The following is a 259,544-nucleotide window of genomic DNA, read 5'->3' on the forward strand; positions in this document are numbered from 1 at the left end:
TACTAAAGAGTGTCTTACTGAGCAATTGTATTATTGTTAGCAATAATTATTAGCATTTCTTTATTCCTCACGTTATTTCAGTTCTTACTACATTTCCCCATGCATATCTAATAGATTTCCAATTTTTCTTTACCAACGTTCCGTTTTTGTTTAACTTGTCCCCTCTTTTAATTAAATTATTTGTATACTTGCTTTTAAAGAGAAAATTGGAACGCACACTACCAAACTGTATTTTTAGATTATTTAAATATGCATAACGGTGAGTAAATATCATTGACTTTTGTGCAGATGAATTTTAAAATAGGGGATAATTCTTAAAGTAACAGAATATTTTAAATTGGATTTATATTGTAGCTTGCACAATAATTTAAATCCTTCCAATTGTGCCACAATATATAATACATATATATATTGCAAACATGAAACTGCTGGCAGATTGGTTGGCTTCATGGGGTTCAGTTCAACTGTCTACACAATTCTGGCTGATTTCAGAATTACTGAAATGCATATCTTCTTGCCCCAAAACTAAAAAATGATGCCAGGGTTATGGACAGAATCAGGACTTTTTTTTGTCAGAAAAGCCTAGCAGGAACTCATTGGTATATTAAGCCACAACCCCTGGTGTCACCATTGTTTCACACAGCAGGACTCATCTGCAAATTAGGCCACACCCCCAATGCCACCACTGTTTCACACAAGCTTTTTGTCAAAAGCCCAGTAGGAACTCATTTGCATATTAGGCCGCACCCCCCTGATGCCAAGCCAGCTGGAACTGCGTTCCTGTGCGTTCCTGCTTACAAAAAAAAAAAAAGCCCTGGACAGAATGCTGCATTTTGTAACGGGTCACTGGCACAGCATGTGCAACAAGCATCAAAGCAGATCAAAAGATCTGAACAAAAGTTTTTAAAACAGGAGTCTCTTACATGTATTCAGGCTTACACATTGCAGATTCCTGGTTTTGGCAGCATCTCTTTGCGTGTTATGGCTTTCGGTGCAAGGGAACATCTCTATGGGAAAAAGAAAATTTTTGCCCATAGAGTGGTGCAATTTTCTTGTCTCCCTTGCACCTACTGCAGCCCAAAATGCCCAGCAAAATGCTGGTGCCAGGAATAGCATTTCAAGAAACATTTTGGGTTGCAGTGGGAGGCGTTGGAGGAAGTCCTCCATTCAATCTAAACCAATGTATACTGTACCTAAACCTTTGCAGAGCTCAGGCAGATGTATTCCAGAGGTACTATTGAATGAGAGGAGTTGCAAAGGTTCTCGGTGTGCAGTATATGCTTTCCATGCTCCCTGGATCCTTGTCTATATTTACACTTATTCAAAAATATAGACTGTTATCTACTTCATCCACAAGCAATTACTACATTTCTTTTTAAGTGTTCTCCAGCATTTTATAGTTTGAGAGTACAATGCGATTTGATAACTCAGGCATATATTGGTGGATTCTCCCTAGCAGATCCAAAGCTGCAGTGTCAACAAGCAATAACCAACTACCTAGACTACACTGTAATTTAGTTGTTGTGCTCATTAACAAACATTTATGTAACATACCATGAATTATGAGTAGATGACTGTAATTTTTGCAAGTGCTGTTCTGAGCAGTTGATGTGGAATTGGGTGCGTGTTGACATAGTATGGCAGAGTGTTTTGTCATACGCCTGACAATAAACAATCTGAATATATTGTCTGGACTTCCTAAATGATTTTGTTTTTTAATTTGTCACAAAACATGTAGTAATTCATTTGTCAGTGGCCGATTTCACTTTCCTTTAGGATACCACTTTTAGGAATAACAAGGTTTAATAGTACTAAAGCATTTATCTTTTTACCTTTGATTTTCTAAACAACCTTTTTTAAAAACAGCAACAACAAAAGGTACTAATTCAGCTGTGACTAGTTTAAACCATCAGGAATTAGTAGCAGCTGTGTCAGTCAAATATAGTAATTTTTAATTGAAGCTAAAACCATTTGCCTTTAGAATTTTATTTAAATTTAATTTTGTTAAGTTAGAAAGGGTTTGCTTGTCTTAATTTATATCAAAGAGGTTTCTGTTTGTCTTCTCACCTGTTAATTTTTTGTGAAATATTTTTGTTGGCAATCTAGAAATCAGATTCTAGTCTGTTTTGGATTAAAAACAAATGGTAAACTATTCCCAAGTACACACATTTGATAAGCCTCTCTCATTGCAACATGGTTTGTTTTCAAGTACTTGAGTTTGCAATTCCATTATGGCATTGTGACCCATCCCAGCCCTTTTAATTATCTTCTGAACCCAAGCAGACCAGATGATGCAAAGCTGCAGGGTGAAGAAGCAAAACAGACCAAATGAAATGTGTGTTCCCGGTAAGGCCGTTTTTAAATATTCAGCATGAATTAAGTCCTGGCTGAGTTAAGTGAGACTTGCTGTACTGTTCTAAACTGAGTTACACCCTTTAAATCCATTGATTTCAGTTGATTTTTTAAAGGGTGTAATTTAGGATTGCAGAATCTTGAAATACGTTCAAGATGAAGCTATTAAACTGCAGGTCTCACTGCACCAGATAGTTTACAAATGTCTTGGTGGATTTCAGATCTGTTTAAATCCAAGTGATCCAGTTTAACTGGTTTGTTGATTAGCTTTTAGGAAATTACACTCTTAATCAGTGGAAGAAATAATTGCTTATGTCTGTTCATTATGCAGAATTTTGTTCACGGTATTTCTTAATCTAAATGTACCAAGATTGTTCCAAAATATGAAGAATCTACAGAACCACAAACTCCTTAGTATGAAGGGGGAAATACTTACATAAAATTGTAGCAGCCTTGCTTCCCCAGGGGACCAGGAGGGGAAGGAGCCTCAGCCAATAGAAGAGAGGCTTGGTTCAGTAGCTCTGCTATGTGATTGAGAGAGCCTGGCAAAGCAAGCTCTCCCCCCCCCTTCCTCCCCAAGGGAAGCACCTCAGCCAATGCTCTGTAGCTCCTGTGCGACTGAGCAAGCCTGGCAAAACAAGCTGCGATGCAGAAGGAAGCAACAGAGAGGTTGAAGGTTTCAGAGGATAGCCAGTTGCTCAGGGGCCTGATTCAGTCCCTGGGCTGCATGATTGACACCCTGTTTAGGGCTGCCAGATTGTTGGACTAAGTCAGCAATGGGCCCAGTGAATTCTGCCTTAGAGGCCTTTAGTGATACCTTTCAGATCAACAGTCTGACTTTCTCTGCTGTCGCCCTCCTCCTCCCCTCAACCAATCGAAGAAAGGTTTTCTTTCTCTCCTCTGTGAATCAGTGCAACAGGCAGCTCAGCCAATGGGGTAGAGAGAACCAATAACTGCCAGATCTAAGGTTGGTTGCATTTTACTGACAATCAGCTTTGCTGGGCAATAACAGCCATTTGGGCAGGAGAGAGGAGCAGATTGAACCAACGGCACACAAATATTCTTGATTGATAGTTTGACGGGCCGAAGGTTGATGAAGTGCAGTTCCACCCAGTCTTAACAAATCAGGATTTGCCAACATGATACCAGTTTTATATCTATAGATTATTCACTTGAGGTCATACCACGTGGCTTCTTTGTAATAATGTTTTAATATTATTGTACATTGCCAAGAGCCCTACAGCAGCAGGGATTGGGCGATTCACAAATCAAATAAATAATAACAAGAAAATGTTCATTGCTAGCTAGTCCAACAATATCATCCATGCTATTTCTGTGCTAGTTCCTGTTGAAAAAGTCATGTTTTATACCAGTGCTTGTTTTCAGTTGCCTGAAGATAGTTTTTATTCTTTTGGCAGAAATCCTTTGCTACCAGTTTAGAAGGTGATTTGTCACATGCTGTGCATCAACTACAAATAACGTTGCATTTAGAGAAGTTGCATATTTTAGCCAAGATTTGCCTGTGCGCGGATCTTATAGCAATGTCAGAGTTCCTGGGTGTGTTAAAACAGATCTTTGAAAGTCCAGCCAACTGCAAACTGCCAGGTGTTTATAATAAACTCCTTGTCTTCTCAGTGCACCAGAGGAAGAGCCTTCTGATGGATACATCTGCAGTATGGCGTGAACTGAAAGGCATTTCGGTGGATCACAGTCTAGGTTACGACGTTTGAAATCATTCTAAGCCGGACAGCTTCATGCTGAATGTATTCAGTAAAAATTATAATCAGATGGAAATAATGAACTGCGCTGTCTGTTCCTCCCCCACCAAATTGGGAGCAAACAAATGTCACCTTACAGACTGTTCACAAAGTGTATGTAGCACATGACTAGCCTCGAGTGACCCTGCTTAGGACTGATTCCGTTGCCATGATGCTTGAGTAATATTTTACTAACACAGAATCGTGCAAGTGGCTGTTTTAATTAACCCAGTGCGCTCGGAGTACTCTAAATAGCATGAAATAGGGAAGCTTACCCTTCCAGAAAATAATGTCCTGTGGCCCCTTCCAGAAAGAACAACAACAGTGGCAATGCTTTGGGGGGAAACATTCCATGCCATGTTTCAGATTCCATGAAAGAGTTGATTAAGAAGCTGGATGCAATGAAGAATCACAGGGAGACAATCAACTGGGGTATTTCCCACAACCCAACTCTACACTAGTTTGATATAGTGGTTAAGTGTGAGGACACTTATCTGGGAGAACCGGGTTTGATTCCCCACTCCTCCACTTGCAGCTGCTGGAATGGTCTTGGGTCAGCCATAACTCTCGGAGTTGTCCTTGAAAGGGCAGCTGCTGTAAGAGCTCTCTCAGCTCCACCTTCCTCACAAGGTGTCTGTTGTGGGTGGTGGGGAGGTAAAGGAGATTGTGATCACTCTTTGATTCAGAGTATAGGGTGGGATATAAATCCAATATCATCTTCCTTTTTCAGGATACTGTAAGCTCTTAGGGACAAGGGTCCCCAACCCTGTTCAGCATGTGAACACTTCTGGAAATTTTAGAAAAGACACCAAGTGCCACTGCAAAATGGCTGCTGTGGGAGGGCAATCTGAAAATATCTGGAGATGCCAAGCATCCTATGATGAAGGCAACTGTTTCCAAATTAGCAGGGGTGCAATTCTACCAAGAGCTCCTTTGCATATTAGGCCACACACCCGTGATGTAGCCAATCTTCCAAGAGTTTACAGGTCTCTTATTCCAGGGGCTACTGTAAGCTCTTGGAGGATTGGCTACATCAGGGGTAAGTGGCCTAATATGCAAAGGAGCTCCTGCTAGAATTCTACCCTTGCAAATTAGTGCTTACTGAAGACTCCTTCTGGGATCTTACGAAGCACCTCCTTCTCCAAAGAGGGGAGGGAGCCAAGATTGGCTCTTCATTTTAGGCAAAAAGTGATTTGGGGAAGAAGCAGGTTGGCACCAGGAAACCTATCCAAGGGGCACCATGCTGGGGATCGCTGCCTTAGGGGCTGACGCAAGTGAATTTCCCCATTTCCTTGCCGTAACTGATACTCAGCTGTCCTCTGTACTTTGTCCTTATTAGGCTATTGAGTGAGGGGAAGAATTCTTTTCAAATTGACAAACTGATATTCTTTCTATCTGGAAACTCCCCCAGGAATGCAGAATCTTTCTCCATTACCCACCCTGTTCTGCCAGCACTCCCATCTTGCTGTCCTACTGATAGGTACTTAACCATCAAGATTGCTATTAGAAGCAGGTATGCCTGGGGGGAAAGTGCAGATGACTAGGGAAGGCAATAGCTTCCCATAACAACCCAGTTTGGTGTAGTGGTTAGGAGCACAGACTCTAATCTGGGAGAACCAGGTTTGATTCCCCACTCCTCCGCATGCACCTACTGAGTGACATTGGGTCAGTCACAGTTCTCTCAGAGCTGTTCTCTCACAAGGAGTTCTCTCTCAGCCCCATCTACCTCACAGGGTGTCTGTTGTGGGGAAAGGAAGGGAAGGAGAGTGTAAACTACTCAGAGGCTCCAAGTGAAGGGAGGGGAAAAATCTAATCTCCTCTGCTCTCATGGCACTAAACACTCTGGAAAACATGGAAGGTTTTAGACTGGAGCAGTAGCTTTTAATCTTCTAGCTTTTAAAGAAGAAGTCCCCGACCTTTTTGAGCCTGCAAACACCTTTGGAATCCTAAGACAGAGTAATGGGCACAGCTATAAAATGGCTGCCACAAAATGGCTGCTGCAGGAGGCAAGGAAAAGAAAGGTCCCCTGTGCAAGCACCAGTCATTTCTGACTCTGGGGTGATGTTGCTTTCACGTTTTCATGGCAGACTTTTTACAGGGTGGTTTGCTATTGCCTTCCCCAGTCTTTTACACTTTCCCCCCAGCAAGCTGGGTACTCATTTTACTGACCTCGGAAGAATGGAAGGCTGAGTCAACCTTGGGCCGGCTACCTGAATCCAGCTTCCGCCGGAATCGAACTCAGGTCGTGAGCAGAGTTCAGACCACAGTACTGCTGCTTTTACCACTTTGCACTACGGGGCCGCTTTGCAGGAGGCACAAAATAGGTGCAGCTGGTTACCTTCAGTCATGCGGTGAAGATCCTTGTGCTGTGGAGACAGCTCCTGCTAAAACAATATTTTTTTAAATCAGAATCTTTGCTGGAGAAAAGACCCACATTTCAGTTCTACGGTGTCTTTCCCCTTGCTGGATTAGGGAAAGTAACTGAAAAATAAAACCATCCAGAAGACGTATAGAAAAATAATTGTAATACAAGGACATGCTAGATCATCAACTTTCATCCCAACATTGTTCATTTATGTTAGGTAAGGATGATCACAAGCCAGACAAACGGTTGGCATTTATTACTTTGTTTGGGGGAGGTGATTGGGAATGAATCCATCAGAGAATACACTTAAAGGTAGCTGGTGCTCTGGCTGTTTAACCACCCAAACAATTGCTCAGGGCTGCAAAATGAGAGTGCCAGTGGCTTCCTTCTGGCCATTAGTGGTATGAAAGGTAATGGGCATCACTTCCTGGATGCATGTCATTGCCCACTAGGCTCAAGATGGGTCCCTCCTGCTTGGCTCAGATTTAGTCAGGGTCTGCACAGAATGCAGAAATGGGTGTAGCTTGCACTTACCTTGGCAATGCATTTAATACCTTCATCTCATCTGTGTTTCAAAGATTTGTCTGAGAGTTTATTTTATGAGCTTTTCCATAGTCAGATGTGAAGTGTTCTTCTGTTAACATTTGCTCATTCACTATAAGACAGGTGAAATGCAGTTTTCAGCTCTTTCAAGAAAGACAAAAAGAAGACAAGAGACATTCTGTTGTGGATTAGAATTAGACTAGGTCAGAGGTGGCCAAACTGTAGCTACATGTGGCTCTTTCACACATATTGTGTGGCTATCCAAGCTTCCACTGCCCAGTCAGCTGGCTCAGAGAAGGCATTTATCTCTTTAAATCACATCTCCAAGCCAAGCCAGTTGACGGCTTGGAGAATGCATTCAAAGTTGCTTTCTTTCCACCTCTTCTCCCATCTATTTCCTTCCTTCCTTCCTTCCTTCCTTCCTTCCTTCCTTCCTTCCTTCCTGTCTTGCAGCCCTCAAATATCTGATGCTTATTCTTTGTGGCTTTTACATTAAGCAAGTTTGGCCAACCTTGAACTAGGTCCTATGTGGTTATTTCATCTCTCTTTTTCTCACTAACTCCCTATGTACACCAAACTGTAACCCATGTTAATGCCAAGCCTTCAACCAAGGATACATATGGAATTGTGAATGTTTGGCCTCCCATTCTGAAAAATATGGTCATACTGAACATGTGGCTGTAGAAATAAAAAATGCTGCTAAGAATTCCTCCCTTACTTATTCAATTTCTTTGCGTTCCAGTAAGCCACTGAAAAGTGGTGCTAGGAAGCAAGAGAGAAACACTGCTACTAGTGGGATAAATCCACAGGACCTAACAGAACATGAATAATGTACTTAAAAGGTACTTGCAGTAAACCCCTTGAAGTGCTACTGACCCTATTGCCTTACTGATTCTGCCTGCCTATCACTGAATAGGTTTGAAAGGTAGGAACTGCACAATCCATGTGATCCCATATCTGTATTCTGAAGTGGCACAGTCCAGGAAAAAACAAAACAAAATGACAGATCACTCCTTAATGTATCCCAGTTAGTCACTTCATTAATTTTGCTTCTTTCTCACTCCTGCAAGCCCTTCTGCTGGCCCAGAATCCAGGAGGTTGTTGAGCTATTCTTGGGCTAAATTTTCCACTGTAGAATCTTACACTAGTTTGATTTTTGCTGTCATGTAATGCAGTACTAACCCAGCAGCTGTTCGCTGTAGAAAACAGTGTGTGGCATATGGAAAAGACTGTGTACATCTGGGTTAATGGAGCAAATACGGTGCTCGTTTCTTCCTTTTTTGAGCAAGTAATGACTTGAGTCACTGCAAGAAGTCTGCAATCCCATTCAGCGGCTTGACAGCTGCCATTGATTTTAACACAGTTTAATTTAATGGTGGCTGCTTTCCTTTTTTAGTGTTCATTATTTCTGGCACATCCATTGCTTATCCCTGTATTACAATAATGATAATTAATACCTTCACATTTCTGTAAAATATATATCTGTATTGTATTTATTTAATACATTTTTATCCTGCTCTTCCTCCAAAGAGCTCAGGGTGGTATATCATTCATCCACCCCACTTCTATTTGTAAAAATGAAATAAATAATTTGTCCTCACAACAGCCCTGTAAACTGGGTTAAGCTGAAAGACAGAGACAGGCCTAAGGTCACCCAGTAAGCTTCATGACAGAGTGGAGGGTTGAACCAGGTTTGCCATTTTCCTGCTCACAATGGGCAAACTTCTGCTCTTGGCACAAATTCTGCACCCCGTCATGGAGAAAAAATGGGGAAAAGGGAACAGCATAGATGGTGATGCTCAAGTGATTTCTCCAATCTCTGTGGTAAAGACCATAGCAACTATAGGAATTCCTAGAGTGTCACCTGAAATTGACATCAGCAAGGTAGAGGGTTGGAGAATGTGATGTTACTTCTGGGTGATGTTCTAGGAATCCCTGCAGTCTCTATGGTTTTTACCATAGAGACTAGCAAAATTTCTAGGGATCATGGAAGATGTCATCTCATCTGAAACTCCACCATCCCCAGGCACACACCCCAAAAAAATCTCCCAGTGTTTGCTAGTACAAGGCTAATTTGAATTGTATTGCCCAGATCTGACTCCAACTGTTCCAATACACAGGGTCTCACTATATTCTTAAGCAATCAAATAGTAATTCCTTTACTAGTTTCAGTTAAGATACAACAAAGTAATGAGAAAGCTTTTGCTTCAATTAAATTGGGGGGAAACCATCTGTTAATGCTTGGCTGGCTTGTGACTGGTCAGGCTGGTAAGCTCTTACACCTGATTGGTAGAAAATTGAAAAATGTAAGGCTGTTAAAATCAATTAGAGGCTGCTAGGCAAAGAGGAAGTTGAAGACAAGACTAAGGGAAAAATTGTTATGAAAAGAAGTTCTAGAAAGAAGATGATGATGATGTGATATTGGATTTATATCCCACCCTATACTCTGAATCTCAGAGTGGTCACAATCTCTTTTACTTTCTCCTCCTCCCCACAACAGACACCCTGTGGGGTAGGTGGGGCTGAAAGAGCTCTTACAACAGCTGCCCTGTCAAGGACAACTCCTACAAGAGCTATGGCTGACCCAAGGTGATTCCAGCAGCTGCAAGTGGAGGAGTGGGGAATCAAACCTGGTTCTCCCAGATAAGAGTCCGCACACTTAACCACTATGCCAAGACTGGGTTATCAGAGCAGCCAAGAAACCTGAAAGTGATGGATACAGCTGTAGCAGAAAGGTTACCACAGTTAAACACGTTTCATACAGGAACAGGATTTAGTGTTGCCTCTCCTCCCCCCCCCCCATTATTTTTCTTGCCTTGGACACATTCAGTCAAAATTTGTTCTATTTGAATTTCAATAAATCCATTTTTAATCAATCCCTCCACTGAACACTCAATTATATTATCATACTACAAGGTATAATTAAGTGTTCCTCTGGGGTAAAGGAACTAATAGAAATCTCAAGTGCTGTGTGCAGTAAGCCACATAAACTGCAGGCTGCAGTCTTCTCCCTGATTTTACGCTCCAAAGAACCCCAAGTGAAGCCTGGGGTACAGTCCTCCTGGGATTGCATGACCTTACAGCACAAGATGGGGATTAAATCCTAGCCCTTTATAAAATATGTTTATGGAAAACATCAGGGAGATGCGTTCAAGCTTTTTCACCTAAGTATTCAAATATGTAATTCCACCTCAATTCCCCCCCTCTCTGAAGTAGTACAATCCAGTAGCAGTCTGTACCAACTATTCTGAATTTAGAGACCACCAGCTGTCATTGCTTTCAAGAAATGGAAGGATGGAAAGCTCTCATAAAACTAACTGTGTGATCTTGGGTTATTCATAGTTCAGCCTGGCCTACTTCACAGCATTATTTTAAAGACAAGCAGGGTTTTTTTGAGTTTTTTTTTTTTTAGAAAAAGCCCAGCAGGAAATCATTTGCATATTAGGCCATGCCCCCAGACTTCACCATTGCTTGGCAGAGGGCTTTTTTGTAGAAAAAGTCCAGCAAGAAGTCATTTGCATATTAGGCCACAACCCCTGACATCAAGCCAGCTGTAACTGCATTAAAAAAAAAAGCCCTGAAGACAAGGCTTGAGAGGAAGATGCAGGTTGCCCCAAGCTCCTTGAAGCAGGATAGAATAGATATTTTTAAGCACCCTTCACTGTTGCCACTTTTATAGATTTTATCAATATTGGTTTATTGGTTTGTAATGGTTAGATTGTTATTTTGTGTATTTCATTCCTGTACACTGCTTTGAAGGCCTTATGACTATGAGGTACTGTAGAAATAATTCAAATAAATAAGGCATTTCATATATTCCAGATCACTGCTGAAATTTCTTGTGCCAGTCTCTTTGTTTGTCTGAGCACCTGTCCAGCTGGATGCAACAGCTGCTTTGAACATCCAGTTTCTAAAGTGATATTATGATTCCATGAAACTAGAGATGCGCACTTGAGGAAAAAAGGATTTTGAAAAGGGTATCCATAATGGTAATCGTAATCAGTTTCCAATCTCATTTTGGGATTTGGATTCAGATTTGTTTAAAAAAATATCTGAATTGGGGGGGGGGGAGGGTGTTCATGGAGGACCATGGGGGAAGGCTAAAGGGTGTCAACTCCCGTGAGTTCTTCCCTATTAAATGACTCAAGTGGGTTCAGGAGTTCAGTTTATTGAGAGCAACATGACATGTTGGACAGGCATTGCTAAAACTGCTTTTGACGGGTCAATGACCCCTAAATATTTCCTTACCAATAATTGTTACAATTTCAAGCACTAGGCACCAAAAGCCAATTCCCTCCCCCCAAAGTTCTTTCCCATGCACACCCCCTTTTCTGCAGGTGCAGCTGTTCACTGTAAACAAGACATGTTGGCCTTGAGTGCAAGGTAGAGAGACTGCATGATGGTTTCAAAGGAATGCCAGTGATAGTAACTAGGCTAAAAGAAACAAGATTTCTACAAAGCAAGAGAGCCCATATAACATCATAGGTCAGCACTCCCATAATGGCAAGAGTACTCTTGACAGAGGGGCTGTTGAATAGCAAATAGCACCAAAATTGTAGGTAACCTAGCCCTGCCTGCCTACCAAAGCCTCTCCAAGTTTCAAGTGAAATGAATCAAGGAGTGGGGGCTGAACAAGGTGTCCTCAGCCATACTGCTTGTCTCCATTGGTTCCTATGGGCTGGGATTTTATGCTTTCTCCAGGGCAAATAAGCCAATAGCCAAACACACAAGAGCAACTACTAGTCCAGCTAAATGTAAACAGCTAACAAGCCCAACAGAGCCAAAGTCAAACCAGAGAACCCCAGCAAAACATGGCCAGTGTGCCTACCAATACAATCAATGTCGAACCACAGAATCCAAGTCATATCAACCTGACAAGCCAGTACCACCAAAGCAACCAGACAGACTTGGCAAGACACTGACAGACGCATATGTGCTAAAGTCACTTCCCTTAAGAATGCTTCAGAAAGAGAAAGGAAGGGGTCTGGGTTATCCAAATTCTCCTCTGTCTTCAGCCTAATACTGGCTCTCAGAAGCCTGAAAAGCTGCAGCTGCCCTTAATTACTGGTGCTCCTGTTCCACTGAGCTCCTTTAAAGAGAAACAGGGCAGCAATACAGCATGCATGAGATTCATTATAGGTGTTTTTGAAGGATCCACTTGTTTTAAGTGAGATACTCATTTACTTTCCTAACATTGCATTATCAATGTCCAATTATATTGGGGGAAGCGTCTTTAGGAGAGTGGCAAGAGCAACATTTTGGGCATTGTATTTATTTTCTGCACAGAATTATTCCCAGAGGTGCTGAGTCCTGCCAATGCCCCCTGAGCTGCACAGCAACTAGGGATCAATTGAGAGTTTTTAAAAGATGTTTAGAACATAATTTGGAAGGTGAATTTTTGTATAGTGCCAGTCAAATTGGACAGCTTCCCTGCTGTTTCTTTTTGACTTCTGAGTTTTTAATTTTCCCCCTACTCTTTCCAAGCAGGCAGCAGAAATCCAAGGCAGAGATGACAAGTAGCAGCAGAAAGCAGTGGCACACGCACGCACACACACAAAAACCTAGGGCTGAAATGGATTCCAGCTCCAGGCCTGCTTTTTCTCCTGTCTGCCTGTTCTCAGAGAGCCCTGAAGGGCTGTGAGAGAATCATCATCATGACTGGGCAGAGAGTTGTAGTGCTCCCCCTCATGTCAGCTTCCTTTGCCTGCCTCTCACCCCCCTCTCTCCCATTTCCCAGGCAACCTATCAAATGGAAGGAAAACAGGCCTGGGAGTCTTAAGTGCCAGCTCTGACCATTTCTGGATTTTTTGGGGGACAAAATTACTGGTATTCCGGAAACCATGACTATCATACTGGACCCTTGAATATAGGCCTCATTTTGACCAGGAGCTAACAGTAGTGGAGCTCTGGAACCTCTAAATTTTATTGTGTCCTATCGTTCTTACAAACCCCCCAAAATACTTGCTTCTGGGCTACATTGTTAAAACCCCTTGTGAGAATTTTGCTGAACTTTAAGATTTGACAAACTTTCTAATATTTCCTCCCACAAAAAATGGGAAAATAACCAAAACATATAAAGCAGACAGATCATGGAAATCTTCATCATGCCACTGGGGCCACATAGGAAAAAGTCATTTAAAAAGTATTATGGAAGGTTTTACTATGACAATTATAATTCCAGAAGCATTTTAAGGTAGATGTTGAGCTGATATAATGTAGTTCACCTTCCAGTGATGACAAGTGTTTGTGGCATATGCAAATGAGTTACGCTAATGAATTCTGCTAATGAGCTCTAGAACCTCTTTTTATACAAAATGACCCCTGCTTGAATATATACATTCAAGCAACTTTCACATACTGGCCCTATCAGATAAGAGAGACCAAGAGTGTTTGGCCATAGTTTGCAGTCTATGAGAAAGGAACCATTGAGCCTTTGTCTTGATGTGCTCTGTGTAAAACCAGCTTTATGCCATGATTCTGCCAGCATCACAGCACTGCTGAAAATTCTGAGCTTCTGCACTCAATATAGGATTCTTCTGAATGCCTCCTTTGCATTCTGAATATGTGGCAATGAGTGTTTCAGAGTTTGCTAGTTTCAGCAGTTACCCTACAATGCTTTCCAGGATCTGCAGGACAGCTGCAACAGTCATTTGCAGCTGTGTTCTTCCATTGAGTATAAGGATGTGGGGGGGAGGTACACCCGGTTTCAATACACTATACTGAAAATGTTGTTGCACTAGGAAGTAAACACTTGACCTTGTTGGGAATAGAAACTGCTGGTCTTCACTACTGGAAACAAATCTAGGGGCAACAGGACCGATGCAGATGAGAAACATGCCTGCAATTAGCTCTCAAGGAACTGAACAACACGATAGTGTCATACCTATTTACTTGAACCAGCCACAACACCATAGAATAAAACAATGAACAAGTGCATTATACGTATAACCTCTGCCTGTGTAGACGCTATGGGACTAAATCAGGAACAGAATTTGCAATACAAACTAATTTAGAACAGAACTTATTTAATTCAAAACTCCCCACTATACAAAACGAAAGTTTATATCGCTAACACAGAGAAATAATAGCAAACAGAAACTTGCAGCACACAGTCTCTTTGAGTTCAATTAGATAATATTTCTTGCCTGCAAAAACTTTATAATTACTTAAGTTCAATGCCTCCTCAAATCCACTAAGGTGTTGGGTTCTTCTCGTGCATTCCTCTTTCAAGAGGAGTTCTAACAAACTGGACAACACAATAACCAGGGTGTAACCTACAGCAGAAGCAACCTAGCCTTGCAACAGTATAATTACAGCAATAATTCCAGTTACATTAAACTGAACCCATCCTTTTACTGATTAACTTTTCACATACATTGTTTTTAATTAGGTGATAAGAGCTCAGAAATTTTTTTCCAGGGCCCCAACAAACAGACTCTCTGTCTCTGCTGCTAACCTCCATTCACCAACTTCGTCCATACTGGGCTAAATCAATTCATCCTTGGGGGTTACAAGAGCAACTGCAAAACATTTTCTGCAAACTGGCACCACTCTTTGGTTACTGCTGAAAATGCTATGTGCATGTAATTCTCCCCTTTGCTGCACTCTGTGTGTTTATTCCCTATCCCCTTCCTCCTGTGTGTATGTGTGCTTGGCTCTGCTTCCTGTGACAGCCATTTTGTAATGGCACCTGCCACCTTGCCTCAACAGTCCAAAGGTGCCTGCAAATTCAAAATGATTGGGGACCTCGTTGAGGTCTTTTGTCATCCACCACCACTCAGTGGAGCAGCAGGTTAAAAGTGTGAGGGGGAGACGTGTAATACTTTGATGTCACTTCTGGATGGAGACCTGAAAGTGATGTCACCATGTCAGGTGATGCTCTAGGAATCCTCCAAATACCTATAGTTTTACCATAGAGATTTATGGGTACCTAGACTATCACCACAACATGATGATGTCACTGATGGCTCTTCATCTGGAAGTGGCATCAAAGCCCTCCTGACTACAACACCTGCTTTACCATGCAAGAAGCCAAAGAGAGGAAAATAGGTATTTCCTTTTAGGGGTCTGTGCCAATTCCATTTCATTCCATAGAAATGTCATGTATCACTGTAGTGAGAAATTGCAAGACCTTCAAATGGTCTGATTTGTTAAAAAGCAACTTTTGAGTGCTTTGCTTTCAGATGCTTCTCAATTGCATGGCAGATTGCTTTGCTTTGCCTTAGCTAGCCAGCATTTAATTGTGGGCCCGAGGGGAAAGTTTTGTTAGTTGCCTCTGTACTTGATTGGCTTGGACATTTTGTAGTAACTTCTTGGGAACAGAGTTGTTCTAGCATGTTATTCTGTGTTGCTTGGCCAATCAAAAGCATTATCTCCCCTTATTTGATTGGGAATGAGTGTCAGAGGGGAAGAAGTTAGGATTGGCAAATGCTAAGCTTTAGGGGGAGAGTCCCCCAACGTGGTTCCTGCTGACAACTTTCCCTCTTCCCACCAAGTGTTTTTAGGAAGTGGGTGGAGCTAGAAGGGGCTTCCCCCCAACAAGGTGTATGTTTGGCCATTTGAGTTTTGATTGGCTGTGGAGATTTTTTAAACCATTACTTTGGCGGCAGCTGCCATCACAGCACAAGGTTCTGTTACCCAAACTGGACCCAGAGAAGGGGAAATCAGCTTTAAAAGGGCTCCAGAAATGAGACCTTTGTAACCTCTGTATACCAGGGTGGATCTTGGCAGGGATACTCCAAAATAAAATTAGAAAGAAAAACACTGGGGGACACTCCATGAGCGACATAATAGGGCTTGGACTACAGAACTCGGAAAAAAGTCAGAAATCTCAAACACAGCTGCAACCAAGCATGAGCTTTTTACACACAATGCGTAGAAACTACCTCCTCTGGAGCACTCTTACAGGTTTAGGTAGCAATACAGTGGTGTAGGTCACAATCCCTGTCCCTTTCTCACTACAACTTTCTGATCATTTCATTACAGAACAGTTCTATTTACCTGTGCAGAAAGCCCTTCTGAGAGAACATGAACAAATAAAACTGTCAAGAACCTACACCAAGCACCTGATAATTGATTCCCTAAGCAATCACACACACACACACACGCACTCTCTCTCTCTCTCTCTAAAAGGGAGTAATTAAAAAAACTAAGTCCAAAACAAGAGGGGGACAGGACTTCAGGGGGGTCTGGGCTGAAGGAGGGAGCAGGATCCATGCAGATCTTCACTGGGTAACTCAAGGGAAGCTGCAGCAGGCCATTTGGTGACTCATCCCTACAGTAGCAACAACTCTGAAATCTCAATGTGTATTTTTAAAAAAATCCATTTGAAGCAAAACTCATGTTAAAAACCCATCAGAGTAAACAAAAAGGGAGCCCTCTGATCCTTGAAATAGAATGTAACTTCATGCGACTGAGGAAATGGCTCTGCTCCATAGCTGTTTATGCCTGCCTTTAAGATGCTCAGGCAGCTAACTCCTCTGGAAAAATCAAATCCTTGTTTTGCAATCCTATAGGGGCAAAAGAGAATTTTGGACAGGGAAAGAGTTAAGTGGCCTCCATTTCCCTTGCATCTCATTCTGTCTTTTAAAGGCTACATTTTGAGAGGGATTCGATTGAGTAGCTGTGCTGGTTTGAAGCAACAGAACAAAGTTTGAGTCTGGTGGGACCTTTAAGACCAACGAAGCTGAATTCTGTGTATAAGCTTTTGTTGCAGATACACTTCTTCAGATACCTTGAAATAGTTTCCCTCAGGCCTTACATATATGGTAGAGAGAGGGTGGGGGGTAGTTGCCAGGAAGGGCTAGGTAGAGTCAAAATGCATAAGTAACTGGGCAATAAGTATAGCTGAGATTTCATTAAAGCGGTTGTTAATAGCAGCAGATTAGCATACAAATGCAAGATAAACTGATGTGAGTACTAAGTTTGGGTCCAGTCACACCTCCAAAACTAGGGTTATCAGGTCTGTGTTGAAAATACTTGGATACTTTGCAAGTGGATCAGCATGGAGACTTTGGGAGTGGATCAGAGGGTGAGATTTGGGGGGTGGGGTTCAGCATGGCACAATGCCATAGAATCCACCCTTCAAAACAGCCATTTTCTCCAGAAGAACCGATCTCTGTCAGCTGGAGATCAGTTGTAAAAGCGGGAGCTCTCCAGACCCCACCTGGAGGCTAGCAACCTTAATTAAACCAACAATGTGGATGCACACTTCCTCAGATACACTGAAACAGATTCCCTCAACTGTTACATATGGGAGGGGTTTTTTTAGAACCTATGCATCTTGACTCTAACTACTTCTAGCCTTCAAACTTTGTTCTGCTTTCAGAGGGAGGAGGAATTGTTACATGCAGGGCTGGATCTAGGGGGGAGCAGAGGGGGTGCTTGCCCTGGGCGCTGCTGGAGGGGGGACACCAAATTTGGTATGGAGTCCATTCTATTCTATGGGCCGGTAAGATAGAATGGGCCCATAAGGGGTGTGTGTCATTTTTTAATTTTGCCCCCCCTCAAGAAAACATGTAGATCCGGTCCTGGTAACATGTAGTGACAGTATGGAAGAGCTTTTATTTAAAAGCATTTATTTAAAATATTAATATGTCATTTATTTATTTATTTAAAATATTAATCTTTTATTTAAAATATTAATATGTCCCTCCCCCCACCCCTTGCATTCCAGGATTGAAATCAGTTTACAGACTTAAAATAACAACCAAAATCCAAGCGGGCCAAGGTGGTAAGCACCTTCTCCCTGCCCACTCCCAGGCAGCAGATCTTTTACACTGTCCTCGGTAAGAGGCGGAGTTGCAGCAGCTGGAGTTCTGCAGATCAAGATGCTCAGCAGCCTCTTCCTATGGCTTGAAGCTGATAACTGCAGTTTGACTGCCAGATCCAGGTACCTTTGTTTGCATTGACGTATGTCATGATCATGGATGCCCGCTCCCCCCCACCCTGCCTTCTATTAAGGCCTGCCCGTTTTCTTCATCTTGGCTAAGTCCAGGAAACAGATTGCTGAGCTTAAAACACCCGCTTGAGGGTGCATCACTCCATTTCTACAACAGGGGTTAGAATACGGGAAGGTTGGTCCCCCTTGTCATTCCATTCCTAATGCTTGTTTGCATCAAAGCCTCATGCTGCTGTGGTCAAGCAGTGAATTCAGAATTGGGGCCCAGCCCTCACCTGTCATGCCACCTGAGCACAACAAGGCTTTTGTGCAGTTTCATGGTCTCTCTCAAGGTCAGAAGGATAGGACTAGAGCAATAGCAGTTGCTGCTGCAGCTGTGCCTATTATATGGTTGAGCTCCTTTTGCCAGCACAAACAAATTAGTCCTTTCAGGATGCTGCCAAGGCCATTGCATCCCCAACATATGAACAGTTGCCTTTAAGGCTCTTAGAGTTCTTCCAAGGAGTAATAGAGGGAAACTACTCTCACTCTAGAATTTTATAAGACCTTAGGGGACTAAGGACGGTCTATTTCCCTGCCTCATTCTGCCCCCTGACTTCAACTGAAATTCAGCTTTTAATATTTCAATGCCTCCTGGGAAATGTTTAATGCTCAACAAGCCATTTTGGCTTTTTGGTTTTTTAAAAAAAAAATCAATTTACTGACAGGTTGCCAACTTCAAGTTAGGAAATTCCTGGCAATTTGGGGTGGAGCCTGGGGAGGGCAGGGCCTGGGAGAGGAAGGCCCTCAGTGGGGCATAATGCCATAGAGTCCATCTTCCAAAGCAACCATTTTCTCCAGGAAAACTGATCTCCATAGCCTGGAGAGCAACAGCAATTCTGAGAAATCTCTGGGCCCCACCTGGAAGTCTTCAGCCGTATCTGTAGTACTTTTTTTTTTTTTTTTATAAACCTGAGGTAAAAGGTAAAGGTAGTTCCCTGGGCAAGCACTGAGTCATTACCAACCCATGGGGTGATGTCACATCATGACGTTTTCATGGCAGACTTTTTACGGGGTGGTTTGCCATTGCCTTCCCCAGTCATCTACACACTTCCCCCCCCCCCCCCAGCAAACTGGATACTCATTTTACCAACCTCGGAAGGATGGAAGGCTGACTCAACCTTGAGCCGGCTACCTGAACCCAGCTTCCACCGGGATTGAACTCAGGTTGTGAGCAGAGCCTGGGCTGCAGTACTGCAGTTTACCACTCTGCGCCATGGGGCTCCTTAAACCTGAGGAGTCCCCTACATACGTTGAAACCTCTGTCTTGTCTGAGGGTGGTCTGGTTTTCCTGATTTATTGACAGGCACAAACCATACAGCTCACAATTTAATATAGTGTTGCTCCTTCCTGGCATGAACGGCATAATTTTAGTGTTCTTGTACAGTGATAAGCGCAGCAGCGAGTTATGATTAGACCACAGCAGCTGTGTTAGCTGCAGATTATGTACAGATCAGAATACCTGCAGAAAGCATCCTTTTCAAAATACAGAACTGTTCAGCACCAACTATTTATTGTACCATCACATATCTCTGCTGCAGAACCCTCAGCATTGTGCATCCAGTGCACGGGTATTATATTTCCTTACCTCTCAAAGTACAATATTGTGCTTCTGCTTGGTTTGTAAACTTCTCAAAGGCTCCACCTGCCTGGCACTGTCAGGAAGAAAAGAATGCTGGCCTAGATAGATGTTGGACTGATCCAACTGTGTGCAATTCCTGCGATGGAAGCGAAAGGAGGGAGAAGATGATGAAGATACTGGATTTATATCCTGCCCTCCACTCTGAATCTCAGAACTATCACAATCCCCTTTACCTTCCTCCCCCACAACAAACACTCTGTGAGGCAGGTGGGGCTGAGAGAGCTCTCACAGAGGTTGCCCTTTCAAGGACAACTCTGTAAAAGCTATGGCTGACCCAAGGCCACTCCAGCAGCTGCAAGTGGAGGAGTGGGGAATCAAACCTGGTTCTCCCAGATAAGAGTCCATACACATAACCACTACACCAAATACCACTGAAGCTAGATCCAAGTGGGTAGCTGTGTTGATCTGAAGCAATGTGGCAAAGTTAGAGCACCTTTAAGACCAACAAAGTTTGATTCAGGCAGTGAGCTTTTGTGTGCAAACTGCATGCACACAAAAGTTCTCAGCCAGAATAAAACTTTGCTGGTCTTAAAGGTGCTATTCTAACTTAGTCTCATACCACTGGAGTGAGAGACTTCAGTGGACGGGGGTTGGGGCATGCTACATCACTCGAAGTGTGTGTAGGTGCTATCTCCTTGAATGGGATACCTCTCTTTGTTTTAATCTGGGAGCTGCCCTCTGACCCCTCCTCTCTCTCGCCCTTTGTCCTCTTACTGCATTTGGCCTTCCACAAAGACACATGCCTCTCTGCAGATCTCTGCTGTAGATACAATGTCCTCATACTCCCACACACATATGCTGGACAAGTTGGCCATTTGTGATAGGGAAAGTACTCTTGATATCAGGCTTCTCTCTTGTCTTTCAACTGCAGCCTGAATGTGAACGGGAATCTACTTGAATAAATGTAAGTTTTTACCTTTTGCAATTTAGTTTTCAGGAGATTTATTTATTGCACTCAGTATCATGCTTGTACGACTGGGCAAACTCTGTTATATTAACCAAATATCCCAATACATACTATGTAACTCCTACCGAAGTCCCAACAGTAAAATCAAATGTAAGTACACAAGAGGAAAGAGCTAAAGGCCAACACACTGTGGGAGACACAACAGCAGACTCTAGAAATGCAGACTGGCCACGTGAAACAAACAAGTGCTCATTATTTGGTGAATAATTTTACCTTAGGTGTTGACTGAATTTTACTGTCACTTTAACTGATTATAGTTCTAGCTACAGCTAATGGTCAAATGGATTATTCTTTGGAGAAAATTACTGAAAACTAAGTGCAGTAAATTGAAAACTAAATGTAATAATAAGTGTAGAGACCCATAAAGGCTTGCGTTGGTGTGCAAAATGCTGCTTTATACATATGATTTGTGGGGCCACTCTGGCTGTGTATATCTTCTAGGGTCAGCATTATGTCCCTTATGAACTGATGCTCTTCAGGGCAGTGGTGGCTGTGACAGGAAGGGAAGCAACCCTTGAGATACCAGCCATAATAATATCTCGCTATTTAGGGATATATAATAAATTCTAAATGATTGGCTTTTCTTGAGCCTTAAGAGTCTCCAAAACAAATTACCAAAAACATTATGTTATAACGTATCATCCCTAATCCTACTCGATGGAGTGAAGAAAACACAATGCTGTCTTGCCCAAATAGTTCCAGAACAGGGCTTCAAGTCAAAGTTTAGGTTTGCTGTCTGCAATATCACAATTGTTTCAAAAGTAGTTCACTATGTAGTAAGTAGCTGGCTGGTTGAGAAAAACAAGTCTATACTGCTGGGGCATTCTGAATTGGTACCACAATCCTTAGGGTCCGGGACTGTGTAATCCAGGCACGTGAACATGGTGTTGGTGCGCTATCACTTTAGCCAGATGGGCTGACGGTGAGCCCAGCTGGCCTTCAGAGCAAGGGGGAGGGGATGGTTGGTGGTGGCTGTGGAACTGGGGGGCTGGGGGGGGGGCAAATGGCAGCAACTGATATGTAGAGAGAGGGGACATGGCCCGGTAGGCAGTGCATTGGCAGTGACACCAGTGAGAAGGGAGGGGAGCCAGAGAGTTGGGGAGAGGGCCAGTGAGGGTGCTGCTGCTACCACGGTTCCCCTTCCCCTGGGAGTTTCAGCTTGGGCTCATCCCTGCCTAGTAAGGAGTACAAGCTTGGTGGTGGAGATGGATGGAAGCACGGGATTCTGAAATAGCAATATATAAACCTGTACAGAGAAACTGCTGTCTTCCAGATAGCATTTAATGGGATTGCTGTTGGTTGAACTTCAGATAAAACCTTTGATGCAGCAAGAAGGAGACTACCCATAGTATGGTTTCATGCCTCTGTGCTGCTTGAATGATTAGAGCCCTGCAATGAAGCTGCCTTCTCTCTCTTTAGGCAATATGGTGAGGATGAATTCTCACAACTGATCTCAATTATTTCTGAGTGTAGGCTCAAATATAGCAGCAGGGAAAGTCCAATGATGCATATGAGAGATGTTCTAGCATTACAGCTTCCCTTTCACCACTGAATTTAGAGAAGCTGGGACACTACCATGAACTCCTATCCACTGTGTTAAGTCACACCCAACTCAGGTCTGGAGTGTAACCCTTAAAATGTCAAGAACAACCCCTTAATAGTCCATTTCGTATTATAAATTTTAAAGGACACAGCTGTAGGTCACTGATACTGGATTGCTCAAACATTACACATGTAAGAAGCTAAAAAGTCAATTTTAGTTATCTGAGTTTTCCAGTGTGTTTGTGCCAGACCCTGGAATACAAAATATACATAAAATCAGTGACTGAAAAGCTCAAAACTGGGCATTAGTCAGGAAACCTTCCGTATTTACCATTTGTCTTTTATGTATATGTAGGTGGGAACAAAGTCTGCAAAATCTAATGATGAGGGCATAAAAGGTTCTAGAGGTCATCCTTACATTAGATCAGTGATGGTTAATCAAATACCTAGTAAACCATGGAAATGCCCAGGGTTTTTTTAAAATAGAAAAGCCCAGCAGGAACTCATTTGCATATTAGGCCACACCCCCTGATGCCAAGTCAGCTGGAACTGTGTTCCTGTGTGTTCCTGCTGTTAAAAAAATGAACCCTGGAGGTGCCAAAGAAGTCAACATGGATTTTGTATATTAGAAATCACGATACCACTTGGATCTCTTGGAATTTCTACAGCTGAAGTCTGAGCATGTAGGCTAAATAAAATAATAGAATTTACTGGTAATTTTAGATACATTTGACAAAGAACAAATGTAGGGCTCCTGGTTTAATCCAAAGAATGAAGCAGCTGTGTGCCTTTGTATGCACAGTGCTGTTTATATAATTGAAATGGATTGCAACAGCCCTTCAAGGCAAGGAAGTTGTAGTATAGTTCAGGCAGTAGCAGTGCACTATACGGTTCATTTATGAATGATTTTTTACTATGTTTTCCTGATGGATGTCAACAGGATCTTGGATGTTGTGAAAGGCACCACTTACATTCTTCATCTCGGTCCATCTTGGCTACTTAAGCCATCTAAATAACAGATTAGTTAGTCTGATGTGTCAAACGTTGGAGCTCAAAGTAAACGAACCATCATTTGTTGCAAAAGTAGTAGCGTTTATTTGATATCTCAACGTTCTGGACAGGCAGTCATTGGAACTGATAGCAAGCATTGAAACATACATGGGTTTTAAGGCCTTACATCAAAGCATTCATAAACAATCCTACATTCTCACACTCTAATGTCAGAAGTAACACTTTCCCTGCTCCTTATCGCTTGCGGCTCCCTTTCTCATGGAGGAGCCCTGCTGGTTCTCCTTGAGACTTGCTATGTTCAAAGGCCTATTGCTTTGTTAGTGTTATGCAGAGGAGTTCACAGCATGGGTTAGTAACATTTCTAAGACCGTTTGATATGCAAGGTCTTCTGCTTCACAGTTAGTATTAGGAATTCAAAATGGAGTTAGTCATGTCAAGGAACAGGTTACAGAATACATTTAGCATAAAAACGCAGTGATACTCTCCAATGTCTGACATGATGTCTACTATATTTTTTTCTTAGTTACTAAGGGAAGTGGTGCACCATTACTGAAAAGAATCATCCCTGGAGAAGCATGATATGGCCATTTCTTGTGAAAAGAGAAAAAAAAGTGTTGCACTTACCTGTAACAGTTGTTCATCTAGTTCTTTGTACAGGCACACATGGGACTGTGCATATGCATAGGCCAATTGCCAGAAGATGTCTAGCTTTGTAACAGAGCAGGAGGGACCCCTTCCAATCAGAGCCATTTGGGCCATTTTCTCGCCTAATGGTCATGTGCTCTAGGGAGGGGCCCCTCTCCCTCCTCAGATCTCCTTGATCATTGCTCAGAGCCAACAAATACAGAGTCAAGGACTCACAGAGGAATAGGAGGAAGTGATGTGTGCCTGCACAGAGATTAAATGAACAACAGTTACAAATAAGTGCAACAGTTTTCATTGTTGTTGTTCTGTGCAGTTCCACATGGAAGACTAGCAAGCTGATAAACCAGGTGGTGGGGTGAGCAGTTGACTGGAAGATTGAATGTAGAACTGTTGACTCTTGTATTAACGTCTGCAGAATAGTGCTTGATAAAAATGCAGATGACCATGTTGCTATCCTGCAAATGTCAGCAAATGGAATGCCTTGTTGAAAGGCAGCAGATGTTGCTTGAGCTCTTGTAGAGTGTGCCCATATCTGTAAAGGACACTGCACCAATGCCAGCTTGTAGGCTCTCTTGATTATAAAGACAATCCACCTAGACACCCTCTGTGCAGAGGCAGCTTTTCCCTTCAAGGAGCCAGCAAAGCAGACAAATAATTGTGGAACCTTTCTGAACTCACTTGTTCTCTTTAAATAAAATAATAGGGCACATTTTACATCAAATGTGCATAGCCATCTTTCTACTGCTGACAATGGAAGTGGGAAGAAGGTGGGAAGTGAAATGTCCTGGCTCAAGTGGAATCTAGAAACCACTTTTGGGAAAAAGTGAAAGGTGCACCTTTACACCACTTTTTGGTCATGAAACTTTATAAAAGGGTGCTCAGCCCTAAGGGCTGTAATCTCTCATCCTATAGTCACTTGGAAGGACACCTTTAAGAAGGGATATCAAGGGAGCAGGTGGCTAAAGGTTGAAAGGGTGAAGAGATTGGATTTATACCTTGCCCTTGCTACCCAAAGGAGTCTCAGAGCAGCTTACTCTTTCCCTCCCCACAACAGACACCCTGTGAGGTAGGTGGGCCTGAAAGAGCTCTTTCGAGAACTGCTCTTGAAAGGAACTACTCTGAGATAATTATGACTGACCCAAGATCACTCCAGCAGTTGCATGTGAAGAAGTGGGGAATCAAACTGGGTTCTCCCAGATAAGGGTCTGTGCACTTAACCACTACACCAAACTGGACAGGGACCACTGAGGCACAGTGGGTGTCCTGGGTGTCTTTTTTATTATTAACCAGGAAAATCCTGAATAATAACCAAACACATGATCATTGAACTGCACCCTTTTCTAATAAGACATTCAACTCTGAAAACAACTCAGAAAAAACATTATCAATGGTCTGATCAACTGTTATTAATGGTGGTAACTGGACAACCTCAAGGCGGTAGCCCCTTTCAGTAATTGTCAAGACCTAGAGACTAAGGTAATTTTAAGCCATTCTGGCAAACATTTGGGTAATCTGTCCTGAAATAAGTGGTTGACTGTGATGCTAAGCATTGATAGTCAGAAAGAAGGCCTGAAGACGTACTTGGGGTCCTTGAATGGGTGATAGACAGGACCAGTTTTGGGTCTCAAGCCAGATGTACACCAAATGTGTTGGAGACTGGGAGGAAGACCTTTGCTGAGGATACTGATATGCCTCATGTTGATATGGGCATTGAAAACTCTGGTAAGAGGGTTAAAATTCTGAGTGGTATTTGAGCATTTAGGAAGAGGCTTGGATCTAGGTTATCCCAAACAACCAGGCCATCTGACAATTTTTCTTAATCTGATGGAGGAACTAATTGGTCAGTGGAAAACAAGGATGGGTCTTCAGAAGGTAAGCTCTCCACATGAGCACATGTCTCTGGCGGGAAAGCTGTTGCTCATAACCAGGTTTGCCTCCTCAGAATTATGGAGGAGGCCATTGTGCACCCTGAAGCGTTGACCACATGTTTGCTGGCATTCAGCTGTTGTGTAGATAGCCTGAGGGCTTCTGTTTGGATACTTTTCACCAAAGACTTCTTGTTGTCAGGAAGTTGTTCTAGATAAGAGGTGACCTCCCATAAAAAGAGTTGGTAAGGTACCATAGTTTGGTAATTTGCTATTCTGAGATTTAAGAATTATAAAGAGTAAATCTTGCAGCTCAAGGCATCAGTCTTTCTGCACTCCTTATCAGCTGGTGTTGAATGTGAACTCCCTCTTTGCTTAGCCTGCATCTCCTTTGCTATTAAGAAGGATGAACAGGATGGATAAAAAGGAAGGGGCAGCCTTCTTGCTGAACCCTGTACATATTATTGACTTTACAAGACATGGCAGGCATGGAAGACAAGTTTTTCCCAAACAGATGTTGCCATTTCTAGGATTCCTTCCAGGAATAAGGAGGCTACAATGCTTGGTGTGTCAGAGTAGAGTCACCCCAGTATCTTGTCTTTGAGTCTAATGTCCACTGAAGTGACCTGGATGTCCATAGACTGTGCCATCTGAACCATCTGCTCTGAGTAAAGATGCAAGTCTTCACTTAGAGACACTGGGTCATGATCTCCCATGGCATCATCAGGAGACAGTTCTGAAGCTATGCTGGAACTTGCAATGGACCTCCAATCTTCCTCCTCCTAAGTACCGTAAACAGCCAGACCCAAACAGGGAGTCCAGTATGTGTGAGGTCTCTCCTTCAACCTTACATTATGGCTTCTTGGTTCCATCTGCGGTTCTGGAGGGTCTGGCCATTCTCTAACACTGAGCAGGGTGGCAGCATGAGTATTGGTGCCCTGAACCTGAAGGTGCCCATGGAGGTGGTGGGGCAGGAGACATAGTGACCTATTCTGACTGGGTGTCTCCTTGAGCAGCCAGGTCAGATAATAATCGAGACTGTGCTGGAAAGTGTCTGCTAGGAGAATGGGTGCATGAGGTAGTATGTCCGCTGACCTCAATAACAGTCATCTTTTGGTTCCTTCAAATCTGCCCTTTTTGATTCTAAGTGAGTTGGACCTGTCAATACTGACCATTGGCTCTTGTGTTTAGATTTTGATCTGTGGTTTTTTTTTTTTGGTGATGGTTTCAATGACATCAGGCTGAAACCCATTTCAGAATTCCAGAATGTCTACGGTTCAGATCTGACCTTGGAATCAACTGGACTGAATTTACCAATGGAAGGTGGGAAATGTGGTCAGATCAGTGACCAGTTTTGGGGCTGAAAAGGCATTTTGTTTTACTGGGGCAGATGTCTTAGCTGCTGAGTTAATAGGGGTGAATAAAGCTTTCTCCCATAAGGTAGCCTTGAGGTGAGAGGCGCAGTCCGCACAGGTCCTCAGGGAACATTGCTGACAGATGTTGCATGCTGCTATATTGTGGCTTTCCCAGATGCACAGAAGACAGTGTTCATCTGTACAAGTCATCTTTGTAGAGCAAGAGGAACATTTTTTTTTAATAAGGACTTTTAAAAAACAAAAAGACAGGAGCTAACTAGGAATGTTCTCAGGGTGGCAACATGGCAGCATAGAGAGAACTGAAGGAGGGAGAGGGGCCCCACCCTAGATCATGTGACCTTTAGTCAGGAAAGTGGCCTGACTGACTCCAGTTGGGAGGGACCCCTCCTGCGCTGTTACTAGGTTAGCTAGAAATCTTCTGGAGGCTGGCCTGAACGTGTGTGCAGTTCCATGTGGGACAGAACAGAATGACAACAGCAATGAACATTCTAGAATGATCAGATTCTCACCCACAATTCCAGGAGGCAGGAAATTGGCTTCTATTTCAGTTTTCAGTAGGGCAGGGAGTACCCACTTGTTTTCAGCTTGTCTTCCTGCCTCCTCTTCGAGTGTCTCCCAGGGATCTAGCTATGATGGATCTGTTCTCCAGGGTTCAACGGCTGTTTTCTTTCTTCATGTGCCTCTCCTTAACTTTGTCTCTTTGTAGGTCTTTTTAAAAGGGTATTTTTAAAAATTATTCAGTCCATTCTGATGCATCTGATGCTGCAGCCCCATCTTCTAAGAGGTGCAAAGCAGTCTGCTCTGGCAGTGCAGCAAGACAACCAGGCATACTATTGCAGTCAACCACTCCTCTGCAGTAGCAGCAGTGAAGATAAAAACCCAGATAGCTCTGACTGAGTCAGAGGATGAGGAAGCAGGCAAGATCCGTTCTGGCACCAAAACACAGGCATAATTCAGGCATGGGGTGGCTGCTTGGGCTGGCACAGCACAGGCAGGGACAACTGCAATGGCTGTGAGTGCAAAGGACTGTCTTCCTCTGGAGCCTTAGCTACAAGAGGCATCTACCTGGGCCAGGGCAGCACAGTCTGTGACAACTGCAATGGTGGTGGTTGCCCAGGAAGGGATTTCTTCTATTGGTGCTTTCTCAGTCCCACCCAAACGATAGGCTTGGAAGGAACTGTATATGGCTAAAAAGATTCCCTGAAGTGACAGTAGTGATCTTTCTCTGCCCCATTCTCATGCCTCCAAAAAACCAGAAAACTATACAGTAATGGCATTGGGGAGACAAGCTTCATCTCCTTTGGTCCCCTAAGATAGCAAGGCTTAATCTTTTTATTCTTCTCTTTAATCTCCTTTTTATTCTTCATTTGCCTGTCATATGACCAGGAACAATGAACCTGACTCAATAATATATATCCAGGAGCTGGATTCAGAAACAGACAAGGAAGGGGAGGTGTCCCATGATGACCTCCATGTCCACTTAACCAACAGCAACGTTGTTTTTCTCTTGGGACAATTCCATTCTCTCACTTAGTGCATTGAGGATTCTTGTGCCCTCTGCCTGAGAATAATCTAGGGATCTGGATGAGGGGAATGCTGTTCTCTTGGCCCCATGCTTATTTCAAGATTAATAGATCTCACAAAGCTATTTGTTATTGTGAGTTAGCTCACAATTTTTAAGCTTCCGGCTCACACATTTTTGTCTTTGTGCAGGAAAAATGGCCCCAGAGCAAATTAATTTATACAATAACTCACAACTTTAATGCCAGTTGCTCACCAAGTAGAATTTTTGCTCACAAGACTCCACAGCTTTGAGAGATCATTGCTCATAGGGTGTCTGTTGTGGGGAGGAAGGTAAAGGAGATTGTAAATTGCTCTGAGAATCTGAGATTCAGAGTAAAGGGCAGGGTATAAATCCAATTTCTTCTTCTTCTTTTTCTTTCCCCCCATTTTTCACTATGGATGTCAAGGAAAAGTGGGTCAATCCAACCAGCTAGCAGCTTCACATGGGTCACAACAATTCCTTTCCAACCCAAACCTCCAAGTTCTTTCAAATCCCAGCAGTGGACATTTCAGTAGCAAGCCTAGCCTCCAGGGTTGTTTGTCCAAAAATGGTGAGGGCTCTGTAGAGATGTTACTAGCAGAAAAGCAACACTGTCCTCCACAGGTTACATGAAACAATGGAACTCTCTATTAAGGCCTCAGCCTTCTTAACGATATATAAAACAGTTGAACAAAGCAGGAGTCAAGTCACACCTTTAAAACCAACCAATCTTTAAAAGTGCAACTTGACTCCTGCTTTGTTCAACTGCTTCAGACCAACACTGCTGCCTGCTTGGATATATAAAACAATAAGAGTTATATGCAGGCCTAGAAACTACACTTCTCACAATTTTTGTTCCCTAAGAGATCTACCCAGGCTCTGGAGGAGTGAATCCAGAAGATCCTCCTGATCCAGATCTCAACAGAGTTTCCATTCAGCTGTCTATCAACATCCAGTCAACCCTCCAGACTAGGAAAGTCCGCAGGCAGTGTCCACACTGTACCTGACACCAGGAAGATGCCAGTGAGCTGGTGACTTCAGGGGTCAGTCTACTTCCAGTAAGTGGGTGTAGGATGCAGTCACATTCAGGTATTTTACTAAATTCTCCAGCTTTCCAGGGTTCTTCCATCTCTAATGTTCCGTTATCCCAATAAGAGGCAATAGACAACAAACACTATGTATCATCTTTTTAAAATATTTGATCGAACTTCTTCCATTACATTAAAGATGCTCTGGTATCTACTCCATTTTCTTTATAGTTCCCAAGAGCAATGGGGATGCAAAGATCATTTTGGATCTCAAGTTTATGAGCTGGATATTGGTATATAATCAATGTATATGGAGACCATCCAATCCAAAATCAGTGTCCATTAGACAGAGATTTCCATGACCTAGATAGTCTTGATGCGAACATAGCTTCACGTTCGCATCCTGCCTACTCATCACCACTCCCTCAGATTCACTCATGAAATACATCACTTCCTGTCCTGCTTAAGGCTGAAGTCAAGGCATTGGAACTGGAGCCTACAGTAGTGTATTACAGATATTGTTCTGACAAAGGCTGAGGATGAACTGAGGCATTAAATGCTACTGCGGGGAGATGGAGATACAGGCTCCTTCCCTACAAGAGCATTATTGAGGCTTGTCTTCAGGGCTTCTGTCCAGTTGTCAAGGGGAAAAGGTCTCCAAAGTGAAATGTACAGCAAAGGAATAGCCTTGGCATGTTCCTCACAAAGGTTAAGAGCACCTGAAAGCATTTCCAACACACTCATTTCTGAATGCAAGCTGTATCAGTAGCATATGGCACTAATGCTTCCATTTCAGACATCTGCAAGCACACAATGTGGGGTATCACTATCTACATCCTTTCACTAGCACAAGGACTCTTGTTTACCTGAACCACCTTCTCATCAGGAGGCTATACTCCCTTCCTGAAAGTTACTGCTTGGTAACATTTCAAACTTTCTAGAATGTTTCACTTGTTAAGTGAAAATGGAAAACTTTAGCTGAGACAGAGGAGAACATTCTGGACACCACTCTTTCTTGTGAAGTCATATTGGGCATCTTCTTGTATATCTCTACAGAACTCCCCCATCTGAATTCTTATATTCAGGCCTCAGATTCAGTGGGAGCTCACAGGAGCACAGCTCCTGAACCTTTCTGAGAGTTCCACCTCCTTGTCCATTGAATAATATGTGCAGCTGCATAACAATCCCTGGATGAGCTCCACCACCTATTTTTCTACAAAATGACTCCTGCTTATATTCATTTTTTCTCAGGTATTGCTCAGCATTGTGTTTTCCTCCATTGACCAGTTATAACTTGGTCTCTTCCATGGTGTCATAGTTTTCTGTTTCAATCTGTTAATTCACCAGCTTTTCTGTTAAGTTATATGCCATCTCTAAGGTATCTTAATGATTAAGGAATCCTGGCCCAAAGAGGCACTAATGTGGTTGATTTGGTTCACCATGCAAGTCTTCAGACTGAAGATGGGCAGATACTCCCTGTCCAACTGGAAGCTGAAAGCTAAGTCTACTACCTGACACCAAGGATTGTGAGAATACCCAAACATTTTAGAATGTCCTCCTCCATCTCGAGTAAAATGACTCTTCATGGTAAATCCAGTGTTTCAATTAATATTGTCAGGTTTAGCCAAGTGTCAGTCAAACAAAGATTTATTTAAGCTGAAAGCAAAGCTAGTTCACACGACAGGGTCTTTGACAGAAGTGAAATGAACGGTTACAATATGCCCTTAACACTTTACAATCTGGTTTCAGGCCTGGCTATGGGACAGAGAGAACGTGGCTTTAATGGATTCTCCCAGTTTAACTATAGCTAACAGCAGTTTTTCTTTATTCTTATTCTCTCTTTTTATTGAAGTTATCAGCAACCTTTGATATGGTGCCATCATGATGAGGCATTTGGAGACAGAAGCAGGTATCTAAAGTAGCACCCCCTTGGTGCAGAGTGGTAAAGCTGCAGTACTAGCTCTGTTCATGACCTGAATTCAATCCCGGAGGAAGCTGGATTCAGGTAGCCGGCTCAGGGTTGACTCAGCCTTCCAGCTTGCTGGGGGGAAAGTGTAGATGACTAGGGAAGGCAATGGCAAACCACCCCGTAATGTCTGCTGTGAAAACATCGTGATGCAACGTCACCCGAGTCGGAAACAACTGGTGCTTGCGCAGGGGACTACCTTTACCCTTTTGTTATCTAAAGAAGTGCATTTGAATGGTTGAAATTGGGGGGCCTCAATGTGGTGCCCATGGGTACTACAACAACTTTTATGATACCTACCAAATGCTTTAAGAAAGTGGATGTGATCTTACCCAGCAGGACTTCTGTTAAGCTGCTAAAGATCTGACTGCTCTGCAGATTATAATAGCAGTTTTGTTGGCAGCTGACTCCACAGGGTTAGTTTTATTGTCTCACTCCTCGTTCCCAGTGTATTTTAAAAATTCCTTCTCTTCCCCGCCCTTGGACATTTTGTGTCTGTCTGCCCCTGCAGCAGCCATTTTGTGGTTGCCTCCACCTCCTGCGGCAGCCATTTTGTGCTTGCATCACCCCCATGTCAGAAATCCAGAGACGTTCAGAGATCCAGAAAGGTTGGAGACTCCTGGTTTAAATAATTTCTTATAGATCAGATGTAGAGGGCAGCTGCTGCAGACAAGGTATAATTTACATCCTGCTCTCCCCCCATAAAGCAAGACTTGGTAGCTCACAAAAATAAAGCATGGGATTTGTTATATGGATTTCAACAGTGGTCAGTTTTATTTCCTATGTCATTTTATAAGACTAATAAGAATGGAAACATTATGCTAGCACACTTTACATGGGATATATTTTCTATTTATAATTTATATGACTCTTATACATAAATAAACGGGACTTCCCAACAACTCAGAAAAGTTATCTGGCACTGGGACATAATGCATATAACATCTGTAGAAAACACCATGAAATGTTTGTGTACATATTCTTGACAGGCGGCAGGGTTAAGGAAGCTTGTGGGCAGGGGAGTGTGTCTGTGTGGAGTGACTGACAAAATGAGCAAAACCACCAGTGAGAATATACATACACACACAATATATGTTAGAGGGAGGTTAGGAAAGAAGGGCAAATTCTTTCAAATCTTTTTTGGCAGGGCTAAGGTAGGGTTCTGTAAAGCAAGACAGTAAGAAAAGGAAGATATTAGTAATAGGATTAGGAAGGCTTGTATATTTTGAAATTTTTTCACTGATTTGCATTTTTCTCCAGTATTGTGCTGGACATTGAGAGAAATGAATGGCTTCTGAACGTTATCTGTTTCTTCAAATAACATTTCTTCTTATTCCTTTTATTTTATAAATATTGTATCCTCCAGAGTTCTTCAGAGCCCTATGATTAATGGCTTGTCTTCGTGGGCTCTGTGCATCACGCAGGATCTCAAGCTTGTGCATGCAGAGCCTCAGAACCTATAAAAGTTTTAGAAGGTATTTTCACATGTCAATCTGTCCACAGCACAGATCTTCATTTTGCCACAGGGAACAAGCACTACCAGTACAAAGTTCAATCTTTCAGTCTATCAACTGCCCTTTGGGATTTTACCAAATATATGGCAGCAGTGATGGCATATCTCCACAATAAAAGTCCCAGTTACAGGTTAGAAACCTGTCTTTTTTATGGTAATGCTCATGCTAGTTAGCCTTAGTTACAAAATGGGGATGTAACTGAATGTGGATCCAGTAAGATCCTGATGGCAATGTAATTTGAGAGAATTGAGAAAGACAGGGAAACAGAGGCCAGTGTCAAAGGTGCAAAAGCATTGCAGCCTGAATATCATCAGGAGCTTGATGAACATATTACATCAATTTAACAATTGCATCTCTGTTACCAAATAGTTTCCAGGATCAATTCAAAGTGCTGGTTTTTGTCTAAAAAGTCCTTTCATGGTTTGGGAACCTACAGTATCACTTCTTCCAATATACTCTGCTGTAACCACTCCACTGAGCAGAGCCTTCTGAAGATTGCTATTCTGTGAGCAGGTAAATTCAGTTGCCAATGTTAAAGCATTCTCAGTAATGGCCCTCCACCTGGTGGAGTGACTTCCCTGATGAGGTCAGAACACCCCCACATTTTTATTTCACAGGCCATATAAAACCAAATTATTCAGGGCATTTCATGAACGGAATACTGTTGTGGCTAGTTTTATTGTCTGCTGAAAACTTATTCCTGGTCTTTACTGTTGGATTTTAATTTTTTGAAATCTGCCTTGAGTCTTGATGAGAAAGGGGGCCTGGATAAAGGTGCACATTGGGAGGCACAGTGAAAGTAGGAGGAAAAAAGAACACCTCAGTCATTTTTCACAACAAAGCACAAAAAACAGTGGCTGTTCCAAGGATCTGAAGTGGAATACTGAAGGCACAAATCGCTAGATATGGAATTGGAAAAGATTAATTATGAACAAGGCAGACCAAAGCAAGGTAAAAGAGCTCTCACAAATCTGAGCTGGTAAGTTGCGAAGTCATTTGATAAGAGCTGAAGTTCAATGTCCTAGTAAATATAATGCTAGCTATAAACTATTGTTTTTGGATAATAATTCAGGCACTATGTGGTTCAGTTTTTAAGTAATGTATGGTCTTAGATAGATGACAGAATTAAATTCTTTGACAATTGATGAATGGACATCACACACATAAAGAATGTAAAAAATGTTTTTATTCAATCTATTCTTCTAGTATGTGATCATAAATTTCACTACTAAAACATTTTAACAGCACAGTAACCAAGGTAATGTTTTTGCTACTGAAATTAAAATTCCATACTCTTCACAGTACATTTGTAACCATAAGATATACAATATTTTCAGCAATTTTCAACATTTTACATCAGAACAAATTCCAAATCTATTAATTTTCACTGTTAGATTCTATAAGATAGAATTTAAAAACCACCAGATACAAAGGGCTGGTGTATATACAGTGAAGACTGCTGAGAAAGGTCCTCCTTGCCATGAGAATTTCTGCAAAACATGTTTCATAGCATTGAAAACGTATCTTATAGAAAGCCAGCATCTTGTAAGACCCTGCTGTATATAAATATATATCAAAAGTCCAATTGCAACTTAAACTTAATAGCAATTTTGTTCCTTAATTAAAACAAGAAACTACATTGTTTTCTTGTGCTTTATATTTTTCACATAAACCAGTGCTGGAATACTAGTTGGTCATTATATACACTTTTTTATACACTCTAATTACATTTCAGTATTTAAAGTAATGCAAAAATCACCATAATAGTTCTTTAGCATACATTATTGCAATCAAACATGAAGCCTCTTTCCTCATTTGCTTCATTTCTGGTGAAAAATTCTTATTTACTAGTACTTACAAGGAAGGAAAGCTTATTACTTTTCTTCATGCATTAGATACACTGTTGGAACATAATTTTGAGAGCTTGAAAGACACTTAATGGTTCTTTAATCCTGCAATAACAAATGCTACCTGTAAACCCAGGATGATTGCTGCATACTGCGTGGCTATATTATGAACCACCCATACGAACTCTGACATTTGACATTAATATACTACATTTCTGTGGTCAAAAAAAAAAGTGCAACTTCAGTGTATCATGTATGCACCTCAACTCTGACATGTACTTGAGTCTTTTACTGGTTGCAAGAGATGAGGGAAGCCTCCTGCCCCCCCCCCCCAGAAGTCCTTCCCCTAGGCTGCCTTATCTAGAGCTCAGCTAAAATCAATGGGGCACGGTTTCAAAAGAGATGTATTGAGTGCCAATTGAATCACAAACATTTTACAGCTCAGAAACTATGCTTTGGACCCAATGATTCATTTCCGCCAACAGAAAGGGGGGGCATTTCCACCCTCTCCCACTAGAAACCCCCCATTTGTTGCTTATGCTGTCCCCCAGAATCAGCACTGCAGGAACCAATTAAGGATACAGCAGGAGGGGAGAGTGTCCCAAGAATGTTCCATTCCACTGATGGAAATCCCTTTTTCTACAGAAATTACTGCTTGGTCCAGCCTTTTAAATCTGTACCTGGGAAATCAGTGTCCTCAGTATTCTCAGTGTCCATATCCAACCATTTATAGATTCTTTTAGATATGGCCATGTACAGCCAGTACTGGGTTTGGAACCTTTGCTTCTAGATTTAGTTTGAGAGAAGGATTCCACTATTCGGCTGAGATTTCACAGCACAACACTAATATTGCAGCTCTTAACAAACAGGGTATAATTCAGTTTTTCAATTTCACAGGTGGCAGAGTCAGTTATATATAGAACCATAAAACCAAGGAGCTAAAAAAAGGTTATTTTAACAAAAAAAAACTTTAAATAAAAAAGCAATTTGTGGGAATCCAAAGTGCTTATCAAAACTAGGCTTGCATATTTAACTCTTTTAGCAGTCTGGGCTGTTGTGATGGGCTAAAAAACGGAAAGAGCGGTCATAATTAATTTGAATAAACTGCTGACTTCCAGTTCACTGTTAAGCTACATCTATGAATAAGAGACTCCTATTAACTGACATTCCACTGTTCCACTTGGCGAGAAACCATCAAATGTATACTTTTAAAAGTCCTACGATATTGGCCCACATAGCAAAGTACCGTGCATCTACTGCAATAAGCATACAAAAGATAATGCAATACAGTCTGCACATAATTTATGAACTTTACAATTGTTTTGCCTCCTGTCTGGAAAGAAAGCAACATTTGCTTGCAAAAAAAATGTTTTGGATGTCTTCTGCCACAAAGAAAATGCACCAAGGAAAACACAGATCACATTCATAAGGTTCAACTACTAAGGAGATATTTTTACCTGGCCATGTCCTTTATTATTCTATGTGGAAAAAACAGACACAAAAACAAAACGCACATCAGCAGCATAGTGTCCAACCTCCACTTCTGTAGGCAAGCAACGGAGTTGATACAGTGCTGCCAAATTCAGCAGATGAGACTGTACAAATCATACATCAACAGACTTTTATGCGCCTTCTTGCTCAGGATAGTTCAAAATTTTCCGATGCGCTTGTCGTAAATATTGCTGCTGTTTGAAATAAACCTTGAAAGCTCCTTTTATAGCAACAAAAGCAATTCCACCCTGAAATAAAAGTGAAACAGTTATTCAAAACCTACAACATCAACATTTTAAAATGCAACTACATTGCATGCATGCACACACTCACAATTGTCAAGCAGCATTTCCTTTAAAGTTAAATTAGAGGAATTCTGTGTAAACAATGAGGTACATGTTTCCTTGTCAGAATGCAATAGCAGAATGTTACCCTTACATAACAATATTCCATGCTTGGTTTACACATTCTTTTGGAAGTTATGACCTCACGTTTAGAAAAACCTGCAAAGTGTGTTTATTTCAGAATATTTTTGAGCTGGATGGTACATTCCTTTAAAAAATACGAGCAAAGCAATCCTGAGCCATGCCTCCACTATGGTGCCATTAGTTGCCTCCCTAAGGGGATAGTTACATGGTCGCTGAATGGGAAAATAAATGCCCCAACAATGTTGCTGGCTGTTGCCGCAGCGGTATCCATGGCAATCTCACCACAGCATTCTGTTCCAGTGTTGCTGTGAAGTGGGGGCAGCATGATGGACAGGACAGGCAGGACCAATAGGAGTCATGAGTCAAGGAGACTAAGCCAAGTATCTGTCACTGGCAGAGGGCAGAGAGAGGCAGGCCACAGGCGTGACGCTCCTCTGCTGCATTCCCCCTGTAGAAAGAGCAGCTCCCATGTATTTATTTATTTCAATTTACACATTTCACCCTTCCCAAAAGGCAGGTTCAGGGGCATCACAAGCCCCCAGCCACCTGTCAGTGTAAAGGGGGACATCACCCACTAGCACTTCATGGTGGCACTCTGCACAAGGAGTGCACAGGGCACCAGAGGCCAGTAACAGACAAGAATTTGGATGGCAGGGTGCCCCCAGCTCACCACCAGCCACAGTGGACAGATGTCCACCCATGCCATCAAGGGCATCCCCACTCCAAGTTACATGCCACTCATGTTGGAGACACAGCAGCAGGAGGAGCAGGGGTGCCAGGGGACGTGGAGAAATTCTGAGAGGTCCCCCAGGAACCTCTCAATGCATTCTTGTCTCTTGCCAGCATCTCTCATAATGGCAAGAAGCCCCTTCAAGTGACTAGCAGCCTCTGTTACAGATCCTGCCAGCCCCTCCCATCCATTTCTGCACAGGGAATGATAGAACTTCTAGTGGCCCGCCCATGATGCCTGAACCCCGCTTTGGGGTGCTTCAGGCCCCATATGACCCCCCCCAATATGGTGCCATTTGGAAGTTGTTGGAGTCTACAGGGTGGCCTGCTTGCCACACTGCAGCAAACACAGCAGTGCTCCTGGGCTCAGCTGGCTCTGTCAGGTTTATATCTGCATGCCTGCGGCCCAACTGCCAGTGCCTTGGTGGGATTGGCAAGGTCACTGCCATGGGGGGTATGCACACCTGGGGCCCTGGAGGTTGCCCAGCCCCTCAGCCATTCAGGAGAGCCAGTTCAATGTAGTGGTTAGGACTGCAATCTGGGAGAACCGGGTTTGATTCCTCACTCCACCACATGCAGCTCCTGGGTGACCTTGGGTCAGCCACAGTTCTCTTACAGCTATTCTCTAAAAAAACCTCTGAAAAACTTATTAAAAATCATACATAAAATAATCCTCACGAGCAAGGGTCGTTTTGTAGAAAAATAGGTAGTGGAGCTCATCCGGGGATTGTTTTGCAGCTGCATCTACTATTCAATGGACAAGGTGGAAGGGGAGGTAGGAGGGGGAACCCTCAGAAAGGTTCAGGAGCTGAGCTCCTGCTGAATTCAAGAGCTGCTCACAAGAACAAAACAATTACTGTAAAATAAGATTTGTCTTTGCTTTTACTTTGTTTTTTTGGCTGCAGTCATGTTTCCCCCAAAATGCAGTAACAAAAACAAAACCCCCACAAATTGAATTCACAGAAGCAAAGAAATATTGATTTTAACTAACCATTTAAAAAAAATCCTGACAAATTCATGCTCAAGATGGAAAAACTGACTTTTACTGACCATTTTCCACCCATTACTGAGCCACAGACAGCCCAAAACCAACCTCCTTCACTGATACCCTTGCCCCCAAATCTTTAAAATGAGAATACTTTACAAAGATGTTGTAAGGATACCAGTATGATAATGCTTTCTAAGTACCTCATAAATGCTATATAAACACTATTACTTGTTAAAATGTCTCCTGAAATAAGATCTTTGAAATTTCACTACTGAAGAGAAACATTACATGGTCTTACCAAAATTGTTCTTTGAAGATTAGAGTTAACACTGCTAAACATCAGCTTGCCAACTATTGTAGCAATAGTGGGAAAGACAAGAGCTCCACACAGAATGCGAGTAGCAGAGACATGATCTGCCAGAGGGTTGGCCTCAGCTGGAATACGAGGAACAGGACATCCAATCCCTGAAGAAAAATGTCATCACAGTTAGTTTCTGAGTTAAATTAGATCACACTAACTTGCACTTTTGTATTATAAATTTAACCTTTTGGTTCCAATTAGTTTTTCAGTTTAATAGTTTGATCATATTCATACAACCTCTCTTTTGCAACAAATGTTGTGAAAACCATTTATGGCAATTTGCATCTACTCTCACATATTGGACAACACTGTTGAGGTTAATGCCATTTTATTATTTGGTTTTTCACTGCAATATTTCTGACAAGCCTCATTCAAGAGATGGAGCACTTTCTGACATACATGGCTCACACTTAAGCAGAAGGACACAAAAGGGAAATGCCCACATTTTGGATACCAAAATGGTTTTACACCCCAAATAGTCTATCTGTAGTTCTATGACATTACCTGGGAATATGCTGTTCAGTATCTGTAGTTTGTTAGAATATTTGCGCCACAGTCTAAGCACATAGTCTTCCCAGCGAATCATCTTTCCCAATATAAGCATAACTGGGATGGTCGGAAGACCAATTAAAAGAAATAAGGGATCAGCTCTTTCCATTACATCAAGACCTTCTTTATGACCCACAACCTGACAAACAGGAAAGACATATTATTGCACTAAACAAAACGTCTAGACATATAACCATTTCATAGACCATTTCATAGACCAGGTTTTTTTTTTAACACTACTGGGATATTTTAATTGCAGATATTATTGATGCAGCACATGTCATAAACAAGGCCAAAATGACTATACATGCAGACCAAGCTTACATTTAAAAGCATCTGCAATTAGAACAGTACCAGTCAAAACACTAAAACAAGTGCTGCTAACTATACTGGCACAAAATTAATTAATTCTGGGTTACTAAATTGTCAGGAAGGCAAAGTTTTGCTTTCAAGTATTTTGATTTGGCTTAGTAATTGTTTGTCAACAAACAATGAGTCTTACACAAAAAGGAAACTTCACAGGTAGCACCAGGCATATGGATTGGCTTTAGGTGTCATAGCTGAGGTACAGTCCAATTCTAGCAACCATCTATTAGTGATCCTCAACATTATGCTTGTGGACATCATGGCGCCTCTCTATATGTTTCATGGTGCACAATTGCCTTTTCCCCAGAGTAAAGAATCAATTCTGGCTTTTCTCCAACTCACTGGAGCAGAAGATGCTTCAGAAGACCTCAGAAGGTATCACATTTAGGTCTGCAAGGAGTGTCCTTTGAAATAGTTGCCCCTGCCATTGGAACATGCTTGGCTTGAGACCTTCCATCCTTTTATAACTGCCTTAATGGTTGCCATTTTGTAATTGGTCTTGCCTCCCATAGCCATTCTGTGATCCTATGACCATTTTGTGCCAGTACCCATGACTTCTCTTAACATTCTAAATCTATTTAAAGGCTCAACAAGGTTGGGGACTCCTGCTTCACTATGTAACAAAAGCTTCAACAGACGCAACATCTCAGAATACTGCAGAGCAGGACTAAACAGGATCCTGTCTTCCTTTAGAGACCCCAGTGCTACTGTACTGAACAACTGTAGTGGCACAACCAGTCTCTTTTGCATCAACCCGATTCAAGATTTTCTGAGCTGTTAGCCTTTTGGACTCCGTGCAGTAATTTACAGGATTAAGCCATTATTTATGCATCTCTAGCTATGGTGCTGTAAGTTCCTTGGAGGACGGGTAGGATAAAAATGTAGTAAATAAATAACGAAAGTATGTACAGTGTGTAGGCAGGTCACCAAATAATCCACTGTTCCTTACTGAAAGTAAATCCTGCATTTAATTAGTTCACTCAGAGCACAGAAAAAAATCTTGTAACTGGACCCAGACAAATCACCTTTACAGTTACAAAACACAAACCAATGTGATGTTGATGGATCCGTAAACAGTAAGAAATAAAGACCAAAAAGGTTGTTTTCAATATTAATTTAATTCTGCTCTACTAAACATCTTACACTATGTTAAGTGTAGAGTTTTACAATACATACAATTAAAACAATAGAAACCCTATTTCTAACACTGATGTCCATCATTCATGTTTCTACTAATGAATAACATATGCCTTAAATAACCCAAACCTCCAAGTAGCACTTGACAGAAACACGTCCATCTTGCCTCCACCCTCATAGTGGTTCCCTAGGCTGGCAGAGAAGAAAGAGGAAGGCAAGCTAGACTGAGGTTTATCAGAAATCCATCGTGAGGGTGAGGGCTTGCTTTCAGCTCTCCTCTCAGGTCTTACTAGGTAGTTCCTTTGTTATGTTTGTATCTTGTCATCCCTCTATGAAGTTCACAACACCCAGGACAGTGTCCCTGTTTTATTAGCATGGCCACTCCATGAGGAAGTTCACAGAGACAGTGAGTCTCTGATTAGATTCCCAAGCCCCACTACATCAAACTTATGGCATGTGACAGCTGTTTTAACTAAGAAGCATCAGAACTGTGGACAGAAGACTAATATTTCACTACCTGTGGAGCCCTCCTTGGAAGGAAGAGTCTCCGTCTGCTTGATAAAAGCTCTGCACTTATCAAAATGAAATGAAAGGATGCACCCCTGGATGTTGCTCTTTGGGGCCATTGTGTTTAGTCTCTGGTTTTATTTAATTCAGGAACATTGCTTTATTTTGGTGTTTTGAGGTTTTTGAAAACCAACATAAGTAGGATATACACTTTTGCCATAAAACAAATTTGTTTATAGCCCTATCTCAGCTCTGCTACTATGGGATTATCTTGGGCAAGTGACTATTCTCATACCCTAATCCAGCTCACGATGCTGTGAAGATACAATGGCATAACATCACCATCTACCTCAGTATGCAGAAAGAGTGGCACAAGAAATGCAATACACTTGCAGTATTACAACCTTCATTTGAGCAATAAATGTCCTATAAGGGAACTAAATGGGGAACTCATACACTGAAGGAGCTGGTGCAGCATAGCAGTTAAGAGTTAGAAACGTAGAAATCCCTGGCCAAAAACTTTGTAGCAAACTCAGTTGGTGACCTTAGGCAAGCCACTGCTTCTCCTCAGCAGCTATTATGCAAATAATAACACTGATTGCCTTTGAAGGTGTTTGTACCTTGTTATAAGGATTACACACAACGCAATCTCAACATTCAAAAGTGCTGTATAATACAGTAATTATATATAGTGCTTATAGCTGTTCTTTAAAAGAAAGTGCTGCTTTGCATTAAGTCCAAGGAATTAACCTATGACTACAGTAACAGAGCCAGGCTGTATTCTGCATGAGCAAAAGCTACCGTCCTTAACACACAGGGACTTTTGTATGCAAGATGTTTGCATAATTTCAAATCACTTTCTAGACAGCCTTTGGAAGAACATAAAACAGTCCCTGTTCAGAAACACGTCTGCCATCAAAGACACCAAGGTAAGGATTTCAAGAAGATGGATATAAGGGGCAAAAGTGGATATACTATGGCATCACACTTGTCTGTGAATCTGCAACAGCATATGGCTTACCCCAGTCAGAAATTAAGTGTTGGACTACACTGACTCTTGGCCTGACCATGCAATGCAACTTCAGCATCCTTTAAAAATGTGATTCAAGGCACAATGTGTTTTGAAGCATGTGCTTACAAAACACACCCTTCAAATGCCACTTGAATAGTAAACAGTGAACTGACCCAATGTAGCTATAAGCAAGCAACTGATCAGCAGGTGTATTTTGCCAAGCTATGTTAGACTTATAACAATAAAAAGATCCTTTGAAACTTTCATGGTAAGTTAGCCAACCACGGGTAGACAACGTTACCTCAACCAGTATCAGTCAATTACCTAGGCCAGGCCTAGGAAAGTTTGCCAAAGCTAAGAACAGCTGGATCTCTACAGACCAACACTGAAAATTATTGTTCTCCACCAGTGTCACCAAAATCTTGCTTGAACCAGGAACACATGTGCAGGTATAAAAATCTGTGGTATTGCAGTGTGACTACACATGCCTAGTACCATAATCTTGCTAATTTAGACTGCTATGCAGGTTTATCACATGGGGGAAGGGTAAACTAGACCCACAAGCTCAGTTCTGCAGATGCAGGCGGCTTCTTCTTGCAAAAGGTGACCAACAGCAAGAGTTATGTAGAGACCACTGTATTGCCATCACTTAAACCCTCTGCTAGGAATGCATTTAGCAGCTGCTCCAGAAGAGATGGAACCAAAGTGGGAGACATTGACTACAGCTATGAGAGATGCATGATCAGAGGGAGGGGGGAAAAAACACAGAATAGAAACCACAGATCATAATCAAAAGCAACATGAAAAGAGTTAAAAGAAAGGAAGAATTTGCTCATCTTCCATAAAGCAAGTTTCTTCCATGTAGTGAATAACTTTCTGTACAGTTCTCCCCAGATACTGTGGAATAGAAATGGATAGAAATGTCTGCAGATGCAAGCCATTTCATTTCCCATTGTGTGGGAAAAAAGAAGTTCAATACAAGTGTCTCTTTTGGATAGGATTTGTTGTAATCTGTGTAAGCACGTGTGTACATAAAAAGCAGGGACTGATGGAAGATAAAAAATATTGCTAAAGGGAGGAAAAAATTTGGAGCCAGGCCTAGTAAATCGTTTTCCAATCCTCTCTTTGGATCTTCTTCCTTACCAAAAAAAAGGTTTCTTCAGCAAAGCTCTAGCAGTGTCCAGCTTGATTATAATAATTTAACATTTAGAAATTTTATCTGAACCTGCATCACTGTTACAGCTCCATAAGTGACAGCAGTCCAGTAGATAGAGCCCACCATTATTCCGGCTGCAGCAAACGGACAGGCTTTTGAGATCAGACGATCTGCTAGGTCCAAGACGTAAACGACTGGACCTATAATATAAAGAAAAAACAAGATTTTGAAATGGATGTGAACTGGAAAATTATATAGCAGGAATGCTTAGGTAGTTCCAGGTTAAGAAGGCTATGAAGAAACTGAAGAAGGTAAGTATCAAAGAGTGTTTGGCAGGCTGGAATTCTGCCATCAGTCTTTCATTGTCACATTATTCAATAATCATGTTAAAGGGATAATGTTAAAATCTCTGCAAAGTTACTGTAATGAGTATCTTCCTGTAAGGCAACTCTTGTATATATATAAACTGACTAAACACTTGTCTAAAGAATAGATACTCCTTGGCATACAACTAAGATTTCCAATTTGAAATGGCTTCTAAAGATGAAGAAACCGAATAAAAACAGCAAGTCACAACATAACTGTCTTGGGCCCTCATTTGGAAAATTAAAACCAGTGTGAGACTTCCTAGTGGTTGTTTTTCTGCTTCAGTTTGCTCTTGCTCTTGCCTCACCACCTGCACAGCTGTATTTTACATATTCAAATCACTTCTGAAGCCCAGATGGGAAGTGTTAGCAGTTAGAAGAAAGCTAATGTGAATTTCTCACAGCTACCATCAACAATTAACTATCATCTATGCTGTAGCCGTGTTCTATATATTCCGGGTTGGTTCCACTTATATCAGTGGACAACACTTGAATTAGTGGTGGAGAATGTTGCCAATTCCTCCCTCTCATTACAAACTAGGGTTGCCAGCCTCCAGGTGGGGCTTGGAGATCTCCTGCTTTTATGACTGATCTCCAGCTGGCAGAGATCAGCTCCCCTGGAGAAAATAGCTGCTTTGACAGGTGGACTGAATGGCACTGTACCATGCTGAGGCCCCTCCACTCCTCAAGCCCCACACCCTCCTGGATCCAGCCACAAAGTCTCTAGGTATTTTCCAACAGAGACCTGGCAACCCTATTATAAAACCAACTTCACCTTGATTTTTTGTGGTCACCTGGCCCCCTGGAGCAATTTTCCACGGGGCTCAGTGGGTTGCAGCTGGAATGAGGAGGTAAATTCCATCATGCGAGCTTTGTTCTAACCCTCTGTTGTCCCAACACTTTGGTTCTACAGCAGTTTTTCACTTTTTGTGTGGAATACAATGAGTTAGTTTGCCTTCAGTAAGACATGGCTCCAATTTATATGTCTGAGAAGCTGAAGCGCCTCTTATACAAAGTAAAATGCAATGTGGAAGTTCTGTACATTATATATACAGCCATATGTTTGAAGGGCTGATTTGTTTAATCCTTCCTCCTCAAAAAAGTGGAAAGAGATGCTGAGCATGTTCATGCAATACTAAGATAAACCTTATGATTTCCTTTGCCCAGTTGTGCTGTGTTCTGTTAATGGTTAACAGAGAATATTATTCTAATTGTTCTTGCATTTTTTACTAAGAGTAAAAACATCATTATGAAAATTTTCACAAAAGGTGACTCAGCGAGTATGAAATATTTTTTTTTAAGTTATGCTCTTGAAATGAACTACTTTCCTTACCTAGCTTTGGAAAAACTATTAAATATTCTGCATTGCACTGAGGGCAAGCCACGCGAGCTGTACTGTTCCCTCTCTGTTTCTCATCCACCCATCGCTGTAGACAAGTCTGGTGAACCCATTTTGTAGAGCCTCTGCACCTGCATGGTCTCACCCACTCTGCTGTTCTGTCATCTTCATCTGTTGCAAAACACACCCAGCAGCTCCTGCAAATTAATTGGAAGTCTCATATCAGAAAGCCGTATCTGCTAATACAGTAAAAGCAAAATATTCCCACCCATGTTTATTACCATTCCGTCGATTTAGAAAGGGCAATTCTGCTTACAACTGTATTGCTAAGTTACCATACTACAATTTACATTGTTTGTAACCCCAAAGTTTACATATTGTGCATGCAGGGTGTTATTTCAATAAGAATTTGTTGGCTTTTTTTTTATATAAAGTAACCTCATGAAGGTATTGTGAGGTTTGCTGATCTTCTTTGGGCCTGCAAAGCTATATAACCTTTGTTGTTTATTATTGGACTGAAGCTTTCTGAATTAGCTTTATTGATTATGATAACAACATTGATGCTTTTATGGTAATTTTTTCACTGACTGTTTTAAATTGTTTTGAACATAGAAACCAGATAAAATTTTCTTTTTTTTCTCAAAAATGAAAAGAAGTTTAGTAAGAAAATAAAAGGCATACACAGCATACGTAAACATAACTGAGTGAGTAAAGATAAAAATAAATACAACTAAATCAGTCCTCTAGTCCCAACTCTGTACATATCTCAACAGATGGTAGAGAGAAGGGATATAATTATTTTTAATACATTATGAAACAAAATATCCATCTCCTATAGCGTACTAATGTAATAGAAAACAATGATAAGCAGATAATAAATGACAGTATATATGGCTATAGTTCAGCAAGAGAAACAGACTAGAAATACAGTATTATATATAAAAATAATTTCTCATACTATAAAGTTCTAACGTCACCAGATAAAATCTTTCTTAAGTAAATCCATTCCTCACAAGGATAATCATGCTGAAATACAGCAAACACTTATGAGACGATTAAAGAATTCTCATTTGTTCTATATCTTGCAAAGGAAGAATTCACTCTCCATACCACAGTAAAATTCTGATCATTACTTTTCATTTCACCTTAAGCCACAATGGTTATAAACTCAAATATTAGGCATATATGCAAATTGGTTATGAAAAATTCTCCAAGATTTATCCTTACATTAAGTTAGTTTTAACTACTGCATTTTATTAGATGACTACATTATAATCCAGACATTTTGGACTGATATGTTGCCTGCTTTCACAATTTATATCGTTAGAAGAGAAAAATAAACCTGGTATTTCTAATCATGGTCACTCACTGCAGTTATGGTACTGCAATTAAGCAGATTCTACCATTATTCACTTTTCAGCTGAGAATTCTGCAGCTTTACAACTTCTTATTCCAAAACCGAACAATTTCATTCTTTAGAATCAAGAACAGAGTCTGAGTGACTCAAAGTTCAGAATAGCAAGTAAATTGCCTAAGAATCCACAGCTGAAACAATTCAATTTTTTTTAAATCAAATTTGCTCATTTCAATAAAATGTTCACAGCAAGAAGTTCTGGGAGGACTGTACCCAAAATGACTGTAAGAATGTATACATTCTTTTCTACATTTCTACATAATAGTTTTAACCCATTTTATATTTATAGTGCATTTATCACCTGCATTAAATGTCCAATGAAGTAATAAGAGGTATGAATACCTAGACAAGGGACTAAACCATAGACAATTACTACAAAGATAATCAAAACTGAATTTCGGGGGGGCGGGGCATCGCTCTAAGATGGCAGACGTGCTTTGAGTTAGCTCTGCTCTCTTTGCCTCCTTTCCTTCAATAAAAATCGCTATGGACATCACCAAAAGGCACAAACAATGAAGAAAAGTGCCCGGAAGACGCCTAAACCATCAAAACAACCAGTTAAGTCAGTTGAAAACTTTTTTCCTTCCTTATCTTCTAAAACCATTGTGGGAGAGACAGGGCCCTTAACACCAGCTAAAATGGCCCCCGTTACTAACTCTTCCCAAACAGAAAATGACTCTGACAAGAATGGAGGCCCAATAACAAAGAAAGATCTGTTTGTTTTCAAAGAGGAGATATGTAATTTCTTTACAAGCTCAATGACAAGCTTGCTCCAGCCAGTTAATTTAAAACTAGACTCACTAGCAGCTGAATTAAAGGAAACTTCTAAAGTGGCAGAAAATGCCACTGAAATGCTCTATGCTGCACAAGATGAAATAAAATCACTGCAACAGTTTGAAATGAGGGCGTCAGAAAAAATCATGATGCTGAAAAATCGCTGGAGAGAAAGGAACCTCAAAATTAGGGGGGTGGAGGAGGGCGCGGAAGATAATACTTCCCTAACTAAACTGGTGGTGGAATGGCTTAACAAATGCATGAAAAATGATGGCATTTCGCCTAATAACATATCTAAAACATATAGACTGGGCTCAAAAGCATTGGGGAGAAACAGACCGAGGGACATCCTCGTGCAATTTAGTTCCCTGGAGGCTCGAGACGTTATACTCCAAGAGGCACGTAAAGCTGACTTCAAATTTAAGGGGAAAAAAATCCTTTTCCTCATGGACCTTTCTCCAGAAGCTATTAAAAAAAGAAGACAACTGAGAATGGTGTCTACGAAGCTGTTTGAAAAAAAGATTAAGTTCCGCTGGAGTCCAGCCTCTGACATCATGATCTTCAAAAATGGCGCGCTTTTCCAAGCGTCTGATGGCATTACGGGGAAGGCTTTACTAGCAGCTATGAAGATCGCACTCAACCAAGAAGAGGAGGAACAACTACTTGCAGTAGATAAAGACATAACCTGACTGTATGCTGTTTTCAAGAACTGGTGCGGTCCCCATCAATTCGCTTTGGTGCCGGCAATTGCCAGTTTTTTTGTTTTTTTTTTTTAGGATGTCGAGGTATGAGGAGCCGAAAGACAATACCTGCTACTGACCAAAGCTGCCAAGACCTATAAGTTCTGTCATTATATTTCTTTAACTTTATATATGTTATTTCTATGTCTTAAGTATGCTGATTCACTTTAAACCGCTCTGTGCAGAAGCGGCTCTTCGGGCATCGCCATTACTGTGTAAAGGGTAATTGCAGGACGTTACCTACCACTGACTACAGTCGTTAAGCCTTCGAAGTACTGCTATTACATTGCTTTAATTTTACTTATCTCTTTTTTAAGTCTCAGGTTTGCTGGTTCACTTAAATCAGATCTGTGCAGTAGCTCTTCTTGGGCACTGAGTTCTCTGTTTCAGCAAGTTAAGTTCTGTAGGCTTGATTTTTGAAGATAGCACAGGTTGTTAATTATAATATTCTCATTGTTTAAAACACATAGTTCGGTTTAAAACCTCCAGGAAATAGTGATATCCTACTCTACTAGTAATGCATGTATTCTAGAAGTGAATTATTATTATTTAATGACAGGGTTATTCCTGTTTCTACTGTGTTTATAATTGGAGCAAATATTTTTTTTTATAGATGGAGGGGATAACAAATAGGTTGCTGTAATAATTTTATTAATTAATTATATTAAGTAAATCTTACTGAACCTACTGAACTCTGACAAGCCAAAAAAAAAAAAAACTGAATTTCATTAAACTGATTTCCATAAGGCTTCCCATTTTGAAATAAATGTTTTTGGAACAAGTATGTCACTGAGAAGTACCTGCTCTCTTCTGCTTTACCTGTTAAGAACAGAGATTTTCTCCAAGCAAGTTCTCTAACCAAATCCTGCCAAATATATACCCAAAGATTTAAAATTTAGAGATGTTGTTAAATACTCTTGATGGGTATCTCTGGGAAGAACTTGAACCTACAATTGGCAACACATCAAAACGGCAAAAGTTACAACCTCTGAGACTGAATGCTTCAGCCATGTACAGAATGTTTCATTATTAACAAAATTAACTCTGATTTTCTTTGTATTCCCCTTCCCCAATTTTCTGTTTTTTGTCAGGAACATCTTTGGCTAAATTTCCCCCACATATGAATGTTCAACTAAGGTTATCTAAGTATAGGAAGAAGGGAGGGTTTGTTGCTTTGTAAAGAAAAAGAGTTACTTCTTCCCTCCTTGGGATGTAAGCAGGTCTCCTCTCCCTCTTCCTCTGAATGTCAGATCCAAGAGAAAGACCAGTTCAGGAAAACAGAAGTATGATTTCCCTCTAATGGCGGTAGTTAGTCTTAACTAAGGAACACAGGATGCTCAGGATGGGGTCTGTCTCAAAGCATACACACTAACTGGTTGCCATAACAATTAAAGCACATTTTGCAACTCGACTGGGTGTTTAAAACAATTTAGGAGCATTATCTAAAACTTAGGTCACGCTGTCCATGTGATCCTAGCTGTGTAGAAGTATGTCAGTTTCTATTTTGTTTGCTCTGTAGATATGCTAAGTTCTTACTTAATAGCTGAGGCTATATTTCTGTGCACATTTACTGTGATGCAAGCCCACCTCAGAAAAGTTAACTTTACAGCCAATCATACGTACTCCATGCTTTCCACAAACAAGACTTGTAGTTATTAAGAAAATTTTAAATAATGCTTCTCTGTGACAGGAAAAGTAAATACTGCTTGGTTGCACAAGAAAAATGATAACACCCTTTACATAAATACAGGAGACACATGCATGCTCTAAAACCATCAGTCCTTCCAATTCAAAGAAAAACAGATCTGCAGAACCATTTCACACATTACATTCTTTTCCTGATCTCACAGAGTTTAATTTTTTTGCTCATACATCTAAGAGCAATTCTGGTGGACATTCATTGCTCTCCACCATATGGATGCAAGGCAGCATATGTGTGAAGAAGTCATAACTATTGCATCTCACCTCAGCCCAAGTCCTCCAAACTGCATTTTCTTCACAACAAAAACTAAACAAATTACCCTTCATGACCAGTGAAACAGAGAAGAGTCAAATTTTTAAATGCTCAAGTTCTATCTTATATGTAATAGTGAAGTGTGGTCTAATCTGTGGATACCGGAATCCATGGATTGGGTCCACACAGACACAAAACTGCTACTTCTGCAAACTTGAAGAACCCTCCCAGGTTTGCAGAAAAATCTGAAACAACATTTCAGTGTTGTCAGTGATGAAGCTACATCAGATCCGGAGGTAGCTGCAGCAGTGACTAGGATCTGCATTACATTCAGTAAGGTGACAGGCAGTGGAGGCAGCAGGGAGAAGCACCCGGGCGTGGCAGGCAAGTTAAGGGAGGAATGGATTTCCCCTCACGGAGTCTTGCAGCCCCTCACTTATACTATAGTTGCTTTACTAAAAGGTCGGTAAAATGAGTACCCAGCTTGCTGGGGGGAAAGCATAGAATGACTGGGGAAGGCAATGGCAAACCACCTTGTAAAAAGTCTGCTGTGAAAACATGAAAGCAACGTCACCCCAGAGTCGGAAACGACTGGTGCTTGCACAGGGGACCTTTCCTTTCCTTTACTAAAAATCCACTTTCTCTTGAATGCTTAAAGCTCTTTAATGATGGCACCAGTGAAAACAAGAGGCAGTTATACTTCAGAAGACACTTATGTTCTAATAAAATAGGAACCAAAATAGGGAGAAAGTTAAATGCATCTAATAATTCAGGTCAGAAGGCGAGAAAGGTGATAAAAAAGGAGCCAGTTGGAATCAGGATGCAGAGGTTCAATGGAAAGCATCAACAACTTGACTAGAGCAAGGAGATATATACAGATGTAGAAAATGCTGGACACTGTCACCTGTAATTAGATCACAATCTTTGCCGTTTTCAGCCCCCCCTCTCCCTGGAGGGGGTCTATTGCCTCAAACATGTTGAAGTATTTTAGTTCTGCACTTTAAAGTTTCTCTGTAGAACTGCCCCTCTTCTATCAGCAATGGAATTTCCTAGAAGATTGAAGCGCTCTCCCACCAGTTTCTGAAAATTGTGGTTTTTAATGTCAGATTCGTGTCAGTTTATTCTTTTGTATATGGACTAGCCTGTTTGCCCAGTAAAGAGGAAACTGTGGTATATATACATATAACTGTGGTATATATATATAACACTGGAAGATGAGCAAGTGATTGAACCCTGGATAGTACAGCAGGTGGTGCTCTTAGTTAGCATGATCATTGCTCTCTGAAGAAAATTACTGTCTAGATAATGGGCAGAGCAATCCTGAGCCACCCCTGTACCGTGGCAGCTGACTATGGTGCCACTAGTTGTCTCCCAAAGGGGGAAGTTACATGGCAGATGAATGGGGGGGAAAAGATGCCCCAACAGTGTTCCCAAACGCTGCAGCAACAGCATCCATGGTGATTCCGCTGCAGCGTTCTATTTCGGTGGTGTTGTGAGGAGGAGCAGCATGATAAACAGGGCAGGCAGGATTAATGAGAGTCATGAATCCAGTAAGCCAAGCGTCCATCACTGGCAGGGACTGGAGAGAAGCAGGCTCACAGGAGCAATGCTTCTCCTCTGCTGCACACTCCCCTGTAGCAATACAGGCTACAGCCCCTGCCACTGGCCAGTGGAAAGCGGAGCACCACCCATCAGCCCTGCTGGCACACCATGGTAGCGCTCCACACACAGCACACCGGGAACCAGAGACTGACAACGGACAAGAACATGGCTATCAGGGTGACCTCTGTTCAATGCTAGCTGTGGCATTCAGATGCCTGTTGACATAATTGAGGGCATCCCTGTACAAACTCGTGTCACCCCCATGGAAGGCAAAGCAGGAAGAGGGCGAAGGGTGCTGGGAGAGACTCTGAGAGGTTTCCCAGGAGCCTCTTGGTGCAAACCCATCCCTCACCAGAGTCCTTTGCAACAGCAAGAAGCCCCTTCAGGTGTCCAGCAGATATTGTCAGCCAATACAGATGCTGTCAGTCCCTCCAGCCATTGCTGCACAGGGAATAACAGTGCCACTACTGACCCATCCATGATGCCTGAACCCCACCATGAAAACCCCATGGGATGCCTCTGGCCTCGTATGGCCTTCCCTGACCATGAGGACCCACTCTCAGCACATGGCACCGTTTGGAAGTTGCTGGATTGACAGGAAGGTCCACTTGCTGCACTGGAGTAAACACAGTGGTCCCCCTGGGCTCAATCATCCAGAATTAGACTCAGTCAGGTTTGCATCCACCCTTCTCTTCTAGGACGAGGTGGGCCATCATTGGGTGCCAGAGAGAGATGGGAATGGCGGAGTGTGTGTTGACTGGGTTTGCACTTGGTCAGTATCTTGAGCTGCTTGGATTCCTGAGGGAATGGCTGCAGCTGAGTGGGGATGAGTGAATTGGAAGTTATCATGGACACCAATAGGCTGTGCTGAATTTTTGCTGGTGCAATTTTGTGCCATGCTAAAAATGCTCTGGGAGCTGACCTGCTGGAGCACTCCCTGGCACACCCATTTCCAATGGCGCAAGGGTTCACACTATCACTCCACTAGCATGCAGCTGCAGTCTACTCATGCCCTCCACTGGCATAAGCACCCCTTACAATGGCATATGTCCATATTACTCCAGCTTCAGGGTCAGCTGGCTCCCTATTCTGATTCACATCCCCCCTAGAATTGCTCTGTAAATCTGATCAGACTTACACTAAAGAACTGCTATTTTTCAACCTCTTTTAAAAAGGAAAGGCAAGAGGATCTTTCTAGGATGTGTCAACAGCGAACTTCAATGAAAAGGAAACAACTTTCTAGGATTTGTCAACAACTACATTAGATGAAGTTGCAAACCACACAAAGTTGTGATAAGATTTCAGAACCATTTGGTTAACCAGTACTATTATAGCCAAGAACTGTGAGCAATATTTACATCTCTCGAGATGCTTGCAATCTACAGTAGCTACCAGCTTCATTTAGAATCTCTATCTTAAAATCTACAGAAACATTTCACTTCAAGTGGGAGTTTTGTTTATATACCTACACATAAAATTTTAAATTGTAACGGGCAGAAAAAATGCCAATAAATGACTATCCTATAAACAGGGCCAAAAAATATGACTTGCTTTATCACAAAAACAAACAAACAAAAAACTGAGGTGTCACAAAGGAAGCATCTTCTAAAGCCATTTGTTCATGGATTCAAAATATCAAATGCCAGCTAAAATTCTAGCTTCTGTTTTATGACTTTCTCCATATGCATTCTTTTGGAAAATGTAAGGACAGCACAAGGAGACAAAATTGTGCCCCTTTTATTTCTGGATTCCTTTTTAGGATGCCAAAAAAGATTTCTGATTTTCTGTCTCTAAGCTCAATATGATACAAAGGAGGAAGCTAATGATTTAAACAAATGATTTGGAAAGAGGAAAAACATACATTCACCCAAAAGGAAGCTGACCTTCAATCTAAGATGGAAAAGGAAAGGTCCCCTGTGCAAGCACCAGTCGTTTTCGGCTCTAGGGTGATGTCGCATCATGATGTTTTCATGGCAGACTTTTTTATAGGGTGGTTTGCCATTGCCTTCCCCAGTCATCTGCACTTTCCCCCCAGCAAGCTGTGTACTCATTTTACCGACCTCAGAAGGATGGAAGGCTGAGTCAACCTTGAGCTGGCTACCTGAATCCAGTTTCCGCCGGAATCGAACTCAGGTCGTGAGCAGAGAGTTCAGACTGCAGTACTACAGCTTTACCACTCTGCGCCACAGGGCAAATGAGTCCCCTTCAAAAACATTATACACAAAGTATTCTTTTTAAAAAAATACCGTATGTAACTAGAACTTGTATGCAAATCTAAGACTGTTTTTTTCTTGGTAATACAAGTGGGGGAGGGGAGAGACTAATTTTTCTTTCAGGTAGAAAGGGTCATGAGCAAGATACCTTTCTATTATGCCCTAAGAGCAAGTACAAATGTTATCCATCCCCTCACCATGAACAATAATAAGTGGAAGGTATTCTTTGGAGTAGCTGGCACTAAGAATAGCTGAATAGCTGGCACTAAGAAACCAGAGAGCTGAATAGCTGACACTACGAAACCAGAGAGAGGGAAAAAAAAGGAAAGTGTGCAAGCACTGGGGTGATGCTGCTTTCACAACGTTTTCACGGCAGACTTTTTACGGGGTGGTTTGCTATTGCCTTCCCCAGTCTTTTACACTTTCCCCCCAGCAAGCTGGGTACTCATTTTACCGACCTCGGAAGAATGGAAAGCTGAGTCAACCTCGGGCCGGCTACCTGAATCCAGCTTCCGCTGGAATCAAACTCAGGTCATGAGCAGAGAGTTCAGACCTCAGTACTGCTGCTTTACCACTGAGAGAGACCTACTGTAAATAAAATAGGTTCAGCTTCTCAAGCATACTAATTTAAATGTAACCTACCTGCAAGTAAGTGCAGGTCAGGTCATAGCCTTCTTATTTAGGTTACAGTGTTCAACAGCTTCACAGGCTTTCTGAAATCCACGGACATAGCAGCTTCATTTATATGTAACCAACAGACCGTAATTTGACCATCTGTGCCTGAGCCTTGGGCCTACATACTCTCTCAATCTAAGTCAAAAGAAATTAAAAGCAATGTAGAGATGCTGAATTCTTTTACAAGAAAGCAAATAATGCACTCTTTGCACCTTCAATAACTTGTTTGAATTACAAGAAGTTTGATGGTCACCTCACAACTGCTAAGGAGGAAAAACTAGAGAACTGGGCCACTGATATGAAGCTGTGAAATGCCTTGGGGGAACCTGACACCCAGAAAAGGTCTAAAGTGCATTCAGATGATAGAAGAATAAAGTGACAATATATTCTTGCAAAATAACACTCTTGAGTTAGTCATTAAAGATTAACTTTGAAGTCTAATATGTGGGTTCCTTGAAAAATAATGAATGCTACTAATTTTTGCATTTACTTTATATGGCAATGGATCACCATATTTTTAAATGACATTTTATTTAATTGCTCACAAACAATGAATGACCTATGAAAAGAATCACATGATATCCTTTATATTCTTAAGCCTTTAGCAAGTTATGAATAATGAATAACACATCCCTTGTTTTCTGTCATCATCCTTATCTTGCTAATTGACAGTAGCTATGGTAGAAAAAGCTAAATAAAACCATTGACACAGGGATCTTGGTTCTTGCCAGATTTTCCATTTTCTTGTATTGAATAAAACATTACCTTGATCCTAGTACAGAATCAGGTCACTACTCAGACAGCAACTTAAAATAGAAATGGCTGGCTAAGTTAAACGGAGCACTGTTGCCGAAAAGTCAAGCCTCTCTTACTTGCTTCCTCTAGAAAACCAAATCAAGGAGCACTAATATTTTCTCAACTCATTCCTGTTTTAAAAATATTGTTTTAGGCTTGGAAATAGGATGCCATTTTTAATGCAAGATGAATCTCAAGGGTGTGCCACAGAATGTCTTTAAATAAAATAAGTATATGTTACTAGCAAATGAAAGGCACATTCTGAGGTTGAAGATCTGCTCATAGCTACCTATTATTAGAAATCCTCCTTTTCTAAATCCAAGGACGATTATGTTGCTAAGTGCAGCAATTTTCAGATGTAGCATTCTAACAAACTTCAAAAGTCATCTTTCTCTAATCCAAAGCCTGTTCAAATACACAAGGAACAAATTTCCACACCTTTATACTTCACTGGAGGTGTAAACTTGATCTGCTCTTTGCTAGAATGTTCCCTATTCTTTTGCAATACAAGTTTTGAGCAAGGCTCAAAATCTGGATGCAAGATCGTTCTAAATTCTCAATTTGGGTACTTTCTGTGTTGGACATTACTGACCAACTGCCGATTATACTCCAATTTAAAGAGTTTTAGGTAGAGATAGAGGGTTGGATCCTATCAATTCTAAACAGTTCACAGATTTTTTTCTTCTGCATCCCCAAGCAACTCCTGAGGACTGGAGAATCCACTGGAACACAGTAGGGTGCAGCACAGATGGCTGCAGCAAAAAGAGGGTAATCAGCAGAAATCACACACTTACCACTCTTGTCTGAACTCTTGAAAGACAAAGAAGTTATTTGATTTCTGCTTCTCTCCTCTCTATATCCATTCCACTCTGTTCTGAGAATTTGCAAGGACCTAAAGGGGGAACCTGACTTTCCCCTGAATCCCAAACCCCAAACCATTTCCTCTCTCCTGGCAATTGTCATATCATCACTTTTCCCTGCTTCCTTTTCTCCTTCCCACTCACCCATATTTAATCTGCCTCCCCAATCTTCAGCTATGTATATTATTTATTTACTTCATTCATACTCCACCTTTCTCCACAATTGGGATCGAAAGCAGCTTACATCATTCTCCTCATTATTTTATCCTCACAACAACCCTGTGAGGTAGCACAGGCTGAGAATGTATAACTGGTCCACAGTTGCCCAGTAAGCTTAGAGTGGTGATTCAAATGTAGGTCTCCCAGACCTTAGTCTGAAACTTTAACCACTATATCACCTGGTATTTGTAGGGTGACTGCTGTTGAACTACAGCCAGCAGCTGGATCTGAGTGAATCATACAAGATACCCAGTGGCTGCTGCTGAATGAGGCCCCATGCGTCCTCCCTCAATGGTGAAAACCATGGCAAAGCCCTGCCCCTCCCTGCCTTTTACTGACAGAAACGAAGGCCAGAAGACTGGCAATTGTGACTGGACAAATTAGGTTCCACCTCTCCCTAACAGCAGCCAATGAGAGCTGAAAGGATGTTAAAAAGGGGAGATGAAAAACAGCTGTTAAGAACAGCAGCTCAAGTTGGCAGATTGGGAGCCTGAGGTGGGGGAAGGAAGTGGAGGTCTGATTGAGGAACTGTGCAGAAACCAGAAATGCTGCTTAGAGCAGGCTGAAAACAGTCAACTTGTAACAAAAGAATCCCAAGGACAGGAATAAGACCTCAGTTCAAAAGTTCAATGGAAGCAAAACCTTGCTTATACCTAACTTTCCTCAATGTTAACTTCTTGTTAAAAGTTAACTTCTTGTTTTGGTATCTAGGGGACAGAAACACACACACACAATTTAATATTTCTATCTATACAGATATTATAGGGTATGAATGAATGGCAGTGTGTGTAAATGGAACGGTGTTTGAGCCCCAACCCCAATAACTATGCATGGGATAGAGAAGGTAGAGAAAGAAGTACTTTTCTCCCTTTCTCACAATACAAGAATTCATGGGCATTCAATGAAATTGCTGAGCAGTCGTGTTAGAACGGATAAAAGGAAGTACTTCTTCACCCAAAGGGTGATTAACATGTGGAATTCACTGCCACAGGAGGTGGTGGTAGCTACAAGCACAGACAGCTTCAACAGGGGAATGGATAAGCATATAGCAGAGGTCCATCAGTGGCTATTAACCACAGCTTATTGTTGGAACTCTCTGTCTGGGACAGTGATGCTCTGTATTCTTGTGCTTGGTGGGGGCACAGTGGAAAGGCTTCTAGCCCCACTGGTGAACATCTTGATGGCACTTGGGGTTTTTGGCCACTGTGTGACACAGAGTGTTGGACTGGATGGACCATTGGCCTGATCCAACATGGCTTCTCTTATGTTCTTAATTCTGTGTGAGTGAGAGCTTCTTATTAAAGGGACTGGGCTACCTGTCTGCGGATGTCTCTGGGAGTGAGAGAGAGGACCTGAAGTGTGTAATGGCCATGGTTGTCCGTATATTTTAAAAGAGACAAGAAGGGTGGTGAATGTGATGTCTTGCCCCTGAACCTGAGAGAGGCTGCTGAGAGTGATAGGCACTCTGTGTGAGTGGGTGCCTAGTGACGTTCACTAAGGGCACTTGTTTTCAAAGCTACAGGGGCTGCTTCTCTTGGGGGGGGGGGGGCGGGGGCGGTGGTAACTTAATTGTATTTTTCCCCTGAATATTTCCGTTTTTTCTTGCAAACTTGGGGCTTTTCTCACATTTGTAGAAAGATCCCTCTCGTCTGTTCATGACAAAGATGCATTTTATAGAAGTGGTTCTAGGTTCTATTCAAATACTCTATATAATATAATAATATAATAATAATATAATTTTATAATAATATAATAATATAATAATGTCTACAAAACTTCCTTATCACATTGCACCAGGCTAGAACTTTGTGCCTTGTCATTCCCTGATGCTAATCAGCCACTGTTCTTCAACTGCATTATCATACTGCCTGCTGATTGCACCAAAACCTTTCAGGGAAAACAGGAGGTAGAGGAAAAAGTTATTTAAAAAAATATTAAAATAATTCTGCCTTTGGGTAACAGATATCCCTCAGAATGTATGTAGACAAAGACTCCAAATAGTACTATTTGGAAGACTTGTTTTCTGATTTCTACTTTTTATATATAAAGTTTTTAAAAATTCTTGTAATCGCAAAACTGATAGTCTAACAATTATGCTCTGTGTGGTCACAATAGTGACTGGAGGTATTAGCTTACACTTCCCTTCTTTTGCTGGGCATAAAATCTTTTGTTAGTCTACTGGGGGCTTAAGAAATCCCTTTAGATAGTTTTTAAACAGAGCTTATAGTAGGTATTGGGTAAATGTGTTCCAGTTTAAATTTCAAAATGTCCAGCTTGGCCCTCATAATGACCCAACCAAAGATCCAAACTCTTTAAAAATATATAACTGACAACTGGAATATCTGAGGCTTTCAGATAATCTATTCTACCATTTTATATAGACAGCCAAAGAGCCCCTCTCTAACAGAGATTATTAAAGCATTGACGTTATGACATCAAACAAAAATACAGGTTAACCAAAATAACGTAATACAGCAAATAAAGTTTTGACTTCTCCAGAGCTCATCAGCTGAATATTAAATACAAAAATGGCAGAAGTATTTGCCAGTATGCTTTGCTGGCTCCACGGGCCACAGGGTGCACCTGGCTGTTATCAAGTTACACCCTTTGTGGTCTCAATACAGGTAGGCTACCATTTACCAAAGAAGCTACCATAGAAGCTACAATTTACCAAAACAAACACACAAACAATAACAACAACAACAAAACCCCATGGCATTTAAGAAAGTAGAAAGCAGAAATGTAAACATTATAAAAAATACAAAGTTAACCCAACCACACAAAAATGTTCCTATACTGGCTAGTGCTAGAATTAAACCAAGGAAAGTGCCAAAACTTATATTAGTCTCTTTGTTCAATATATGGTTTAAAAATAGTCTGGCCATGCAAGTGTCAAATGGAGAAAAGTAAGAAGTTCAGCTATGTTGGCTGGACCTTGACCCTCTGAAATCCACCCTGAGCCTTTTGTGGAAGGGCGGACTATAAAGCGACTAAATAAATAAATAAATAAAAGCTCCACAGACTTAACTATACATTTCCCTCACATCCTCCAGGTCCACCATGAGGATTTTCAATCTGATATGCACTAAATGTTCCATACTCGGACGTCAGTTCCCAGGCACACAAGATGTGATCCAGATCAGGATTATAGCACTCAGCAGTGCTAAGCCTTCCTCCACACACCATTTTCCTGATCTGAAACAAATGCCATTGACTCACTGGGAAAAAATACATGTAGCCATCAGTATATGTAAGTTTCCCCTGTAAGGAAAACAGTGGCTACCTCAGGCTGGAAAAATGGCACAGGAGGGAAAAGGTTTAAGTCCCTTCTCACTGTGGGCCACAGTCTCAATCCAAATAGGGCCCCACAACTTAGGAACTGAGCATGGAACTCACAGCTCATGTCTGTTCAAAAGTCCGCATGGTGGACTTCAGGGAGGGCATGAGGAAAACATAAAATTTGATTTGGCTCAAAGAAAACATCTAAATCCTACATTCTTGTAACAAACTAGCTCTTTCTGGTCCTTTTATCAGTGAAGGAAACACAGGAGACAGTCAACCCAAGGAGTAATACAATGAAAGTCCATTTAAATGAAGCACCAGTGAATGACCAGAGCTACCACTTTGATGGACACAGGCTATTGGTCACAGACACTGAAGTACTGACTCACAAAGAAATGAAGCAAAGAATGCTAGCACATTAAACCAATTTTTTTTATATTAACACATGACTCTCACAAATAAACAATTCCAGATCTCTATTTATTTATTTAAATATTTGTATGCTATCTTTCCCAATCACAGCCACAGAAGGTGGCCAACAAAAACGCTGCTGAACTGGAAGCAGACAACAAAATAAACACGTTTGTACAACTTCCATCACAACAATATCCTCCTTATGAAATGCCAACCCAAAAAGAATAAACATACATCTCTTACAGAAGGCAGACAGTAGAATGTTTGAGTCCAGTGGAACCTTTAAGACCAACAAAGCTTTATTCAAGGTGTGAGCTTTCGTGTCCACACCTCAGACAAACTGAAATGAATTTTACCAGTTCATATATAACAGGCAAACATAATATTGGTCCCCTGTACCTTCTTGGGGTAGAAGGTTTCATAATTCTGGAGCTGCCACTTAGGGAGTAGGCCCATGTTGTGGCCAAAGAGCTCAACCAGGAAAGGTCAGAAGTGGTCAACAGGCTCTTAACAAGACATTTTTTAAAAAATGTAAAGAGCTCTCCAGACAGGGCAGGTTTATACAAGTATATTTAATTACACCTTTGTGTTAAATTTGCTATGTGTCATTTTCTAAAGGGCCTATAGGAGTAACCTAGGACCTGGGATCTTATCCTCCATGAGAGATAAGAGGCACAATACAACACTCCTTTGCTTGCTGTCAGAAGCCACTGCAAGTTGGGAGAAGGAGCTACCTAAAATCATAAATGCCCCCAAGATCACCACCAATAAGAATTAGTGAGGAAAGTGAAAGGAATCCTAGGTTACAACTGGAAATGTCAAACTGAAAGGAAATTCCACATTTACACAAGTTAAAAGGTTTTGTGATCGGGGAGGCAAGAAAAACCTGCCTCCCTGATCACATTTGGCATTTAGAAAAAAATGAAGCAGCATCAGCTTGTTCAACTTAAAATAGCAAACAATGAAGACAGATGTTTTATTTATTCATCTTTTATAGTCCATCTTTCTCGCTGACTCAAGGCAGATTACACATTGCTATACAATGCAGTCAAATAGTATGAGACATTCAACAAACAACGTAATAGCATGAGGTTCACAAAAGAATCAGATATCTTATGTCATAAACATTGCAAAAATGGAATTACCAAAGTAATTACCAAATTAGAGAATAGAGCAATAAGAAAAAATACTGTACACAACAACCCTGGTTCCTTTATAAAAGTGCTCACTATACTATAATCTTATAGCTTTTATACAAATGCATTCCTGAACAACTCTGTTTTAACAATTTGCATTATGACAGAAATGTGGGGGGCTTTCCTGACCTTTTCCGGCAAATCACTGACAAAGCGGGACTCACAACAGAGAAAGCACGTGTACAGGCAGCTGTCGGTCTTACCTTTTTGCAGGGTGGTGCCTTCAGAAGGCCTCACTCAAATGAGCAAAGCTGTCATGACAGATAATAAAAAAGAAAGTCCTGCAGATATGAGGGTCCAAGGCCATGAAGGGCTTTGTAGGTGATGACCAGTATCTTGAATTGACATATCAGACACTACAGGACACAACCTAGTATGTCAGAAGTATTCACACTCTACTCAGTGTTGATCCACCTCCCAGCCATGTACATCTTCTCTATATCCATTCACTCTTTCAAATCTATTCATCCCTGTCCCAATTTCTTATTCTTCCTTCAAACCTAAATCACCCCATTTCATATGCAACTTCTCACCTTTCCTAAACTCCTTCATTCTTCATCCTTAGATCCCTGCCTCCTTCACCCATTATTCTATTTTCATCCTCACATCAATAGTATCATAACAGAAGAGAGGATATATGAGTGCTCAGTGAAAACACCCAAGATATTGACATTTGTGACTTAATTCTTGAACAATTAGTTTTAAAATTCCAGTCTTCTTATAACAGCTTGCTTTTCGACCTTATTGGAAGTATAATAGGTTTCCAAGAATGAAAACCAACATGCTACTGAAATACTTTGTAACTGTTCTCAACGATTATCACACTTTCCTGGTTATAGAATGTATTGCCTTGTCTGGGCCAAGAAAACCCCCCTATCACAATGCATCACATACTCAAGGCCACAGAACCTCAGTGAGACTACTCAAATGTGTTTTCACACTCAACATGAAGCTCAAAGGATGTGAGTATTCCATTGGCAAAGTTATCCACTTCACTGCAGTTGTCCTTAAATGCCAATTCTTTTCTAAGTGATCATATCTAAATTGGTTTGCTTTTGGCCTTTTTTGTGTTATACTGTAATGTATGTGATATTTCGAACTGTAGATTGCCTTGTGTGTAACCAACAGGTGGCATATAAATGTATCCAATAAATAAATGCAGAGAGGTGACTGTTGCCTTGGAAATGTCTTGAAAATGCAAAGATGCTCACTTCAGATTTTTAGCTTTTATCTAAAGTATTTTGATAAAAGATATCTCACTTCTAGAGCAGACTGCTGACAAGTTGCCACTATCTTATCCCTTGCTTTACTCAGTTTTTTGCATACATGTGTAGTGAACTTCATTGGAGGAGATTCCCTCAGGATAGCAGGCAACACAATAAAATCAGTAGAATCCGAACCCTTTATTCTTTTTTTCTGTTTTCACAAGTAGTATGCCAAAGTTCTTTGGAAGAGGAAAGAAGATAAAACCCAAGAAAAGATCATTTTCCACTGCTGCAAAGAGCAAAGCTGGTATTTCTCTACTGCATGCCCTCCAGCATGCTTCTCATTGGCACACAGGTGCAGTGGGGTGACATTGCCCAATTACCCCTCCTGATTGTAGTCACCTGTGCCCAATGGCTTACTGTCCACAAGAATCCCTTGACCTCTGGCACTACGTTTTCAAAGGTCCCAGATGGCTGCTGTGGAAAAGGTAAGCCTTGGAAAGAGCCATGCCCATAAGTACTTCTGCTCATGAAATATGGACTGCAATCAGTTGAAATTACTGAGCATTTGAGTGGTCTACAAAATCAGTCTTTCAAGAAGTGTATATTAGTTTCCCCCTAACCCAAGGAAATATCACCTTTATAATGAAAAATAAAGTTCCAAAACCTCAGCATTACAATTTGTAATTGTCTTACTTCTTCAATTCCCTACAAAATGCTATTTATTAATAACTAGTAAATCTACAGTCTTTGCAAATAAGCTGTGTTAGTGCATGCAGGTGTTCAGTATCAGACTACATTCTATAACTAATCAGTTGGACAATGTCTTCTATTTTCAGCAAGCTTGAATCACCTAATTATTGTTGACTTTTTAAGTCTGCTTCAAGATTTTTGTAGATCACACCCTGTAACATTCAGCAGCATATAGATAACCACATCTTCACCCACAGAAACTACGGACCTAAGAAGGTGCGAATCAAGGTATTTTAGATTGTAGGAAGCTTCATCTTTTGGGCATTGAGCAAGGGTAACTGGGTGTGAGGTATTTGTCAATTTCCTGCATTATGCAGAGGTTGGATTAGATAACCATGGAGGTCCCTTCCAATTCTATGATTCTATGCCAAATTGTTCAATGTTCCTCTAGAAGCCTCTAGAAGTGTAACAGAAAGTAGGAACTGTCAGCTGGCATTTGTACTGCTACATATTACCCATACCCGTAACACATTATAGAATTCATCATGAAATAGTTATATGTCATTTTCCAAGTATTATTTCAAAGAAATACATTTAGAATCATTTGCCCTTTAGAAGAGGAAGCATCTCCCTTTAAATGCTGTATCCCTAACACAATCGTGGCTGTTCATTAAATAGGAACAGCTTACTGATCCATTACAGACCCAGCAATATAAAGCCTTTGTACCGAATACTCCTCCTGAAGATTAGAGGAAGGAAATTCATCTAGAACCTGAAGTACAACATTTTATTTCCCCAGTGGAAACATTTCATTTAATTTGTTAAAACTCATTATAGGTATTACTTTGCATATTACTAGAGATGTGAATGCCTGAGGAAGAGGAGGGGTGCTGGGGGGAAAGTGTTTTTCCCTCCATGAGCATTTTCTCTATTTTTTTCAAATGGAAATTTTTAAAATCTGGGGAGAACTCAAAAAGTTCCTATGAAACATTACTTCATTTGGAATGAGCAAGAAAAGTTTTCCCTCAAAATGCATAGTATGAAGATTTCTAAGATATGCTGCAGCATAACAATAATTCCTATACATGTATGCTCTATTCTCAAAGGTATATTCATTGCAGAAACGTGACTCATTTTGTCCATAACTCATATGCTATAATGTGAAATTTATTTATTTACTGTTTTTATTGTATGTCTTTCTTATTAAGACTCAAGACAGATTACAGAGTTATAAGAAAAATGCAAAAAACCAATATGCACAATGAACAATGCAATAAAACTGGGTTACGCAATTAAAGAGCAATGGAATAATAACAGTGATAGATACAACAGCCTGGATTTCACAAGTTACAAGACCCAAGCTGGATTTCAAAATGAGGGAGAAGTTAGAAAAAAAAATAGTGTAATATGTCCAATAAACCACACAATATAGAGATGGAAGAAGAAGAACTTCCTAACATTTTTATGACTACAATTTCATCACTATTACTTTTTAGCATGTGCCAACCTGCACAATTTCATTTTATCAGGTCTTATTATCTTTATAAAAATGCCTTCCTGTACATTTCTGTTTTTACAAATTATGTGAAATGACAACAGTGTGGGAGTATTCCTGACATTGTCAGACCAGTCATTCCACCAGTTGGGGCCACAACACAGAATGCTTAGGTTGGGGTAACTTGGGTGACAACCTCAGCAGGCTTTGCTCAGATGAATGAAGTTGTCACAGAAGTGGTCCTGTAAATAAGTCAGTCTTAGGGTCATGATACAACTTTGTAGGTAGTAACAACCAGCTTGAATTGAACCCAGAAACTAATCAGTAACCAGTGGAGTGAGTGCAAACAAGGTGTAAAATGTATACTCTGCCTTGCTCTTGGTAGGAAATAAGCTGTGGCACTCTGCACCAGCTGGAGTTTCTGAATTGTTTTCAAGGGCAGACCCATGAAGTGTATGTGTTAGAACAGTCTAGCTTCAAGTTACCATGACATGGATCCACATAGTCAGATCAGCTGGGTCAAGGCTAGACGCTATCCTTTGGGGTGAGTGAAGATAGAAGAAATTATTTTTACAGCTGAGTTAATGCTTCACCAACAATAATTCTGAATTCAGTGTAACCCACAGGCTACCTCCAATCAGCAAGGATTAGCATTTAAAAAGAAAACTTGGAAATCCACAGGTTTATTGGGACAGCTCCTGTTGCATAAGTTCTGGGGTTACACAGGAAGTACAAATTAGTATACAGGCTGTGTATATTAGTTTCTGACAGTTAGAGGAGCTTCTTAAATCTATGATGACAAATAGAGAAAAATTATTAAAGAAGAAACACATCTAAGAAATTAGTGTTTCGCTAGAAATACTGACCTCACAGAGTTATTGTATGAACAATGAAGTACTTTAACATGTGCAGAATACTATGCAATAGCTAGAAGTAGTAAAATCATGAGTTCAAATGGCTAAAACAGAAAACATACCTTGAATGTTAGCATTAAGCATAATTCTATATAAAGCTACTTCAGTCCAAACCAATTGATTTCTATGGGCTTAAACTGGAAAAAAAGCATAGGATTGCACTGTTAGTCTCTTCTTTCTAAATGTAATCAGTAAATACTACTTACTTTACTTCCAAAATCTCATTTATCCAGTTGTTCCACAGTTAAAACTTATACTAGATTAGAGCATTAATGTTCTCTATTGTGGGCTGCAACTGACACAGCTACCCAACCGTTGACCAATGTTGTTTGGGCTGATCATATTTCACTGATGTTAAATGATCTTCTCTAACCTCCAGTTCATTTCTGCATGCAATTCAAAGCACTAGTTTTTTCTGAGTTTCTGAGTTATGTTTTATTCATACATTATTAACTTGTTGTATTTTAACTGCTTTACCATGACTGTGATCCACCCTGAGCCCGTATGGGAAAGGGTGGAATATAAATTAACCAAATAAAATAAAAATAATAGTTTTGAGCTAGAAAGGTCTGAAGTGCCCGAGATCAAAATACGTGAAGTACCATCTCCTCTGTATGAATCTACCTATTTGCCAAGACCATCTTCAGGAGCCCTGCTCCAGCTACTTTCACCTACTGAGATGTGGTAGGTGTTTTGCAGAGAAAAGGCTTTGCCTGTCCTATCTTCCTGTTTGTGGACAGCATTACTAAGGAGGCCTTCACTAACATCTTTCAGTTACTAAGTGAAACTATTTTATTTACCTAGTCATTGCCTGTTTACTTTCAATGAACTGCTGCTATCTCATTTTAAGCTTTGCTTTTGTGTTTGGATGTTTTGAGGTTCTGTGATTTTCGAATGTTGTAAGCTGCTGCAGATACTTACTTTAGCTGTTAAGGCAGGATACATCTTTAATTTTCTTTTTTGAAAGGTATTTCCAATAGTTTTAGACTTAGTATGACTTGAAAACAATCAACATGTTGCTAGGTCTTTTAACACTTAGCCATAACGTCTTTTGTACTCTAACCTAAAATAGTGAGGATGCAAAAGCTTCCTTTAAAAAAAAAATCCATTAAAAATTTCCATCAAGTCAGTGGGTGCGATTAGGGTTGCCAATCCATAGCCTGACACCCATGGGAACGTCACAGGCAGAGCAAGGACTTGAAGTATCTAACTGCAATGTTGCCATTGGAAAATATAGAAGTTTAGAACTGAATGCATTTCTGGGAAGAATAATGGCACTGCTACTGTACTGTCCAGAAAGGACACTCACTAGTAATAAAGACTTGTCTCAGATACTGGATTGCCAGATAAGAGACACTTTTGGACTGATATGTATGTGGTTGTTTGCATGCTATTTTATGGGGTCTCTGAAGAGTGGCTATGCTTATGCTAGTAGTTTCTTTGGGTTTTTTGAGTTTAAGTTTCTGTTAAGCATAACGTGCCATTCTGCTAAATTGTGCGTTTCTGTTTCCAAATGGGGACAAGATGTGAGGAAACACCCTCCACACTAGAATTCACTCCAATGTTTCAATTATTGTGATTGCTCTCTGTCAATGGACAGAAGGATAGCTAGCTGAAGGGGAATATGGAGATAGGAGCTGTCAGGATGCTAATAGCTCACTACCCCATCTGCTGCTGGTAAGTCACACATATAGCCATAAAGGTGAGAAGAATAAAATGACAGAAGAAAAACAATGCATCAACATCGCTGCAGTATAAAAATTATATTTAGTTACTGGATTTTGAGTTTTTACCTTTGCTGTTCTTTTTTTTAAAATGAATTAACGATTGCTTTCACTGATATAAAAACCCTGATATGACATCAGGATGTTAGGTGATGCTCTGGATTTCAATGCCAGAATGTCACCTGATGCATTGATACAACATCTGGGTTTTTATCAGGACGTAATGTCAATGCATTGCCATTTCCAGCTCCCACTTATTTCCCAGTGGTCTAAAATCAAGAGTGGGTGAGAGGGTCCATCCACAAAGAGGTTTCCTGCCCCAAACAGGCAAATATCTAGGTACAGTAGATATGCTTTTCATTTTTTCAGGTTTCTTTTTTCCTCCACCATCACATTGCATTGTTTACTGATATAGAATACCATCTTTATCTCATTTTATCTTAATTGGTTACTGGACTGTGTAATTTGTGAAATCCAAACAACTGGATATATCATATTGTTTATATTACATTGTTCTTTAATTACCGTATGTGGTTCAGTTTGATTATGTTGTGCAATGTATTATACTGGTTTTTACAGTATGTTCTATAATTTTGTAATCCGCCTTGAGTCTCAAGAAGAAAGGTGTACCTCAAATGAACAATAGCCAGAATAACTAAAATTAAGCATGGTGATATAGAGCTTCTGTTTTACTGAAGGGTGTTGTGCATGCTTTCCTTTGGGTTTGTTAGCTATAACTCTTCAAGCAATCTATATGAACAACCCACCCCCCACCCCCAGTAACACAAGATACTATTCATTCTGAAGACATAACTGATAACTGGAGAGGAATTTCTGGAATAGAGGAGCAGTTTCTTTAATTACTTGCATAATGATGGTCATATGTTCAAACACATGGCTTGCGGAACAATTTCCATTTAAAAAAACAATTTACAGTTATCCTCTCCCCATGTTATTCTTAAAACAATCTTCTGTAGTAGGTTAGAGTGGTAAACTCAAGGTTGGAGGGAGGTTACCTATTTATACAGGATTCAGTGCATGACAGAGTGGGATTTGAACTCATGTCTCCCTGTCTTTTTCTAAGCAGACTGTCACCCAGGCTCCCATCCTAAAACAACAATAATCCTTTCTCAGGTTGTCTAACAACCAGATAACCAAAAGCAGCTTCTGCTCTTTGTTCTCCGTGGATCTTATTCCTACTTCAGTTTATACATTACTAACCTAAACTTTATTTTTCTTCTGTACATTCTGTTCCCTAAGCAGCAACCCAGAACTTCAAAACTTTTTGTGCTGCTGAACCGAGGGAACACTTTTTGAAAAAGAGGGCCCGAAGCCTGCTTAGTAGTCATCACTGCTGAAGATCAGTCGTAAAAAGCAAAAGGAAAAATACAAACACTATACGACTCCTCAGGCATTTTAGTAGCATTCCAGTTCCGCTTACTCTCCCCCCCCCCTTAACGACGCACTTAAGAACTGCGAACAACTGTATACTATTTACTTTTTATCACACGAAACACAACCTCCGAACGCCTCGTAATCTTATGAGAACAGGGAAGCGATTTCAAATGGGTGGGACGTTGTTGTTGACCCACCTACTTACAGCGGGCCCAATTCGGGAGCCCAACACTTCCAGTATAACCGTGCAAGCGACCCAGAGCCAACTCCTTAACCCTCAAGCCTTTTGTTTCCTTCCGATTCCCGTTTCTTCTCATTCCCTCCTTTCCCCCTTTGGAGACGTCCCAATCCCGACAGTTACTTTTGATACCACCTGTGGTATTCCGAGGGACGGACACCTCACTCAAAGGCCATCCCGTAAGCAATGCGGGAAAACGCGCCCCCTCCGCTTTTACTCACCCAAACGACGAGTCGCCCTGACACACCACCACCTTCCCCCAGCCCGCGTTTCACTTTCTCCTGCTCTTTTCCCTTACCTGTCCAAGGTCTGTGGCATCACCAAGCCCGTCTGATCAGACATCCTCTCCGGGTGCGGGGAGCCCGGGGGCTTGGCTACAACGGGCGCCAGGAGCCGGCCTGGTAAGCAAGGCCCAGAGCCTGCCAGAAGGAGAACGTGACAAGAGAAATTGCTTCGTTCAGGGAGACAAAACAACGACACGGAGCGAACAAGGGCCACCGACCAGGGCCAGCTAGGCCTACCTGCGGAGCAAAAGAAAGGGGAGGGGGGGAGGGGAGAGAACCAGGCCGCGGCCTGTGACAGGGGAGGAGCAAGCCTCTGCGCACGCGCGGCACTCTTACCTCACAGAGGAACCCGCCGCTACGCCAGGATTCCCTTCTCACCCGCTCCAAACCGAGAGACTGCGGAGAGCACCCAAGGCACCATGGGAGATGTAGTTCCTTTCCCTTTCTATCCCTGAGGGGATTTAAAGCCCCCCCCCCATCCCTTCCTTCTTCTAACGGTGCCCGCCTTACAGTTGCTGCCTTACCCGCTGCTGTATGTAAGCGCGGGCCGGGTGGGGTTTTGTCTTCGGCTGGGGACGCGGCGAGATGGCTACGTTCGCTGCGGGAAAGGTCAGCACCTTGGCCCTGGCAACGTCTGTGGGGATCTGTTGTCACCCCATTTTCTTCGTTACCCCCCCCTCCCCGCCCTTTCATTACTGGGGAAGGAGAATGTCCTAGAATGGTGTGTGATGGTACTACCGCCCCACTTCCATATTCTATTGTTTCTCTATATTCCAGTTAGCAAAGGAGGGGGTGGGGTTTCATCTGGTCCCCTTTTCCCCTCTGTTCCCAACTCTTACAGGAACCTTACCCTTCTTCCAATGAGTCAACCTTTCTCTCCCCCCCCCCCCCCTTAAGAGAGTCCGCTTTCCATCTTTCACGTCCATGGGAAAATATCCTTTTGGGGGGAAAGGCATGGTGGGATTTTTCTGAAGGCTGTGAATTCTTAACACTGCTAACTTAAAGAGTGTTTCAGCCGCATACAATATAATGGTGACATACCTGACCTTTAAAAAATGCCAAATCCAAAGGCAACAAGCTGGGGTGCTTTAAGGAGCGACTGTGGGTGAATGCGCTCGCACTCAGATGGCCTTGAGACTCTATCCCTCTTTTCCCCCCACTCCTCTTTACTCTTGGGAATTAATTATCATATGGCAGGGGGTAGTTGCTTTTGTGATGAGCTAGGTTTATTGGGAAGGAGGCTGAAAGAACTGTGACTGACCCAAGGTCACCCAGCTGGCTTCAAGTGGAGTGGGGAATCGAACCCAGTTCTGCAGATCAGAATCTGCTGCTCTTAACCACTACACCAAACTGGCTCTCCTTGGGAGATGTGGCTTTGTTGAAGCTGGGATTTGATTGTAGAGGTGTGTCATACCTCCAGTTTCCCAAGCAATGTTCCAGGGGACTGTGGACAGCCTCTTCAAGGATTAGTTTTCTCCTGTGAAGGGTGCATACCAGCAGTTGAGATTTTAGCCTACCTCACAGGGTTGTTATGAGGATAAACTGGAGGAGGGGAGAACATTACTGTAAGCCTCTTTTCAGTCCCCTTTGGGGAGAAAGGCAGGGTATAGACTATTCAAGAAATATTTTGTTAGTTGACTATTTCACTCTAAGCCCCACTCAAGCAGGAGAGGTTTGCCCATTACTTAGTCGTGACTATCAGTGCTAAGTTAAGTAAGCATCTTCTAGCTTTTAGTGCCCATTAAAGCAGCATATGTAGCTAGTGAACTCAACAAAAAGTACAGCACTCATCTTCTATTTATAAAAAAGTGTTTAAAATTACATCATAGCAATCTAAACTTCAGCCATTTGTCATTGATGAGCAAAAGTTATCCCACCCATTTTTTTGTAAAATAATTTATATTGGTTTTTCCATTGCTGTTAAAAGTATTGGGAAATTGCCAAAACCGTAACAGCAAAAGCACTACTAGCAGTTAGAAGTTGTATAGCACTTTTAGTGAACTGGCAAGTATTAGAACTCTTGTGGAATTAACTTCCTTGTTGTAAATATAATAGCTCTTAGAATCCCAGGAGTGGTAAAAACATGCTGTAATAGAATGCTATTAATTCTAATACATGTGGTGATTTGCAATATTCAAAGCTTTCTTTTTTGTTTTTTCATTAACTATGTTCTTTGCATATTATATTCAGGGATGCCACACAGAGATTTCATGTAGATCTTTAATACTAAGGACAACTAAGTAAGAAAGAGGGTAGCCATGGCTGATCCTCTTTGTTCCTCCTGTCTTTTAGTTGTCCTTTTCCTGCAGAGCCAGCTCCAGGCTTTAGGGGTGTGTTTGGGCAAGGCATAATCACTCAGGCACTTCAACCTGAAAGAGGTGGGGCATGCAAACCGAGAATTTTCTCACATTTCCTCCTACCTCCTTGGATGCTCTATGTAAAGTGAGAATGTTGAGGCAATGCAATGTTTGCTGGTCTTGCTGCCTGGAGCAGCCTTGTCCATTTGTAACAGGTGAAATGATGTCTTGTTTGCTGGGTCAAGTAGGGGAGGAGGATGGACGAAAGGATCAGGGGAGGTATAAGTAAGAAAAGCTGTTTGCTACTTCATTTTCTTTTCAACAAATACTGATGTTTTCAGAAATTACAAGATCCATGTAGGTTCTAAATACACAACTATATTCTGTACTACAAAACCCTTCACACAATATTGCTTTAATCAGCTAATTAAGTTTTTAATAATGTGTATGGTAGATACTTCACACACTCCCATTTTATTGCTTTGATCAACCAATTAAATTTTTAATAATATGTATACTAAACACTTCACACATCTCCATTTTATACCATACCATCCCCATAATTAGAAATGTATGCAGACTATTCATTTGGTATTTGGGACCTGTCTAACTTACCTGTGATCACTTCCTCATGCCTAGTATATACTGACCCAGATACCTGTGTCCTTTTTATGAAATCTTTTTTTATCATAATTATATGGTTGAATGTATTTCCTTTTAGTTGACTTTATGTTGGTATTTAATCACTGCTAATGTATACATCATTTACATTTTCTTTTCTCATAGTCCAGTCTCTGGCCTTACATCCTCTGGGAAAACAGGCCACAGTCCTGTATATGTTTACTTGAAAGAAAGCCCTACTGAACTCAAAGGAACTTGTATCTGAATAAACACATCTAGGTTAGGCTGTTGGAGTGTTATCAGAACTCATGATGGAGATCTGCGATAGTGAAGCCCTAACTTTGTTGTTTACATAATAACTCCATGCATATTTTTAACAAAGAACTGTGCACTTTGTGTTACTTAAGGAAAAATACACAGAGCTCCACAGTATGTTAGGTACCAAATAAAGGAGAAAATGGTGGAAAACAATTGTTCTCTAAAGAACAAGAAACCTATTAAAAATCTCTGCAGAAGTGAAGTTGAATATTTGGCTTGCTGTTCCATTTTGAAATTGATACATCTATCTATTGTAGTAAAGACTGGTTAGTCATACTGAGTTAATAACGTTTGGTCTGTGGGTGGTAGTAGAGGAGTCCTTAGGGGGCAGAAAAGGAACTTTGACCCTCATGTGGCATTTTTAAAAGCAAAGCTTATTTTATTTTTTTTTAAGTTTTTACTATGTTGTGTTACCTGATTTCATCTTTGCCAAGATGCTTTCTGAAGCATTTTGATAGATGCTATTAAATATTTTAATAAATGGGTGGTTTTAGCATCTTAACGCTAACATTCTGTGACCAAATATATGTGGAACATGTTTCCTACAACTAAGAACAAGACTACCATACCATATCAAACCTTTAATGACATAACCCGCACCTAAAACAAGCTTGGTCCCTGAGAGACTAAAACAAGCTTGGTCCCTAAGAGGAATCATAGGAAGGGAGAACAATTTGAAAATCTCACCCCACCTTCCAGATTTTTCCCTTCCTGGATTCTCCAAACCAGTGATGGCCAAACTTGCTTAATGTAAGAGCTACATAGAGTAAACGTCAGATGTTTGAGAGCCACAAGATATGGACGCCAGATATTTGAGAGCCGCAAGATATGGACGCCAGATATTTGAGAGATGGGGAGGGGGAAGAGAGAGGTGGAAAGAAAGCAACTTTGACTTTAAATGCAGTCTCCAAGCTGCCAGCCAGCAGAAGTGATTTTAAGAGACAAATGCCTTCTCCAAGCTGGCTGATGGGGCAGTGGGGCCTTCAAGAACCACATGTGGCTCCCAAATCACAGTTTGGCTACCCCTTCTCTGAGCTCTTAGGCAAGCTAGAGCAGGCAATTTCTCCTTCTGCTCCCTCTGCCTTTTAACTGACTCAGTTGCCCTCAAGATGCAGGAGCATATTGAGGCCCTAATAAAGCTATATTTTGAGGTTTGCCTCTTTTTCTTTTGGTTAATTTATGAAGTCATGTGGATCTGCATACCACCATGTATGCAGAAACCCCCTGTGTTGTCTATAGATTTTCCAGCTCTCATTGCTTATCTGAACTGTCTCCATTTTTGTGACTCCACAAATCTAAACTTGCCTTGATGGAAAACGGGTCTAAATAATTGTAAACCAAGACAGATTTTTAAAAATCAAGCTTACATGCAGATACAAATATCTTTGTTCATATTAGAAGGTGGACGCTAGGAAGCAGATATGCTTTGCTTATAAGATTCCCCAGGGGCATACTGCTGGCTAGTGCTGTTTACACAGTTTGGTGTTAGATTGTTCTTTGAGCCTTATTCCCCAAAGCAATCAAATGGGTATGCCCACCCTTTTAAATGAAAGGAATCCCATTCGCTATTTCAGGACTGGCATCATCATTAGTTGTTTTCCATGACTATTCTGTTTGATTTATGTGAGTAAAATAGTAAAAAAGCAAAAACTAAAAACCTGTAGTGATTTAATTCACCGGTAAACTAAGATCAAACAGACCCATAACAGCGCTTACTTCCAAAGCTGTTAGACTAGTTTCTCTTCCTGAAGAGTTTGCGATTTGCTTTTAGCTCCATGTATCTTTAGCTGCAGTCGCTGCCTCTTGTTTAGGCTGTATTTGTGCGTTAAACACTGGTTTCCCAGCCTGCCTCTGCTTAAGAAAAGACTTCAATGCCCACAATTCCGTGGGTGTACATGCGCCTTGAGCTTACAGTTGTCAAAGTGCTCTTGCCAGAGCAATCTCTATTTGTCATATTACCAAACCTGAAAGAAGGAAATAGACACACTGTCCCTTCCCTTTATTGATCTTTAAATACAGAGTACTCAAAAGGTAACTGTTCTTAGCAATTCTGCCTTGGTTACGTGGGTTACTGCATGCAAACGAAGTATTATTGTTACGGGGATGTTACTTTAGACTGGAACAAATACATACACCGGAGGGGGGAGGATCAAGAGGCGCCGCATATTAGACCGGTAGTAGATACATGGCTGTCTAGATTTTCAAACAAATAGTCAGTTTTTCTCCTTAGAGTTTGACCTTGACAAGAGGGGTGGGATTTGTAGTGAAATCTTACGTACAAGTAGTAATGTAAAAATCAAAACAAAAAACCCTTTCCAGGTAATGGCTCACAATGAAGTTCACAAACGTATCTAAACCAACAGCGATTGCCCGATGAGTTAGTGGTTACAGATACCTAATAAATTTGGAAGAATGGATTTAATGTTCGTATTGGTGTGCCTAAACCCAAATGGGTTGTTAAAGAGGAGGACAGCAATTTACTTGGTTGTTCCTTATTGTATATCTCTTTTGTATTTGTTTTGTCTTCCCTCGCTGTGGCGATGACTTTGCTGGGAGTGCATCTAATGGAAAACTACACAAAGCCGGTACTATTATGGTTTACTGCAGTGCTGCTTTAAACAGCTTTCAAAGGTTTCTCCCCCCCCCCCCCCGCAGCAGCAGCAGAGCTGCGTGCCTCAGATGCGCTAGTTTGCTCGTTTTGAGATTAGGAATTTAGCGTTGTACTGGCTCTGTGTACAGTCTCCCAAATCCATCATTTTAATGATCGTGTGCACAGAGAAGCTATCTAGAAAATAACCTAGCAAACTTCCTTGCTGGGATATATTGTCGCTATCAAGCAGCACTGTGGGGGGGGGGGCATACACCCACCCCGATATAATTTTTATGAAGAACGTTTCTGAATTTAGTACATGGGAGAAGGGAAATTGCCATCTTCATAATCTTCAAAGCAGCTGCTGTTCTAACATCTTTGTTGATGGAATCACATAGCAAAGCAAGAAAAAGTGATTTAAGGAATACGATTGTGTGTGAAAGGGAGGTTTGATACTGAATTCTGAATATTTAGAAAAAGCCTTTTGTTGGAATAAATCTGGTTAATTTGTGCCTCTTAGTTTAGCGTCTTATCGGGACGATTGCCTTTTGTTTGGCCTATTTAACAGTATATATGCTTAGTCTTCCTATGATAGCTTTCTTGCTGGTTGGGAGCAAGTGAATTCTCGTATTTTTATCTCTCTCTATTTTTGTCTGCTAACCTCGTGATTATCTTGCCGGTTTCATTTTAATTAGTCTCGTATGGCTACGTGTGGAAAAAGCTTCTGTAGGTTGCCTACAGGGAAATGTTAGTGTCTGAATACTTATGCCAGTGTTATGCGGGTCAGGACGCCGGTATATTTTAGCCTAGAATATATTTTTTTTTCTTGAATGATTGAATGTCATGCATGTTACTCTGGAAAGATCACGGAATAAAACAACTAGAAAATATTTGCGTGAAACTGCTGCTTTTCGTGAAAGAATGGCAAAAGGGAGAAAGCTTAGGGCTGTTTAATCAGGGAACACCGCACATTGTGATTTGTACAGGATAGGCTTTTTCTCTGAGTAGCTTAAGAAGACGAGCGTGTGACTGAGGCTTTGAGAGCGTCATTTTGAGCTGTTTTCAACTGTTTGACCGAACCGGTTTGTTGATTAAGCAAAATAGGCAGCCGGCGCCTTTAAAAGTCTATTCATAGGAAAGGGGGTGGGGAAGAGTTAAAGGCTGCTGTCTTTTTAACCTTGCTGAAGGACGCAGCAGTATTTATTGACGTATGCAAATAACAGTGGAGGAGGAGGGTGCCCGGAAAAACAGGAACCAGAATCAGTTTCTCATTGAAGGGCGAGAGCTCTTAGTTCCGGTGTAAAAGAAAGAGACGTGGCGAAATTGGTATATATCTCTGCCCTACAAGCACATCTTTCTTTTACACTGAAGGAGACCAAGGCATCAAAAAGGGTGAAGCATCTTCAAATGTATTTTTAGAGGCGGCGTGGAGCGATCACACCGATTCAAACAGCTTACTCGGGAGGGGGGGGATTACGTATTTGCCTTGCAACTTGCGGCAGTATTATACTAGCAGTAGAATTCTAGCGAGCAGCAGAAAGCTAAAGCAGCTGTATGAATGTTAACAGTCTGTCTTTGTGGGGTTTTTTTCCCTTCCCTCTCTTTTCAGCTGCACAAACCATGCAGGATGATTTACTGATGGACAAAAGCAAAGCCCAGCCCCAGCAGCAGCGGCAGCAAGATCCAACCGCAGCAGAAGCCCCTTCTACACCCATCACTTCAGAGACACCCAAACGGGAGGACAGCAACTCAGTGACTAGCATCGGCTCATCAGCTCCTGCCCAAAATAGCAAGGAAAAGATGCAGATGGAGTCCCCCATCTTGCCAGGCTTAAGTTTCCACCAGCCTCAGCAGGAACCTACAGCCGGGACCTCCTTGTCTCCCTCCTTTGGAAGCACCTGGTCCACTGGAACCACAAATGCGGTGGATGATAGCTTTTTCCAAGGGATTACCCCAGTTAATGGGACAATGCTTTTCCAGAATTTCCCTCACCATGTCAATCCTGTTTTTGGAGGCACTTTCTCCCCCCAGATCGGCCTAGCTCAGACTCAGCACCAACAACAGCAGCAAGCCCAGCAGCAGCAGAGGAGATCCCCGGTTAGCCCTAACCAGGCACCTTTTGCCCAGAGAAATGCTGCTTATAGCCATCAGCCCATCATGACCAGCAAACCTTCCTCCTCTTCAGCCTCCACCTCTTCCCCTTCCAGTTGGAATAACCACCAAAATGCAGCCTGGAGTACACCTTCTAATCCTTGGGGTGGGCTGCAAGCTGGCAGGGACCCTCGAAGGGCAGTAGGCGTCGGAGTTGGGGTCGGGGTTGGAGTTGGGGTACCATCCCCACTCAATCCTATTTCACCTCTGAAAAAGCCCTTCTCCAGCAATGTGATTGCTCCACCGAAGTTTCCAAGGGCTGCTCCCCTAACCCCCAAATCCTGGGTAGAAGACAATGCCTTCAGGACAGATAATGGCAACAATCTGTTGCCTTTTCAGGTAAAGTCTTTTTTATTGAATGCAAAAGGTTGAGGGGAGGGATGGGCACATATATTTGTATTTGCATTATAATTCAGTTCTAGCTAAAACCAAATGTCACCCTGTCATTCCAGTTCATGCCTATATTAGTTATCCATCTTTTTTGAAATTGTTCATGTTGGTCTTAGCAAACATGTAGTCACATATGTTGTGTCCAGTGGTGTTTACAGACTTAATTTTTGTTCCTCAGATCTGGTGTTGAAGGAATAATTGCTGCTGGATGACGCCCTTCTCTCTTAATATCCCTCTCCGTTGCTTGTATGCTTTATGTATTGTATATTTTGATTGGTACAGAATCCCTAAAATATTTGATAGTATAGCAACTATAGATCCATTAAAAGAAATGGCTTAAAATCTTGAACTAAATGGCTGACTAAAGCCATGGACACTTGAGGAATCCAGTTAATTACCTTTTTCACATTAAAGGGCTAAACCCTTTTTCTTTAAAGGGCTGTACTTACTAATGCAAAGAAATGAAGTCCAACAGGATTGTGTTTGCAAAATCAGGCACATGAATGCAAATAAAATGCTGAAGTGTAATCATGATACAGTCTGTGTTTAGGGTGTGGGTTTGAATACATTCAGGAGGAGTGTTGGGTGTGTGTTGAAAGCCTTTAGTATCAGTCTCTTTCAATAAGGAAATTTATAATGACAGCAACAAGATTAAGAAATGCAGAGAAGGTATTCTGTGGAAAAAAAAATCTATTTTGTACACTATTAGAGGAAGGATACAATAGGACACGACCTTCACAGCCATGTTGCAATGGAGCCTATTTACTAGCTACATAAGGCCTGAAATATTTAAAGCTGCAGTGTCCTTCACTGGTTTTGTTATCTAAGATGCCAGGGCAGATCAGTTGCAATGACTGAAACTGGGAAAATAGAAGCTCTGAAATTTTAATGTAGAGTGGAACTTGTTGTGGTGTTAAATGCCTTCTTGATTGAATAAACTGTCAGGTGCACTTTACCTTGTATCCTGTATAGTTATGATCTGTGAAGATAAACACAATTTTTTTTATTTGGGTGCTATAATTATTGCTTCTAAATATATAAATTAGAATACTCTTCAAAGAGCAGTGAAATTCTCTGTGTTTTCTGGTTTAAAGGGAACACTCACAGCCCAAAGCAGAAACTATCATAGCTTATTAAATATGTGCAGTCAACAATATAAATTACATCTGTAATATAAATCACTATTTTGTGATGTAGTATAAACCTCTCTCAGGTATTTGGAATGCTATTTCCTTCTGTTCAATCAAGATGGTTTAGACTATGCCTTCAAACGTAATTTTGCTGCTTCATTCTGTTTAAAGGGAGAGTTGCTAATTTCCTATTGGTTTGTCAGTGCAGAAGGAGGAGCAGAGTTTACTCATCTGTCAGTCAGTCTCTGCTGCCTAAAAGCTAAGGGGAATGGGTGCATATCAGGCAGACTTCTCTTGAGCCATTACAGCTTTGCTGATTCTGCTCTATTATTGCATTCTATTAAGTGTGAAGGATAATCATTTGCCTCTAGCAATATATGAGTTTCCATATTGGTAGCTGGTAGCATAGATTTTAGGTTAAGATCTGTAAAGGTCCAAAGAACTGTAGTTCTGAAGGTTTCAGGATAATTTACAGAATTCTTGGCATACTTATCAAACTCTAGTTCCAGAGTTCACTGGAGGACAGCAGTGATGACCAACCATGAATAAAATTAATAAAAGTTTGTAGCACAGACGAGAAAAACTATAGAAGTTTTAATGGTGGGATCACTGACTTGATGAACTAGCACTAATATTAGGAACACCAAATGGCACTAAGCTGGTTTTTACATTTTTGCTTAATGTTTTCATGATATAAACAAATTAGGCAATTAGGCAATGTTCTCTGCTTCTTGTATTAACTTTGGGGGGAAGTAACTGGTTTTCAATATTTAGGCCTGAATAGTGATATCCAAGAAATAATTACTCAAATCACTAACATCCTTACATAAGAAGGATGTGTGGGGTGAATGGTAGAATACTGAGGTTGCTCAGTATTTTGATCAGTACCTCATAGAAGAAATGTGGCTCAGTCTATGGTTTAGATTCGGTATCTAATAGTAAACCAGGTAGTACTAACTGGAAAAAGGTGTTCAATCCTTTTTGTATAGTTTACAGGGGTCATTTTGTAGAAAAATAGGTGGCGGAGCTCATCCAGGAATTGCTATGCAGCTGCACATACTATTCAATCGACAAGGAAGTGGAACTCTCAGAAGGAGGAGGAGGAACTCTCAGAAAGGTTCAGGAGCTGCGCTCCTGTGAGCTCCCACTGAATCCGAGGCCTGGTTATTTGTATGTCATCCAGTGTGGATTTAGTGGTTAGAGTGTTGGACTAGGGTATGGGGAGCCAGGTTTGAATCCTTTCTCTGCCATGAATGCTCAATGAGTGACCTTGCACCAGTCATAGTCACTCAGACTAACCTACCTCACAGGGTTGTTGTGAGGATAAAATGGAGGAGAGAAGAAGTATGTATGCTGTCTTGGGCTCCCACTGGAATTAAAGTCAGGGTTTAAATGAAAGAAAGATAAAATTACAGTCTTAGTGTGTACAAAACATTTGATAGTGACAGCTGCCAGAATTGAGAAGAGCTGCTTACTTATCTGAATGGATGGTAAGCTGTCATTTATAATTATTACCTTTTTAGGCTGTGTTTATATTTCCAATTTAAATATTACAGCATTTAAATAATCAGACATCTCATTTGAATTTAAGGTTGTCTTGTAGGACAACATTCATTCTATTGTTGTAGTTACTTCTGAAAAATCCTGTTTTCAGTTGTTACCTGGAAGTCCTGGGGTTTGGGAACTCATAGGGTGTGATCACATAAGTACCTTGACTTTGAAAAAGTCAGTGCTCTTTGATGCATGGCGCTGCATTCACAAAATCCCCTGCCCTGCTGCCGGGAGAAGCATGGGCGGCACATATGCAAGAGGAGCATTCAAATTGCGCATGCGGGGTGCATACATCGCACACCCCAGCTGTTCAGACACCCAGGAAATGCACCCTGCATGCACTTTATGCTGAGATTTGCTACCAGGAAGTTCCTGGTAGCTATTTAATCCGGTCCCAGCCCGTCCTAAAATGAGGTACGTACGGGTGGGACTCAGAGGGCGGATGTGTGTGTGATTATGCACATTAAATCTGGGTGGGAGGTGTGGCTAGGTCTGGCGAAATCTCTTGGGTGATCACACCCTTAGATTAGTATTGCTGTTGGAGGAAAAGTGCTTATCTATCTTATTTACTGTATACATTTCTGAAGAATGTTGCATATACTAGCTTTTCATTTAACAACAGTGAGCTATTAATTCTTTTCTGGTTTATGTACTCACTCTGTCTCTTGAATAAATGCACAAGGGAGGAATTCAAAAAAGTTGAGTGCAAATTAGGGACATACAATAATTGTGAGTGAAAGCTTAATTTCAATAATGTTAGTGACTGACCTTTAGTATATAGTACATATTTTAAAATATAATAAATTCCGTGAGGTATGATGCTGTTTAATCCTGTACTGGTAAATGCAAGTATTTTGCCATATGCTGTTCTAAAAGAATAATTATGCTTCCCAAGCAGAAATAAGAGCAAGCCATCAAACCTTGGCTCTAATAACTTTTCTTTCTATGCATTGCTGACTAGTGTTTAAAGCTGCTAAGATGGCCCTGTATAGTAAAATGTGTATACTATAAGTGTTGTAAACACTTGCCTTTCAAAATTAATAGTTTTATTGATATTTTATCCATTTATTGTATAGATTCAAAGTACTGTTCTAGCTGCCTTCAAGCTATGGCTGATTATTGCTAATTAAAATACTGTAGTTGGGAAACAAGAGCACAAGTGAAATGTTAAGAATGATGGCTTTAACTCCTCTGACATGGTACAATAGCTATGTTTCAGTCTGGTAATAAACTACCAGATGCTGCTAAAACAGGTCAGCATATGGAAAACTGATGAATGGGTTACACTAAGAGTGCTGAATAATTTTTCATGTTGCTTAAACTCAAACATAAAATTAATTCCCTACAATTTGTTACAGTTCATTTGTTGTTGCTAAGACTAGAATATTAATCAATGGATGTAGTAACTATTTAAAATGGTTAAAACTGATGATTTAATCATTCAACTTTAATGTAAAAATAAGATAATTCAGTCACTACCTTTGGGGGGGGGAAGTATTTTGGACGGTGTTAATATGAATCCTTTGGCACAGGTGTGGATGATATAACTTTTTTCACTAAAACCATTGTCAGCTATGGTAGGCACTATAGCCTTGGTGTGCTTTTCCATGACAGTCCCACATTTGTAACTGTTGTGTCCTACACACACCCTCTTCTGCTCAGCTACTGACATACAAGTTGTAAACACTGCTAAATGAAGAGAATAATTATACCAGCTCATTTAATATATTTAAGATAAATGTCTGTAATTAAATGGTATATATTACTCTGCTGTTTCATAGGCACATTAGAAATAATAGAGTTCTATAACTGGATGTTGAAAACCTTTGAATTTAAACTTGATCTTAAACTCTTACAAATGAATATAAGGAGGCTTCCTTGGTGCTTTGCCTTACACTCAACTTGTAGTTTTAAACATAAGCAATGAATACCATTTTTCTGACTATATAGTTTTGTTGACCATTTATAAGTATAGATCTGGAAAACTGTTTAGCTCTTTATAATGATTCTTCCACTGGAAAATAAGCTTTAGCTGAATAAATGTAGGATGTCTGAAAATGTACTGTAATTGTAGTATGTGAATCAACTTTTCAGCACTAAACTGTCATGTTTGATTTAAGTTAAAAATATTGGGTTTATACACATAGCATAATGCTACTGTTTGCATTTAATAGTGTTCTATGAAAAGAGAGGCATTCTGCTAGAAAGCTGAAGGATAGTAATGCCATTTGTACATTAGTATTGGAGCCAAGAACAAATCGTTGGCAATCATGCAACACTGCTTGCTATGTGATTGTTTTGAAGTTATACCTGTTCACTTGCTGTAATAACCATCTTATATTTTAAAAACAGAATTCAGTGTGCTTTGCTTATGATTAAGTCAGAAACTGCAAGTGCTACATCTGTTCATATAGGTCAGGGGTGGCCAATGGTAGCTCTCCAGATGCTTTTTGCCTATAACTTCCATCAGCCCCAGCCAGCATGGCTAATGGCTGGGGATGCTGGGAATTGTAGGCAAAAAACATCTGGAGAGCTACTGTTGGCCACCCCTGTCCTATATGAACAGATGTAGCACTTGCAGTGACTGGCAGTGCAATCCTGTGAATATCTTCCCGGGAGTAAGTTGCATTAAATAAAATGGGCTTCACTTCTAAGTAGACCCACAAGATTGCTCCCTGCCTAGCAGCTCATTTGTATGTGACTGGGTAATAGAGTTAAGTGTTTATATGCAGTAGATCTTCTTGGAATTAATATAAAATTCTACTGCAGCGGAGTAAACTTTGGCAAGCAGCCAAAAGTAAGGTTCAGCCCAAAACATAGGAAACAAGGGAAGTGCTGTTGTCATCATTGCAGAGCTGTTGAAGAAGAGCATTTCTGGTTCCTCATGTACTGCCATATTTTACAGATCACTACTGAATTAACACTTCATGTTATTCATGTACAATAATATATTATTAGATCTTATAAAACTGATTAACCTCTGACTTCCCCAAAACTTAAAATTATAAGGTTATTCCACTCTGCTGTAAAGTGATTTGTGAATAAGACTTCCATAAAGAAAACCTGCTCTGTTTAAGTCACTGCTGTCATCTTGCATAATTATAATTCTTCATATATCATTCGTCTTTGTTCTTTCCATCTCATTCTCTCCTGCAGTGATGTCCTTCTCAGCCATATGCCATTCTAATTTTTTTTTAAAAAAAAATCAACCTTAAATTAGCTGTTGTTGGTTATGAAGCTTGATTGACGGCCAAATTAATAGAATGCTATAATATCCATATTCTGGAGGGAGCCTACACTACTAGAATTGTCTTACTCCAGATAAACGGAGTTTCTGCATCTAGCCACAAAGAATATAAGAATTGCCTTGCTGGATCAGACCAAAATCCATCTACATGTAACATTCTGTTTCCAGAAGCAGCTGCCCAGATGCCTCTGGGTACTCATTCGGAAGCAGGAATGAAGATGAAGAATTTCATATTCAGAAGTATGCTGTCTCATACAAGGAAACTCTGTTTGGGTGTTATAACTAATATTAGTTGATTTACTATCTTTATTTTGTTTGTGTTTCTTTCCAAAAAATCATCTAAGGCAATGGTCATCTTTTGGTAATTAATTCCATAATTTGATCAATCTTGAGATAAACCTTGAGAAGGTGAAGGGAATCAGCCAAAGCATTGTATAATAGGTGAGCTGTCACCTATGCTCATGTTAACAAGGTGAATATATGTTCACCTCATTACAGCAAGACAAATGCTTAATACAGTTTTTTTAAACTAAGCTTCATTTAGTTTCATTCTTGTAGAATATTTTTCTGTAGCTCATTTTTGTACATAGGGGTTGAATGTTTTAGCTAGAATTTTATCTAGAATTTAAGCAGATTAAACTGATAGTAAGACATCAGAGTATATGCATAGATGCCAGAACAGTTCGTTTTTATGTCTGAGGTAAGGGAAAAAATCCTTTACTAGCATAGCCTGTTGAAATATAAGCTCTCAAGAAACAGAGGCATTTTCTTATGAGAGCTTCTCCCTCAGAGGTTGCCGGACATCTCTGTTGGTTATTCCTATTGTTCCTTCAGGGAGGCAGGAAACACTTTTTTCACCTTCCTGTTGGCGCCTTTGGAATAACCCTGCCCTCAGTTTTGTTCCTGCCTCTACAGGGAGCAGCAGCACAGAGTTTAGGCTAAGCCTTTTTTCTTCTTTATTTTCCCTTCCATAACTTCCCTTGCTTTAGCTCTTTCTATTTTTCTTCCTCCTCTCCTTTCCCCCTCACTAGCCAAAAGCAGCAGAGAGAAACAACTCAGGTCGTTTCTAAATGGCTTGCAGGCACAGAGACGGCTTTCTCTCTGACAAGGAGGGAGAGTCGCACACGGTGCCTCTCGCAGTGGCGAACTTCGTTGAAGGTTCCGACTTGCCTTCGGCTTGTTCGCGCCCTTCCCATCGCGGCCGCAGATGAAACGACTGCCGGCGCCAAGAAACTGTGCGTAATGGAAGCCCGTGCTACGTGCCTCAGGGCGGCAGAGAACAGTGGCAGCCATTTTGGAAGTGCAGGGCTTAGCTCTCAGACCTTCCAACCCTTAAGGGCAGGCACTCCGGAGGCTCGGACTAACCTGCAGCCACAATTGGAAGGCTTCCAAGACAATTTGAGCAGGGGTAACATACCAACGGGCAACCCTCTGAATCCAATAATAAACCCTCTTTATTAGGCAGGCGATGCAGGAGGAGATGGGATCCTTTTGTGCCCAAATGGGGCTTCTCCCACAGGGACTGTCCTTTCCCTTAGATCCTCCCCGCTCTTTCCCACTTTCATCTGGCCTACCAAGGCAGCGCGAAAGGCTCCCTTACATCCTTCTCAGCCTCTACCTGCTGAATCTGAATCTATGGCGTCTGCCTCTGATCAGGAAGATAGGGAAGAGGGAGAATGTTTCTCAGAGGAGGAACAGGAGGAAGTTAAAATACCTGAGCAGGCTTTTTTTTGCTAGCCAAAACACTTTCAGCATTAGAAATTGAGGAGGGGCCCATTGATGAGGAAGCCAAGGTAGCTAACTCAAAGAAGATCAAGTCCAGAACCAGTGGAAGTACTGAGTTCTTGCCCCGGGGGGAAACTTCTGAACAAGTATTCCCATTCCCAGAATATTTTGAAAAACTGGTTAGTGTTGAATGGGAAAAGCCAGCTTCTCTGAAGCAGTTCCCTCACTTAGTCAAAAAGTTGTACACACTTCCTGCTTACACTAATGAGTTATTACAGGCTCCAACAGTGGACGGTCCAGTAGCGGCCCTACAATCCTTGGGCCTGGTATCTGAGGATGGCCAGGGTTCTCTTAGAGATCCCCTGGACAAAAAAGCTGAGGCAACCTTAAAAAGACTATATGAATCTGTTGCCATGATGGTGAAGGCATCCTCTACGGTCTCCCTGGTTTCCAGGATGTCCATTGTTTGGGTACGTAAGTTAATCCAGATGTTACCAGAGGACAATAGGTGTCTGTTAAGAGGGTGGATCATTTACTGCCAGCGCGACCTTAGACATTCTGACATTTGCTTCTAAGGCTATGGCGTCCACTACAGTGGCTAGACGCCTATTATGGCTTCGGGCTTGGCAAGCTGATTTTCTCTCTAAGTCTACAATGGCAGCATATCCTTTCCAAGGGGATTGTCTCTTCAGGGATGCTTTGGATAAGATCCTCATAGAGACTCGCGACAAAAAGAAGGCCATGCCCAAATCCATTCGGAGAAATGATAGAAGGGGTCCTCAGTCCTTTTGGACTCAGCATTCCCTGGCCAGATATTGCACCGATTCAAAAAAGTCCAATTGGGAGATATCAAAGAACTCCTTCAAGAGAAGTTCATTCGGCTCCAAATTCAATTGAAACAACATCTCCAAAATGGACAAGTCCGACCAAGAGTCCAAGTCCAAGCAGGCATGACTACGATCAGATACCGGTGGGAGCTCGACTACTCCATTTTGCAGCAGCCTGGGATGCCTCTCAGGCACATCAATGAACTTTAGAAATTGTACAAAAGGGATATCTTCATATACCTATCCAGCCTTCCCAACGTCATTTCCTGAGGTTTGTAGTACTGAATCAACATTACCAGTACAGGGCATTGCCCTTTGGTCTGTCAACAGCTCCCAGAGTCTTCTCCAAGATCTTAATAAATCCAGTAGTCCAGCTGAGAAAACAAGGGGGTGGGGTTTCCACGTCCTTCCCTACCTGGACGAGCTTTTAGTCAGATCCAACAGCAAAGAGAAGTCTTTTCGGGACACAGATCTTACCATTCGATGCCTTCAGTCGCACGTGTTCATTATGAACATATCAAAGAGTTTGCTGCAGCCGAGTTAGAGGTTGGAGCATCTAGGAGCAGTGATCGACTCCACGGGCAACTCGCTATTTCTGCCTCCGTCCAAGGCCAGGACCATCTGGGATCTGGCTACCAGGGTCATTCAGAGCCAATCATCACAACTGATGTTGCTTGCCAAACTAATGGGACTATTGATTTCGACCATAGACATGATCCAATGGGCCAGATTCTACTCCAGACCTCTTCAGATGTTCCTACTACCATTTCAGCTCCAAATCATGGAGAGTAAGGACATGAACTTGACAATTCCGTTACCAGTCAAGAAGAGCTTACAGTGGTGGACAGACTTGACTCATCTCTGCCAGGGCAAGATGTTTCATCCTCCTTCACCCCTAGAGCTGTTCACAGATGCCAGCCTAGGGGGGTGGGGGGCCATACTTCAGGACAAACCAGTCCAGGGCAGGTGGTCGCAATCCGAGGGTCAGCTTCCCATCAGTCTCCTAGAGGTCAGAGCCATACATCTAGCTCTGGTTGCCTTCAGGACACAATTGTTTCAGAAATACGTTCTTGTCAGAGCAGACAACATAACGGCCAAGGCGTACCTGAACAATCAAGGGGGCTGCAGATCCTCACAGCTGCACAAGGAAGCATCAAAGATTCTAGCGTGGGCAGAAAAGAACCTGACCTCTCTACGGGCGGAACACATCAGAGGCCAGGACAACACACAAGCAGACTGGCTGAGCAGACAGGTAATCTGCAAAGGCAAGTGGGCTCTCAGCCCAAGTCTATTCGACCTCATCTGCCAATGCTGGGGTCAAACAGATATGGATCTATTTGCTTCCAACGCAAACAAGAAGTTACCAAGGTACTTCACCACTTTTTTTCATCCAGATGCCGAACAGGCAGATGCTCTGACACCTCCATGGCCTCCAGGTCTCCTGTATGTGTTTCCTCCGGTCCCTCTGGTTCCTCGAGTTCTTTGGTGGGTGAGAGATCTACAGGCAGAAACCATCATGGTAGCGCCCTATTGGCCACGGCGACCGTGGTTCTCGATGTTGACAGAACTATCAATGGACCTTCCGCTGTCTCTGCCAATGCTTCCCGACATGCTCCATCAGGGTCCAGTGTGGCACCCCGACCCAGAGTGGTTTCACTTGACCGCGTGGAGATTGAGCGGGAAATCTTCAGAGGCCTAGGCTACTCACCTGAGGTGACAGACGCTATGCTAGCATCAAGAAGACCTTCTTATACAACTTGGAAGGCCTTTGTCTGCTGGTGTTGTAGGAGAAAGGTTCCCTCGCTTGCCCCTTCTGTTGCGGAGGTACTAGCATTTCTACAGGGGGGCCTAGAGTCAAGGTTAAAACCAGCTACCTTACAAAGGCAGATAGCTGCCCTGTCCATGGTCTTACCCATCATAGGAGGGTACAGACTATCTCAACATCCATACATCCAGTTGTTTTTGCACGGAGCTAACAGTCCATTGCTTTTTATCTTGGTGACTCCATACCGTTTTGTCGGCCCTTACAAAGAAGCCCTTTGAACCTCTTTGAGATATTGACTTAAAATGGGTTCGAATGAAGACTCTCTTTTTGGTAGCCATAACATCAGCATGTCGAGTTTCAGAATTGGGCACTGTGTCAGTCAAAGCTGGGCTTTGCGTGTTTCATAAAGAAAAGGTGGTTCTGTGCACAGATCCTTCCTTCCTGGCCAGGGCCGTTTCTAAGTTCCATTGCACACAAGAAATCTACCTACCTACCTTTTGTCTGCAACCCAAACATCCAAAAGGAAGTTGTTTGGCGTACCTCAGATGTATGTAGAGCTTTAAAAATTTTCATCCTGAGATCCGAATCTATTAGAAAAACGGACTATATGTTCATTAACATCTCTCCTCACAGAGTTGGAGATAAGATGTCCACCTTGTCAATCAGAGCAGTTCTAAAGGCCTGCATCAGTGAAGCAGTGGAAGAGATGTGTAGAGCCGCTACCTGGTCTTCTCCATCCACATTCGTAAAGCTCTATAAGATTCATTCCATGGCCTCAGCAGATGCAGTCTTTGGGAGAAAGGTATTACAGCACATTCTGGGGGAGACCAGCAATGAAGACCCACCCAACTAGGGGACTGCTCTGGGAGGTCCCACAGAGATGTCCGACAACCTCTGAAGGAGAACGGCCCGCTGGACTTACCGTGAGGGGTCCTTCTCCTCAGAGGTTCGGAGGACATCTCACCAATCCCAGGTTTATCTTCATCGCCTATTTTCTATTCTGTCCTATCTACTATAGCCTTTTCTCCCTTGTACTGTTCTAGTTTCAGTACTATTGGAGTTCACTGTTACAGTTGATGTTGTAGTTGCATATTGTTAGTTTGTGTTTGTAGTCCTTCTAGTTAGAGGGAAGACAATACTGCTTTCAGAGTCCCACAACTGAGGGCAGGGTTATTCCGAAGGCACCAACAGGAAGGTGAAAAAAGTGTTTCCTGCCTCCCTGAAGGAACAGTAGGAATAACCCACAGAGATGTCCTCCGAACATCTGAGGAGAAGGACCCCTCATGGTAAGTCCAGTGGGCTGTTCCCCTATAGGAGACTGTTCAGATTGCTCCTGTGATCTAAAGCTGCCTTACCTTTTTAAGACATACAGCTGAAACCAAAGCAATAAGCTACTACCCCCCTATGTAATGTTAAGTGTAAAATACTAATTCTAGCGTTAGTTGTCCAACCACATTGAAGTTGATAATTTCCATTGTGTCCTTCACCCAGTGATCACCAAGGGTTTCATATAGCTGAGCTGCAGAGAGGAAAAGTGGTTTCTTGGCTCACAAAATGGAATCAACATGACAAGCTTTTCTTTGGTAACTTTGCTCTTAAACAGTGATTATGTGATTGTTTTGCTTCAGTGCAAAGGGTCAGGAGTGCTAGTATTGATAGGTGTTGCCTCTCTATAATAGACAGAAAAAGCAGCTACAAAACTTGTAAGCTTTTCGGTTTCACTTGCTCAGCTGTTCATACCTCTGTCTGAAACAATGTAGAAAGATCTTGGGGCACTAAAAGGATATGCCACAGTCTGATGCAAACAAATTTGCTGAATCCAAATTAGGAAGCACAAATGTTCAGGATAAGCTACCACATCAGGGATAAACTAGATATGCTGCTGGCTGATTTGTATGATTGGATTCTGGTACTATGACCTGGAATGTGTGTATATGTTCACTTGTAATGTGTGAGAATGCTACAGGTGGCTTAATTTGTCCTCCAATATCTGTTTTCTCTTGAGTGAACCCAGATACTGAAAGGTCTAATTGAGAGCAAAGTGCTTGAGGGAAAGGGACTACACAAAGTAAGCAACTCAGAGAAGCACAGTTCTGCCTGCTTTATCCTCACACCTCTTTCGCTTTTGAAATTGGAGCCCCTCTCTTATTTTTTATATAATACTCCAAAGCCTTTGCTCATGGAGCCCACTTCATTGTTATACTCTTCTCCCCTTTGCTTAGAGTCAGGAGGACACTTGCAATGCATGTGTTTTGGCTTCTCTTTTGTAGAAAGGGCTGCCAACACCAGATTGGGAAATTCCTAGAGATCTGGGAGCAGTGCCTGGGGAGGGCAGAGTTTGGGAAGGGAGTTCGATGGGGATGTGGCACCATTCAGCCTGCCTTTTGATCAGTGGGACTGATCTCTGTAGTCTGGAGATCATCTGTAATTCCAGGAGAACTCAAGGCCCTGTCTTGAGGATGGCAGCCCTGTCTGCACAAGTGCCAAAAACAAGACTGGTTTAGGATTTTTCTTGAAGAAAGAGGTGGTTGTTACTTATTTTTCGGTGGGGTACCAAATATTTGTTGGTAGGCAACTTGTAAATATTTACTAGCACACACTGTTTAGCTAAGATAGTTGAAGTCTATAAAGGACAAGTATGAGGTGACTCACGTTCTGGAAATGATCAACTGAAGTGCCTTCACAACCATTTGTTACCATATCTTAGGCACGTAGAGCAGCACTGGCTTTGCAGTGGCTGAAGGTCCTTTGGGAGGGGAGTTCTCTTCTACTTTGTTCCCATTGTGCCTTCTCCTGCATCCTTTACATCTGGGAAGAAGAGCCACTGGTAGCTTATTGACGTGTTGCTACATGAACACAGCTTCCTAGGTCAGTTGGGTTACCGGCTTGCACCCTGTGACATGCCTAGTTATATGAATTGTGATGCTGTGTACAGCTACAGCTGTTATTTGATTTCTACCAGTAAAATGGGTGATACATTGATCGGTATAAAAATCCATTTTGTTTGAGCCATGCCATTTCATATTCCACTAATATAATGCTTCAGAAGAAATTTCATTCTCCTCTAGTTTTCTGACTTCCTTAAATGATGGCCATCTTGGGTGTGATTTGTTTTTAATTATTCCCTTTACTCTAAGTATATGATTGGTTTTACTAGGTGTGTAAACAGAACAGAAAGTGCTTCTGCTAGCTTTTAAATATCCATTCACAAATCAGAATGCTTGAGCAGATTTTATCGAAAGCATTTTGTTTAGTACCAGGCAACCATAAACCTAAATGCCACTGCTAAGTGCTCAGTCAGTTATAAAAATGTCCACAGATAATTCGCAAAAGTGAAGTCATAAAGAAAGAATAATGGCTTTCAATTTTTGGTCAAACACAAAAGAAAAGCAATTTGCAACATCTGTATTCTAATGTCTGTGGCAGAAATAAGTGCTGGTGAATTTTATATATATATATATATATATATATATATATATATATATATATATATATATATATATATATATATATATATATATATATGTGTGTATATATATATGTATATATATATGTATATATATATATGTATGTATATGTGTGTGTGTGTGTGTGTGTGTGTGTGTGTATATATATATATATTTTTTTTTTCAGCTGTATGTTTCTATGGTGGTGTATGCTGTAACATTGAAATAGCAAAAGCATGGGTTTTCAAAGTAGGCCAGCAATCATATTTCAAAACTATGTAAAATGCAAGTTAGGAGAGAAATTGAACATTTGAACATTTTTGCAACAAAAATAAAGTCTCCTGGACATCAGTTACAACAAATTGCAGTGCCAGGGCCCCTAATGAAGCCTATAGCACTATAGGCCTAGCTTCCTTTTCCTTAGCTGTAACCGGTGATTATGGATCTGCCTCTTTCCATATTCAGCTCTGCAGTAGAGGAAGCCCATAGCTGAGGGATCTTTAAATTTTATCTGTCAGTTTCTGTCATGATTGAAACTTTAGCCCTTTCCCTTCTTCTCTCTCTTTTAAATTGCTGGATGAGTTAAACATTAACATTGTCTGATAGACTTGTGCATATGTGTAGCTTGTGTATGTAGATTTGCCAGAATACTACATACGCTGTTGGTTAATAACTTCAGGTTTAAATGTTTTATATTGACTTGCTGGGGGGAAAGTGTAGCTGACTCGGGAAGGCAATGGCAAACCACCCTGTAAAGAGTTTGCTGTGAAAACGTTGTGATATGACGTCACCCCAGAGTTGGAAACGACTGGTGCTTGCACAGGGGACTATCTTTATATATATATATATATATATATATATATACACACACACATATATATATATATGCTGAGTTGTAGCTTGCTGAATTATAAAGTAGTGTTTTATAGTACATTGATAATTTAGTTTGAGTGTCACTGTATGAAGGTGACTGGCAATGGGTTTAGCACTGACAAAAGGAAGAGACATCTGATGAAGAGAGCTGTGTTTCTTGAAAGCTTATGCTACAATAAAATTTGTTGGCCTTAAAGGTGCTACTGTACTCTTTACTATTTGACAAAAGGAAAGACTTGTTCACATAACGCATGGTTATAAAGATTAATACAAGGTTTGGCTGTGGTCAGTAGCTTGGTTGAAAAAGAGCTCGCTAGACAAATGGGTAGATTGGATAGACGTATCACTGTTAGCCACAACAGCCAAATAGAACTCTCATGTGAGATACATACCTTTTTGAGTATCAGACAAGAAGGGTCAAGAAGCAACTGATTGGCTACTATTGGATGAAGAATGCTGATCTACAGTAAGGCAACTTGTATGCTCTTCTTGGTATGGAACTTGACTATTCAGCGTATTTGATCATACAGTTTCATCTTCAAAACAGTTACCTTTTAGTTATCCAGTTGTGTTTATGAAATTCACTGTTGGTTTTCTCCCATTCAGGGCTTTTTTTTAGCAGGAACATAGAAACACAGTTCCAGCTGGCTTGGTTTCAGGGGGTGTGGCCTAATGTGCAAATGAGTTCCTGTTGGGCTTTCTCTACAAAAAGCTCTGTGCTTAAATGATGGCAACACCAGGGAGTCTGGCCTAATATGCAAATGAGTTCCTGCTAGGTTTTTTCCTACAAAAAAAGCCTTGCTCCCATTCCATTTTTAATAAGACTTTAAAATGAACTTTACAGTGTGGAATTATCTGGTTGCTCTGGGCAGAAATTTTAGGGGACTGTAATTGGCCATGACAGAGTCCTTTTTTTTACCTGCTTCATACTATATCAGAGCTTAATAATATTTAAATTTTTATTTTATACCCATATTCCTCCCTTATGGGAACTCAAAACAGTTTACATTGTTCTCCCCTCCTACGTTGTATCCTGGTTAGACTTAGAACAGACTGATAAGGTCCGTAGATATGAAGCTGGCAGTGGTGCCGGCCAGATTTGGAGCCAGGATGGACTCACTTCAAAAAATTTTTGGCAACTTGCAGCTGCAGTTTGTGCCAGGGTTAGAGTTGGTTATTTGAAAATAAATAAATGTATATTTTTATGCTGTTTCATGTTGCTGATGGGCAAGAAAATACAATATGAATAAACTATTATTGTTTTAACTGACCGACTTCAGAAGATGCATGTTGTATATTAATATGTTGGAGGATAGTGGTTCAAGTACATTTTTTGCCCTCACCCTTTTAATACCCTACTTGCACATTCTTTAGATGTGTTAGGAAATAATTTCAAGCAATGCTCTCTGCTTCTTCCGGCCCTGAACCATGTCTTTGTAACTCTGACAATGATGGTATGAGAAAGACAGCAAGGTCTGGTCCCTACAAAGGACAGCTAGTGCAATGTAGTCTAAAGGTTACTGAGTGAATATATGTGAAGCATTTTGGAGTATGGGGACTTCTGCTGGGGAGACCTTGGATCAAATCCCCCTTGAGCCAGTGAGCATATTGGCCTTGAGCAAGTCATGTACTCAGTCTACGTCACAGAAAGGTTAAGGATTCAAGTGAGTGCTCCCCTGAGCTCCTTAGTGAAAGATCATAATTCTGATGAATGTCAATGTGCTTTGGAAGGGAAAAACTCAGCAAGCACTTGGGCTGAAAAACCCTTAGGGTGCCACTTCTGTAACCCTCTCCTTCCTGCTTATCTAATGATTCATTGTATAGTGCTGGTGTACTGTCTCTGGATAATGCAGAAACAGAAGCTTCTAGCACAGCAGCTTCTAGGCTCGGTATCCTGGAATTTGAAAGGGACTTCTCTCTTCACTTATGTAATTCAAATGTGCCATGCAAGAGAGATTGCATCTAACTCTAAATATTTGAAACTGGAGCACCAGTTAATCGAACTATTAAGCTACTATTCTGTACATTGAAGTGGGAGTACATTCCTGTTGATGAGTAAGATTTGCACAGAGATGAATTTATGAGCATGATGCCAGTCAAGCTGATCATCAGGCTTTTCCTCCAGCTCTGCCTAGGTAAATAAGGGCTGTCTCTCTTTAACTTGTGGCAAAGCATAACTCCAAAGTATCGATTTGTAAACAATTTAGAATATTAATGCAGAAATTATTTGGAATTTTAAATTTAGGAGATCTAAACAGTTTTATAGGCTCTTGGGGTTTAATAATTGATTTCATATGCGGTATACACTAGCACTGAAATATAAACTGGATGAATCCGGTGAGGATTTTCAAGTGGCTGCTGCATGCTGTCGATTCTTTTGTTGTATATCATGCCTTTTATCCCCTTCAGAGTTGTTTGTGTAATCTTGCTGTGTGTGAGTTATTGCCTTATTTTGCAAGCATGCAGTGCAGATATATTCCTAGGGTACATAGTGTTTCAGGGAATATTGTTCTGGGGACAAGCTTATCCCCCCCCAAATTACTTCATACCTCGATATATTTTACGGTGACATTTAGCAATATAAATTAAACTCCACTGAATATATGTTTCTGTAGAATGTTTTCAGTAATTTTAACATGTGATCAGTAATGGGATTAAAGGAAAACAAAGGGTTCTTGTTCTAGATTTATTTGTGTGTCTTAATAGTCTGCTTTGCACATTCTAGTTCTATGGAATGGAACTCAGGTGCATCACAGTAATTGTATATATGTTATATGTATGTCGTATAATATATATATATATATATGTTATATGTCGCTATATGTAATTGTAGTCTATTTTTGCTTTTGCTCTCTGAGAATGTGTGTTAATTTTTTTCTGTTAATATCTGAGGGGATAGAAGTTCCTTAGGTATGACAGTAAAGAAAAATTTCTTAGGTTTTTATTCCAATCTGATACCAGCTTTCTGAGAATATATAATAAGCTATCTGCTCAGAGAAGCTGTCATGCTAAAATTATTTATTGTAATCTAATTGTAACAAAATAAATTGCTTAGCGAAAAACAGGAATTAATCTGGATGCTGCTATTTCCTTCTTCTGATGCTATTAAATTTTCTCTGAAAATGTGACTAAATTAAGATTTGCACATTTTGCTCATTTACCAGTAATTTGTGATGAAGAAGTGTGCTTGCATTATTTACTGATGACTTTGTAATAGTCCTTTCTTCTTGTTTTTTTCCTAGGACCGGAATCGGCCCTATGATACTTTTAACTTGCACTCTTTGGAAAACTCATTAATGGATATGATAAGGACTGATCATGAGCCTCTTAAAGGTAAACACTACCCTCCCAGTGGCCCACCAATGAGTTTCGCTGATATAATGTGGAGGAATCATTTTACAGGTTAGGAATATTCATATGTTCATACTCGCTTTAAAAGAAAAACAGCTTTTTTTGCTAGTAAACAAGTTGCTAAATGTTTAATGCTACTTTTTTGACTTCATAATCTCAGTTATCTCAGTTAAGAGTAAGTATGCAATGTGGTTAAGGATACAGTAAAATGTGGCTAAAATTATTTCAGTATAGTTGGCTTTTCTCTTACAAAATATCACATGATCAGTTTTAAATTTTCACTTTACAAACATGCAAAATTGAAAATCTAGCTATTCTTATGTGAAATGCGTGATTATGTTTAGTATATTTTCATGTGCTTGTTTTAAATATCTACCTGTAATTATAATGCATGCTATATGAGTGTAAGATGCAGATCTCAAATGGTTGGAAACTGAGACAGAGAAAGATTGCATTTTAAAAAAATGATTTGCTTGATAGGTATAATGAAATATTGATGATTTCTTCAACTGAGCAGACCAAGCTGTTCTTTCAGCTTCAGTGATAAATTAAAGTACTTCTAGTACTCATCATAAACCTTATGAATGAGTGATTTGGGCAGCTGTTAGCTTAATAATTCATACTAATGTCTACTACCACATCAGTCTTTTAAATCTTTAGTTAAACTTAAGTGTTGCTGTATAGTCTCTAGGAATTATTTAACTTTAAGACAGAGAACAATTACATAGTTCAACAAATATTACCATGAATATTCTGTAAACACTGAGGTAATCATTATAATTGCTTATCAGACTTGAGACTCAATCCGGATATCCACTGGTTAGGCTTTGGCAGAGGGTAAGATGTCTGTGATCTAGGAATACCTGGGATCTGGCTACCTAGAGGCCAGCAGAGAGAGGTAGTCCATCACTATCTCTGACTCAGGATTAATTGAGATCCATGTGTCATAAAGAATATAGATGTAGTCATATCAAATACATGGTTTGTAGGAGAGTGGAACCAGCAGCTAAGAGTATTGGAGTACTGATTTCCCCCTGTGGCTGTGAAGAATTAGGACCTTGAGCTTCGCATGAATAAAACAGTGTTTGAAATAGTTCATTACTTTGGATTGGCTGGTTTAGTGGAAGTGAATTGCTCCTTGATCTAGACTACAATTTTTGCTAAGCACTTTATGTATGTTTATCACAACTAAAACATTACATTCTGAAATGCTGTGGCTGTGATTTTTTCCCCTTAAAATATAGTAATATCTTTGGGAAATACCACAGTTACAATCTGTTTTCCAAAAAGTTTGTTTGTTTTTGGAGATTTATATTCCACCCTACCCCCTGAGCAGATTACAAGAGCATTAAAACCAGTAAAGCAATCATTAAAATCTAACTTCATAGTTAGAAACAAGAGACACAAAATTTCCAGCTGGCCATCTAATAAACACTTCAGCATACTTCACTGTACTTCGGTATATGTCAGAGTGCTGTGGCAAGGGAAGCCATATTGATTTAGTTTGAACATCCGCTGCCTCTGTTGAAGGCCTGGTGGAACAGCTCCATTTTACAAGCCCTGAAAAATGGTAGCAGATCTGGCAGGCCTCTAACCTCTAGTGTGAGCATGTTCCCCCTGGCCCTAGTCGAGGCTAAATGGACATCCTTGGGGCCAGGGATAACCAGTTGGTTCTCTGAGTGTAGAGCCCTTCAGGGCACATCAGAACAAGACGGTCCCTCAGAGGCTGCGCAGGACTTTAAAAATCAATACCAAAACTTTGAAGTGAATCTGGTACTCAATAGCCAGCCAGTGCAAATGGGGTAGTGCTGGTTGGATACATGACCATTCAGGCAATGCCATCAACAGGCACACCACTGTATTTTGTAGCAGCTGGAGTTTCTGGATTAGCCCCAAGGCTTAGAGTTGTACCAACAGCATTAAATGTGCTTCTGCAAATGCAGGTGGAGGGCTGATTAAGTCTGTTTAGACTGGCACTTTAAATAATGTAAATAAGATGTGGTGTCATTTGCTGCCCTCTATTTTAATTCTAGAAGTTCATTATGAATGTATTAAAGCTTTGTACATACCTAAATAGTCTAAAATGGCTGCTCTCCACTCATGCAACATCCTGTGTGCATGTTCATGTACATCATGTAGGCATCTCTTCTCACATTTTTAGAATATCAGATGGAGGATTCCTGTTACTTTAAGCTGTAGGAGCAAGGTTGTAATTTTCTTTGGATTGTGAGGGCACAAGAAGAGTTCTTGAGAATAAGAATGCTGACTGTAGAGATATTTTGACTGCCCCTCTTCCCTCTGAGGTGGAGGACATCTTGAATGTCCAATCAGGGAGGCAGGAACAGGGTTTTTTTTTAATTTCCTGTCTCTTGCCTGTGGGAGTCACCCTTTTCAGTTTCTTTCCTTCCTCAACAGGGAGAGCTGCTAATGAATAGACTTTGCTTTTTTCTATGCTAAAATATATTTTTTCTCTTTTTCAGTCACTCTTTTCTAAAATGTTTTTCTGTTCTATCCTATTTCCCTTGTCTGTCCTCTTTGGACCAAACTCTTTCCCTCCCTCAGTCTCCAGGAGAGCAGCGAAGGGCAGCTGTCAAGCTCACTTTAGCAACAGTGGCCACTTTGTGGTAGCAACAGAGAGCAAGACCAATTGGCCATTCTAATTATGGTACAGTAGGGTGGCAGTGACAGATTTATATCCGAGGGAGAAACTGACCAATCCTTAATGTCAGGCACAAGGGAGGCTACTGGGGAAACTGGCAAGGCCCACAGCTGGCTCACCTCAGCAGACACGGCTTATGCCTTGTTGTGAGGAGAGGGAAAGTGTGTTTTAAAAAGTCACTTAGTAAAGAATGCACCAGGGTCCAAAGCCAGTTTGAGCCTTTCGGCTAACAGTGGCAGCCATTTTACACTGCCAGAAACACCTCATGGAGGCAGCTCTTATGTGGCCATGGCCAGTTCAGAGGATATGAAGCCTGACAGTTCTGTCACATCACAGCATTTTGGAGCAGAGATCCAGGGAACTCATTGCACAGTCTGGAAGAACAAGGCTTCCACTTAGATGGTTGCAATGCCAATGGGCAGACAACTGGTAACGTTTTAAAAAGTATTTTTTTCCCATGATGGAGGAGATTCAGAGCTAGTGCCTTAGTGGCACAATGCCCAAGGGAAGCCAAAGCCAGAGAGGTTGCAGGCTGACACCTTCTCCTCCCTCTCCCCACCAACAGGCAAAAGAACAGTGAGAGAAATCTGAGGGGAGAGGTGCATACTGGCCCACTAAAGCACCTCAGGAGGAATCCTGTAATAGAAAAGGGGGGGAAATACAGAAGAGATTCCTCTTCTGGCACTGAGGTTGATAGCAGAGAGAAGGAAGAGTTTCTGTCAGACAATCAAGATGAGGACATTAAAATATCCTGTGCACACAAAAAATAGATTCCTTAAGGTTGAGGACTACCAGTACCTCCTGTCAAAACTCTCACTGTGCTAGAGCACCAAGAATCTCTTACACATTCTAATTAGAAAACTAGACCTAAGGGAAATAAAGAATTCCGCCCCCCTCCATAAGAGAGACTGCTGAAAGAGCATTTCCATTCCCACAGTTATTTGAAAAACAATTAAAATGCAAGTGGGCCAAACCTTTAGCAAACAAGCAGTACCCAAAGTTTATAAAGAAGATGCATGATCTGCCATTGTTTGCCAATCAGTTCTTGCAGGATCCACTGGTGGTTGCTCCTATTACAGTGTAAGACAAAATGCCCTCAAAACGAGGTTAGGGAATTGTCAGGTGGGCACCTGGCTTAATCAGGATCTTTTACCTGTGTATACAGGATTCCACATCCAGAAATTAATGCTTAAAAATATTAGGGACTCTAATTAAGTAAAACAATTAAAATTCATTAAGAAAAATATAGGCTTCCATACAAGATAAAATACTCATACAATCACACATACAGTCCTAAGAAAAAATAGATAGAGAGATAGGGGAACACATGGGTAGATGAACAGGATGATATTTACCGATCATAGTCTTCAAGGAAGGCTCCAATGGCAACGAGTGAGGAAGTGGGAGAGGGGACCCAAAACTTGGCCTTAGAATCGGGGATGGATCTAGGCAGTGGAAATTGGGATACTGCTAGAAGCACGCCTGTGGGTAGCTAGTCCACAGGTTATAAGGACTACCTTGAGCCCTTAGGGGATGGGAGGTACGAGGGAGGAGAAATGTGGTCAGCTGATGCATGACCTCACAAAAAGGGGAGGCTTCGCAGTGACCATAAGGGCTGGACTGCTACGATAGTCAATAGGAAGTTCATTGGTGTCACCTAATTGGGTGCCCATTCCTGACCAATGGACTTGCTTGGATCCTGGATACCTGAGTGAACTTTCAGGATGAAATGGACCCAGGGTGAGGCTCCAAAATGACAGTTGGGGAGAAGAATAGGAGAGATTACTGGGTGGGAGATGCTTAAGACTATTAAACTTATCTAAAAGGGTGACAATAGAGAGTCAAATCATTGCCTAGGTAACACCCAGTTTACACAAAGGAACTTGGCTCTGACTGAAGATGGTCTTCCTCTTCTTCTGTCTTCTCCTTGGCACTAGTCTTTGTCTTGAGTTCAGTTAAATAAAGACAGTGGCGGTTGGACGATTAGCCACTCCTCTGGTGGGTAAATTGCTTGCAGGCACAGGTGACATCTGGCAAGTACGTGAGCCATCCGCTTCGCTGGAATGGAGTCAGGCCTGGTAGGAAGATGGCTGCATGTGGTGTTAGCCCTCCACAGTGGATTCTATGGTCAGCGCTTCAAAACCGTTCGCCTGGATAGCTCCTGGCGGCGCAGTCTCTTCCGCTCCATGGCTGGGATGGACGTCCTACAGAACGATGGGAAGCCATCCGTTCTCCTGTTGGGCACTCTTGTACCGGTCTTGAAAGCCTTTGTAGCGTTATGGCTGCTAGTACTGCATAAGTCCCTTTCGCCCCTGGATAGGTTTACCCACACTCTCTGGCCAGATGTGTGTGAGTCACTTCTCCAGGTGCTCTGGCAACCAAGTTGGTGATTATGATGTTCTGTAAGGGTTTTTTTCCTCACAACAGCACTTCAATCCTTTGGTCTGACATCAGAAGATGATAAAGGCACTATTCGCAACAGCTTAGATAAAATAGATTTCACACTGTGGAAAGCTCATGAAGCTATGGCAATCAAGTGTCGGCAATTGCATCCATTTTTATGCAGGGCAGCTATTATCTGGACAATAAAGATACTCTAACTGCTACCAAAGTCCAATAGGTGACTCAGGGAAGGGGCCAACAGAATTCTTAAGGCAATCTTCACAACAGACATGATGTAGGTCTCACTAATTTTTTCATTCGGAACCATGTCTTCAGCTGCCACAGCAAGAACGACCTCTGGCGTTGGGTATGGCAAGCTGACTTCTATTCAGAGGCTATTGTGATGGCATATCCTTTGCAGAGAAACAGATAGGGCGGGGTATAAATTGAAAAATTAAATTAAATTATTTGGGGACTGCCTGAATAAAATCCTGGTGCAAAACAGGGACAAATAGAAGGCGCTATCAAAGACACTGAAATATTTGGATAGCCTTCCTTTCATTCCCAACATGCCTTGCCAAGATCCAAACAGGATCCAAGAAGATTGAATTAGAATCAATTGAGACCCTTCAACAGAAAGAGGAGGTTTTAATTCCAGATTTGCCAAATAGCCCAGGAACAGATCAGAGAAGATGGAAAGCTCCCCAAAGCATGTTCTCAATTCCTGTGAGAGGAAGACTACTTCACTTCAAAGAAGTCTGGATCCAGTCTCACATACCTCTGGACTGTGGGGTTAGTCACCAAGGGTTATGCAAAATAATTTTCCAACCCTACACCAGAATGCTTCTTTCCAAGAGACCAGAAAAATGCCTCAGGATCTCCCAACATCTTCTTGCCATCCAAACCATCTCGCCTGTGCCACCACTGGAGAAGGGATGCAAAGTTTTAGCTTCATCTTTACTGTGCCAAGAAGAGCAGGGACTGGAGGGCCATCCTGGATTTTAAAATTCCTCAACAAATCCATCAAGTTGAGACATTTAAGTATGAAAATGCTCCAGTCTACAGGGAAGACTTCTGTCAGCTCAAGACTCCTTCAGCAGAAGAGTGCTGCAACACATATTAAGCAAAGATGACCCACCCAAAAAACCAATGACACTGCTCTAGACATCCTCCACCTCAGTGAGAGGACAGACCATTAGATACTTACCATAAGAGTTCTGCTCTTGTAAGGAAAAGAGGACATCTTGTCTCTCCTGAAGTCATTGTCAAACTACTTACTCCACAGATATACTTCTTGTCTCAATTGTATTATTTCCCTGTTTTTTCTTATATATGTTATTGCTCTGTTCCTGTCCATGTGTTCTCTTTCCTAGAGTTGACATTATAGTCTAACTGCTCTCAGAGTTACCAAAACTGAAGAGGGTGACTTCCGCAGGCAAGAGACAGGAAGTTAAAAAAATGGTTCCTGCCTCCCTGATTGGACAGTGGGAATCACCCTTCAAGATGTCCTCCTTTCCTCAGAGGAGAAGGACCTTCATGATAAATATCCAGTGGTCCAATTGCTGATTGGTATGCCAGCCTCCATGTAGGACCAGAATTACAGCTCATCTCATCTCTAGACTACAGAGATCAGTTTCCCTAGAGAAAATGAATACTTTGGGGGGGGGGATGGACTCTATGGAATTGGACTCCACTGAGTGGGCTTGATCCCCAAATCTCAAATAGTTGCCCAACCTGGATCTAGCAACCCTACCCCCCCCCAAAAAAAAACCTGGCAGCCTTAACTGCCTACAAGTTATATACATTTAAATATAAAAGGAATTAAAATTAACGTGTGGGGAAATGGGTCAGTAATCTGTTGTGAGATTTAGAAGAACTTAATTCAAGTTCTTGTCTTTGCCTGGTGAAGAGATCAGAAGCTAATAAATGTGACACATGCAACTGGCAGATCAGGTTTGAGAGCTCAGGTTGCACTGTTGTTATGCTAGATAGACCTGTCTGCAGCTTTTGCTCTGCTTTCTTAGAGCTCAGCAACCTCATCTCCACCTTCTGGTATAGCTTAACATTTCAGCAAAGGTATGAATTTGTGTTTCTTCTTCATATTTTAGACAATTGGTTAGCTGTCCTCTTCTGAAGACTTCGGAAATTAATCGTATCTGCAGAAGGAAATATCAATGAACTGGATGGCAGTTTAGGCTAGTTTTCACTTAAATGAATCGGTATTTTGACTGCACCATCAGTCTTCAGGTGCAGGCTCATATGGTATTAGGCTCTTCTAGGCAGAAACCAAAACCACCCAAACAGAAAACTAGAATGCACAGGAGAAGGCTAGGCTAGAAACTTGACATTTCGCCTAATATTTGTTTTCTTTACACAAAGCATTTTTTGGAGTGAGGAGTACTCGGCCATATGAGGCCCCACCTGCAGTCTGAAGTGGGTATATGACTCAGTGAGAACTAGGCTTTAGAAACAGCTGCTTGAAAAGTCATCTAGCCTCGTATGGTTTTAATACAGTCTAGAAATTGCTGTGCCAAAAAATCTCCTCCTGTCTAGATAAGTCTTAACGACAGAAATAGGGAGGAGTAATACCAGAATTATCCCTGATTAACCTGGCTTGAGTTGCAATACAGTTTTGTCCTTAAATATTAAAATTTGATGAGTCCCTTTAAAATTTCCAAGGGTACTATGAGCCAGCAGTCTAAAAAAAACCAGAAGGACATACATGTACATGTAATCTTAGATGTGTTAACAGCAGCTTTTAATGCACAGTTAAAGTGTCAAAGGTGATAGAATTGCATGTTTGATACTACATTAAGAGATCTCAACATCTCTTAACAATCCCCGTGCTGAAGGAAGGCTGACTGACCACCACCAGGGCCAGGGCTTTCTCCATGGCAGATCCTACATGGTGGAATGCACTCCCAGATAACATCAGAGTCCTGCAAGACCTCTCACAGTTCTGCAGGGCTTGAAAGACAGAATTATTCCTCCTTGCATTTAGTGAGTAATGGGAGACAGCTGTCAAGTCACCATAGAACTGATAATCTTGACTGACACTATTGTATTAACATCATGAGTGCCATACCTGACAAGGTCCTGGATAGTATTGGCGGTGCAATTGCTTACCGATAATTATGTAATTTTAATTGATTATTTTATCATATAGTAACTGTTGATTGTTTTTAAGTCTTATGATCTGATGTGTTTTTATTGGTTGTTAGCTGCCCTGAGCCCACTACGGGGAGGGCGGGATATAAATCTAATAAAACAAACAAACAAAGGATTATACTGCTGTTGATATTGCAAGTATACATGAATCTCTTTGACCTGTTTGCAGGGTATTTCCTGTTCCCTAGCTTTTTCAGATATTCTGTTTTTAGACTTCAGGACTTCCTGTGATATTTTGGAGAGCCAAGGAATGGCAAGGCAAGTGTGGTTCAGGCTGGTTATAAGCCTACTAAGTGAAGCTTAAGCCCTATGAGGTAGTTTGGCCATTCTATAATGAGAATACCGAGACATATTGAAATGAGATGGTATTTGGAAAAGTCTTGTACTGCTTTCCTAACAACTGATTATTTTTCTTGCTCATCAACAGTACTCTGTGGGTAATTTCGGTTATCTAATTTTTGCTAGGAGCCCTATGGCTCAGAGTGGTAAGCTGCAGTACTGCAGTTCAAGCTCTGCTGACGACCTGAGTTTGATCCTGGCAGTAACTGGGTTCAGGTAGCCAGCTCAAGGTTGACTCAGCCTTCCATCCTTCTGAGGTCGGTAAAATTAGTACCCAGCTTGCTGGGGGTAAAGTGTAAATGACTGGGGAAGGCAGTGGCAAACCACCCCATAAAAAGTCTGCTATGAAAATGTTGTGAAAGCAATGTCACCCCAGAGTCGGAAACGACTGGTGCTTGCACAGGGGATTTACCTTTACCTTTAATTTTTGCTAGAATGCAGATATTCTAGTCTTATTAATCTTTCTGTAGAAGAATAAAACTGAAAAGTAGGGGACTTGAATAGCAAACATGAGAATCAGCCAAATAAGGCTTCGCTCTGCCAAATATACAAGCTTGGGAAGTTTCTTAAAGAGCCAATGGGACTACTTAGATAAAATGACATTTTGTCAGTAGACGGTATTGCACGTTCACAGCACCTGTTCTTGTTCGAAGTGGCCCCTGGCTGATTTCTACTAGTTCCTCTCTCTCTCTGCAGTTGTGCAGAGAATGTACTTAGATTGTTATGTTCAGGAGAACCCAGTTCAGTCTAATATGGGCATAGACAGAATCTCCCCTGAAGCTTGTGTTAAATGAATAGTTATAGTCTCTTAACCTGCTCCAAATAAAGATTTAAGAAGGTCACAGAAGCAGAGCTGAATATCAAAATATTTTACTGCCTAAGCTTTTAATCAGTCTGGTCTTTGAGAAATTGATTCATCTCCAGCAGTTTAGCATAAGCCACTTCAAGAGCCTTGCATGTTTTCCTAGTCCCAAAAGCCAAAACATGAGCAATTTATTTTTTCCCATTTCTCCCAAGTTATGACAAAAGTGGTAGTTTATAGCCAATAATAATTCACTAATAAAACTAATCACAATATGTCTTAAGAAATGACATATACAATTTGTGTATTAGAATATGTAGACTCCAGTTTGGGTCTTTAAAGAAAACTCTGTTTACTGGATCAGATGCTATACCTTTCTTCTGACCAAAGATGAAGAAAACCCTGTTGGTCCTACTTTCTCATCAAGAAAAGTTTATCTGGAAGGGTTGCTCCTATCCATGACTTTCATTCGTTTGTTCAATGTGCTGGATTAGCATATTAATATTAGGTCCTTCTTTACCAGTACCACATTTATGTTAGAGCCATTTTGTCTGTTGTCCATCTCATAGTGGCATGACTTCTATTAACATATATGTATTTTTACAAACGTCATTTTATTGTTAAGATCTGTATTGGGATAACAGGTCTTCAAATAGGGCTTGCACACTAGTCAATAATAAAATATTGTTGACTGCAGCAAATAATCCTTTTTAAAAGTCAAATATTCCTTGAGCTGACAATGCCACCATGCAGCAGGCATTGCAGCATTCTCAGTTAAGTAAAGCAAGAGTGAGAGCTGTTTGCCTCCTGAGCCCTGCAGAAGTCAGAGGTTTGTGTACTAGCCTAGCAAAGTTTCTCCCACAGACCACCTGGTGTTATTGAAGGTATCTTAAAACAGGTATAATTGGGTTCTTGCATACTTAACACAACTGACAGGAGCCCTCAGGAACAGAACAAGAGATGGTGGGGCTCTGCAGGAGGAGGGAAAATTGGAAAATTGCCTCTTATCATTAGTGGAAGTTTAATAAGCATATAGGCCCTTGTAATTATCTAGTTCAAAATACAATTTGTGTATCTAGTAATTGTCAACTGTGTTATGAATTGAATATTATTTTACCTCAAAATTCCTTTTTTTATCTTGAATTTTAAATAACATGTATTCCATCATAGGCAACATTCAGCAGACCATTTGGCCAAGATCTATCTTGGCTTTCTCATTTCTCATTGGGCTTTGCAGGGTGATTTCACAGGTTTATTTAACTGGATACTCCTGGGCACAGGGCTTTTTCTGTAGAAGAAGCTGAGCAGGAACTCATTTGCATATTAGGCCACATCTCCTGACATCAGCATTGTTTCACACAAGGTTTTTTTTGTAGAAAAAAACCAGCAGAAACTTATTTGCACATTAGGCCACATCCCCTGATGCCAAGTCAGCCAGAATTGCGTTCCTGCTTTAAAAAAATCCTATTCTTCGGGGGCTGGAGAGGAAGAAGAGATAGCGGGCTGCTTTGTTTGCAAGCCATATGTTATCCTACTGTCAGTCTCTTAATGCCAAATACATTAAAATGTACAGGCAATAAAACAGGAGATCTAGGTGAGGTTTCCAAGTAGGTCAGATGAGATGTAAAATGGCTGATTTTAACCACTTTTTTATTCTTACCTGAAGCTATATGGGCACAACTATTTTCTAATCAGAGGTCTGCAGATAGTAGAATTGAGGATTGGCTTCTCCTTTGCTCTTTCTTGAAAGGGCTGCTAAGCTAGATGTATAAGTGCCTTCTCCTTTGCTCCTTCATGAAAAGATGCATATGTGCAGAATGTGGTGTCTGTGCTGTGCTTACCTGTCTTCTGAACAGTACTATTGTTAAATTAAAACAAGTATGCTAGCTGACCCTGTTTATTTATATTTTCAAAGCAAAATATCCCAGTTATATCATTCTATATTATAGTACAAAGATGTGCCCAAACTTTGGCTGTCCTTGGTAGCCAGCCATTGTTTGTAGTCACTGTCAGTCCTGTTATTCTCTTGAGGTCTCTGACACATTCAAGAGATTCAGGGAAGTAGCCAAAATGGTCTTCCACATTACATGGGTTTGTATTTGGGTGAATGGTGAGTTTTCAAATAGATCCCTGCTGTATGCACTGTAGAAATCACTAATAGTCCTTTCCAACATGTACATAGTAATCAGACTTGATAGGCCTCTAGTGGGGGATCCCCTGCCCCCAGTGGAGTGGCAGTGGGAGAAAAAATGGCTGCTTGGCCACCAGCATAATATCATTTCCAAGAAAACCTGGAAATGGCATCAGGCCTCTCCAGGAATCTTGAGAAACTCTTTGGTAAAACCATGAGAGTTTCTAGTGACTCCTGAAGATGACTGAAATCTCTTCTTTCCTAGAAGTTATACCAATAGCCTCCCCCCCTAGTCTCTTAACTGTAATATATTTTACATAGACAAGATCCCTATGTTGCCAGTTGTAACAAAGTTGTAGGTAATAATCCTTAGAATGTGAATCATGGAAAATTGCAGCAAACCTTTATTATTCATCAACTGAAATATACCCTGATAGACAGAGTTAATACTTCAGTCCCTGTTGGAATGTGCAAAGTCTCTTAACCCAAATCCAGTTAGCGGAGATCACGTGTCTGGAATCACACAGTTGGTTGCTAACCCTTTTTGACTCAGTGCCACTGGAGCTGTGGTTAGAAAGGCAAAACTTGATCATTGAGCACTTAAGCATAACGTTTACAGTGTTTGAAGCCTCTTTATTTATACCTTTTCATTTATATACAGTCTCTTATGAAAATTGTTCAAATATTTTTGAATATGTAACAGGATATGCTCAGGGGCTTGCAAATTTTGCTTCAGAACTCCCTTCCCTACTTATTGGAATTTTGAGATTTGTCTAACTTTGTAATAATTTTGTAACTTTGGAAATAATTTGTAATTATTTAAACAATTTCCAACAAATTTCTAAGTATGAGTAAGTTTCAAGAAATGCTGGCCAGCACCTCAGCTTCTATTCCAAAGGTTTGTAACTAGGGTTGCCAGTTGGTTACTTACATATACATGCATTCACACACACACTCACAGAAATACATATATCATGTGGGACATTTACTTGCACATTATGTCTTATTTTTTTTAATTATTAATCAATTACAGATCACTACCAGATGACTGAACATTTCAGTTTTGTCAGGGCTCATGACTGCATTGGAAGGAGGGATCAGCAGAAATCATTACTCCCTCTTCTGAAATAAGTATTGTAAGTCTTCAGAACACTGTGGATGGATATAGGATATCCCCCTATCTTACAAAAGATTTATTGCTACTTCCATATTACTGCAGTTGCAGAACCTCCTAGGTAGCAAGTGCTACATGTGTGTGCAAGCTGTCCCAGTAAAGCACATTTGCAGAAGGTCACTCCACAAAGTGAGACGTTCTCAGATTCCAGGATCCAGAGCCTGAACAATGTTCATTCTATCCATCTGCAAACCATATCCATCAACCCAGCTTGCAGGATGAAGAAGGCATGTGGGAATAGAGAGAAGGAAAGGTAGAGTGAGACAGCCCAATAGTTACTGAATATTGGGGAAGAAAATCCGAAACTTGTGCAACAGCCGAGGAGGAGGAGGTGGACAAGGGTAGTGAACCCCAATGGCTGCCACTAAGCACAGGAGTGTTGAGAAAGAGGAGCATGTGATACATATACTGCCTTCCTGGATTGCAGCCTGCCTTGCATGCAAGCGATGGATGGCTTCTGGCTGGCTGTGCTGGTGTGGGATGAGGGAAGGTATGGCAGCTGTCTAAGCCACCCTTCTCTCACAATCCATCTCTATCTCTTGCTTTTGCCAGTATCAGAGGCATAGCCTGCAGCAGTTGCCAGGATGGGGGAAGGTAGGGGTAGCTGAGCCATCCTCAGCCAGAGCAGCAATCTTTGTTTCTTACTATTGTTTGTGAAAATATCAGTCCTCCTGTAGACTTTCTCTTAATTAAGAGTTTTACCACATCGGTGGACCTATCTTTACACTCCACTGAGCAAAGTTTGAAACCTTTCTTCATTGGAGAAAAAGCCACTCAAGGTTTCTTATGCTTCAGAAGAGCTCCTTGGGGGATGGTTGGATCATCCCCATTGTGTACCATTTATAAATAAATAAGTGGAAACTACTTTTTCCTGTTATGCTTTGAGGAACTTGAAGCTTTCAAATAAATCTGAATAGGAAGGAGATTTTTTTCCTGCATCTGAGCAGACTTTTCTCTTGGTTAATACTTAAATAGTGAGAATCTTGACATACATAATCATTTTCCTTGTGAATGTACAATATTACATTCTGTGGAATATAATAGTACCACTGTTGTAATGTAAATTTCCCGTTATTATGCTGGGTAGCTTTTTCACCATAAGAATTTTTGCTAGTTTGAATAGTCCTTTCCTCAGTCCAAGTGAAATTAGATATCTGCTGTGTTTGTACGTTAGTCAGTCTTCAAGATAGGCCTGATGATCCTAACTGAGGCATAATGGATAGGTTTGGTTTAAATTAGTTTTTTAAACTTTGCTTTCCTTTAATGTTTGGGTTGAATTCTTGCTTTGTTGATTTTTAAAAGTTCAATGTTAAGTACTCCAGATACTTAGAATGTACTTAGTATAATTTTATCATAAGTATTGCCTGCTATGTAGAATGCTTTTTAATTGGACAGATATGCATCCGAAATATATCAACCAAAGGCTTGCTGACGCCTTTCTGCCAACTCTTCTTCACAGCCTTGTTTTCATTTTCCTTTATAGGGAGAATTGTAGTTTGGAGTGACACCCATATCTATCATGGTTATGTATTTCCCTCTAAATCAAAATCTTAAACCGTGGTTTCAAGTTGGTTTCTTACTCTGGTTTGAAGAGAAAGCAGTAACAATTTATTAATTATGAGGGTTTCCTGGTGTATCTCCTATGACAGTCTGTTCCAATAATGGTAACCATCATACATTGTCTACTCATTGCTGTACAAATTTAAAAGAGGACTTCGTTACCACTACCTGCTGAACAGACATTTTTTGGCATGTGGGCACGTATGGGGGGAAGGCAGTCCTTCAGGTAATGAAGGTAATGAAAATCTTAATTAGTAAAAACTAACACCTTAATATAAGTCTGTAAACAAACTGGATCTAATGAAACTGTCTAAAAATAGGTTGACCATGTGTGTGTCACTCAATACCGGCCAAGAGTTTAGAAGGTAATTTTCTGCTGCTTAAAACTTATGAAGCTTCTTCAAGGGCATTCCTACATAGGATGCATTACATTAATCCAACACGATAGTAATAGAACTGTGGATAAATTGCTTGTGCATAGAGGGAAGGGGGGACTCTTGGCAATAGCACCTATATTTTTTAAGCAAAAAAAAAATAATGACATCGATTCTTGTATTTCAATAACTTTTTTAAAAGTTATTGAAATAGAAGGATTGATATCATCAGTTTATTTCAAAGCTTGACAATAGTGTGATCAGCACTGGAAATGGCATAAGCCCTTGAGGGAAGCTTGCATACTGCAACCATGGGAGATGGTGGTGATCCTTTCCATCCTATTGGAAAAAAGCTGTAGTAATAATTAAAGTAGATTGTCCTGGGGTGCTAGCCATTTGCTCCAAATGGTCTAAGAAGATATAATCATATCAAAGACAGTTGGGAGTTTTCAATATAATTAATAGGGAAGAATAATTATGTTCATCTGTGAGTCACAATATCCACTAGTATGACCAAAGCCATCCTATCACCAGATCTGAAGGTAGATTGAAATAAATCAAATATAAATTATTCATATATACCAGAAATTGTTCTGCTACCACATAGCCAAGTTGCAAAAAAAAAAAAAGTCAATAACTAATTACGGTAAGTCTTTATCCAAGTAAAGTCCCCACCCCACCCCGACAAATGTGGGTAAACCATTGCTGCCTTAATTGTTGAGTATCCTGGCCAAAGGTTCTCTGTACTTCTGAGAGTACTTCTGTATTTATAACCATGATGCTCAAAGATCTGATTTGCAAGTGATGGCTTTGACAACATCAAGTAATATGCCATACATTAGGGACAGCAGGCCAATTTGATCCAAGCAACTGTGACAAATGTTTGTTTTTAGACACAAACTTCTATAAGCTGGAGCAAAAACAAGCACTGCATCAGTAAAAAAACCCAAAACCCTGGGCAAACATGTTGTAGTGAGCCACAGGCATTTTCTTTTCCTGGCAACCCCATATTCTTAAAGTTTAGTCAAAGAGATTAAGAAGAAAACAGCCATAAATATATATTTTAAAGTTTATGTGAGTTAACCAGCTTGAATGTCTTGAAAGTCAGCACCCCTGATCCACCCTGGCCACCAGCAGGGGACTGAAAGGGGTAAGGCTGTCAGATCCAGACTGGGAAATTCCTGGAGATTTGTGGGTGGAGCCTGAGGAGGACAGGGGCCTGAGTGGGACACAGTGCCATAAAGGCCATCTTCCAAAGCATCCATTTTATCCTGAGGAGGACAGGGGCCTGAGTGGGACACAGTGCCATAAAGGCCATCTTCCAACGCATCCATTTTATCCGGGGGGTGGGGGCAGGCTGATCTCTGTAGTCTGGAGATGAGCTGTAATTCCAGGGGATCCCTAGGTCTCACCTGGACATCCCTATATAATACTGAAAACACCATAGTACTGGCTTCTGTCAGTCACTGTCTAGTTCTTACTACTTCTTACAATGTATTAAATATGTGCTAAGATTTTTGGGCACCTCTTAAATTACATGCAGAACTCACTCTGATTTTATTCATTTTAATATATTTTTGAAACTGTGTCAGTGACTAGTAAACCTGTTGCTAAACTCAGCTCCCATAATCAAAAGTGACTATTGATTATGACCATTTCAATTTTAGTTACTTTACTGTTATTTAGAACCTTGTTTTATTAAAAATGTATGTTTCTACTTAGTATAATTTGACATTTTTGCTTTTTCGGGAAGATAGCTGTCAAGAACAACTTAAAAATAGAAGGCCAAGGGCAGGTGACAAAATGTCACGCAGGCAGCACCTGGCACAGTTTCTGAACGAACACACACGCACACACACAAAACCTCACCAGATGTCACATACTTGATTCTATTTTTGTGTCTAGTTAAATAGCACAATTCCAACTTTGACAAAAGAAAGTAGGAAAAAGATTAAATATGTATCAGAGCCGTAACTTGTAGCAACCCTGTTTTTTAAGTCACATAGAACTGTAAAACAATTTAACTGGCTAGGTAACCTCTTATTGCGGTTATTGTGCTGATATCTATGGTAGGCCATTGTGTGCCATATGAGATTCTTATGTGGCTATGTCTAAAATTTAGCCAGGATTGAAGTAAATGTATCTTATTCAGCCAATGGGCACTGGGAATGCAAGACTTGTCCCTGTGGCCTATGTGGTGATGTGGAAGCTGCTGAGGCAGTCTAACATTTGGAAAATCTGTTCGATGAAGGAGAAAATGCAACTTTCTTATGCTCCCTTTGGCTTGGCCACCTTTGTTACATTTGTTAGACTTGGGGACTGAACTCCCCACTCCTAGCCTGCTAAATCTGAATGGTGATATCATTGCTAGAGGAGTTTCTATCACTGAGCAACTTGGGGATTTGGCTTCCCAGCTGAAGAAGTTAGCCATCCTGATTTCAAACTTACATTTGTGTGATATGATGTACCTTAAAAGATTATAAAAGAAAAGCTATTTCAGAATAATGTGAAATAACTAGCTGGCTGAGTGCCAGTTCTGTACCAGTATAGCTTACCTATATATGTCTTACCTGCCTAAGTTTTTACTCAGTGCCATACACAAATTTTGGCTTGATGTTATGCAACAAGTATTGGCTATTACTTCTCAAAGTCTTCTTGTAACACCTGAGTTAGTGCTTCTGAACTTTTGGGATAAGTCACAATTAGATACTGTACACAAATAACTAACATCGTTGTTTATAGCTGCAGCATGTCTTACAATAGCATCTGCTTGGGAATCTCCTTTACCACCTTCCAAAAAAAGTATGGCATGACAAAATATGGGAGCAATTTATTATGCACAATATTTCCATCATTGTAAATCATACTTTTACCAATGAGGCATATGGCAAATTAATTTCAACATGGTCATCACTGTTGAAATACACGACAGAACATAATCTCCCTTCCAATAACTCTTTTAATGTTTGGCTACAGCTCTAATTTTTTTTTTCCACTCTGAAAACTCACCTCTGAGTTTTTGTGTTACTCATTTATTTACCTATTTATTTTTTATTGCAGAAGGCTTTAGTAATTTTGAATATAGATGGATTTGCTTTCTCTTTAAATTGTAATAATCTTTTATAAGATGCTCTTGGTATTGTGTTGGGTACATAATTTATTTACCTGTGTTGTTTTCATATATTTATCTCAATAAAAATATTTTTTGTTTTAAAAAAAGTTTTGAACTAGAGCGCTTAAAATAGGTGGTAATCTGAACTGTTGGAGATGTGTAATTGATTAATCCAAAAATCACCACTTGCTTTTTGGTCTCTTTGGAATACTGTCTTTTTGCTGCTATGTTAAGTGAACTGTAGTTATGTGAAGTGCGCATAACAGTTTGCAAAAGACAGGGAGAAGAGGAGCTTTCCCAGCACTAGCCTCTTAACAGGTTCCATGAAACAAACCTTAAACATATTTCTTTCTCAGTAGTACCTGGGATGGATGTGTGTGGGGGGGGGGGGTAAGGAGGGCTCCAGAAGCTTAAAATTAGAAACAGGTTTGCTAGTATTGTAATAACAGGAAATTTCAGATGAGTTTAGACAGCAAAGTGAAAACTCAGTTTGAGAATTTACTTGGAAGGTAGCCCCTCCAGCTCATTCTCACTGTAGAGCTAGCAAAGAAGGATACATTGTGTTTTCCTTTTGGGATCTCAGTTTTACTTTAGGGATCTATTGTCTATAACAACTGAAGAATTATCTGTCATCCATATTAATCTGAAGTACCAATTTGAAGAGTAATAAACTGTCTTTAAAGTGTAATGAGATTGGCAAAGCACTTACAACATTGTTCCATCCTTTTCTGTTTTGTGGTGACTTTTGTGTCTTGAACAGTCTTCAAGTGTTATGCTAAGTATTCTTATCTAGAAAAAGTAAAATGTTAAGGTGGTGTAAATTTTCCCCATTAGTTTCCTTGTTGCTAGTAGTAATTTTCAGTTAATTATAAAATCTGATGTTGAAGAGCAACCTCATTTACCTAAAACACAACAATAATGTTCTCTCTCTTTTTTACTGTTATTTTTTAGGTCGTATGGGTATAAATTTTCACCATCCAGGAACAGATAACATTATGGCTCTTAATAGTAAGTTCATATTTATCTTTCAGTAATGCATTTTTATATAACTGCCGTATATCCAATATTTGGGCAATAAGAGAAATACGTGCTAATACAGAAAACATGTATTTCTGCATTTAATCAGTCTCTCTACAGTTGTTATCCTGTCACTATAAATTAAAAACTTCTCTTCCATGTGTATTTATAGCAATGAAATGGCTTAGTTACTGTAGTTATATTGGAGAAAACTTAATATTTACTTGGGGTGTTTTCCCCCCTAAATGATGTAAATTAATTGTCTGTTGGTTTTCCCTGAGTCTTCGGTTGTTTCAGTTATTGTATGACATTTGACAATGAATGTATATAGTTAAAAAGATGGAATTTAATTTCTAAGGGAAATGTGGTTTTAGTTTTTATTGTACCTTGCAGAACTTATAAGAACTGTACTGTTTAACTTTAGAAATCTGTTATAATGGGTTCTGACGAGTTGCAGGCTTGGGATTGGAAAATACCTGGAGATTTTGGGAGTGGAGCCTGAGAAGGATAGTTTGGAGTGGGGAGGGACTTCCATGGGGTATAATGCCATTGAGCCCACCTTCCTAAATAGCCATTTTCTCCATGGAAACCGAACTCTGTCACCTGAAGATCAGTTATTGGAGTGGAAGATCTCCAGCCACCCTCTGGGGATTGGCCACTCTAGTTCTCATACTCTCTTCCTTGAATAGCAGAAGCTTATAGCAGCCTTTGGGTCAGTTTGTTTGGAAGTAGGAAGACCCCAAGGACTTATGGGATCTTGGAATAAACGTTGTTTCATATGCATGCACAGCAGGAACATCAGGATGGTTAAACTATATAGAAGCAATAGCTTTCCCAAGACATCAGTTTCCTTCCTCTCCTAATTTATTTTGATTCTTACACCCGCACTTATGCATCGCTTAGGCATTTCCCATCCTATCTTGCTGTGGGATTCTGATTTTCTAAATTAAATGAGTAGTATTAAACAGTGTTAGGTGAAATATAAGTAGAAGTGTACCATGGACTTCAGAGGGAAGTAGGTTTTGTCTGTATGTGCTTGCTAATTAACAGTCATGTGTGTTCTTTCCTTTGACTTTTAATGGATGGGGCAGCTCTACCATGAATGTGTTTCTGTGTGAATGTGGAGTCTATATGCACAATTAAACTTGTGCACCACCAGAGAGGTTCAGATGAATATCAGGTTCGGATGAATATCAGAACTTTATTTGGATCACAGAATTACAAGTTCATAACATTTTCATACAGTTGGTTGGAAATGAAATTAATTAAAATAAATAATACATATTGTTTGTGTAGCACATGCTTTAGGCTCAATATAATTTCTTAGCCTAGTTTCCGAAGGACTTATAAAGGTGTTCTGATTTTGAATTCTCAGCTAGTAATCAGTGAATAATCAAGAAATGCCACTCCTCCCCCCCATAATTGGTTTGGGTTATGTGAGTGAAACAGGCATATAGAATGATAGAGTTAGAAGGGGCCTTCAGGGTAATCTAATTTAGCCCCCTCCACAATGCAGGAAATTCACAAATATCTCCCAACCCAACTCCAGTGACTCCTGTTCCATGCCTAGAAGATGGCAAAAAACTTCCAAGATCTCTGGCCAATCTGACCTGGAGAAAACTGCTTCCTGACTCCAAAGTGGTGATCAGCATGTTGCCTATGCCTTTGCCATTCTGATTTTTGTTTTTTAGGAGCTGAACTATAACCTCTCCCATATAGTTGGAATATACTACATCCTTCCCCATAGCATTTGCTACACTTTTTTTGTGATTTATTTAATTCTTAAGCAGACCATTTCTAGCCTGTACATCCAAAGTACATATTGACCTGGATCCAGACTAGCATTTCATCTCACAAAGCATAGCTTTACCTCCCCACATCCAGAGCAGCCTGAAATGTCTCCCAAATTTTGGGCTGCTGTGGTAGAGCACAGGTGGAAAAATCATCCTGCTTGGGTGGAAATCCTTGAACCCATGGAAACACTAATCTGGACCTGAGCCATGTATTGTTGTATTTTTAAAATTCTTGAAAGTGACCCCACCCACAGTTACATAGTGCTGCTGTGTCTTGTATAGCAGGTTACCACACCCAATCAAGATTGTGGATCACAATACCGTTTTGAAAACCTTGCACTAGCTAACACAACTTTAATATTATCTTCTTCTCTAAGAGTCAATGGAGTAAAGATATAACTTTACAAAAGCCCTTAGAACTTTCTTTAGATCAGGACTTTTCTTTCTTGTGGCCTGGTTATTTTTACATTTTTCCTTCATGGCCCACTAAAATTTGGCGGTGGAGCCAAGAGACTTTGGGGGTGGGGCCGGAAGACAGGAATTATGTAATTTCCTGTGGTGTCAAGGGCCAAGTGATGTCACTTCCGGGGCACACTGAACCAAAACTCCACCTTTTCCTTTGATTTCACTTCCAGAGCACTCCCCCAAACCTGCCTCTTCTTCTGAAGCAACTTCATTTTCAGAAAAATCTCTCTGAAACTCATGCTGAGCCAAAATGGGGGTGGAAAGTGGGTGGTCGTCTCTTTCCACTCCCACACCTGCATGCACCTATCTGTTCGTGTGTTCTTCTCCAGCTTGCAAGCACTCCTAAGGCCCGTGTTCAGTTGCCTGCACCACCTACACACCTCTTCCTCAACAGCACTGGCCAGTGTATGCAGTTGGGAGTGCTGTTGCCATTGCCATCAGAAATGACAGCACTGTGTATCACCCACACTGGGCCCTGGCAGCTGCTCTACCTCAAAATATGCTGAAACATTTAGTAGGCCCTTCCTTCAGCTGCTACTACTGGAACCCTGACTCAAGCTATAACCAAGCTTGCTTGGTTTCAAGAAAATCTTTCTACAGCTAATTTTCATACTTTTCTTTGGCTGAAACACTGGGAAATTGCTGTGAAAGGTAGCAGAGAATTGTACTGCAATTAATGAATTAATTTCCAGTTATATGAAGTTCATACAAGCTTTTCTGTAGTTATCCCCAAAAGGATATTTATGAGGGGCCTGCAGCTTTTTACTGGCTGTGTTTCTCATGCCTTTAAAAGCAACCTGTTTTGTAGATATTTAGCCAGTGAACTTCTTCCATTCTTTTTAATATCTATAGGAGGAGTTTAATTTTGGTGTCAGATAGCTGTTAAAAGCAGGACCAGTAAAATGGTGCCAAGTTCATAGATAGAAGAAGAAGATATTGGATTTATATCCCGCCCTCCACTCCGAAGAGTCTCAGAGCGGCTCACAATCTCCTTTACCTTCCTCCCCCACAACAGACACCCTGTGAGGTAGGTGGGGCTGGAGAGGGCTCTCACAGCAGCTGCCCTTTCAAGGACAACCTCTGCCAGAGCTATGGCTGATCCAAGGCCATGCTAGCAGGTGCAAGTGGAGGAGTGGGGAATCAAACCTGGTTCTCCCAGATAAGAGTCCGCACACTTAACCACTACACCAAACTGGCTCTCCTTCCATCACTTCCAGTGCTGTTGAGATATACTGCAGTAATCTCCAACAATCTCTTTCTGCCCCACACCTCTCACTCTCACTCACTCACACAGAAATCTCATAAAAAGGCCAGCTGGCTGCAACTGGGGGTGCCAGCTTTTCATTGGCGGAGCTCTTATGTCTGCAGCAACAGTATGATAAACAGAAAAGTTTCAGAGATGGGGGTAGGAAGGAAGCCAAATGGAGCACAGACTTTGCAGCCTGTGTCAGTCTTCAAGGCTAGCATTTCTCTGCACAACAGAGAGACGGGGGAAGGAAGCAGAGCAGAGGTCATGCTTTGCTGGGGGCGGAGCTAGCTGTGGCTTTTCTTGTGACCTGGTAGTGAGGCTTCCGTGACCCGGTACCAGGTCATGACCCTGCAAATGGGAAATACTGCTTTAGATGATAATGCTGAAACTTCACTAACAGGAATGGGAAGAAAGCACTTTGAATTTAAAGATGACTGTCACCACTACTGAGTATAGGGTTGCCAGGTCATGAAATTAAAAAAAAAACTAGGTGTGAGCTTGGTGCTGCAATCACTTGTTTTGAACAGGTCTGGTGGCAAACGTCAGCTGTTTGGGGTGGGTCCAGTGGGCAGAACCCAGTAAAGAAGCTCTCTGTTCACTTAAGGTGTATCTTTAAAAAACAAACACACTCCCATGTGTGAATTGGGGAAGAACCTGCCTTAAGCCCTTGCTTTTCAGGTAATTGGCTCAAAACAAAATAAAACGATAACCAGTTGCCATTGAGTTGTTTTTCTGCTCAGAAAAATTTGAGGAACTTAACTCAGCTATCATCCAATTGCCCCATCTCAATATATTTATTGCATTTATGAGCCTCAAAGCTGACCTTGGGAAGAGGATCTGGTTTGAACAGTTTGAGAACAAAAGGCTGCTAATTCATTTTGCTCATAAGTGTAAACTTCTGTCTGTAATAAGCACATATATGTGAAGTGAAATACAAGTCTGCAACCAATAAATTATGAGACAAATAAAATTCCCATAGCTAACAGAACTAGTTCAACAAAGTAGGAGTCAAGTAGCACCTTTAAGACCAACAAACTTTTATTCAGAATGTAAGTTCAGCATTCTTGCTAATTAAATTGCTAATTTCTTTTGTACAAATTATACAAAATGTAAATAATTCCACAGGAGCCAGAGCAGGAAGCCAACTAGTTTTATGTTAAACACTGTGATAGGCTTAAATCTATATAATTCAGTGCCTTAGTTGGATCCAGGGGTGGAATTCCAGCGGAAGCTCCCTTGCATATTAGGCCACACACCCCTGATATAGCCAATCCTACAAGAGTTTACAAGGCTCTTTTTTGTAAGCTCTTGGAGGATTGGCTACATCAGGGGTGAGTGGCCTAATATGCAGAGGAGCTCCTGATAGAATTCCACCCCTAGTTGGATCTGTCAGAGCAGCTACTTTTAAAATTTTCGTGTAGGAGATCCAAGAAATAGCTCTGTGCCAGTTCTGCTTTGGAGCCATGGAAAAACCTTGTTGGTGGCTTCCTTGGATTGTCTGTGTTGCTTTAGGCATGGAAGGCTTACTTGTATGGCTTAAAGTAGACTGACTATGACATCTTTCAGAACTGTAGCAGGAACAAACTCCTAAACAGAACATGAATATAATTTAAGAAAGCACCAGTGGAAGATAGCAGAACTAATAAGGTGTGTTATATTTTCAACAAACTAGTCTCTTCTATAGTGGTTTAGTTATTCAGATATTGTTCAGTACAGCTGATAATTTCTCTTTCTAAACTACAGTTGAAGGGAGGCTGAACCAATAACAAAGTGTAAATTGCTAAAATGTTGTATATTCCTCCTTTGGCATCAGTATTTCAGATTCTTGTAATGTTCATGTATATCGAGGAATATTATACAATAATTTTCATGAACATTCAAAAATGAGCTTGACAAGGAAACAAAAAAGTAGAGTTACCAGCTCCGGGTTAGGAAATACATGGAGATTTTGGAACTGGACCCTGGGGAAGGTGGAGCTTGGGGAGGGACCTCAGCTAGGGTTCCCAAGTACCTCCGCTGTTGCAGCAGGGGATTGTTCTCTCATGTGCACTTTGCATGTGTGGCACAATGACATCACCTCAGCAGGATAGAATGTCATAGGGCTTGTCCTCCAAAGTAGCCATTGTCTCCAGAGGAACTGATTTTGGTAATCTGGAGATCAGTTGTAATAGTGGGAATTCTCCAAGTGCCATCTGAAGGTTGACAACTCTTTAAAAATTTAAACTAACACGAGGGGATCCACAACAAAATGTTGTGTGATTTCTTGCAGTTTGTTTTAAGTTTACCTTTATGAGTTTGGTTCTGTGGTCACTGCAGAGGGACACATTTCACTTTGATCCATTGTCACAATCACATTGTACAATCTCCATTGGTTTGTTTTAGTTTAATTAGTAGGCACTTAGCTAGCAGACTGACGGTGTAATCCTAAACAGAGTTACACCATTTTAAATACATTGAAAAGGATGTAACTTTGTTTAGGATTACACTGTTGAGAACGATGAAATGTTGCCTTTGTTGAAAGTTGAACAACCTTGGTCCTTCATTTAAATTGAATGAGACAGAATATACAACTGCTAAGAAACCAAATAACGTGCTTCCTTGATTTGACTTTCCTCTGGTTAAAAGGCCAGAACTGATCCCTACAAAGCAAAAGTATCAGGAAAACTTATTTGAAGTCCTGTGAATTTACATCACCAAAGATGTTAACGAAGAAGCCGCATTGTATAAGGGTATTTCTAAGTGGCACCAAATTAAAATTGATATTTATTTGTAAAAGTGTGTTACCATATCTCAGAAACTTTAACATTTATGTAAAACCAACTCATTCATTTATCTCCAGTATTTTGAAGACAGTGGAGGATCTGCAAGGACTTATGGGGAGCATACATTTTCCCTTCACCCACTATCTCTTTCCCATTTTCCACTTTCCTCTCTTCTTCCCAACCTATTGTTATATGCTCTGCTGCCTTCTACTTTCCCTCTTCCCCTCCCAGGCAGGGGTCAGTTTTATAGAGAGGAAACTGCAAGGAGTTGGGAGTAAGCAGTGAAGTGGCACTATCCCCAGTATCCCCTTCCCTATTTCTTCTTTCCCAATACCTTTCCCTGCTTCCCTCCTTTCTACCTACCAACCAAACCTACTTTTTAACTGTCAGCCCCCCTAAGTGCACCAAGGATGTTGGCAGCAGCCATGGTCCTCTCTCACCTGAACCCCTCCACCTGCTGCCCTCTCACTGACCCGGTTAACAGTCACCTCCAGAGTGATGGCTCTGGCTTCTGCCTTGGTGCCACCGGCACTGCCTGCTTCTCCATGCTTACAGTTCCATGGCCCACAGAGAGGAAGAGGCCTCAGCTCCAACTGGTGGCTCATGCTGAGAAGAATGTGTGCGTCAGGTAGCAAAGACAGGCACCCCTGGAGGTGACTGTTAACTGGACCATGAAGGAGAGAAGGGAAAGGAAAGGAAGGCCCCAGCCCATCAGGCACTGAGTCTGCTGGAGTGCTGATGGAAAAGGGCAAAGGTGGCCAAGGCCTCTCCAGCCGCTTGTTCCCTCTGCTTTGGTAAGTCTGTTCTCTGTGCACGTGCAGAGAAAGCTGTTTTACTTTTGAGAGGATTTAAGCATTCCCTTTATACTTTTTTTTTAAAGTTAGATTTTTCTGCACACCCAGGGAGTGCCCCAAGTATGCAGAAAAATCTCTTCACTCTCCATGTGGCCCCTATCTTTAGAAATAAATATCTGCACATAGGGGGGCACAGTTAGAAATTAGATATATAGATACCCTTGCTGTTGTAGAAGCGTGTGTTAATAGCTTAGGACAAACCATAACTGGGATGATTGCAATAACATAAATGCAGCAATTTTGCTTAGACAATTTGGCCTTTGATTTACCAAGTCAGCCATAATATAATGCCATGAATAAATACAAAATAAATTATTTTTAACACTCATCCTGTATTGCCCTTCTTCTTGTCCAAGTTTGTGTTGGAAAATGACTTTTTGCTAAGAGGTACTGTGTTAAATATCATGCCTCTTTATGGCAATGCATGTGAACTTTCTGTATCCCTAAAGTTTTTAATACAGTCTTGGGTCCAAGAAATGCCATCTGCTTCTTATATTCTGTGGTATTAAATAGCTGTCTCTCCAGTTAAATCACTTCAGTTTCAATTCTCACTACCTAGTAACTTCCTTATGTTCCTTAAACGTGCAGCATTTCAAATGCAAAGTGGCTTGGCATATAATTTTAAAACTAACATGAGGGAATTTGGCATCTGCCATGTTAATGTCAAAATATGGCTGCAAATCAACCAATTTTCTTGTTTAAATTCTTTAACAAACTCACTGCATTTAGCCCTTAACTGGTGCATGTTAACATATCATAATAGCTGATGCAATTATTTTTAAAGTTAAAATTTACTATGTGACAGGCATCTTTTCTGTCTTTTTAATGAAACTAAGAATAAATGTCACAGCTGCATAATATCTTCTGAAAACTTTAAAATGTTAGATTTTTACGTACAATGTGTTGCACATGAAGTTTTTGAACCTAGTGTTTGTTAATCTGATCACAAAACAAAGGGTTGTCTGACAAGCTTCATGCTGTAGGGCTTTTGAAAAAGAGATTCTCTCTGAAACCTGTTTCTACTCTAGCAACTGGTGCTTTGAATCAGAAGAAAATAAATGTTTTAAATAAATAAAAGTAACATTTAATCTACTGCCATCCCCAAGTATGGTACATTGTCATCAAATTACTTTATTTATTTACACTGTCTTTCTTACCAAACATGGTTACTCAAAGCGGCTTAACAGACAATTAAAATAATAACAAAAATTAGTCACTTAAAAAGAGTGGCCTGGCATTTTGAATGGAAGGCATCCTCAATTAGGAGAGGCTCTGGAAGGATCCAAGGTGGCAAACAGGGTCATAACAAGGTTTTTGTTTTGTTTTAAGTACATTAAAGTCAGCACACCTAATGTTGCCAGATTTGGGTTTGGAAATTTCTGGAGATTTCGGGCGGTGTAGCCTGGGGATGTCATTGTAGCCTGGTGATCAGTTTTAATTCTGGGAGATATCTAGACACCACCTAGAGGGTGGCAACCCTGAGCATACTGGACAAGGCAACTTTATATAGCATATTCACAATAGATGCACATGAGATATGGATCTCAGGCAAACATGCAGTGAGCCCTTTGTGCCTGATTACCATCAGCCAACTCCTGAATCTCGGACCATTGACTTCATATAGAGGTTTCATGTAGATGTTGAAGAGCATAAAGCAAAATGTGGAACCTTATAAACCAAAAGTCTTGGAAGAGCAGCAATCTCTTAGTTCCACCTTCTGAACGCTATCTTCCAGGAAGGATTGGGACCACTGCTAATTAAACCTCTGTTAATTTTTTCCCAAGGTAATTGTTATAATTTGTTTGTCATACCTTGGCAGAAACCAGGTCAGGTATTACAGAAGAAATATCCAATATATGCCAGGTGGCAACCAACAGTGTATAATGGAGAGGACAGATATACTCATAAACTGCCCCCAAGTGCCCCTGTTTTCATAGGGGAAGTGCTGCAGTGTATGCTTGAGCAACGGGAATGTGTTCTGTAGGTGTATGTGGTGGTAGAAACTGCCAGTGAATCACAGCTGACTGATGACAACTTTGTGGGGTTTTCATGGTGAGATACATTCAGAGGTGGTTTGCCATGTCACGATCCTTGTATTCCTTGGAGTATCCCATCCAAATACTGACTAGGGCTGATCCTGCTTGGCTTCCAAGATCTAACAAGATCAGGCTACCCTGAGTGCACAGGTAGATTCGTATTGTCTCATATTTGATAGAAATATACTTGTTTATCAAAAGGCTTTTACAAATGACAGCATTACAGGTTTACCCAGAGAAGCATTATTTAAGGCATTATACCCAGTTAAGAAAAATAACATTCTTATCTCCAGCATTTAAAATCCTGACAAATGTGTATCTGCATATGACTTCCTTTAGAAAGAATTCTTCTGTTCAGAGATTACAGTAAACATAGCAAACATTCTGTTGTTCAGAACTAAATAAAATGAAAGCACTGTTTTAGCCATGCTTCTGCAGAATCTTTAATCTCTTTAATAAAATAGATGGGAAATGGAAGACAAAGTTATATTTGCACCCTAAATCTTAATAGATTATTTACAGTGGAATCTTAAACAAAGTTATAACCTTCTAAAGCCCATTAACTTCAATGGATTTCGAAGAGTGTAACTCTGCTTAGGATTTTACTGTTAGTCAGAGTACCATGTTTTATACTCCAAGGACCTGAGCAGGACTCCCTCCCCCACACTGGAAAAAGAGGTGCCAGAACTATAAAGAGGGAAATGAAGGAGAAACACACAGGTGCCCTTCATTAATTTTTAAACATTTTTTTTTACAATTTTGTTTCCGCAAAGAAGTTCCAGAACTCCATTCTGCTGCATTCTCCCAGAAAAAAAGCCCTGGACCTGAGGCTTCTCATCTACCCACATCAGAACAATTTCAGCTTAAGAAAATGCTGAACAGTTTACAAAAAAGATATAAAAGCTAAGGGAAAAAAACCTTCAATAATAAAAGGGTGCAAGCCATAAAAGCTGTAAAATCCAGCAAAAACTCAGTTAAAAAGTCTTAGAAGCCATTAACCCAATGTAGCAGTCATTTTGAAAGCAGAAAAATAAAAGCAGAAATTAATGCAAAACCAGAATTAACTAAAAGCCTAACAGAAAATAAAACAAACATTTTACCTGGCATCTAAAACTACCCAAACCACCAGTAACATCTCCATGGGGACACAATGCTACAAATTAGTACCGCCAGGGCTTTTTTTTGAGCAGGAATGCACAGGAACAGGCTTGATGTCAGGGGATGTGGCCTAATATACAAATGAGTTCCTGCTGGGCTTTTTTTAAAAAAGCCCAGCAGGAACTCATTTGCATATTTTAAAACCCTTTGTGGAACAATGGTGATGTCAGGGTGTGTGGCCTAATATCCAAATGAGTTCTTTCTGGGCTTTTTCTACAAAAAACGTCCTGAGTACCACCATAGAGAAAGTTCTTTCCCTATTAGTTATCCAATTCACTTCTAACAGAGAACAACATGGTCAGAAAGTCTTAACAGATGGGCAGTAATTTATAGGAACAGGTGGTCCTTTAAATGTAGGTCTTTTTGGAATGTATTTGGAATTTGGAATGTATTGGAATATGTATTTGGAACGTTTACTGTTTTTTAAAGTTTTAACTGTTTTAAATGTTTAATGGTTTATATATTTAAATATTGTTTAATTTTTATGTTTATCAATTGCTGGAAGCCGCCCTGAGCCACTTGTGGGAAGGGCGGGATACAAGTCATAGATAAAAAAATAAATAAATAAATAAATAAATAAGGTCTTTAGAAATAAAAGCCTTGAATTATATCTGGAAACTAATGGGCTGCCAATGAAGCCGTTTTAGTTCTGGTATACTTCCCACCCCTATCCAGGGCCAAATCAGGAACTTTCCTGTATATAGCTGGATATGAGTCCAGTAGCACCTGGAGACCAATAAGATTCAGGGGGTGGAAGCTTTTGAGAATCAAAGCTCCCATCTGATACCCGGCTAAGGAAGTTTTGACTCTCAAAAGCTTATACCCTGAAGATCTTGTTAGTCCCGAAGGTGCTATGGAACTTGAATCTAGCTGTTCTACTGCAGACCAACACAGCTACCCTCTGAAACTTTCCCATGTACGTTGCACTATTTGAAGATTCATAACAGTCTTCAAAGCTAGCTTTAGGTTCTGCCTGAAGCTGATAAACATATGGTTAACTGTGGTTGAACCTTGTCTGTTGGCAAAGGCCATAACAGGCTCACCAGCTAAAGCTAGACAAAAGGCACTGCAAGTCAGAGGAGGCTGGTGCCTATCTCTGTAAACCAAAAATATTCCCAAACTGCACTTCTCGCAGAATGTGGACCTATCTAGAACAGGCTGACTTTGTGATCCTTCAGTTGCTCACAATACCTAAGTATTCTTTGAACTGAGTTTCAAAGTATTTGGCCTTGTCCTGTCCAGCTAATTGTCCCATTCATACATTTGTTAAAGACTTTGACTGCATCACATGCATTAGACAAAAATGAGCAGTTGTCCCTCAATACCATCTTCTGGTGTCAGTCTGAGAGAAAGAACTGGAACTGCCAGAACATAGTGCCCTTGATCTGTATCTCCACTAGTTAAATCAAAAAGATACTATGGTCAGTAGTACTGAACACTGTGGGACCTAACAGAATCAGATTCATTCTGTCTCTCCTGATGAAGGCTGTTGGTCATGATAAAGTTCAAGGCATTCTATGAGGTAAGTGAGCTGCCACTCAAAGAAAAAAACTGGCCCCACTCTCAGAATGATTGAAAGTATACACATGGACAATTACCTAAATATATAAAAGTTCTACTCCATAAATAATTATAAGCGTTAGGGAAAGGGGATAGAGCTCTTTATGGCGTATTATTTACGTTGGTTGCCAGCCAATTTGAAATTAACTTCTCCAGATGACATGTTGGGAGACAATGAGACTAATCAATTTGCATTCAAAATATGTGATAAACAGTTTTTCACATCTAGTGCAACTTGAAGTTAGACTTTGAGGAGAAAAGAAGTTTTAAGCATTTAAACAGAACAAAACTCTGGGTTGAGTTCCTTAGCAGACATTGTTTAACTAATTAACACCAAAAGTTTAAAAACACAAGCAGAAGAATAGATGTTAGAATTGGACACAAAACAAGTAATGTAGTTCACAGTGAGATGGCTTGACAATAAATGTTGTAGCTATCCTGCTCCTACTGTAATAAATGGTAGCCCTGTTCACAAGTTACAGTGAACACATGTGCTGTGCCATCTGTGGCCCGGAGAGATCTACTCAGTGTATCCAGAATCAGCATAGAGATATTGCACTTTTTTCCTGTTTACTTAAATTGTGTTTTTGTTTTTGTTAGCAGCTTTGGATCCCTGCAGGGAAGAGAAGCAGGGTAAAAACACTTTTAAAATAAAATAAAAGAAAACAACACCATAAACACGCAACCTTAAAAATATTATTTAAAATATAGCCCAAAAACTTATTTAAAACCAAGATGATAATGCATGGGACATAAGCTCCTCCCATCAACCGGGTGCTCAAGGTGATAAGTGCTACCTGTGACGGGTGTAGCATAGAGGTATAAGATGTCACTTGGGGGGGGGGGACTTTCAAGTGTTCTTCCTTTACTGCATTTTGTCACTCTAGTAGGCACTCCCCCCCCAAAAAATGTCCCATATTATACCCCCTGAATGTTTTTCAGGGCAGCTACTGAAAAAAACTGCAAAGAATAATTTTTGAGATCCCTGTGTGTTCACTGAAGATAATTTCATGGCAAATGACCTGCGAAGTCATACCAAGAGAATAGGTGCTGAAAGCAAAGCAAAGTAAAGCATATCCTGGTGTTACTAAGTAGCTCTGTTAAATGATTGTGCTGGAGAAGCAGACACAAGTATGGCACATTGCATTTCAGCCAATACTTTTCCCCTCTCTTTACCCCTTCCCCTTTCTCTCTTATTCTCCCCCCTCCCTTTTTCTGTCACTCTTCCCTTCCTTCTCTCCCTGCCTCTGCTCCATCTGCCTCTGCTCCCTGCCTCTTTCTCCACCTGCTCATCTCCAGTGTTGCTGTCTCAGTGCCACAGGGAAGAGCAATGACTCGCATGCCCACTGCCCTGCCCGTCTCCTGAGCTGTCCCATCAGTGCAGGGAATGGGTGGAAGGGATGACTTCTGTGCTTCCTTCCCCGCCCACCTCAGCAGGACTTGGGGAGGAGTGTCATTGGCTCTGCAGCAGGGATGGCTGAGGAGTCCTGTGCCGCCGCTTCTGCTCATTCCGAGGATCCTTGCCTGGGGGGGGGCGGGAATAGTGGGTACCACACTTCCTCACCTGCCCACTTTCAGTTTTGGGGCTGCCAGGTTCAGGGACAGCATAGCTACCTCAGCAGTTAGGAAAGCCTCTTCCTTGTCCTCCCAAGTTTTGCCCCCTTAGCAGATGGGGGACAGAGAGTAGTGACCTCTCCTGCCCTCTTTGTACTCACAAAGCCCCCTACTTCTGAGGAATAGTTGTGTCACTAGGGTTGCCAATCCCCAAGTGTGGGCAGAGGATCCCCTGGTTTGGAGGTCCTCCCCCCACTTCAGGGTGTTCAGAAAGCAGAGGTGGGGGGAGGGAAATGTCTGCTGGGCACTCCATTATTCTCTATGGGGACTGATTCTCATAGGGTATAATGAAGAATTGATCTGTGGGCATCTGGGGCTCTGGGGAGCTGTTCTTTAGGTAGAGGCACCAAATTTTCAGTATAGCATCTAGTGCCTCTCCACAAAACACTCTCCAAGTTTCAAAAAGATTGGACGGGGGGGGGGGGGTCCAATTCTATGAGCCCCAAAAGAAGGTGTCCCTATCCTTCATTATTTCCAGTTGAGGGAAGGCATTTAAAAGGTGTGCGGTCCCTTTAAATGTAATGGCCAGAACTCCCTTTGGAGTTCAATTATGCTTGTCAAAACCTTGCTCCTGGCTCCACCCCCAGAGACCCCAGTTATTTCTTGAATTGGACCTGGCAACTCTATGTGTCGCTTGTACATTCAGCTATTTTGTTTTGGAGTTTCCCCCCTTAAATCTGTTCTTCCCCCCATTTGTAGAAAATATCTCCACACTCTCCCTCTTCATGGTCATGATCTGCAAATTTAAGTATCTGCAGATAGGGCCATGTTGAGAATTAGATATGAGTAGGGTTGGGGAAGGAGAAGGATCTCATCAGGGTATAATGTTGTAGCATCTATCCTTCAAAAACAGCATTTTCTCCAGGGAAAACTGGTCTCTGCAGTCTGGAGATCAGTTGTAATTCCAGGAAGTTCCCAGGTCCCACCTGGAGATAGGCAACCCTAGTTGTAGCAGCAGGAGAAAATGGCAGTGTATTGTCTATGGACATCTGAATACACCGTACTCATTAAAACTAGCTCAGGGATTGTTTTATTTAAGTTGGCTGCCCCATCCAGATCAGCACTCTCCTGCTGTTCTTTTTAATATTTTTATTTATTTTCGTAATTCATTGCAAAAACTATTATATGGTTGGCTGCATTAGGATTTTAATGTTTGTAAAAATTAGATTCTCAGTATTCTTCAGTGAAGTTATTTGGGTAAGACTATGAGAAAACCAGCTTTGACAGAGAATATTTTACACTGTTAAGTCAGTTATTCAGCACAAAATATGCATTTGAAACACTGTTCTCTAGATAGCTGAACCTATACACTGTGATCCGTTTTTTAGGGCTAAAAAGTTGTATTTGGTGATTATGCTTCAGTTCAATTTAATAAAAGCATGGCTATTGTTACTACTAAATGGACACTTCATAATTTTGGGTTCATAGTAAACCTATTTAAGCCACTGGTTTCAGTGGGCATAATATGTGTGTAGTTCAGTGCTTGACTGTGGCCTGCCAAGCCATAAATAAATAGTATTATGTTGTATAAAGATTACATACCAAAGTAGTTTAAAATTTATGCTTGTTTCAAGCAGTGCTGGAAAGTATAGCTTCCTTTCTGATGGCACAGAGGACATAATTTGAAATGCTAGCTTATTAATTTCAGATTTATATAGACTGGTTTTGAAAGAAAAAAATATAATTTTGTTGGATTCTCTGCAGGATTTAATTAGATAATTCACATATTAATGAATGATGTATTTGTTTGCATCTGTTTCTTCATCTTGTGTTAAAGATAAAACATGTATGATATAACAGTGTTTTATTTAATGTCAGCAAGTCTTTTGACTTTGAGGAAGTTGTGTGAAATACATCAACACATCCTTTCTCAACCCAAAAATCCATACAACAGGACAGCCCAGGGAAAAGGCATATGTTTCTGCAAACACTAGCTTCAAGTTTGCTGCACACAAAAAGAAATTGATTTTCCTCCCAAGAAAAGGTATGCTGCCCCTCTCTAAGCAGTGGTGACATCTGCTTATTCACAGACGTCCCAAAAATAAACTTGGGTGGCATTTTGGGTAGCCAAAGCAACCAAACATGGCACCCAAGGACTGCTGCAAAAAGAAAGGGTAGGTGGGTAGATAAATAATGTGGGGGGGGCAAAGGGGGAGGGGAGAGAGTATGTATGTATGCATGTATGTATGTATGTGTGGGGTGGACTGGATCCAGAGTAGGAAGGTGGAAAGAATGTAGGAAGGGAATGAGATTTCCCCTCTCACACAAATTCTTGCAGGGCTTCATCCTCTTTATTTTTAAAGGTATATTGACTGTTTATTTATTGTTCTTCATTTATAATCCATCTTTGTCACAGAGAGTCAAGGTGCATTACACAGCATAACTCGATTAAATCAAAAGGAGGAGATATTTGAAGTGGTTCCGGGGAAGTGGGCTTAATATAGCTGGACTCTACTAGTCTTAGAAGAAACAGTAATCAGATTCAGCCATATTAGTAAATCTTGATATTATATTAAATCTGTTTATATTAGTGGCTATTTAATATATATGTATTAACTCTGTTTTCTTAAAATTCCTAGAGGAATGACAATGCTTTCCTTCTAATTATTGTTTATGGTGGACACTTTATGCAAATAGCTTGCTACCACCTGGGGTTGCCAACTTCCATGTAGTAATTACAACAGTAACCTTGAAAAAATAACAAAAACTACAGTAGGATTATATATAATTGTAGTTTCCATCGTTTTTTCATGGTTACTGTTGTAATTCCCTTCTGTCCCATGGATCTCCCTCTCCTGGTTCTATTATAACTTCCAGGTAGTACCCGGAGATCTTCCAGAGTTCCAGCTGATCTTCAGACTACACAGATCAGTACCACGGGAAAAATGGCTGCTTTTGAGAGTGGACTATATAGCATTATACCCCACTGAGGACCTTTCCCAGGCTTCAGGACTAGGGTTGCCAGCCTCCAGGTGGGGCCTGGGGAGCTCCTGCTTTTACAACTGATCTCCAGCTGGCAGAGATCAGCTCTTCTGGAGAAAATGGCTGCTTTGAAGGGTGGACTCTATGGCATTGTACTATGCTGAGGCCTCTCGCTTCCCCAAACCCTGTCTTTTCCCAGATCCACACCCAAAGTCTCCAGGTACTTTCCAACACAGACCTGGCAACCCCAGGCTCCACTCCCAAATTTCCTGTCCTTCTTGCCTATTACACGCTCTGCACTAAACATGTTACTCAGTGGGTATTCAAATACTTAGTATTTATATTTAGCTGTTGTTCTAGGACTGTTTGAATTGCCTGAACTTCAAATCTGTAAATATACCAGTTACTGTTGTGCCAATATCCACTATATTTTTCTGTATTTACATGCAGCCAGGAGCTATGGGCGGAGACGAGGTAAAATGTCTTTTAAATATTTATTAAATATGATCATGGGAGCAGCAAATGGAGGCTGTATACAGCTTGATTATTTCTGTGACTTCGACAGGAGTGATTTTCTGTCCTAATTACCTACCATGGCACCAACCCTGATCTTTCATCACTTAACAAACATATCAACATAGTTGAAGGTGTTGCTGGAAAAGGGAGTAGCTTGTTTGTTGGTCTTACAGAAACACAGCAGTGCTGGAAAGAGATGGCTTATGCTACCAAAGGAAAAATATTTTTTACTTTTAAAAACACAAATATTTCTTGAAATATCATAGCATTAGAATGTGGAAACAGGTGATCTCACTGTCTCCTGTTTAAAAGATCATGCCAACAAATTTAGCATATCATATATCTTTTTTAAAGACTGTGTTTGAAAAATTGAATACTTCCCAAATTATCCCAGCAACTTCAGGAGAACTGCTAATCTTTGTGTTCCTATCCAACATTTGTGTGTAAGGGTCACTCACACCTATATGTGTGTGTTGCATCAGGCTGTGGATTTTACATGTTTACCAGTAAATTTATGAACTGCTTCCATTTTGATCAGTCCTTAGTGAGACCCAAAATGCATCTCAAAGGCCACCTTCAAGTTTCTGAAAGACTGTCATTTGTACACTACATTACGGTCACGGATTTTTGAAAGCATTTGTGCAGAATAGGTTTCATATTTCTGAGGTATATTTATCACAAAGAACACAAATGATAATACATTGCTCCTTTAAAAATATGATTATGTCCAAACATATGTGACTACCTTCAGTCAGTAGATAGCTCCAAGTGGGCAGTCAGTAGAATTCAGCTCTCTAGGCAGCTCCTGTACATTTTGCAATGATGTAGTATTTTTCATTTCAATGTTCTATTTGTAATTCTAGGTGACTATTATGTTGAGATTTCAAAGCAGAGAATGACCTTAACTATTTTTAAATTGTTTTTTTATTTTTAAATGGACAGGAAGATGCCAAATGTGGCATCCTTTTTGAGATGACTGATCAAAATAATGTTTAGAAGTTAGTTTTCTGGATGCTGCTTTGGCATTGCTGTAAGCTCTCTTGAGATTGCTCTGATATGGCAACCAGTACTGTAGGCTTGAAACCAACTTTAGTGGCCTACCTACAAGTTGTTAATCCAAAATACACTGGAACTCTCAGCATAAAATAGATGCCCAGTTAGATGCAAAATAGTTTGCTGAGGCAACACCATCAAGGTATTTTATACATGTTACGAGAAGATTTAAATGAGTGATTTTCAAAAAAATAAAGCACATTCACAAAACATAAACAGAGCTGGGGGTAACAGCTCTGGCAACCAGGAAGTGTTATTAATCAGGTGCTTAATAACATTTAAAGGTACAGACACTGAAACAGTGTGTATGAAACTTCAGAAATAATGCCAATATCCAGGAGAGAAAGGTTATCTAAGGAACCATTAATAGTCCCAAAATCCACACAATATAATAATTTGGTTAGCTGTGGTTGAAAGCCATCCAGACTGAAGATTTCTAAGTTGTGGAACAGGACATCGAATACACCAAAAAGTTGAGACTCGTGTCCAGATAGCTGTGTGTTTTGAGAACTTTGTTAATTTGGTTGGCTTTAGCTGGAACCCATTTTCCCTATCAACTTCATGGACTACAAACTGCCAACTTTCTGCTGAGAACCGTTCCATCTGAGAATCCTTCCATATACACTGTCCTAGTGTCTGTACCTTTAAATGTTGTTAGATGGTTGTGAACACTTCCTGGTTGCCAGAGCTGTTACTACCAGCTCAGTTTATATGTTTTGTGAGCATGCTTTATTTCTTCTGTGAAATTCACTTGATTAAATCTTTTTGTAACATGTTGCCTCAGCAGACTATTTTGTATATTGGGCAACTTCCAGTTGGCAGCTGGAGATCTTCTGCTATCACAACTGTTCTTCAGGTGACAGATCAGTTCCCTTGGAGAAAGAGGCCACTTTGGAAGGTGGACTCGATAACATTATACCCCATTGAATTCCCTCCCCTTCCCAAACCCCACCCACCACAGACTCCACCCTTAAATCTCCAGGTATTTCCCAGTCTGGATCTGTTAACCCTACTTTAGATCCTGGGTTAAGCAGGAACTTTTGCTGGTTCCAATAAGTGATATAAGAATAGTTCTATAAGCTTTGGCACGCTTCAAAAAGGAGGGATTGGGGAGTGAGTGTACAAACCTGTAGCCCACTCCCACATTAGCTAATCAGAACATTAAGTGTGTCTTGGTCCCCAGAGGGGCCTAGATGTTCCATTATTGTTATAAATATTAATTTTACATGGTACTAGAGTAGAAATATTTGAGAATGCAGTGGCCATATGACAGACAGACATAACCTTTATTGGCATAACAGAAAAGAAATACAAGATCCAAAGGAACTTCAAAATAGGACATACAAACCACAGTAATTTGCCGGCACTGGCAGCATGGGGATACAAGATTACAAACAAAACTTAACTAAGAAAAGTGGAGCAAGGTGTTCCCCTACCTGGCCATATCTCCAAATCTAAGAATACTTTGACTTCCAACTCCTGTGCTCTCAATCAGTCTACTTAAGTGCTGACAGTTTATAGTCATAAGAACCACTACCTAAGAAGGTCAAGCCCTGTGTCTGTAATCTTACAGTTGTCCTTTAAATATGACTAAGAGACCATTGATGGGTCATAAGATCATGTGCTCAACCTTTCCCCTCCCTGGCTCCAGTTCCTCCTTGTCAACTTTCATCATAACTAATGCTAGCTCAAATCTGGATTTCTTTCCTGCATAACCAGAGTTTTCTGGATGACACATTTGCCCTTGACCCTTTTCAATCTGACTTCAAATCTCACTATGGCATAGAGATAGCCTTGGGTGTTTTTGGGATGAGCTTGATCTTCACATATAGTATGGCACAGCTTTTTTCTTTGGTATATGAGCCAATTTTGATACAGTGGATTGTGGAATTCTTTTGAGATGCATGGGATATGGCATTGGTATTGGAGGCATGGAACTTAAATAGTATTTCTTTGCAACCATATGCAGAAAGTGATTTTTTCTATTGCAGAATCTGTAGCAAGAGAGCTGTCATAAGGAGTGCCACAAGAGCCTGTTGTCAGTGTTGTTGAACTTCTGCATAAAGAGCCATATAATTTCTACTTTGAGAGACAGTATAGTGGTTAGAGGGTTGAATTAGAATCTGGGAGACCCAGGTTTGACTCTTTACTCTGCCATGGTAGCTTGCTGGGTGACCTTAGGCCAGTCATACACTCTCCATATGCACCTCACAGGATTGCTGTGAGGATAAAATGAAGAACAGGAGAATGTTGCAAACTGCTTCTGGGTCCCCAGTGGGGTCTAAAGTGTGATACAAATGAAGGAAGATAAATAAGACCAATGACTGAGGTCATAAAAATAAACTGCTGATGATTCCTAACTGTACATCACATTAAATAAGTCTCCAGAAGCAGCTGTCTCTGAGTTGAGACAGTATCTTGAAGCTGTGGTTATATCATATGAGTTAAAACACACTGAAGTTTAATCCTGACAAGACAGAGCCTCAGAGGTGATGCTGGTTGGGAACGGTGAAAGTTTTGTTGCCTTCTCTAGTGTTGCTTCATCATTAACAAACAGTTGAACTTGGGAATCTTGTTGAAGCCAACTATTTTTCTGGAAAAGCAGACAAATTAGATAACAAAGTTTCCTTTTTCATATTCATTTAGCATCAAAACTGCCCATTATCTGAAGCTCAGTTGATTTGACCATTCTAATCCATGTTATAGGCACCTAAAGATTTGACTGCTGTAATATATGCTGCTTGGGGCTGCCATTGAAGACAACATGGATGTTTTTGGTGCAGAATGTGGTAGCTGAACTATTAGTGGGCATTAAATATTTGCGCACAATACGTCAAGCTTAAACTCATTACACTCAGTGCCAATTTGCTTTCAGTTTTGATTTAATGTATTACAGGGCTTTCTTTGTAGGAAAAGCCCAGCAGGAGCTCATTTGCATATTAGGCCTACCACCTGACATCACCATAGTTTTACACAGGGCTTTTTGTAGGAAAAGCCCAGCAAGGACTCATTTGCATTTTAGGCCACACTCCCTGATGCCAAGCCAGCCGGAACTGCATTCCTGTGTGTTCCTGCTCAAAAAAATCCCTGATGTGTTAGCATTAACCTTTAAAGCAGGGGTGTCAAACATCTGGCCCAGGGCTGAATCAAGCCCCCGGAGGGCTCCTATCAGGCCCCCAAGCAACTGGCTGTCATCTGCTTCCTTCTCCCTCTCTCTTGCTTCCTTCTGTGTAACAGCTTGCTTTGCAAGGCTTGCTCAATCGCACAGGAGCTACAGAGCAAAACCTCTATTTTCTCCATTGACTGAAGCTCCTTCCTTGGGGAGGAAGGGGGGGAGGAAGAGCTTGCTTTGTCAGGCTCTCTCAATCACACAGCAGAGCTACTGAGCCAAGCCTCTCTTTCTTCTATAGGCTGAGGCTACTCCCCCTCCTGGTCCCCTGGGGGAGGCAGGAAAGAGCCAGAGCTTCCTTTGCCCAGTTCCCTGAATCCCATGGGAGAAATACAAAGAAAGCACCTTTAAGACCAATAAGTGCTAATGTTTTAAACATGTTTTAAAATGTTTTAAAATCTTTTTTTAAAAAATCTTTAGTTGCGTTTGTCTGTGTTCTTTATAAAGTTTTTATCTCTGCTATCTAATCTTAAATAGGTACATGCATGGCCTGGCCCGACAAGGTTTCATTTATGCCAGATCTGGCCCTCATAACAGATGAGTTTGACACCCCTGCTTTAAAGTCCTTCTGGTCTGGTGCCCTCCTGTCTACAGGAGTGGCTTCACCCATACAAGCCTATGAAGAAGCTACAGTCACCAGCCCAAGGTTGTCTTTAATATAGAATTGTTGGGGAGGGACGGTGGCTCAGTGGTAGAGCATCTGCTTGGGAAGCAGAAGGTCCCAGGTTCAATCCCTTGCATCTCCAAAAAAGGGCCCAGGCAAATAGGTGTGAAAAACCTCAACTTGAGATCCTGGAGAGCCGCTGCCAGTCTGAGAAGACAATACTGACTTAGATGGACCAAGGGTCTGATTCACTATAAGGCAGCTTCATATGTTCATATGTTTTTGCTCTGTCTCGAGCATTCCTTGTGGTTTCTCCTGTTCCATGAAATGACTTACTCAAAGAAATGAGGAAATCCCATTCTTTGCAGAGGTTTCAGAAACTTTGTAAAGCAGATTCAGGTGGTCTTTAGCAACAGAGAAGAGGTGTTTAACTCATTTGTTAGGAGGGTCAGATCTGACATAAAAGTCAGGCTGGGCAGGGCCATGTGCACCATAAAATGTAACACAAGATACCAGAGGTATAAACTTTATAATAAAGATAATTTCAGATGCTGAATGGTAATATGGCAAACTTAGTTGGATTAAATGTGATATGCAGAGGGGTAGTAAACGTGGAGATACCAGCATTGGTAATGAGACAGGAAACCCAGGTCTCAGTTTGGTCCAAGAGGATGTAAAGAATAAATGGAAATAAACCTACAGAAATGAGCAGTGACTCATGAAAACTCATACCCTACCATAAATTTGTTATTTAAAGTGCTATTGGACTCTTCCTTTTTCTACTGCTATTAGAAACCACAACATTCAGAAACCAGTGGGGGAACATTTTAACCTGCCAGGACATTCAGTTGCTGACCTAAGAGTAGCAGTTCTCTTAAAAAAAATTCAAAGGGAGATCAGAAAGAAAGACTGCCAAATTGCAAGTTATAATGAAGCTAAAGACAGTGCATCCTTTGGACTGAATTGAGACCTAGGTTTCTTCTCTTGTTACCAATGCTTGTTGTTTTCATTTGCTTGTGAAATCACTTCACTCTCCAAGATAAAAGGGACAGATGGACACATTATAGCTGCGTTTGAAGAAGTGAGCCATGATTCATGAAAGCTCATGCTCTGCCACAAATTGTTAGTTTTTAAGGTGCTCCTGGGCTCTTGCTCCCTTCCACTAATAAAGAAGAACAGCTGTGCTGTTCGATTCCCCCCCCCCCCCCCGGTCTGTCAGAGCTGGAAAGAGGGATTTCTCTCTGAAAAATTGTGCGCACACAAAAGCTTATACCTGGAATAAAAATTTGTTGGTCTTAAAGGTGTCACAGGATTCTTCCTCTCCCCCTCCCTCCCTACTGGACTCTTGCTCCCTTCCACTAATAAAGACTGCAAGCTTGTGCTGCTAGGTTTCTTTCCCCCCATCTGTTAGAACTGGAAAGGGCTCTCTCTCTTTCTCTCTCATCCCCCCCCCCTTCCTTCCACTGAAGCTAATACCTGGAATATAACTTCATGAGTCTTAAAGGTGCCACAGGAGTCTCTCTTGCTCTTGCTGTTTCCCTCCCTCCGCAAAGGAGGAGGGAGAGGAGCACTCAGCTAGTCAAGGGAAGAGGGGCTTGGCTTTCTTTCCTCTACAAAGCAGGAAGCAAGAGAGGAGAGAGCCGGACAAAAACAAGCTGCAATGCAGGAAGCGGAAGAGAGCCAGTTGCTTGCCGGCTGGATGAGAGCCCTACAGGGGCCGGTTCTTGCTAGTGGGCTGTATGTTTGAAGCCCCTGCAATTCAACAAAATTTGGGTCCAGTGGCACCTTTAAGACTAACAAAGTTTATTCGGGATATAAGCTTATGTGTTCTTTCACACAAAAGCATATATGCAGAATTAAACCTTCTTGGTTTTAAACGTGCCACTGGACTCAAACTTTGTTTTGTAAAGCAGAGTTGTTCTGATATGCTTTTAATCACCTTTGACAGGAAGCCAGGTAGTTTGATGATTTTTGTATTTAGTAATTTAGTTTTTGTTCTAGTTTTAAATGTAATATGGTTTTCATTATGTAAACTACCTCAGGTCATGTAGGTTGGGAGGAAAGTGGAATATGAATATTTTAAACAAACACAATGTCAGTATTAAAATAAAAGACTGGTTAATAATGGTTCAAATTAGTACCAACATAATTAGGGTTAAGAGTGGGGGAAATTAATGGCAGCACAGAATGTGTTGTGTGATTCTGTTGCGACACCTAATTAAGGGGATGTGAAAATGAATAATAGATCAGGGCAAAAAGCTGTGTTTGGGGCCACTGTATTAAATTCATTAAAAAAGACGCACAAAAACATCTGCTTCTGGAATATAAGTGTGGCAAATATCTATTAGGAGGGAACACAATGGCAAATTCCTGCAGTTGGAATAGCAATGGGTGGAAAGAGGCGACTGGTGAATCAACCCAAATAAGAAAATGTTCATAATTGGCTGGCCTTTTCTCACAGTCTCAAGACAGTAGATTCCTTATTTTCTCTGCTGTTTTTTAGGTGTCCTATAGTCCCAGTATGAGGGGAGATAGAGCCGTTGCCCACTTTGCATGCTAAAAAGGAGCCTATAGGAGGCAGAGAGCAGACAACTGCTAATCAGGATTAGGTAATGGTCAGGCAGGATGGGATCAGGCTTGGACCAAGGCTGTGGCTCTGATTCTACATCTTTCTGGAACTGTGGGCTCCACAATGCCACTAATGTTTCTGCCCCTTTCTCCTTCTGATCATTTGTTTGAAAATTAACATGTTACATCTTTAATTAGAGTTGTGAAAGCAGGCTAATTGCAGCCTTGACACCGCTGTCAAGGGAATAGTGCCTGACTAATAAGGAAAATTTGGAGATTCTGCATACAGGAATACTAACCCACTAATTAATTATTTGAAAACAAATATGAACAAGTGGGGGACCTGTAAGGATGTGCAAGGGGGCATCTTATTTTCCCCTGTTCCACTATTTCCCCTTTCCTTTCCTTGGAAGCTTCCACAGCCTTTCCTCTCTCTTGTATCGTCCTGCTAGCAATACTTCTTCTTTCCCTCCTTCTAGCAATCTTTCTGTTCTTCCTTCCTACCCATTAACTGACGGACCTTTTATCCTTGGCTACTTTTATTATTTACTAAATTTATATCCTATTTTTTCCCACAATGTGGACCCAAGTCAGTTTGCTTACATCATTCTCTTCCATCTTATCTTTGTAACAATTTTGTGAGCTGCTTTAGGCTGAAAGCAGGGCTTTTTTTTGTAGCAGGAACTCCTTCGCATATTAGACGACACACCTCTGATGTAGCCAGTGCTCCTGGAGCTTACAGTAGGCCCTGTCGTAAGGGCCCTGTAAGCTCTTGGAGGATTGGCTACATCAGGGGTGTGTGGCCTAATATGCAAAGGAGTTCCTGCTACAAAAAAAGCCCTGGTTGAAAATGTATGACTGACCCAAGATCACCCAGCAAGATTCTGTGACAGAGTGGGTCTCCCAGATTCTAGTCTGGAACTCGAGCCACTACAACACATTGGCTTTTGTGGAGTGGCTGCTGTTGAACAGTAGGAAGCCTACAGGCCTGGGTGAGTCATGGAACTTGCATGGTATCGAGTTGCCTGGTGATTGCTTCAGGGCCTGGCAGTGATTCCCCCTTAAAGGCCAAAACAGTCTTGGAAAGGGCCCTGCCCCTTCTCATCTTTTACTTACAAAAGCTAACTAGAAACACTGTTGTGGTTGCCTGGCAATGACCACTGAAGGCATTTGTTTTTGTAAGCTACAGGCAATGCTGCTATTATTTAGGGAGCTTAACCCCCAGGATTTTGGTTTTGGATCTGGGTGTTTTGTTTTGCTTTTAGATTTCAGGTTTTTCTACAGATCTGGGGCTTTTATCAAGTTTATAGAAAATCTGACTTGTCTTCATAGCTCTGCTCTCTGGCTTTAAATATCCACAGATTTGCCCATGTTGAAAATTACATATATTTATGTGCCTGTATGTCTCCAGTTAATGTCTTCATGGCAGTGTTTACCTTTCCTCCATCTTCCATTCAGCTTCCAGAGAGATGTTGCATCTTTGGCCTGGTACCTGCCAATGTGAGGGGGGCGGGAATACATGACTTAGCGCAGTACTGGTCTGATACTTGCTGGTGTATACGGCACTGACCTATAGAGTACTGACACCAGACATGGCTTTATACTGCTTTCCAGTTATGGATGCTGGTCAGGATCTACTTAGATTATATTTATGAATGTGTCTCATTTAAAATCTATGTAATTATTACTAGTAGTTGTAATAGTGAGGAGGGGCATCTCTTACAACAGGTGTATGCAACGGGTGTATGCAGCTAAGAGACTGAGTGCTGCTGTAAATTCTGCTGTCCTAATCACTTCTGTGGTATGTAGTTTAACAGGACCCGTACAAGTCAAAAAGATAGATGTGTGCTAAAAGCCAAAGGAACCATGTGTCTGACTCTTCAACAGACTCATTAATAATCAGACTTTAGGCTTATGAAAGTGACCCTGCCTATAAATACCACCTAAAGACATGGTTGATATTTTATAGGTGCACTTGAAGAAGTAGTTGGTCAAATCCTGATACATGTCATCAAATTTTGCAGTACATAAGTTATAGAATAGTAGTTTAAGTATAGTTTTCCAGGGCAACATTCTAGCTGTCATGTGTGTTTACTTACTATTGAAAATCATAACTTCATTTTTTAATCTTTTGTCACAATACATATGACGTTCTTATATAGTTAGTGGGACCAGAAAACTCCTGTTTGTGTATAGGAGGGGATCAAATGCATTTATGCATACATGACTACTTATCTGTACACCTTTACTTTCCTCCATTCCCATTTCAGTTATAAAATGTTTTTATCAAAAATGTTCTGTGTGTAAAATAGATTTCATTTTCATTTTTATTACAAAAGTAACTTAACATCTGTACTTCAGCAAATGTTAATGGGGAGGGACTGTGGCCCAGTGGTAGAGCATCTGCTTGGTAAGCAGAAGGTCCCACGTTCAATCCCCGGCATCTCCAACTAAAAAGGGTCCAGGCAAATAGGTGTGAAAAACCTCAGCTTGAGACCCTGGAGAGCCACTGCCAGTCTGAGAAGACAATACTGACTTTGATGGACCAAGGGTCTGATTCAGTATAAGGCAGCTTCATATATTCATGTTTGTTATGTACTGATAAGTTTTTCCACTTCATGATTTGCCCACTTACTCTTAATTGCAGAGTTTCTGTACTCATTTTTCATGCCTTTCTTACGTAAAAAATACATACATGCACAATTGTACAGTTCAGCCATAACACCAAACTATGGTTTAATTTAACTGTGCTTGGTTAGGGTCTGTCAAAACAGGATCTGAAATCTTGGTTTGAAGTTGCTTTATTAGACATAGCTGGTCTTCACCATGGTTTTATACGTGCAAATGCAGGCATCCTGGCTTTTTTCCTTAGTACCAAGTCAGGATTTGAGTAATCATCTGTAAGGTGAATCCTGGTTTCATAGAAAATTGAAATAAACTATGTTTTTTCGTTATATCCAAACTGAGCTAAAAAGACCCAGTTTAAGTGACAATGCCTTAGAGTTTTATGGTGTTTACGCTTCCAGAATACTGAAAGCAGCTCCACAAAATATTATAATATTAAAAGCTAACATTTTCTGAAGTTCTCACTATTTTCTTTCCTGTGTGCCTGCTTGCTCTCAGACATCCGATGCTCATGTCTTGAGGCTCTCAAACATATGACATTCACATCTTGTGGCTCTCAAACGTTTGACATTTATTTTTTGTGACTCTTACATTAAGCAAGTTTGGCCGTCCCTGGACTACTGGAACATTGGCCCCAAAAAGACTGAGATTCTAAAAACATATTGAATGGGAAACCTGAATCGTAGTCTCTTAATCAAACTTGAGTTGCTAATGGAATGTATAATTCAAGGATAATAAAGCAGTTTGGTTTCTAAGTTCCTACAAAATCTGTTGCAGGTCGCTCTTCGCTTTTCCCTTTTGAAGATGGCTTCTTAGATGACAGTCATGGTGACCAATCTTTATCTTCGGGTCTCAGCTCTCCAACTCGTTGTCAAAATGGTGAAAGAGTGGAACGCTATTCTAGAAAGGTGTTTGTTGGGGGCCTGCCTCCTGACATTGATGAAGGTACTGTGTAACAGTGATGCTGACAATTGGTGGTAAGGGAATTCTCAAAGCAGCAAATTGACTAGCAGAAGAGGCAAAGAAAGGCAATTTTGCTTGCTTTTTCTTCCATGTAGCTGGCAGTATTCTTCAGCTTTTCATCCATGGGGGTTGCCCGTGCCTCTGCTTAGTCTTTTCGAGGTTCATAGGTGGCTGCGAGGGTTGGAGGGGGGGGGGGAGGAGGCAGGAAAAAAATTGAGTCTCTTATCGCTAGTACTTTATAGGTACTTTAAACCAGTGCTTAAAGGCATTCTGCACTCAAATTTTTTAACTTTATAGATGAATAACCAGCAGGGCTTTTTTTGTAGCAGGAACTTCTTTGCATATTAGGCAACACACCCCTGATGTAGCCAATCCTTCAAGAGCTTACAGGGCATACTGTAAGCTCCAGGAGGATTGGCTACATCAGGGGTGTGTGGCCTAATATGCAAAGGAGTTCCTGCTACAAAAAAAGTCCTGATAACCAGCAATGCAGCCTTGCATCATTTTGCAAGTGAAGCTCTGACTTCTGGCTGCAGGTGGACCATTTACATGAACATTTATTTGCAGCCAGCCCACAGTGTGAGCAGGATAAAATGGGGGGTGGGGAGGGAAGCTGTGGCCAGATAATTCATACTCAGATTAAGCACAACATAATGGGGATAGTTCCATATACTCTGTGGGCTTCCCACTGCCTGTGCATTGAAAAATCTTTGTATGGATACAGTCAAAATTGAAGCCTCTTTCAAAGTTAGAGAACATGTTAAGAGATGATGGAATGGTTTCCATTGTATCAGGTAATTTGGCTGGCATTTCAGAGGAATTTTTATTCAGCAAGCTATAACTTTATGTAGGATAGTGAACCATTAAGATTGCTATACTGATTTTTATAGAATATGAAATATAGAACATTTGTATCTTTGGGTGCATATGAAATACAGCAGTGAACACTTATAGAAAATGTGGGTCACTTCTTGTATGGCATGTCCTAAATCTAAAAAGGTTAAAAGCTATTCGCATGCAGATATTTTTTAAAAACTGACATCTGAAGCAATGCTGTTTGTTTGCTTGTTTTAACATTTTCTTTTTAATTTTGAAGTTTGTTTGTTTTGTCGTAGATGAAATTACAGCCAGCTTTCGTAGGTTTGGACCTCTTGTAGTGGACTGGCCTCATAAAGCTGAAAGCAAATCATACTTTCCACCTAAAGGTAATCAGTTTAAATCTTTTGAATCAGAAATTTCTTTCTGTGTGTGTGTGTGTTTGTGTGACTGACAAACCAAAACACATGGAATAAATTTCCATTTAGTTGCTATTGAATGTAGATAAAACAGCCCCAACAAGGCTATTTTTAATAAGACTTTTTGCTTGTGATTGATTTTATGTGTCATACCTGAAGCTCTTAGGGTTGCCAGGTGGGGAAAAATGTAGGAGGCTGTGAAGAATTACTGTACAAAGAACAATTACAACTCATGTAACACAGCTTAATACAAGAATTACACACTCCCCACAAACATTGTATCAGTGCTTAATAGCACTCTGCAATATATTGAGTATTTATGTTAATAGCGTTTAAAGGGAAAACATCACAATCAACTTTTTAACAACAATACTTCTAAGAAAAACATGCAAGGTTTGCCAGGTTTAAACAGCAATTACTTCTGTATGCAACATGCAAAATTTGCAGTATACTCGACCAACAAAGACAACAGTCCTTGAATTAAGCATAGCCTTAGAAGAATGAATCAAAGGTTGTTTTTCTGTTGATTGTCCACATGTATAGATTCAATAACGTGGTAACACACTTCCCAGGTTTTCCTATCTTTGCGTGTTTCAAACATCTTCTTTGACCATGTGATTATGTCTCTGGAACCAAGGCTCATGGCATTGTAAGGAAATCACTTCCAACATTTACACAGGCAAAATGGTTAAAAATGGTCAAATTGAATCTATTCTTTTATTAAGCTGTGTTACACAAGTTGTAATTGTTCGATGTACAGTAATTTTTCACAGCCTCCTACGTTTTTATCAACCTCAACTGTTTCCCTTGTTTAGTTGCCAAGCCTCCAGGCGGGGCCTAGAGATCTGCCTCTTTTATTATAACTGATCTCCAGCTGGCAGAGATCAGCTCCCCGGGAGAAAATGGCTGCTTTGAAGGATGGACTCTATGGCATTATATCATGTTGAGGCGCCTGCCCTCCACAAACCCCACCCTCTCCAGATATTTTCCAACACAGACCTGGTAACCCTACATTGCATAGTTTTTAAAAATCCTTTTTCATGCATAGTTGCTTCACTCTTGATTTAATGGGTATAGTGAAAAGTCCTCATTGCTAATTTGTGCGTGCTGTGATTTCATTGCGGTGATACACTAGTTAGGTCATTATGAAGTTAAGTTTTATTTATAAATAATTCCATTTATAATTTAAGCTATAATTTCCTATGGTATTTCCAATAAAATGCACAAATGCCTTTCATACTAATAGACAAGCTGCAAGTACACAGTCTTTTTTGTAATATTTGGTGTTAAAATTACTGTATCTATCCCAAAGGATTTTTAATAGGTAATACAACATGGCTTTTTTTATTGAATCCTGATAATCCCCCAAAGCATATTCAGTGTTCATCAGAGAATTATACAGTGGATATACAACATGAGCATATTGGTAAATCACAAAGAAAGTGCATCTGTCCATGTGAATGAAAGTCTTGAATGAGTATGCAGAAAGTTCTGACTTTGTTGTATTTTATTTACCCAAGAGATCTTGGGGTAAAACCAGTTCCTGCTTTTACCAGGTCTGTTTTTTGCTGTTCCTTTTGTAAATATCTAATTGTTGCTGATCAATGAAAGGTCTTAACTGTTACACTTGGAACTGTTCTACATTTGAGAAGACTAAACTAGCACCGTCATGCTTATAAAAATGTTCTTGAGTAAGACATATTTTAGCAGAAGACAAGGGAACAGTCTCTTCCTATTTTTATCATGTTCTAATATGGGAAACAGCTTTCAAAGCCCCTGCCAGTTGCCCTAAATGTCTGTCTGAAAGTGCTAAACAACACTCAGTCACAACTGTTCCAGATTATTTATATCTGGCTTCTGAGCTATCTGTCAGAGCTTTCAGTATAAACCCTGCAGCATGATTATCCTGAAATCTGTTGGTCTGCAATGGGTGGTTAGTCTGCAAAAACCTGCTTGCTCGCATGAGAATATGCAAACACATGGGCCATCATGAAACCATCTGGGAACAGTCTTAGTTGTGGTATGTCCTGCCCTTCCTGTCCATCTTTTTTTCTCTCTCTGCCTTAGCTGTTTAAAATATAACCTTGCATTGGTTTCTTAAATGTAACTGCTACATCAGTTAGTTGAAAGCAGCAGTTTTGAAATAAGCTCTTCTTCTGAGCATTTAATTTTCTTGTAACTTAAGCCCATTTTTTAAAAAAATTACATCTTTTGTATAATATGCTATGTTGATTTTCCACTCTGCGTTCTGTATGTTCCAACTCACTTCTCATCCATTTTGCAACATGTTTGTGTCGTCATGTTGCTTATATTGGTGGTGGGGTGGGGGAAGTGGCACTTCTGTGAAAGACTGTTCCCAGATGCAGCTTCTCCTGTTGGCTACAGCACTATGTTGCAAGAAGTTGCACCTGCTGAGCTTCTCCATATCACCCAGCAGCTAAACTTACTTTTTGATTAGGATCTGAAAACCCTAACAAAGACCTAGCCCTTCTACACCTCTGTACTCCTATTTCTTCTCTGACTGTTACGCTATTTGTTATGGGGAGTCTTTGGTGTATTGCTGGATCCCCACCCCCAACAGTCTGTTGTGATCCTCACCTGTAGGACCCAGGGCTGCTTCATGGTGAGGTGTTAACATTAGGACTGAAGCCAGATCAGACAGGCCATCTGTTATGCAACAGGCTAGCCCAGTACACAAAGAAAATCTCCAATGTATTGAGGATTCCCAGTACCAGCAATACACAGCTTTCCAGTGGAAATTTTACAAAGGGGAGCCAGGTCTTGGTACTGCACCTTTGGGTCACCAGCTTCTACCACTACCAAATTGTTGAAGCCATTTCATTTGCTGACTGCAAGGTACTCATGAGAACGGCAAGGAATCAAGTTCTATCTCTGTCCCCTTTCCCAGCCTACGTTGCCAGGACTTATTGACTCTGGATCCAAAACTAAATGTCAGGCCACCTGCAGCTTTTAGAAAGAGAATAACTAAATCCCCTGTTTACTGATATCAGTCAAGCCTCCCACATTTTGCATGTTTGCCTGTCTTCCTATTACCATGGCAATAGATAACAATCTAGGACCCATTCTACTTTCTCTTCCTCTTCAGACTGGATTTCCTTTATCAGGTTCTCTTAGGTATGAGTTTTGCTTCTTTCTCATATGTTACACACCAGTTCTCATTACCATGGTGGTCATTGGTTGCTTCACTTCACTTCAAGGTAGGGTTGCCAAGTCCAATTTAAGAAATATCTGGGGACTTTGGGGGTGGAGCCAGGAGACATTAGGGGTGGAGCCAAGATCAAGGCTGTGACAAGCATAATTGAACTCCAAAGGGAGTTTTAGCCATCACATTTAAAGGGACCGCACACCTTTTCAATGCCTTCCTTCCATAGGAAATAATGAAGGATAGAGGAACCTTCTTTTGGGGCTCATAGAATTGGACCCTGTGACGGAAAGCTAGGGGTTAACCAGAAACTGAAGACGCACAGGGCCTGCGTCAGGTGACCTGAGGGTGGGGGCAAAGTGCTCGGAGCTCTCAGGGAGGGAAAGTCTGTGAGTGAGAGAAACTGCTGAGGCAGGGGTTCAGTCAAGTTGGCTTCTGACAGAGAAGGTGCCTGTCAGAGAAGTCTGTCAGTGGGGACCTGATAGAGACTGAGAGGGTCAGTTCGAGCCTACCAGAAGGGCTGAGAGGGCCGCTGATCCTGTGAAGGAGCTTGAGGCAGAGACGGGGAAGTCTTCCAGAGACTGCAAGCTCGACTAAATCAGCCAAGAGAGCTGTGTGTGTGAGAGTCAGTTAAGACCTGAACGGTCACAAACACCTAGAGACAACTCTGAAGATCTAGTGAGGTGGTTGAGGGAGTGGATGTGGGTCTGAGACACCAGAAGGGCTGAGAGGAGAGACTCCAGTCGAGGGGTGAGACTAGACACATCAATCCCAAGAGGCCAGACCTTGGCTAGAGGTGGAGAGTGAGTTAAAGGGAAACTGTGAACTGTGTAACTGTGAGAGACTCAAGAAAAGATAAAGTGAATGTAAAGCCTGAAACAAGTGAACAACGTATTAGCCTGTTTAAATATCTCCCATATCCCCAAGTTAAGACTTTGTGTTACAATAAATCTGTGGTTTAAGTTAAAGTTCTCAAGAGCCTATATTTTGTGGGAAGAACAAACAAAGCTGCTGTGGTCCCATCAAATAAACAAGTAAAATACCCCGAAGAGACTGAAATAAAGAGATCCAGTGAGGCCGTGAGGTTGGCGCTGCTATAGACCCCCTGGTCCAATGGTTTTGAACAGGGGTCCTCAACCTTTTTAAATAGGGGGCCAGTTCACTGTTCCTCAGACTGTTGGAGGGCCGGACTATAGTAAAAACAAAAACTATGAACAAATTCCTATGCGGCTTGTTCTAACCAACTACCTGGGCCAGGGCCATGGTTAGGCTGGTTCAAGCCAAGCCCCTGGGCAGCAACACCCAGGCACCTGGCCACATACCCAGGTATCGGTGGGTGCCCCAACAAAACGGCAGCAGTGTGAATAAAACAACCTCCAAACCGCCAGCCCCTTTCTCCCCTCCACCCCCAAAGGAAGCGAGGACAGTGCCCAGAGCCGCCACCCTCCTCCTACGAAGTTTCGCCTGCAGCCCCGCCTTTCCCTCGAGGGTGCACCTGATTGACAGGCGGCACTTTCTAGGAATTACTGAGCAGGGGAAGCGCCATTTCCACTGCCCCCCCCCCCAGCAAAGATAACTTTGCACGCGGGATGCACATCTGCACAACTCGCCTTGCCATTTTTCATTAACCCCCTTGCAAGTTTTCAAGCCTCCCAAATGTTAAGTGGCACCCGGAGGCTCTTCGTATGCCTTCTCGAATAATAATAATAATAAAATAGCAGCAGCAGCACTAAAACCACCAAAGACCCCCGTGCCTAGGCACGTGTGCTCAGAGTCATAAGCAAATCCCCACTAAATGCAATGGGGATTACTCGCTAGTAAACGATCGCAGTCTTAAAGGCACGCTTACCCGGAAGAAAGTCCCTCTGAACCTAGTGGGACTTACTTCTGAGTAGACGAGCTCGGCGTGCACTGTTAATCACCCTCCCCCCGCCGCTGGTCTCAACGGGAGGAAGCGGAGGACTTGCTTAATGTGAAGGGAGAGCTGCTTTCGGGTTTACTGGGGAGCAAGGCTCCCTGAACAACTAGCCCGCCCCAAAACACTCATTGGAGGGGGAGCTGTTTATTTCTGCTGGCTCAGCCCCGGGGGGGGGGGGGGAGCAAAACCTTCCCCCACACTGGCTGCGCTCCATTCAAAAGCGCCGTCTGCAATTCCTTACCAGTTCCAAATCAGTAAGGGCAGAGATCGGGCTGAAGTCTGAGCGTGGGAAGGGAGGGGGCACCCCTCTGCAGATTTACTCAGAAGTAAAGCCCCCGGAATTGCAAGAGCACGTTCCCATATAAGCACGTTTTGCTTCCTGCAGTGGAGTGAAGAAGGGTGGCGGCCTCAACGCAGGAGGGGTCTTGCTTGGCTTTTCCGGAGTCCTCCCTCCCTCTGCAAAAGTTGCGAGGCAGGAGGGGGGAGGGTTGTTCCTGTCCCTTCGTCGATTTGCACAGCCAATAGATCGAGGAGGTTTGCTACTGCGCATTTGTTGTTACTGGGCAGATAGTCTTCCAAGGGCGAAGCGGGGCCCTGTCGTTCTACCCGGTCTGATTTTGCCATGATCCGGCGGGCCGCATAAACGTCCTCAGCGGGCCGCATCTGTCCCGCGGGCCGTAGGTTGAGGACCCCTGGTTTTGAAACTTGGGGGATATTTTGGGGAGAGGCACTAGATGCTGTGCTGAATATTTGGTGCCTCTACCTTAAAAAACAGCCCCCCCCCAGAGCCCCAGATACCAGCAGATCAATTCTCCATTATTTTCTATGGCAATAAGTCTCCATAGGGAATAATGGAGTTCCCAGCAGACATTTCCCTCCCCTCCCCCCGCTTTCTGATGACCCTGAAGCGGGGGGAGGGCCTCCAAACCGGGGGATCCCCTGCCCCCACCTGGGGATTGGCAACCCTGCTTCAAGGAAGGGACAGTAAAATGCAGTTTGTGTGTCTTTCTTCTCCAGTGGGGGGAATAAGGATGCAGAGATGTTGTAAGCGTCGAGAGAGGCATCTTGATGGCAAACTTGTCTGTTTGCACATGCTTCTCATCTCCATGCTGCTCCAATGCTACATACAATCTTTATATGGCTGCCTGCACTTGATCTCTTCAAGTGATACAATTAATGTGCAGTATTTCCTGTTCTGTTTTAAAGAAGATTTATTCACCTGGTTCATGTTCTCATAGTTTTAGAAGGTTTGGAGAAGCTTGCATTGAGCTTTGGATTCCGTTTATAAAACTGTAGTCATACTGTTTCTGTGTATTCTACTCGTTCCTTGCTCTAAAATATTGTTTTATGAAACTATTGTGGTTCCCCTGGACAAGTTAGGTATAAGAGAATGACATGTTTAAGAATTCAGGATGAAGCAAAAATCTCCAAAAATATATTAATTTTTTATAACATCTGTCTTTTGTCCAAAGTTTTCAAAGCAAAAAATGATACAGACGTAAATGCAGTAATATAAGCACAAGGTACCATTGTGTATGCTGTCAGCATTCATATATGGCTCTAGTCTGTAAGACTGTTCTCTTAGCTGTGGCACTGGGCCTTAAAGGTCTGTGTGAAATGAGACCAATTATTTTAAGCTGTTTAAGGAATAGCTTTCTGTGCATATCAAATCCCCATTGCTCCCTTTTGCGAAGAAGGTCCTTCTCTGCCTAATTTTATCCAACAGTTTAAAAATGAAACTATGATCGAAGCTGCGGGGGGGGGGGGCGGTAAAGTTGTGGCTCAGAGAAATGTGAGCCTAGATCCAATGACCTGCAGTACCAGTTCCAGTTGTAAAAAAATAAATAAATGAAAAGTCTTTTTCTCACTGTGCTGAAATTTTTACAAAGTAGATTTTTATTTTGTGAATTGGGCTCCAGGGAAATTTCAGGTGGGGAAGCAGAATGTTGGTGGCGGGGACTATGTGTTTAAACAGTATAGTGAAAACCTTGGACTAAGTGTGTCATCAGAAGCAGCCTTTTCCTGAGTTTTGATTCTGCATGAAGATGAGGTCTGCAGTTGTTCAGTAGTTAAGGAAAGCTATTCTGCATATTCCCAGAGGTGCTCTAATTAGTAGTACTGAAAATAGATTCCTGGGCAGAGGCCTGTTGAATCTTGGCATAAATTAAATCAGAAAGTACAGATATAGTAGTTCTTTGGTGGAACAGGCTTCCTCAGGAGGTGGTGGGCTCTTCTTTGGAGGTTTTCAAACAGAGGCTAGATGGCCATCTGAAAGCAAAGCTGATTCTGTGAACTTAGGCAGATCATGAGAGGGAGGGCAGGGGGGGTTACATGTGCTTAGTTCTCGTGGCCCTTTCTTACATGCCCAGGGAATTGCTGATTTCCACTTTGGGGTCAGGTAGCAATTTTTCTCCATCTAGTTTGGCCAGGGATCCTGGAGATTTTTGCCATCTTCTGGGCATGAAACAGGGGTCACTGAATGTGTGTGGGGGGAGATCCTTGTGAATTTCCTGTGTTGTGCAGGGGGTTGGACTAGATGACCCTGGAGGACCCTTCCAACTCTGTTTCTATGATTCTAAGTAGTAAGAGTACTTACATATGACAAAACAAGGAGTTGTGTCAAAAGATCCATTTATGTGGAGAAAAATGAGTTGAAACTTTAAGACTGGGTTGTAGAATTGCTAACCTCCTGAACATCTCTCACTTTTACAACTGATCTCCAGACTGCAAAGAGCAGTGCCCCTGGAGGAAATGGCTGTTTTGGAGGGTGGTGTTCTACTGCATGGTTTTGTACCATGCTGATGTCCTTACTAGGGTTCCAGCCTCCTGCTGGGGGCAGGTTTCCCCCCAATGTTGAGGCCTCCAACCTGCTGGCACAAGATTAAGAACATAAGAGAAGCCATGTTGGATCAGGCCAATGGCCCATCCAGTCCAACATTTTGTGTCACACAGTGGCCAAAAAAATTATACACACACACACACATATATATATACACACTGTGGCTAATAGCCACTGATGGACTTCTGCTCCATATTTTTATCTAACCCCCTCTTGAAGCTGTCCATGCTTGTAGCCGCCGCCACCTGTGGCAGTGAATTCCACATGTTAATCACCCTTTGGGAGAAGAAGTACTTCCTTCACCCAAAGCGTGATTAACACCCCTGGCCACCCCTGAAGAGCTCCTTCAGCGCCCGACGTGCCTGGCATGATGACATCACCCAGATGTGATGTAATCACACCAGGCACATCACACAGGGATGCTCTAGCATTTTGATTTTTTTAAAAAAAAACCCTCTATGGCACCATAGAATTCTTTTTAACCAAAATGCTCGAGTTGACCCCATGCAACAACGTGCCTGATGTAATTACATCACTTCTGGGTGATGTCATTGCATTGTGTGTGCGAAGCATGCATGAGGACAGTCCTCTCACTGGCATCCAGGTAAGTCCCCTCACTGGCAACCCTCCCCAAAACCCTGCCTTCTCCAGGCTCCACCTCCCAAAAATCTCCAGGTATTTCCCAATCCAGAGCTGGCAACCCTGCTGGATTGTTGTGTGGAATATTTGTGTTCTCTAGTTGCAGTTTGCTGACATGGAGATTACAGACTGATGTTCAGTTGGTGCTGGGTTTTCCTGGATGATAGGACATTTTAGAATTAAGAAACAGCTGTTTTCATCTATGAAATGTGGCGCATATCAAATGCCTTTTGATTTTAAAAATTTTGTAATGGGTCTGCTCATATTTTTAAAAAGGAAAAGAAAAATCCCTACAATGAATGCACCAAGTCCTTGGGTGTGCCTAAACTAGTACATTAAAGGCCATAGTATGGAGATACTGCCTATTTCCTAGCTGTTCTGTAGATTTAACCAATAAACTTCCATGATGTGTCTGTATCCTCATAATGTCTGAGGTATTTTATTCCTCATACTGATACAGTACTAGGACATGGCATGTTAGAATTAATTAATGTAATTATTTAAATCTAAATAAGGTTTAGCACAAATTATTTAAGTAACCAAGTGGTTTATAATGTAAAAAAAGGGCTGTTAATCAGAAAGTAATCTAATAGATTAAATATTCATTCAAAAACCCGTAAGAAAATAAGAGAAGCCATGTTGGATCAGGCCATTGGCCCATCCAGTCCAACACTCTGTGTTACACAGTGGCCAAAAAAATTGTGTATATATATATGTGTGTGTGTGTGTGTGTGTGTGTATATATACACACACACATACACACACACTGTGGCTAATAGCCACTGATGGACCTCTGCTCCATATTTTTATCTAACACCCTCTTGAAGCTGTCTATGCTTGTAGCCGCCACCACCTCCTGTGGTAGTGAATTCCACATGTTAATCACCCTTTGGGTGAAGAAGTACTTCCTTTTATCCATTTTAACCTGTCTGCTCAGCAATTTCATCGAATGCCCACGAGTTCTTGTATTGTGAGAAAGGGAGAAAAGTACCTCTTTCTCTACTTTCTCCATCCCATGCATTATCTTGTAAACCTCTATCATGTCACCCCGCAGTCGACGTTTCTCCAAGCTAAAGAGTCCCAAGTGTTTCAACCTTTCTTCATAGGGAAAGTGTTCCAGCCCTTTAATCATTCTAGTTGCCCTTTTCTGGACTTTCTCCAATGCTATAATATCCTTTTTGAGATCTCTCTCTTGGTCAGTCTCTGCCAGTTCACACCCCATCAACTTGTATTTGTAGCTGGGATTCTTGGGCCCAATGTGCATTACTTTGCACTTGGCCACATTGAACCTCATCAGCCATGTTCACGCCCACTCTCCCAGCCTCAACAGATCCCTTTGGAGTGCCTCACAATCCTCTCTGGTTCTCACCACCCTGAACAATTTAGTGTCATCTGCAAACTTGGCAACTTCACTGCTCACTCCCAACTCCAAATCATTTATGAACAAGTTAAAGAGCATGGGACCCAGTACTGAGCCCTGCGGCACCCCACTGCTTACCATCCTCCTCTGCAAAGACTGCCCATTTATACTCAGTCTCTGCTTCCTATTAATTAGCCAGTTTTTGATCCACAAGAGGACCTGTCCTTTTACTCCATGACTCTCGAGCTTTCTAAGGAGCCTTTGATGAGGAACTTTATCAAAAGCTTTCTGGAAGTCAAGGTAAACAATATCTATTGGGTCTCCTTTGTCCACATGTTTGTTCACCCCCTCAAAGAAATGTAACAGGTTAGTGAGGCAAGATCTTCTGAAATTTTTATTGTTGGTCTTTGTTTTTTGCAATATGCTCCTCATAGTCCCTTTTTGCCTGCCTGACCACAGTCTTGCATTTGATTTGCCACAGCCTTTGTTCCCTTGCTGAGTCTTCCTCAATAACCCGTGTTCATCAATGTGCCTACTCATTCTGTCCTTGATAATGGTTTCTACCAACTTTCCCGGTATTGAAGTCAGACTGACTGGCCTGTAGTTTCCCGGATCTCCTCTGCAATGCTTTTTAAAGATTGGGGTGACATTTGCTACCTTCCAGTCCTCAGGAACAGAGGCAGATATCAATGAAAGATCACATATTTTTGTCAGAAGATCCACAAGTTTAACTTTGAGTTCTTTCAGAACTCTTGGATGTATGCCATCCGGACCTGGTGACTTATTAGTTTTTAATTCGTCTATCAGTTGTAGGACCTCCTCTCTTGTCACCTCAATCTGACTCAGGTCTTTCAACACCCCTTCCAAAATTAGTGGTTCTGGAGCGGGCAAACACTTCTCATCTTCCACAGTGAAGACGGAGGAAAAAAATGCATTCAGTTTCTCAACCATTTCCCCATCCTCCTTCAGTAATCCTTTTACTCCCTGGTCATCCAAGGGCCCCACTGCCTCCCTGGCTGGTTTCCTGCTTCTAATATATTTGAAGAAATTTTTATTGTTGGTCTTTATGTTTTTTGCAATATGCTCCTCATAGTCCCTTTTTGCCTGCCTGACCACAGTCTTGCATTTGATTTGCCACAGCCTGTGTTCCCTTTTATTAATCTCACTCGAACTAGCTTTCCACCACTTAAAGGATCCTTCTTACCTTTTACAGCTTCCATTACTTTGTTTGTTAACCATGCAGGCCTTTTCTTATACCTGTTTGTACAAATCCTAACTTGTGGTATATATTTTATCTGAGCTTCTAGGATTGTAGTTTTAAATAGCCTCCAAGCTTCCCCAGGGGTTTTGACTGTATTTACCTTCCCTTTCAGTTTCCTATTCACATGCCTCCTCATCTCAGAGAATTGACCCCTTTTAAAGTTAAACATGGTTGTGCTGGTAATTACTAAAGCCAACAGCCATACTCTGTTGTTTGTTCTTAATAAGTGCCAACTCATTGAAGAGAGTAGGATTAGTGATTGTGCACAACTGGCTTTTAAAAATGGAAGCTGAAATTTTTTACTTGAACAAGAAAGTCTTGTACACCTGACAGTATAAGCAAGATACTTCTATTTCTGATCTCCAGATATATAAATATTACTTTCATCTAGCAATTTCACTCTCTGTATTCTGAGAGGATAGGCATTTATGTTGCTGCCAACCATGATCAAATATTTTGCTTCCATTAACAGTCAAGGTACTGTGTGTTGGTTTGAAGATTCTTTGTTTGAAGGTATATATACATGTGTGTGTGAGAGAGAGATATCCTAGGTCTGTTGGTCCTGGGAATAATTCCGTCTTGTTTGCTGTGCTAATGCACTTCCCTTGCTCCCTCCCACCTGAGAATGTTTTTAATGTCCAGGAAAAGGATATTAAATGGCCCTTTTTAGTGAGCAGTTGGAATAAAGCATATTTATTTCTGGTTTTGTTCTTGGAAGAAGTGACATGTGAAGAAGAAAGTTTTCCCAGGTTTGCTGAACCAGAAAGGTATTCATAAACTTTGTGGGGGTGGGGAATGAAATGATTGTGAAAATGAACTAATAGGAGAACGGGATGAAATTTGAAATATTGGCATGCTTTTGTTAGGTTAATAGTTCTCTCTGTCTCTCTCTCTCTCCCCTCCCCCCAAGAAAATGTGACAAGTATGATGACGTTTTTGTAATGAACCAGTTCAATATTTTTCTGAGATTTTCAAGGGTGTTTGTATGTGTTCTTAGTATTTCCTGGTTAAGCATGTCTGAGATTGATTCTGTACTTGCAACACAGTAAAGGATCACAGACACAACTAAAATTGTTGCAGCAGAATCTTCTGTTGCTATGAATCTTCATTTGTTTGAAAAATTGTCATGCTACTCCAAAGACTGTTGAATATGGCACTTTTTAATCATGTTGTCCACTTCTTGAAGTGTCTGTTATGCTGGTGGCTCTGTCTAGATAACCATATATGGGTCCGATGAGGAAAACATTATATTTTGAAAGATAAAAATATAATTAAATAGAAATTTGTAAAGCGAGTTTTTCTAACAAACCAGTTCTCAGTATAAACAAAAACTAACTGCATTGGATTTCTCGTACCTTGGTTTCATATTGTATGTATGTGTGCATGTGTGATAAGATGATGGCATTTTTGTGCAAAAAGAGGATAAAAATGTAGTCCCACTCCCCAAAAAAGCTATTCTTTTTCTATGGTTGCCTAGTTCTGAATCATACAAATCCTTCTCTAAGTAGCAGAAAACCATATACTCCCAAAGGTGTCACACACTAACACAGTTACATACAGAAGTGGAACAGCTTCCTTTCAGCTCCCCCCTCCCTCAGTGCATGGAAGGTCCTGGGCATGGGCCAGTCCGGATTCTGAAATCCTGACTGCTGGAGCCTGCCATAGAGCAGTCACCAATGGTCAGGTCATACTCTCATTGGATGGATTAGTTCTTCCCCACAGGTTGTGAAAACATATTGATCCAGAGGTGATGGAATTTTCCTAGCCTGGCTGTCTCCATTAACACTAGTTTGGCTCCATAAATTCAAGTTCTCCTAGGGCTGCCTGGCCTGTGTTGGAAAATACCTAGAGACTTTGGGGGTGGATCCAGGGAAGGGTGAAGTTTATATCACTTACCTGGAGTCTGTCAGCCATATGTTCTTTCTAAGATTAAATGGTTTCTCATCCACAACACTCACCTTCTCAAAATCTAATTTGTATGTTTAGCTGCTTGTTCATTTGACCTTTTCAAATCCTATTTTTAGATTAGATTGAATGTCACACCTAAATTTTTTAGTCTCTATAGTTATGTTCTGTTGCTAATTGCTGTGGGTTGTGTTACAGTTTAAAACATAAAGCTCTGAAATCACTGTGACTTTGAAAGAAGAGCCATCTTACAAATTTATTGCAAAGTGACTAAGGGCAAAACTTGGTCAAAACTATTCTATCATCAAAATGTATTGATCTATTTTTTCATCTCAAGTTTCTTTCTTAAAGCAAAAACCATGTGCTAAATAATCAGAATTTAATAACTTTTATAGTTTTATAAGAACATAAGTAGAGCCACAGTGAATCAGACCAATGGTCTACCTAATCCAGCACCCTGTTGCCCTTGGTGGCGGACCAGACATCTTGTAAGGCCCTCAAGGGGGTGTCCACAGTCTAAAGCTTCCCCCGTTGGTTCCACCCAGCAATTTGCCTTTGAACCTGGAGTTTCATTTAGCCATAAGGGCCAATAAAATCCATCTAAACTAATGGCCATCATTATATCCTGTGGCAGTTTCCTCTTTTGAAATCAGCCATGTTAGACTTCTTAAGCAACTTTCCATTATATAAATACTAAACTTAAAAGCATAACCATCACAAACTCATCAAGTTCCCACTTATCCAAACTTCCCACTGCTAGGAGCACCCCCAGCCCCAGAGTGGTATCCTTGGGGCAGGAAGATATTGATTTATCATCTTGAGAATGAATCAATTCTAAGAGGTCACTTCCTTGCTCTTCCACTGGATGCCCTCCGAGGCTCCTACCCTGTTCTCCCTGATAGATAAGGAGCTGTAAGCCTGAGAGTGGGATGGGCTCTATGAGGTCTGTGAAAGTTCCACTGTTAGGGTTGCCAGCTCTGGGTAGGGAGATTTGGGAGTGAGACCTGGGAAGGGCAGGTTTTGGGAAGGGGAGAGTTCTCAGCAAGGTATAATGCCATAGAGCCCATCATTTGAAGAAGCCATTTTCTCCAAGGTAGCTGATCTTTGTCATCTGGAGATCAACTGTAATTCCAGGAGAACTCCAGGAACCATCTGGACGTCAACGACTCTATTCTCCATCTACTAGTTCTCATCTACTACTTCTCCTCTTTCAGCTTCCCCAGATCAGCAATCTAGTTTTAGCAGACATTGTAGTGAGGACCAAGAGCATCTCATTTTGATCTAAGTGACAGATACTTCATCCTTGCTTAAGTATTAAGTAGGTATTGTTCCTGTATTGATTTGTAATATGTGCTGTAACATTAGCAATGAAAACTGAATGTGAATATACAAAGGATAAGTCAGAAATAGCCAGTTTATAAAGTAACTTTTTAAGCAGTTATCCATTTTTTTCATGTCAGATGGAGCAAAGATGTGGTGGCATTAATACATTCCCATGCTTTCCTGGATCTTCTTAGTGTTTATACCTCAGGTTCAATAACACACCAAAATTCGCCCAGCACAGACTGTTATTAAAAAACAGAGTATTTTCTGTTTTGTTCCCAGCAAGAATTATGCATGCTGTTCATATTCTTTCCTTCTTTATAGATTAACTTTATTTGTTCTTTAGAACCTGAAGGACTTCTGTATTATTTGCACTTCCAAGATGAAAATGATGAATGTATTTAGTGTAAAGTCTGAATATGAAGAAGCCACATAGCAATACAAAGAAGAAATGTCTTTTAAGTGAATGTGGTCCTGCAGTTTTGTGGTAGAAAGGCACTGCGTAGGAGTCAAGCTCTGAGTTGTAAAAGTATTTGTTTCCTTCGTCTGAAATTGTTTATGCACATTTTCTTGATGAAATGAATCAATTGGTACTGCTGTGCATTGCCACTTACATTAAAATTAGTCTGACTAGAGAAATTCAACTTCACAGCCTACTAAGCAGTATCGCTGTTCTGCAGTAGCTGCAATAAGATAAGTCTCTTCTGTTTGCAGTTTCTTTAATACTGAAGCCTTTGATGTCTTTTGGAAAATCAGTCACAGCACAGCAATATTTTAAAGTCTGCAGATTTTTTTAAAAAGTACCGCTGAGTTCTTACTTTAAAAATCAGCTTCTTTGACTTTTCATTTCATCCCTAGATTTAGACGTGCAATTGTATTTGGCTTAAGAAGCATACATATAAGGTTACCAAATATGACTGAGCAATGATCATTTATGTTAGTAGTGACAATCCAAATAGTTGCCCTCAATGTCTTATATGTTCATATGAACATATGAAGCTGCCTTATACTGAATCAGACCCTCAGTCCATCAAAGTCAGTATTGTCTTCTCAGACTGGCAGTGGCTCTCCAGGGTCTCAAGCTGAGGTTTTTCACACCTATTTGCCTGGACCCTTTTTAGTTGGAGATGCCGGGGATTGAACCTGGGACCTTCTGCTTCCCAAGCAGATGCTCCTGTTCTGAAGTTTTTTTTAAAAAGAACTCATTCCATTTCAGCAAAAGCAGTCTTCCAGCATTGAAATTGGGGAAACAGCCACTCCCCAAAGTACTTTAAAGCTTAAGAACAGTTTTAGTATCCTTCCTAAACTGTCATTTTGATATACTTAGCCTGAATATCTAGAGCCATAGAATTGGATAGCTTTCTTTCTCACCCTGATCAAATACAGCAACCATCCTAACGCAACAAATCCTATAACCAGGGGGGTTTTTTGAGCAGGAACGCAGGTACGGCTGTCTTGGTGTAAGGGGGTGTGGCCTAATATTCAAATGAGCTCCTGCTGGGCTTTTTCTACAAAAAAGCTCTGTGTGAAACAATGGTGACATCAGGAGGTGTGGCCTAATATTCAAATAAGTTCCTGCTGGCCTTTTTTTTTTTTTTTTTTTTTTTTTTTTTTACAAAAAAGCCCTATCTACAACTAAAATGTTTCTGAATGGTGCCTGTTCAAGGAGCAAATCTTGTATCTCTAGGCATCTTGTTCTGTTGCTGAAATTCTATTACAAAGCTGAAATTTTTTTTGAACTATTAAACTCAGTTTGCCTTCTCTGTATTTAAATCCTCCAGTAGAGGATTTCCTTTGTCTTTCTGGGTATTTGGGCCAGTTCACAGAAAATGACTTGGATCCAAATGGTTTCTCCTGTGAGCAAAGGCTGTTCTACTAAATACTTTACATAACTCTGTGGTAAAACTCTGTGGTTTCAGGCAATTCCTAGAGTGACATGACATCAAGCTGATTTTTCCCAGAAGTTACGTAATGGTGCATGTAACACCAGCACCTCCACACACACACAAGTCCCTGCCTCAAGCTTCTGCCAGGAGAAAGATGCAGCCTGTAGCACATAGCAAAGAGCCTTCAGCACTGTGTAAAATTGAAGTGTGGGCTTGCAAAGTGGTCCTTGGTATGAGAATAGTGTTCTATATGCAAGTCCTTGTTTTCATCTGTGAAATGCTAGATGATACATTGTACACATTTCATAGCAAATCTGTTTGCTGCATGTACAGCAGAGTCCTGCAAATACTGGAAAACTGCTAAAGATGTCCCATATTGCATATCACTTTTGCTGTGCCTGTGTGAGAATGAATATGCTGAAAAAATGTTGAACCCTTTGAAGTTAATAATACAGCATTTACAATTATAATCCTTGTATCAAGGCCATACAAGAGTGATGTATTTATAAGGCAGAGAGACATGGGATGATAACAGAATTGTGGTTATATAATTTTAGCTTGATCCTTCAGCTTTGATGGTGCTAGAAATGGCATGTTTTAGTACCGTCTTTGCTTAGGATCATGTCTAATGTTAAGGATGTAATACAAAACAAGCAACAGTCTGACTCTACTTCATCGCTATTGATGTGTGTGCTGCTGAGGCCAGGGTTGTATTGCTGAAACAAGGCTATGTACTGTACCTATATAGAGTGCTTAGCAGAGCTATAAATTGAGTATTCCCAGCACAGCTCTGGGACCATCACTCTTGTCAGCAGTTTTCTGCTGTTGTTCAGCTGCCATGCTTACCACATCAGCTTTAGATTCTTTTTGCTCTGTTGCTTCCCATAGCTATAATATGAATCCCTCAAGTTACTGCTCCAGGTCAAGATCCGTGTTTATGAATTTATGCTGGTGCCCCTTCATTATGCAAATAGTATTTTAGAATCAGTGGGAAAATGTTATAATTTTTTTTTGTTTGAAGTTTTTTATGATCCAGTTCTGCAATGCTTTTCATGCTTCAAGGTAACTTATTCACTAACACATTCAAATATTACTAAGCTCATTCTATATTTTGCATTTTTACTATATGTATTAAATATAAAATGTATTGAGCATTTTCTCCGCAGAATTTGTATTTGCATAACTTTAATAGTGTTTCTAATTTTATTTTCCCCCGAAGGATATGCCTTTCTGCTGTTCCAGGAAGAAAGTTCTGTGCAAGCTTTGATAGATGCCTGTCTGGAAGAAGATGGGAAACTTTACCTATGTGTGTCAAGTCCCACCATAAAAGACAAACCAGTAAATAAACCAACATACTATTTTTTTTCTTTGAATAGGAGAGGTATACTGCCTTAGCATATAAAGACAATAGGAGTCCTACAAGCTGTCAGTAAATGTCAAAACAATTTAATATTCAAGCTGGTTGTTTCTTTGCCATTCTGTAATGGAGTAATGTTCAGATCCAGGTGCCAGATACACGCACACTGTCTGCTTCAGGCAGCTGTCTCATACATTTTAATATAATTAGCCTTTATGTATTTTTTTGTGCATGGATTTTGTTTCTCGATTAAAATGAATGAATGTTGTCATGTCCAAGAACTATGTGTGCACATATACAAGCACAAATAGATGTATGGACTGGCATATGAGTTAGTTTTGTTGAGTTTTTAAGTAATTTCACTTGCCATTTTCCTGCATAACTAGATTTTAAACACAATGACAGTATTGCAGGGGAAAGAGTAAATAGTACTCTAAAAATGTTCCTATCTAAAGTAAATAGAATTTCTTGGTATAAAGCAATACATATTTAAATGATCTGGGCCTTAATTTCTTTAGTTGTGTAAATTAGTTTTAATTACTAGAACACTTGAATAGTGCCCCCCCTTTCCTTGATTGTTTAAAAATATCCTATGGCTGTATCCAAGTGAAGGAAGTAAACTGTTAGCTCAGGCTTGAACCTGATGCCCAATTCCCAGGAGAACTTGCTCATGTAATTTTTCTTCCTTAAAGGGGAGGGGGGGGACTTCCATGAACACCATCACCTACTTATCTGTGGGTGCTTGGACACTGTTCCCCACAAGTTAGCAGTCATAAACGCGGTCTTTTAAAAATGTGACTCAAAGCCTAGTCTCTATATCAGAATGTGAATAGATAAGTGGTTTATAAGAGTCATCAAAATGATTTTTGTGTGGATTTCTTATTTGAAAACCATCTACAGACTTTGTCTCAAATGTCAGCCATCTGGTTCCTTTAGCTGGACAGAATAAGTGCTTTCTGTTTAGGCAATCCTCTTAGCCTAAGTAAAGGACTTAATTCCTTCTCCTCCTCCAACATCCACCCACCTTTCTTGAGTTTTGAAAATGTATGGAACGCTTACGTTACATTGTCAGCTGACAGTAAATTCTGTGTTTTAAAATATGAATTTTAGATTGTGACATATCACCCACTGTTATTGAGAATTTCAAAACAGGTTTGCTATGTAACATAGGGGAGCTGCTATTTGAGTTTTTAGAACTAGTTGTACAATTCTTTGGTCCTGACCTTTGTTCCATGTTGTAAAGAGAGCATTAAAAAAGAAAATAGTATTGCTAGATTTATGTGAGAAAATACATCATTCTAGATCCACAAAATAAAATATTATATTATCTTGACAATGGAAACAGCTAGAAACAGGATATTTGAAAAATTAATCTTGTTTAGGCATTCAACCTCAGTGTGCTGAATAGAAAAAGACAAGTATATATCTGTTAACAGTTGTTAAATAATTCATATGCTTATTAATGAATACTCATATGGGTATTAAGTTTGCACATACTATTTCTTATAAATACAAGTGGGACACCTGTGAAATAAGGGAAGTTTCATTTCCCCACATCTCTTCCTTTGTCCACCATTTTTCAAAGTAATATTTCATTGCAAATATGAGGACTTCCTTGGTTTTGCATAATAGGGCATGATCATCAGGGCTGGCCCCACTGCCTGTATTTGACTATCTGCACAAGTGAACCAGCCCTTTATAGTGAAGATACAGTAAGAAAATACTTCATTTTTATTTACAAAGTTATGTCAGCAAGCAAGGTGTTAGCTCTTTGAGTTATCATTTGCTGTTGTTTGTAGGGAATCTCTCTCTCTTGTTTAGCCATTCTTGTGAACCAGCAACAGACTACTTCTCTTTGATCCTTAGACAAGTGTTTTGCTTGCCCAGCAGGTTTAACTTGTCATGTTGCTTACCCAGCAAGTTTAACATAACTTGGACTTAGGAACTGAACCTATTAATTGAACCTTTCTATTTTCTGCAAGCCATTTGTGAAAAGTGTTTTGGTCTAATTTCTACCCAAGAATGCACATGCCTGTTGGTTCACTTTCCTCTGAAACTTTTTGGTAGTTAATTTATGTTCCCACTTTTCTCCTGAGCATTTTACGACTGAAGGTAGGAAGACTGATGGAAGAGCTGTGCAGAGTCCTGCTTTGGTCTGTGTACAGATGTAGAGCATTCAAGCTACTGTGGAACTGCGTTTTGCCCTGTTTTGTTCAAATATGCAAGCTTTGTGGAAATACCAAGCTGAGAAGAAGCCTGTTTTGCTGGTTTGCAAGAGCTCTTGAGTGGCTAGGAGCTAGTGACATCACACCTGCATTTCTGTCTCACTGCTGCACCTTTTCAGCTTTTAAAAAGTCGTGTAGTTTAGTTTTAAAGATAAGATGCAGAACCACATGTTAAGTTGGTAAGCTTGCAAGTGATGATAAAAAGGTGGGGTTTTTTTAAAGGTAGGCAGTCAACTGAAGAATGTTAAGAAATCAGAATTCAATGTAGAAATGTGTGTGCATTTGGTTGAGAAACAGAGGTGGGAGAGAGAAGCAAGCAGAACTCATTCTGCTTCAAGAAAGTCATCACTTGCTGTTGTTTGTAGGGAATCTCTCTCTCTTGTTTAGCCATTCTTGTGAACCAGCAACAGACTACTTCTCTTTGATCCTTAGACAAGTGTTTTGCTTGCCCAGCAAGTTTAACATAACTTGGACTTAGGAACTGAATAGACAACAGATTGGCCAATTAAGATGTTTTACTAGTTGCCAATATCTGAAGAAGTGAGCAGTGACTCATGAAAGCTCATACCCCACCACAAATTTTGTTAGTCTTTAAGGTGCTACCAGGCTCGTACTCTTTTCTAGTTGCCAGTATGACTGCCTCATACAAGACAACCTGGTTGTGAAAGCAGCTGGCCTCAAGTGGAGGTTGGTAGGAGAGCAACAGTACATTTGGTGGTCTTGCTGTGGTGGTTTAAAACTTTCTTTTGTGCCTGATAAACTGGCAAGGGCAGCCTAACTGGTGATAGCATTAGGTACCAGTAGTTTGAGGGTTTGTTTTAAAAAGATGTGAAAATTCCAAAGTCTTCTGTTAAAAAATCAAGTTTAAAATAAAGCTGTTTGTTTGTTTGTTTAGGTACAAATTCGACCTTGGAACTTAAGTGACAGTGACTTTGTAATGGACGGTTCTCAACCTTTAGATCCCAGAAAAACTATTTTTGTTGGAGGAGTTCCGCGACCCCTCCGAGCTGGTGGGTGAACCTTTTAACATAGTTTTGTGGATGCTTTCTTTATTTCAGTACTCTAATAATAGTCCGTTTACAGAAATTTTCTGCATTATCAGATCTCTTTTCTATATGTATCTTTTTTCTTAAGTAGCAACACTCTTCAAATTACCTGTTGCATCAAGTTGCAACATTTGTTTCTTCCATTTTTTTTTAAGCTCAAAAGAGCATGGACAGAGGACCTAATCAGATGAGCACATTTCCACAGATCACAGCATTTTTCTAACATTGGGTAGGTAGGCTTCCTAGATGCATTCCATAAACCGTCATACTAAGCATTCTGAGAGGTCTTACTCAGGCTTGGGTGGTATTCCCAATGCAGCTGTGGCTACCAAGATAACAGTGGCAATGAGGATCCCATGTGACAGGTTTTTCTATATCAGGGATGGCCAAACTGTGGCTCAGGAGTCACATGCAGCTTTCACACATATTATGCAGCTCTTGAAGCCCCTGCCACCCTGCCATCCAACTTGGAAAAAGACTTTGTCTCTTTAAATCCCTTCTCCAAGCCAACCCCAGCCAGTGTGGGTGGCTTGGAGAACGCATTTAAGGTTACTTTCTTTCCACCGCTCCTTTCCTCGCCTCATCTATTTCCTTTCTTTCTTTCCACCTTTCTTTTCTTTTTCTTTCTCTCTCTTTATCCCCTCCCTCCCCCTCTAAAGTTAAGTGTGTTCTCCAAGTCCCACCACCTTGCCACAGTGGTTGGCTTGGCTTGGAGAAGGCATTTAAATCCCTTCTCCAAACCAAGTCAGCTGGCATGGGGGTTGGGGGTCTTGGAGAAAGGTGCTTTCTTTCCACCTTTCCTTCTCTCCTTCCTCCCTCATCTATTTAGTTTCTTTCCCATTTTCTTCCTCCCTCCCCCATCTATTTGCTTTCTTTACACCTTTCTCTCTCTTCCTTCTTTTTCTTGGGGAGGGACAGTGGCTCAGTGGTAGAGCATCTGCTTGGGAAGCAGAAGGTCCCAGGTTCAATCCCTGGCATCTCCAAAAAAGGGTCCAGGCAAATAGGTGTGAAAAACCTCAGCTTGAGACCCTGGAGAGCCACTGCCAGTCTGAGAAGACAATACTGACTTTGATGGACCAAGGTTCTGATTCAGTATAAGGCAGCTTCATATGTTCATATGTTCATATATATATGTTCAATCTCTCTCTCTCTTTCTTCTCCCTCCCTTCCACCCTCCATCCCCATTGGTTTGTTTTCTTTGTTTCTCTTTCTCTCTCTCTTTTCCCCTTCCTCCTTCCCCATCTATTTGCTTTCTTTCCATCTCTCTCTCTTTCTCTGTCTCCTCATTTGTTTCCAATTGAGGGAGCTAAAGAATGCTTGCTAAGACATATCACTCTCAAGAAAAAAATTCAGGAAACAAATCATTCTAGTTATCTAGTAGTTCAGTTTATTACCATCAAAGATCAGTTAAAAATTAACATAAATAAGATGTTGTGCCAGCAGCTCAAGGCTACTTTTATCCTTGCCTGATGCGCTCTCTCCCTCCTCCACAATGTGTAAAATATATAATAGCACTGGGAATCGGATGGGGGTGTGGTCAGTGTCTCAGGTGCTGGCGAGCCAGAGCAAGTTCCGCCATGTTCATGTCTTGCAGCTTTCAAACATCTGGTGTTTATTCTATGTGGCTCTTATGCTAAGCACATTTGGCATTACTGGGGGCTTTGTTATAACGTGGGTCTGACCCCACCTTTGCTAGAGAAGACTACTGGAAAGATGGGAAAAACCTGGAGATACATACATTGATGATTTCTTTTATGGGGGGAGACTTGCTTCCTTAATAGCAAACCATTGCAGACAACCTGCTTGTTAAGTGACCTGTGTGAGTAACACATTGGCATGGATCCAGCTGCTGCTGAGGCTTTTCTCTGCTGGGGAACTCACTTCCTTTTCTGATACCACTTCTCCTTGTGCAATATCAGTGTTTTTCAAGGAGCCCTCACACATGAAGAAATGATAGCAGGAGAGGAAGGAAGCTCTGCAGCACAGGAACGCTCCACAGTGGCTGGAGTGGAGCACAAAGGCAATGATGTACTAGGATCCAAGCCCATATCTCCAAGAACATTTCTTACTCTCCAATTTCATATGATTTTTTCTTCAGAGTCCCTCAAAAATTTCAAAGTGAAGAGAGAATTTTTCTCCCCAAATTTTGCCTATTGTTCCAGACCTTCACATCTCTAATTCAGAGATTGTCCAGAGGAAGGAAATATTTCTGGTCCATGTACAGCTCATGTTCACGTTATTACTTTGCATTTTTTAATTGCATACCACCTGTGCTTATAAATTCAGTAGCAGACTGTGAATTTTTACAGACTCATTGCAGAATGTTTAACAAAACAGTGTATTATCTGACTATTGGACATTTCGGGTTTTAATCTGATCAATTGTCAGCATTCAGCACTATTTAGGTTCATCATTCAAATCCTGTTATTTAAGATGCTGAATAATAGCTTCTTTGAATCCTTATTTTCAATAAACCTCAAGAATTATCTTCATTAAATAATCCTTGATGAGCCATCTGTGTTGAGATACTGTAATGCATTTTAATGAATTGGTGAAAATCAGTTGAACAGTGGATTTGTAAGATTTATCAGTTAATAGTTCTAGAAATACAGCTGGTTAGCACTTTCTCAGTTTTTTTCCTGTGCTGTCTTGTCTTTCACTTAATAGTTATTGAGTCTGATTTTTTTAGCAGACAAATCTATTCTTTAAGGTATTCTAAGGGGGGGAGTTGCGTATTGTACGTCTGAATAATGTTGTCCTTTTTATATTTGCATACAGTGTATAAGAGCTTCTGTAGTAAATAAATAAATATATAGTATTATAATGTTACCTTCCAGTTGAATTAGCAATGATTATGGATCGTTTGTATGGAGGAGTCTGCTATGCTGGCATTGATACAGACCCTGAACTGAAATACCCAAAAGGTGCTGGTAGAGTGGCTTTCTCCAATCAGCAAAGCTATATTGCTGCTATTAGTGCACGCTTTGTCCAACTCCAACACAATGACATTGATAAACGGGTAAGTATAGCATCATACAATGAACAAGTCCCTGCTTATTTAAGTGTGATGGTATTTGATCATATAGAAATGCTGTATACCAAGTCAGATTATTGGGTCATCTAGCCCAGCATTTTGTCCTACAAAACAGGTGAAGCTTTTTAATGTGAAATATCTGGGTTCTCCTGATGTGGACTCTCCCAGTCACACATCAGGTGCGAGGGAACTTGTTTCCCAAGCATGCAGCTCTTTGGGATCATGGCAGGTAGTGGGAAGGGGTTTCAGCCTTCTATTCCAACATTATTTTCCCAACCTGAAATGGCATTATTTGTCTCCTTGGCAAGTTGCATGTGTAGTCCATCAGTACACATGCAGACCCCCCCAGTGTATTTGCTTGTAAATAATTTGCTTAACACAGTGAGAGTTAGATTTTGAAGTTTAGATTTTTTTAAAAAAATCTCAAATATAGGAAATGTTAAATGTGCTAAAATAAAAGTTGTGTTTGAAAGTGAAAATCTAGTAGAATTTTCTTGACACTTCCCTTCTATCAGAATACATTTTGAACAGAACCTATTATTCAATAATGAAAAGTTAAACTAGGCAGAGGTAGGGGAGTAATGGTTTTCCTATGCTGAGGGGAATAGAAAAGATGAAAAGGTATGTGAATTCAAAACAATGGTTACTTTTCCTTTTCACAGTTTTAATTCACCCCATATCAAAACATTTGGTTAGAATGACTTCGATGAGAATTGCAGTTATTTTTTTCAACTACTCATCCTTCAACTACTCATTTCCAAAGTAACTCCAAGGAAACAAAAACAACTAACAGAACTCTAAGCAAACAAAAAAATATTTTGCTCTGTTTGTTATAACTGAATATTCCAGTGGCATTATTTTTTCTATGTGAGTGAACAGATCCTCCACGCTTTACTTACACACACAGAGAGAGAGAGAGATTGTGCTAAATAATATAAATAGAAAGAATACTTGTTTAGTAGACACGGCATGTCAAAACACTTCGAATTTTGACTTGATACTCAAGCAGAAAATACTTGCTTTTTATTTGAAGAAGGAAAGAGCCTCTGTTCATTACCTGGATAAAATAATCTATTTGGAATTGCCATTTTAATGTCAGTCTAATGACAGTTCACAGTTTCCTGTGCAAATTTCCTATTTGATCTCTGAAAAGAATGGGATTTTAAGATCAGGTAAATAGGGAGATAACATATTCAAATACATATAAATATTTTCCAATTCATCTGTTTATCCTTACAAGCACATGTCAAAGTTAAAAATAGTTTGAGATTTCTCCTTGTAATGTAGGCTCTGAATAGGCCTGGTGGGAAAGAGTTACACGTGTGCAAGGGTAAGTCGTATAAAGTGAGATATCTAAGCTATGATCCAAAACATTTTCATGCATATTGAATACTTTATAAATGATATTTAAAATATATATTTTCTCTCTTGAGGAAACACTGTGCCCAGGCTGCACTTGTAGGGCTTTCCTCCAACAGTCTAGAGAACATAACACAATTTTTTGTGTGCAGCAGATGATGATGATGATGATGATGATGATGATGATTATTACTATTAGTATTATTGCTATTATTACTATTATTATTATTTATTGAATTGCCCAATCCTGGCCAAGGCCAGGCTCTGGGCGATGTACATCAAGCAAGACAATACATAATTTAAAAACAACACAACAATACAGATTAAAACAGTAAAACAATAACAATTTCAGAAATCCCTATAGCATCCAAGGTGTTATTATTCCTGACAGTCAGAGCAGTGCATATGGGGGGGGGACTTTGGGGGGGTTGGGGGAAAAAAGAAAGGTGCCATCCGTCACTGTTCTCAACCAAAAGTCTGGCGGAACATCGCTGCCTTACAGGCCCTGCGGAATTGCATAAATTCCTGCAGAGCCCGAGTGTAATCTGGCAGAAAGTTCCACCAGGTTGTTGAGGACAGCTGGACCTCTTTAGGGCCGGGGATCACCAGTAGGTTACTACCAACAGAGTACAGTGCCCTTCCAGGAACATAATGGAGGAGATGGTCCCTTGGATACATTGGTCCCAGACCACTTAAGGCCTTAAAGGCCAGAACCAAAACTTTGAATCTGACCCAGTACTCAACTGGAAGCCAGTGTAGCTGGCGCAGCACTGTTTGAATGTGTGCTGTCTGTGGCTTTTCCGACAGGACTTACGCCAGCACGTGCTGCACCTGTTGGAGTTTTAGGGTCAGCCTCAAGGGTAGCAAGTTACAGTAGTCTAATTTGGAGGTAACGGTTGCATAGATCACTGTAGCTAGATTCGAACAGAATGGGAGCTAATTGGTGATATGCATGACCTGGGCCTCCATTGAAAGGGAGGCATCCAGCATCACACCCAAACTCTTGATGGATGATGCCAGTGTTAATGGCGACCTGTCAAGAGCTGGTAATCTGTGCTCCAGCCCTGTTTCCCCCAGCCACAGGAACTCTGTCTTTAACAGGTTCAGCTTCAGTCTGCTCTTTCTTAGCCAGCCTACCACAGCCTCTAATTCCATAGTTTCACCACAGCAAAAACTCACATTAGTGGCATTAGAAGTTATAAACTTTAAATTCCATTGATTTCAGTGCAAGATACTGAAATATGTGCTTTCCATTTGAAATCAGTGGGACATTTACGTTCATAACCATGGTTAGGGTTATGTTCCTATCATTTTAGCAGCTTTTTAAGCATGGCATACAAGTGTGAGAAATAACTCAATTTTTTGTCTTTAATTCTATACCCGAAACAATTATTGTTCAGTCATGCTGCTGCTTTGCCTCCAAATCTAAGCTCAGAATATTGTTACTTTGATACTGAATCCCTGTATACCTATTTTGAAAATATCCTCTAGTTTTTGAGAAGGAACATGGGACACTACTAGAAATATTACATGCTTCTTATTTTTGTTTTCCAACAAAGTCTTAGAGCAGTGCCAAATTTACTTCACATTAAAATGCCAGGAAGTTTAGTAAATTTGCAACTCAGATTTAGTTCACTGGTATTATGTCAAAAAGTTAACTTGAGCCTTATAGAAGAGATCTTAAATATGAAATATTATAATAGTTGTGATCTTATATAGCCATCTTTCCCCCCACAAATAAAATACTCAGTTCTTGAAATTGCCCAAATAATATCGGTCTTCATGCAAAGAAGGTTCACTGTAACTCTTATGACCCAAACTGAAATTTATGGGAAAGCTGCAAGAAACGTGGTGACTGTGTGCTGATTGACATTTCAATAGCTCCTGGTAGTTCCCCCCTCCATTTTGAGTGTAATTCTTCCCAAATATGCCTCTCCCAACACAGGAAATGTGTCTATTAATTTTTTATTTAATTTTCCAGTCAAAGTTAAATTCTGAAATGGTTCCCAGGCATAAATTACAATTAAAATTTTATGCAAGTGTTCCTCAGGGAAATTGGTGGTGCTAAGCTGAGCTGGCTACTGGCATAGTAGAGTGATGCCTGGCTGCTTCCTGCCCTCCCTCTGGTGGCCTCATTATTGGCAGCTAGAGGGGAAGGATCACTGATCTAGAAACTGCTCAGCTAAGGCCTACTTAATAAACCCAAAGTGCATATTCATGTTTCTGTTCCCTAATTGCCTGGCAACAATGGCATATTAATGTCTACCTTACGATAATTGTATCTCTCCTTCACCACCTCCATTTACTTACTTAGAGCTCTAAAGCAGATCTGTCCAACCCTTTTCAGCATTATGGCTCCAAAACACCTTTTGGTAGATATGGTTTTCTGCACATCTGCAGCACCATAGCATGACAGGCTGTGCCAGCTAAAACTTCCATTTCCATACCACACAGGGGTGCTAATGGTAGAAGGTCATCCATCTCTGCCTTAAAACTTTTGTCATGATTATACAATACAAGTGGGAACCTGCAAGAAACTTGCAGAGAGGGTGCACCACTTCCCCCTCTTTGCTTCCTTCCCTCTTCCTCCTTCTCTAACAGTCTTCCCCCTCCCCTTCTCTGTTAACCTGCCCCCATCCCTTCTCTGTCAACCTACCCCTCCTTTTCTAATAACCTACTCCCATTTCTCCCGTTCCTTTTATCTATCAACTTACCCCCTATTTCACTCCTTTCTCCCATTCCTCTTATCTGTCAATCTACCCCCCTCTCTTTTGCCTTCCTCTTTTCTTCATCAGTTCTCTCCAATGTCCCCACCATTCTTGGCATTCCGCTCACTCTCCACCGTTTCTGGTCTCCCCACCTACACCCCATCCTTGGCACTCCACTTCCCCACCTTTGTAGCTCTCCTTATCTGCTTGGCATACCACTACTCACCTGCCCTTGATATTCACTCCCCAACCCTTGCTCTCTTCCCACCTACTCACCCACCTTTGGTACTGCAGTTCCGTCCAACCTTGCTGCTCTCCCCACTTCCCTTCCAGCAGGCCAACAGCAGGCTGCGGGTTGGGAGGGGGTGGAAGTCACTGGAGGGGATACTTGCAGAGGGGACTCCTAACTTCGTCACTGCTAATTTCCCACATGGCTCAGTGAGGGGGGAGAGACTTGTGGGGAGGCGTTAGAGACTCGCAGGGAAGAATGCCATATCCCCTCCCCGGCACAAAGTGGTGTGTGGCTAGTAATCAGCTCGAGGTTGCCCTCTGTTGCTGCCAGATTGAGGAAAGCTGCTTGCATTCTTCACTGCTGCTGTCAAGCCCTGCAGGGCTGCTGGCATCCTCCATGACCACTGCCAAGGTCTCTAATTCTCAGCTTAAAAAAAAAAAACATATATATATTTTTTATTTTTCTGCAGGCTCATGAAGTCCCCTGAGTCTGAAGAAAAACCTGTTGGAGGAGAGTCTGCCCTCTGCTTGTGGAAATAAATATTTGCAGGCAGAGGGGACTGTTGAGAATTAGATATGTTAATATGGGTCTCTCCAGATGTAGAAACTCTGAGCCAGTTCACAGAATTTTCTGTCCTTTTCTGTGTTAATCTTGTACCGTTTCTTTTCTTTTATAGGTGGAAGTGAAGCCATATGTGCTTGATGATCAGATGTGTGACGAATGCCAGGGCACTCGCTGTGGTGGGAAATTTGCTCCGTTCTTCTGTGCCAATGTTACCTGCTTGCAGTATTACTGTGAATACTGCTGGGCAAGCATTCACTCTCGTGCTGGACGAGAGTTCCACAAACCACTTGTGAAGGAGGGAGGAGATCGGCCACGCCACGTTCCGTTCCGTTGGAGCTGAAGCCCAGGCCTAAACCCAGCAGCAAGTACTGGAGCTGATGAAATTGAAGGAAGACAGAGTGCTGCCTCAGGGCTTTGGTGTTCTGGAAATCTGTGCATTCATCCTTGACTATAATGAAGAGATGGGTCTTTTATTATGATTATAATTATTATTATTTACAGTCACATTACTGAACTCCTTGTCCAGTATAATACAAGCCTAGCAGAGTGTAACTGTACTGATTTTGCACTTTGATTCACACAAACATCTGCTTGGTACCTTAATTTCTTACACGCAAGACTTGTCACACGTGACAATAAGTAGACTGCCATTCTCATTGGCCTCCACTGGGTTGATGTGTATGCGATGAAGATTTTTTAAAATTATAATTAATTTTATTTTAAAACTGGAGCATGCACTTATTTTCAGAAATGTAGACTTGCCCCTAGCAGATGATTTACCAAAGGTAACACTCACAAGTAGGTGGCAGATGTAGCAAAAACTTCAAATGGATATTCAGCAATCATTAGTTTGGGTCACTTAGAGTAGAAATAACCCTAAAAGGTATTTTGTTGCTCTCCATTTTGACTGGTAAGGATGATACCTCATAAGCTGGATCACATTTTCCCCACTCCCCACCCCCCTTTATTGTTTTTGCTGAGGGTTTCCTATTTGGTTAGGTCTTTTAGTGTTATGTAAATGTATGCTGCAATAGCTTTTGCTGCTATTAAGATGGTATTACTAATACCACAATACTCTATTCAAGCTTAGGGTATCGATTTGAAAAAGACGATTATGTGATTTAAAAAAGAGTGATGACTGCTGAAAGGAGATCAGTATAGCATTCAGAAAGCTTCCAAGGAAGGTCAATAGTTTTGACTGCATGTTTACTTAATCAGGTTGCTGCATGCAATAAAAATTTTATATATGTCTGATATAAAAATCTGCCCACAATGCACCAATTAAGAATCTATATAGGCTACAAAGTACTTGGCAAAAGAAATTAAGGAAAAGAGTAACACACACACGTGCTCATGTACACGGCACACATAGATTACTGACTGGAGGAAGGCATGCCTCAGTAAATGTAAATGCTTCTGAAATTAGGATCAGCCCATTGCAGTACAACCTATATTACAACGAATATTTTTAAAAACTAGATGTAGAATATCCTTACAATGAATTCGTGAATGATAGACGAAGTACTTTGCGGTGCTCTGTTATATATTGTGCAATTTATTTTGTATAGTAAAGTGATTATGTCTAGTACTGTGATCAAACTTTAACTGTTTAAGCCTCTATGTCTAACATTCACACACTTCTGACGGTTCACCAAAAGATAACCATGCTTGTACAAACAAAGGACAAGTTGAGCTCTTTGTTTCAATCTCTCTCACATAAAACGCTTGCACCATGTATGTAGTTGCAGCCCGTCTTCGGAAAACCAAAGAGCTCATAACAACATATGTACACTACCAACTTAGATAATAGGCTGATAAACTAGGCACATCATATGAAAGGTGAAGGGAAAAAGTGGTGCTAAAGAAATGTCTGCCTAAAGAGTTAACTTGTGAGATGTCTCCTCTCGGATGTGACGTTAATTTCTTGAACCTGGATGTATCCTGTGAAGCTTGAATACAATTGAGATCTACTATATAACGGTGGACATTTTTTTAGCATGTACTCTGGGGCTGCAAGACTAACACATAAACACACATTAGTGTGCTAACTGTGAGAATGTGTACACTATTTTTCTGCGTTTTATTTTGTTCTCCCCTGTTTTTGCAGTTCTGGGGACTGGATATTAACACCGCATAGTAGATTTAAATGTTCTGGGTTTTGTGTGTTGTGATGGCCTTGTTAATGTCTTACTCTGTAAGTTTTCTTTTCATGTTTAGTTGCAATTATTGGCTCTGAAAGGAACTTTCTGTGTTTAAAAAAAATAGTTTTTTACTGGTTTAAAAAATCATTCTTATCCCTTTCATGGTTTCTTCTGGGCACTTTTGTGATATTGCTTTTTCCAGCCCAGGTGTCTTTCTTCTGTTTGGGTTTTCTTTTTCCATCTATACAAGATTTGTTATGCACTACTTTTTGTATCTAGACAGTTTTCAATAGTTGGCAGATTATTCTTTTTTAAAAGAAAAGGCATGCTTTCTGACTGACATGATCTTTTGCAATACCTCAATTTTGAAATATAGGAAAGAAAATATTTTCTAAGTAAGTTTATTCAGAAAAAAATATATATTAATTTAATTCTGCGAGAAAATGATTTAACAGATGGGTAACTTTATTTTTTTCATGCTTATTTGCGTTTTTGAAAATGAAGAAGTTAGAGCTTTATAACTGTAATATTGAAGATCATAGCTAACCTACAGAAGTCTACCTAATTATGTGAAACAAACAAGTATACATTTTTGAAGAAATTCCCCTCTTTCATGTACAAACATACCCTGGAAAAGAAAGGAGGGGAAAAGAGAAAGAGAGAGATCCTGGAAGTTATATACATAATAAGATTAAAATTAATACAGCCAGGTTGTCATAGAGGAAAGGTGTAAAAAAATCTCCATTTGGTGCTGGAAGTTGTGAATAGAAAGGTGAAAAAAAATATTTTCCCCTTAATTTGTATATTTATAATCAAGCAATTATGCACGACTGACCAGAATTGTGAGAGTTCTTCTGTTTGTATTTTTTTAAAGATAATTTTTTAGTTTATTAAATTATAACATGGTCCCTTTTTGTTTTGTAAATGAATGTGCCCCCTAAGTTGTTAATATGTTATATTATTATAAGAGGGTCCTTCAAGAAAAGAAGTTATTTTTTAAACTAAGGTGTTCTGAACTGCAACTTGACTAAGAAGCCCCTGGGTACAACAGGTCCTCTTGTGGCCTTCTCTTGATGCGAGACTTGAACTAGTCGATTTTTTTTGAAGGCAACTTAACCTCGACTCTTTGTTGTTATGTGCAATACTGTTTGTACTGTTTGTATAAAAAAAAAGAAAAAAAGAAAAGAAAAAAGGCATAAATCTTTATTGCAGATTTATTTTCATTGCAAACTTTAGACATTGTGATTCACTAAGATCATTTTTCTACTGTCAAATATGTACCTTTTCTTCATGCTGGTATTTTTTCAATAGTAATGTAGCCTTTGTACTGAGACAAATTTTCATTGTTATTTTTAGAAAGATTTTTTGCTAAGAGAAATTTAAACATTGACATATTTTTCATTTTTATTTCAGATTTTCTTTAAGGAGTGCTTTCTCAACCATTAATATAGTTGTTTCTGGGAGAGACTTTCATATCTGGTCAATGTCATTAATATTATTTTGTATTTTTACTTGGAATAAATTAATTTTATGATGCTAATTCTTTAAAAGTTTATTTTTTCATTTTCAGTTATTTTTGAAGCTAAAAAAACCTTTGTAATATTGTTACTAAAGTGTCTAGTTTTTTGAAATGCAAAGCTTTATGTATTAACTCGCTGATGTGGTTTACAATGGTGTGAAAATGGTTGGATATGTAAAAAGATTGGAACAACTGTAATGAATAATTGGGCAATAAAATTACAGAATGAAGCAGGAAAATGATGTGATATTTTTGAAAAGCCTTTTTCCTTTATCAAAATGATTTAGGAAGATAATAGGGATGTCACAGTACCGGTTCTCTGTCTAGATTTATACAACACCAGTGCTGATTAACACTCTTGCTGTTGTAATGAACTTCAATCTATAGAAAGAGCAGGGTTATGACCCTGCCAGTTCAGCATTATATTCATGGCTCCCTCCCCCCCCCCCCATCAGGCACGCTCAGCACTACTGCTGGATAGTGGGGTGCAGCTGTCAAAAAATAAAGGGAGGAGACTCCACAGCACTAATGCCTGGTCAGTTCTCTCCCCCACTTAATTGCCCTTTACAAGCCTGTCTTGTACCAGTATCTTAAAATCTCTCCCAAGTTGCTTCAGTATGATCTATCATGATACTGTTTATTTAATGCACCCCTTCATGCAGCATTTCCATGCACTTCTTTAAGTGGTAACCCAGAACAAACGGAGGAAGTTGTATAGTATCTGCATAATATTACAGTGCAATCACAATACAGTGTAGTTTACTGCATAGTTAGTGCTAAATAATGCATGCGTAGCAACTCTTATTACTGTATCAGAGCACTTTTTTGCAAGCTTCTTGTATATTTATCCCTCTCTTTGTGTTAGCATTTTTCATTGCAGGTGCATCACCCCCTTGCTGCTATCAAAACACTGCTTCACTTTATGTAGTTCATTGCCTTAATTTATCTATCCCCCTGCTGTTTCCTGGCAGAACTCTTGTGTCGAATCTAGAGATACTGTTATCTATCCCATAAGACCTTTCAAAAAACCAAACTGGTGTTACATAAACAGATATACAATGGCCTTCTCTAGATGCATCTGTTGTCAGTTTAGATCTGGTCTTAAAACTGACTTCCGGAAGGCAATTTATCAGCCTCTTTCTGGAAATGTCTAGAGTGGGCCAATTGTGTCCTCTTTGTAAGTAATGTACAGGCAAAATCAAACAGTAAAATTTAGACTCCACTTAGGTACAACTGGTTGGGATGTACACATATTGTAAACATTTAATAGAAATGAAGGAGAAGCTTTTGGAATTCCTGCAAAGTGGTACAGTGTGTGCTTAGATTTCTGCCTACACACTTGCCTTCTAGGGAAGGCAGTTACTAAAAAAATGTATTACAAATATGCAGTTAGCAAATTAACTTTGCTGATTTAATTATATTCATTAGTACGTAAAATAGTGCTTTACTGGGGAACTAACCCATGTTAATATTTCAGTATTGTGACATCTCTACTTACAAGGTATGAATGAAAGATTAGTCACAGATTTGTAAAAAAAATAATAAAATAAAAACGTCTTTTTGTTAAACCTGGCTTGTATGTAGTTGCTTTTTACACCAGTTTGTATGATGTCTGCTTAACCTTTTTTTTAACCAGAAATCTTTTCTTCTGAATCTCTGCTGTTGTAGTGTTTCCGTCTTACCACAGAGTATTTTATATTCATGCTGGTGATTTGCTCTATACCCCAAATGGGTAACGAATCAGGAGCTATGTTATGTCATTCTGCACATTTTAAATTTCCTTAATGATAACATTTAGCAGCAAATAGGTATCCAGGGTGCTAATACGGGATAATCATTTCTGCTTTTTTTTTTTCTGGATGTAGTTATGTTGGGATATAAAGTATTAGGTATTTGTAATTTTGCTGTCAAAATAATGGACATAACTTTTAGAGTGTTCACAGCTAAGATCTCTGTATCTGTTTTTTCAACTAACTAATTTTAAATGTTCCATATCTTTTACTACATGTTCTCTTGGACTGGTTTTGCTAGTAACCCTAAAGGCTTTTACCTTTTTTTGGCTTGAACTAATGCTTTGTATGGAACTGCAGTACTGTGACTAAACATGGAGCTCAATGCTGCTATTGCTTACAACTGCTTCAACTTTGTAGTTTGGACTTAATTTTTTCTGTAATAACTTATTAAATCTAGTTGTATGAATATGAAGTACTGACATTTGTCATCTTTTGCATATTTGAGAGAAAAAAATGGGAGCAGTGCTGTCTGGAATCCAGAGATTAAAAGTTCTATGACTCTCCTTCCATATAATACACTTGAAAAACTTGGTGTTCATACTCTATGATGGTCTCCCATTTTACTTTTGTAATATTCGGTCAGTTATCTTCAAAAGCAGCATCTCTAATTTCAGAAGTAGTTACATTTACACAAAAGTAAACTCACACCAAGCGTGGAGACCAGCCAGATGGGGGAAAATAACAGACACACCAGAGTGAGGGGTGGGGAAGGGAAAAGACCACAACTTTACTGATTACACATTTCTCAGGCCTTGGTGTAGCATGGGTGGGAAATGGGTGTCACTGATGGCCCAACTGCTGGGGGTGAACCTCCCCCAACCTGCCTGTTGGGCATAAACAGGGAAAGAGAACTAGTTCTAAAGCAACCACTATTTTGCCAAGCCAGGGAGTGGGCACCATGTCCCTAGGCCCATGCCCTTACCCCCTTAAGGACTCCTCACCTAAAAATATGCCAGTTGTGACAGTTAAACTGCTGACCTAAGAATACACTATAAACATAGGTGGTGTGTGAAGAAGAAGACTGCAGATTTATACCCCACCCTTCTCTTTTATCAGAGACTCAGAGTGGCTTACAATCTCCTATACTCCCCTCACAACAGACACCCTGTGAGGTGGGTGGGGCTGAGAGAGCTCTTACAGCAGCTGCCCTTTCAAGAACGACTTTGAGTCCTGCGATAGCTATGGCTAACCCAAGGCTATTTGAGCAGCTGTAAGTGGAGGAGTGGGGAATCAAACCTAGTTCCCCCAGATAAGAGTCTGCACACTTAACCACTACACCAAACTGGCTCTCTTAAGAGGCAGGTGACAAGCACTTAGCCAGTTGCAACCCTGGGTCAAGTTTCTTCCTGGCCTTATCAACCAGCAGCTGTCCTGAGGCCATAGGACAATTCCAAATATCAGCACCAGAATACTAAATGCAAGAGGGAGGAGCAGGATTGACATCAAAGATGCCCAGATGACTCCAGTGATCCCCGTTAAAGGTCTGGCATAGACCAAAGGGAAGTGCTTTGGCCCCACCCGCCCCCAAAGTCCCTCAGCTAGCAAAATAGGTGGGGCCACGGATGGCATCAAAAGAGGCTCAGGGAAGATTCAACATGAGTCACAATGGCCCAAAGTCCTTCTGTTCCCTCCCTGCTGCATCCTGTCATAAAAGATGCTTCTGTCTTAATGATGGGTAGCTGGATTTATGCTTACATAAATGATTTTAACATGTTCTAAAATGGTATGCACAGATGACCAGTTACAAATGATAACACATTCCAGGTGCATATCATCGGTAAGCTTGGGCATCACAGTCTCGGGCAATAAAATAGCGTTTGCTCGAAGTTAGAACGTATGCGAATCAGTATTTTCACTTTTGCTAGAAAATTTAATCTTGCTGCTAAACTTAATTTCTCTAGACTACTCCCCCTCAATGAGTCTTCCTTCATTATTTGGAACAGAAAATTTGGGCATAAATGGCACTTTAGTAGGTTACAGAGTTCCCACAAATCAGTTGTTTATAGTGAAGTCTACTGTGCCACCTGTGTTGAAGTTTTAATGCTGAATAGCTGCAATGTTCTTTCATATACCACCAAGAACCAGCAATTTCCCAAAAACTGGATGTGAACACTGTCGTTGGCCTTCAGTGAGTCTCCCGCATTTCCTTCCATCAAGCTAACTTTAAAAAGTAGGACATTTAGAAACTCAGCAAAATTAGAGAGTTTGGAAAGAGGTTATGGGTATCCACATTGGTCCAAAGCACAATCCAAAAGGAAAAGTCCTGTAATGTGTTCTATTAGGACCAACTAAAAGACACAACATCAGAAACTTTAATACTTTTTTTCAAACCAGCCACTTTTTATTTATTATTTGATTTCTATCCTGCCGTTTCCACCAAAGTGGGCTCAGGGCGGGTTACAATGTAAAATCATACAATAAAATACATAATATAATAAATTATATCTAAATACTAAGGCTATATCAATTTAAGACAAACAAGTAAACTTTAAGATTGCCAGCCTTAGATCCTAGGGTCTGGTCAGAATTTCAATATATAAATCAATGGTAATTTAAGCCAGTGACCTAGACAAATAGTTTAAGGCAGATTGAACAAGTTTAAGCAGGAGGGCCCACCTTGTTAGCCGTCTGCTGCCTCAACTAAAAGCCTGGAAGAATAGCTCCCACCTACTTCACTGCTTCTGTACTTTAAACTGTGTCCCATCTCTGCCATTTTGCAGCTCTTCCATAAATGTATCTTTTCATCTCTGAGCTGAATATATGTGGTGGTATGATCATAAGAATGGCCTTACTGGATGATATTGAGAGCCCCTCTTCCAACATTGTTACTATGGTCAACCCAACCAGATGCTTGTAGGAAACTTAAAAACCAAAGATAATCATGACATTCTCTGTTGAGTTCTCATTCCTCTTCTCAACAGAGGAGAAGTTTTAGTGGTTATCCCTGATATGTTGAAAGTCTAGATTTGTCTTTGACACTAGCTGGAGATTAATCCACCTCTCTCTTATGCCTTCCTTGGATATTTACAGTGGAGCGCTTCCTGTCTTATCAACATGGCAATCAACTACAGATTGTGGCACTGTATTCAACAGTGCCACACTGTTTGTCACACATTCTGTTAAGCAGGAAGCATCTTGTCTTCCCTGAGCATTGTCCAATAACCCTACGTTTTAGTACTGTGAGATATATGTTCAGGTTTTGTAGAGCAGGACTTCCCCCTAGTGCTGCAGTCTACTGACCCCTCCCATGCTGTTGTATTCTTGAGTTTCAGCAGGAACAACTCTGGGAGCAAAATGGAAAGAGGTCTTCAGTTTGAGGTATGAGTGGTAATTGTGGCCTCCGACAAATATTTAAGTATGGATTCAGGTCAGTGGCTTGTATCCAGAGGCTGTTTTCTATAATCTGACATTTCTGACAGTGGATGGGATGGGGGTGATTCTTCCTGATTTTCCCATTCTTTATTCAGATCTCCATATTAGGGTTGCCAACTACAGGTTGGAAAATACCTGGAGATTTGAGGGTGGAGACTTAGAGGGCGGACTTTAGAGAGGGGAAGGACCTCAATAGGGTGTAGTGCCATAGAGTCTACCTTGACATTTCACCATCCTTGTGAAAACTGAACTTCTGCTTCCTGTGCTTTAACATGCAATTGACTACTCAAAGGACACCACCTCTTATTTTATCTCAAAACTGCTAAGTTTATTTTGGACCCTTTGGTGAGAGGGTGTCAGAAGTCTTACGAAAGTCCACAAGCACAGGTCCACTGGTCCACCTCTTTTCCATGTATGTCAGAATTCTCAAAGAATTCTAAAAGGCTGACGAGGAAAGAATTTTGCATGAATCATCTCCATTTTCCCTCTTCAGATTTGTACCAGGTTTTCTTTTTGTCTGAAAGCATTTGGCCAACAATAACAGATGAGTGATCTCTTGTGCCGTTTTAGAAAAAGGGCCGGCCCTGGACTGTCTGGCACCCCAGGCAAGGCTAATTTCAGACCTCTTCCCCTGCACTGATAATGTTGCTGAGTCACAAAGGGGTGCCCAATGTGACCCTCCAAACTAGGCAATCACCTAGTTTGCCTAGTGGCAGAGCTGGCCCCGTTTGTAAACCATTACCCTGTGAAAATATATCGCTGGTGTTCTGTGGGATCTGACCTAACAGAATGAAATTATTCTACAATTCCATCTGCAGATAGATCTGATGGATCTACTGACAAGACCAGCACCCTTAGAAGCTTTTTTCTCCCTTGGCATGCTTTGAAATTCCGCTTTAGCTGCAGCAATATTTAATTCTGTTTTGCGGTTCTGCAGCTCAAGCAGCCTGCTAGGATCAAGCTGCCTGTAAATTTTGATGGTGAGATGTTAAATTTAGCTGAGCCCTTTTTCGAGAACAGCCTCAGATCTGTAACAGCATTTATGGCAACCTGCCAGGGGGAAATGAAACAGCATGCAGTCATTGTCAATCCTGCTTTGTCAGCAACGGGCTAGCAAACTGCATAAAGGCTGAACAGAATGATTCTCTACCAGTGATGCAACTTGTCCTTTAAAAAGAAAAACACCTCCGCTTTCTGGCAGACTTTTAAACGTGCTTCACTGGAGAACAGTTGGAGGGTACACTATTGGGATAAATTAGTGGCTATTGTATGCTGTTTGTAAGCGAACGCAGCCAGGTTCCCTTAGAATAGCTTGGTACTCCGTTATACTGCCAGCGTACCCAGTACTACAAATATTCCTGTTTGCTAGCTCTTCTATACACGATGCCCTGTGTAAAAATAGTTTGCATATTTGAAGGAGCAGTTTCAGATGGGCCTGATACACAGCAGTATCCTGAGTGGGACAATAAGATATTGGCTGGAATTCAGCCCTGTGATTGGGTGCTCTCTGTTGTGAGCCTCTACTGATTAATCCAAAATGTTCTAGTGACCGTCTGTCAATCACCACATACATCCTAAGCGTCTAAAATGTTTTTAAGGTATTATTTGAAAGTCACTAGCTGAATTGGAAAAACATTCTCAGCAATTCATCACTTCTCACTTAATAGCAGGTGCCAGAAAGGGGGACAGGGTAAAAAATGGGCAACTCTTGGCTCCATACATAGTTTTAAACATGAGTGATAATGAAAATTAAACATTTTTTTAAAATGCATATTATACCCATTTTGCATGGCCTACTTTGCATTTAGTAGGTTACAGAGTTCCCACAAATCAGTTGTTTATAGTGAAGTCTACTGTGGTACTTATCTTATGGTACTTCAAGTACATTGTTGGTATCTTTACATATGTTTGAGTTCTATTTGGCTCCAAAATAGGCAGCAATTGTGAAAGAAAACAACTTGGATTGATACCTTGTGCTTCACTTGGAGTCTCAGAGCGGCTTACAATCTCCTTCCCTTTCTTTCTGCACAATAGACACTCTGTAAGGTAGGTGGGGCAGAGAAAAGTGCTCTTGAGAGAACAGCTTTGAGAGAACTGTAACTGACCCAAGATCACTCAGCAGCTGCATGTGGAGGAATGGAGAAACAAAAGTGATTCTCCTAGATTTTTCCACCGCTCTTAACTGCTACACCAAACTGGCTCTCAAAGCTATAGGCACAAATCCTTAACCTGCCAAAGAACAAAAATAAGTGATGGTGATGTACCTTTAAAAGCACCCCCCCCCCGCCTTGAATTGTAGGGAACCTTGTGAAGAGCTTTCTCCTTAGGCTGGCTCTTGCCTACATAAATTCAGAAAAGAAACAGTTGATCTCAGACAGAGAACAATGGATTGACTGTTCCCACTAAGGTCTAATAAGGAAGACATCCTGTAAAAGTCTGCCTTGAATTTTTCTTCCGTTCTAGTACATATGAAATACTCTTGGGAAGGGAACTAAAGCAGAAATAGAGCATAGCTAATTATATTGTGACTGGCCTCCATAATGTTGATAAAACACTGAACTGAAAGGAGTGAAAGACCCTCAAAAGCCAGTGTGACCCTAGGGGCTCTATTCTCACGAGGACTGGGGAAGTGCTATGCAGCTTGGTCCAATCTCTCTCTGCCTAGCTTACCTCACAAGCTTGTTAGGAGGATTACTTTGAGAGAAGAAATATATCTACTTCTTGTAGGAAGGGAAGTATGAAAAATGTTGTAGAACTGTAATCTGTTTGGGGAGCAGCTGTGGCTCAGTTATAAGCATCAACTTTGCATACAGAAGGCCTCAGGTTCTTTCCCTGGCATCTCCAGCTAAAAGGCTCAGGTAGTTATAGGTGTGACAGATCTGCTTGGGACTCTGGAGAGCTGTGCCAGTCAGAGTGGACAATGCTGACCTTGAGGGAACAATGAAGAATAAGATATTGGATTTATATCCCGCCCTCCACTCCGAAGAGTCTCAGAGCGGCTCACAATCTCCTTTACCTTCATCCCCCACAACAGACACCCTGTGAGGTGGGTGGGGCTAAGAGAGCTCTCCCAGCAGCTGCCCTTTCAAGGACAACCTCTGCCAGAGCTATGGCTGACCCAAGGCCATGCTAGCAGGTGCAAATGGAGGAGTGTGTGTGATCTCAGCCTTAACAGCTTAATGGATTTAGATAGCTGATATGGTATTGCTTGTCCCCCCCCCCCCATCCACAAAATCAGGCACAGGGCGGGGGGATTGATACAGGAAAGCAATTTTTTGAGTCTAGTATAGCGAGATTGCCAGCATGGGAGACAGCAACCATAGCCAAAGCTATTTTGTGAGTGCAGAACCAGCCGTATGGTTCATTGCATTTTTACATGCATGTAGGCCCACTTCTGCTATGTTGAACCCTGTAGCTTAATAAAAGAATTGCCTCATTGTGTACTTTAATGTCAAATCTATCAAAACAGACGACAACCCCCAATATGAAGAGTTTCACAACTTTGTGAACTAATTTTTAAAAAAACACTTTGAAAGGGGCCTGAACTGCCTTAGGAAAGACAAAATGTTGACAGCCATTGTCTCTGTTCAAGGGGGCAGGGAATTAGCTTGCTTCACCACATAGTAACTTGAAGAATCCTGGAATAGATTTGGTTATGTGAGTGGGTGAATTTCCAAATAATCCATTTCTGTTTCCCATATTTAGTATCAGATTCCTTGGCAATTGTTTGGCTGGTTATATGTGCACTGTATTATCATGTAGTCACTGTATTGGCTTGCTTCTCCTCAGGAAGGGGGGACATCAATCTGCAGTTGGGTTGGGTGCTTGCTTGGTCATGTGTTTGGTGAAAGGGGCTGTGCTTGTGGCTGTGGGTGGATGACATCACTTCCTCCTCTGCCAAGTGGCCATGGGCAACGAGAACAGCCTCCCCCCCAGTGGAAGATACCTCCAGCACATCATTGGGGTCTTGGCACCCACTTCCCCAGCTCCGCTCACAGGGCTCTCAATTGACACTCAATAGTTTTTGACGTTGCCATCTAAGCTGCAGCACAAAACTCTGGAAGGAAGGAGAGTGATAGCAGTGACTTGGAGGGGATGGTGATACATCGTCCCCATCCACATCCCAAGATCCCCAATTCCCTGCTGCTCCTGCTAGCACTCTCCAGCACAACGCCAGAAAGCAGCTGTGCTTCTCACCTGCTCCAACCAAGGACATGAGGGCACAATTCCACTCCACTGCATGGAAATACTTCTGCATTCTGGAGTGTGACCCATGCATGGTGGAGTGTCGGGTGTGCTGCGCCCATGTCCAGAGGGCACTTGGCCATCACCATTCTCCAGAGGCACCTGCAAAGGCACACCCCAGTCTGTTGCCCCCAGAGGAAGGAGTGTCAGAAGGTAGAGGTAGGGGGAAGAGCAGGTCATGCAAAGAAGAGAATGGATTTGTACCCCGCTCTTCACTTGGAGTAAAGAGCCCCATGGCGCAGAGTGTTAAAGCTGCAGTACTGCAGTCCTAAGCTCTGCTCATGATCTTGAGTTCAATCCCCGATGGAAGCTGGGTTTTCAGGTAGCCGGCTCGAGGTTGACTCAGCCTTCCATCCTTCCTAGGTCGGTAAAATGAGTACCCAGCTTGCTGGGGGGGGGAAGTGTAGATGACTGGGGAAGGCAATGGCAAACCACCCCATTAAAAGTCTGCCGTGAAAACGTTCTGAAAGCAACATCACCCCAGAGTAGGAAACGACTGGTGCTTGCATAGGGGACCTTTCCTTTCTTACACTTGGAGTGGCTTACAATTTTCTTTCCCTTCCCCTCCCCACAGCAGACACCCTGTGAGGTATGTGGGGCTGCGAGAGCTCGGACAAACCGCTCTTGAGTCGAACAGCCCTGACCCAAGGTCACTCCAGCAGCTGCATGTGGAGGAGTGAGGAATCAAACCCAGTTTTCCCAGATAGAGTCCATGCACTTAACCACTACACCAAACTGGAAAACTGACTGGTGCTGTGGTTGGGATTACAAGGCTAGTCAGCTTTCAAGAGGTCATGCTCACAAGGATACTGCTTGTTCTGGGAAAAAGGACAAAGGGGAAGTCTCAGGAAACAATTACGTACATGCCTCATTGGTGAGATGATTGCCATGGTTGGCCATCCAATCTCCCTTGTGGAGGATGTGGCCTTTCACTGGCTGAGGCACCATGTGGCTGCCTGGTACATCCTCCCCTCCAGGAGAACCATGAGCCAGTGAGTTATCCTCTATGCATCACTCCATGGAGGAGCTGGTCAAGGCCAACCTATCAAAAGTGTAAGGTCAAACCATCCACCTGCCCCCGCCCCCCTGTCCAATCTGCATGTAACTTGTAGGATATGTAGGGGAGCATCCAAGGGAGGTCTGTCAGGAGTTTAATTTCTACAGCTTGCACAGGGCCTGTTCTATACACCCCAAAACCTGCACTAGATTTCTCCCAAAAAAGCACTTTGTTTGTGGGTCTGTAACTTGGATCCCCCCCCAGTCCAGTCTTCACCAAACTTGATGGGCGGGTAGAGGAGAGTCAGCTAGAGATGTGCAGCAATTTTGGAGTCTCTAGGACCCAGGGGGGGGGGTTACTCCACCTTACAAACTGGAAAAGAAAAAGTGTACAGAACTGTGGCATAAACTAAACCTATTTTTCCCAGGCCAAACTTGCTTCATGCAAGAGCCACATAGACTAAATGCCAGATGCTTGAGAGCCACAATGTGAGAGGTGGGTTTGGTGGAGTGGCCTGAAAGAGACATCACAGCAAAGGGTGGGTTTTGGTGCCAGATCTGACATCATCAGAAGGGGTGGAACCTAGGAAGTCTTATCACTTGACCTTTGACCTGGAAGTGATGTCATATCCTTGCTGGCACCACCCCCAAGTCTCCAGTTGGTAAAAACAGAAAAACCAAAGTAATAAGAACAGGTATTGCTAATGATATGTAGTTAGTGGTTAAGTGCATGGACTCTTATCTAGGAGAACCAGGTTTAATTCCCCACTCCTCCTCTTGCAGCTGCTGGAATGGCCTTGAAAGGGTAGCTTCTGTGAGAGCTCTCTCAGCCCCACCCACCTCACAGGGTGTCTGTTGTGGGGGAGGAAGATAAAGGAGATTATGAGTCGCTCTGAGACTGAGACTCAGAGTAAAGGGCGGGATATAAATCCAATATCGTCATCATCATCATTCTAGTGTCTGGCCAAAACATGCATGAAAATATATGAAGCATATGCATTAAAATACTTTATTGGTGGCTGCTGCTAGTAGAAGCCATGTGAGTTGTAGAGGTAGCAGAATAGAAGCCTTACCAAGTTTCCCAGTGAACTGTTCCCTGCTGTCTTTCATACTTGCAACTATCATCTCAGCAGACATCATCTCATTTGAGGAGCCAGTCTGGTGTTAGGGAAAAGCCACTGCCTGCTTAGGCAGCTACCCTGGAAGCCTGTCTCTTTTGAAAGCTGCTGTCACAATAGCTTATTAGTGGTGACTTGGGGCAGCTTGTAGGGAGGCAGGTCTTGGTCTTGGCCACCTACTGTCTGGCTCTGCCTCTTGCGGGGGAAAGGAATCCCCATGAGAAGACAAGGAATGGATATCGGCCAGAGGACACGCATGGCCTGTCAAGTTAACCTTTAAAAGCCACTGAGCAGGAGCCAGTGAGGAGGCACTCAGCTGTTGTCCACAGATGGCAATCGAGGGAGTCAATAGGAGGAACATCGTAATGGAACCCTGCGTCCTTCAGGCTGTTATTTCTTTACATTGGATCTTATGCCTAAGGCTTAGAGTGATGAACAATTTTAAGTTGGTCCTAGAAGAAGACCCTGCCCTTCTCTCTGAATCAGAGACGAGTGGCTTACAATCTCCTATATCTTCTCCCCCCAAAACAGACACCCTGTGAGGTGGGTGGGGCCGAGAGGGCTCTTATAGCAGCTGCTCTTTCAAGTACAACTCCTACAAGAACTATGGCTGACCCAAGGCCATTCCAGCAGCTGCAAGTGGAGGAGTGGGGAATCAAACCCGGTTCTCTCAGATAAGAGTCCTCACACTTAGCCATTACACCAAACTGGCTTTTAAACAAATCTGGAGATTTGTCAATGTGAGAACAAATGTGGAAAGAGCTACTCCTAGTGGAGAGGTTAGATTGTCAGATTAGGATCCCCACACTTCTGTGGAAGTTTGCTGGGTGACTCTGGGCAAGTTACACACACATATGCACACAGTCTCACTTACCACACAGGGTTGTTGTGAGAACAAAATGGAGGAGAGGAAAATGGTGTGAACCATTTCAGGTCCTAGCTGAGAAGAAATGTGGGATATAAGTGAAATAAACACAAGTTAACAGTTCTGGAGAACTCTTAAGCTTGCAAACTTTTTTGTGTTATTTTGGTAAGTCCTAATAATATATATTACACAGGTTTTAAGTTACAGATGAAATTTCCTTACCCTGAACTCTGTGTCCACTTGAACTCAATTGTGAACAGGCACCACACTGTCCACACCCCATCTCTCACAGATGCTCTTCTCTTCCTCTCTGAAAGGGCAACTTCAATGTTTAAGCCCCATTATCAGTCACATCGTCTTTTCCCTCTACTGAGTTCTATTTCTGTCCCAAAGACTCTTAATTCCAGGAAGACATTCTGCTTAGACTCTTCAGATTGCCTCCAGCTGCATTACAGTGAATGCAAAATGCTGCTCTAAAAACTTTAATTAACAGCTTAGCATTTTCAGCATCTCTCTCAACAATAATCTTTTTTTTTGTCCATCTCCTGCCAAAGATGCTATCGACCACTGCAGCGGAAGAGTAATCATGACAGAAGAGTTCTGGAAGCTCATTCTAAAACCTGCAATGCTGTGTAAAAGTCCCGATCAGCTGTGGCATCAAAGGGAGCCTGCAAAACACAAAAGCCTGAAGACTGCCTGAAAGTACCCAAGGGAATTTGTTTTCAGACCTTTCCCTATGTTGCTGTGAAGATATCTAAGGCCCAGCCAAGCCCATCTGCATTGCTTGTGGAGTGTATCTAGTGCCTCTCCCCAAAATACCCAAGTTTCAAAAAGTTTGGACCAGGGGGTCCAATATCCTTCATTATTTCCTATGGAAGGAAGGCATTGAAAAGGTGTGCCATCCCTTTAATGTGATGGCCAGAACTCCTTTTGGAGTTCAATTATGCTTGTCACAGCCTTGATCTTGGCTCCACCCCCAAAGTCCCCAGATATTTCTTGAATTGGACTTGGCAACCCTACAAATAACATTTAAAGTATTTAACTAGGGTTGCCAATCCCCAGGTGGGGCAGGAAATAGACACAAGTCTCTGTGAAAAACCAGCCTCAAAAGTAATTACAAATTATACAAGTGATTTATAAATAAATATAAAGTAATAATATAGAGTGAAAATCATAAAGCATAAATCATAAAATCATAAAGCACCTACACTCAAGTTTCTCAGTACACGAATCAACACTGAGAGTGTCCAAAAATGCAGTTCAGGTTGTGGTGAAGGTAGGTTCTTCTAAGGAGTCCAGCGCTCCATGGTCTCTTCAACAATATTTCAGTAAGATAATTCAGTGCAGCAAGGCACAAGAACATGACAGGGCCATACTTGATCCCCTGTTTCACAACAAGGCTTCTAACAAACTTCTAAGAACATTAATACATTTTATAAAAGAGCAGAGCTTCAGAATTCTTTAGCAACAATGTGAATTCTGAAGCTCTGCTCTTCTGCTCCTCAGAATTGCTGCTTCCAGACAGGAGGGGAGGGGGGGGAGGCGGAAGTAGAGACTAGGCCCCAAAGCCTGCCTCCAGTTAAATACAGGCCTAAAATGGCGTTTCTCCACAGCCCCTCCACCTGGGGGCTTATTTAAAATTTCACACACAAAATCTGCATAACGTAGCTAGCTTTGGGACCAGGTATGGAAAAATGACTGTAGTATAGGAGTTGAGAGAATAAGCTGTATCAAAGTCACCAGACTGAGTGGCCTTAAGAAAACCTCTTATTTCACAACTGATTAAAATTCAGCCTCCCCTGTTTAAGACACCACTTCTAAACAACCCAGATTAAACAGCTTCCCCAGTTTAAGTGGCATGAGCTTCTGAAGATAGTGTGAACAACAAATGGTACAATCATTTTTAATTTTTATGTAATGCATTTTAGTTATTTTATTTATTAATTGCTTGTTTGCCAAATGGCCTAACTACTGTCTGTGATCCACCCTAAGCCCGCTTGCAGGGAGGGGAGGATGGAATACAAATCTGAAAAATAAATGAATAAACTCCTCATCCTTAGTATATGATTAATATTCGCATAGTTTGCACACTCTTTTTTGCTTAAAACAATTTATTATACTGTAATATATCGTAATGACACTTATCATTTGTTATTGAAAATTAATACATATACATTACATTTTCTCCACCCTTCTCCCTTTTTGGTGACCCCCAGCAGTGTAGTTTAATTAAATTGCTAAAAAAGGTAATCAATTTTATCTATTAAAGAATCTTCATAAGAAAACATCATAAAGCAAAAAGAGAAAAGGAAAGAAAAGAAAAGAAAAAACCATGTTATAATTGTAATCTATCTTCATAATAGTCCTTTAGTCATTATCATGAGAATGAAAAAACCGCCAAATATCCTTTAACATTCCATTGTTTTTCAACATATTTTTGAAATTTTCCCCATTTTTAAACTTCTCTAAATCATGTTCTTTTAAGATTCTTGTAAGTTTGTCCATTTCACTCCAATGCATAACTTTTTAAAGTCCATTCCCACTTTTCTGGTACTTTGTCTTGCTTCCACATCTGCGCATATAATGTCCGAGCAGATGTTTGCACACTCTTTGATGGGATGAAACAATTTGAAACCAACAAAGACGTGCCTGGAAAATACACTGTATATAGCACATTTCCCCCCAGACTGCCAACAGTCCTCCAGTTTGGAGAGCCAGTGTAGTGTAGCTGTTAAATGTGCATACTCTTATCTGGGAGAACTGTGTTTGATTCCCCACTCCTTCAGTTGCACCTGCTGGAATGGCCTTGGGTCAGCCATAGCTCTCGCAAGAGTTGTCCTTGAAAGGGCAGCTGCTGTAAGAGCTCTCTCAGCCCCACCTACTTTATAGGGTATGGGGGAGGAAGGTAAAGGAGATTGTGAGCCACTCTGAGACTCTTGAGATTCAGAGTATAAGGCGGGGTATAAATCCAATATCATCATCTTCTTCACTGTTGAGCTCACAAATGCATGCAAAGAAATCCTGGGGCCATCTATGCCACCACGGAATATCCAGCTATGCGACAGAGAAACACTGTAATGAAATGGGTCTGATGTGTACAATCACATGACCCACAACAGCAGCTATGATCAATTCTGGTAGCTTTTAACTCTTTTACACTTTGTTCTTACACACCTGAAAGAAGGGATCTCCAGCATGGTGCCCACTGACAGGTTTCCTGGCACCTGCCAAGTGTTTTTAGAAAGTGGATGGGGCCAAGTGGGACTTTGGCCCAGCAGGGCTTCTGATTGGCTGTGCAAATTCCCAAAACCCATTTCTTCAACAATAGCTGCCATGACAAACTGCCAACACTAGGATCATTACTGTGTGGCTGAAGGTAAGCTGTGTATAAGTGAGAAAATATTTTAAAAACAGTACATTCACTTAAAGAGGCATTCTGTTAGGTAGAGCACCTGCACGAAATGTTGAAGAGTTACTATCAGAGTTATGCAAAACCCCACTCCCTGACATTTGTGGTTAGCTTTGCCTCCTGTGGCAGCCATTTTGTATTTAGCTCTTCCTCCTGCTGCAGCCATTTTGTGGTTGTATCCACCCACCCTGTGTCAGAATCCCACAGACTCGAAAAGGTTGGGGACACTCACTCCAGAACTAATGGTGTTTATTTGCGTGTAGTTCCAATTTTGGCTCCAGCATGCTGACACATACTCTTCCATTTTTCCTCATACAGTTTGTGTAATCCAGCCTGCTGAGCTACAGCTGGCTACACTAAGCTCTGGATTCCAACCAAATGGCAACTGCATATAACAAAATAAATGTGGGGGCGAAAAGGAGAGGACTTCTTTATTTGCACGACGCTAACTAAGCTGCATCTACAGACCTAATCATTTCCAGGGATTAATTAAAGGATAAAATTTTCTCTAGGAGAATATGAGGCAACAGCAGCTTCTGCGGCTGATTAAAAGCTAAGGCCACGATGATCAGTGCAACCAATGACTGCAAAAGTCATTTAGTGCCTCAACAAGGCCTCTGCTGGGGATATTATTCTTGTTCAAATGAGACACAAATCACCCATTAAAGAAACACATTTTCCCGCCTTTGCCTCTAAAATTCTCAGCCACAATGACCCTGGGTAAGCCAATAAATCCAGAATTAATGAATTAAATGAAAAGGCAATAAATTCAAATGTTTCATTTTATGGAGCATCCCAGCCCAGAACCCAGCTTGTATAGGTATATGAATACATGTGCATGCAAAGCCAGAGCTGAAAAACAGAAAGGGATACAGAATAAACAAATTGCATCTCAATGAGTAAAGATTGTGATTTAAAACAATAACAATCTTCCTGAAGATCTGAATCACACCAGTTTGAAAACACACAAATTCATCACACCAAAAGCTGTAATATCTAGTTAACATACATACAAGGTAGCGATGAAGTGGTTTGTAGTACTTCAGACTGTAGGCAGAGGTCACTGGACTGGATTCTCATTGAGTTAACAAAAACATTCTCCTTATATAGAGAACTAGACATGTCAAGGAAAAAGAGTTCGAGCCCAGTCTTCTCCCAGGGAGGGGCACATCAGGAGGAAAAGGAGTATTCAACTGTGAAGCCCCACCTGCTGCCTGATGTGACATGCCCCATTCACGGTCCCCGAGATGCAATAAAAGTACCAAAGCCTGTGAACTCCGTGGTGTAATTTTTTTCTCCCTTAACAGTTGTCTCTCCAGTTTTTGCCCATCTTTACTACCTATGACTGGTGTTATAACATTTGTATCCTACCCTGTCTTCAAGCGATTTTGTTGCCAGATTTATCATTGTGTCAAAGTGGATCAGAATCGGAGTGGCAAAATAAATACTGCAACAGCAACCAATGCAATAAGTGTAATAGGTAATTGTGTCTCAGACATTTGAAAGAGAAGGGGTCTACTACTGAATGACATTTTCCTGCAGCACGTATATTTCTAAGATGCTGTACAGCATGCTGTGATTGTTAACTTGGGCTTAATGCTGCCCAAATTAACCGGCCGTCTCCCTCACCTATTCCATATTTAAAAGATCTGCAATGACAGCAGCTAGTCCTATTTTGTTACAGAATACCATTTGCTTTTTAAGTGCGCAGCTTCAGTGTTCCAGCAACTGATCCCACAAGGTCTTGTTGAAATACAGCCACAAAGTAAATGAAATTGAAAGCACAAAAATGGTCCCGTTTCTCACAAACCTAAATTTATTGAAAGTTTATTCACATAATCAAAGTTTATCCTCTAGCTAACTTACCCCCATTTTCCTATCCCCACAATGTATACAAATCATGATGTTGTTCAAACATCAGATGTTCACTGTCAACGTGAATACAGGAGTGAACTGCTCAGCTTTATTATTTGCACACAGGAATCTGAAATAGGGTTAATCTCTGTTCCCTCTCCTTAGGAGGATGCACGTGCCCCTGATACAGCGACAGTTCATGCATCTCTCAGTGGTGGGGTGGGAAGGTATGACCTCCATTTTGAATATTAGATCATATTCAAAAATGATAGAAGCCATGACCTGCTTGTTATTCATGACTAGAATCCAGTATATCTTCTTGCCATCAGGCTAAGGACTAAAATGGCAAGCTAGCTGAATTCAAAAATTGTGGACAATATTTACAGATTCTATAAAGAGCCAGAGCTTTCTACTGGCCCTGCCAGCAGCTGTGAAGAATGACAACAAAGAGCACAACAACCAAGTGAGCCCAACACAGCTAGACAAGAGTATGTTCTGTTGCCCCATACAGACTATTTATGAAGCAGGAAAACGTCATTTTACACAGCTATAGTATTTGTTGCCAAATCTGTAGAAAGAACTATGTGAAAGACACAAAGGACTGTTTATGCCAGTTTGGGTTTTTATTTTTTTTCCTTGTCATGGAATGCTAAGTTAATGTTACAATATGGCAGGTCATATATCTGCTTAAATCTGACACACGTTCATTTATGTTTGAATATTGCAAAACAATCTTGCTCCATAAGCCAACATTTTTTCCCTTTTATAAAAAAAAAATCAAAACAATTACTTTACACTATTGAGGTTCATGACTATTCAAGCTCTGATGCTGAAGTGCACAGCCAGCTTCAAATCTTAGCTATGACATCTATACATATATTCTATGTATTCTGACAGCTTATGCAGGTTTGCTTTTAATATATTCAGAAAACTGTGTACGTTTAGTACATACATGCACAAAGACACATCACCACTCGCTCCCTTTTAAAAATGTATAGCTATTGTTACCCTCACTCCGTTATTATAACCTTCCATTACATGATTTTAGTTCAAACGTCCCATTTCCTCTGATGCAATGTAGGCATTTCTAAGTAGATGTGTGTACATCTAGACCCTAAATAAAGCATCTTCCCTCTCTCGTTTGAGAGAGTCCTGCACTAGTGCATTAGAGTTTTTTCCAGCATGAATTCTCAATTTTACAATATCTACGTCTGGAAAAACTCTGTTTATATAACTGCTCTTTTAGATACAAAAAATATATATATATAGGATTGAAACCTACAGTATACGCTTGATCTCTGAACTGGGCTACGCTCTAGCCATACTATATATACACATAAAAATTTTAAAATGGCACCCTCTAAAAAGGATGCAGAAATGGCCTCAAGCAAGCCATTGCATGTAAATTCCTATTAAAAAGTCAACTGCTCTCAAAATGATGTCAGAAGACTAAAGAGCACCACACGCTTAAATATATATATCAAGGTGGGACCTTAACACTCAAACTTTCATTTAATTCCCCATTACTACTTCAGGTTCTGCAATTACTATGTCAATGTACATCCTGAAGCGATCACGACCAAACATCACTCTTAATTTGTTAAACTGAAAATTCTTTAACGTATCATTAAAGCAAAACTGGGTTTCAAAGAGACACACAATAGTAAGAGAAGTTCTCAAACAATCTGTACAAATTACTGAAGATTTGGGGAAAGGGGGAGTTACAATTTCAAAAGAGAAGTAACACTTACCAGAATGTGCAAAACCTGTTATGTCCCCACCCCGCTCCCAGCAAATAAGAATCTTATAGCTATTTGAAAAATTCAAAACAACCTCACATTAAGTTTCAAGATTTTATATAATGCTAGTATTTAAGACTTAACTACCTCAAAGTGAAGTAGGTGCTTCATTCAAAATGCAGCTCTTTCATATTTTTTAGTATTTACATGTTATACTAGAAGTTCACTATAAATGTTTTGAAATTTGCTGAATATCAGCTGAAAACGTGGACTAGCAGTCACTGCATTACAGAAAATTTATTTGAGTGAATGCATAAATTTCTCTAAACTGTATTCAGAGTCATACTGCTCCTGATCCCAAAGTTCTCCGAGGTTTTCAAGCACGGACTTCATAGTTGCCTTCCCAGAAGCAGAAGCGGCAGCATCTGATTTTTCAGCTTTTCCATCCTTCAACACATTGGCAGGGGGAGGGGGAGGAGAGGAAATAAAATGTGTATAATTTATACATCGATACATGACCTGGTAATAGGGAAGACATAAATGCCTACAATGAGCACATGTTCCCAAGCCCCATCTGCACACTTTTGAGATCCTTGCTAGGAGCTGCTCATGCTTCCATTGGTCTCTACATCTCACTTAATGGGATACTACCATCAGGGCGCTTTTTTGTAGAAAAAGCTGAGCAGGAACTCATTTGCATATTAGGCCACACCCCGACATCACCAGAAGTGACATTCCCCATTCAGTAGGTTACTTTCTGCATACTCAGAGCAGTACAGTGCCATCAGCTGCATTTCATGGATATATGTTCTCACACAGCTCAGTGAGAGACCTTGCCCTCCCCAATCTCAACATGGGCGGAGAGAGAGAGCCATGTGTAGTGCAGCAGGCAGTAGCAGACCCACCTTCTCCTGGGAGCGGGCATTCGTGGGCAGCCCCGTGTCTCTTGCCCTCCTTGCAAGCCTGTTGCAGGCTGGAGATGGCAGAGAGCACAAGAGTGCGTGGTCTGGGAGCATATGGCTAACTAGTGCCTTCCCAAGACCTTTTTTTGAGTTGGAGCCCTGGCCAAGCCAGCTGGAACTGTGTTCCTGTGTGTTTCTGCTTTAAAAAGAGAGAAAAAAAAGCCCTGCCTACCATCAAGGAAGCAGAAGCTCCAGGTGCAATTCAGGCTTCCCAAATATCATGTAATTTAAAATTTAATTCAACATCAGATTTTTTTACCTTGTCAAGAGTGAAGAGGTCAAGAAGCTGATCTGTGCCCATACTCTGTAAACTAGTGTTCTCTTGACTGATCACTGTATTTGCAATATTCATTTTGAACTTCTGTAGACCCATTATTTTTTCTTCCAACGTTCCTCTTGTTATCAAGCGATAAACATTGACAACTCGTTTCTGCAAAACACGGTTTAACATTTATGAGGGGTTTATGGACAGCCTGTTCTGGATAAGGATATCCTTCCCCCGAAAGATCAGGTATGGAACCTGGGGGAGCATTTCAGCTGCTGATTGTGACTGGATACACTGGTGGCAGAGGTAGCTGCCTATCAGCAGCTTAGGCTGGCTCACCAGCTGCAATAGTGACTGGAGCAGACAGACTGTCCAGGATCACACATGCCTTGGTAACATACAGGTTATATTACTGTAACGTACTCTGCGGGGCTGTCCTTGAAGACGGCCTGGAGACTTCAGCTATGCAAAAGTGCTGACTGGAATTAGCCATAATTAACAGAGAAGGCCAGTGCTTCACCAGCTCCCAGTCTGGTTGGGAACCCAATCTCATTTTAACTGGATTTACATCGGGATACCCAAATAACAACTCCGTCTGTAACAAACTGCCTGAAGTTAAAGATTAGTGGGTGAGGCTTTCCAGTGGGAACTTCCATTACCTAACATTCAGCTAGCAAAGAGGAGCTTTTTTCAGCTAACACCCCTTACAGACATTCCAGAGCAGTTTTAAAACATTTTTATTCCAAAAAGGAAACCAACCACTTGGAGTCAGTCAATTGAAGGAGCTTAACCTGATTTGATTGTCATTGTTTTATGGGATTTCCAACTGTTGTATTTATACTACCATATTGTCAGCTGGTATAAGCGTCTGTGAGCACAAAGGTGGCATACGTATGAACTAAATGAAGTGCTACACATAAGCAAGAATGTGCTCACAAAGTACTGAGGCATACAAAATAATAGACATAGGTTTAAAATTTTCTGCCTTGGCTCTGCCAATGTGTCCTTTTGGACAGACTGAAAACTGAGGCAAAGGCTTTAAGACTTTGTAGCTATAACCCCACCCCCCTCAAAAAAAGCCACCACCAACACCCCCCCAAGCAATAGAGCAAAACCTCTGATCTTACCTTGCACCCCACTCTTTCTATTTGGACTATTTGACTTGAGTTCAATAACGCTGGGATGCAGGGATTTCCCCCTGCTTCCCCATGGAATGGTGGTAAATTCATGCACCTCCCAAAGTTTCGTCTACTTCTCTCCTCTGTTTCCTAAGTCTGGCTTTGTATTGGCGCAAAGTTTTCTGAAAGACCACAGCAAAGCCTTGACGGCTGCTGGCTGGGTGGGAAAGTTTGGATTCCCCCCATTCTGCCTGCAGATCATTTTCCTTGTCCTGTGACTGTCATTTCTTCCCCCCACTGATACCAGGCAGACGTTGTTTGTTTTTTAATTGGCCACTGGCTTTTGTTATAACTATCTGTATTACGTTCTCTGAATTCCCAGTTTTCATTTTTTAAAAACAGTTTCTAGTTTCTTTCATTTGCAGACATAAGGGAAAAGGCATAGTTCCACAAGGAAATTGAATGAGCTGCAGAAGTCTCCAAACTGAAGGTAAAAGGCACTCTTTCCCCCCCACTGGATATGAAGGAGACCAACCTATTTCATGACCCCCAGGGATCACAGGAAGAAGATTAGCCAAATGTCTCAGAGCGTCCTCTCTTAAAGTTAAAAGCATCTCTTTCAATTAACTAGTTTACTATAAAGCAGCTTCAGATCTTGGTTGTTACACTGTTGTGAACAGAAAGTTCAATGACTGATGCAAGTCATTTACAGCAGAGGTGTCAACCCCATTTGTTACGAGGGCTGGATCTGACATAAATGTCACTTTGTCGGCCCGGGCCATGTGTGCCATAAAATGTAATGCTAGGCACTGGAGATATAAACTTCATAAAGGACAAAGGCAAACCCAATTAACAATATTAATTTCTACTCAAAATACAAACATACTTAAAACCTTAACATGCAGCATCTCTCTGATGCCCACCCTCTCACTTCCTCCTCCCATTATGCATTAGCACTGGGTCAGTATACAGGAACATAATGCACAGCCTCTGTCATCTGTCAATGAAGGTATTAACCAGTTGCTCGCAAGCCAGATAAGAGCCCTGGATGGGCTGGTTCCACCCCATGGGGTGTATATCTGACAGCTTTGATTTATAGCATTTACTCTACAAGTTTCAATGAATTATATTCTAAAATGGTTGCTGATCCTGAATAAGCAACACTTGATATTTTACCTGCCCAATTCGATGTGCTCGATCCATTGCTTGCAGGTCTTTCATTGGATTCCAGTCATGTTCCACAAACACCACTGTGTCTGCACCAGTCAAGTTTAGCCCCAGTCCACCAACGTGTGTGGTAAGCAAGAGCACATCGATGGAGGGATCATTATTAAACCTGTGAATGAAAAAAAGGAGGCACTAAAAAAAAAAGTAGACCATATACATGGACAGGGAAAAAAAGTTGCCATATAAGCAAGTCCTGAATTAGAACCTATTCTTGAGGCTGTAGTTTCAAGGAAACTTTGACAGCACCAACCAATGAGGACAAGACATCATAAAGGCAATCTAAATGCAAAACCAGTGCAGTTCTCAGCTGGTATTATGGTAAAGTGGTCTTCTGGCTAGGGGTCAGGCTGAAAGGCTCTACCTTAGCTAAGCCTAGAAATAGCAGCTGACACAAATCCAGCTATAAGGTTATCTTTCACATTTTACAACCTCACAAACAGTAGTTGCATGCAAGTGAAAAACTACCTGCACCTATTAAATTTGGAAATGACACAAAATTCGAAAGAAGTCTACCGCTACTTTCAATATTATGAGGAGCTTGCCTTTCTACATAATTCCTTCTGAGTTGTCTGCACCAAGAAGAGCGGAATAATCTTACACTGGTCAAACATGCTTAACCTACAAAAGGAAAGCAGATACTTGCATCCTTTTTGCTTGTCATGGAGGAAGCGACCCTAAAGCTCCACCCCTTAACCACAGAATCTATTTCGGCTATATTCTGAGGCTTGAAAGTTCACCTCCGTTTCTCAGAAGCCAGCAACATGAGAAAATGCATATTCCCCAACCCCAATTGAAATCAGTATTCTCAGGAAACTGTGAGCTCAGTTTCATCAGCTGCACGCTTCTTCCAGCCTTCTACAGCATCATGTGAAATACAATTTTGGTCCTCCTTCTCCCATCTTTACATACAAGTGGAACAGTGTTGCCTTATAGAAACAGAACTTTTAATTATCAGATGTATACAAATATAAGACCCTAGCAGCAGTGTGGGCTGCACAGGGCTTCTGCTTGGAAGTAACTAACATTCGTAGAAGCAGCCAAGAGATGAGCTTACCGTGAAACGATGGAATGCCTCTGACCTGCAGGTATGCTGCCATCTAATCGCAGGTAGGTAACGGAAGGTAAGTGAGGCTTGAGAAGGTCATGTTCTACAATATCCAGCATGCTCTTGAGTTGACAGAAGATAAGTACCCTGTGCTGTGCAACGATGGTTTCTGTGCCACTTTCTGGGGAACCACCATTTCCCAAGCCACAATCTAGCAGCAACTTAAAGGTAAAAAAACCAGAAGCATTCTGTCAGCCTCGACGAACTTCAAATTAGAAGGAAAATGTTCTTCAGTCACTAATGCAGAGCCTTCACCAACAATTACAAAAAATGAAATAAGTAGAGCCATATTTGACTATATAGAGTGGTGGAAAGTGCCATAAAATCACAGCCAATTGATGGTAACCCTGAGTCTTCACGGCACGAGATGTTCAGAGGTGGCTTGCCATTGCCTGCCTCCTGGACTTCTTGGTGGTCTCCCACCCATGAACTAATCAGGGCCAGCCCTGATTAGCTTTTGAGAACTGATGAACATAGCCTACTTGAATGTAAAAACTTGGGATTCACAGAACTTTGTGTTAGAAGACAACAAATTGTTACATCAACAGCACTATTTCCTTTTTTAGCATTGTGGTCTAGAAACTGAACCCTGTATATAGCTACCATAGCATGTACCTACCTGTTTTAAAGCTGAGAGTTTAGGTGCATGCTGGATATCTCGAAGAGAAGTGTTTTCTGCTGCAAGTTTCTCTGTGATTCTCTTATGCTCAGGATGCTGAGTAGTTAAAACTAAAGCTGGATGGTTGCACAGTTTCCTTAAATACTGCAATGCCTTTTTAAAAAGTCAAAAAAAGTGTTAAGCTATGAAGCAACAGGTAAGGAATAGGCACAATTTATATTTATTCACGGCAGAACACAGTGCACTTGTTTTAGAGATATACCAATTTCAGAATCTTGCCAAAAATAGGGACGTGGTATTTATCACTATCTACAGCCAATATTAATTCCTTGTCATAATCACACTGCAAAGTACTGAAAAAAGTTTATGGTCCACAAAGGAGTCCATTGTTTTAATGTCTGGAGAAGAGGAGAGAATGAGGGATAGATATTTCTACACAGTTATTTATCCTGTCCTGGATTTCAATGTATTTATCTGCCCTGGGCAACTTGAATAAGGATTATTCCTTGCCCTGGAAATTAACAGTGGTCCCCAGCTTTTGCCAAACTGCTTTGGCATGTGATCTCAAGCTGTGATGCAGAGCTATAACATCCTCTAATATATCAAGTTGAATGCTGTTCATAAAAGATAGGTTTGTGTTTATTTTACCCATTGCAACAGCCAAAGTGGTTCTTGGCAGCTTTATCAATGAATAATTTCACGGGAAACAATATATTTGAAAACAAAATCATGTATCTGAAATACTCATATTTCACTTCTGCCTTAATTTTATTTAAAACGTTGGGTTAGCTGCCTTCCTCCCTTGTGGAACTCAAGGCAGCTTACAATATAAATAAAATATTATGAAAAACAGAATAAAAGCAGCAGTTATAAAACCCATAAAATCATAGTTTAAAAACTCCAATTAGGACTGCCAAGGGGACTTTTGCTATCGCAGCATTTGAACCTTTTTAAACATGTACTGTAAAATTAAATGAAAAGTCAATGCAGATCAGCCAGAAAAAGCTGAAGCATATTAACCCTGGCCCCAAAGCTTTCTGTAGGCTTTGCTGAAGGCTATGAGAGAAGTACTCAAATATCCCCTGGGAGGTTGCTCTGTAGCTCCTTGTTGAGTTAGCTATCCATTAACTCAACACACATAAGAGGGGAAAAAAACAAGAGTCCAGTAGCACCTTAAAGACTAACAAGTTGTGGCAGGGTAGGAGCTTTTGCGAGTCACTGCTCAGTTGTTCAGAGGCCATGTCACAAATTTTATTAGTCTTTCAGGTGCTACTGGACTCTCACAACTTTTCCACTGCTACAGACAAACACGGCTGCCCATCTTGAACACATACAGGAGAAAGACTGCTTTGCTTAAATTTAAGAAAATACTTCATTGCAGAGATGAATTTGCAAAGTATATAGTTTTAATAATGTAATGTGTGTATACTACAGAATTTCATCCCATTTTGAAATTTAATCTGAGCTAGACTACGGTTTCCCTATATAGTGTTCAAGCAAATAAATTCCCTTTTCCAACATTTTTATTATTACTATAAATTGAGATAGAGGTACAGGAAAGAAAAGAAGCAAGGGGATAATTATAAGAATCATATTTATGTGTTATTTCTTCATCATATGGACAAATGGCATCAGAGTACGTCTAAGACATAAGCATTTAAAATTTAAATCCGAGAGTATTTTTAAAAGCAATTCTAAAAATAAAAAAGATAACATAAAGTTTATATGTGCATCGAAGTTAACTTTTATAATTTTGTGTGTCATTATTTCATAAAATATAACATTGCTTCAAAATACCTATATTTATGCTATTATGATATCTAAATTATATTAATACAGCTATATTAATTCTTATGCTAATAATTGCAATAATAGAAAGCACTTCAATAGCTAATACAAATAATTCATTTTTCATCTTTACTTATAATAAGCATGGTTATTCTCCCCCCTTTCCCCTTTTTGACCAATCTTCTATTTATATAATTAGTTTTGCCATGATGGCGTATTCTGCCATTTCATCTCTCCAGTTTTCGTTGTTTGGACACTCCTCCGCTTTCCATTTGGTTGCCCATATTATTCTGGCTGCAAATAAATTCCCTGATGTGCTTTGAAGGCTGACTGTGCATTAATTGCAAAAGTTACAGAAAATCTGCAAGTGTATTAAACTTTAATTAACCAGGAATAAAACAATATGATAAAGTTAGTACCTGAAACACATGCCCTGTGGCTTTAAGCTTTGGTTTTTCTGTCTCCTCAGTCAATGAAGCTGCTGAAACAGTTTCTTCCACATCACATTTGGCACGAGACTTGGCAAAATCTTCATACAGTTGAACCTATTAAACAAGAAGGAGTTCCAGGCTCATAGATCTTGCCTTCAATTTACCTCTCAAGGAGTTTGTTCAGTTTAATTAGTGACCATTTCAAAACACAAGCCAACTTCCCGCAGAAACAGAGGACCATTTCTACAATGCCATTTGGCTGGCATCAACCTGCTTTTTCTTCTACCCAAGAAAGATAGGGATACTACTGGCTTTGATGTAGCATGGATATAAGGCACTGACTAGAAGTAAAGCAAATGGTGCTTTGAAAAGGGCTCTACTAGCAATTTGCAGATGGGGCTGCAAAGCCTAGTGGGTAGGAGAATAAGCTCATGAAAGGGAGCATATAAAGAACAGACACACAAGGAATATAAATAATGAAATAAGATCTGATCTCTATGAGAAAGAACCACTGATTCAGGATCAAAGATCTCTTGGACAAAGATTTCAGGTTTTCACGGCTGGTAACATCATTAGGGTTTGTAGAATCTTTCGGGATCAAGTGCCGTGTTCTACTGGAGAAAGTTTTCCTTTCAGAAGTTTCATTCTCAGCTGCAGAGAACATCTTCAGTGGCGTTGCAGCCGGAGCAGGCGCTCAGACCTTCTTGGCTGCTGTGCATTGAGTGGGGCCAGGGCTGCTGGAGAGCTGCTATTTCTAGGCTGGAGGGGGTGTGATGAAAGGGCAATTAGTTTGTGGATGTGCCCATTGTTTGGTGGGGCTTCCTGGAAGGGTAGTGATAAGGAAACTTGCTGTTGAATGTGACCATTGTTCCGTGTTAATTGCTGGGAGGGTTGGAAGGGGTTTGAAGATAAGGAAGACGGTTGCTGGCCCCACTCAATGCACAGCAGCCAAGGTCTGAGCGCCTGCTCCGGCTGCAACGCCACTGAGGATGTTCTCCGCAGCTGAGAACGAAACGTCTGAAAGGAAAACTTTCTCCAGTAGAACACGGCACTTGATCCCGAAAGATTCTACAAACCCTAATCTCTTGGACACTTTAATTCTATTTTAATGCACTGCAGCCCTTGGGTATGTGCAGTCACACACATGGGTCTTGCCCTCAGCAACAGATCCTAACTCAGAGACTCCAAAAGCTTGCTTGAGCGTTATTTTTGGCACGCTTTCCGGCTCGCCCTGGGGAGCAGGCACCGACTGTGCATGCCTGGAGCGAGCAGAGGGCGCCCCTCCCACTCAGTTTCTTCCAGCTGCTACTGACATCCGTGCAGGAAAGCAAAGAGCCAGCAGAGGGGAAGGCTGGGTGGGCATGTGTGACTGCACAGATGACCACTCGAAGATCATCAGTTACAGGTAAGCAACCTGTTTATCTTCATTGTGGTCTCTGTGCAGTCCCACACATGGGTGATTAACAAGCTAAACACAGGAGGTGGGTGCTGGTAACTGTTAAGCAAACACAATAGTTAGTTCACATATGGCGCTCACCTTGAACTATGTTGCGCTCACCTGGAGAAGTATTAGTGAAAGATTGAGTGGAGGACTGCTTGGCTGAAGGAGGCATCATGTCTAGCACGAACGTCCAGGGCATAATGAGCAACGAACGTGGACGGAGAGGACCAGGTTGCAGCGGCACAAATGTCCTCCAAGGATACCCCTTGCAGAAATGCCGAAGAAGTTGAGACGGCTCTAGTAGAATGAGCTCTGAGTCCAACAGGTAATGGCTGTTTAGCAGTCTCATAATACAACCAAATCACACTAGACACCCATTTGGAAAGCCTCTGGGTGGATATCTTGGAGCCTTTATGGGGCCTGCCATAGGCTACAAATAAATTAGTGTCCTCTCGGAAAGGTTGTGTATGTGCAAGATAGAAGGATAAGGCTCTCTTCATGTTGAGAGTATGCAGTATTCTTTGACCCGAGTCCTTGGGTTCTGGGAAGAAGGCTGGTAAGGAGGTTGCACTTGAAAGTTGGAAAAGGGAGACGACATTCGGGAGAAAGGTGGGGTTCATCTGAAGAACCACCTTGGAACTATGGAAGACGGTATAAGGTGGATCAGAGCGGAAGGCGCACAGATCACTTGCTCGTTTACCTGAGGTAAGAGCAACCAATAGGGCAGTCTTCCAAGAAAGTAAATGTAAGTCAGCAGATGCTAATGGCTCGAAAGGAGGTTTAACAAGCTGAGCTAGGACTAAGGATAAACTCCAGTAAAGAACGATGGGTTTAACTGGGGGATGCAGACGTAGAAGTCCCTTGAGGAAAGCTTTAGATAAGCGATGAGAAAAAACTGACCATCAACAGGAGCATGGAATGATGAGATGGTGGACAAATGAACCTTCAGTGAAGAGTAACTAAGTCCTGAAGCTTGCAATGACAATAAGTACTGTAGAATAAAGGGGATAGGAGCGATGTCTGGATTACTGTCATGAGATTGTACATATGTGGAGAAGCGCTTCCATTTGAGAAGGTAGGAGCGTCTAGTGGATGGTTTCCTAGCGTTGAGGATAATGTGTTGCACTTCTGGGGGTGGTGTTATGGTCGGATCCTCCATGCTGCGAAACGTAGAATCTGAGGATTGTGGTGCCAGACCTGACCTTGATGTTGAGTGAGGAGGTTGGGTATCATAGGGAGGTGACGACAGGAGTGGCGGGATAGCTGAAGAAGCCTCGCGAACTATGGCTGTCTCGGCCACCATGGAATGATGAGAATGCAGTCTGTCTGATCTCGGGTGATCTTGAGGATCAAGTGCGTGATGAGTAGAAATGGAGGGAACAAGTAATGGAGGTCTCCCGTCCAAACGTGGAGGAATGCATCATTGCTCCCCCTCGCGTAGAAGTGACGGCATTTGGTGTTGAGTCATGAGGCAAAGACATCTACAGTGGGGCTCCAGAAGCAACGGAAGATACAGTGAAGATGTGCAGAGTTGAGTGACCATTCATGGTCGTCCAGTCGAACTTAGCTGAGAGAGTCTGCTAGCGTTTTCTCCACTCCAGGTAGATGGATTGCAGTGATGTGAATGTGCTTGATGCACTATTTCTAAAGGGTAATGGAGAGATGGCAGAGTTGAAGAGACCTCGTTCCTCCTTGTCTGTTTATGTAGAAGACGGTTGCCATGTTGTCTGATGTGATTTGAACATGACAACCCATCAGAGAAGGAAGGAAGGATTGAAGGGACCTGTGGACCGCTATTAGTTCCAAGCAGTTGGTGTGGAATTTTCTCTCTGCAGGAGACCACAGACCCCTGACAGTCTTGTCCTCCAAGTGGGCTCCCCAACCCCACTTCGAGGCATCCATGGTGACATTTGCAGTAGGGGAAGGCAGGATGAAGGGCATCCCCTGAAGCAAGTTGAGCTGAAGGGTCCACCAGTGAAGAGAGAGGAGGACCTCCTTGGGTGCAGCGAGAATCGTGGTTTGGGGCTGCCTGTGAAGGTGAAAGGCGCGGACAAACCAAAGTTGCAGAGGCCTCATCCGAAGCCTGGCGAATTTGATGACAGATGTAGTTGCTGCCATGTATCCCAGAAGACACTGAAACATGACAGCAGGTTGACTTGGAGATTGAAGAATAGCAGTGGCAGTCGCTATGAGTTGTAGACTGCGTGAAAGAGGAAGGAAAACCATATGAAGATGTGTGCAGAAGTGAACACCTATGAATTGTAGGTCCTGGTTAGGGGTGAGTTGTGACTTGGCAAGGTTCACACACAGACCTAACGATGCTAGAAGTGATAGTGTGACCTGAGTGTCCCATTTGAGCTGCTGAGGTGACTGAGCAGTCAGGAGCCAGTCGTCTAGATACAGGAAGATGGTGATTATCTAGAAGACGCAGAGCTGCAGCCACCACTGCCATACACTTTGTGAAAATGCGAGGGGCCGTGGAAAGCCCGAATGGGAGGGCCCGATATTGGAAGTGGTGGTGACCCGTGGCAAATCTCAAGTATTTCCAGTGTTGAGACTTTATTGATATGTGGAAATAGGCATCCTGAAGGTCTAGGGATGCCATCCAGGTGTTCTGTGGGATTAACAGCAGGATTGACTGAACGGAGATCATTCTGAATTTTTTGTAAGTTATCTGTTCGTTGAGTTTCCTGAGATCTAGAATTGGACGTTTGCCTGTGTCTCGTTTTGGGACTAGAAAGTATTTGGAGTAGAACCCTGTCTTCCAAAGGTGGAGGGGAATGGGTTCTATGGTCTCTTTGTGAAGGAGATCTAGGATTTCCTCGTGAAGAAATGGGGACGGAGGAGTTAAGATGAAATGGTGATGGTGAAGGGACGAAATGAACTCTATGGAGTAGCCTATTCAAATTATAGTGAGTACCCAGGTGTCTGTGGTAATCTTCTGCCAAGTCCTGAGGAACGGAGGGGAAAGTCAAAGAGACTGTTTGGAGGGTGGCGTAGTCTTCTTGTCAGGCAGCGGGACTGTCTTTTGTTGGTAGGACTGGTAAGGTTGCTTGCTTTGGGGTCCCTTCTGATGCCAGTATTCTGATTGCTTGGGGGAACGTTGACGTTTTAGGTAAGACTGTTTCCAGGGCCGGGAGCGGTTGAAAGTTTGAGACTGCTGTTGCTGGGTGACACCTAGACGTTTAGTGCGCTTATGGCCATCATCAACAGAAGTCAGGACCTTGTCAGTGGATGCATGGAACAACCCTTGACTGTCAAATGGTAGATCTTCAATCTTTTGTTTGATGTCAGTCTGAAGGTTAGTTGAATGAAGCCATGCATGGCGCCGGAGTGCTACTGATGCCGCAAAGGTCCTGGAGGAGCAGGACACTGCATGCCGAACCGTATTTATTTGTTGCTTACTGACTCTGGAAAGTTCTGAAACCAATTGATGAGCCAGCTTTTGAGAAGCGTCTGGTAAAGTTGGAATCAGGGGTGTAAATTGGTTGGTAAGGTTGAAGACATAAGCAGAAAGGTAGGCCAAGTAATTATTAATCACGGAGCTGGTGGTAGCCAGGCCATAGATTTTCCGTGCTAGGGTGTCGAGTTTACGCCCATCCCGGTCGGGTGGAGCAGGGTGTCGTGAGGTTTTCAAAGCCAAGTGAACAATAATAGAATTGGGAGCAGGGTGAGAGGAGAGGAACTTCGAATCCGGGGCATGGACCCAATAACGGGAGTCAAACCTCCTAGGAGTAGGTGCGATGGAGGCTGGCTTGTCCCAGGCTTCCTTAATTCCCTCAAGATGTACTGGGAGCATTGGCAATAAAGATCCAGCAGGCAGGTCCGATTGCACTAAGTCATGCACCACATCAGAAACCGCTGGGGTGTCAGAAGGTAAAGTGACATTGAAAGCCTTTGCCATGGTGGAAATTAGGTTAAGATAGGCCTTAGAGCCATCAGATGGCGAAAGGCAGTTTGGGCAAGGCGTGTTGGAGCCGAGGGAGGCTGGTTGATTGGAGCCAGAGGACCTAGAACTCACCGATTTGGAGTCAGAGTTGTCTGGAGGTAGCAGAGGCTGGTTGGAGTTAAAGATGGCAGCCCTTTGTTGGGTCTGTCAGATGTGTTATAGGAGCCGACATAGTTACTACCGGTGAGCGAGGGGCTTGGATCGAAGCCGAGGAAGCCGTTGCAATCAGTGAACGAGGAGCTCAGATCGGAGATCTAGGAGCTAGAGCCGAGGTGGAGGTCGAGGCCAAGGCTTGGAGTCAAGGAATATAGGCAGGTGAAGCATGCAGACTCCTAGAGTGCCTGTACTCAGCGTAATCATAGTACCGAGAGCACCGAAGTCTCTCATGTGAGGGAGATCTAGAGAACCTGTAAGCCCTTCAGTACCAAGGCGAAGGTGATTTCGAGGCCGAGGAGTAGTCATAGCCGTCGTGGTAGTCATGACGGAAATCCGCGGGAATGGGTGAATGAGAGCGGTGGTGAGAGAATTCCCTGTGGAGAAGTGCCCTGTAGTCTCGAGTCGAGAACTGAGTCGACGATTCCCAATAAAACTGGGTTGAGACTTGGGTGGATGACTCACGAAGTTCTCTATACAGGTGAGAAACCCCGATGTCTCAATATGTGCTCGGTTCCCTATACAGGGGAGAAACCCCAATGTCCCGGAATGCGTTCGGATCCAAAAGATGCCTAGGGTCCGGTTCCAGGATATCCAGAGGCAGGGAGCCGTGAAGCAATGGTGATCTCGATGGGATCGGAATCACATCTGCAGATCAAGTGAGCCGGGGCATCTCAGTGATGATGTCAGTGGGAGCCGTGAGTTCTACAGGCAACAGTGTCGGGAAGGTACGCTGCGACGAAGTCGAGACCATCAGAGTCGAGATGGAAGTCGAAGTCGAGGTCATCAAAGCCAAAGCTATCGAAGCTGAAGGAGCAGTCTTGCTGGTTTTGGCTGTAGATTCACGATGTTTCTTGGGCGCCAAAGCTGATGGTTCCAAGTGATGGCTCAGCTTCTTCAACTTGTGAGTGAACTCAGAATGGTGGGAAGCAGATTTGTCAGACTTATGCTTTCTTAGTGATGCTGCAGTGGCCGACGCAGCCAAATCTCCCTCTCGAGTTGGGGGAGGCGGCGTATCGCTGGAAGTGGGCATAACCCAGAGAGACTTTTCAAGTAGCAAGCTCTGAAGTCTGGCAGCCCTGTTCTTCTGCACCTGCTTGCCGAAACTAGCACAGTGGGTGCAAGAGTCGACCCTGTGGGCTTCCCCCAGGCAAAAAAGACAGTGGGAATGACCGTCAGTAGACGGAATTTTAGTTCCCCATCTGCAGCACTTTTTAAAAGTTTTCCCTTCCATACACTTGGGACAAGGAAGGGGGGGGGAAGGGGAAGGGGAAAGGAAAGAAAAAAGCGCAAAATAAGGCTCCTTTAAAAAAAAAAACAGATAGGGACGAAATATTAAATACAATACAGGAGGAGGAATACAATACCACAGGAACACGAAGAGATGAAGAGAAGTACGAGCTAAGGAGGGAATGCAACGAGGTAGGTGTTGTCCAAGCAACGGTTAGGAAGAAACTGAGTGGGAGGGGCGCCTTCCACTCGATCCAGGCATGCGCAGTCGGTGCCTGCTCCCCAGGGCAAGCCGGAAAGCGCGCCAAAAATAACGCTCAAGCGAGCTTTTGGAGTCTCTAAGTTAGGATCTGTTGGCGAGGGCAAAACCCATGTATGGGACTGCACAGAGACCACGATGAAGATCAACTAAATACACACAGATCTGCATATTCATGTGTAAAGAGTAACCCATTTTCTAAATAAAAACACGGTGTGGCTACTGCTGCTTGCCTTTTCCAACATCCAGGTAAACATGGAGAAGCTAAAGAATTTACAGACAACTTTTAGTGGCACACATGCTACGTTTTTACTCTGGATACAAAATAAGCAATGTTTTCTGAGAAGGACAAACTAAAATACAATAAATTCTCATCTGGAATAAATCCACGATTCTGAGAAGATCCTTAACAGGCAGGCTCTTTTGTTGCCCAATACCGGCACATGGCTTAAGTCAGTATTAGGGCTAATGTTCCTGCCCTTTTTCAACTTGCCTGCAGAGGGCTGAGGGTGCAGTAATAGTCTTGAATAATTTTGGGTGGAAGATCCTGCAGTACATCTTCTTTCATCCTCCTCAACAAAAATGGCAAGACTTGTCTGTGCAAAGCCTCCATTGCAAGAACACCTACAATGTCCACAAGAGAAAGAACATAACAGCAAGCAACAGAATCCTTCGTGTCGTGGAGACACATTAGTGATAGGATGCTGGGTTTTTCAAGCACTGACACTACTTGGTAAAGCAATGAAAACTTGCTTCTTACCTGCCTCCTGCTCTCTGCTTGAGCTCCGAGCATCTCTGCTTGCCAATATAGGCTTGCCATAGCGAGCTGCGAACTGGCGCTCAGTGCCCAAAAATCCTGGCATCAGGAAGTCAAACAGTGACCATAACTCTAAGACATTGTTCTGGATACAGGAGAAACATTAAATTAAATTAGGAAACCTTCAAGAACAACACACTAAACCGACTCTGAAGAATCTATTGTGTGGTGGGAAACGGGCTTGTGGGGTGATCAGTGCCTATCTCAGATCTGAGTCCAAAAAATATTTCTTCATGGCTATTTTGTTCGCACAAAAACATACATGAAAAAAACGTGTGTAGATTCAAATGGTTCAATTAGCATCACACATAAAATCTGATGACCAACTACATGACTTTGCTCTACACCCACTGACATTTTTACATTCAATCACTACACAAACAAGGTATCCACAAATGGACATTGAGCAGGCCCTGGCAGCTATAGATTTCCTACCATGAAGAGCTGGAAAATTAGCCAGAACCTTTTGTAATAGCAAGGCAGCTTCCAAGTAACATTCTGTTGCTATCTTTTTTTAATAGAGGGAAATAGGGATTTACCTGAATTGGGGTCCCAGAGAGTATGATCCTATAGTTGGCAGCCAGCTGCTTTATTGCTTTTGATAATTTTGTTTTTCCATTTTTTATGACATGGCCTTCATCAAGTATACAGTAGTTAAATTTAATATTCCTAGGAAAGAAAATACAACTCAATCAACATTAATATTTTAAAAACAAATAACACATTACATGAAATAGAAACAGTAGTTTTTACCTGAAGAAGTCAATGTCATTCCTCACAACATCATAAGAAGCTACAATGAGGTTGTGTCTTTTTACGTGATGCTGTAACCTTTACAGGAAAAGATACAAAACCAATTAGGTCTTGAAGCACTGGGATGGGGACATATACACAGACAAATCTCTTTAAAACTATCTTCTTCATGGCTATTTTGGTCAAAAGATTTTCCCTCATAATCACAATAGACAGCAATGTAGATTTCCATGCAGGTTGTAAAAACAGGCTTCTTGATTATATCACTTGCCTTGCCCTTTCTGTAGGAGGACCAGTATAATGCAACGGATTGAGATATTCTTTGGAACAAAACTTCCCTACTTCATCTACCCAATGGCCTGTAAGCGTGGGAGGACACACCACTAATGATGGAAGTGGAACACTATCAGATATTTTAGTTCTTGAATATTCTTGAGCCCTGCAGAGAACAAAATCACATATATAACGTGTTTTTAGGGCAATAATGTTTACAGGGCAATAATCTGACTGAGAAGCAGTTGTTGTGTAGGCTACCTGAGACAGTGATCCCCTGCAAGGATACATATGGACTGTAAGGTTTTTCCTAAGCCCATATCGTCACAGAGGATACCATGAAGTTTGTATTTGTTAAGAAAAGCCAACCAATTTACACCTTCCTGTAAAGGAGAAAAAAAAAGAGTACTAAGAGCAGAGGAACAATAACAGAGCTCAAGTTTAGGTCATTGCAGTAGAAGTAAAATATCAGGTCCTAGAACATCTTAACATTATTTCTACAATATTGCATAAAGGTACCAGAAGTAAAAAATGTCAACTGGGCCAAGAATTTGCAAAATGCTTCTAAAATGATGGTACCACACACCTTTGATTAAAAAGCCTTTGTTCCTGAAAAAGTTACCTAACAATTGAGCAGGCTTGTGCCTCAACATTTGCAGCTAGCATGCAGAAATTCAGTGTTTTCCAGCTCTGCTCATTAATTTCATGATTGATCTTTACAATTTTAGATGTAATTCCTGATAAGCAAAAGTTACAACAAATCTAATCTTAGTGTGGGTTTTTTTGCCCTCAAGTCAAAGCTGACATATGGCAACTCTGTGTGGATTTTCAAGGCAAGAGACATTCAAAGTTGGACTGTCATTATCTGCCTCCATATCATGACCTTGGTATTCCTTGGTAGCCTGCCTTCAAAATACTGATCAGGGCTGACCCTGCTTAGCCTCAGATCTGATGAGAGCAGGCCTGCCTGGGCTATCCAGGTCAGGTCAATTTTAGCTACATGCAAGTATTTTACAGAAAGATTTCCAGTTGCTTTTAATTTTGTATGCTCTGAGCCTTGGCATGCCCTGTGCAATTAGCTTAACACTTTCCCTTAATGTCTTTGTGATTAGCAATATACAGGACACTGCAAAAATGTGATTTATCAGGTCAAATGAAAAATCTTGAGAAAATTCAAGCCAGCCTATAGAATGGAGATTTGTCTAAGATGAAGCCTTTTGAGTCCAGGAAATGTTTCCATGAGAACTTACCTGCTGATACTTTCTGAGTTCAGCTTTAATTGGTACTGGAATTTTATAATTTTCTAGTTTTTTTCCATCTAACAGCTGTTCCAGAAAATGGCGTTCCTTGGCTTTAATTTTGATTAGGTCTTCAGACATATTGGGTGGGTCTGGAATGCCAGCCTGAAACAAGGAAGGATATTCTGAACGGAGACAAAACTTCATCAAAGCTTTTTATTAATGGGTATTAAGTGTCATTTACAAGAGTATGTGTGTAAAGCACCATCAAGTTGCAGCTGACTTACACCGACCTCAAAGTATTTTCAATGCAAGGGGCGACAGAGATGGTGTCTGCCATTGCTTTCCTCTGCGTCGTGACCCTGGCTTTCCTTGGTGGTTTCCCATCTAACTACTAACCTTGACTAACTCTGAGACCTGGCTACCCTGGGCCATCCAGGTCAAGGTAATCATCTACTTGCACCTACTGAAATCATATTATTTGTAAAACATCACTAGCCTTGATTGGGTTAAGCTTTTATATAACCAAACATTAATTGAACCTTCAATGGTCTTGTACTTTAGGCACTTTTACTTGTATTTTGATATTAAAATGGGCTTAAGATCACAATTGACTGGATGTTCCCATTCTGTGAGCTACTATCACTTTTCTTTTTTTGCTGCTCTCAGCTTTACAAGAAGCTGTGTATTTCAAACAGATACGAATAATGGCTGCATGAGTGTCTGGATCCTGATGAATTGCTGGTTTCTGTTACTTTAAAAAGGTGAGGCTCCATTTCTGGGTCTTCTCAGAAGCCTCTAGATATCCAGCGACATGTCAACTCATTAAGTCTGCAACACCTCCAGGTCTCCATTTTAAGAAAAAAAAATGCAAACTGTACACTTCTGGGCTCTGCCAACAGGTCCTGAAACATCTTCTCTCTCCCCACTCCCTCTTTTTTATACTGTACATCAAGACTGATGAAGACTTCAGGGGAACCTGAAAGCTTGTATACAATATTTTGTGATATTTGGGTTGGTCCTAATAAAAACAAATATTATGTTAGTGCTATGACCTACAAAGTAGCAACCTACAACAAGCACTATGAGAAGAACTGTAAACTAAAGAAAAGAACTGTAAGATAAAATTCAAGCTCACTTTAGAATAATATTCTTCACATTATGGAGGTCAAGCACATGGAAAATGCAAGAAGCATCAACAGCTAAGAGCAGGGAATATTATTAACCATCTTAAATGATCGTACCAAAGAATATTCACATGCCATTATATCTTACATCTCTTTTGCATGACAAAACAGTCAGACAGCGCCTGTACTAGATTATCCGAAGGAAAATCTATACTACAACCAAAAGAGAAATGAAAAAACTGCACAAAGAAAAAAATGTTTTTCCTGGAGTATTTTCCCAAACAAACTGACCGTCAGTGCCTAGCTGTTTCCTGAATTTTCTTATGACCATTGTTTAAGCATTAGCATGTTGCAGTAAAACCAAACACTTAACCAGGGCTTTGTATTGTACAGGCACTTCACCGTTTTGAAACCTGCTTCCTTTTAACTAACGGTCCTTTTTGAATACAGGAGGAAACGTAAATGACAAATTTATCTACTCTGCCACACTCATTTCTGGGTATTCTGTTCTACTTCTTGCTATTCATGAACAGTTTTGTAATTTTTCAATGTTAATTTCATGATTATCTAACTTGGGGATAATTTCAGAGTTAATAAAACTGTCTTTGAGCACTTACTGGGAACCTAGAGTGGTTTTAGAAACTAGAATGGAGAGGAAAACAGTATGAAAGGACGCATTTAAAATTCAAAGAGTTAAGAAGTCAGTTCAAGTATCACTGAAATCTGATAATGCATGTTAATAAAAGTCAGGGTTTTTTAAAAATGTGAGAAAAATCTTACACTTATCCCTAAAGCATACGTTTGTCTCAAGACTCTAAACCTTTTCAGCATTCTGAAAAAGTATTTTGAGGCAAGAATGAGTACTAGAAGCTAAATGGGTTCTAGCTCAAATGGCTCCTTGCTGTTAATTTCTTTCCAAACCCAAGTTTTGTTTCCTAGCTGCTTTTTTTAAAAAGAAAAATACACTAGGCAATAGAATATGGGCAATTGTAAAAAAAGCTGTTGTACCCGAAAAAACTGCAGTCAAAGCTAAAAATTACTTTGCCTCTGGGCAAATCATCAGAGTGAGGGAACCTTAGCGTGTGTGTGTGTGTGTGTGGGGGGGGGGGGGGTTAGTGTCATTTCTTCCTTAACTTGCAGAGAGTTCCTAGGCTGTTGGCTTTTGTAGATCAATATCCAAATCTAAAATTATTCTTGGAGGCAAATACAAGCTTCTGTAAGATCAGATCTTTCCTCTGACAAAAGGGACTGTGTACACTTGCACCCAGGGCAACTTACAAGCATAATGCATTAAGGCAGTTTATTCTTGTGATTCTTGAGGACTAGGCTACTATGTTACTTATGATTAAAACAAGTTGCAAAAGACCTATCCATATTTGTTAAAGCATTTACTAGAAGAAAAAGGATGACATAGTTTTCCAATGAAGGACTCAGATATAGTTTCCCATTAATCATTGAGATGCTTCATTTATTAATGAAGCACCTTGTGTTTATAGACTTTACAGTGAAAATTTAATGCACTACACAATTCTGATGCTATCATCTAACTTTACATTCTTCCATGTAATATCCATTACCTTTCACCAAACACTACTTTTTTTAACCTTATAATCATCTGTGAAATGGTGGATGCCAGAAGGATATGACTTTGGGGCAAGAACTTTACTGTAGCCTTTTTTGGGGCAAACTTCCTCACCTTAAAAAAACAGAATTGTCTTACTACAAACATTATACTGTAAACACTTAAAGCTGACACGAAGGGCTCTATACATTTAAGCCCTTGCCTGAAAGTTTTGATGAAGGGCACTGACAAAAATAGGAGTAATGAAACGTCCAAAGAGAGCAACTGCTGTCTGATGGTTAACACTATGCACACATGACAATGAACAAGCAAGCAGTGTGACTCACACAATACATAAATCTGGCACAGTTTGGTACTGTTCTTCTTTAAAACTAGCATGCCTTCTAGTGACTTCAGTTGGAACTGCATCTGCAGTGCTAACATTTGCAGCGGAAAATTGTGGAAAACGTTAACTGGAACTGAATGCAGAGGGCCAGAGTTGAGAATTTATTCCACTTTTTGGAGCCACCCCCCAACCCAACTCTGACCAGCTGTCTGAGGCATTCAGAATCCCAGCATAAATCTGGTAAGCACATTCCCTCTCCTTTGGGGTCCCGATCAATTCACGCTGACACCGAGCTCAGCACTGGATAGACACTCTGCCCAGGTTTGGGAAGACAGGCCTCACTGAGGCTGGGATAGAGGCAGAGCTCCAACGGGCAAGAACATAGTGCAGGGTTCCTCATGCTGCTCCTTATGCATTATCACTCCAGTATCTTGAGTGGTCATGCTTCTAAAGGCAACTCCTCCACCCCAGCTACTACTTCACTTCAAGCACACTTGAAGAGAGGCTTAGCAATCATAGTCCCTACAGTTTGAGAACTCAAGAGTTAAAGGAAAAACATACATATTTTCAAGCAGAACTGAAAACTCTGACTTACCTCAAGAGGCATTAATCTAATTAATGTAGCAAAGCACTGAGTGGCCATGAAGCGTACACTGTCAGTCTGATCGCTCATTCTGCCCAGAACTGGGACCACAAGGAGGACTATATAGGGAATAATTCCAACATCTAGTTGCTCCATTACAGCTGGATTAGTAATTAAGGAAAGTTTCCATGACCAGCTTTGAACCCAATTCTACCATGGCTCATTTTGGTTATGTACCAAGTTTTGTTTTACTATCACCTCAACCCAAGAGGATCTCAAAACTGAAAGTTTTCTGACTATGAATCATTATAAAGAACATACAAAGGGAATATCTGAGAATCACAACATAGAGATATCACAGCAATATTAACGCAGCTCACTTTTTATCTTGTAAATCGGAACCATATAACTTGTTCTCAGTTAAATGCCGAGAAAATCCACTAAGTGGCTTCCAGATGGTATTTTAACAGATTAGAGCAGAGGTGGCCCAACTGTGGCTTGGGAGCCACATGTGGCTCTTTCACATATATTGTGTAGCTCTCAAAGTCCCCACCACCCTGTTGGCCAGCTTGGAAAAGGCATCTGTCTCTTTAAATTGCTTCTCCAAACCAAACCGGAAAACAGTTTGGAGAATGCATTTAAAATTGCTTTCTTTCCACCCCTTCCCCCTCCATCTATTTTCCCTCCCTCCATTCCTTCCTTGTGGCTCTCAAATATCTGATGTTTGTTCTATGTGGCTCTTACATTAAGCAGGTTTGGCCACTCCTGGATTAGAGCATGTTGTGCTATTGTAGTCTTAACAGAAAATCAGACTATTTTAAAACAACTTCCAACTAGAGTAGTCTTAAGTTTTGCAGCAAGTCCAAAAGCCTCACCTTTGGTTTACAGGACTGTCTCTTCTGCTTCATCTCTGACTATCACAACTGTTACAGTGTGACTTGAGCTATGGAGACCTGGTTTCAAATGCCCATACAGCTATGAAGGTTAAACGGTGACCTACTATATGTCACTCCAATATATGATACAGCTGTTGAGAACAAAAATGTGGTAACTGAATTGGATCCTGCCATCCATCAGCAGAAGGCACTGATGGCTACAGACAATTTCTTACCTCCTTTCCCCAGCAGTCTTTTCCAACCCGGGGAAAGTTTATTTTCAGGGACTGTGGGGCCCCCCTCCCTCATCTAATAGCTGTGTGGGTTGGAAGGATGCAGTGGGGATGGATAGAACTGTCCTTTCAGCCTCTTGGGGCAGCGCAGCCAAGAGAGAGGAATGGGTGATTTTGTCTCCTCTTTCTCAGGGAGTTCCCAATCCACAAGACTATTTGTCCCATAACCCCAAGAATAAGCTTTCTTGGGGCTAGAAAGGCCTGCTGGGGGGAAGGGAATGCTGGAAAGATCTGTGGATTGTTGCATCCAGTCCCAAGTATGTTGCCCTTACTGCCTTGGAGAAGGGGAAGGATACAAAAATTAATACATCCTTTTATAATCTATGCCACTTCCAATCCGATACTATTGCTGCATTCTTAGACTACTGCACTAGAAAATATTCCTTTACAGTTGTGCTTCTCATCTGCACCGATCTCTTAGTCCTAGTGCTCTGCCCCTCCTCCATCCCACAAGCGCTAATGGTTTTCCACAACAGTTTACTGCTCTTCTACCAAACAGTTCTCAATTGTTCCTACCATATCCTGATTCTTCTCCGAGGAGCTCAGCATAGTGCACGTGAATTTTCCCTCTCCCCTTACTGTACAAATGCAATACCTTAATCCGCATTGATTTTCAACATTTACATTTGGTGATATGTCTATTTAGATTCATGATCTTCTTAATAAAAACTGAAAACAACAACAGCATGATATGCACTCGATGTGCCTCTTCTGAAAAAAAAAATCAACTGTTCATTGGCAGTACATTAGAGAAGAATACATTTGGGGGGAATTCAGAAGACAGCCTCAAGTGTATGAACAACAGAACCCAGATGATATGGATTGTAGAGGCAATGAAAAAAGCTTAGGGGGGGAAAGTACATTTAAAAAGGAGCTAAAGAACTCATTACTGCTCATCAGAATGAGCCTCTCTCTTGATTTCCATAATATTGCCCACAATAGCCCAATTATCTTAGATGCCTGCAATGCTACATTTCTTTGTATTACCTAGTAAACTATCATCAGGGACAAGAAGGTGAGAGAAATAAACGTTTAGATTAAGGGAAACAAAAAGCTGTACAAAGCCTACACACCAGTTCTCGTAGCATCCCCCACCATAATTGTCTCAAGTAAACTGTTAATGAGTTCTCTACTGAATGTGTCCCACTGCTCAAGAAATTCAAGTACATTTTGTACTGGCATCTATCTTGTCACTTTTGTGCATTGCAGGCATCTGGAGCTTAAAATCCACTTTTTAGCCTCCTTGTGTGTTCTCATACTAACATCTAATCAGGGACACACTTTCTGGTGTCACTGTAAAGAGTGGAATATTCCACCTTCCTCTTTCCTCATTCTTTCATCTTGCTCCTGCAGTACTTTATAAGCACCTGCTATTTTTCCTGCTTTGGCCAAGGTGATCAACATGAACTGCCTTCACTTTTCTTCTCTAAAATTTCAAGTCTCATCTTTCCCATCCAACATCCAAGTTTAATCTGGAATTTCTTTCTGATCCAGACTGGTTACCATAAACTAGGAGTGTTAATGCATCAGGGGGAAAGTAGAGTAAAAAAAAGCAGTAACATGTTACAGGTCAGACACCTGCAAAACTATGTAATTCAACCCTTATGAGGCCAGCAGTACAGAAGTGAAACCTTTCTGTTAAAAATCTAGACATGAATATTAATCAGGAGTAACCTTAATGTTTACTTTGCAGAACAAACCAATATTCATTCATACTGATTCATCTACAACAAACATAAAGACCGGCACTACCTACAATACAACAAGGCTTTTTTAAAACTAACCCATCCAAATGGAAGTGTCTTTTTGGAGATACTGAAATGGAACATATCTCACCATTATAAAATGCCCTTTATTACGAAAACTAGACCATACCACACAAGCAAAAAACTCTGCTTGCTTCGCTACAATTATGCTATATATTCGCAATGAATTTGGTCAAGTTCATATGTTCTTAAAATCATTCCTGTTTTGTTTAATCTTAGGCTTCACAGAGTTTATGAAATCTTTGTACAGCTAAAGCATACTTGGTAATTAATGTAGGAATAATACTGCCTTAACTCAGGAAAGGATACAAGCAAGAGCTTCAATTGCGCCCTCTTGTTTGGTACTGTCATCTATAGCACCCAGCCAAGGAAGAACCTTTTCCAAGAAAATGTGCATGGTTTCTATGGTAGCTATTCTGCTCATTACACCAACACAACGAGCAGCCATGTGTCTCACTGCAGTGTTGGGGTGTTGAAGGCACATACACAGATAAGGCAAGTGCTGGACCAACTGCAAAAAGAAACAGCATTTCAGTTTTATTTATAAAAATCTTGCTGAATACCATCCAAGAGACTTATTTCACCAAAATATCACCCGTGTAATATTGGGTATTCTTCCAAGACACAAGAACTCTTTTTATTATATTGTTATTATAGTAAATTCCCCATTCCACCCTTTCTGAATCATCAGCCTCTTGTTCAGATTTGCCTGGAACAAATGTTCTCCAATGCAGCTGAAAAAGGAGTAAAATCATGTATATTTTTATTAACCAGAATTCAAGTGAAAATCAGAGCCCATTCAACTTTCAGCAGCTTAAAAGCTTTTATTTCTAAAGTTCTTTTCAAGTCCATCTCAGTGAAAAATACTCAGTGTTTGTATTAAGCACCCCTCATTTCACTCAAAATATTTTAAAGCTACAGAAAGCAGAATTTTTCTACATTCGTCAACAAAACTGAACACTAACTGGTGCTCCATTTTGACTAAGAGCAAAAACAAGCTAAACGTACGGACTTTTAGATAATTTCAGGATACCCTGGATTGCAGATAATTTCCCAATAGCCTGAATTGCAGAACGTCTTTTTAGAATGTGGAAAAAACAAAAATCACCTTGAAAAATCTACATAAATGCACCCCATTTATATAGCAACTGAAATTGCATCACAACTTAATTACCAGAGGGTGAAGTTGAACATCCATAGAGGCGGCTGTTGTTTCAAAAACTTGCAAAGAATTCACCAATTCCTGGGCCGGGCCATCTCCCTTTTCCAAGAGCAGCTTTTGATCTGTTGCAAGAAATATTCCGTATCAGAGAATATTTAAAGTGAATTTTTTTAGAATGAGCACATTTGAAGAAATGCACATACCAAAGTTGTTTATATCAATGCTGTTCCTTAAGGGACCAACCATAGCATCCCAGAGATGTGGCAAGCCTACAGCCATTTCACCGCCAAAATGTTTTGCAATAGTGGATAAAGTAAATTCTGCTCCTCTCCTCTGTACAATGTAGGGTTTCTGACCCTAGAATTAAAAAGAGTCAGTATAGGAATTAGGAGGCAAGCCATGAAGAACACAATACACTTCCAACTACATAGTCTCCCCAAAATAAATTGGGCATTCCTTAACTCTCTGCTTATGAAACCTATAACAGAAAACAATACCACTCAGCCTAACTTGCAGAAATCTAGTAAGGTATCTAAAATAAAAAACGCCAAAGTTTAGTCAGAAAATGCTAATTGAAAACTATTAGCCAGCAGCTTCAGTAGCCAGAAGAAATTTTACAGCACACTCCAGTATTAATCATAACCAGACTCTGTGAGGCATACATGGTAGCTGATACAGTAAGAAGACTATGACGACTGCAGATTTATACCCTGCCCTTCTCTCTGAATCAGACTCAGAGTGGCTTACAATCTCCTATATCTTCTCCCCCTACAACAGACACCCTGAGAGGTGGGTGGGGCTGAGAGGGCTCTCACAGCAACTGCCCTTTCAAGGACAACCTCTGAGAGAGCTATGGCTGACCCAAGGCTATTCCAGCAGCTGCAAGTGGACGAGTGGGGAATCAAACCCAGTTCTCCCAGATAAGAGCCTGCACACTTAACCACTACACCAAACTGGCTCTCTAACCAGATAACAGTTGGTATCTGGATGGAAAGCCACCTGGGAGATTCTCCCCACCCCCAAGAAAAAGCATCTTTAAAAGCATACTTCACATATATAACCTTGCTGCTGCTGATGTACACAGCTAAATTAATACTAAGGCAGAACAGTTCTATCAACTTATCATCACCACAGAATACAGTGCTTCTCAAAAGTAAAGCCATTCGCACATTCAGCTGTGAATGCTCAGATTATGTGCAGGCCTGTGTGGACCAGTGAGTATGAACCAGCTGTGATGGTAAAAGAACCAAATGCAGTCTGTAAAATAGCATCATCACCCATGAATCACTTTACACTGATCTCTCATGGAGGAAGAACTAACACAAAAGTGTACAGCTGCTACATTTTTTCCTTCAATAGGAGATACTGGAGTAACAACACCTGCAGAAAGTCGGTCAAAGGGGCAGATCTTATTTTCATTTTAAAAGGTCTATGGATAGAGAAAACACATAATCTGTATTGTTTCAATGCTTTACTGTGCAAGACTTCTTTTGTTCCCACTGAAGTACTGACACAAAATCATAGTTTTAAAAAGCTTGTTCTGACCAAAACCATAGGCCATGTGCACATATAGTGCAATGCTTTGTAATGCATTTAGAAAAACAGAACACTTAAGTTTTCCACTCACTTCATCAAGCTCTGTGATCATGTTTCCACTGCTGCTGGTGGGCAGGTCACCAATTTGAGTTTTTGTGGCCTTTGGTGGAGGACCTCGTCTGCTTGTGATAGCAAATGCTGCTTTTTGATGTCTGTATAGTGTGATTATACCTCTGTGCTTGGTGACTGTATGATGCATCCCACCTCTTTCAGAATTAGTTCCTACAACAAACAATAATTAAAACGTTTTTTTAAAAAAACTACATGGAAGCTGTGCCAACGGAGAATGCTGATTTACCCTGCTGGTCCTGGGTTTTTTTCCCCAATTGGACTTTTTTTTTGGGAGGGGTGTTACCTAGAAGAAAATATCAATTTCCTAATAAAATATGAAAGACAACACATGGAAAAAACAATTCCACAGGTCACTAGAACAAGCTGTTTGAGGTAGTAGTAAGGTGGAATTTAATTAAGGTACAGTGCAAACCAAGTACAAACAACTAAACCAAATGTTTGTTTCAAAGCCTTCTCTCTCATCTAAGATAATTCTTGGAAGAGAGGCTCAGGCCGATCCACTCCCTTATGGGAAGGTGTGACTGACCTCATTGTGGTTATTGGATCCTATGTCTATTTGAGAAGAACAAACTTGCTGTTTAAAATGCTTCTTTGAAAACAGAAGCACAGTTGTGCGATCAAGTATAACTAGAGAGTGGTCAAGAGCAACCAGCAGACTTAAACAATGCATTTTAGGAGCTTCTGTAACGACTTCCCATTCTCAGAACTGACGCCTGTTAATATTTATGGGTGCTCGGCACTTTGAGATTCTTTGCATCCCACCTTCACAGCTTGTTAAACAATTTTTCTCCCAACACTGAACAACAAATCCCAGTTTTAAGACAACCTCCTTTTCAGAGGCTTCTCCTGAATTCTATTGTAATGGTCTGACTTGGTACAGCAACTGCTCCTGCCCTCAACCCTAAAGCTGTACAGGAACCAAAGCTTGATGTCTCCGCTAACCTGAGGATTGACAGCTGGTTAACGTACCTTTTGAGTTTTCATGGATACTCTGGGGTTGTGCGGGACATGAAGCTAAAGGTGTAAGATGTGGGTCCACGCAGAGTGAGTTGCAAAGGTTTTTAATAATCTTTGAATTGGGACACGGAGACCTCGTTGTACACTGCTGAAGTAACTTAGCAATGCACAAAGCTGCATGATTTTGTACTAGTGTGTTCTCTTCTTTTTTCACAGCCTCCATCAGAGGTTTTATCACAGGGTTTAATTTTTCTGGAAGTTGCTCCAGGTTCACAACAGCACAAGCAACAAAGGTATGTACTCGTAGCTGCAGTGTTTGCCATTCCTGATTTGTTTCTGTTACAGTCATTTGGACTTGTTGTCTCTTGCCTTCCAACTGCTGTAAAACTTTAGGACTTAAATTAAAAGAGGATGTGACTTCACTGAAGATGGTAGTAACCTAGGAAAAAGAAAAGTCAGACTGAAGTATGCTTCTACCAAAAGCAAAATTGCTCAAGCTACTACATGAGGATACCAAAGCAACTGTTTAATTTTAAACATAGAAGGTCCTAGAAGTTAGTACCCATGCTATACCCAAATTCAAAATAAAAGGCTCTGTATATTATCCTAGTGTTCATGATATTTTAAAACAAACTGCCAGAAATTAGAAGTGGAAAGCATTGTGTGAAGATAGTGCATAATATCCTGTCAAGATTTCCTTAATGCCCTATCCAATATTAGGCATAAACAAATAAATGTTAAGTGACATCAGAATGAACTGAAAAAAACTACTATTACAATGTTGTTATAATGCTGGCTCTTGAGACCTTACAGAAATTTCTTCCCACTGCTGTTCATTCAGTACTGGTCTCACAACAGCATACCCGATGCCATATAATTATTAGAAGTTATGATCCACAGTCCTTTACAAAGGCCCTATGGTCAGTAACTTCATCAAGTAAGAATTTGAACTGCAGACAGGCAGTAGTCAATTAGAATTTTGCCAAAAACAGGTATGGAGACACAAATACAGGTTACCATGGATCGCATTCTCTAACACTTTCACCTGATGGAACAAAAGACTTGGGAACAGTTTTAACAGAGATGTTCAGACTGGTGTTAACACTAAGTGAACAAAAAACCAGTACTGTATTCTTCCCAAGGAAAGGCTATTGTACAGCTGTTGCTATCTTTAGAAATGGGAGATGCCTGATTTGACACAACTCGAATTCAAAGCCTCATTATCCAAGAATCACCTTAAACTATATTTTGAAGGCCTAGTAACTGTGATGCTAAGCAATAATTAGCACAGCCTCTTCTCTGAAATGATGATCAACTGACAAAGGAATGCTCCTCCTCTCTCATTTTATAGGGCCACACCATTTTCCAAACAGTTTTTACTGCTTTCCACAGTACTCTGATTAATGATGTGCCTGCAGTCAATACATCCTATTTGTGTAGATGTACAGGGTTACTTTAAATAACTACTTTCAGCAACAACTGAATAGGGCTAGAACTGCTGTTAAGGTGCTTTTCACACTGTTCATCAAAACACTGAGGGTAGCTTTTTCAGTTCACTCACCAATTCATTAGCTTGATCTATTGTAAACACACTACAGTTTACTCGGCTGCCAATGTCAATGTTTGCATCAGCAAATGAGGAGATGAGCTGTTTACATTCATTCTGCATCCGTGTGAAGGGAACAGCAATTTCATCATAATAAAGATGTTCTGAAAGGACTTCAAGTAAGCGCGACTGGACAGCAAAAGCCACAGCTTTATTTTCCTGAAAACAAACATGAAACCGCTTTTACATATCACAAGTATAATCTTCTGTTCTGAGGGCTGATGAAACAGAAATATGGACCAATCTGCAACAGATAAATGTGGTTCACTGTACTAATCAAAATCACAGAAAACAAATGCACTTAGGATCCAAGATGCCCATGTATCTAGTAAACAGTGTGCCCAACAGAACTGTGGCTTATCTCTTTTAAGCCACCACCCACTATTCACCCCCCACTATTCACCCCCTATAACCTGCATTCCAAGGGAATTCTGAAAGCTAATTTTGATAACAGCATCAGATTTTAATGTTTTGCCCAAAAAAGTCTATCTCACTAGAAGCATGCCTACAGAATCGCGGTCCTCTCACTTATTTAAAAATGAACCAGAATCTTGCATTATCAGGTAATTTATTTAACATCTACATGTGCCCCCTCGCCCAGCTAGTGCTGCATTTTGGGCTGGGATGTCATCCAATACGATGATGACACCCAGCTATTTCTGTTAATGGGCAGTCAACTGAATGCTGTTCCGGTGAACCTAGCCAAGGGTCTGGATGCCATGGTGGGGGTGTTAAATCAGAGCTGGCTGAAACTGAATCCAGACAAGATGGAGGTTCTCTGGCTGGGGAGGGGGTGGAGCTGTGGTTGGGTAGTCAACTCCCAGCTCTTGATGGGTTACCCTTATTGCTGGCTCCAACCGTCAAAGAGTATGGACATGCTCCTGGATGCCACCCTGTCTACAGAGGGCCAGTTAGTGAAAGTTGCCAAGCTACAGTTTTTCCATATCAGGCAATGGGCTCCCTACCAGTATTGCCCTGACCTAGCCACAGTGATCCATGCAATTATCACCTCTAGGATAGACTACTGTAATTCACTCTATGCTGGCCTATCCTTGTGCCTGACCTGGAAGCTCCAGTTGGTCCAGAATGTGGCCACGTGGATCTTTACAGAGACCCCCATAGATGGCACAATCCAACCAGTGCTGCACAAGCTTCCAGTGGAGAACAAGATCTGGTTCAAGGGCTTGGTTTTGACATTGATGGCCATTAGCAGTCAGGGACCTGCATATCTTTGGGGCCACCTCTCTCATTATGCCCCTGGAAGAGCATTATGCTCCAGTAATAAGAGTCTTCTGGTGATCCCTGGCCCGAGAGAGATCTGGCTGTCCTCAACTAGGGCCAGGACCTTTTCAGCCCTGGTCCCCGCCTGGTGGAACTCTGTCAAAGAACAACATTGCTCTATGAGATTTATTACCTTTCTGTAGCACTTGCAATACAGTGATATTCTGCCAGGCTTTTGGTTGAGAACAGCAACAGTCTGGCACTCTCATACTCCCACCTCCCCCTTTTCTCCATATTCCCTCCACCTAGGGGGCTGGTGGATACTGAACCCAATTGTCATCTTGGACACAGGACATAGTATTGTTTAGTAATTTTCTGATGAATTGTTTTAATATATAATGTCTTTTAACATCAGGACTTTTTTGTAGAAAAAGCCCAGCAGGGAACTCATTTGCATATCCAACCACACCCCTGACATCCCCATTGTTTCACACAGGGCTTTTCTTTGTAGAAAAAGCCCAGCGGGAAATTATTCGCATATTAGGCCACATCCCTGACACCAAGCCAGCTGGAACTGCGTTCCTCCTCAAAAAAGACCTGTTTAATACTATGTATGGTATTTTAGCAAACTGATGTAAACTACCCTGAGCCTTGCTTGCAGGGAATGGGTGGCCTTGTAAATCGAATGAAATAAATAAATAGCTGACAGCATTAACATTTTCCTTATGTGCTGCCTTTCAATTTTCACACTGTATCAAACAGAGGGAGAAACTATTTAACTTTTTAAAAGATGAACTAACTACTATAAGCACTGTACCTTCTGCAAAGCAGCCCACTCACAGATTACTAATGCAACACTAAACCTCTGCAAAGCAGATTTGGAATTCAAATGGAAAAGCAATAGCTGGGCTAGTGATTCAGCTGGCTTTATTTCCTGAGTAACAGCATTCACACCTGGATCACAAATACAGCAACAAAGTGCTCCAAGCAATCTGAAACAACAACAAAAAAAGAATTTTATGTTAATTACATTTAGAGCAACATTATGTTCTGTACAATCTAACTTGAACTGGCTTATAAAAAGCTGGTCTAATCTATAAACTCTTATTGCTTTTAACAACTAATTTAAGATTTTGACCAATGAACTGACTTTGCTGCCATCATCCGGGCTCTCATAACAACATAATCTCTGGTTGCTGGATCTTCAGCAACACTTTCTGCTCCAGCAATGTACTCTTGAATCACCTCCTTAGTCTGCGTCTGACCTTGTCGCACCTTGCCACCAGTTTTTTCCTGCAAACAAGAGATGAAATGATGCTTGAGCATGTGGCTCTTTCAAATACAATTTCTTCTATCCAGCACATTAAGAATCTCAGATTAGTCCTACTTAAGAACCCAAACATGGTTTGATTTTAAATAATAACTGTAACCGATGGAGAAGCTGGAGTTTTGCTTAGTTATCAGGGGTGTTCTGCTTAGTTATCAGTCATTTACTTTAGTGGTTCTTTTGCTCCAACTCCTGATTTAAGCTTTCAATGGTATAAAGCAGCAGAGTTCACAATCTGTGAGGCATTTGTTGGTGCATTATGCAAGCATTAGTTAGAAGGCATATATGCTTGGTGTCCTCCCAAAAGTCTGCAGGAACACTTGGTTTCAGACAATGATGTACAGTACACCTTTGCTCTTCTGTTCCCTAAACAAAACAAGCAGTTTTGCACTACCCACATTATGCATGCATGGCACATTTCCACTGCAGAAGAAACAGCTCCTTGCTCTTTAAAGTGCTTTGGATGTCCTGGTCTTCCTTCCCTGGAAAAATCTAAAACAAGACTTCACACCTTTCCACTTATCTGTTCAGTTCTACGCTGGAGATGAGATGAGCTCATCTTCATTTTAGCCTTCATAATGATTGTTTGACTCAGGAAAGTGCTCTACAATGAAGTTTGGGGTATCTGATCTGCAAAACTCCAGCTACTTTAAATACTATGCACTACCTGCTTAGATTCCAGAGTGAAAGATAACAGCAGGTGAATTCTTAAAAATGCAAACCATGTTATGCTCGGCAGAGTCATTCTGGTGAAATATAAACAAAAAATAGCTTCAGTGGTCAAGGAAAGCTATTCAAGCCACACAATGATAGGACACTTGAAGTATGAACAGACAGATTAATAGCAGCATCACATCATCACTTTGCATGAATGGAATTTATTATGTCTTAGAGGCTGCTCATCTCAACAGTAGAACCAGAAGGAACAGCAGAATGCCCAATCTGAGGGCTGATTTATATATTACCAAGTCCTCAGCCCACCAAATGCATTTCCATCAGACCTCTGCTGGAAGTTCTGTGCTCAGAACTTAATTTCTAGACATCAGTGGACACAATTCAGGACGGGATCACAGGGAGAGGGGACTTAAGCCTTCCTCTGCATACTGTTTTCTCAACCTGAAATGGCCCCAGGGAGTCAATATTTGCCACAATGGGGGAAGTTATGCATACCTGTTAGAACATGCAAGTTTGTGCAAAGAGCAAACAGTGGTTTCCTGAGGCTGTTTCACATTAGGAACAGCAGACAGGCTTGTCCCTTGCGCCATGGTCTCATCTGAATTGGGACAATGAACATATGGAAATTAAGTTCTCGGCATGAAAGTCCAAGTGGACATTTGATGGAAATTGTTTGTGCTGGCCATTAGGATTTTGCAGTGGGTGACTGAGCCATCAAACAGGTAAGGCATGTCATCACAGTACAGACCAGGCCGCAGAAGACTCAACAGACATTGGAGAGTTAAGCTTGGAAGATTTGAAACTGGCCTTCCTGATAAATTATTTTGGCAATATTTTAAAAAAGATAAATGGAAAGGAACAAAATGAAAGCTATTTTCAAAAACAGAACGAGCCTGGGTTTCAAGCATCAAGGAGAAATGCAGATAAGCAGAACATATCAAATCTTTTTAAAATTTAAAAGAACAGCTCATTCATGTGTTGGTTAGCAGCTACAGTTGAATATTTTGTGACATCTGTTCAAAACTATATATCTTTTTTTTCTCAAAACTTACAGTTTGTTTTTTCTCACCTTTGATCTGGCTTTCACTTCTAGTAACATATTTAAATCAATAGGCAAGTGAGAAGGCTGCATCATTAAACAGAGCCAAGCTCCCATCCACGGACAAGCAGCTGCTACCACATACTGTAGAGATGCCTTGCTTAGCAATTCCAGCCACACCTACACAGGAACACATTTATAAGCAACTGAAAAGATACATGGTCTTTCTGATAATCTTTTCCATTATTGATATAAGATTTTTCAGCACACAAGTACAAACTGCATCTGACAATGTACAGTACAAATCGATAAAGATGAGCTAATGCTAAAACCAAAACATGGGTCATAAACAAAGCAAACTAGGAATCAGAACTATGGGGCAAAGGAAATTTAAATTACAACAGAGGGCCTACCTTATGAATGAGCTCCAAAATTTCTTGATTACTTTCTAAAATACAGAACTGAAAGATATGTCTTAACATGTCTTGCAAAATGGGAATAAGCCAGGCTGCAGAACTCTAGAAACAAGTGAGGAAAATTCCAAACATCATGAGATAATGGGAAAGGCAACATAGAATTACAGGTTGGAAGATATATTAATTTTTCACAAACTACTTTTTCTATCTGCTGTTTTAATTATGTTTTGCATTTTGTTAATTTTCGTATTATATAAACTGCTTCAATTTTAAAGGACAGTGATATAGAAATTAAAATTAGCCAGAAGATAAACAGTCACCTGATCTTGTGTAGACAATAAAGTGAACAGAGTTTCCAGCGCAGCTTTTCGAACAGATGATATTGTATGATGTAGGAATGGCCACACACGTGGTACCAGAACCGTGAGTGATTGCTGAATACTGAGGAGGTTTGGAAAAATAAGAGCAATAAAATAAGTCAAATCCTTATTGGTAATGAAGATATGTTTAAAAAATTTTTTTTTAAATCCTATTGCTACATTTATTAAACATGCAAAGTGCTTTCTATAACATCATAAAACTAAGATTGGACTCAAGACTACAGTCACAAGAAAACTAGGTTTTTAACTTGCTATTGATTGAGCTATCAGTGAGGAAGCAGATCACAATTACCTGCATTTTCGAACCTGAGAATAAGTCAGAAGGGATGAAAGAAGGGTCATGATGCTGTTTGTGGAAGCTGTTAGGTCATCCAATTCCAGAAGTGCATCCCATAGTATATTAAGAATAAAAGGTACCTGAAAAATATAAAGAACAGCAACAGAAAAAAATCAGACAAGGCAAAGTTGCTTTTACAAAACATGTATGTGGAATTCTGGAACAACAAAAGAATGAACAATTAAAACTTACTTTCTGCAGCTGGAGGTATACCAGACTTTCCACCACCGGCACTAAAGATGCAGCAGCAACAGCTCTGACATCATCATCCAGATCCTGCAGACCTTCAGTTATTGCAGGTAAGACTTTAGGCAACAAAGTATCAATTAAGTCCTGCAAAGAGTTTCAATAAAGATCAAAAGATAAAGTAGGTGGCAAGCTTACAAGCAGGACTAATATCTCTTTTATAATGTACAAAACCAATTGACTTTATTCATTATATGGAACATTACCTAGTATAATTATTTTAGAGCAGATTTCTGAATCCTGTCTGCAAAAATCTGCTATTTTTTTTTTTTACTCAAACCAAACTAGAACAAATTTTTCCATGTAGCACTGACTGGGTGGGAAAGACCCATGTAAGCAGCCACAATTGGAATAACTATACATCAAAGGGCTTTGTTAACCAGTTAGCTGTTAACTGGCCTGCTAAGTCAAGTACTTGGCTGAGGGTAGGGGAAATAAATGTTAACCTACATTCTGGTTAAGCAGCAACAACCCTAAAACCATCACAGCCATACAGGATTGTGCCACATGTAAGCAACTCACACAGAAGAAATGAAATAAGCAAAAACCACTTGAAGAATATTAAAACCATTTACCTGACGAACTGCCAAAGCATATTTTATCCCCAACAGGCCACCGTGCCTCACTTCCCACTGTTCCTGTGCCAGCAACTTCAGTAAGATAGCCACAGTTTTATGAACACCAGTCTCATTCATGTATTTCAGCACCACTCCCAGTGTCTGAGCACAAGTCTCTCGCACTGGTGCCACCACCTAAGGTTTAAGGAAAGAAATCATCCAACAGAACACCAGAAAGGCATTTTTAAAATTAAAACAATTAGACAAAGTGAGTATACTTTCCAAAATTGGTACTTACTTCATCTGAAACAAAGTCACCAAATCTATCTAAGGCAAACACACAAAGAAGCCTGATAGCCAAGTCCTCCAGCCAATCCTGGTGCTGTTGAATCATCTATTTAAAAACAGTTAAAGTATTAAAATATTCTCAACCTTCTTCCTTTTATAGGCTCTCACACCAAAAGAGTACACTCAATTGAACATGTAGAATTAATGCAGAGTTGTTCTGGTAAGACAACTCACTTTATACATTTTGTGCTACTAGCAACAACAATGCTCAACACTGAACACAGTGCACTAGATCCCAACTGCAAGGATTTCTGTAGAAAAATTTCATTACTACACTTGTGTACTAAATATTAAGGTCCACTGCAAGATCTACAAAGAAGAGTTATCCTGCGCTACTGAAGTGATTACATACACATTTAGAAAGCCAACCAAATGTGCTTATAATACAAATGAAGGACAAACACCACAAATACAATTCCACCCATGAACAATGGACTTCTCCAGGGAGACACAGTGCTGCCAGGTCATTTTATTTAAAACTACTTTATTCCGGAATGATAAGATCTGTCATCCAAAAGAGAAACCATTTCTCTACTGCTCAAAGGAAAGTTTTCATGACTATAGTAGGTAATGCGTTACTGTTATTTAACAGACACGTGTTTAATAAATGAGGAGCTGTGAACAAGGAAGCCAGAGCAGTACAGAAGTTACATTACAACTGAACACGCACATGAAGAATCTTTTGTCTAGATTTTGCATATTAACTTTGTTTACCTCTTCTACAGTGCTGTCTCCTATTTTGCCTCCACTTCTCCCATGAGCTTTAAGTACCTCTCTCAATCCAATACCTGCACCATGTCGGATCTAAAAAGTTGGAAGATCAAAACAGATTAAGATCTTAGAGTGTTAAGAATAGAAGGTTACATGAAGCAAGGCTTACAGATAATATGGAGGCAACTGGAAATAAACACATATTCCTGTATAAATGAAAAGTCATGTAATACAAACCATCTAGAAATAATTTTGACTGCACTAATTTTGACAGGAGTGACCTATAAAAGTTGCTGAAGTGTGTCCAGGTGAAAAATCTAAAGAAAATAGGAACAAAAAAATTTAGCGCTCAGGAAATACTCTGAGCAACTACTTTATCATCCAAACACACCCTATTCATGTTTACTCTGCAATTTTGAGGAGATGGAAGTTCTAGCTTGAAAGGCAGATGCTCTGCTTCAATATCAAGATAAACCAACACCAATTAAAACTCATGACATATCTTTTAAGACTGTCTGAACCCATTTCTATTTCTATTTTTTCTTTTTTTCTTGTGCCACCAAGTCGCAGCTGACTTCTGGTAACCCCGTAGAGTTTTCAAGGCAAGAGATGTTCAGAGGTAATTTGCCATTTCTGCCTCCATGTCACGACCCTGGTATTCCTTGGTGGTCTCCCTTCCAAATACCAACCCAGGGACAGCCTTGCTGAAATCTGGCTAGCCTGGGTTATTCAGGTCATATATTTTGATATAAAATTATTTTAAAATCTTTACCTAAATAATTTTCTCACATCCTGATTACAAATTCTGTGCAGGCACATTTGTTGTCACAATTCAGTTCAGACCAACAGACAGCTGGTCATCAGAAATGTGGGGGAGCGGGGCCCCACTCCAACTAGATACCGTGGTTAGAAGTAGAGTGGAAATAGGTTATCCAGTTCAAGCATTATAGCAAATGATGATGCAAGAAGCAATGGAGGAAGAAGTCGGTATATGAAACTGGAGATAGACGCCTATAACACATCTGCAGTAGTAAAACTATGAGTCCCAATACTGAAATTAAGTCTACATAGTCAATGTCCCTACTGGATATGTGATATGTTTGTGTACACGAAGCAATCCATAATGTGTGAAATAGTTTTGACTATCATATACAGACTGTTAAAAACTGGCATAGAACAATACAACAAACCAGCTTTGTTATGGCTGATACACACAAATTTGCTTACTACCTGAACAGGAAGAGCCAATCCAGAAAAATTCTATTATAAACAATAATGCAAATAAGGACAGAGAGTTGGATCCAAACAGCTTTTCTGCTAGAGGAAAGGAAGGAGGCAATCTTTTTGACTGCCCAAAAAGCAATGACATGCTGAAAATTATGAGACCAGCATGTTAAAAGCTATGTGGGACAGATGCTGTAGTATGGAGATAACAGAGACAGAATAAAAAAAGGCTAGCTGGATTCAACCCAGGATATATCAAGAGCCTCCCTCCTTAGAGTAATATCAAAGATGATATAAGGATAAAAAAAAAAGTTTACCTCCCATGATGGGTTAAAGAGGTCATTGCATACTTCTTCACAAAAACTTTCCAAAGGCCATTCATTAGTCTAACAGAGACAAAAGCAATAAAGTCAATTAAATAGTTCTATAACTCACCCCAAAACTGCCCAATTATGTATCTTGATGGGGTACATGTACTTTAAATAACCATCTAGATTGTTATGGATTTCTAAAATGATTATGTACATCAAATACTAAGCTGTAAAGACAGCAAATAAGTGACATATTCAGTCTTAGCCTTTTTATAGGACCATTCCTCTGGCAAAATAAGAAACTGAACTAAAAGTGACTGAAATCCAGACAAACAGGATGAAAGCAGCAATCTTATGCATCTATATATCTAACAGTGAAATGTGCCCCCATCTACATATACCTAAATCTGCAGATCAAGGCCACACTGACACTAGGTCTGCAGAAAAATCTGAAATCTTTTAACTAATATATAGGGTGGGGTGTGTTGGGTAAAACCACTGTACCTCTACGGTGGTGATGGTGGTCAGGATCTAATGCAGGCTTGGCAATGGTGGCAGCATGCCATGCCATACGCAGGACCAGTGGTACTTTTGGAGGGGGACAGAGAGCTGAGCCCAAAGGTGCGAGTAGTGATGCCAGTGGGATAGGGGGAGCCTCAGGAGGCAGCAGCAGCTGCAGTGATAGTGGGGAAGAGGAAGCCACAGAGTTGTTGACAATGGGGAGGGGTGCCTTGGTAGCCCTGGGGATGACAGCAGGTCTAGTAGTGGAGGCTCAGGACCTGGCAAAGGTTTACAGTAATGAGTGGAAGGGAGCCATGGCAGCCCCAGCACAGGCACTGGCAATGCAGTGGGGAGAAAAGCTGCAGCAGGGGGGAAGAGAAGTTACAACAGGCCAAACCAGAAACTGGGCTGGGCTTGCCTGAGTTGTTGCTGGGAGGGCAAAAGTCACAATAACCCCAAGGATGTAGTAGCAATTTGAGGTGCGGGATTAAGACAGGGCAAGAGATTTCTCCAGTAAGTACTGCAGATCACCACTTGTTTAAACTTATTACAAATATGCAGATTCCAAATCCAGCAAAAAAGACTCCTCGCTGACAAAGACTATCCAGCAGCACTAATGTGCCCTAGTAGATTATAACTTTAGACAGTAGTTCTGACACACCTGCTGAAACTCCTCCATCCCAAAAAACTCTACTTTGATGTGGACATTTACTTTAAAAAAGCGCCTTCATTTACAATTCCAATCAAGTGCCCCAAAGATCAACTTAGGGCTATTGTTTTTCAGACATTATTAGCAACACTAAAGAATTCAGGATACAGACTACATCACAGTCATCAGGACACAATTCAGTTAATGATATATATTTTAAATGCCATTGATTTCAATGGGTTAGCACAGCTGTTTAATTTTCTCACTGAATGCACTGGGAGTTAAATTAACCAACTCTGGCCAGATCAGGCATTAAATTATTGTTAAAAGGGTGCACTGTACCTCTTCTGGCATATTATCTACCAAAAGTTTGGAATCAGTTGCAGGCTGACTTATGATAACATTTGCCACTTTTCTTCTCTTCTCCTCTGGTTCCCCATCAGTGCTATCGTTGCTAAAAAAAAACACATTAAAATGTTCTTATGTTTGCAAATTTCATGTCATTTAACAATGATTTCCAATGTACTATACCATTCTCATTTACATACATACAGGAATAACATTAACATCCAAAAATCAGCTATTTAAAATTATAGCATGTTCAGAGAATATATCTTCATATATATATATATATATATATATATATATATATATATATATATATATATATATATATATATATATATATATATATATATATATATCTTCATATATATATATATATATATATGTGTGTGTGTGTGTGTGTGTGCGCGCGCGCATGTATGTATATATGAATGTAAAGTCAGTACGTTCACTGAGAGAAAAAAACAGAAGTTTGCATTAGAGCTCTTTCCCTCTAACTGGTACTGTACCTCTTTTCATTGGATTCTACTGCATCTCTTGATCTTTGTTTGGCAAACAGCTTGGCCATTCTTTTAGCTTTATTCTTTTGCCTGCTACTCATACCAGCTCGAAATTCTGAATCAATCAAGTCAGCAGCTTGAAGAGTCTGAAAAGATTTAAAGATTCAGCATGCCTCCTTCACCTGCAATTTAAGTAAGCAGAATTCTTCCACCACCATCCCACAACTTCCCATGCCATCCCCTATCAACACATTATTGCGGCATTACATATTTTAGTAAAACTGAAGTTATAAGACAAGCAAACTTCCTAAAGCTTAATCCTTTACAGTGGCAGAAACATAAACAAAGCACACCACTGTAGTCCCTGCAATCAAATAGCCTAAGGTTTTACCTACAGGTTGTTTGTGCACAAGAAACGATGAAGCAGGAGTGTAGTCCAAATCCTCATCATTGAACAAGTCTTCTGTATTCATGCCAATTGCAGCTCCCATATCCAGGCCAAGTTTCTTTTGCAGCAGCTTCCTTTGTCGTGCTATCCTCTCTTTTGGATCAATTTCACCTTCAAAATGAAGTACTTTATATTACATTTTTAAAAGTATGTTTTTTCATCTAACATAAAAGTGTTGGACAGGTTTTAAATCTAGACACAAATATTCAATTAAAGGACTTCCTCCTTTTCTCACAAACTTAATAGAAGCTCAAGTTGCACAATGTGTCTCATGCTTACAGAGCTGACTAGTGTAGCAAGCTTGAAAAATAGTTCCATCGCTACCGTAAGTAGTAAGAGTACAGCCTGTTACAAAATATTACTAATGTACAGTCACTTAGATGCTTCTAATTGTTTTACTACATTTACAATTCAACTTTCATTATGCTCAATGGTACTTTTATTAAGCTGAGATCTATAAACATGTATTTGCTGCCAAAAGACCAAATACCTGAAAAAACCTGCCATTTCAGATTAGTAAACTGAAGACATCATAGTGAATTACACACTCTTTGAACATCTCAGTCAACATCACACCAGAGATAAACCCAAATCAAGACTGTATGCATATAATCCAACAAAAGGTAGGGAAATTAATGCAGTTGAAACAACCAAACTCCTAATCGGTTCTTTTTCTTCTAAAAGCTATAAATATGTGCAGTTATATACTAAAGATTATCTTAGCTTTGAAAATCACATATAATGAAATGCTCTATAAAAAACTCTTAGAGACACTCTTAAAAGTCTTGGGGCCAGATTTCAGAGCAACTGAACTGCAAGTATACGTGACTATCAGTTGTGTATTTAAAATGCAGAAAAATACAGCATGGGATGCATGTGAATTCCTTCATCTGTTCACCCATGATAGCTATTTAGGTGGATGATAATGGTGACCGTGATTACATTTATCTCTAAATTATGAAAGTTCAGCTAATATTTAATTGTGAAGGCTGTAAAACCAAAAAAATTTGTTGCTTCGTTATTTGAGATAAGACAAAATGCCATAATAATGAAAATGACACTGCTCAGAGCACATGAAGCATGGTTAAACAAACAGGTACCTGCTGTGTCATCTTGGACTTCAAATTCTGCACCGGCAGACCCAAGAAGAGAAGCACCGTGCTTCAGGAGTCGACAGATATCAAATCTGTCAAAACGCAACCGATCAGAGGAGGATGACTCTTCCACGGGACTTTCACAACCATGTTCTTGATTTTAACAGAAAACTTAATTAGAAAGAGGTAGAACAATTTTATTCGGTTCTACAAAATATACAAAGGTAGTGTAGTAGTTATGAGTGTCAGAACAGGAACAGGGAGACCTGGATTCAGGGCTCCACCATTAGAAAAATTCACTGGATCATGTTGGGTTAGTTAGATATGCTGCCTAACCTACCTCACAAGGTTGTTGTGAGGATAAAATGGAGGTAAGGAGAGACTGAGATGTCTCACTGATCCCCTTGAAGGAAGGGTAGCATAAAAATGAGATTAAAAGCTTCAATAATAATTGTCAAAGCACAACATGTTTTTCCAAGGAAAATGCAAAAAATAGGTGAGAACCATGAATGTACTTTATACAGTACAAAGAAGAACATTATTATGTTTTTACTGATAACCAAGTATACAACGCAATATGTGTTTTAGAAAGATGGTTGCAAAGAAAGCCTATCCAAGTATACCTTATGTAATCCTGCATAAATTACTTAGAATCACCTTGTTTGGGTCGCGGAGTAGGATTCCATTCTGGCACATTTCTCACTATTGCTTCCACAGCTTGTCCAGCAGCAATGCGAGTATCCCAATTTGTACTCCTTAAGTGTACCAACACCTTTAAGAAGTTCAAACATTAATTATTTAGGTCCCATACCTTAAAGCAGATATTTAACAGCTATGTTATATTCTTTACCGCTTTCTAATTACAACTTCTCCATCATATCTGATAATATACTGTAAAATCAAACATGTAGGGTCACTTCTATCCATATAGTTCACTGCTCTCAGGTAGAAGCATCTCAGAAAATCTGCCAAGGTGAAGTAATAGTTGGCAAAACATTAAGCTTTTAAATATATGAAACTCTTGGAGACGACATTTCAGTACTAACACTCCATGCCTTATTCCTCAGTCCTACTGAAGCGAACTGTTTCTGTAACAGATATTTGGGTACATTCCTTATCAGAGAACAGAGGCAACAGGTGAGACAGAAGCGCTTGCAAATATATCCAGAAATATGTCTGGCCCATCAGCCTACATGTACCTTTGCAGAATGCCACAGAGGACTCAGTAACTATACCCACAAAGTTATACATCAATCATCTCCACTGATTTCAGATGTTGTGACTCCAGAGTTGCAGGACTGATACCACATTCACCAGGAATCAGCACTTGATGAAAACTAGGTATTTATTTCAAATAAAACAAGTAGACAATAAGCTAGTGAGAAACATGTTTTATCATTTAACTAAGCAGAAGACCTTTTATCAGCCATCAGCCTTTAAATGAAACTGCTTACATCATAATCACCAGCATGAAATGAATATTGCAGAAATTCCTTTTAGGGAATTTAATAATCAGGAACATCATCATAATAGTAGTCAAAACATTCAAAAATTACTTACCTTTGCTAAAAGATTATTCAATTCGTGGGGATGAAGTTTCACAACCTCCCCAAGTTGTTGGGCAGCGGCTTTCCTCGTTACAGGTGTTGTGCCAGTATCCAGTAAAATAAAGAGACGATCAAGTCTACCACAAATGACAAAATAAAAATAAGTGAACTTAAAAGAACCATCTCTGAAAAGCTTGAAGTCGCTTATAACATTCTAAAATCCACAAAACCAGATTGTGCAGTTGATGCTCTTGATTCCCAGTTGTCTTGATATTTCTTTCACTGGGTTTAATTCACAATATCTGAGGAGGCTACTAGAATTGGGCATTAAACTAGGAAAAGATGTTCAACAAATCCATCAAAACTTGCCAGTAATAATAAAGGTATCCTTTTAAAAGTCAAATAGGCAGCAGCCCAATCCATCACAGGGAATGGATTCTTCTGCAGCAAACAAGAAGTCGTGGGCAACCTAAGTTTTTGCAACCAGGAACAGGTGTTCCTTTATGAAAATGGCTGCAGTTACAGCCAGTGACCAGTAAAAAAACTTTGCTATGCTACTACATTTTCCCTTGACTTCTGTAGGTCTAGGAGACAAGAAGTCCTCACTTCAGCCTTTGTAAGGATATGAAGCCATAATAAATAAAAAGGTAAGCTTACACCTACTCATTGGCATTTTTGGCTTCATGGAACATTGAATTAGACAGCTGGCTGGAATGTGAGCCCTAAAGGCTACTAAAGAACTTTCCAGCCATTTGAATTTAGTCATTCTCTCTCAAATACTGCAATGAAAATGGTGTTGTCATGATTTGAATGTATATATGTGTGTTCCTTTAATTGTTGATAAGTTGCAGTAGAGAAAGGAGGGTCAAAGAGGGAAATGAGTGAGTGAAGTTATTGGTTTGTGACAAGTGTGGGCAGAGTGTGTGTAGGAGAGGGAGAGAGAGAGAAGTCAACCAGCAGTTAACTCTCAGCAGAGTGACAGCAGTTAACTGTCAGTTGTGGTCAGTCAACAGTCTACACAGTCTGAGAAGCAGTTTTCTTATTAGAATCCCATACTAGTGCTGTGAAAGGCATCAAGATTCTATAGAAGAAAAACAGAAATACTTAGATGGCATATTAGGGGCTAGAGAGTCAAAACCAAATATTGTCAGAGTATTTCAGGAGTGAGAGAGACACAAGCTGTAAGAGTTAAGAAGAGAAAGGAGGATTTTTGAAAGAGACTTTGTTTGAAGTGAAATACTGAGCTCCCAGTCAGAAGTTATTATTCACTGAAAAATTAAGCTATAAACATTTTGAAACCAATATGCTTCTTGTATAAATAAAGTTTTATTTTGTTTTATATTAACCCGGAGTCCTATGATTTTTAGATATAAGAGTCTCATCCTCAGGGCCACATAAAGTCCAAAGAAGATGCTTTAGAGCTTGGGCACCAATTCAGTTGAGAACATTAAATAAAGTGTTTGGAATTAAATTCCTGGTGGCAGCATTAGAGACAAATTAAAACAAGTTGAAAACATTAAATAAAGTGTTTGGAATTAAATTCCTGGCGGCAACATTAGGTATAAATTAAAAGAGAAGTTGTAACAGGTGTGATCACACAATTACCTAAATTATGATGGTTCAGACTGACTTACAATGTGGCATAATGTCTGTTTGTTTCTGAAGCCCCTGGAAATCTAGAACAATCCTTCCTTTAACTTTAATTGTGTGAAATATTGGGGGGGGGGAGACAAAATTTGCAGAAAACAAACTATCCAGCATGTTACTTTGCAGAACAAGCAGTTTTTCCCAAGTTTATTGCACTCCCTTACTTCCCTCCCCCCTCTAATTATGGGATGATTCTTAAATTTATTATATGCAATATAGTCATGTCAATTTTAGCACAGCAACTATGCATTATAACTGCTTATTCACTTAAGGACAACCACTACTTACCAAAGCCAAAACTAGGCTCAATTAAAGTGGAGTATGTATTTTAAACTCCTAAATATGGCTAATCAATGTTGAGATAAGACATCAAGGCAAATACTTCTCTACAAGTGAACTAGACCTTCAAGTTCAAATATGTACTATGACATTAAAAAATGGAAGTTACTTTGATCATAGACTCATAGAGTTGGAAGGGACTCTAGGGTCATCTAGTCCAACCCCCTGCACAATGCAGGAAACTCACAAACACTTCCCCCTAAATTCACAGGATCTTCATTGCTGTCAGATGGCCATCTAGCCTCTGTTTAAAAACCTCCAAGGAAGGAGAACCCACCACCTCCCGAGGAAGCCTGTTCCACTGAGGAATCACTCTAAAGGTCTGGAAGTTCTTCCTAATGTTGAGCCGGAAACTCTTTTGATTTAATTTCAACCCACTGGTTCTGGTCCTACCTTCCGGGGCCACAGAAAACAATTCCACACTATCCTCTATATGACAGCCCTTCAAGTATTTGAAGATGGTGATCATATCACCTCTCAGCTGCCTTCTCTCCAGGATAAACATGCCCAGCTCCTTCAACCTTTCCTCACAGGACTTGGTCTCCAGATGCCTCACCATCTTCGTCGCCCTCCTCTGGACCCGTTCCAGCTTGTCTATATTCTTCTTAAAATGTGGTGCCCAAAACTGAACACAATACTACAGGTGAGGTCTTACCAGAGCACAGCAAAGCGATACCATCACATCCCATGATCTGGACACTATACTTCTGTTGATACAGCCCAAAATTACATTTGCCTTTTTAGCCACCACATCACACTGTTGACTCATGTTCAGCGTATGATCCACTAAGACCCCTAGATCCTTTTCGCACATACTACTGCTAAGACAAGTCTCCCCCATCCTATAACCATGCATTGGATTATTCCTACCTAAATGCAGAACTTCACATTTATCCCTGTTAAAATTCATTTTATTGATTTTAGTCCAGTTTTCCAGCCTGTCAAGGTCATCCTGTATCCTGTTTCTGTCTTCTTCTGTGTTTGCAACCCCTCCCAATTTTGTATCATCTGCAAATTTAATAAGCATTCCCTCTATTCCGTCATTCAAATCACTGATAAAGATGTTGAACAAAAACAGGTCCCAAGACCGATCCTTGAGGCACTCCACTTGTCACTCCTCTCCAAGAGGATGAGGAACCATTCACAAGCACTCTTTGGGTGAGATCTGTCAACCAGTTACAGATCCACTTAACGGTAACAGGATTCAAACCACATTTTACCAACTTGTCAACAAGGATAGTATGTGGAACTTTATCAAAAGCCTTATTGAAATCAAGATAAACGATGTCTACAGCATTCCCCTGATCCAGCAAGGTAGTCACTTTCTCAAAAAAAAAAAAAAGAGATCAGGTTAGTCTGACATGAGAATGGTTCTTGAGAAAACCATGCTGGCTCTTAGTAATCACATCCATTCTTTCTAAATGTTCCAGGACCGACTGTTTGATGATTTGTTCTAAAACTTTTCCAGGTATAGACGTCAAGCTGATGGGTCGGTAGTTACCCGGGTCGTCTTTTTTCACCTTCTTGAAGATGGGGACAACATTTGCCCGCCTCCAATCTTCCGGCACCTCTCCTGTTCTCCAAGAATGCTCAAAAATAATAGCCAGAGACTCAGAAATTACATCTGCAAGCTCTTTTAGAACCCTTGGATGCAGTTCATCTGGTCCTGAGGACTTAGTTTTATTTAAAGAAACTATTTGCTACCCCTATGCTGATCCTAGGTTGGAACTTCATACCCTCCTTATATGTTCTGTTTTTGCCATGTTGAGCACCGTTTTCCTCAGAAGAGAAGACTGAGGAAAAGTAGGAATTGAGCAGTTCCGCCCTCTCTTCGTTACCTGTTACAATTTCACTTTCTTGCCCTTGCAATGGGCCTACCAATCCTTGCTCTTTTTCTTACTCTGAACATAAGAATAGAACCCTTTTTTGTTGTTTATAGCATCTTTGGCCAGCCTAAGCTCATTCTGAGCTTTAACTTTCCTAACTTTTTCTCTACAAGCACTGGTGATTTGTTTATATTCATCCTTGGTTAAAAGGCCCTCCTTCCAATTCTTAAAGGAGTCTTTTTTATTTCTCAAGTCTTTAGAGAGCTGTTTATGGAGCTGTTTTTCCATGGCAACTGGAACAGTTGTTTGGGGCTCCCAACTTCTATGCAGGCAGAGAGCTACCCCAGATGCCTGTCTGATGTGTTATAGATGGATGGCTGATTAGCTGAACAGGTACAGAATGGAGGTTTATTTCTACAGCTGCAGCTGATTCCTGAGTCCCTCTAGCCTCAGTCCATCACTGTCAGCAGGCTACACCACCACTTCAGTTGCAATTACATCTGACCGTCCAAATTAGTTGTAGGGCAGGAATCTCCACTCGCTTTCACTGAAGTCATAGCAGCTTCTTTTGCCCTGACACCACTGCCATACTGTACAGAAAGGCAGTCAGAGTGAGGGATAGTGACTGCTCCCACCCCCCCCACAACCTATAGCTGACTGCTGGGCCAACTGCTGTAGCTGCTACTCAAGCAGTGACAAGAGATGGAGACTGGACCTCATGAATTAGCATAGACAAGTGGGGGCTCATCTCTACCTCTTTCTTGACAGGCTGCTGCAACCCCCAGGTTACTCTGCAGCGGCTGGACCCACTGCCTACCCCCCTGCTTTGAGTGGCTCCTTTGGAGCTGCTCCAGCAGGCTCACCAAAGCTTCCTCCCCCCCCCCCTTCCCTCTCTCAGTGACTCATTCAGAAATGCTTGGGCAGGCTTACTGAGAACAGGGGAGGGAGGAAGCGTCAGTGAGCCCACCGCCTCCCTGTGGCATTGTCCGGGAACTGCTCTGAATGGCTCCCAACATCTATCACAGAGGGAAAAACATTAAGGGGCTGGGCAAACTGGAACTGACCAGATGAACTGACTCAAATCCCTCCCCTACTTGACTATGTCTGGGGCCAGGAAGCTTTTAGAAAGTCACAGAAGCTATGTTTTGATACAATATTTGATATACTGTTTAAACTCTAAGACTCTGATAGCGACATCACTATCTCTAAGGCACAAGTAATGTACATGGTCATCTGTACCATGAAGGCTAAGGCACTAGCTGAGTCCTGAAGCCTCTTGGGAAACAGAAACAAAGATTCAACTATAGAAATAAACACAAAATAGGTTTAGCAGGGGACCCAGTCTCATTTGAGGCCCCAATTCCACAACAGTGACCAAACCCCAAGAGTCTCCCAGTATCAGTCATTGCTGCAGCCAGGCTCTAGGGTTTTGCTGCTATCGCAGAAGCAAAACCTGTGCATGTACAGATGCTTATTTTTTTTTTTACTTTACTTGGGAAATATAAACATCCCAGATTTTTCTGCAAACCTGGGGAGTCCCCCAAGTGTGCCGAAAAATCTCTTTAGATTCTTTGTGGCCCTGATCTGAGGATTTAGCTATCTGCAGCTCATGGCCACATGTGCCTAAGAGTATACAGACAGACCGTGGGATCTCCCAGCCTCCAATCCTTACCTTTGCCTCCCCCTGATGGTGGAAGTTTCAGCTGATGCCACTGCCACAATATGACAATGGCAAGGGATGGAGGTTGCCCCCCCCCCACAACTACTCTATAGCTTTCTGCTGGGTAAACCCCTGCAACTCAAAAAGTAGCATTATAGCAGACTTTGTTAGCTGAATCCCCCAGGCAATCAGATGAGGGATGCCTGGGTATATGTTGTTCAGCTCCCACTTATGGGCAACAGAGGCCTAGAAACTGATGTAACCAACACAAGCATCGTCCTCCCCTGCTACATGGATATCAATGGAAATGATACCGTACTTGATGCAACTCTCCCACAGGCAGCAGTCAAGTTTATTCATGGTGACTGATGTTGTGCTATTTTGCTTGATACAGCAGTACATAGTGACTGTTTTGTCAGTGGCTAGTAACACTACTGATTTGCATCCTGGAGACAGTCCCAAAGTACCTCATGCACTGCCAGAAACTGTAGTTGATCTGAGACTTCTCTTGGGAGCAACGTGGGAATCGATGTTGCAGAGTGTGCCCCAGTGAGGTATCTGTTAACTGGAAATGTGGTTCAGGAGTAAGCAGCACACTTTAATACAAATCTCATTGACAACTTCACTACCACAGAGATTGAAGAAACCTTGCTGGTTCTCTTTTGAGTTCTACTGCCTGCAGAAATCGTGGACAAGCCAAATCCAAAGAAGCCTGATAAGAAGCTGACCAAAGCCAACAACTGTATTGGAAGCAGCTGGATGTCCCAAAAGGCGCTGAACGTTCCCAATAGTCTGAAGTGGCTGATAGTGTTATCATGCCCATGAGTGTAGCCTTGAAGGATGGAGGCCACATCATTGCCCATCAACATCACTATAAATGAAAGCTTTTATAAGCATTTCAGTGTGTTCTGTCTTATCGCTTAAGAAACTTTTCCCCTCTAAAGCCTGCAATGTGCACCTTTTTCACTTGTGAGGTCTGCAGAACTCAACTGAGCATATTTGCAGAAGGCCACTGCAATGGACAGAACATGTACTTGGACTTCAAGATCTATTTGCGAGTGAATCTCAAAGTCTCATCCCTAGAAGTGGATGTTGAAGACTGATGTACAAATTATATGAGGTCTGATGCAGCAGATACTTCCCAACAGGAATTACTGATGACATCTCATGCAGATTTTAAAAGATACTGCTCCAGACGTATCTTCCTAAAGCAGGGGTCCCCAACTCCCTGACCACGCAGCCTGGCGGCCCTGCCCGCACCGAGGCACTGCGCAGCCTCACCACCCTTCCCCCCCTCCGTTTTCACCATTTTAAGGCTGGGGAAGGGACAGTGAAGTGCCTCCCTGGCTCTTGAAAGGTCGATCCCCCCCCCCCCGATCAGCTGATTGGCGGGGAAAACTGCAGCAGCAGTGATGAGTGACCCGCTGAAAAAGTGGCGCTGCCCTTCCCTTCTCCCCACTTCTTTCCCACATCCAGGAAGGGAGTGGAGAGGAGGCAAGGGCAGTGCAACGTTTTCAGCAGGTCTCTCGCTGCTGCCACAATTTCCCCCACTGATCAGCTGATTGGGGGGTGTTGGCCTTTAAAGAGCCAGGGAGGTGCTTCACCACCCCTTCCCTGCCCTTAAAATGGTGAAAACAGAGGGAGGAAGAGGTGCTGCAGGGTGGCGAGGGCAGGCCGAATTCTGTGCCCCCACCCTGGGGCCACTGGAGCCAAAAAGGTTGGGGGTCACTGGTTTAGAGCACACCAGTGTTCCCTTCTAAGGTGAGTTAGTGTGAGCTAGCTCACAATTTTTTAGCCTCTGGCTCACATATTTTTGTCTTAGCTCAGGAAAAATGGTCCCAGAGCAATCTAATTTGTGCGGTAGCTCACAAAGTAGGATTTATGCTCACAAGACTCCACAGCTTAGAGAGAGTATTGGAGCACACATTCAACAGTTACGAGCCACTCCACTTCATGTGTATCTCTCCCAATGTCCTCATTAGTTCCTTCCCCCAGCCTTTACTCAGTCCGTTTCTTCTTTACCATCTTTACCGTTTTCCCCTTTTAATCTTCTCCCTTTGTGATTCAGCCTCTCCCACTCTTCATTAATCAGTTCTGAGTGTCCAGCCTGGCCTCCTCACTCTGCGATGCTTTTGTTTCATGCTCTCCTTGCTGGTTCTTCTGCCACCTCTCTGCAACTCTAGCAGTGCCCCCTCACTTTGTTATAGCCTGCCTTTAAATTCCCCAACTGGCCAGCTGACTTTCTCATTCCCAACACATCACTTCCACATGCCTCCTACGCTACCTCCAGCAGTTGCCCTGTCTTCCTTGGGCCTGATCATATATTACAAAGATATTGCTTTCAGTGGTTTCTTCCAAAAGTATAAAGCTTTCTCCCCTCCCTCTCCACTGGGCCTAAATGTTGTGCTTCCAATTAATTCCCTTTCCCTGGGATGCCTCCACTGTGGAGTTAGATAAAAAAAAATGACACAAAAGAAAAGCATAGCCATCCAGCTGTAGACAGAGACTCTCATTACATCTTGTCCGATCCACAGAAGCAGGTTTAACCCACAGCTCTTTTGTGATTTGGAGTACAGTTGAGAGAACGAGTGAGGCAACAGGAACATGGGCCTGTTTCAGTGGGCCCAAAGACAGGATCAGATTGCTGAGGGGTTGTCAAGAGAACTGGATCCCCAAGGCTGCCACCATCCTAATAATTTGTTCTGAGTAAAGGCAAGTGCCTTCCTTGGGAAGGAGAGACTGGTACCTAGAGGATTTATTTTAGATTTTGTTGTATTGTGTTTAATATCGTATGCTTTTATGCTGTGACCTGCCCTGAGCCCACTTTGGCAGGAAGGGCATGACAGAAATCAAAATAAATAAATTCACCCATGCCCACCTTCCCCAGCTGAGGGAACCCTTCTCACAGTGGAAAACAGTCTGGATCCAAACTTTGCTGATGCTGGTCAGCACCAACCATACTTTTAACATCTCATTCCCAAAAGTTTTAATGGGTTCATTGGTCAATTGCATAAGAATGGGAAAAAAGGAACATTGTGGCATATTAAAGGGTAACAGATTTGTTATTTCTAGTCCAAATTTTCTTTTAGGTATGAAAAAGTCTTCTTTGGAATAGATGCAGCACAAATTCTGAGAAAATTAAAATGTTCTGGATGGGATGATATCCCAAGGCTTGCTGCAGAAATTTCTCAGACACCACACCACTGAGACAAGCTGTGTTCCATCTGGTCCAAGTAAGAAGCACAATGCTTTAAGAGGCATTTATATCCGGTACAGCTTGGGAGCACATTTCCTGAAGGACAGCAAAGAGAAAAGCTTCTGGCGCTGAATGCTTTCTGTTTTATTTCTGTATTGCTTTAATCATTTGGCCAAAGGTTAGGACAAAAATCTTTTAATGTTGTATATTTCAAAGTATGTATATTTGATAACTGGAAAAAAATCTGAGGTTTAAGAGCTTCTCTACAACATTCTCCTGCAAGTCCCGCCCCCCAACCACAGCTCTCTGGGCAGCAGCAGCAGCAAGGAAGACACACAATGATAAGGCAGTGAAGCCTATATTATGTCCAACAATGCTGCTGCAATAAGGAATCTCAAGACAGACTGGGCAGTCCTGGGAAGCAATGCTCCCTGGAATCCAGCTGTGATTGTATTCAACTATATAACAAAGGGGAAACAGATTCTCACAAAAGGAGATGCCAACCAGACTAAAATAAAAATTGGCATTTGGGAAAACTAGATCTCCCTTGTCTGAATATATCAGAAATATATCAATATAAAGTTTCCTTGTCTGGAGAGTAGTTTGTATGCTCTGAATATACCAATATTGTTGCCTTGTGTGAACAGCTGTTTGCATGCCCTCAGTCGTTTATTCACAGCTTGAGGGGCATAAAATCACAGTGATGCATATGTGGTGGGCAGTAGTGGATTATGAACCACTGTAAAAAATTCTGGCACCATTATTACCACCATAGCAAGTAAATATATATTTCCTTCTTTTTGAAGGAAAAACCCGCAAAATACACTTGAATTAAAACTATCAAAAGTAATTATGCATTAAAAATTAGGGAAGATACTGCTTCTTAACTAAAATGGCTTAGCATGTATTTATGCAGTTTTAAATCATCTTAAGTACAAGTGAGTCTGATACCTAAAAACGTAAAAAAGGAAGCATTCAAACATGCATACTGATCCGCAAAATGACATAGCTCGCTAACTGCGCTCACTGCTGTCAGCCAAGTTTATAACCAACTACAATTAATTCCAGTATGGATCCAGGCTCAATTAAGAATGTGGATTTTGAACTTGGACATCTTAATGGCTTGTGTTCAGACAACCTAAAAGATTGCTTCTATGTTCTTGTCTATGCCCTGGGATCAGTTGAGGAGGTTCTGATGCAGAAACCCACACTTCCTCTGGTACACCTAATAAGGACTCACATGAATACTCTCAGCTACTGACCTAAGCTTTGCAACTCTCTCTTCCTTGAATTTTGCCTCACTTCCTCCCTGAAGGCCTTCCAGAGGCAACAGACAGCCACCTTATCCTGGAGCAAAACTGAGAGTTTCTCCCTGATTATCAAGTATTATCGATTTTATGCTTTGCTGGTTAAAGTGTCTTAACAGGCTCTGGGAGAATCAGCTTTGAATCCTCATTCTACTAGATGACCTTGGGCCAGCCGCACACTCTCAATCTAACCTACCTCACATAGTTAGGATAAAATGGAGACGTGAATGATATAAACTGCTCTGGGTCCCTATGAGGAGAAAGGCAGGATAGAAATAAATAGCTGCTGGATATTATTGTTGTAGCTTTACAGTGATGTTATTATCATGCTGTGTTTACTCGTGCATCAATAAGTATATGTACTTATGTATACTATACGTGTAAGTTGTATAAAATAACAAAACCAGTCATACCAGCAATGAAAATGGGGGGGGGGCCAAAAACATCCACAGTGTTCGCATACAGACTGTGATAAACTAACTACGGTACTTATTACAATCTGGGAACACACCTTTTAAAGCACTATTTGATTTTTAACACATGGTCATATGTAAGAATCATTCATAGGCAACCACTACAGTGGGCTGAAAGCTGGACTTGGGCTAAAATCTTATGTCAGGCATAAGACTTTGTGGGTCACTTGAGCACTGATATTTAACTATTTTCCCAGCTACAACAACTGGAAAACCAATATAACTACATGTGGGAATTTGGTCCTAAAAAGGTAGTCCCCTGTGCAAGCACCAAGTTGTTACTGACCCATGGGGTGATATCGGATCATGACGTTTTCTTGGCAAACTTTTTATGGAGTGGTTTGCCATTGCCTGAGAGCCCCTTGGTGCAGAGTGTTAAAGCTGCAGTACTGCAGTCCTAAGCTCTGCTCACGACCTGAGTTCAATCCTCAGTGGAAGCTGGGTTTTCAGGTAGCCGGCTTGAGGTTGACTCAGCCTTCCATCCTTCCGAGGTCGGTAAAATGAGTACCCAGCTTGCTGGGGGGGGGGGGAGTGTAGATGACTGGGGAAGGCAATGGCAAACCACTCCGTAAAAAGTCTGCCGTGAAAACATTGTGAAAGCAATGTCACCCCAGAGTTGGAAACAACTGGTGCTTGCACAGGGGACCTTTCCTTTCCTTGCCATTGACTTCCCCAGTCATCTACACTTTACCCCAGCAAGCTGGGTACTCATTTTACCGACCTCGAAAGGATGGAAGGCTGAGTCAACCCTGAGCCAACTACTTGAAACCAGCTTCCTCCAGGATCGAACTCAGGTCATGAGCAGAGCTTGGACTGCAGTACAGCAACTTACCTCTCTGCACCACAGGGCTCCTGATTTGGCCCTACAGAGGGCCAAAACATATAAAAATATGAAGAGGGCTAGGATTTTTTTTAATAAAAATATTTCTTTCAAAAAACCAAGAAAAGCTCAAAATCCAGAAACTAAATTAAAAAAAGAGGGGGGTGGGTGGGTAAATACATAAAGCAGATACAAAAATAACAGTGCTGGGAATAACTAACTATTTAACTGGAAATAATTTCCCAGTTCCTTCTTCAACCCATGTACAGTTACCCTTTTCATTTTGTGTAACCAGAACATAAGGCAACTTCATATTAAGTCAGGCCATTATCCATGTAGCCCAATACTGTCTTCAACTAGCAGTGGTTCTGCCAAGGCACAGTGGACCTTTTCTAACCTAAAGTTCCTTTTAATTGAAAATGCAAAGAATTGAATGAGCCCTTCTACATGTAAAACGTACACCTACTCTACCACTGAGTTATAGCCCTCCCCAAACTGTTACTGTAATTATTACAGTATTCTTATGCAAAAGAAGCACAGGCCTTCATAGAACTAAACAGAAAGTAACCAGTGACAGTAGCTTACTTTAATTGCTGTAAACTGATATCACATACAAGTACAACATTTTAATTTACATATTCAGAAATAAGCCTTTGCCCAAGAACTGGAACTCATACAATGGTCCTATTTCACTTTCCCAAAAGAAATTACCGTATATCCAGAAAAAAGCTCCTAAAATGAAACACTATTTTTAATATAATCCAGTGCTTTTAAGATTACAAACCTTGCTTTCTAAACACAGAACAAGATTTTAAGAGACTGCAGGCACAGAAATATACACCATAAAAACGGTGAACAGAGCAGGGTTCATGCAAGGCCTTTTTGCCACTGGTGACCTCCCTGAGACGTTACTCCTGAAAGCTAAGAGACTTAAGAATGACATGAAATGGGAGGGGGCCCCTGCAGTTGGATAATACCTATCACTCCCCTTACACAAGATCTAACTCTATTTGTGAAAAGGTGGAGGCTATTTCCAGTCGCCCCCCCTGCAATATACTCCGCATCCCATGCCATTAGCACAGGTCCACTGACCCCCAAGACAAGAGCATTTCTCGTATCTTCAATGGTAAGAGTAAAAGGCAAATATTTCTTCTGTGAACTCTACTTCGGTCCACTGTTCTTGAGATCCAAGTCTTTCCTATTGCTGTACTTAAAGTGATGTACTGCTAATATCCTTAAGCCAACTACCTTTCAGTCACAATGTACAATACACAGCTGGTCATCATACAAAGTTTTTAAAGTATGGAACACCTTAGCAGTTTACATATGACTGATAGCTTTAATACACTGTAGCTGCTTACTAAACATCAAAACAGTAAGACCTTTACAAGTATTTTTTTCTCCCACACAAAGCTGATAAATTAAGCAATGTGACAGAACAGATAGCAAGCAGTACATCCCAACAAGGATCCCTCTGAACCTAGTCACCAGCTTTCAGCATAGCCACCGCTATATAAAAACACATTAATGACTAGAACTAACAGTACCAATTGGGAGAAATCCCATTGGTTAATACAATTATGTGCTATTAAGACAAAAGGAAGCTACATAAGCAAAACCATTTGTTTTAAACGTACAATGCAACTACACAACATTTTCACTTGTGTCCATTACACATTTAAGCACGAGCAACAGGATTAGAGACAGAGCTTTTTATTATTATTATTAATCCAGCTGGAACACTACAGGCACACTTTAAACGTGGAGAGGCGCACACACCTATCTTAACAGCAAAATCCTCACTCCTCTTAAGTACTTCTCATTCATTTCCACCGAGCTAAACTTGACTCCCGACAGCGGGCCAAAAATGATAAGTCTCTGTGACTCGGTAGGCTGTAGCTATGCACATACTCAAATTGGGAACATCTCAGTTAACTACGGGAGGGGAGGAGGCCGGGTGGGCCTGGGCCGCTTCCACTCACATGGGGGCCTTCAGAAAGAAGCGAGGTGGGCCCTAGCGTTAGGAATGAAGGGCCCCGATCTTCAGGCCTAGGTGATGGGACTGCCTGCTTGGCCACGGCTCAGCGAACAGCCACACCACGAGGCCTCAGGAGGAAGAAAGCCAAGGCAGTGGACAGCCCTTGCCCCCGAGGGAGCGAGCACTTCTGGGCCGCCTACGCGCTCAGCTCCCGAACCCCACATCCCCTCACACCGACCTGGAGACGGCCATGGCGAGACAGAGAGACGGAGCTGGGGCCGGGCGAGGAAAGCGCCGCCACGGTTCCTGTGGGAAGGAGGGGGACAAGGCCCGGGCCTGCGGGAAGCGCGCCTCTGAGGACAAACGAGATGGCGACAACGCGCGGGTGTCGGCGGCGGCCGCTCGAGCCCCCCTCCTCCCTTCGGGCGCCTGTGTGAAGGGCAGCGACACGGGAAAACCGCCTCGCTGTTTAAAGCTTCTATTCCTCCATCACCGGGGAGAAGCCCGATGCCTGGTTTTATATGAGCAGCCATCTTGTATTTATTCCCTTCCTCCATGGAAGCCGCTTCCTGATTGGCATGAACGCTAGGCCGCAGCCAATCGCGGGCGTCCTTTGAAGAGAGGCGAGGGGGAGGGACAAATAGGGCTAAGCAGAAGTCGGCCATTGAGCTTGCTTGCCCGAGTCTTGCTTGAGGAGGCGGCCGTGGAAGGCAGAACCATTCACACTGTCGAAAAGGGGGAGGGGCTAGGACGCGGTCGTGGACACGATTTGAGCCTCCTAAATGTGGAGAGGGGGAAACAAAAGTATTAGTTTTCATTTATTAGACATGTCTAATACATTTGGCTCACACAAGAATGCTCGGTAGGCTTTTTCGCACAAGATAATTCTGTTCGCCTCCTCCCACAATCTCCTGCGATGGAATAAGCCTCCCTTTGCGACGGATGGTGACGGAACCAGAGACCCCCGCTGCCTTGGCCTTGATCCGGCGGCTAGGACTACAAGTCCCAGCGTTCTTTGCATCATTAACGTAAAAATGGTTGGATTTTTTTTTTTCTTTTCCCTAGGTTTAGTTAAGAGAGGCCAGGAACGTGTCACGGTCGCTTATCTCTGGACTTTAAGGGCCGGTGATGTACTTCTCCCAACAGCAGTAGTTCTCCCCAAGCGATCTCTTTGAAACTGCTGTCCTGTTTCCCTAAGGACGGGATGTCTAAGGATCCCATTTAGGGTTTTTTATCGAGAAAGTTCTAGGTCGGTTATAGAATTGATCTAAACGTTACAACACAAAGGAAAAGTTGAGCACGCTGAAGCTCAAACACAGTAAACTTCTAGAAGGTTGCTAAAAGCAAAAGAAGACTCACAGGTATGAAAGACTGAGCTCAAGATGGAATTCTGGCAGCGAATCCTGAACTCAAGCGCACAGGAAGAGGCCTCTGATTCTCTTCAAGGCCTCCCCTAAATGGGAGTGAAAAGCTTGAGAGTTTTACCTATTGCATGCTTAGGCCTGCTGCCTTCAAAAACAATGCTATACAGCCTATCCATTGAGTGGCAAGTTCTATACACCAAAGAATAAGAATCGGTCCTTTTGCTCCACTCTTTTCTACCCTTCCCTTTCCTTTATCTCCTACAACAGTCACTTTGTGAGGTAGGTGGGACTGAGAGCGTTCTGAGAGAACTGTGACTGGCCGGGGGTCGCCCACCTGGCTTCACATGGAGGGGTGGGGAATCAAACCCAGACTTTCAGATTAGATTCTGCTTTTAACCACTACACTGTGCCATTGCATTCTCCCTACCACATATCTATAAAAGATGGAAACTACAGGTGCTTATTTGGAAGGATATTTCATTGAGAACTCTCAAGTAGAGAGGCAGACAATAAGGCTGTAGGATACATAGAAAAACATTTTACTAATGACCTTGGCTTACCTATTGAAAAAAATTGGAAGCAGTTCACCAAGGGATGATTAGAAATATTTATGTCCCATTACATCAGGACAATTGCCCTGACCTGCTTTTATATCTGCATTATATTTCTGCCCAGGCCTGCTGTTGTAGTTGTTGTTGTTGTTGTTTTTTTTAAAGCAGGAACGCAGTTCTGGCTGGCTTGGTGTCAGGGGTGTGTGGCTTAATATGCAAATGAGTCCCTGCTGGGCTTTTTCTACAAAAATAAGTTCCTGTTGGGCTTTTTGTACAAAAATGCCCTGTTTATGCCTGACTCTATGTAGATGTGCTCACAGGTCTTTGTTCAATAGGGCTAGGGTTACCAACCTCCATGCAGGGCTAGGAAAGCTCCTGAAACTACAATAGATTTTCAGACTACATAAATCAGTTCCCCTGAAGAAAATGGCTGCTTTGGATGATGGAAGGAAGTCCCTCCCCTTCCCACAGTCCACCCTAGGGATGTCATGCCACGCCCCAGGTTATCTCCAGACTATCTCCATGGAGTGTGGTTTCCCTAGAGAAATTGATACTTTGGGGGAGGACTCTATGGCATTGTATCGCATTCAGGACCCTATCCTCCTCAGGCTCAATCCCCAAATCTCCAGCTGTTCTCTAAATTAGCTCAGGATGGTTGATGCTGGTGGCTTTGGATGGACTAGCTACACTGTCATGGGTGTTGGCCTGGCTCCTGAAGAGGGTCATAACATGGGCCTGTTGCAACCTACCAAGCAAGTGGATATTTGTATGGTAAAGGTTGCCTATCATGTCACCCAGCTGTCATTTCTCCAAGCTAAAGAGCCTTAACCTCTTTATCCTTTCTTCATAGGGAAGGTATCCCATCCCCTTAATCATCTTATTTGCCTTTTTCTGCACCTTTTCCAATGCTATAATATCTTTTTTGAAGTGCAGTCACCAAATGAAGCTGCACCATAGATTTATACAGGGGCATTATGATACTGATTGACTTGACTTGACTACTGACTGATTTGTTTTCAGTCCCTAGAATCCATGCTGATTCTTCCTCAATAGCGTTTGTTCGTCAATATGCCTACTAATTCTATCTTCAATAACAGATTCCACCAATTAACCCAATATCTTAATTAAACTGACTGGCCTGTAATTTCCTAGATCTCTTCCGGAACTCCTTTTACCTCTGGAGTTTACATTAGCTACCTTCCAGTCCCTGGGAATGGAGGCAGATTTAAGAGATAGATAGCATATTTTTCCCTTGCCACCCCAAAGCCACTTGGGTCCCCATTGTGGAGAAAGAGTGGGTCATAAATGAAGTAAAATAAATAAATATAGCTTGCCAGATGCTTGGTAATTAGGAATTACACCTTAACTCCAGACTACAAAGGTCTGCTTCCCTGGAAAAAATGGATGCTTTGGCGAATGGACTTCATGGCAATGTAACCCACTGAGGTCTCTGTCCTCCCGTTATCCATCCATAAATCTTTATATTCAGTGAAATATACCTTCCTGTGAATGTGCCTTGAATTGCGATGAATGTGTTCTCCAGCTGTTTCTGTATATAATAAATCATAAAAATGTTGAGTTCCACATACCCACCTACAATCTGTAGCCTAGATTAGAAGATTAAATGAAAGCTGTATTTAGCCTTGTGTTAAGGGTTACAGAAGCAAAAATCATAGAATGCAGCTTCTTTCAAGTCCCAAGAAAATAATGTAATGCAAGTTTTTTATGCTTCAAGTGCACAGTATCATTCCAGAATATACATTGGTTTGCATTTCCCACTTTCCCAAGCAATAGGAATTTCCAGGAAGAAAGTATCCTTTTCCTTGTGGAGAGAGTGAATATTGTAGACATGGCACTTTTTTGACATTCGTTTCTTCACAATAAGACACCCAGGTATACAATGTAAGTTTTTAATGTAGTTAAAGTATATAAGCAAGGTATTTATAATAAGTTGCTTTCTTGCTTTAATCAGTTAATTGCTGTATTATAAGGCATAAGAAGGGCTGATGACTTCAACTTTTTCACTTCTCTATAATTTTTACAGGGATAAAAAAGGAAGCATAAACTCCGAAAGCTGACATTTCAGGAAATACTAGAACAAAAAATCTCTGGTCTGAGGAAATAGGGTTGCCAGGTCCAACTCAAGGAATATCTGGGGGTTTGTGGGGTGGAGCCAGAAACAAGAGTGTGACAAGTACGATTGAACTCTGGAGGGAGTTCTGGCAACCACGTTTAAAGGGACCACATGCCTTTTAAATGCTTTCCCTCTATTGGAAATAAGGATGCACCTTCTTTTGGGGTGCATAGAATTAGACCCCCTAGTCCAATCTTTTTGAAACTTGGGATGTATTTTGAGGAGAGGCACTGAATACTATTCTGAAAATTTGGTGCTTCTACCTCAAAAAACAACCTCTTCTCTAGATTCCCACGGATCAATTCTCCATTATACCCTGTGGGAATCAGTCTCCATAGGGTATAATGGAGTGCCCAGCAGACACCCCCCCTCCCCCTGCTTTTTGATAACCCTGAAGAAGGGGGAGGGCCTCCAAACCAGAAGAACGCCTGCTCCCAAGTGGGGTTTGGCAGCCCTATGAAGAAATCAATTTATGACTAAAGAAGAATTTAGCATGGAAAAAAAGATAAATTCCACTTTAACTGGTGCCACTGCTCAGAATGTTACTCCATGGATGATTCTCTGGGACGTTTCTGGTTTGTGTGCTTTAAATCATATATTGGATACAAACCACTGGTTTGTGTAGCCTAGATTAGAAGATTAAAGGAAAGCTGTATTTATCCTTAAGCACTCATATAGGTTTACAAGGTCACATGTGTGTTACAGCTTTGCAATAGGGAATGATCTTACAGCTGTGGTTTTTCCTGTCCAGCTATTCTCCTACTTCTACCATATCCATGGGCAGTTGGTATCTATTTGGGCTGGTGGGTGGGGGCAGGGTGGTCAATGATAGGAAGAGCCAAACAATTCCAGTTCATCCCCATCCTCCTCTCTTGTAACACTGTAGAAGCAGACAACTACATTCAAAAGACATTCTAGAAATATTCATCCAGTGGGTTCCAGTGGTTTATAAGAGGAATGCTGATCTTCATATAGGTGCCAATCTAGTACAGTCTCCCATTTTGCAACTATCAGAAAGATAATGTTTGAGTCAGAAGGATAGCAGCACCAAAGGTCGTCAATGTGATCAACTGTACGAATCCCTAGTGCAAAAATCATTATCCATACTATAAAGCAAGGAGACTCTTGGCCACGTGTAGAAGATAAAGGCCTTTCCTCAGCACTGGGTAATTAACTACATACCACCAGGGGTGGAATTCTAGCAGGAATTCCTTTGCATATTAGCGCCCCCCCCCATATAGCTCCCTCCAAGAGCTTTCAAAAAAAGAGCCTTGTAAGCTCTTGGAGGATTGGCTACATCAGGGGTGTGTGGCCTAATATGCAAAGGAACTCCTGCTAGAATTCCACCCTTGCATACCACCATCCCAGAAAAGATCAAGAGTTGGTGGTTTTAGAACAGAGCTTTTCAGAAGTTAACTTTTCTTTTCAATAGACATTTTCCAAATGAGGTTTAGTGAAGACTGAGCAGCTGGCTAGAGGTTGTTGACAGGATTTGAGGTTCCAAAAAAAGAAAGCCTTTAACATTGATGGGACACTGAAACATGAAGTACACCAGAACAAGTGTTGTTGCAACTTATGGGCTTCATTGCTCTTGGGGTTCAATTATGAGACTTGAACGTTTGCTGGAAATGTTATTTTGAACCTCGTTACAAAATTGTGTTATGTCATTATGTCCCAGTAGCAGCTTATCTATTTGTGTGCCTGCATGCGCATCGCAGTGGTTTGACTGCTGCCGCTGGCTGCTTATGTATATTGTTTTCAAACAGAATAAAAGGTGTTTGTGCACCTGTGTGTGCTTTTTAGGATCTAAACCAGGTCTGGTTGTTCATATAAATTCTTTGTAATGTGAGTTGGGCACAGATAAATTTAGTCGTTCAATAAACTGATGGCATTCCTGGCAAGATATTTTTATATTGCGCCCACTTGGAGGCTGGCAACCCTGCTAGTCTGAAGCAACTGGGTATAGATTTGCAGCCTAAAACAGGTTTGGTTTTCTTTGGGCTTGGAAGTCTGTATTGGCAGGGAGGGCCCCATAACCCCTTTTCTTTGGCTTCTCAGAGCCAGTAAAAAGGCTGATGGACAGTATAGTTTTTGCCCCTCAGTAAAAGAGAAGCTTTGGTCTTCATTCTGCCTCCCTCCAGGCACACTCCCCCAGATCTCCAGGAGTTTCCCAAGCCATAGTCCCACATGACAAGGTTAAAAAGTGAGTGGGGCCAGATGGGGCTTTTACTCAGTAGGGCATCTGACTGGCCACTGGAGAGCTGATTTGCTATGCAGATTAAAAAAAAAAATTTCAGAGGCAGCTGCCATTATAATACATTTTTATTCTCACTCCTCTTATCCAGTGTATTTTTTAAAAAGTTACCCTCCTTCAGCTGGCCATCATTAGCAAGCCACTACTGCCTGGGAATCAAACCCACAGAGCTGTGAAGAGTCCCTGCCGGAGGTTTGCCAACATGTGCCCCTGATTTGTTGGCTCAAGGATGGCTGTCATCATTCCATTAGGTAGCATCGGTGCGTATTCTGCAGAATGCACTGTTGCACTTGTCTGATACTTCTTTCCCTCCCTTGTAAATACCACAGCTGACAGGAGTTGGCTGGTATATCCTGTTATATAGCTCCCACTGTTGAAATTGTTACTGCTCCAAACCCTCTTGACCACTGGTCCCCTCCATATTTGTGTTGGTTTTATTTTTCCATTATCTCCCTCTTCTTTCTGTATTTCTTGGCTTTGTGTTATTGCTGGTAAAGTGATGAGGACACCAGTGGGGAGGGGGATAAACCTGGATCTAGGGAGCTCTACAGTGAGGGGAAATTTCTTCCCCTTCTCAGTCTTTTCACAGATTGTATCCTATTCATTTTCTCTCACAGAACTCAGAGAAAGCCTCTGAGAATCGAGCCAGTGCTTAGCTTCATAGATCGCCAACCTTCAGGTAGTAGCTGTAGATCTCCTAGTATTCTATCTCCAGGTGACAGAGATCAGTTCACCTGAAGAAAAAGGCCTCTTTGGAAGGTGGACTCTGTGGCATTGTAGTCCCTCCCCAAACCCTCCCCTCCTCCGACTCCACTCCCTACATCTCCTGGTATTTCTCAAACAGGAGCTGGCATCCCTGTATAGGCCTCTCTGTGTAGCTCCAGCCTTGATACAATTTTATGGTCATGCCAAGTGTGATGTTAGAGTGGGAGTCAAGAGAATTGGTGTTTACATATATGATAGCTGTGTTGGCATGGCTGATGTAGGTGGGAGCTGGTTAGTCTCTACAGCCGGAGTAGTGTAGCTGTCACAGTTGCTACTGATGTAATGCTTCTATAACTTTCAAAGTGCTCTTAGTTGTTCTTTTCATGCCTTTGGATGTTCGTACATAACAT

At 41.1% G+C, this 259,544-nt stretch overlaps 3 protein-coding genes across 10 annotated transcripts; 1 reads left to right on the top strand and 2 right to left on the bottom strand.

Annotated features, from left to right (window-relative positions):
* Window positions 1-34,223: 34,223 nt before the first annotated feature.
* On the bottom strand, window positions 34,224-69,763 carry MARCHF5 (membrane associated ring-CH-type finger 5). The gene is made up of 6 exons (XM_060241357.1): window positions 69,431-69,763; window positions 45,325-45,527; window positions 43,696-43,826; window positions 39,404-39,587; window positions 38,837-39,003; window positions 34,224-36,641 (listed from the first exon to the last, which is right to left on the bottom strand). The coding sequence occupies exons 1-6, from the start codon at window positions 69,472-69,474 to the stop codon at window positions 36,525-36,527; spliced, it is 846 nt and encodes a 281-aa protein (XP_060097340.1). The 5' UTR covers window positions 69,475-69,763; the 3' UTR covers window positions 34,224-36,524.
* A 62-nt stretch (window positions 69,764-69,825) lies between these two features.
* On the top strand, window positions 69,826-176,280 carry CPEB3 (cytoplasmic polyadenylation element binding protein 3). Of its 8 annotated transcripts, none has more exons than XM_060241352.1 (11): window positions 69,826-70,025; window positions 76,852-77,732; window positions 95,590-95,749; window positions 114,351-114,407; window positions 131,280-131,303; window positions 142,142-142,309; window positions 143,443-143,532; window positions 161,076-161,194; window positions 164,334-164,448; window positions 167,322-167,503; window positions 172,494-176,280. In XM_060241352.1, exons 2-11 carry the CDS (start codon window positions 76,863-76,865, stop codon window positions 172,719-172,721), a joined length of 2,013 nt encoding a protein of 670 aa, XP_060097335.1. In that variant the 5' UTR covers window positions 69,826-70,025; window positions 76,852-76,862; the 3' UTR covers window positions 172,722-176,280. The 8 variants fall into 8 exon arrangements, with proteins under 8 accessions (XP_060097335.1, XP_060097339.1, XP_060097336.1 ...); XM_060241353.1 differs by lacking the exon at window positions 69,826-70,025 and adding an exon at window positions 74,523-74,683; XM_060241348.1 differs by lacking the exon at window positions 69,826-70,025 and adding an exon at window positions 75,945-75,968.
* An 18,184-nt stretch (window positions 176,281-194,464) lies between these two features.
* Window positions 194,465-252,688, bottom strand: BTAF1 (B-TFIID TATA-box binding protein associated factor 1). Its single transcript, XM_060241358.1, has 38 exons — window positions 252,365-252,688; window positions 238,894-239,017; window positions 237,991-238,105; window positions 237,340-237,486; window positions 236,187-236,350; window positions 235,801-235,937; window positions 235,289-235,400; window positions 233,803-233,871; window positions 232,265-232,354; window positions 231,501-231,596; window positions 231,221-231,397; window positions 230,592-230,732; window positions 230,355-230,479; window positions 230,003-230,123; window positions 229,680-229,784; window positions 229,297-229,446; window positions 227,376-227,518; window positions 227,043-227,217; window positions 224,960-225,163; window positions 223,411-223,837; window positions 222,401-222,591; window positions 220,977-221,130; window positions 220,786-220,895; window positions 219,921-220,122; window positions 216,690-216,838; window positions 213,073-213,225; window positions 212,084-212,205; window positions 211,821-211,988; window positions 211,550-211,627; window positions 211,336-211,465; window positions 210,740-210,881; window positions 210,473-210,603; window positions 202,936-203,061; window positions 200,729-200,881; window positions 200,059-200,270; window positions 198,954-199,113; window positions 196,654-196,824; window positions 194,465-195,879 (listed from the first exon to the last, which is right to left on the bottom strand). Exons 1-38 carry the CDS (start codon window positions 252,376-252,378, stop codon window positions 195,730-195,732), a joined length of 5,538 nt encoding a protein of 1,845 aa, XP_060097341.1. The 5' UTR covers window positions 252,379-252,688; the 3' UTR covers window positions 194,465-195,729.
* Between the last annotated feature and the right edge of the window lie 6,856 nt (window positions 252,689-259,544).

The sequence above is a fragment of the Heteronotia binoei genome, chromosome 6 (genome assembly GCF_032191835.1).
Source record: "Heteronotia binoei isolate CCM8104 ecotype False Entrance Well chromosome 6, APGP_CSIRO_Hbin_v1, whole genome shotgun sequence".
NCBI lineage: Eukaryota > Metazoa > Chordata > Lepidosauria > Squamata > Gekkonidae > Heteronotia > Heteronotia binoei.

What these genes read in the sequence shown, in the direction of transcription:
- BTAF1 (XM_060241358.1), bottom strand. An exon ending in TTCTTGTGCACAAACAACCT is followed by an intron (nt 235,938 to 236,186) that starts GTAGGTAAAACC and finishes AAATCTTTTCAG; the next exon opens with ACTCTTCAAGCTGCTGACTT. An exon ending in ACCTCTTCACTCTTGACAAG is followed by an intron (nt 195,880 to 196,653) that starts GTAAAAAAATCT and finishes AATGTGTTGAAG; the next exon opens with GATGGAAAAGCTGAAAAATC.
- CPEB3 (XM_060241352.1), top strand. Translation starts at nt 76,863, where the DNA reads ATGCAGGATGATTTACTGATGGACAAAAGCAAAGCCCAGCCCCAGCAG. An exon ending in ATCATACTTTCCACCTAAAG is followed by an intron (nt 143,533 to 161,075) that starts GTAATCAGTTTA and finishes TTTCCCCCGAAG; the next exon opens with GATATGCCTTTCTGCTGTTC. An exon ending in TCCGCGACCCCTCCGAGCTG is followed by an intron (nt 164,449 to 167,321) that starts GTGGGTGAACCT and finishes GTTACCTTCCAG; the next exon opens with TTGAATTAGCAATGATTATG.
- MARCHF5 (XM_060241357.1), bottom strand. Translation starts at nt 69,474, where the DNA reads ATGTCTGATCAGACGGGCTTGGTGATGCCACAGACCTTGGACAG. An exon ending in ATGCCACAGACCTTGGACAG is followed by an intron (nt 45,528 to 69,430) that starts GTAAGGGAAAAG and finishes ATTAATTTGCAG; the next exon opens with GAGCTGCTGGGTGTGTTTTG. An exon ending in GAGCTGTAACAGTGATGCAG is followed by an intron (nt 39,588 to 43,695) that starts GTTCAGATAAAA and finishes CCTGTTTGTCAG; the next exon opens with GTTGTGGGTCATAAAGAAGG.